Source organism: Nothobranchius furzeri, chromosome 12 (assembly GCF_043380555.1).
Source record: "Nothobranchius furzeri strain GRZ-AD chromosome 12, NfurGRZ-RIMD1, whole genome shotgun sequence".
In the NCBI taxonomy this organism is placed as follows: domain Eukaryota; kingdom Metazoa; phylum Chordata; class Actinopteri; order Cyprinodontiformes; family Nothobranchiidae; genus Nothobranchius; species Nothobranchius furzeri.
In genome coordinates this window covers 19,916,904-20,205,261 of record NC_091752.1, presented here as the reverse complement: position 1 = coordinate 20,205,261, position 288,358 = coordinate 19,916,904, and the positions used below count along the sequence as shown (strand labels likewise).

The window sequence follows — 288,358 nt, the reverse complement described above, 5'->3', positions numbered from 1 at the left end:
AGGCTCCGCTCGCTCAGTTCAAAGCTTTGACCACTCAGGTCCTGGTTTAATTTATTTTGCAGCTGGCCTGGATGTTAATTTGGAGGCACGTGACACATCACAGACCAGAACCAGCCTTGATCTCAGTGGAGTTCATCGATCTGCTGACATGGCTAATATAGGAGGCACTTTCTGGAGGAAAACAATTAGACGGTAAAGAGTGAGACATGCACAAAAATGGGATTTGTGCAGAGCTACAACTTATTTTCTGTTTCTGTTGTTATCATTTATGCTACTGCAGATGTAAAAAACAAAAATAACAATTTAATTTCTCACCATTTGATTCTTCTTGCATTTTATACAACATAATTTCTCTTTACACAATCACATTTTAAAAGATGTGTCAAAATATTCTAAAGCGGAGGTTCACTGAGAAACACAAAATACTTGTTCTTTTGACATTCTGAGTTTAAAATATGAAAACAGTCTTCTCCCTATTTCCTGCATTAGCCGCCGAAAGAAAAGAGACGCAGAAACACTCAAGTCAGAAATAGCCAGACTGATCTGTCATGCGACCGTGGAACGCTGTGGTGATTTAGTGGCCAGGAGAGAGCAGAGCACGTCTCTCTGAGTAGCAGCTAAATTTAGCATTAGCAATTCAAACAAAATGGTGGAACCTGTTCAGGCTTGTGTTATTTGGGAATATTAAACTTCAACGTTGAGTTTTTTTCTCCCAAAACAGAAGAGCGAACGGAGGCAGCAGAAGAGTTGCTCTTCGCCAATCAGAGGCGAGATGTTTGCATATCATGAATATTAATGAGTAAGACTCCGAATCTTGTCCTTCTCTGCCCTCCACTCCTCTGACCAACTTCTGTTTCCTGAAACAGAAGAACCCAGTTTTTTATTTTTTGCAGAAAACAATTAATAAGGTATTCATTCATACTAGAGGCCGCAGCAAGTCTGTAGAAATAACACGTGTACGCCAACTTTAATATCTTAATCTGTTATCACTCAAGAGTTTGACTTATGAAGCTGCCACCACTTCATAGTTTAGCTCAGTGTCTGTAATACTGGCAGGGTTTCGGATTTTTGTGTTGGTTAAAGTGGATTAATTCCAGTGGTCATGTTAATCCAGACTGATTCCAAATGTTAATCACTTGTAGATGAAGATTTAAAGGATAATTTTCATGAAACTTTTGCATGTCAACATTCTTACCGAAAAGTTAAAGGGGACAAAACTTACCTTTCGCATCTTTTTGTGCCGCCATGTGGGTCTCTACTGCCTTTTATGAATTATGTGCCTAAAGCAAGCTGTTTCAAAAAGTCCCTATTTGTGATGTCACAAATGGGAAAATTAGGATAGAAACACCTCTGTTGGAAGAGCAGCAGCTTTCACCCCGAGCTCCTCCTGGATATTGGGGCTTCTCAGCGATAGCAGCCAATCGGGGTGGGTGGGCGTGTCCAGATCTAGCTTGTTTTCTTAAAGTGACAGAGCCCTAAAACAGCTCATTCTGGAAGGTACTGAAAGTGTCAAGAATAAAACGGCTAAAATTGTTTTATGTGAGAGGATTTAGAGCAAAGAACTTCATAAGAATGTTTTTATTGACCATATAACTATTATAACTTAAGAAAATGTCATAATGGCTGCTTTAGACTTCCTGTGGTTTTAATAGCTTTTATTTCAAAAGGAATTCATCCTAAAGACACGAACACTGAGAAAATACACAAAATGAGAACAGTCAGACAGTTGCCCAAGATCTGATACCCAAATAAAATAGTTCTTAAATCTTTAATTCAGTAGTCTAAGAGTTAAAATGTTTAGGAGCATTTGACCTTTCTGCAGAACGCAGAGTTCAACAAAAACATAAACCAGTGTTGTGTCTGCTTAAACGTTGTTCATGAAATTTATCACATGGGAACACAAAGGGCTTCTGCAAAAACACACACACTGTTATGGCTTGAAGGAAAGTTAGTGTTTAATAGGAGCATGCTGCACCTCTGTGTGTGTGTGTGTGTGTGTGTGTGTGTGTGTGTGTGTGTGTGTGTGTGTGTGTGTGTATACAGAGACCAAATTAAAGTGAGCGTTCAGTTTTCGCTCTCACACAACCTCAAAGTGCTGCTCGAGACATCTCTCACATTGCTGTGATCTTCGGCATGTCCATGGGGTCTTTGTGTGTGTGTGTGTGTGTGTGTGTGTGTGTGTGTGTGTGTGTGTGTGTGTGTGTGTGTGTGTGTGTGTGTGTGTGTGTGTGTGTGTGTGTGTGTTGGTCCCAACATAAGTAACCATGCTTTATGGCAACACCGCCCTCATTATGTTTGTCTGGCTGCCTGCTGATTCCATGACGGGAGTCGGTCCTGCAGGCTTCGCCTCAGATGTGTGTTGATTTGTGCTCTGGAGCGGCTGGAGCTGCTTTAAATGCCAGCACACCAAGCAGGGACACAAAGCAAACTCGACTAGTCGCCCTTTGATCCCTGCCATGATGGCAGAGTGGTGAAATAATGAAATTGTAATAACCGAGGAGCTTGACTGATGGTGAGGCATGTTCACTCAGGCTGAAAGATTAAAAGACATTCTTCAAATAAGAAAGGGTTCTTGTAAAAAACGAAAGAGGTGACAATATTTCCACAAACTTTGTTGACTTGAATAGAAAGAATCTTAACACATCACATGTTGTTTGTTCTACCTGGAAGGTGAGGACTCAGAACAAATGGTCTACACCCAATCCGCTGATGACCTTTGACATCCACCATGTGCTGCAGAACTGACCCCTTTGTGTTTTCTCTTCCACAACAAAACATCTCGTTGCCGTCCCGACCCAAACATGGAGGTGACAGTTCCTCCAGAATGCAAGTGAGACTCATGTTGATGCAGAAGTTTCACATGCAGGAATCCCGTTTAGATTTAGGAGCGACGGCCTCAACCTTATTCTTGGCTCCGGGGTTAAGAGGAAGCCTGGTTGTGCTAGTCCCGAGAGCCGAGCCCCTTTAGCAGGACCAGATGTTTTAGTTTGTATGTACAGACACAAACTTTACGCTCAGGATTGTGGTTAGCTGAAATTATCATATGGAAAATATTCAAGTTGATCACGCAGAGGTTGCCGGGACTCCAGAGACATCTGATCCCACTTGAAACGGTTCCAGAGAACAGCAAGAGCAGGGCAAACGTATGCTAATCAAAAATCAGGGATTGTGGGTGCAGAGTTTCACCTCATTATGGTAACTTGGTGAACTTATGATAATCAGCCCCCAAGATCAGACTAAACATGTCGAAGAAAGGGCCTTGAGATTTTGAATGCAGGTCAATTTTTTATCTGCAGGAAGCTAACGGTATCAAACAATGATTGCATTTCTGCAGAATTCCATGTAAACAGCATTTCTATTGTTCTGGTGTGATTGCAAACTTATATGGGAGCACACGTGCTTTAAATTGTGTGAATGTTGGACGCAAGTTGGAAGTTTTGTGTATGACTTTAGCCAAAAATTGATAAAAATCAAAACAGCATTTTAAGATTTGTTGTTTAGCCAAAGAGCTGCCTTCCTGCATCTTTTGTGATTTTTTCTGAACAAAAACAGACACAACTCTATTATTAGGCATCTTTTTGTTCCATGAAAATGAACCGGTTTTTATTTACAGCAAAATGTTGTCTGAACCTCCTGAAATGAACTGACCGGTCACCATAAATTAACCCCTTAGCTAAACGCATGACCAAAACTAGAACAAAATCTCACTGCTTACACAGCACTCGGTGCTAAAAAGTGTGCAAATACAAATAAATTGTTGATCTAACTTAACAAAGAGAGACTAAAATACTGTCAGATTTTAAAACAAGGTCCTAGATGTATAATTTTTTTTGTTTGTTTGTTTTTTCCAGTTTGAAGGCCCTTCCCATTGTGAAACACAGTAGTGATGTTGTCATGGTTAGGGCTGTTTCATTTGATCTGACAATGGTTTGAAAGAAAAGTAAAAACTGTTTAAGGAAGTGTCAGTACAGACTAGACTGTCTTAGCAAGCAGGATGTGTGTGTGTGTGTGTGTTTGCGTGTTTGCTCTTGAAGTGTGTCGCTGCAGGTCAACCCTGACTCCGTGTATCACGCTCCGTGCCACAAACACACAGCCTAGCAGTGTGCCGTTTTCTGAAGCTGAGTGTGTTTTTCCCTATGTGCGCACATGTGTGTTTCCTTGAAAAACAAAAACAGAGTGAAAGGATGAAGGGACACACAGGCTCTGCATACAGAGGCAGCAAGAGCTGGTGAATACACAAGCGTCACGCTGCACTCAGGGGAAACATTTTTCTGCATCCAAGAGTTTTTGAGGAATTTTTCATCAGAAACACGTTGAAATTTCAAAAATGAAATATGAAAGAACATTTCAGGGGATTTTAATCAATTCATAAAGAAGGTTGTCCCTGTGATTCTGAGGTGTGTTTTTCTTTAAAAGTTATAAACAATTATAAAAGAGAAGGATGAATGAGCTAGTCCAGGGGTCGGCAACCTGTTCCCATCAAAAAGCCATTATTACCAGTTTCCCACAGTAAAGAAAACACTGGGAGCCACAGCAGCTGCGGCGTTGTGGGCGGGGCCTACCCTCAGACAGCAGAGCGCTGCTCACAACAGGTGACAGCAGCCAGTACCGGTCGCTCGTGTACGTCAAAGTTATCTTTCATAAGAAGATAATCAATAAAACGATTTATATAAAGTGGATCCAGAAGTTGTAGCCCGTCTCTGCCTACAATATTTTGATATTTTTCACCCTGTTTTACTGAGCAGGTGCCACTTTTGTCATACGTTTCTTTTTAAAACGTGTTTAGACTGTTCAGAATACAAATCCTGGCTCTGTCACGTTTGATTGTTGTAATTAAACTTTGTAGGTGGGGAAGGTCAGAAAAGGATCCGATCATTTTGTTTTTCCCTCATTTACAGTGACGGAGATAACGGCGCAGTGCGCCTGGCTCTGGCGTTAATCAAGTTTAATTTTATCTATTTTCACAAGAAAACAGAACAGTTAAAAGCAGGGCTTGTGTTGACCGGACAGTTCCCGTATTTGACCGTTTATTTTGATGGAGAAAGAATAGAAAGAATTACCCCGACTCATGCAGACGAACTGACATTTTATTCGTTACGCACATCGCAGATGTAGCTAAATGACTCAAGAAAAGATTCCCATCTGAACATCTGAGCTGGACACTGCTCAGCGCAGCTCACTGTCAGCGCGTACATAAGGTGCACAGCGAGCTAAAGATGTGGAGAGGGGCTCGGAGCGCGTCGCAGAACCAGAGCGCATGCGGGAAGATTCCTCCGACTGAAGCGAGACTTGTCACTTAGAAAATGTTCCCTGATTATGAAACTTTTTTTTTTTTTTTTTTTTAATCTTTTATTTCATTCACAATGTATAAAATAAACACAAACAAATACAGGATACATTAACATATTGAAAAAAAACATTTGAATGAAAAGGAGCAGACAGAAGAAAAAATCTTATGATTTCTGCCCCTTTTTACGAAATAAAATTATCCGCCAAACAAACACAATATAACCTCGGTCACTTTATAATATTTTCACGTCTAATCTTTGACATTATAATTCTTCTTTTCATAATTACTAAATACATTAGATTTTATACATTTTTTAAATATTGCAAGTGTAGTTGATTCTTTAAATTCCTTGTTAATGGCATTCCACAATCTTACACCATTTACAGAAATGTTACATTCCCTCACTTTGGTTCTGAATCTAGGTTTCTCAAAGACATCAGTTCCTTTTAACATGTACCCACTTACTCTCTTATGAAATATTTTCTGAATATTAGTTGGTAGATTACTTGTATTCGCTCTGTACATTATTTGCAATATTTTCCACTCTACCAAGTCAGGAAATTTCAGTATTTTGTATCTAATGAATAATTGATTAGTGTGATCTCTATAGTTACTGTTATTAATGATTCTCAATGCTCTTTTTTGCAAAATGATCAATGGTTGTGTAAAAGTTTTGCAAGTGGCTCCCCAAATTTCTAAACAATAAAATAAATATGGTTCAATCAGTGAGTGATACAATGTTAACAACCCCGACAAATTTAGTAGAAACTTGACTCTATATAATACCCCTATGGCTTTGGCAATTTTCCCCTTTATATAACCTACATGTGATTTCCACGTGAGACTCTCATCGAACATGACTCCAAGAAATTTGGTTTCTTTTACCCTTTGAATTTCCATTCCATCTATCATTAAAGATACATCACAGCTTCTTTTGTTATTAAACAGTATATAGTTTGTTTTGTTCAGGTTCAGTGACAGTCTATTTATATCAAACCATTTTTTAACTTTAATCAATTCACTGTTTATCACTTGAGTTACTTCATGTATATTTAATCCTGAATAAAACAATGTAGTATCATCCGCAAATAAAACTGTGCCAAGTAAATTCGACACATTTACCAGGTCATTAATAAACAATATGAACAGTTTAGGTCCGAGGACTGACCCTTGTGGTACACCATAATAAATATCTTTTAATTCAGATTTAGCATTATCTATTTGAACAAACTGTTTTCTATTGCGTAAATAACTATTAACCCATTGATGCGCCACCCCTCTTATTCCATACCGGTGTAATTTAAGAAGTAACCTTGAATGATCAATGACATCAAATGCCTTTTTTAAGTCAATAAAAACACTAATGAAATGGTTTTTATTGTCAATTGCTGATGAAATTTTATCTACTAAATCCATAACTGCCATTGCTGTTGAATGTTTGGTCCTAAAGCCATACTGTTCATGATTTAAAATTGAATTTTCGTCAATGAATTTGTCCAACCTTAATGCAAACACTTTTTCTAATATTTTGGAAAACTGTGGAAGCAGTGACACTGGCCTGTAATTAGTGAAACTCTGTTTATCACCGCTCTTAAATAATGGAACCACCTTGGCAATTTTCATTAAATCAGGGAAGACTCCTGTAGATAGTGACAGATTACAGATGTAAGTGAATGGTTTAATAACAGATTCAATTATAGCTTTTACAGTCACCATGTCCAGATCATCACAATCAGTTGATCTTTTGCTTCCCCAGTTTTTTACAATGTTTCTTATTTCTTGTTGATCTACTTTGTCAAGGAGAATACTATTGACATTTCTAGGTATTGTATTCATTGTATCGTGAATTATTGGTTTGCTTTCCACCAGACTCCTTCCTACATTTATAAAAAAATCATTGAATTCATTAGAAATTTCTTTAACTTCATAAATGTCTTTATTGTCCTTTACAAAGTAGTTTGGGAGTCTCGCATTTGTATTATCTCTGTTAATCACATTATTTATTATTCCCCATGTAGTCTTGATGTTTTCTTTGTTCTTATTCAATAGCTCACCATAGTATTCTTTCTTCTGTTTTCTAATTATTGTTACTAATTTATTTTTATATTTTTTATATCTGTCTTCGGCTTCCTTTGTTTGTAACTTTAAGAATCTCATATACAGACTATTTTTTTTGGCACATGCATTTTTAATTCCATTAGTCATCCATGGTTGGCTGAATAGCGCTTGTTCCTGTCTCCAATGTGGCGACACATCCACGAGCCGTCTGAGGAGAGTCCCAGAATCTCACATCCTCGTCAGCTCAGAAAGCGCATATGATTACGCACAAGCGTGATGTGTCAACCCGGTCTCGCAGTAAGACCGGATTGGAACTGTTCAGGTTTACGCAGACAATCTTTACATTTAGAATTAGCTTACAGATGTAAAATTAATGCAGTAAAATATAAAGCATTTTATTTAAATATCCATTCATTATTTTACAAGCACAGAGAGCCGCATCAGATGGATGGAAGAGCCGCATGTGGCTCCAGGGCCGCGGGTTGCCAACCCCCGAGCTAGTCTGTGCACAGCCAAAACCAGCTTAAGCCTGATTTATACTTTTCCGTCTGCGTCGATGCTGAGACACGCAACGCCATTATGCGTCGGCGCAAAGGCTCTCCGACGGGCTCACACAGGGTGACGGAGACACACCCAAAATTTAAACATCCGCCAAAGGTGACGGAGACCACAAGCTTGTGATTGGTCAGGACGCCACTTCCTGTATATTCATCACTAGCACTGCCATTGCCCCATTTAAAGGTAAAAAGATATTTAGCGGCAGACCCAGAACAGATTGACGAACGCATTGCAGAAAAAAATCTGAAAATATAAACGTTTATTCACCTGTGGCTGAAGGAGTAAAAAATACGGAGCAAATGTGGACGAAAATGACGGGAAACTTGGGTTTAGAGGTGGTGACCGCATTAGGAAGTGGAGGAGAACGAAGGACAAATTTGTCCATGTCATAAAGTCTCTGAAATATATAAACACATTAGTATATACACTATTGTGGACCAGATACATGGGTGTTATAATGGGAGGATACCGCTGAAAAGCGCTACTCCCTCGTTTGTGCTGGCGGGGAAATGCTTTCCAACATTTGCTGCCTGCGTAGAAGTTCGCATGTGAAAACCTTTCCGACACTCCGTGTGCGTCTCTCCATTGAGACAGAGAAGTATGTATAAATCAGGCTTTAGTGTTGTCGTAAAATCCCCACCAGCAGCAAAGTATATGGAAATATATGTGGTGCAAAAGTATTTGTGTTTTGCATCACATATACCTCCATAAAAATGTAGCAACCACGAGTCAAGTGCTGCAGGAATTTCTTCTAATTTGAGCCAGAATTACTGTGCAAAGCAGCAGATATTGTTTACTAATTAGAAAAAGATGACCAAAACCAAGTTTGCATAAACCATGCAATTTGAATTATTATAGGATAACAGCTTTGGAGGTGAACCCAGTATGGTCTGAGACCCGCAGCTAAAGCATACTGCTGCTGTCTAACCCCTCCTTTCCATCGGAGCCGTGACAGAGCCGTCAGCAGCACGTTACTGCAGCAGCACGTCATAGCTGCTGAAAGGAACCGCTGTGGTCAACAGAACCTTTTCCACTAGAGCCGTCAGCAGCGCGAGTCGGCCGCGTCTCAGGAGCAGCATGTCGTGGCCCTTACGCGTCGGTTCTATTTTCTATGCGCTATGCCTCTGAAACGGGTCAAGTTCGACAGTTTTGGGGAAGGAAAGACAGGAAATCGGACGCGGAAATGGAGCGAAGCTTCCCGAGATTTTCAGAATAAAGACACGTACTGCCTTCCGGTTGCTTTACTTTAAAAAAAAGTTATCACCTAGCTAGTGGTCTCCTTTGTTTTTCCATAATGGACGACGAAAGGTTGATCACTGAAGTGGAGAAGTACCCAATCCTGTTTGATCCCAGTCACAGTTTTTATAAAGACACGTCAAGAAGGATAATGCATGGAGTGACGTATCTGCGGTTTTGGGGCAAGATGGTGAGTAATGTTAGCCATGTTGTAGTTTTCTCCTGCTTGTCGTGTTTACTGACGAAGTCACGCGTGATTTTGCTAATGTCGTGTAACTTCGTGCTCTGTCGGTGACAGCTGCTCCCCTGCTGCTTCGCGTCTCGTGGGAAGGGCCAAGCAGCAGCACACGCAAGCAAGACGTGCTGCTGCAGTAACGTGCTGCTGACAGCTCCGGTGGAAAGGAGGGGTTAGAGCTGCTAAATTATGAAAGTCATATCATACATCTTTCACAAATGCTTGCTGTATAAGTACCACATGCACCATTATTGCTATAATTTCCACATAAATGAAGCAAAAGAAAAAAATTAACAATTTAGTTAGAGATAAACTTTATTGTCTTTATCTGACAGGTGAACTATGAGAGGGGTCGGTAAAAAAAAGCTTCATAGACATGTTTTGTATTTACCGTATAACTATTAGAACTTCAGAAAGTCACAATAATATCTGCTTTAAATGCTTTGGAGTATAAACATATTTACAGCTTCCCCTTCATTGTTCTGCTCTCTGTGCTTCCTGGTATGGACAAAGTGCGTGTCGGGGTGCTTCCTGTTGCAGTGAAATTCATCCTGATGCACTGGGGGGGGGGGGGGGGGGGGAGTAATATCCGGCTCCTACCAAAGCTTTATACCACTCCAAGGCTGTCTGGCCCCAGGCCTATCAGGGGTCCGAGTGCCCCAGAAACTAAAGACCCTCTGTGATATATGAAGTGTGGGTTCGCTTCAGGCTCTGTGTCAGTAAAAGTCGGGCTTAATGGGGTTAGGAGCACAGGGGAAGAGTATGGTTCTCATTTTAGTGGCACTAAACTCTGTGGCTGAGGTTCTTTTTCCTGAACCAGCATTTTCTCCTGCTACGTCACTGTTGTGAAATGCAATAAGTCAAATTTCTGTCATCCTAATACAATCTTCAGGGATTTATTTTCCGCATGAGACTGCTGTTTGCCACATTAAGCTGTTTGTGGTAAATTATGTATGTGAGGCGATAACCAAGTGCAAGAGGGAAAACAGCTTTTAGATTTAATTTCCAAATATCAAAAGTATAGGAATTCTCCATTTAAATATGCAGCATGCACATGCATGCAAACATGCAGAATCATGGACGTAATTTGGGGGGGGGGGGGGGGGGGGGACGGGACAGGGGGGACATGCCCCCCCACTTTTTCCAAAGTCCAGTTTTGAACCCTGCACTTTTTACCATCCAGAAACAATATTACGCTATATTAAATTGACACTGGTTGAGCTCTAGGACCAAGTGGAAAACAACTGTTTGTGTTGAAGCCTGTTTCCCATTAGAACATACTGTAAAGATACCCCACCCCCACCCGTGCCCCCCCACTTCTAAAGTGAAAATTACGTCCATGTGCAGAATTGTAGCTCTAATTGTAAATTTTAAGCATTTTGTATTTGAGTTTCAAACTTCACCTGTGCACACACGCACGCACACGCACACACACACACACACACACACACACACACACACACACACACACACACACACACCTGTGAGGACTCGGTGGGAGGTCCACCGGTGTGTCTCTGTAGCAGGAGCAGCAGACTGATGAGCACCTCCTCCTCTCCCGTCACCCGTATCCCTGGAAGCCAAAGGAAACCAACCAGTCGGGCTCAGTCTGCAGGTCGCACGGGCAGCGGAGGAATTCCCAGGAAAACCAGTCGTTCTTTTTGCTTTTTATACAACAAAAAAGATAATTTCGCGTCAAAATTATGACAGATTCATGCTGGAGTGGATGAGAGAAGGCGTTAGAGAGATGTCCCTGCAGCAGCGGCTCGTGCAGCTCTCCGGAGCGTCTCTCGCAGTGGTCTTCGGCCCGGACCAGGAGACTTTACGCGCTGCTGAGAAAAAACTCAGCGCCAACGGAACTCCGAGCGGACAGGAGATTTTTGCAGACTTCAAAGCGCAAAACTCACGCAGTTTCTGGAATAAGCGGCTCGTTAAGGCCATCGCCGACGTGCACTTTCAGGGATGGATGGAGAACCTGGTGCTTTTCGTTCAGGGGAACGCAAACGACCTGGAGGTGCTTAGGGAAGCGTGGATGCGCAGGGCTCTCAGGTCTCCGAAGGGCTTCATAATTAAAGCTGTCGGTACGTAAACGCACCAGCATTGTCATAAAGTTTTACTATGATGCGTTTATAGTCCTTACAACTGCCGTAAACACCAGAGCTGCTGCTGCTTCTACTGAAATCTGTCTAAGCGCGTGAAAGTGGTAAACACAAACCAACACAGAGGCGGCAGATTTACCTTCTTAAAGGGACAGGCGGATCTTTTTGTGTGGAAAATAAATATCTTACCTGTGAACAACCTCAATTAGTAGAAACAGAGATTTGATCCGATCAGACTGAGAAGCATCCCAACAGTGCCAGTTACAAAGTAGTAGGTTAACTTGTTCACCTTGACCAAACTAAACCAAACTCTACAGACTTAAAGAGTAGACTAGTCAGTACATCTTTGACTGGACCAAAAACATCTGATGTAACAAAACAAAACCAAACAGTAAACAGACTGAATGAGAATTAGAGGAGGGTGTTTACTGTGTGCACCAAAACCACTCTCCAGGCCATTCCTTGTGGAAACCAATAAAAAGTGTTAATGTAAACCCAAGTAACTAGGAAATGGTTTGATACCACACGTTCACACATTTTACCAGGAACCCTACTTCAAAATATCTGAACTAACATTAGTTCATAACATAGTTTTCATCAAATCAGCAACGAACCTCAGTCTAGAGTCAAAATGTTTTTAGAGGACTTTGCATGGGTCACTTATCTTAGACCTAAAAATAACAGCTCCTAATGATAATGGCACTTTGTCCTAATCTTGACACTTAATAGTTAACAGTAACATTAATAAAGGGACCCTTATTAAAGTGTTACAGAATAATCTTGAATTTTCTTCTTGACGACTAAAAACAGTCTTTTTTGCCTTGAACATAGGATCCACTTCTCATTTCCACCAATCTCAAACTTTTTTGTTGTGATTAAGAGATAGATCTCAGTAAGCCCTTGATCAATCAGCCTCCCTTAGTTGTTGGGACGAGTTTACCAGTGCTTGTTAACAAAGCTCCATGCAATCACGCATAATTGCTCCCATTTTCCAGCTCTGCTTTGAAGCAGAATGTGCAGAAACGATGAAGCTGGGGTGGAAATCTGTCTGCAGCCTCCTATAGCATGATCTCATAGGTTGTAAATGTCGACAGCATGGGCCTGACTGCTGGGGAAAATGACATCCTTGTGTGGGAGTTAGACCTATATCTTTTAAGAGATGCGCTTCATTAATCATTTTAAACCATTAAGGCTGCAAATGTTTACGCGAAGAAGTGACGTACAGCACTTCTACTCAAAAGATGTTGCACGACTTTGTCTTCTCTGCTGCCTACCTGTTGACTTTGTGCCGGTCCATCGGCTCTGCCAAGACTAGAAGTGTGCAGACAAGTTAATGGAGGAATGTGCAGACCACACAGAGGGAGACCCTGGGAGGGTGTGGAGTGACGGAGGAGGAGGGGGTTGAGGTACAGGCTGACGTGCCGTCCTGCTGTGAGACGGGTTGTGTCCCTGAGATTTGAGTCAGCTTAAAAAAAAAGGGCACCATATGGACCAAAAGTGATGCTGAGCCACTAATCATACTGGTGAGCAGCTACACAGGTGTGCACAGGCTGAATTTAACTCACACTAAGTAGCAAAGCAGGGTTGAGAGTCTGCAAACTCATTTGTGTGTGGACATGTCTGCTCTGCAACAAACCCTCCACCTCACAACGCTGCAATTTGTATGTAAATCAGCACAGACAGGCAGCCAGAGGCTGTTTTATGGCCTTCTCACCGAGAGTCGGTCAGCAGTGAATCACCGACTGCAGCCTCTTTTCTCCTCCCAGGATTAATAACCCCTCCGTTTCACAGCCGATCAGGGACTCTGGGAAAGTCAGACTCTTAGACTGATATCAGGCGTGGACTTGAAGGCCTTGACATTGTCCTGATATAAAAATGTCAGCAGGGAAACAGAAATGTTATGAGTTATGGCCTACGGTGAATTTTAAAACAGCCATATTTCCTTTCCCAGGACGGAGCAAGGTTGAGACGTGCTTTTTTTCTGCCAGGAGGAGCTAAGTGGATAATTCAGGGGGATGTAAAGTTGAAACTACCCAGATGTGGTCAAAGTTAGCCGACCCTTCAGACTAACAAACACGGCCGCTTTAATGTGGGAAGACTAGCGCAGTCGTGGCTATCAAGGTTAGCAGCTTGAGTCTACACAGACTGTTGCTCCATCATCCACCTCTTCTGAAGGGAGATATGAAGGAAAGGAGGTGTGCAGGAGATTGGGAGGAGTCAGCAGAGGTAAACAGACAGGGTAAGGAGTCAGCATGAACAGGCCGTTGTTATCGTTGTGGTAATGGGCCCCACTGGTACTGAGAATGACCTCCCCATTTTAAATCCCCCGAACGTCCGCAGGGTGTTCCTCATTCATCTTTGTTTGCTTTATCTCTTCATCCATTCTCCAAATGATGTCACTAATGACCAACGCGAGGGGAGTCGGCATCATTTCTTCTGACAGCTCTAACTGTGCCGTGAAAAATCAGTTCCAGGTTTCACTGACTTATTTATACAATATAAGCATGTGGTTTCCTGTAAAGGAAGTGCAACATGAGGACATCGAAATAAAAAAGAATTGTTGAATGTTTTGGTGGAAGTATGTAGCTCTAATTTAATACTAATGTTTTAAAGAACAAGTTCAGTCAAAAACTTGTTATTTTTTAAATATGATCGGTCACTAAACCCAGAGGTTTCACGTGCAGGCCGAACATGAAAATGGGCCTCCACCACTATTTCCTGCATTAGCCGCAAAAGGAAAATAGACGGGGAAACATTAAGGTCAGAAAAACCCACACAGTCACATTGTTTATTGTCTATTCGCGATGGGAAAGGCTGTTGTTGATTTAGCATCCAGGAGAGAGCAGAGCACGTATCGGCTAGTTGAAGCTAATTGCTAGCATTAGCAACTCCACAAATGGCAGAACTCATTCAGGCTTGTGTTATTTGTGGAGATAAAATATTAGCATTGCAGAGTGAACTGAGGCGGATGAAGAGTTGCATTGCTGTTAGCCAATCAGAGGCGAGATGTCTGAATATCATGAATATTAATGAGTAAGATGCTAAATCCTGCCGTTTCCTTTCCCCCACTCCTCCGACTAACTTCTGCTTCCTGAAATAGGAGGGTCAAAGCTTTTTCAGAGAATGGCAAAAAGAAAATCATTCAACTGTATTGAAGGGACTTTACAGAGTTTTTAATTTTTATGCTCGCGATTGCCCCCTCAGGTCAAAAGCGTAACGGCAGCTTCAATAGTAGGCTCGTGCACGAGGCGCGCATGCTGTACGTGCACACTCCTTAACGAAAATAACAGCTGAGACAGTCAGCTCCGTGTGTGTGGCCCAGAGGACAGAGGACAGGAGAACGCACAGCTAATTAATTAAATAATTTGGTTCTGTACCGTTCTCTTCAGCACAAACAAAGGTTTAAGATGGGTCAGTCCGTCAGCTTCACAGAGCTTCCCTTCCCTTGCTTGAAAAATTTTTCCAAAATGAAAGTTGAACCCACATCTTTTTTATCTGTGAGTTCAATGCCATTCGGCGAGTCTCAAATAAAAATTTAAACATCTTACTGTAAAAAAATATACCATTAATGTAAAAAATAAACTCTAAATAAAGTTTGTTCACATCTAGATTTGAACCTTGATCTTCCGCACAGGAGTCCGGCGCCTTACTAGATGAGCTAAATCGCCAAATATGTTTTTTGTATCTGTAGCTTTTATATCCTTGATAACAGCTGACACAACATTCAAAGAATGGTTCGGAGTGAAAATGGCTATTTTGTTGCTAATTTGCAGGAAATATCTAGAAGAAAGTAGCTAACCGTCCTCAGAAATGTAGCTAGATTCATCACTAGGCATTAGGAACAGCGACAAAGTCACTGAGTTGGCACTACCTCACTCTCTGCTGCTAAAGCTCCTGATAGCAAATGCTACGGGCGATGCCTGAGCATGAACGCGCATGAAGCAGCCTGCTCGACCCGAGCATCTCTCTTTTTCTGTGATTTTACTGAAAAACAGGTAATCACAGTAAAAATGCCAGGGCTCATTCTACAGGACCAGGGCATTGCAGGAGAATGTATGAAGAAGAAATTTATTATTTCTATACATGTTTTGGCTTCCATAATGCCCCTTTAAAGACCACAGCAGATTTATTGGGGGGGGAGGGGGGGGGGGGGGGACACGAGTGAATGAGATCTTTAAATTAGCCTTTTCTCCAGAGAGGTGTGAATTTGTTCTCTAAGCTCTGTTGAGAAGTTCACAAATTTTTGAGGAACGTAAGAGGCATCCTGCACATTTGGAACTTGGCATTTGACTAGCGCGCCTCTTATTGGGGGTTGTTGGCATGGCCTGCAGGGCGGAGGCCCAGGGGTTGACCCAGGACTTGTTACAGGGATTATGTATCCCAGCTGGTCTTGAGGCATCTGCTAATCCTCCAAGAAAGAGGTTGATGAAGAATGGCCCAGACTTGGTGACTTGGTGTATTAGTAGTTACGGTCATTTTACTGGGACTATCAACTGAAGTTACTCTGACTCCTTATTTCCTCAATTTATAGGCTTATATCAAGCTCTCCCTTTGAAACCAGGGGCTCTATATGACATTATCTGGTTCCTGCATAATTTAGAGTGCCACCATTGTCTTAGCAGCAGGATGAGCGTGAATCCTCGAGGTGAAACATTTATATGTAGCCAGCGCTTCCTGAAATGAGGCTTCCTGTTTCCTTCCTGCAATCTCTAAACTGCACACTGAGTCTCCTCTCTTCACCGTGGAAAATAATAGACTGTGGAGAACGTGGAGCATGTACAGCCTGATTTTGTTTTCAAAACTGTGCGTTTTATTTAGCTCGTCGCACCACAAGGGAGTGGAGCATTCTTCAAATTGAGTCTTCAGATGGTTTCCTGAGCCCAGACCCCTAAGCCTTGTTTCTTCTTTGTACTTTGTAACTTGAAAGTGTTGTGTTTTCACACACAGGGTGTTGCCTTTCATTTAGTCAAAGTCTCGCAGCGCTCCACTAATGGTCATAACTCTTCCAGATGTCAGCTTATTAACCATGACACCCCATGCCGAGCCAGGCGGGCTTTAAATGGCCCACCCTGTCCTAACTAAGCAGCAGAGGTCAAAGGTTGCAACCTCGCTGGTAACAAGCCACCCTGAGGTTTTTTAGCTTTAGGTGCAAACAGAGGAACATGCATCACTACAGTATCCAGGTGCTTATTTGCAACTCTGGTTTCAACTCATAAAAAATAAATAAATACACAAAATATAAATGTGCATACATCATATAAAATCAGAATCAAGTTTATGAATACAGATGCAACAAGTTGCTTTATTTATTTTTGTGAAAAACAGTTGGATCGATATTAAATCTAATGTAATAGATATTCCATCTGCGATATAAAGTCAGACTTCAGTCTTATAATACTATTAATTATGTGCTATATGTCAGTGCCAAAATTATGTCTTTGTGCATATCAATGGTTTACTTCACTCCTATGTTTAATACATTTGCAGTGGTCTCTAGAAGGAACGAATGCCTTGTAAGTCATTCTCTGTGGTAAAAAGCTCCCGCGGGCCTGTTTTTAGGACGCAGAAGTGAACCAGTGAAGAAAGTAGCTTCAGATGGCAGAATCTGGTGTCTTATTTCCTGATATTTGGACATCTCACCTCTGATTGGCTAACAGCAACATGACTATGCCGCTGACTCTGTTTCCTCTGCAACATCAATGTTTTATTTCCACAAATAACACAAGCCTGAAGGAGTTCTGCCATATGGTGGAGTTGCTAATGCTAATGGTTAGCTTCTACTAGTTGAGATGTGCTCTGCTCTCTTCTGGAAGATAAACCAACAGACTTCCCCATCACGAACCAAGATGGGTGAGCCCATGAACGTTTAAGTAACACTGAGCAGTTTCCTTCTCATTTGCCCTACTGTTTGAAAGTGGAATTACAACTGTCGTAAACAACCCTGCCGCAGCCTGTTATAGCTAGTGCTAACAACAAGCTAACACTAACATGAGCCAACTAATACTAAAATAAACCACAAAGTAAAGATCCCCACTGTTGGACAAAAAATATTATTACTTACAAGCCCAGTGGCAAGAAATCCAGGTCACCCGGTTCGTCATTTTGTAGCCTCCTTTAACTCCCTCAAACTGGTGTAGGGCGGTTCACTCTGGTTTTAGCATTTTGCTTCACCTACAAAGACATTACTCTATTACGTTTACTTTCAGGCTCCGCCATGAAGTCAACAAAAAAAGCTAGCTTCTTTGCTTAAAGTTAAAAAAAAAAAAGATCTATTTTTACTTTAAGTGACAGTGTGACATAGGTCTGTCAGGCTTTTCTAAAGTGAATATTTTTCCATCTATTTTCTATCTGAAACTAATGCAGGGAATAGAAGCAGAAAACTTTCATATTCAGCCTGTATGTCAAACTCAGAGTGTTTGATCATTGTCAAGAATATAAGTAAAACAATGTTTCTCAGTGAACATACTCTTAAAGACTTGAAAGTTGGTATAAATATTTACTAAATCTTGATTTTGTTTTCGGTCATGTGTGGTGGAATGGCCTCATGCCAGCAAAAACAGCTGAGGAGTTGCCTCTTTATCCTTCAGATTACACATTCAGTCATCAGCCGCTTGTTTTTCCCTCACGAGACTCATCTGTCTGTCTCACACCAGACAAACGGCTCAACACATTTTTGTATTTCTTCAATTCTTCATTTCATGCATACAGTGTTTTATTTGTTTGCCCAAGTACTGATGTTGGTTCTGTCAGAGTAGAGCGCTGTTTTATAGTATTCCAAGGAGCTTTCAAGAATGGCCCAGAACCATGTGTGGATCAGTTGTAGAGCAATAAAAAGCTATGTATCACACATGGCGGGTATCGTAGGGGAGTTCTGCTCTGGATACTGGGATAATAAACACAGGAGTCTACTGCACCTTGAGCCCAGTTAAACTGAAGGAAATGGGTTTCATCTGCAACCAATGACAGCTATCATCCTTGATTAACGAGCGCTGGAAATCTATTTAGATTGTGCATATCTAGGTTTGGTGGTTAGGGGTGAGTGGAGAAATGCCCACATTATACAAACAGCAAGCCCCTGATTCAGTTTCAGGTTTCAATTTAAAAATTTCCTGCATTAGTTTTCCTGCTTTTCTGTCTTTTTCTTGCATTTCAAGTTGTGGGTCACGAGGGCAGCAGCCTATGCCAAGAGGCCCAGACTTCTTGAAAGTGCCTCTGGAGTCACACAGGCCAAAAAAACTCGATAGGACTCTTACTTCAGCTTGACTGCGTCCACCAGCGGGTTCGGGGGTTGCCACCACGACAGGCACCAACAACCCTGGGGCCACAGCTCCGGTCAGCTGCCTCGACAATAGAAGCACGGAACCTGACTCACTTGAACTCAATGTCCACCGCTTCCTTCAGGATGTGTTCGAAATTCTGTCAGAGGTGGGAATTGAAGCTACTTCTGACAGGACACTCTGCCAGACGTTGTCAGCAGACCCTCACAATACGATTAGGCCTGCCAGGTCTGACCGGCTTCCTCCCCCACCATCAAAGCCAACTTATTAACAGGTGGTGGTCAGTTAACCACTGGAGTGTCCAAGACATGCGGCTGCAGATCAGATGAGACAACAACAAAGTCGATCATCGAACTGCGACCTAAGGTATCCTGGTGCCAAGAGCACACACAAACCTTTATGCTTGAACATTGTCTTCGTTATGGACAATCCATGACGTGTTCAGAAGTCCAGGAACAAAACACAGCTCAAGTTTAGATCAGTTCCTCCAGTTAATACAACAAAAGCTATATAATTTCTTATTCAATTACTTAAAGCAGTCATACAGAAATCCTTTAAATGTTAAATTTAGAATCGTGAAGATACACTTCACACACTAATCAGTGGGATATCTTCAGTAAAGATTTAAAATTGTCATCTGAAACACGTTATATGTGTACAGGTGTGGGTAAATAAGAAACAGAGCTGTAAATAGCTCCAAAGGGCCATTCAATCGCAGATTTTTCACCATTCAACGAGAAACATTAAAACATGGACTGGGGCTTAGAGAACAAAGGAGATGTACTGTGGAGCAGAAATATCATCAACAGACTCCACATTCGCCTTGGAGTCCATAAAAGCGGATGAGAACCAGATATGAGGTGTGGTCTATTAGGTCTAAAGAGGTTTGAAGTAAAACGTTGGGATAATACCGTGTGTCTAATGTGTCTGCTGGCATTCTCGTGCACTGGTTTTATGTTACCAACAAGTTAGTCCGGAGGTTTTGAGTTCTTTGGAACAAAACAGAGTCCTGTCTGCATTTATATTCATTGAACACCTGGTCGTTAAACTATGACATATGATGATTTCAGCTTGTTTTATTCTATGAGTAAAACAAAAGCTTAATTTTATGGTATTACAGCTATAGGGGCTTGTCAGGTTTGGCTTGTTTCCAAATCTGTAATAAAATGCATTTAAAACTTTGCGATATTTGGTTTTAAATGCTTCTTTTATTTTGGGGAATCTGCTGGGTCCATCTTTTTTGTTTTGTTTTGCATTTGGTGACTTGCTGCCACAGTAAAAGTTTCTATGGTGACGAGAGTCAACACGAACCAAGCCTGCTTCTATTCTTTGTCCACAGTTTAACTCATGAATACTCTTTTGTGGGCACTCTGTCTTTTTTCCTTATCTGCCCCGATGCTGCTTCCTCTAAATGTGCTCTAAAACGCTGATAAACCACCATGGTCGCTCCAGCTATGATTAAAGAGAGAAGAGCTATTTTTTTCTTATTTTCCCTCCCACCCTAACGCCTCAATTAATATTTAAACACTTGAACTAGGAGAAGCTTAACCATCAATCAGCTTGATTAAATATTTACCCAGAGTTTAGATTTTGGACTAAAATACTAGTTTTATTGTTAGAACTCCATCAATAAGGTTATAAAATAACATTATGCTGAGTTTTAGCCAAAATTTCGCGACATAAATGCTTCTGAATTGTCCTCCGGGACATAAAACTGTTACGTCGGTCTGGTTGTTGAGACTTTTGGGCTGTTGTTGCTTTCTGAAGGGATCTTTTCACTAAGTTTATTGGGCCATTTAACTACAACGCCCACATCTGTGTGTTGTTTGCCATTGAAAGACACAAACTCATAAAGCACTTTAAAAACATGCAACGCACTCCCTCACACACACGTATGAAAGGAAGGTCAGACTGCTAAAACCAAAGGGAAGTGGTTGTGGAAAGAAGTTGGGACTTCAATTAAGACTAAAACGTACCCGCTTTACGTGAAATCTGACCGTATGATTGTTTGACATCGTCTCGCTGGAGATTTTGCACAAATCTTGCATGTGCAATCAGCAGATGCACTGAAGCATGCCCCCTCATAAGGTCTGTAGGAGACAGGGAGGGGCTTTGCAGTTGATCAGACTGAATGCCATACAGTGTTTTCTTGATGAGGGAGACTGAAGATTATGTTGTTTGCAAAGTGGAATCCAGAAGATTAAACGATCGCAGGATAAGATAAGTCTGTGCGTGTTTGAGGGGATAAGCCTCCCAAGAGGCCTTGGAGCGAGTAACACACACCTGGTGTTATAGACTGATTTTACCTGCAGTAGCACGAAGGAAAAAGACACTGTTAATGTTCTTAGCTTTAAAGAACTGTTGAAATGCAATATGCCCTGGCTTATGTAAAAAACAGCTTGTTTATAAAAGACGGATTAACCGGCAGCCAGAAGGCCTCTTATTCACCAAACTAGCATCAATGGGAAAAAAAGGCTTTGCTTCCTTTAACATGTTTAATCAGTTGGAAAAACTAGGATTGGAACCAAAAGAGTCAAAGTTTATGCACCAACATTAGAAGATGCAGGTGTGCACTGATGCTCAAGATTGTCTAGATTAGAAAGTTCACTTCAGCTTGCTTTCTACTCAGAGCTGGAATCTCTGACATAAAGTAGTGGTTTACTAGTTTAATGGATACAGCTGCAGTGGTGGTCTCTAGTAGGAATTAATGTCTTGTAAGCCATTCTTGGGGGGGGGGGGGGGGGCTGAGCTTCAGACGGCAGGTTTTGGAGTCTTATTTCCTGATATTTGGACATCTCACCCTGGATTGGATAACAGCAACGCGACTCTACCACTGACTGCAAATAACACAAGCCTGGAGGAGCTTCTGCTGTGTGGTGAATTTGTTAACAGTTAGCTTAAACTAGCTGAGACATCCTCTGCTGATTCCTGGACGTTAAACCAACAACAGTCTTCTCTGTCGTGAGCCATAATGGGCGAGTCCAATAATGCTAATTCACAGTGTGACATAGATCTGTAAGGATTTTCAAATCCTAGAGGACATGGGTGTAGAAGACTATTTTCATGTTCAGCCTGCATGAAAAACTCAAAGTGAAGGATTATAATAAGAAAAATATAAACCAAAGTTTTTCAGTCAACCACACCTTTAAAAGTGGAACAACCAACCGAAGCAGTTGAAAATTTTGATTTCTCGTAAAATCTGAGATTCTCAACCATCCCTGATCCCTAGGATTAAATATGGCTGCCTCACACATGAAAACTTGTGATAGTGGTAACCTACAGATTTTTTACTTTTATTCATATCTCATTAATTGAGTGACTACTAACTTTTAGGAAAAAACAGATTGCAGAGAACTTGTAACTGGAACTTGAATGTCTCACATTATTCTGACGTTCCTCTGACTTAGGGTTAGGGTTCTGCAACTTTTGTGTTTTTTGTGTTATTTGAGTAACTTTGGGTTAGGGTTAGTGTCATTAACCTGATTCCCTCCTAGATTAACAGACAAAAGCATTTTGCATTAACTTTCCTGGTCCATCACTGCAAATGTCTTTTTCCCAGCTGCAACTGAGACACCATTGTTGTCACATGACACTGCTTGCTTGTTGCAAGAGTCTGGAACAGGATGAGTCACACTGGAAATTAATAATGTAATTGTCATTAAGAATAAATAATCAATTATTTTTTGGGTCATTATTGGTTCAGGTTTGTTTGTAGACCACAATGAGTTACCCCATTAGGACCTGGTTTCCCATAAATCCAAAACCAATAAAACATTTAATTAAAAGTCCAGATTTCTGTTTTAAATTTGATGCTCGATGAATGCATCTAAAACCTGTCTTCCCCTCTCAGGACTTGGTGGTCTAAAAAACATTCCTATCAGTAGAGCCCTTAAACTGTCAGACTAATAAGCGGACCGCATTTCAAATGAAATCATAGAGTGTTGAATTTTACAAGATATCTACTGACCTGTTTGACGGATCAAATGCAAGCCAAGCTTGACGTCACATGTTTTTTTTTAAATCGAGGGTTGGTAATGATTGTGAAACAAGACGATGACTTCAGCGCTATGTCTAGTGAATGAATTTGAATGGCAGCCACGAGTAATGAAATACCAATCATCAACGAGGCTTTGTGCTTTTTCACAGGATGCACTTTTGTTATCCTGCATGTTGGATTCTGTGGATCCGTGTTTCTAGTGTGGACAGGTTTTTAGTGTTGAACGTAACGCAATCACATGTGAGAAAAACTCGTGCATCTCAGAGGCCCGCTACACAACTCTGCCATGTGGCATTGATCAGAGTCAGCAGCCGAACAGATCTCAGAGGGGATGGAGGAGAAAGGGTCTCTGTCAATCTTCTCTGGTGTGTGAACCGTCACATTTAGACATTTTTCATTGTTTCTCCACCAGGCAGCAGCTCACATGGACAGTTAACAACACGGAAATACATACGATTTTTCCACCCAAATTTTTCAGTTGAAGCCCTTTTGGTTCAAATATGTATTTTGATATGAATTTACTTCATTTTATGAACTTGCAGAAGACACACTCACATTAAAACATAATCATCACCAAGTTTAATTCCAGTTTCCAGTATTTAACAATTTTCACGGGTCGTGTTGGTGCTCCTTTAAGGGGTTACAATAAACTTCTGCTTCCTCTTACTTGCCTTAGCACGAGTCCCATCCTGTTTTGACTGTTGAGCCAATGTCCAACCCCCTCCCCGTCCTTGTGGCACGGGACTCGGTTGCCATGACGCCTGGCTGGGTATTCGTGGTGCCTATGAAAGGGAGTAATGTTGGATTCCCAGTGTTAGATTACAGCAGCACAGAGGTTCGTTCCCCCGGGGAGAAGCCGGTTCTCAACTTCAATCGTCCAGCTCGTCTATTTCAAATAAGCTGCAGAAGTGTCTTTATTTACCAGATTGGGAAAGCAGGTGTCATACAAGACATCCCTCTTTAAACCAAGGAAAATGTTACTGAAAATAGCTCAGCAAAGGAAGCACCGTTGATTCCCCGGGAGAGGGACGGTAATCTTCCCTGTCTGTTCATATCTTATTGACCTTATGGCTGTTGACAGAGGATAAAAATGGTGTCTATGCGGACTTCCTTCAGGAAGTTAATAACAATGAGGAGCTAAGTCAGCAGCACTAATTCATCTCAGAGGACAACTGCCATTAGGATATTCACTCGGAGGTTTATCCACCTTAATGCCTTGTCTCAGCAGAGGGATCGAAGATTTTCTTATCTTTTGTTTTTCTTTTGAAATCCCACAGGATCCATTTTATTAAGAAGTACCGCCCCCCTCCCCTCTGTGAGCCTTATGAGCTTACAGTGTGCTGATATTTTGTTTTAACAGACGGAGCTTAGCAGGTTTCTTATCTGGGGTTTATGGCATACCTTTACATTTAGGATAATTTGTCTCATGACACATTCTAAGCCACGAAAACTGAGTGTTAATGCTGCCAATAGAGAATTGTTTTACATTTTTATGAGCATGAAAATAGAATATATGGGCCTTGCCAGTCCACATCTCTATAAGCTAAGCAAAGTATTCAAAAGCAATGACTGAAGAAAGAAAATTTTTCATTTTAACACAGTGGTCAAACCCCGGCTTTCTCCGTTCAGTAATGGCCGGGAAAGACTTTATGTGGAACGGGTTCCTTTTCACCTGCAACAAAGTGTAATGTTTTGAGCATCCCGGAAGCGAGGGGTAGCTATCATTACATTTCAAGTGTATATTTTTACCCGCTACACTTCCAAAACATGCCAAACTACACAGTTTAGATTGGGTCAGAGAGGAAGTCAAAAATAAAAGCAGTAAAAAACATCTGTAAACTTTCAAAATAAAAGTAACGTGCAGATAAACAGACGTCATTTCCTGTGAAACCCCCGTAGTCGATGTATACAGGACAGAAATTAAACCACAGACCCTTTTAGATACATGCAGTCATCTTTCTCCTTGCTTGTTCTTGTGTGGACTTCTGAGATCATGCCTGGTGGTGGTGTAATTCTCTCATGATTTTGAGACTTTGTGGGATCAGCGGTGTAGGAGGCTTTCGTTCCCACTTTGTGGCAGAATCGCTCCTCGTTGGAAGGAGCGAAACCCCTCCGCTTTGTTACATGTCGTTTTCACCATCTGGCGGAAAGCCAGGGTGTGAGTTTTAATCAGACGGCGATACTATTGGCTGATTCTGATTCATGTCAGAGACCAATTAATGACTATAGAAATCTAGACAAAGTGTAGCAGCAGCAAAGGATTTTAGCCAGCAGGTTGGTGAAGCCGTGCTAGCCGCTGGCTAGCCCCAGCAGGTTTCCCATTGGCCTGAGCAGTTTTAGGTCTGTCCAATCACAGCACTATATGTTTCGTAGAGAGATTTGGGGGGCTTAGCGCCAGAGTTGTGATGGAGAAAGCACAAAGATGGCGACTGACGCTTGTTTGAAATGGCATAGGCATCAGCTTTGGACTATTTCAACTCGGGCCTTTCTTTGAAAGATAAAAAAGTTGTACTTAAGTAATTTGTTTTGAAAAGGATGTATTTACTTCTTTTTCCTCTTCTTCTTTGATGCTGTATGGTGGACTTCCCAGTAGACTAATTTCCATAGCGATTTATACTTCACATTATTTGTTGCTCTGATGGATCCATTTGCATGTGGAGACAGTTTAAAAGACGACCGTAGTTTTAAGCCCCACAACTGAGCGCTGTCTATCGCTCGTAGCCTGACTATATATCTACCTGTATAGGATGGATCGCCAGGTAAAAACTGACAGAAATACTTTAACTAAAACTACAATTCCACAAGTGACAACTTCCACATTAAGATCTGGTATTGCTAATTAGCGCATAGTGATGATGAGTTCATGGACTAGTAAAATGCCTTTTTTTTTGTGCTGCTTTTCAATAGAATAGAATGGAAAGCCTTTATTGTTATTGTACATGGTACAGCTCAATTGGAGTCCACTCAACGCAATGCAATGGTGCATTCAAGGACCCAAAAAACGACAGAGAAAGGATCTTGCAGATTATCCAATCACTGATTAAACCAATCACACTTAATGTTGCCCAATTTCAATCACAAGCAGATTTTTGGGTGCTTGTCTATGAATTCTCCAGCAAATACGCACTTAAAAGGAGATTTATGTGCATCTCCTGCTTTGTGCATTGTGAATTTGTTGATAAAACAAATTTTTATTGCAAAGCTCAAGTTGTCTATAGACTAACTTGCTTTGAGCTGTCACTACCTGTGTCATACGTGTGTTTGTTCACGCCGTCCTGCAGAACACACTTTGATTAGCTGTATATTTTCCCTGCCTTGTACATAAGTGGCTCAAGTGTGAGGCTGGTAAATGTTTAGTTTACATCAAGAGTGAGCTTGGCAATGTTTTTTTGACCGCCTCCGGCTCTTTTGGAGCAGATCACTGAGTCACATAGACGCGCCATATGTTAAAGCTTAAGTCTAAATCCACACATTTATACACAAGTTTCCTTGCTTACCACAACTGACAAAACTGGAAAGCACATGGGGACGCTCGTCAATAACAAAAACAAGTTCAAGGCTTGGCTGTGGCTGAATTTAATTATTTATATTTCTGTGTTTGTGTCTGAGGCAATTTCAATGTTGAGTTGAATTTGTGGAGGATCATGTTTTATATCTCTTCTGTTGATTTGGACCCCCCCCCCCCCCCCCCCCCCCCAAACCAGGCCATATGCTAATCATTCATCAGTGAAAGAATCCGGTCTGGTTTGGTGCTTTTACTACACCCACTAAACAGCTCTGTTTGCTTTTTATTTGTGAACTTTAAAAAAAAAAACATTGTTTGAGTGTCTGTATTTTAAATCCTGACCACAGAAGGACAAATAAACAGAAACAGTTTAAAGGGGCATATTATGACTTTTATTCTTGAGTGACAAGTTAAAGGTTGATACAAAACATGTTTATGACGTTTTTTGCACTAAATCCCTCTTCACCGTGTCAGTACCTTCCAGAATGAGCCGTTTCAGGCTCTCTCACTTTAAGGAAACAAGCTGGAGCTGGCCACGCCCAGCCATCCTCCACTCAGGCTGCTATAAGCTGAAGAGCTCTGATATCTGGGAGCGCTCTTGCACACGAGAGGTGGTTCTATTCTAATTTCTCTATTTGTGACATCACAAACAGGGACTTTTTGAAGCGGCATGTTTTAGGCACAAATTCCTAAAATCTAACAGTGACAGAAAACGGATAGACACTTTTTTTCTTGTTTGGGGTGCTTATTGAGGCAACAGAGACCCACATGATTATTCTAAGCTGTCCTGTGGTTTTAAAGGCAGGATTATTTTATGATTTGAAAACTTTGAGGTGACTGTTTAATGAGCTCCGATATTTTGTTTGAATGTAAAAATCTAACCGTCTGTGGAGTCAAGCGGAGTAAAAGGGGATTTAAAAGAATGAGTTATAAACTGTTTGTATTTAAAAGATGGTATCTGCCTTGTTTCTCCACTTTTTGGTCCTGTCAGTGAGATGTTTGTGTTAGAGGTGCTCCCAGACGTGTACTGCTGTGTGATACGGAGGGGGCGAGGATATCTGATCTGCTCAGCAGGCAGACCTGTGGTCATTTCAGTTGGAGTAATGAAATTCTGTGGTCTGTCTCAGTACTGCTGGAATTTCAAATGCAGTCGAGCATGGTTCATGTAACTCACATAAATAGACCATCAGGGACATGATTAAGAAAGTGGTTAGGGGAGGAATGTCAGCTTACAGAGAAAGAGAGAGAGAGAAACCACTCTGACCAAGGTGTGTTTATGTGTCTTTGAGCAGTCCCACCTGTTTCACCCAGCTATCGGTTTGTGTGTGTGTGTGTGTGTGTTTTCCAGGTGACCTATCCCCCGTGCAGATGTCCCCGTTTCCTCAGTCCCAGTTCATCCCTCTGGCAGAGGTGCTGTGTTCCGTCATCTCCGATATGAACTCTTCCCAAATCACCGTCACCCAAGAGGCACTTGTTAATTACATGAGCAAATCGCATCCAGGTATATTCAAAAAGATCATTTCTCATCTTGCTTGTTAGAGGAATAGTTCTTGGGAAACACACCAATCCTTTGAAAGAAATGTGTGTGGAGGTTTATTTGACGAATCTCCAGGTCTAACAGCCTTCCTTGTCTTTGTGCGTCAGGGATAACCATCCCCACTCAGGACATCCTCTACAATACACTCGGCACACTGATCAAGGAGCGGAAGATTTACCATACAGGCGAGGGCTACTTCATCGTTACTCCTCAGACCTATTTCATCACCAACAACATGATCCGAGAGAAGAACTGGTGGACTTCTGGCTCAACAGATGACCCCCCGTTATCTCCTCCCATAACTTATCTCCTGAGCAATGACGTCTGTGCTGAGATCAATCAAACACTCCCCGTGGCCCACTGTAAGTCATGCAGCTGTTTCGGCCCTCACCAACTGCCCTCCAATAATGCCGCCACGACAGAAACAACTACCATCCCTCCCTCTACAGTTCCTGACCAGCATTCTGTCTCCGTGTCCATAAGCGAATGCACAGGCAAAAGCCTAAAGTGGCCCCGACCCTCCGATCCCAAACCCACAGTTCAGCATCAATCCACTTCTACTGCAGCAGACTGCCAGGCAAGTGAGATCAGCAAAACGACCGCAACCACTAATGCCACTGGGCGAAAAGAAAAGGATAACAAATCTGGGAGGAAGTTTGGTCTCAGTTTGTTTAGGAGGAATGGAGGTAAAAAGGAGAAGCCTAAGAAGGAGTATGCTTCATTTTCAAGCCAGTTCCCTCCAGAGGAGTGGCCAGTGAGAGACGAGGATGACTTAAACAACTTGCCTCGTGATCTGGAGCATGCCATCATCAAGCGCATCAACCCTGAGCTGACTGTGGATAACTTGACACGGCACACTGTCTTGATGAAAAAGCTGGAAGAGCGGAGGGAAAGGGGAATGAGCAGGGTTTTCGATAGAGGGCTGGACAAAGATGAGAAGGGAGTGGACAAGGGCATGTCCACTGATGCCCTAACGTTCTCCAAACACAGGCATCACCATCTAACTAAAACAGGGGGAGGGAAACGATCTTCTCAGAAGGCTTCTCGCAGCAGGAGGAGGGCCCACTCGTCCAGAGAGAAGCAGAAGGACAGGGTTAAGAATAAGGCTCCCCTATGTGCAGACATTGATCCAGATGGGGAGGATTTAATTCCAACTCGGCTCAAAGTTGAAATCCCTGTTGATGCACCCGATCAAATGGAAGAAGCTGGAACTGTTGAAGGAAAATGTCTTTATAAGAAACGCATAGATAACCCTTTCCAGGCTCATCCAATCAAAGATAACGAGAATGTCATTTCCACCGCCAGAGAACACAGAAGACGAGAAGTGAAAGAGGGGAAGACATCTGGGCCAGGGAGAAAAGAACGAACGGGTCATCGCTCCAAATCTTGGGACCCACATCGAGCAAAACTATTAGCAGAAGATGGGGAGAATGCAATAAAATTCCCCTCATCTGAAGACAGATACGATTATGTTCAGGAGAAGGACTTTGCCCCCGATCAGCTGGTCCAGTCGGACACCAGACTCAACAGAGAGCCACCTCTGGACTACAACTCAGCCTATCTACAGAACAGCATGATCAGGACAGGTGACAACGTTCTACATCAGGGAGAAAAAGTGGAGATATGGGAGAGAGATGACAAAAATGGTAATTTTCTAGAGGTGCAAGAATATAAAAGTATACTAGACCAAAACCAAAATGAGGATGTTGGTATTTCTAAAATCCATCACTACTGCATTACAAACAGTGTTGCCCCTACTCATCCGTATGAGCCAGTCATAAACCACTCATATGACTCAAAGCTTCCTTGGCCCAAGCCCTCTCTGCAACGGAAACATTCCCTCAGGCTCCTAAGTGAACAAAGGGATGATAGTCAGAAACCCAAAGTGCTCCGTGGGACTGCTCCTAGTGAAGACCACCAAGAAATGAGACCAGTCACCCACAGAGAGCAGAGAGCCTTCAAACATGATGAGCAGCCCGAAAAGACACCTGAATGGACTCCCCTGGTCACAGACAGTGAAGGGTTTATAGAAAAAGACTTTAACCTCTATCAGAGACCAGCTGCACCCGAGGATGACGACGCCTGTAGCTCTTTGTGTCTTAATAGTGATGAGATTATTGATCATCAACATGATTACCAAATGGCTGTAGAAGACTATCATGATCACCAGCTAGACAGTCAGTGTTTGGGACCCCAAAGTCACCATTTCCAAGCCAACTTTCAGCAATCACAGCTCACCTTCTGGGAAGATTCTGTGGATAGTTGTTCAAAAGATCTCTCTCCCCCTGCAAACCAGAAAGGATCTTCCACTGACTCCATGAGACCTGGAGAGAGCAGCTGGACTAGATCACAGAGGAGTAAATCACCAGGGACTCAAAGTGAGCCACTTCCCATGAGAATTACTTTGATCCAGGGGGGGAAACTATATGGATCTACCCAAGACGCGGACTTTCCTAAGGCGTGTGAAGCTGCAGACAGTAGCATTTTTGATTACTGCCAGGCCAGTGAGGCTGAATCAGACTCTGACACTATACGGAAGTCAGCCGACGAAGGTGACGGCGAGTCTGCGCATTGGGCTGCTGATGTGGAGGAAGTGCGGGAGGATGAGTTTGATGAGAAGAGTCTTCCTCAATGCCACAAGTCTGTTCGGAGCTCCATCACTGGAGCCAGAAAATCTGAAGAAATGGTGGAAAGCCGGAGCATCACAGGAGACAGTGGTATAGATTCCCCTCGGTGAGTGCCTGTTCATTAATAGTGTCTTGTGATTGTTTAAAAAATCAAATAACTTTTATAAAAGCTAAAGAATCTCTAAAGTAAGACATTTTCAGCTGTGTGCCCACACACAAATGTAAAGCCCAATATATCTGAAGTGGCTTTTGGCTAAATAAACCCAGCACCGAGGTTTGTTAACCTAGAGGTCACACGCCTGTGGTCTGCCTTACTCCCAAATGTGTATTTTACTTTTAAGGTAAATTACAATAAAGCTGAAAAAACACCTTGTGGCCAATTACGGTATTCAATGTTTGGACAGAAGGGAGCCATTTCTGATAATTATGCGTAATTGCCGTGCAGCACTTAAATACTCATTTCAAATTCTGAGAGGAAGAAAAGACTTTTTTGTGGCGCTGAACTCCCTGTGCACCTGGGCGTTCAGGTGGGGCGGATGAACGTGCCACACTCTCTAAGTGCTATGTTTTGCTCCCACAGGACCCGTGTCAGTCTGACGTCCAGCAATACTGTGATTCTCGAAGGTCTCAAGAGGAGAGGCTTCTTGCAAAACCTGGAGAAACTGCACTCAAAGAGCAGTGCCATTCGGCCGCAGAGCTCGCTGCTTCAACTGACCTCTGTGATGAACGTATAGCAAGTCCCTGCTGAAATGTTTCAGCCAATAAATTCAATAGGTTCTCCACATACCCACAACAACTTGTGGTATTGTAAAAATATGTACAGTCAAATGTATCTTTGTATATGTCTAAAGGAGTCAGTTACATTTCTCTTCAGAAACTGTCATATGCAAGTTTTCTCCACTCACGTCTTAATGACTAAAATATTCTACAGTAATAATTTGTTGTAGATTGTTCATTTTTGTTGACATTTAACAATTATTACAAATAAATATATATATATCCAAACTTTTTGCTTTCTTTCGTGACATGCTGTGGTGGTTAAGAAGTTTTGGCAGCAACCAATGAAATCAGGTGTGTTAAAAGAGTCTCACACAACTGTGGAAAACTTTTGCCTCTTTTCTTTACAGAAGTGTTATGTTTCAACTACATTAGTGCATTTTCCTGCATAGATGACCTAGTTCCATCCAGGTACTGAAGCAGCGAAGCAACCCTACCATTACACTGCCACCACCATGTTTGATTGGTGTGACGGGATGATCAGATTCTCCATTTTGGAACTCTTCCATGGAGAATATTTGTGCCGCATCTCAACACAGGTGCGCTCCTTCTTGGGCCCTTTGCATTGCTGGGCAGGAGTTGCTGGAGGGCCCACACTCTAAACTGAGATCAAGGAGGGACCGGGCCTTCTCAGTAATGGTACCAACCCTTTGAAACGAGCTCCCCCTGCAGTAAAGCAGGCTCCATCTCTTCGGGTGTTTACATCTCGCTTGAAAACCCACTTTTAGCAGTTTGATGGATCTCTTTTGCTAGTGTTGAATCGTGACCTCATGACCTCTTAAGCAAGTAAGCCCTGCAATGCTTTAGCTTTTGTTCTGGGTTCATTTTTCAAGAACAAAGCTTTGTTTAGAAATGTTTTTAGCCTTTGAAATTATTTTATTCTGCAAGTGTTGCCAGTAGAGCTGAACTCAGCTTACCGTTTTAACACTTGTGGTTTACCAATCACTTGAATTACATGTATTAAAGGTCAGGTTTGTTTTTTCTGATGAAATACGACCCCCCCCCCAAAAAAGTTACATGATTTGTTAGGATCAAATACAGCAGTTTGTCAACAAATAAAATGTATATTTCATTTTATTGCTTCATGAGTAGGCATTAACTTCAGGGTAAATTGATATGAAGATACGCAGCCTCTGCTGTGCAAGAATGCAAACTCGTGCAGTGAAATGTTGGGAGATTCCCGAGGACTTTCCTCTCCCATTGACTTCGTTTTTACTCACATCTAATTTAAACCACAAAAATGTTCCAACTGTAAGGACTCCAACCACAGCAACAGTGACATCTTGTGGACAAAATTAGAAGCTACAGGCTTGAAGAAAATCTTGAGAAAAAAAGGCTGTTTGTCTTAAGTACACTGAGATTTTACTGGGTTTAATGATTTCATTAATTAAATACCACCAGAGTCAACAACCTTTATTTTTCCATAGATGTGCCATTCAAAACGGGGAAGAGGTGTTACAAGCATTGCCCTTAAAGTCTATATTTTGCACATTTTTTCTCTACAATGAGGCCATTGACAAAAATCAAAGGGGGGAAAATAGACAATATGGTTGTAACAGTGTAAACGCATGGTAATATACATGAAAGCAAAAAAAAAAAAAAAAAAAAAAGAAGAAAAGCAAAACCAGACATCAAATTAAAATGCTGGGTAAGTTTATATAACTAAAGACTCCTGGAAAACCCTAACTCTTCTCAAATAACTCTGCATACATTTCTAAGTAGCATGCAATAAGGCACCTAGCTAACACAAGGAAGAGAACTATGCTACAGTCTGATGCACAATCGTTAAAAAAAAATTAAAACAATATTGCTCACCAAAAAGTTTCACTCTCATTAAAACTGCCTCGTTCCCTTTCATATAACCCAAGCCGTGTCTAAAAAAATACAGTTTGTAAAAGATATTTTACACACATTAGTAAATAGAGCGTAGTTCATAGACTTGAGGAAAATCTTGGAAGTTTTCCTTCCGTAGTTTCAGTATTCACAACCTTCTGTTTCGGACCGAATAGTTTGCAGAAATGTTATCTACACACAGGCAATCAGTATCCAAAGCATTAAAGTAGAACATTTCCTGTACATTTGAGATTGGATTGTAGCAGAGACCACACCGTGAATAATTAAGACACAGGTCATGTTGTAATATGCTATCCAGTGGGATTTTATTTTCTAATAAGCATGTCCTAATGGCTATGTTGCATGTTGTAAAAGACCGAGTGTCCGCTGTACAGTTTGACAGAGACGTGCAGAACCATCAGAGATGTACAAAATCCAACCTCATAAATATGAAAGCCTCTAGTCAGATGAAGCCAGAATCCCTCCTTCAGGAGAACATCTGAAACATTTTTCTTTTTATCTCCAACACGTAAAATAAAGCCATAGAAAAAAAAAAGGAGACAAAGTGGATTTTACTATCAAAAATGTCATCTTTTGCAACAGCACACTACTCACCTATACATATATATAATATATATAAAAAGAAAAATCATTAGGTATTTACATAGGATTTTTTTCTTCTTAAATTTGCTTTACAATGGTTTTGAAGGTGAAAATTCAAACTGAAGCCACAGTTCTTGTCTTACGTTTAATGTCACCTTGCGGGTGTAAAGCAAACGTGAACGTCTAAAGAGAAGCTGAACTCAATAAAGACCAAAGGATGAAGAATATTTACCAAGTTACAATTTTTTTTACCATACAGATCTTCAAAATCACTATTCTTTAAAAGAGTTCTGGAAGTGTCGCTGAATCATCACAAATAGACTCCTTCACATCAGACTTTTGTACTTCCTTGAAACTGAGCCCAAAGCTCTAAGTTCGGTAATGAACTGAAGTTCCCCACTTCCGCCTGAACGCATCTGCATTTGGATTTACTCTGGTATGTTCCACTTGACCAGAGCAGCATGATGAACCTGATGTGTTGGTAGGTCATGTTAAGACTTTGTGACGTAGATGAGAGTAAAAATGAGCGATCACAGGAGGAGCTTGCATGGTGGGTGCGCTGGTGGCTCACTGATCTACATGAATTCTGTGGTGTCTGGACAAGGAGGACGAATGGTTAAAGCCTTTTCCACACTGGGAGCACCTGTATGGTTTATCCACGGAGAGGATGAGTTGCTTGGGGAAGGCGTTGTTGGGGTAAACTTTACCTGTGGGGATGGTGCTGAACTGCTGTGGTTGTGGCTGAGGGATTTGTGGCAGCTGTGACTGCTGTGGCAGCTGCTGTTTGATTTCCAAGTGAACTCTCTGGTGCCTTGCGAGAGAGGAAGAGTGATTGAATCTTTTGCCACAGTGACCACATGTGTAACTCTTGCCATCCGAGTGGACTCTTTGGTGCCGTGACAAGGAGGAGGAATGATTGAACCCCTTATCACAGTGGTGGCACATGTAAGCTTTCTCTCCCTGCTGGTGTACCCTTTGCTTTGCAGGAGTGCCAAAAGTCAAGGTTTTTCCAGGTGGGGGTGGGGAAAACACTGTATTCTGCAGGTGCTTCTTATTATGGCGAGACAGCGACGAAGAGTGGTTGAAGCCCTTGTTGCAGTGCCTGCAGGTGTAGGGCTTTCCTCCAGCGTGAACCTGCTGGTGCTTCTTCAGGTGGCGTTTGCGGACAAAACTCTTTCTACACATATTGCATTTGTATGGCTTCTCACTCGAGTGGATCCTCTGGTGCTCCCTCAGTGTGGCGGCGGCAGCGAAACACTTTCCACACTGTGTACACTGGTGGGGTTTTTCTGCAAGCGCAACTACATTATGGGTCTTCTGGTGCTGCTTCAAATTGGATGTTGTAGCAAAGCCTTTGCCACACTGGCCACAGGTATATGGCTTCTCACGAGCATGCACCTCCTGGTGTTTCTTCAGGTGCCTCCTGCGGACAAAGCTCTTTCTGCACTGTGTGCACTTGTATGGCTTATCCTCAGAATGCATCTTCATGTGTTCTCTCAGGGTAATGGCTGCTGCAAAGCTCTTACCACACTCAGAGCATCGGTGGGGCTTGTCCGACAAATGAATCATCTGGTGTGACTTTAGGCTGTAGGCGTCGATAACATCTTTGCCCATGATCTCTACTCCTGGTGGGACATAGGGCTTTTGTTTCATATGAATTTTCATGTGCTGCTTTAGACTGGCTTCCACTGCAAAGCTCTCCCCACAATGCACACAGATGTAAGGGTTGAGGTCCTTGTGGATCTCAAAGTGCTGGTGAAGATCAGCGATGCTGCCAAAAATCTCACCGCACTCGTTGCACTGTAGGCCGTGTGCTTCGTGTATGATCACACCATTCTCAGATTCCACCGTCAGCTCCCCGCCATGATCAGACTCCATCTTAACCATATGCTCTCCTTCGGTCTTAAGCAGCACCTCTCCCAGCAGAGTCTCACCTCCCGCCGTCTTAATTTCTGCTGCTGTGAAGCAATGCATTTCACTATGTTCCACCTTAATGTAATCGTGGTCTGTCTCGGCCACTATTGCATCAACACAGGCCACAGCACCGAGATCTGTTCCCAGACCTTGGATCTTCAGGTCTGTGCCATGGATCTCCAGCTCCAATCCACGCTTTTCCTCTGTCATGATCTCAGTTTCTGCTCCATAGTGAAGGTCGACATGGCTATGGGCTATGATACACTCCGACCCAAGTGTGTCAAGCCCAGGCGTGTCGCATTCTGTCTCTGACTCGGCCATAAGAACACACTCCAGCCCGACGGCCTCCGTTTTCTTGCCGGTTGGGAATCAAATAAAAAGAATCAGGGGTTTTATTCTTCTTTTTTGCTCTGTCGAGCTGGTATTCTCGTCAGTGGACAGATCTGAAACGAGATTAAACATTTAAAACAATGCAATCTTATTCCTTTGTGACATTATTAGTGGAGGGAAAAAAAAACACAACCAAAAGTTAGGCTGATCAAATCTTCAAAAACAAATCGGCCTAAAAACCACAAAATTTTGATCACTTTGTTGACTTACCCAATTAACTAAACAAACAAAACTGACTGGTTCTACACTGACATGACCTGAAACTCTGACTTGATATTTTCTTTTAAAATAACACTTATTTTAAATAAACCATATAAACACGTGTATGCATCACTCACGTTGACTTGCTATAACAAATTTATACATGTGCGTTAATGACTACCACAAACAAACACCCATAACGCCAAGTGGGCATTGAGCTAGCCGTCTTTGCGCTCCAAACAAGCTGCTTCACCATATTAGCCGTCTCCATTGATATGTTTAAGTGAACCGTACAACTCTCCGCTTTAACCTAATCCGCGGACTGCAGGCCAACAGGAAAACATAATGCTTTCTCCGTACAGCTCACTCCATTACAAGGGATAAAATTCAATGTATGTAAGCATTTTACGTGCCACATTTTAGTTTTTAAACATTAAAGTTTGCTGTTAGCCTTCCAATAACAGCTACAAATAGCCTCTATAGCCGCTAGTTAGCTGGCTATGGTCGATGGTCGACTGGTTAACGACTAAACAGCATTGTGTTAGCCGCTAATTTGATACAATTTAGCCTAACTAGCTCAATTGGTACACACCAAGCCGTGACCATGTGTACTCATGACTTTGTTGGCAAGCAATACTTACAATAAAAGCAATAGATATGTAAAGAATTTTGGTGGAACTTGAGACGTCGTCGACACGGAAATTCTCTCCCACTGTGATTATTAACAGGCCATCTTGTCATGCCACACCAGCACTTAAGATGGCTGCCACTTGCTAACCTTAGCCGCGCTAGCAATTGTCCTTCACGACATTTTAAAACAAGGCCCAATATATTGAATGCACATCTAAATAAGACAATTTTGTATCGATAAACCAAATATTGCGTCAATAATCGTTTAGCCGAACATTAACTCGCTATGTAGCGCCAAATTGCATTTAGCAGGCTGGTAATTCCAGTGAGGCGTTGGCTAGCTTGAACAAAGATGGCTAACTGCGAAGATGACGATGGGCTGAAAGCCCGGGAAAGGAGCGGCTTGTACTTACTTAAAAACAAAAGCACATTAGCAACGCGTAGAAACGAATTAAAATAAATAGAAATGGTTCAACAAGCTACCATACTATTTCCTAGAAAGACCAGATGGATCTAAGCTGGTCTTACACCACTGCGGCACCGCCAGGAAAAAGCCTTGAATGGCGATTAGCAGCTGCGACAGCACTAGCATTCGTGTGCTACATAGCTCGGATATCTAGCTAACAATCCAGCTAATCCTGTTTGTTAGCACAGCTAAAGCCCTCATACCGAGTCAGCCTGCCCTCTCTCGATCGTAAAACTCAGTTAGCGGAAGCGTCGTTTAAAACGCAACAAATAATGGCAAAAATGCATTAAATAGACCTTTAACTCAATCAATCTGTCGGCTTCACAACAGTCGCACCTCCAAATACAACCAGAATAGTATTAAAACATCAGATTTAACCAACACAGTGCTGGGTTTGTCTGCTTTGTAGGGCACACTGTTACAACTAGAGCAGTCAAGGCCTGTATTTTACCACCACAAAGTTAGAACCTGTTCACGAGAAATACCAGCCCGTACCCGCATTACCATCGGACAGATAAAACCATTTTCTCATTATAACATCCGTACATCAAACTCAATGCTGATGCTATCCTGACTAAGTTGCTCTTAAACGGTGGGATTAAGAATGATCATTTTTGTAGTGAATATAATGCATGCATATACCCACCTTATCTTTCCGTTTACTTTATGATTGCTGAAAAAACGCTTAAGGAGGATCGGTTTGGTGCTTGAAACTAAGGAAGGCTTCACAAGCTTCAATGAGGCTCGTCGGACTGCTGTCCTATGCTAGGTAGCTCTGTATGTAGCTGGCGCCACAGCTCATCTAGCGCCAACGCTAGACCACTTTAGCTACAGCCTCAGAGAGAGAGGCAGGGAGGTACGTCATTTCCGTTCTTTCCCGGAAGTGAGCATCCCGCGCCAACATCGCCACATAGTTACAGTGAAATATCGTAATTAAAATCATATATAGTTGCAATGGAACATCATTCACTTGGTAAATGTAATGTTCACAAGACTAACCCGAGAACAAATAGTCATTCCCTGAGTATTCCGCCCAAAGATTATGAAATTAGGGAAAATAAACCAATGTGTGTTGCATCTCAAGTATAGAACTTGGAATTTAGAACTCCAGAAACATAACATTTATATTGTGTGGGAGTAATTTTAATGTAATATATATATATATATATATATATATATATATATATATATATATATATATATATATATATATATATATATATATATATATATAGAAACAACATTATCACCAAGTTTGAGTATTTATGAGTTTTGCTGTTACTTAACTGGGATGATGACTCAGCTGGAAAAATAAGAATTTAGTTAAAAAAGATTAACAAATGGAAATTTTTAAATAGCATTAAGTTTTAAATAGATTGAAACAGTTTATTTTCTGCTGCCTTTCTGTTCAGGCGAGTTATGAATCTGGAACTCCTGCAGGATCATGGAAACAGTTAGACCACCAGCAGTCAAATTTCAATGCATTTTTGTAATTCCTTTATTTAATTCCTTCTCAATAAAACGTCATGTATCAAGAATCATTCAAAAAGATTTTTTTAAACAAATCTTTTAAATCATTCAACCTTTTCATATTTGTCTTTTCCTCCTGATTTCTCACAACAAATTCACCTGATCCTGAAATTCACCAGAGTGAGACAACTCTAGTCTAGGTTGAGGTTTATTTATGAGAAGACTCAGGTTCAACATGGATAAGGATGCAAATCATCCCGTTTTGTTCATTTATTCTTTTTCATTTTTTTACTCGACTAAAACACTGGTCAGACACAGAAAGGTATATTTTTGCTAAAATTAAAATAACGACATTTCAGACTGGTTTACAAAGCTGACGGCACCTGGATTATTTGGTTTAATACAAACTTTTATAGACATCAAAAAATACTTTTTTTGCAATAAAAAATCTTGCTGAACGCACAATATTTGGATCCAGAATTCATGTTCTTAAACAAAAACAACACCTATTAGGAACTGTTTATAACTTTTTTTATCACAATTTATTTCTGTTTATAATGAAAACCAATGTAATGTCTTTCCAGTGTTATAGCTAAATAATTTAATGTATAAAATAGCATGTAGATCTGGCTCTAATCACATATTATTGCAAAAAATTGTAGCTTATTTACATGATGGATGTAGACTTTTGTTTTTTCTGACTTGCACAAAATTATTTTGGTAACACTTTACAATAAGGGTCCCTTTTTTAACATTAATGTGTTGTTAAGCATTGACAAACTAAATTAAGTAATAACAACTTCTTATATGTATATATTATATTATATAATATATGTTATATTATGTAATGCATTACTAAGTGGATTCCCCCGGCCCTTTGTCCTAACCTTAAAGAGCAAGTCACCCCCTATCAGAGTATTACTCCACTCCCACTTCCTGTTTGAAAGATGCAACAAATGCCGTTGCCTAGCTGACCGAGAGGGCACAGCCGCTAACAAACACACACACACACACACACACACACACACACACACACACACACACACACACGCACACACACACACACACTGTGTCTCAATTCAGGGTCTGCAGCCTTCGAAGGACCCAGCCTACTCGGCTGATGTGGGCTGGGTCCTCCGTTGGCCGAGTAGACCGGATGTTAACGGCTGTGAATTTGGACAGGCCTAGCCTTCATGAATTCCTGCCACTCTCTCTTCGAACGTTCCATCGCCTAGCAACCGTGGAACCGCTGAGCAGAAGGGAGAAGGAACTTTAAAGAGCAAGTCACCCCCTACAAGAAAACTTACTCCACTCCCACTTCATGTTTGAAAAATGCAACAAATGCAGTTGCCTGGCAGACCGAGAGGGCGGAGCCACTAACAAAAAAAAAAAATCACACACACAGGCTCACAATGGCATTGTGACATCATAATGAACCAGTTTACATCATAGCATACCTCTTAGCCAATAGCGGTGGCAGATTTAAATTCAAATACAGTGCAGAGTTTTTACCTGACGACGGCACAACACTGACAGTTTTAGGCAGAATATTTAAATTTTAACTAAGATGCACTGAAGTGCCAAATTATTGACTATGCGTGTCTACAGCACGATTAGACACTCGTTTATTTAGTTTATCAGCAAAAAAAACTGTTGATTTGGGGGTGTCTTGCTCTTTTAACATGGAGCTCGAAGTTTTATTTAGATTTTTAATCATTTCCTTGACTGTTGGAGAGCTAATTCAGAGAAAATACTTTCGACAAGCTGAGCCTGATCAAAGATGTGATAATAGTTTTTAATACTTTCTCAGGGTCTTAATTTGACCAAAACCGATTTATCACCTTTTAAAACTTTTCAAGACCCAGCGAATACCCTGTAATATTAAACATTTCACATTTGTAAACAAAAATAAAATTCAAGAGTTTAACACAGAACAGATTTTATTTAGACATTTCTTTTATATGTACATGTTTAATCTTTCCTAACCATTTTTCTAGTAAAGTAAAAAGCTGTCAAAGTTCTCCCTTCTCTCCTGTGCCCTCTGCATCTCTGCAGCCTCATGTCCTCCCTGATCAGCTCCAGAAGCTGGTCATCGCTGTCACCTTCCCCTGGATGCCCATTTTCTCCAGAATAGTCTTAACAAACATGTAAGAAAAGAAACAGGAAGAGAAAAGAGGAAAACGGGTAATCCCTTTCATGTTTTTGCAGAAAAAAACTAAACTCAAACGACAGTTTTTAAAATATGAGATGTTTTTTTTTTACCTCCATGCCACAGCCGCCGAATACTTTGCTCCAGTGAACATATGGTCCATCTCCGCCCTGAGCTTAATAAAGTCCGTGGTTTTCTCTTTTGTACCTAAAATACAAACTTCTATTAAAATCAGGGGGTAAACGTAGCGGGAGAAGTACGACACCGAGCGGCCGAACATACGAGCCGAGACCGCAATACAAGCACTTTTACTGTAACATTTCTAACTAAAATAACGTTAATGTATCTCAAAAAGTCCTTAACCTAACAGTTTTCAGGTTTATACTGACATTTATATGCGCAATCCTCTCCGACAGCTCCCGCTTCACTGTCCGCAATTGTTTTTAAAAGTTCTGCCATCCAGCCCATAAAGCATCTTGGGAAATGTGAACCATTGAAGGATACACCGGACCCATCCTTCATACGGGCGAAAAGAAGGCCGGATTCGTCGACCGCATTTGAAGGAGTCTTCGAATTGGGACAGGCCTAGTCGCGGCGCTGTGACGTAACCGGCCGACGAAGGATGCAGACCCTGAATGAGACACAGCCACAGACTCACAACAACATTGTGACATCATATCGTACCAGCTAACATTCTAGGGTACCTCTTAACCAATAGCGATGGCAGATTTAAATTCTACTGCAGCGCAGAGTTTTTACCTGACAACAGCACAACACTGACAGTTTTAGGCAGAAAATTGAAATTTTAACTAACATGCACTAAAGTGCAAAACTATTGACTACACGTGTCTGCAGCACGATTAGACACACATTTATACAGTTTATCAGAAAAAAAATGTTGATTAAGGGGTGACTTTCTCTTTAAGGACAACAATAACGGGAACGTTAATAAAGGGACCCTTTGTTTATTAATGCTTAATAATGTACCAGGTAACGCTAATAAAGGGACCCTTACTGTAAAGGGTTACCAACATTTTTTCATGTCTTAAGGTTTTATATTCCAGATGTATAAATGTACTGCAACATTTTTGCACCCTGCAAGAAATACTTTAATGTTACTTTTAAAATTCGGAAATTATTTCTGCCAACTTATAATAGAGGGAGTGAGTTCTTTCCTATTTCTGAAAAAAATACAAACTATGTAATACAGATTTGAAACAGCTTGACATGCAGCTATCTGTTAGTCATTGTAACACACTGGTGAAGTTACATCTCCGTAAACAACCCTTCTCCACAGGGAGGGGTGAGCTGCAGCAGTGGCTGCTCTCAGGGAGCTGTTTCATGGATCGCCCCCCAATCCAACCCCTCAAAGCTGAGCGTAAAGCAGGGAGGACTTTGAACTCTGATCTCCTAGTCCCAGGGCGAACACTAGGCCACCGAGAAGGTGAGAAGCGTGGGCTCTGCAGAGCGCTGCACGGTGAGGCATGACTCAGTGAGAAGTTTGCAGGTTCAAATCCCAGATGAAACCTTTCCGCAAGGAGTTTTCATGTCACTCTTGCTTAGTATGAGGATTGCTGTAAAGCCACTGACACCAGTGAGTGACTTGATGCAACTTGCTGGGTTCCTTATATAGGAAACTTTTTTTCTGATTGGCTTAATGAACTGACCTGGATTGGAATGTTTATTTTGTGAAGTGCCTTGAGACGACTCTTGTCGTGATTTGGCGCTATATGAATAAACTTGAATTGAATTGAATTGAACTCCCATGTATGCTGGGTTTTCTCGAGGTTCCCGTGTTTCCCCCCACAGTCCCAAAACATGCATGTCAAGTTATATGAAGACTCTAAATTGTCCTCAGGTGTGAGCATGAGTGGTTGTTTGGCCCTGCGTTGGACATGGAGACATGTCCAGGGTGTCCCATGCCTCTTGCCCAATAACTGCTGTTGAAGCTATGGCACCAGCTCCCCAGGCTCTGCAAAGAAATAAACTGAAGTCACCATTTTATCCCACTAGATGATGCTGTTTCCTCATCGCCATTGTTGGTGAAAAGTTCTAATAAATCGTCAGTTTAATAAAAGGGTATTATCTAATATATGTAAAGAAGTCTGAAAATAAACTGTGTCTGTGTGAGCCCTGTTGCATTTTCTTTATTTAAGACACTTTTAAACTTAAACGATAAAGAACTACCTTTTATTTTGGTAGTTTTAGCTTTTCCTATCAGCTGCTCTCATTTCAGGTGACTTCACCATCAGTTAAACCAGGAATACCGGTTTGCCAGTGAGAGTACACCCCATAGCAAACATTCAGTCACACAGTCGTACAGTTTCACTCAAGCTGCTCACTTCAAAAACATTTCCTTTTCAGTCTTTCTGCTGTTTTTTAAAATCTATTTTTCTTGTTGTTTTCACCAGATATCATCAACCTGCACAGTTTCATTTGATCACATCTACTGGATATATAATTTTGCCGTCTCAATAAGAAGATGTCCCAGTCTAGTCTTCTGGATTTGGATCGATCCAACAACACGGAGAAATCCCGCCGGTCAAGCAGTCGCAACCAGAGCAGATCCCAGGCCAAACATGGGGATGTCCTCTGTGACTTTTGCACAACAAAGAGGCAAAAGGCTGAGAAGTCCTGCTTAGTGTGCCTGGCGTCCTACTGTGAGTCCCACCTGCAGACTCACTACACCTACCCAACCCTGATGAAGCACAAACTGGTCAAGGCTACAGGTCAGATGAGGGAGAAGATCTGCGCCCAGCACGACAAACTGATGGAAGCCTTTTGTCGCTCTGATCAGACACTAGTTTGTGTCCTGTGCATGATGGACGAACACAAACACCACGACATCGTCCCGGCCGGAACTGAGAGGACAGAGAAACAAGTGAGTGAACAGGAATTGATCAGTATGCTTTTGAATCACAAGAAAGATGTCAGATGTTGGTAAATTTTATGCCCTTGTAGAAGCAACTTGGTCCCACGCTGCATAAATCTCAACAAAGAATTGACCAGAGAATTAAAAAGTGGCAGGATCTGAGACAAGCGGTGGAATCCGTCCAGGTGAATTTCAGCTGTTTCCTTTGAGTCATGATGATCACACACAAATCATTTTTGGAGTTTACAACCCTTTTGATTTCAGAAGTAGGGGGTGGGAACCTGAATGGGTTGAGAGGTGGTGGGGAAGTCAAGGATCCAAATTTTATACTCACTTTTGTCCTTTGTTGTCACTAGACCTCATTAACATAAACATGACCTCTACCTAAATGAAGTAAAAATATGTAGAAATCATGAATGAATCCAAACTGCCTCATGAAAAGGGGTGGGGTTTGGAGGGCATTGCCCCCCCCCCCCCCCCATTACACCCATGAGACCATCACTTTCCTCATTTACCTTTTCAGCACTCTGCTCAAACGGTCCTGGAGGAGAACGAGCGGATCTTCACTGAGCTTCTACAGCTCATAGAACGGAAGTACAACGATGTGAAGGAGACGATCCGCTCCCATGAGAAGATCACCGTGAACCGTGGCGAGATACTGCTGGACCGCCTAGAGGAGGAGATCACTCTGTTGAAGAAACGACACAACAACCTGGAGAAGCTTTCACGCACTGATGACCACATACATTTTCTACAGGTCAGGTCCTAAATGAATACGTGGTACAAATCAGTCAAGGTGTTCCGATTATTTAACTCTCACTTTTATGTTCTTTACCAGAGCTGGCAGTCTCTCTCTGGCCCCTCGGGATACGAAGACCTGAACAACATCAGCGTTGCTCCCCATTACTCCTTCGACTCGGCCAAGAGAGCCATCGCCTCATTTAAGATACAAGTGGAAGAAATGAGCAAAACAGAAATGAGCAAAATCACAGGAGCAGGTAGATGTCCCTCTTTAATCTGTCTCTTTTTTGTACCTGCTTATTCGATCCTTCTCTCTTTTTGTCATTATAGTGAAGGAAGTTTATATCACACAAAAAGTCGAGACAAAGACAAGGAGGGAATCGTTTCTGAAGGAGGAAACAAGAACCAGAGAGGAACCAAAAACAAGAGAAGACTTCCTAAAATGTCAGTTATCAGGTTCCAAAGCAGCCATGTTTAGTTGTAGCAGTACCTTGGACTGAAAAGACCTTCAGTCACTTATCATTCAAATGCCAAACAAAGGAGTGACTGCACGTTTCCAGAAAACTGAAACTCCGGTTGGTCAAACTGGTTCTGCAGCATGTTTAAAAGGAAACTTCCGGTTCTATATTACTTAAGTGAACCTGTATGCAACCACTGGAAAACCTCTGAGCACAAATGCCACATCTATTACGAAGTTGCTAGGCAAAATTTAACCAGCTAAATGATCAAAACTGTGCTTTGACTTTTTAACGTGAGATTTTTCTATTGTTTTCAGACTCTTGCCAGCTGACTTTGGATGCCAACACTGCGCATCCCAGCCTCCACCTCTCAGATGGAAACAAAACAGCCACGATGAAAAGTGAACCAATGAACTACCCCAATCATCCAGATAGGTTCGATCACTGGCAGCAGGTGGGCCTTTCACGTCTTCTTGTAAAGTGATGAAGAAAATCACATGTGCTTCAAGCACTTAAGAAGAAGCAATGCCGTGTTTTTTTTTATCCTCGTGTGTTGTACCAGGTGTTGTGCAGAGAGAGCATTTCTGGGAGTCGCTGTTACTGGGAGGTGGACTGGAAGGGGACAGAGATCGACGTGGCCGTTACCTACAGGGGAATCCGCCGCAAAGGCAGCGGAAACGAGTGCAGTCTGGGCTGGAACGACAAGTCCTGGAGTTTGTACTGCTCTGATGCTAAATACACCTTTGTGCACAACAGTAAAAGCACCGACATCTTTGGTTCGACGTCGTCTTGCATCGGTGTCTATCTGGACTACATAAATGGGACGCTTGCCTTCTACAGTGTTCCTGATGGCATGAGACTCCTGCACAAAGTCCAGACCACGTTCAGAGAGCCTGTCTACCCAGCTTTCAGTGTGTGGGGCTTTGGATCTAATATAAAGCTGTAACCACAGGTCCCAAGGCATGCATGGGTTTTAGCACAGACTCGAGACATCCCCTATATTTATGGAAAGTTTAGATGCAGGATTTGGTTTTTCACACTTTTTAAAAGTGATTTTTCTATAGCCAAAATATTTTCTCCATTTTGATTGGTGTTAATGGTAAATTAGGTTTGTATATTGTCATTTGTATGTAAAGCAGAATATGAGATTATTATTATTTTGTTGTTCTTTGTATTTTCAAGCATTTACTGCATAGAACATTAAAGCATCTTAGTATTACCATCATGCTGGAAGCTAAGTGTGTGATTCTCTTTAAAAATGCCGCCTGTTACAAAATGTTAGCTCAAAATCTATTTGATCAAATATTAGAAACTTAATGTTGAGGATTGCATTTTGGTAATGTGTTTTCTTTTTCAAGAGGAGCCAGTTGAGGTGGCTCGGGCATCTAGGATGCCTCCTGGACACCTCCCTGGTGAGGTTTTCCGGGCATGTCCAACCAGGAAGAGAGCTAAAGGGAGATTCAGGACATGTTATAGAGACAAAGTCTCTTACCTGGCCAAGGAACGCCTTGGAATCCCCCCCGGACGAGCTGGCCTAAGTGGCTGTGGAGAGCGAAGTCTGGGCCTCTCGACTTGCCCCCATGACCAGACTCTGGATAAGCAGAAGATAATGAATGAATGGATCGATGGATGCTCTTTAATGTGTGATTGCAAAGAAGAAACCTATTTTATTTTTAAAAATGTCTTTGTAGTAAAATTCAAAAAGAAAATGTGCATGTTTTTATTTTTTTATCTTTGTAGTGCATTTCCAGGTAAAACATGTTTTATTGTTTTACTTCCTGAGCATGTGACCATACATGAACAAATAAAGGAAATGTAAATAGCAACACATTATTAATAGCTTCTCCTTATGCATCACAACACCATGTTTGATGAAAATGGATGTGTGTGTGTGTGTGTGTGTGTGTGTGTGTGTGTGTGCTCAGTTGTATGGTCTAACATTCTAAAACCAAATATAAATCATTTGGTTTTTATTCAAATCTTTTCAAAGGTGTGCAAAAACCAAAAACACAACAAATTCCACCGTGTCATTTTAAAAAACTGAAACAAAAACAAAATTGAAAAGTTTAGAAAGCGTTATTGATTAGTTTCATTTTAAAAGTGATTGTGGAATTTTTCAAATGATGCCGGTTACCATGAAAACAATGCTGCACTTTTTAAACCCCTTCTGACTCTGCGACCTACGAGAGGACATTCTCAACCTGCAGAGGATAGTTGATCATCTTCACAGAAACGGTAGGAAAAATACTGCTTTTTGCACATTTTGTAAGACTTTAAACACCCCTGCCCCTCTGAAGTACCCTTTTGAAACGTCGACTTTTGGAAACTTTGGATTTTAACAGTAATGTAATTAAATCTTTGCTGTAAGTGCATGAATCTCTGCAGCAGAATCATACCAATAGCACGTATGATTTGGGCTGTGAGTGAAATCTTTAAATAGAAATCACTAGATTTATTTATATAGCACTGCCTCATACACAGAGCCAAATCATTGTGCTTTCCATTAGCAAGAACATTAAAATCAATGTGACAGAAAATACCATTTAAAAATAAAAAAAACAGACAAAGTTAAAGTTAAAGGTGAGCATTAACATTGCAGAAAGTGCAGCAATGAAGTCTTCCAAAGGATAAATTATTATAAAAGTTCTGTGTGCATAGCTACCCATCATATCTTTACCAGAATTAGTTAAACATGGCTACATTGTTTACTTGCTGATTCTTACAGCATTTTTTCAGATTTGTTGTGTTCTTTTGAATATTTCAGAGGTTATTCCTGGATAGAGGAGAGGAACGGAGCGTCACCAACAGGAAAATGACGTCACTGGAAGAGGTTGGTTGATTACACTTGTAGAGCTGAGATTTTGGTCAAAAGTTTTGACATTAGTAAGTTGCCTTGGATAAACACATTTGCCAAATGCATAAAAGTAAACACAACACTTGGTTGCTAGGAAACATCTGAAGTATTTTTAAAAAATGTAGGCAATATTCCAATCTGTTTATAATGCTGTTCTCAAAAATGTGGTGTGTTAGAAAGCTATTATGCAAATGTATTATGATATAAATTAGTTTATCTGCTCATATTTTACCAAAAGTCAACACGAGTTTGTGAGAGAACATTTCTAGAAACAACTGGAATAAGAGTTTTTTGTTCACTTTGTTCTTTATTTCAAAGAACCAGACCTGCAAAGAAGAGAAGGTTGAGAATGAACTGAGTGTCAGACCGTTGACTCAACCGACCAAAACGGCAAAGAAGCTGCACTGCTGCAACCATTGTGACAAGATCTTTGATTTTCCCTCTGGGTTAAAACATCACCAGTGGATCCACACAGGAGAAAAGCCATTTACCTGTGACCAGTGTGGGAAGCGTTTTACTCGCTCAGGGAATCTGAAACATCACCAGCAGGTCCACACAGGGGAAAAGCCATTTCCCTGTGACCAGTGTGAGATGCGTTTTACTTACCCAGGGAATCTGAAACGTCACCAGCAGGTCCACACAGGGGAAAAGCCATTTACCTGTGACCAGTGTGGGAAGCGTTTTACTCGCTCAGGGAATCTGAAACATCACCAGCAGGTCCACACAGGGGAAAAGCCATTTCCCTGTGACCAGTGTGAGATGCGTTTTACTTACCCAGGGAATCTGAAACGTCACCAGCAGGTCCACACAGGGGAAAAGCCATTTACCTGTGACCAGTGTGGGAAGCGTTTTACTCGCTCAGGGAATCTGAAACATCACCAGCAGGTCCACACAGGGGAAAAGCCATTTCCCTGTGACCAGTGTGAGATGCGTTTTACTTACCCAGGGAATCTGAAACGTCACCAGCAGGTCCACACAGGGGAAAAGCCATTTCCCTGTGACCAGTGTGGGAAGCGTTTTACTCGCTCAGGGAATCTGAAACATCACCAGCAGGTCCACACAGGGGAAAAGCCATTTCCCTGTGACCAGTGTGAGATGCGTTTTACTTACCCAGGGAATCTGAAACGTCACCAGCAGGTCCACACCAGAGAGCAGCAGTAACATCTGTGACCAGTATAGAAAGTTTGAGTGTCACCATCAGCATAGTAACCTTTGTTTCACCAGGGATACAAAGTTTCAACGACATTGTTTCAATAATATAATTCTGCATTCAATTAAATGTGTGACATTTTCTTTTAAATGCAAATACACACAAAACAACAATTATCTTTGCACAATCACAAATATAGAGGGGGCCATCAGCTTGCACCGTTGCTAACCACTTAAACATTCTCCCTCTCCTGATAATACCATTTACTTTCTTTGACATTGAATGTGCTACTACTAGTTTACCTGTTGAATTAATTATAGATTCACTAGGATGGATACAATAAAGTTTATCTCTTACTAAATAGAATATTTACTAAGAAATCACAATGTAACCATAGAAACACTACTTGGTATATATGTTGTGTGTGATGTGTGTGTGTGTGTGTGTGTGTGTGTGTGTGTGTGTGTGGTTGTTGTTGTTGTTGTTGTGTGCGTGTGTCTGCTGTCTTCTCGATCCCCAGTGAATGGTGGCGGATGGCTGCTTATACTGAGCCAGCAACTCAACCAAATGTAGTAAAATTACTGCCTTTAAAAGGTGTTGAACCTTGTTTTATCAAACATAAAAGCACATCTGCACCTACCAAATACACGTTTTAGAAGAGCACAGCCCACAGTAAATGATACTGCTTTCAGTTGTGTTCAGCACACAGAAAAAAATAAATAAAATTTTATTGTTGCGATTTTCAGCATGACCCAGAAAAGTAAAGAATATATAAAGTGCTGCCCATAATTATTCAGACCCCTTGGCAAATTTTGACATGAAGTTACTTTTATTCAACCAGCAAGTTATTTTTTGACAGGAAATGACATAGGTGTCTCCCAGCAGATAGTAAGACGATGTCCAAGAGGCATTATTGTGCCAAAAAACAATTTTCAGCCTTTATTTACATTTGAGCAAAAAGTGCCATGTCTGCTGCTTTTCACCTGTTGAGTTGATTAAAACAGTTCGCTGCTAAATATCTCTTGATCTTTTAAAGCAGAAAATACGGTGCTGTTGACGAATGAAAACAGGAAGCAGTGTCTTGACCAATCACAAGCTTGCAGTCTCTGTCTCTTTTGACGGGTAGTTAAAATTTGGGGCACATCACCGTCTTCCTCCACAATCCCGTCAGAGGGCTCTTTCGGCGACGCATAATGGCGTTGCATATATCTGCACCAACGCAGAGGGAGAAGTATAAATTATGCTGTGGGATTCCACCGGAGGAGCTGGCCCAAGTGGCTCGAGAAAGGGAAGTCTGGGCCTCCCTGCTTAGGCTACCGCCCCTGAGACCCGACCCCAGATAAGCAGCCGAGAATGGACGGATGGATGAAGTGCCATCTAGTGTTTTGTGTCTGCTTTAAGGTGATTAGAATGTTAAATTAGAGATATTGTACCATTTAAAAAAGTATCCATTCTTTTGCACTTGCTAAAAAAAGAAATCCATCCCTCATCTGGGCTTAGCCCCGGAACTTCTTCAACTGCCCCTGTGTTCTGCATGAATTATGAAATCTTCAGCCATGATTTTTTGAACAATTTTTTTCATTCATCTTTAGGTGTGAATGAAGCAAATTTCAACAAATATTTTTTGTAACATTTTATAATTTATAAATAATTTATTACATGTCCATCTCAGTGGACAGCGTGCATTCTGAACGTGAAATATGTTGGCTTGACTTGCTGAAGTCCAAATGGAGGGGCTCACATGCAATAAAGTCTTCAGCAGCTGTGCTTAACAGCAAAAACAAATAAATAACAATTTTGAGTACCTGTCCACTGTGGTGACCATTATGCATCAAAGGGTTAAATAAAGATCAAGTGTCACTAAAACCAAAAGTTGTTGGCAACACTGAGCCATGTTGGAAGAATACAGTAATGTGAGAAAAAATGTCTTTTGGACTGTCAGGAATGAGGAAAGTCATACTTTACACTTAAGTTGCAAACAGTGTCACAGATAGTATTTTACTCCCAGAGAGAGAGAAAATGACAAATTCCATGTCTCATTGGGTGATTTTACTTCCCCTAATTCTTCATTCTCTTGTGCTGTTCCTCAGGGTATGTGTTGGGCCCACTGTTATTTACACTGTATCTGTTACCTTTAGGTTAGATTTAAAAAAAACATGGGTGTCATTTTCATTGCTATGCAGATGATATCCAGGTGTACGACCCATTTAAGAGGGACCATGGCCTTGGTCAGCTTGCCCCTTTCTTGAGACCTAATGTGACTTCCCTGGGCATTGTACTGGACAGGGTCTTTATCTTAGATCAGTGTGGTGACTAAGTCTAGCTTTTATCAACTAAGAAGTATTGCAAATATAAAGAACTTGTCAAAAAAGGATTTTGAGACAGTAATTCATGCTTTTATTACGTCAAAGCTTGATTATTGTAATTCCTTGTACTTTGGTGTGTCACAGTCCCACTTCTCCCGTCTTTAGTTGGTGCATGCAGCTGCACGTCTGCTCAGTGGGACGAGAACGATGGAGCATATTACTCCTGTCTTGGCCTCACTGCACTGGTAGCCTGTTTATTTTAGAATCTAATAGAGTACTTTTATGGGCTTTTAAATCTTGCTCCAATTACATCTCTGAGCTATTGGTTCTTCACTTCCCTGTACGGTCTCTGAGGTCAGCTGATAGGCTGCTCCTGGAAGTTCCTAGAATGAGAGCTCAGAGGTGTCTGGGCTTTTTCAGTAGCAGCCCCTAGGCATTGGAATGCACTGCATTTGCACATTAGGTTAGCATCTTCTCTGTCTTGTTTTAAATCTCTTTTGAAAACATATTTTCAGTCAGCTTGGGCTTTTAACTCAGCATGAGAGTCTTTTACTTTTTTAATCCTTTTTATGAATTGTTGTGTGTTTTTGGTTTTTAATGTATTTTTATTATGTGAAGCACTTTGGTCAGTTTTACACTGCTGTTAAGTGCTATACAAATAAAGTTGGCTTGGCAAATACAAATAGATTGGGGGTAATTAAATCAAGTCAGGTATAATTAGACTTGTAGTTCAATCTCACAGGCAGCATAAAAGGACTTGTACAAATAAAATAAAAGAAGCACAATACAACGAGCCAAAATATAAAAGACGGAATAATAATGAGAAGAAAAACAAACTACTCACTCATCAGAATAAAACTGATTTACAATGAGAAGTGCAAGATGGAGATTTTGTCATTGATCTAAGAGGGAAAAGCTAAAACAAGTCAACACATTTCACATGAAATATTTGCTGAACAAAAGTTTTAATATAGAAATAATTAATGTTTCATCTTGATAGTACATTTCTACTTTAAACATTTGGACACTTACAGATTTTTTTTACATAATAATAATAATAATAATAATAATAATAATAATAATAATAATAATAATAATAATAAATAGACAAATATTAAAATAATATATATTATAAAACATTTTACTCTGGATTGGAGTAGGCTTAAGCCAAAGCTTATTTCTGCCTATCCCATGGAAATCACTATGTTAGTGTGATAACAAAGCTTCATTTTATATTTATTGGAATTTATGTCAAATATGATAAAAAATGTGAAACTGTAAATCCTGATTTTAAGAATTTCCTTTTGACTCAGGATCATTAGGGAATACCATAGCAACACTCCAGAGGGCAGTGTTAACACGTTTCTGTTTCTTAATGAGCCTCAGACACGCCCACCAACATCACGTGACGTGGACGGAGCCTTAATGAACCTCAGACACGCCCACTAACGTCACGTGACGTGGACGGAGCCTCAACCTAGTGGTCTCGTGGCCGCGCAGCAGCGGGAGCGGTTTCTCCGGAGAGTCAGCATCAGCTTTTCCTCCACGAAGCAAAGAACCGGGAAGCAGCTGCTGCTCGGGAAGACGAAGGAAACAACTAACGGGGACTTTTTAAAAATTTATTTACCTATTTGGTTTTGAAGGATTCTTCGAAAACTCCTACAAAAAAAAAAACTTCAACAAACAAGAGCAGAGGCTGCCGGTGAGTAATTACAACCTTCGTTCTTCTCAAATTAAAAGAAAGAAAGTTTTAAAATAGCTTTTATGTGCAACAAATACGAAAAGCAAAAGAGCAGCAGAGATGATTGTCTTAAGTCTGAGTGATTAGTTTGAGATAAGTATCTGTTTAAACATGCCACTTTGACTTTTGCAGGTTAAAGGGCACATCTGTCATCCTTATCGAGGAGATGAATCCATCAGAGGCAATGCAGCTGGCTGTCACCAACAGTTAGATGTTAATTCCTGGGTGGAAGTTGCTTGGCTGGTCAAAGAGGAAAGAGAGGAACCGGAGGAAAAGGGCGGAAGATGTCTCGCTGGATGATACTGCCCATCAGCCTTCCAGTCCTGAGCATCACTGGGATTTGGGTTGTGTAAGTTAGTCCTCAAGTTTTTAAATCTGGGGTGGAATGTTTGGCTGTGGCCCTGGAAACAGCATCCCCAGTTTTACAAATGTTAAAAAGAGCATTGTGATATTTTTAATGTAAATATAGAATCTAATATATTTTCAAGCAGACTGCTTTCACATCAAGATGTGTTAAAATTAGATTATATTGTAAAACAAAAACAAAGTATATGTGGGTTCATTCTCCTACGTTCAGCTGGGAAACACTACATGTTTTTCCTGAATTCCTTGGAGCCATGGCATTTGGCACGTGGATTAACCAGCTCCTGGATGGATCTGGCATTTTCTGCTCTAGATACAGCTTTTGCAGTGTCTGAGGAGTGAATAAATAAAGAGATCGAGTACCTCCTGCTTATGTTTTGGCTGGCAACTCTTCCCTCCGCTCTGTCATTTTAGGAATGTAAAGGAAAACAGATGGTGCAATCCTTAATTGTAGTCGTGTATCAAATGTCTGCGTTGCACCAGCGATGAGCTGAGTTGTTAAAAAGAAACTTGATTAAAGCCCCAAACCATAGATGTGAATAGAAACCTGTCTGTAAGTGGAGTCTTGTTGTTACTAAAGCACTGGAGTGAGTTTAAAAGGTGAGGAAAGTCAGGAGCACAAGAACCTCTTTATGCAATTTTGGCTTGAAACTGTCATGAATAATGCCAACATTTGCTCCTGTAGCGCTTTAAAACCAATTCACTTCCCATTTACTTGACAAAAGGGTCTTGTTCAATTGTTTTTTCCACTAGTGGAATGTGGAGGGATGCAAAGTGTTGCATAATCTTTCATTGCAGGAGTTAGGTAGATGCTGGAAATTGGGTAATAAAAGGTGTGAGCAGAATTTTCCTTCAGCATCTGGTGACCACGCTGAGTTTATGGAATCTCTGAGGTACCCACCCGAGAGACTTGGCTGAGCTTCTTCAGTTGACCCTTTTTGATTTGACTTTTAATGGTAGCATGACTTCACAACAGTCTTGTTTTTTATGATTCAGCTACCGTTGTGCTCCTGCTAATTCATCCATAGTTTTTTTCTGTCAACACACCCTTTCCCGGGGCTATTTTGATGCAGCTTTTGGGAATTTTCTCTCTGCAGAAGAGATTTTCCACAGAATGTTTTCCTCGTACTCCTTGTTCAGTCATTTAGTGCTGCTTGCAGGCATGCAATTACAGTGTACAACTGCTGCTAGCTGAGCTTTGATAGAGGGCTAATTACATAAACAAACCTATTATTATTTAGCTTCTAAGCATAATGCTGTTTTTTCTATGCAGTAACAAAAAAACTTTTAGTATTGTCTCAGAGCAACACTGGTGGGTTTTTTTTTAGCTTTGAAAGCAGACCCAATGTCAAAACTGCTTCTTTAAAATGATAGGTTATTATTTAAAGGGGGCATATTGTGCAAAATTCATTTTTGTATCCTTTTGTGCTGCCACGTGGGTCTCTACTGCCTCTATAAACACTGAAATCTGAAAAAAAAATCCATCCATCTAATGTCTGGTCTTAGGAATTATGAGCCTAAAATGAGCCCTTTCAAAAAGTCCCTGTTTGTGATGTCACAAAAGGGAAAAGTTAAATAGAACCACCTCTCCTGTGCAAGAGAGAGCTTCTCCTGGGGGAGCAGTGTCTCTACTCCAAGTCCCTCCAGGATATCAGAGCTTCTCAGCTTATAGCAGAGCAAGACAAGGGTGGGCGTGGCCAGCTCCAGTTTGTTTTCTTAAAGTGACAGAGCCCTGAAATGGCTCATTCTGCAAGGTACCGAAAATGTCCAGAAAAAAACTGCCTAAATCACTTAAGGTAAGATGGATTTTTGTGCAAAGAACTTCATTAACATGTTTAGTATCAACTATTCTAACTTAAGAGAAAAAGTCATGATATCTCCCAATTAAAGTACATCATAGATTTTGGACAATAGCCTGGAGATGTGACCTGTTAGCAGAAGCTAACAACTGGCAGCGGTTTTGCTTGTTAATATATAAAACGAACCATACGCTTTCAATTTGGTCTCAAAGTTTCACCATCAAGTCCCAAGACAGGTTTATTGAGTTCAGAGTTCTTACATAGACAAACATTGTACAGGTGAGTCTCATCATGGCAATCACTTCTGTGCATCTGATTGGTTGTTGTTGTACAGAACACAACAGGAAATGCCTTCAAAATAAAAGTCAGACATGTTGAGCACATAAAACATGACACATGGCTCAACACGACCAATAAAATCTAGACAATGTTGGTTCTTTGACAACAAAAATGCTCACTAATGTGATTTTAATCATTTAGAATAAATTGAATAAATAGCTAATTAGTGAATACACATGTTGGTGACTTTAAAAAAGGTTAAGTAAGAAGAATTCTGACCCATGACAACATTCCTAATTGGTGCTTCAACTCTTACTGAACTGCGTCTGCTTTCACAAATCAGGACAAACTGTCTCCCTGTCTGGCTCATGATGTTCTCCCTTATTTAACTGTGAATCCATGCGAATACAAAGGCTGACAAAGTAACAACTGCTCGTCTCTTACTTGTGTCATTTTTTTTTATCCCTGAGAGGCCAAATCCATAAATATGTCCAAACGATCCCTCATACGATCAAAAAATGATTACAGCTGCAGCCGAGTCACATGGTTTATGTATGTAAACGCTACAGAACTCTGCCTTTTGCATCAGCGCAGCTTCCTACTGCTCCATTTGCCAAACAGCTAAACTTAATATCTAATATTCAAACATCCTGCACATTTTGATTCTTAGTTGTAATAGTACCACTTCACAATAAGGCAACCTCTTATAAATGATTAATTAAATAGTTTATAGATATGTTATTAATTAATCTGTAACCCCTTTAATAGGTGTTTATTTTACATTAAGTAAGGGCAACAGAGAGGATAGATTTGGTTCACTGTTTTGCAAGGCACTTGTTAGTTTACTCTCTTTCTCACTCTTAATTAAACTATAATAAACTATAATAAATAATAAAGTGATTTATAAATTTACAGATGAATTAATACCATACCTATAAACTATGGCTACTGTGGCTGTGGCTACGTTAGTAGCTTACCGTCACTGGCAGTGTGTGAATGTGAGAGTGCATGAAAGCGTCTTTGAGTGTCCTAAAAAGCGCTATATGAGTTCAGTGTATATTATTATTATTATTATTGTATTATTCTGTAGGTCAGTGGAAGATCGTAACACCAGAAGAACTGATTTAGAAATCCTAACTTCTTCTTCTTCATTTACTTTTCTCACAAACTCATATTATGTCTCTGCACTGAGCCAGTAACCGTGTAACTTCTTCAAGGTTTAATTTTTTCACACAATGAATTCTTGTTTTATGTGTTTTGAATCTTCAAAGCCAAATCTCGTAGCTCCCTGAGTCTAAACTGCCACAACTCAAATTGAACGAGTGTTGATGACTTTTTTTTCTTCTGTTTTTGTAGCTACGCCATGGCTTTGTACAACCAGCACGTCTGCCCTATAGACAACTGGTGAGTTGCTTTATCTTTTCCGTTTCTGCCTCTTCATTAATTATCTCGAGTCGTTCTTCTCAGTCTCTTCTTGGCTGGCCCTTCCCTGAAGGTAACTTTCTCTTCTAACTGTTTCTACTAAATTATTTTGGGTCAGTCAACAAACCAGCTTCTGAGATACAAATCAGAGCAAACCACATACCAGTGCTGTTATTACTCAGCCATCTCCAGGATGTTGGCTGTATTTCAGACAGAACGAGATGATTTGACTCGAGTCTGGATCACAGCTTCACCATGCTGAAAGGTTGAATCAGTTTACAGGTAGAAGCGCGACCTGGGAGCATTTACAGCCTCAGAGGGATTTTGTGCCCCTGCCATTCTAGAATGGTGGAGTTTTGTCTCTCCTGCGAACTGCTGATGTAGATTCACACTTTTTAACATTTAATGTCTATTTTGGGCCTTTTTAAAGATGTGGAGCGCTGCAAAAACCTTTTTTAATGATTATTTCTGATTACAACGGGTCACTGAGCTTTTATGCAGGTTGAACATGAAAACAGTCTTCTACACCGACCTCCTGCATTAGCTTCTGATAGAAAATAGACGATGAAATGCCAGGATTTGAAAATCCTGACAGATCTACATCATACTGTCCCTTAGCCTTCATGGACTCACCCATCTTGGCTCACAACGGGGAAGACTGTTGTTGGTTTAACATCCAGGAAACAGCAGAACTGGAATAACTTGGCCAAACCTGACATGCAGAAATACGGATATACCATGAGATCACTGTGGCCAGACCCTTCACATCCATTCTTCTGACATCAGGCTTATTTTAGAGGATGCTACAGGGACAACCAGCTGCCTTTTTGGACAGCGTGCTGAAGTCCTAGAGGTTAAAACCTGATCTTCAACCCTTACCGCACACTTGAACTTAAACTATTTTTCATCAGATCTTTACACCACGGGGCATGTCCTGGATAAACACATTAACAAGCACTTGCAACATAGGAAGTAACAAACATCGTTGCTTCATGTGTTGCAGGAGCAACAAGGAGTATTCTCTCCATTGATAAAATACTCAAACACAAGCTGGGGCAATTTTCTATGAGGACGAACTGAGCAAAATCTTCATAAACTCCTTAGGTCAATACTTTTAAAGTTTGATTTAGATTCATATGATGCTTAATTGTTTTTTTAATTGCTCCAGGTTGTACAACCAGTCGTGTGAAGAGGAGCTACAAACCCAGATTGGACCACCTTTCTGCTGCACATTAGATAACATACCTTTCATCAGGTGAGTTAGACTCCTTAACTCACCTAAAACCCTTCTGCGTTTTTCTTGCTGTAATAACAGGAGCCTCGTCCCATTGTTTGACGAGACCCCAGTCTGCCAGCTGTTTGTAACCAGCAAATGAGCTCGGCGGAGAGCGCCGTCCTGTGGGAGTCTGTTTGCTTTCTGAAAATAGCTTTTGGCTGAAACACCGTGCTTGCCACCGTGGCAGTTCAGAGGCAGGGACTCAATTGTGCAAACACACACACACACACACACACACACACACACACACACACACACACACACACACACACACACACACACACACACACACACACACACACACACACACACACACACACACACACACACACACAAAGTCTTCTTTTATATGGGAAGAAATCACGACACTCCCACTTTTAGCCTATTCCCGGAGCTTTCAACTTCAGAAGCTTGTTTGCATAAACACTAAACTCACGATGCCTAAAAGCATGCTCTGTACTTCAAGTTTTTATAAACAGAAATAAATCAGATGACTTTACATGACTAAAGTTCAAGTTCATTCAAGAAAAATGTAAAAGTGCATGTTCAGGGGCGTGTGTGTGTGTCACTGTTATCTTCAGAGGAGCCTGTGATCTTCAGCTCAGGCACAGACCGAGCGTGTAGACTATCTCCTGGTTCCTCGCTGTACAAACATTTCCCATTCCTAGAAAAGCGGCAGTATGCAGGGGGTTGAAAAATCAAAGACCTGACGACAAGACATGAGGGATCAAGCATGACTGTGTCCCATGAGCAGAAATAAATCTGCTCAGTGTCTTTTAGCAGACGTCACCGTGCATCGTGCACACACACACACACACACTAATTCACTGCGAACGCCTGGTTTACTTCTGTGTGCCCTTTCTTGCAGTAAATGTGGGACTCTTCCCCCTGAGAGCTGCTTCTTCAGCCTTATCTGCAGCATGGGCTCATTCATGGGTAAGCACATTACACACATCCATCACACAAGCAGGAACACAGGGTCCTAACCCTGGTTTTCACATTGACAAAGAATAAAATGGGCTAGAATCAAGTCATGCTTTCCCTTTAGAGTGTACAGAATTGTGCACAATGGTTCAAGCACACATTTAGAGTGTGTGTGTTTTAGGAGGCACCGGAAAAAACAGGCGTGATGGAGAGTGTGCGCCCATGTGCAGCTCTGCATGTCTTCTGTGAGTCTACACGTGCTGTTGCCCAGCGCTCACTTTTGGTTCTGGCTTTCCCAATCTAGTTAATGTTTCCCAGCTGTGGTCTAGAGTCCCTCTGTGTGTGTGTGTGTGTGTGTGTGTATGTGTGTGTGTGTTCACTCACATGCTGGTATAAAAACACGAGAGCCCCTTTTTTGGCTGGTTGACTCTGTACCATTGTAAGCTGTCTTTGTGTGTATTTTAGATAAAAGTAGAAGTTGTGATCCAAGTAAAAGAGGCTTTAATGTGTCTGATGTGTTTGTATATATGAACAGAGACTCACATTGTGTTCTGTGTTTGACACAAGAGTTCATCTCAGCATGAAGTCTGCACAGTCAGAGGTGAAGGAGTCCAGTTCAGTGGGTCTGCCACGATCCATGTGGACATTTTGCACACGCTGCCGTGTGAGGAGATCTGAGCAGCAGAGCACACTTAGGAATAGTTCACATCTTTTTAAGCGAGTCTTTGAGAAAATCAGACGTCTGTCGTCTTAAAACAACTCCAATCTCAAAAATAAAATCGTTTTATAAAACCTTTATACCACTTTCCGTTAAGAATTTAGATACAAACTGTATCTGCAGATATCATCATATTCCTGCTGGATATGCCCAAGAAAGAGGAAGCTTAAAAACTAATCTAACACCAGCTTGCCTCCTCTTTCCATTATCGGGACTTCAGGGTAAATTTATAGGAACTTCCCGACGTGCGCGTGTCTCCACTTGACCGGGCCGTTTTCAGGAACGCTCCGAGTGCCTTTCTGAGGAATAGGTACTCCGAACGGCCCGATGGAGTACCTGAGCAGAACTTTTGGTTGACTGACCCCGGTTTCACACTGAAAGCAGCGGCGGCGCAGAACGTCAGCGGAACGTCACTACTTCAGACAGAATTCCTTATAGTCTATGGAATGTTTCAAACCAGCTACAAGGCGGCAATCTTCAGGAGCGTCCCAAAAACGGTACGCCGCACATGAGAGGGTCGGGTTCTATTTTGGCTGCTAACCGCTTCTGGGACACGTCAATTTCCGCAGTTAACATAGGGCTGGACAAAGTGTTCAATCTCCGGTAATTTTCAAAATAAAAGTACAGCAGCAATGCAATTTCATATATTTGTAGCTTACGTGGGACACAATGACTTGTTTACTCCCAGTATCGTTCCAGAAGTGCAGCAGTGTTTCACACACACACACACACACACACACACACACACACACACACACACACACACACACACACACACACACACACACACACACACACACACACACACACACACACACACACACACACACACACACACATATGTAAATAGCATTCACACACATTACGGATGAGCTGCAGGTTACATAAAAGCCAACATTCCTTTTCTTACTTTTATCCTCCAGTCAGTTAGTCTGAACACGGACTTATGTTGAAATCAGTCATTAGGTCTCCATAGAAGCAGGGTAAGTTGGTGTGGTATGCAGCGCTACAACAGGCTATTGTAAGTAATCAGTACTTAGGTTGTTAGCCTATTGATTTATTTCTTAGAAGAATGTGCCAACTACAGCTGGCTCTAGGTCAGGACCACATGGATTTGGTAAAAGCTGCAGATCAGCTTTAGAGTAATTTTGCTCATTTGCATCCAGTTGTCCATTGTTTGGCTGGTGTAGGAGCACCGGGTTTTAAAGACAATAGATGCACTCCCAGAGGCGGGGAAAATGTGCTCAAATATAGAAACATATTCCCTTGTGGGGATGGTGGGGGTCGGATGGGATTTTTAAATTTATTTTCCAGAAATAAGCACTTATGTGAGCACTAGTATTACAGTTTGTATACATTACACTGTTTCCATCATGCTGCAACACGGCATTACTTTTTATGGAAGAGTAAGTTTGGTGTTTATGCAACAGTATCTGCAGCAGGACGGCTGTTCCTCTGAAGGCTTCCTGACTTCATAGAACACCAGTAAGAACTGGAGAGAGCGCTTGTGAAAGGTGTCACTGTGTTACAGGCTGTGGGATGTCATGTTTATGTACAATTATGTCTATTGTTGAGCTGTCAGGAAACAGTCTGTCCTGACTTTCTAAGGGCAGGTGGAGGTCAACTTCACTGCTTACTCATCAAAAACCTGTGGTGGAGGAAGTAAAACCTCAACACTGGATGCATCCTCAGAAAGACGCTTTGAGTTTAGGAGAAAATAAGCTGGGAATGAAAATGGATTTGCTCATACAGGGAAAATGCTTATTCTTGTCTTTAAAGACCAAGTTAACTGAGAAAATGTTTTGGACTTGTTATTTTTTAAATACAATCAATTACTCTGAGTTTAACATGCAGACTAAATGTGAAAATAGTGTTCTGTTCCTATTTCCTGCATTAGCCTCCGATAGAAAATAGAGGAGAAAATGCTATAGGATTAGAAAAAGGCACACAGATTTTTGTCACTTTGTAAATTAGCATTCATGGACTCACCCATCTTGGTTCACGACAGTGCCTGTTGTTGATTTAGCATCCAGGAGAGAGAAGAGCATGTTTTGGCTAGTGGAAGCTAACTGTTAGCAGTAGCAACTACACAACATGGCAGGATTCCTTCAGGCTTGTGTTATTTGTGAAACAAAAATCATCTATATTTGTAAGCAAATTGAGTCAGTGCTATTAGCCAATTAGAGGTGAGATGTCAGAATATCATAAATATTAATGAGGAAGTCTCCAAATCCTGACCCCCCTCCCCCCCCCCCAGCTAACTTTGCAGTGATTCTTAGATCTCATCAAGCTTTAACATCAAGATTATACAAAGTGAAAAAGCTTTAACATCAAGATTATACAAAGTGAAAAACACTAAACAATACAGAGAGATGGTCTGCTGCACACAGATCAACATGCTGCCACAGCATCTCCATTTCATAAAAGAGCTGGAGAAAAACAACAACAGGTTTGTTTCAGAGCCCAGAGGCACTGCTGTTTGTTTTTCCATGATTGGAAATGACATTGCTTTGCCAAGGCTGATCATAATGCTGAGTAGAAATAAGCTCACATCATGCATGAACACACACCAAAGGAGACACACAGAAAGGTATACAGTTTAGGAACGCTAGAGAGGATCTCTGGTCGCATTTTTTATCTATAGGTTGTTGAGTTAATCACAGACGACAGTAATTAATCTAGTGCTCCCGGCATCGATTGATGCTCTCATTTTGCATATCAGGTGTGTATTTGCTTGAAGATGACAATTTAATGTGTTTTCAAATTCATTGAGTGATTGTGTTAATGTTGTACTTCCAATAAAGCTAGAAATAATTGGTATTATCCTTTTTTTCTTAATGAAGCAGCTCTACCTCTGGCTCTTTGGTTGATTATGAATCAGAAGTTAGATTAAAAAATGCAGTTTTGTAAAGTTGTACAGAATTTTACTTAGAAAAGTGCTCATGAGCTAGCCTAAAATCTAGACCGGGGTATTCAATTCCGGGCCTGGAGGTCCGGTATCCAGCACTCTTTAGTTTTAACTTTGTCTCAACACACCTGCTTTCAATCAGCAGGTGATTAACTGGCTTCTGCAGAGCCCGAGGAGCTGCTGCACACGTGAATCAAGTGTGTTGAACTAGATGAACCACTAAAACGTGCTGGACACCAGATCTCGACAACCAGAATTGAATACAGTGTACCCCTGATCTAGACCATCAGTAGGCGAAGCAAAAGGATTTTAGTCTGCATGTTGGTGTATCCACGCTCCATTGAAACCTCGACAGCTCTGGACAGTCTGGTGCCGGTCCAATCACAGCACTGTTTGGTGGGTGGGATGTTAGTGCGACTGAGCCAAACTGTGATGGCGGCTGCTTGTTTGAAACGGCTTTGCTCTCAACTTTGGACTATTTAGATTAGGCTTTTCTTTGATTCAGGAGCAGATAAAGGTAGTCTGACCTGCAATAACAGTGCTCTGTCCGTTTGGTGGACAGGATGTTACTGTGACTGAGTGAAACTAAGATGGGGAGGGCTCGTTTGAGACGGCTTTGGACTACTTAGACGTGGGCTTTTCTTTAAGTCAAGAGCAGATAGAGGTCCTTTATATAGCAAAAGGAAGTACTTGTGTCTTCTTTGACAGTGTACGGTGGACTGCCCCGTCAACGGACATTCGTAGCAGTGAGTACGTCATGTTGTTCGTTGTCCAATTGTATGGGGAGACAGTTTGAAAGACAACCGTATATTCCGCCCCTCGACTGAACTTTCCCCATTAGTCGTGGCCAGACTATACAGTCACATAAATAGAATGGCTTGCCAGGCTACTCATTAGTCTGATTGGTGTTGGTTGTAGTGTTATCAAAGTGGCAGCACATATCCACACAAGGAAATCATAGTTTGTGAACAATTGATATGATTGTAATCTTCATTGAACATGAGTAAAACATTACTTTAGCCGTGCTAACAGATGATTTGACTTGAAGAACGGTCTACTGAATAATCAATAGGGGCCAGGTTATGAAATGTGTCACGTCACTGACCTACAGCCGCTTTAGCCACAGCATGTCTTAATAATGACTAGTTAAAACAAAGCTTTACATTGTTCGTGTTTCCCTCTTTTATTCTCTTTTAACCATTGAGTATTTCTTACAGCTCACACAGAGCTGATGACAGAGTTAATATAACATTTATTCCGTGACACAATGTGTAAGCTTCAGGTCGAGACACGAGGGTCTCCTTGTCCCCTCTAATTCACTCCTTTCTACTCATCTCCAGTTTCCCGCTTTTACCAGTTGCGGTCATCTCTCATCAAGCACCAGCCATGATGAGCTAACAAAAGACCAACCGGGCAGGGGTCGGCGCTCCAACAATGGAGTCAGTCAGAGACTATTAGCACATCATCTCTCATCTGTCTCATATACTGTACTTTATTTCCATTCCCCCGTTAATCCCCGGAGAGATCACTCCGACCGCCACCCCCAATGGTGGATTTTACCAACTTTCCCACCATTTCTTGCCACTTTTTTTCTGCTTCACATGAAATTCATTCATCTTCCTGCAAAACCCAGCTTCCAAGAAGTTTATGTGATGTTGGGAGGGGGGGGGGGGGGGGGGGGGTTGTTGAATGTCTCCATTTAACTGAAACCAAGCACTGGGTTTGTACCAAAACAAGCAAGGCTGGTTAAAACTTTCAGAGACAACACTGTAACACGTACAATTGATCTGATTGTCCACAGTTATGATGATTGTGTCGCTTCGCTACGCCCACGTTATCGAGAAGCACCAGAACTGTATCCTCAACACGGCGAGTCTGTCCACGGGCTGGATCTGTTCTGCTGGACTCATGATGGTGGGAAACTTCCAGGTAGGACACCCAAACATGTGAAGAAAAAATGATGATAAAGATGGCATAATTCATTAAAGGGGATAATTTGATGTATTTTACATGCAAACAAACAAAAAAAAAATAACCCAATTGTTATTCATGGATCTAAACTGAACTAAAGCCTGTGCACGACTCAATTAAACATCCTTATAAAGACTCCTATTGTAGGGTTGAGAGGAAATGACCAAGGACTTTTTCTAATTCAAAGACACAATTTCTTCTCTGCAGATATCTGTGTGCTGGGAAAGAATAGAAGTTTAAATATGTGGATCACTGGCTGAGTGCCTGGTCTCTTTTTCTGTGTGTGTTTGTGTTTGAAAACCTATGCCAGTCATGTTTGGGGGACAGAATCTGCTCACACTCACATTTTTGCGGGACTGGCTCCATTTCTGGGGAGCTCTACATCTTATTACTACTAATGACCTCATCCTAGGGTGGAAATGGAAGATTTGTTTTCAATAGGAATTAATTTGTTTCCTTTTTATGAAGACAAGAATACTTTGGCAGAGAAGAGCCTTCATGGGTGCCTCGAACGAAACATTCCCGGTATTCTGACAAATGAGAGACCGAGAGGCCGGCTTTAAAGATTAAACAGTCACAGTTTGGTTAGGTATTCTTGTGTCATCTGGCTGCTGACCAAGCATTGAGCTTCAGCTGCGTAACGGTTGTGAAATAGCTCACTGTTCCTGAGAGAAAGCAGAAGAAATAAGAAATCATTTATCTGACCTAATGATTCTTCAGAATTTAACAAAAATGCCAAAATAAATCCAGAACAGTTCTACGTTTCTAAAATGTATCCAAAGTTTTAGTGTGTTTCCACCATATTGAACAACTGCATATGTTTGCTTATGAGTTATTTTAGGATAACAATGTTTTACATTAGCAGGAGAATACAAATCTATTTGAAACCCATGCTCAGTGTTATGGGACTGCCTTGTCCAGAACCTGAGATGCAAAAATTTTCTCACAACTTCGCTACATCTCTCTCACTTTTTAATCCTATTTATCCTCAGTGAGGTTGCTGGGAGCTGGTGCTGATACCTTCAGTAGCCATTGGACGAGAGGCGGGGGACACCCTGGACAGGTCTCTTGTCCATCACAGAGATAAACAGAGACAAACAACCGCTCACTCACATCAAGGGATAATTTAGACCATTTAACCCAACATGCATGTTTTTGTTCTGTGAGAGGACACAGCACCAGGAAAACAAAACACTCATGCATGTGGAGAGCCTGCAGCTCCATACAGCAATGCTGTAGCTGGGATTTGAACCTGTGACCTTCTTGCTGCCAGGCTAGCAGCTGCACCACCATGCAGCCCCTTAATCCCATAATAATAAATAGCCAGAGGAGAAAGTAGCTGCAGATGACAGGATGTTCCTGATATTTGGACATTTCAACTCGGATTGGCTAACAGCAACACGACTCTACCACTGACTCATTTGCTCTGCAATGTTGATGTTTTATCTCCACAATTAACACAAGCCTGGAGGAGTTCTGCTATGTGGTGAAGTTGTTAATGCTAACAGTTAGCTTCTACTAGTCGAGATGTTCTTTGCTGTTTTCCTGGACACTAAACCACCAACAGCCTTCCTCAAGTCAAGATGGTTACCGTAAATCTTCTAATATTAGCCTGTAGTTAATTAACTGCCGGGTATCATATTTTGGCCGGAGTCTGAGTCGGCGGAGGTGAATAATGGCCGATTTTTTATTGTGGCCGGGTGGAATGTGGTAACAAGAGAGTACGGGGGGCGGTTGTGTCATCCGTCTCACTTTTGATTTGCCAGTGATAGACCACGAGGGTAACTTTAACCGTGCGGAGACAAAGAGGAGGTACTCCGCTGTTTTTGCGGTCGGTAGATCTTTTAGAACTGCAGTTCAAAGGTAACTCATAAGGTGAATATTTATGAACCCAGGTAGAGAAGAAGAAGAAGAAAATATCATTTCTATAGCGCCTCTCAAGATAAAAATCACGAGGCGCTTCACAAAAACAAAAAATATTAAAAAATTGTAAAAATATAAAAAAGCACTTAGAAAATGTTTAAAAATATATTTAAAATGAGCAAGAATAAGCAATTGCGATTTAAAAGAAAAAATGTAAAGAAAGAGAGAGAGTGAATAGGAAAGAGGGAAATCAGTGGATCCTGAGGAAGGTGGAATAGGTGGAGGGAGAGCAGAATAAAGAGAGAGTGGTTGAAGAAGGTCATACAAAAGCCAGCTTGAACAAGTGAGTCTTCAGCTGCTTTTTGAAGGAGTTCACTGAGTCCACTGATCTCAGGCTCAGGGAGAGAGAGTTCCAGAGTCTGGGGGCCACAGCAGCAAATGATCTGTCACCTTTGGTCTTTAGCCTGGTGCTGCACAACCAGTAGGCTTTGATCTCTGGACCTCAGGGACCTGCTGGGGGTGTAGGGACTATGAAGATCACCAATGTAAGATGGTGCTTGTCCATGTAAGGCCCTATAGACCAGAACCAGGATCTTGAAATGAACCCTGAAGTTGACTGGCAGCCAGTAAAGCTGGAGGAGAAGCGGGGTGATGTGGGTGTGTTTGGAGGACTTGGTCAGAAGCCGAGCACAGGCGTTCTGAACCACCTGTAGACGGTTCAGGGAGGTTCTGCTCAGACACGTGAAAAGAGAGTTACAGTAGTCTAAGCGTGAGGAGATGAAGGTGTGGAGAACTGTCTCAAGTTCAGAGCGGGACAGAATGGGACTCAGCTTAGCAACGTTCCTGAGATGGAAGAAGGAAGAGCGAACAAGAGAACTGACATGAGAATCCAGGGTGAGAGCTGGGTCAAAGGTCATGCCAAGATTCCTGACGGAAGGTTTGGTGTGGGAAGCAAGCTGACCAAGAGAGTCTCTGACTTTGGGAACCAGCTTGTCTGGGGCACAGATGAGGATCTCAGTCTTATCTTCATTCAGCTGTAGAAAGCTCCCAGCCATCCAGGTAGCAGTTTTACTTTAGGATTGAGAGGAGATGCAGGAAGATAATAAACAGGCAGGACAGAAAAATAGTCAAATAAAAACAAGTTAGTTTTTGTACCTGGTGGTTGCAACAGACACCATTGAAGGTAATCAGAAGTGAGGAACAGAAAATGAAATAATTATTTTAATGTTTAGAGCAGCAGGAACTCCGAGAGGCTGCAGGCGCATCAGTGAGTTTGCGGCAGCTGCGCAGGGGGAGGGCTGAAGCAGAAACTACCGTTGTTAAAAGAAATGTGTTTAACTTTGAGAATGTGGGCGCAATTTTAATTGTCAAAAACTCTAGCGAACCATTAGTTCATTTTGCTCAAATAGAAATTGAGGCCTGCCTCTAATTCTGGTCCTCCTTCCAATAAAGGCCTGGAGCTTGATGAGCTTGAGTCAAATACAGGCCCGGGCCTGTATTAGAGGATTTACGGTAAGTCCATTAGCATTAAGTGACAATGTGGCGCAGATCTGTTAAATTCCGAGCGACCAATCATTCTCAGAAACAATAAGTAGAAAATGGTTTCTAAGTGAAGTCTTATATGTATGTATATATATATATATATATATATATATATATATATATATATATACACACACACACACACACACATACATATATGTATACACACACACACATACATATATATATGTATATGTATACCATTTCTCTCAAATATTGTTCACAAATCAGTCTAAATGTGTGATAGTGAGCACTTCTGCTTTGCTGAGATAGTCCATCCCACCTCACAGGTGTGCCACATCAAGATGCTGATCCGACATCATGAGCAGTGCACAGGTGTACCTTATACTGCCCACAATATAAGGCCACCCTGGAATGTGCAGTTTTGTCTCACAGCAAAATGTCACAGATGCCACAAGCATTGAGGAGGCGTGCAATTGGCATGCTGACAGCAGGAATATCAACCAGATTTGTTGCTTGTGCATTGTATGTTCGTTTCTCCACCATAAGCCATCTCCAAAGGCGTTTCAGAGAATATGGCAGTACATCCAACTGGCCTCACAACCGCAGACAACGTGTAACCACACCAGCCCAGGACCTCCACATCCAGCAGGTTCACCTCCAAGATCATCTGAGACCAGCCACTCAGACAGCTGCTGAAACAATTGGTTTGCATAACCAAACAATTTCTGCACAAACTGTCAGAAACTGTCTCAGGGAAGCTCAACTGCATGCTCATTGTCCTCATCGGGGTCTTGACCTGACTCCAGCTCGTCGCCGTAACAGACATGAGTGGGCAAATACTCACATTCGATGGAGTCTGGCATGTTGGACAGGTGTTCTCTTCACGGATGAATGTCGGTTTACATTGTTCAGGGCAGATAGCAGACAGCGTGTGTGGTGTTGTGTGGGTGAGCGCTTTGCCGATGTCAATGTTGTGGATCGAGTGGCCCATGGTGGTGGTGGGGTTATGATATGGGCAGGCATCTGTTATGGACGAAGAACACAGGTGCATTTTATTGATGGCATTTTGAATGCACAGAGATAACGTGATGAGATCCTGAGGCCCATTGTTGTGCTGTACATCCATGAACATCACCTCATGTTTCAGCAAGATAATGCACAGCCCCATGTTGCAAGGATCTGTACACAATTCTTGGAAGCTGAAAATGTCCCAGTTCTTGCATGGCCAGCATACTCACCGGACATGTCACTCATTGAGCATGTTTGGGATGTGCTTGACCAGCATATACGACAGCATGTACCAGTTCCCACTAATATCCAACAACTTCACACAGCCACTGAAGAGGAGTGGACCAACATTCCACATGCCACAATTGACAATCTGATAAACTCTATGCGAAGAAGATGTGTTGCAGTGCATGAGGCAAATGGTGGTCACATCAGATACTGACCAGTTCTGAGTCCCCAGACCCCCAATATAGCAAAAAAAAAAACTGCACATTCCAGGGTGGCCTTTTATTGTGGGCAGTATAAGGTACACCTGTGCACAACTCATGATGTCGGATCAGCATCTTGATGTGGCACACCTGTGAGGTGGGATGGATTAACTCAGCAAAGCACAGGTGCTCACTATCACACATTTAGACTGATTTGTGAACCATGTTTGAGAGAAATGGTAATATTGTGTATCTGGAATGAATTTTAGATCTTTAAGTCCATCTAATGAAAAATCGGAGCAGAAACAAAGGTGTTGTATTTATATTTTTGTTGACTGTATATATATATATATATAATGTATATGTATATATAAATATGTATATATGTATATATTCATATATATACCGTAAATCCTCTAATACAGGCCCGGGCCTGTATTTGACTCAAGCTCATCAAGCTCCAGGCCTTTTTTGGAAGGAGGACCAGAATTAGAGGCAGGCCTCAATTTCTATTTGAGCAAAATGAACTAATGGTTTGCTGGAGTTTTTGACAATTAAAATTGCGCCCACATTTTCAAAGTTACTGTAAACACATTTCTTTTAACAACGGTAGTTTCTGCTTCAGCCCTCCCCCTGCGCAGCGGCCGCAAACTCACTGATGCGCCTGCAGCCTCTCGGAGTTACTGCTGCTCTAAACATTAAAATAATTATTTCATTTTCTGTTCCACACTTCTGATTACCTTCAATGGTGTCTGTTTGTTGCAACCACCAGGTACAAAAACTAACTTGTTTTTATTTGACTATTTTTCTGTCCTGCCTGTTTATTATCTTCCTGCATCTCCTCTCAATCCTAAAGTAAAACTGCTACCTGGGTTCATATATTTTCACCTTATGAGTTACCTTTGAACTGCAGTTCTAAAAGATCTACCGACCGCAAAAACAGCGGAGTGCTCGCTGCTTGGCGGCCGCATCAGTGACCGGTGTGTCACCGGAGGACAAGGTGATGCGCCCCGCTCCACAGCAGCGAAACACATCAGGCGCAAATAAAAGACAGAAAACATTAAAGGAAATGAGCCGACATGAACGATTGCGTGTCGGTACCGACGCTCTGGCACAGCGCGTTGCCCCCCCGAGCGCAGGAGCTTGTCACCTGCTGACAGCAAGCTGCTGTCCCTTCCGAGGACTGCATCTTGCCGGTTATTATCATGTGACAGCGACTAGTCGATGACAGGCATAAAAAGTCACTATAGTGAAGTCGACTAGTTCATACAACCCCTACTGCTCCCCAGTGTTCTGCAGCATAATCAGCACGTTCTCTTTGAACTTGATATCAAATTTTCGCCGCCTCTTCGTCTCCGCACCTGCCAAATCGCGGTCTGTCACTGTCAAATCAAAAGTGAGATGGATGACACAACCGCCCCCCCCCTGTGGTACTTGCTTGTTACCACATTCCACCCGGCCACAATAAAATACCTCCTCTGACTCTGACACCAGCCAAAATATGATACCCGGCCGTTAATTGAATACAGGCCAATATTAGAGGATATACGGTATATATATATATATATATATATACATATATAATTTTATATATATATATATATATATATATATATATATATATATACATATATAAAATCAATTGAAGCTCTGACACAAATCCATCCATCGTCTATAAGTAGTTTGTGCCGTTAGATCCTAATCACCTTGTTGGTGCTGGAATGCCATTTACTGTTTTTGATGGTGGGCATTCAAGATTTTAGGAATGTTTGACTCATCCAGAGTAAAACATAAACAAACACAAGATGACTCAATACTTAAGCACAATGCTGTTTATACCTCAGTGTAATTGTGACAAGATGAATCAACTTGCATGTGTAAGGCAGAGGTGGCAGCAGGCTGTCTTTACCTTTCTTTTGCTTCTCCTGTGACGCCTCAGTGCTGCAGAACTGGGAGGGCTTTACGGGAAGAGCCAGGGGGAAATGAATCGTCAAGTTTGAGGAGCTGGGCAGACTGGGTGTGTGGCTGAGGCCCCTCGACAACCAATTGCCATCCCAGTCCCTGCCTCTCATTCTCAGGTTCCATTTTCCTAGAGTTTGAAAAACTCCAGAGGCGATGCAAAGACCTGGCATTGTTTGGAGCGTTCATAAATCACTCAAATCTGAAGTTTAATAAAACATAACAAATACCATAAAATAACCATATAAACAAAATCCAACAGAACGGAAGTGAATGAACACATTAGAGAACCAACTCACGGACACAGGCTGCTGGAGTTGACACACGTGTTATATAAGACTTTGGCAGCACATCTGTAGCATGACCACCGGGGATTTTCCTGTAAGGGAGTCTGATAGTTTGAGAAAAGAAGCACACAGATGGACGACAGGGAATCACATTACTGCCCCACGGAGGTCCATGACCGTCAGTCAGTCTGATGAAAAGCTTCGGAAAGGGAGAGGGACAGGACTGGACTGGACATCTATCTTTGAGATTGAGTTCATCGACAAAATGAGACCAGTCATGAAAAAGTTTCTTTTTAGGGTCACAAGTGTTTCAGATCAACAGAAAACCTGAGTAAATTAAGAGATTTAAAGCATATCATCACTTTTAGAGTTTATAACATCAGTTTCACTTTAAATAAAAATTCCCCAAAACAAAAATCATTTTGTGTGGTTTTCAGTCACAGATTTTAGCAGGTGTTTGCACTGATCCCAGAAGAATTTCAGCTTTATGTCATTCAGATTTGTTTCTGAAGATGACAAAGTTGATTGTTAAGGCTTGTTCCAATATGCAAATGCTCACGCACCTTAATATTGTTCCAGCCTTTCAACATGTAGTAACTGCAGCACAAAGCCAGTCAGGTTCACATTTCATTATGCATAAGAACTATTTTAAAAAGTCCTCATTGTGCACATGTTTCTTTTCAGAACATCATTAGTATTTATTTATGCAGGCTGATCAGCGTCAGCCTGCAGCAGCTGATTTCTCAAGTTGATCATTAGTCATCGAATCATATTTTAAGTCATTATGAGCTTCAAGAGTTAAGAAAAATAGATCTGAAAGCAGCACTTAATGAGTTTCCCGCTTCTCCCCTTAATGGTTCAAAGCGGAATTAGGTGAATAGACATGTTTTTATGAATGTGCGATTATTGGCAGTTCAGAAACAAAAAACTGGGACTTTGCTACTTTTTTAGATGATTTGAAACAAACGAGGATGCTCCAATGTTCACTCTAGTTTTAGTTCTTTGCTTCACCTCAAAAGATAAGCAACATAAGCAAAATGTATCTTTTGCTTTTGATTGACAGTCATCAAACTGAAAAAGCTAGCTGCTAGCCTTTATATAAGCTAACAGCTAACAGTAAAGCCATATAGTAGGGGGAGACCTCACAGTTGTGCTTACCTGGACAACCAAAGCTGTAAAGTACCGTTTCTGTTCAGCAGACGGCTACAGAGTGCTGTCCAATGTGAAGCTACTCAAGTTTCTGGCTCAAAAATCACTGAAACCATCCATCCATCCATTTTCATCTTCTTATCCGGAGTCGGGTCGCGGGGGCAGTAGCCTAAGGCGAGAGGCCCAGACCTCCCTCTCCCCAGCCACTTGGGCCAGCTCCTCCGGGGGAATCCCAAGGCGTTCCCTGGCCAGGTGAGAGACATAGTCCCTCCACCGTGTCCTGGGTCTACCTTTAGGTCTCCTCCTGGTTGGACGTACCCAGAAAACCTCACCAGGGAGGCGTCCAGGAGGCATCCTGACCAGATGCCGGAGCCACCTCAACTGGCTCCTCTCGATGTGGAGGAGCAGCGGGTCTACTCCGAGCCCCTCCCAAATGACTGAGCTTCTCACCCATCTCTAAGGGAGAGCCCAGCCACTCTTCGGAGAAAACTCATTTCGGCCACTTGTATTCACGATCTCGTTCTTTTGGTCACTACCCAAAGCTCATGACCATAGGCAAGGGTAGCGGGTAGGAATGTAGATCGACCAGTAAATCGAGAGCTTCGCTTTCTGACTCAGCTCTCTCTTCGCCACGACAGACCGGTACAACGTCCGCATCACTGCAGAGGCAGCACCAATCCGCCTATCGATCTCATGCTCCAGTTTTCCCTCACTTGTGAACAAGACCCTGAGATACTTAAACTCCTCCACTTGGGGCAGGACCTCATTCCTGAGCCGGAGAAGGCATTCTACCCTTTTCCGAATCAAGATCATGGTCTCAGATTTAGAGGAGCTGATTCTCATCCCAGCTGCTTCACACTCTGCTGCGAACCCTCCAGCAAAAGCTGAATCACGTTCTGATGAAGCCAACAGGACCACATCATCTGCAAAAAGCAGAGACCTGATCCCCAGGCCACCAAAACGGATGCCCTCCACACCTTGGCTGCGCCTAGAAATCCTGTCCATAAAGGTTATAAACAGAATCAGTGACAAAGGGCAGCCTTGGCAGAGTCCAACTCTCGCTGGGAACGAGCCCGACTTACTGCCGGCAATCGGACCAAACTCTGACACCGGTCATACAGGGACCAAACAGCCCGTATCAGAGGGCCTGGCACCCCATACTCCCGGAGTACCCCCGCAGGCCCCCCCGAGGGACGCGGTCAAATGTCGTCGTCGTCTTCCTCCGCTTATCCGGGTTCGGGTTGCAGGGGCAGCATCCCAACTAGGGAGCTCCAGACCGTCCTCTCCCCGGCCGTCTCCACCAGCTCCTCCGGCAGGACCCCAAGGTGTTCCCGGACCAGATTGGAGATGTAACCTCTCCAACGTGTCCTGGGTCGACCCGGGGGCCTCCTGCCGGCAGGATATGCCCGAAACACCTCCCCAGGGAGGCATCCAGGAGGCATCCTGACCAGATGCCCAAACCACCTCAACTGGCTCCTTTCGATCCAGAGGAGCAGCGGTTCTACTCCGAGTCCCTCCCAAATGTCCGAGCTCCTTATCCTATCTCTAAGGCTGAGCCCAGCTACCCTACGGAGGAAACTCATTTTTGGCCGCTTGTATCCGCAATCTCGTTCTTTCGGTCATTACCCAAAGCTCATGACCATAGGTGAGGATTGGGATGTCGATCGACCGGTAAATCGAGAGCCTGGCTTTCTGGCTCAGCTCCCTCTTCACCACAACAGATCGGCTCAGCGTCCGCATCACTGTAGATGCCAAACCAATCCGCCTGTCGATCTCCAGATCCCTCCTGCCCTCACTCGTGAACAAGACCCCGAGATACTTAAACTCCTCCACTTGAGGTAGGACCTCTCCCCCAACCCGGAGTTGGCAAGCCACCCTTTTCCGGTCGAGAACCATGGTCTCAGATTTGGAGGTGCTGATCCTCATCCCAGCCGCTTCACACTCGGCCGCGAACCTACCCAGCAAGAGCTGAAGTTCAGAGCTGGATGAAGCTAGGAGGACCACATCATTCGCAAAAAGCAGAGATGAGATTCTCCTGCCACCAAACTTGACAGACACCACACCACGGCTGCGCCTAGAAATTCTGTCCATAAAGGTAATGAACAGAACCAGTGACAAAGGGCAGCCCTGGTGGAGTCCAACCCTCACCGGGAACAGGTCCGACATACTACCGGCTATGCGGACCAAACTCACGCTCCTCTGGTAAAGGGAATGAATGGCCCTTAACAGAAAGCCACCCACCCCATACTCCTGGAGCGTCCCCCACAGGGTGCCCCTGGGGACAAGGTCATAAGCCTTCTCCAAATCCACAAAACACATGTGGATTGGTTGGGCAAACTCCCATGCCCCCTCCATCACCCTTGCAAGGGTATAGAGCTGGTCCACAGTTCCACGGCCAGGACGAAAACCACATTGCTCCTCCTCAATCTGAGATTCAACTATTGATCGGACCCTCCTCTCCAGTACCTTGGAGTAGACCCTTCCAGGGAGGCTGAGGAGTGTAATCCCCCTATAGTTGGAACACACCCTCAGGTCACCCTTTTTAAAGATGGGGACCACCACCCCGGTCTGCCACTCCACAGGAACTGCCCCCGATGACCACGTAATGTTGCAGATGTTGCAGAGACGTGTCAACCATGACAGCCCTACAACATCCATAGCCTTGAGATACCCAGGACGAACCTCATCCGCCCCCCGGGGCTCCGCCGCTGTGTAGTTGTTTGACTACCTCAGCAACTTCTGCCCCAGAGACTGGACAGTCCATCCCCAGGTCTCCCGGCTCTGGTCAAATGCCTTCTCCAAATCCACAAAACACACATAGACTGGTGGGGCAAATTCCCACGCACCCTCCAGGATCCCCCTAAGGGTATAGAGCTGGTCCAGTGTTCCACGGCCAGGATGAAAACCACATTGCTCCTCCTGAATTTGAGGTTCAATAATCCAACAGACCCTCCTCTCCAGAACCCCTGAATAGACCTTACCAGGAAGGCTCAGAAGTGTGATCCCCCTGTAGTTGGAACACACCCTGTGGTCCCCCTTTTTAAATAAGGGGACCACCACCCCGGTCTGCCAGTCCAGTGGGATGCCCCAAATGTCCACGCGATATTGCAGAGCCTCATCAGCCAACACAGCCCCACAACATCCAGAGCCTTAAGGAACACCGGGCAGATCTCATCCACCCCCGAAGCCTTGCCACAGAGGAGCTTTTTAACCACCTCAGTGACCTCAGCACCAGAGATTTGAGAGGCCAACCCAAAGTCCCCAGACTCTGCTTCCTCACTGGAAGACATGTTGGTGGGAATGAGGAGGTCTTCGAAGTATTCTGCCCACCGATCCACAGCATCCTGAGTAGAGGTCAGCAGCACACTGTCCCCACTATAGATAGTGTTGGTAGCGCACTGCTTTCACCCCCGAGGCGCCGGATGGTGGACCAGAATCTCCTCGAAGCCGTATGGAAGTCTTGCTCCATGGTCTCACCGAACTCCTCCCATGCCCTGGTTTTTGCCTCGGTGACCACCCGAGCTGCGTTCCGCTTGGACTGCAGGTACCTGTCAGCTGCTTCTGGAGTCCCACAGGCCAAAAAGTCCTGGTAGGACTCTTGCTTCAGCTTGACAGCATCCCTAACCGCCGGTGTCCACCAGTGGGTTCGGGGGTTGCCACCACAACAGGCACCGACAATCCTGCGACCACAGCTCCGGTCGGCCGCCTCAACAATGGAGGCACGGAAGAGGGTCCATTCAGACTCAATGTCCCCCGCCTCCCCCAGAACATTTTGGAAGTTCTGTCAGAGGTGGGAATTGAAGCTCCTTCTGACAGGAGACTCTGCTAGACGTTCCCAGCAGACTCTTGCGATACGTTTGGGCCTGCCTGGTCTGACCGGCATCCTCCCCCACTATCTGAGCCAACTCACCACCAGGTAGTGGTCAGTTTACAGCTCTGCCCCTTTCTTCACCCAAGTGTTCAAGACATGCGGCCACAAGTCAGATGAAATAACAACAAAGTCGATCATCGACCTGCGACCTAAGGTATCCTGGTGCCAAGAGCACATATGGACACCATTATGTCTGAACATGCTGTTCATTATGGACAATCCATGACTGGCACAGAAGTCCAATAACAAAACACCTCTCGAATTCAGATCAGGGGGGCCGTTCCTCCCAACCACACCTCTCCAGGTTTCCCTGTCGTTGCCCATGTGAGCGTTAAAGTCCCCCAGCAGAACGAAGGAGTCACCGGAAGGAGTGCTTTCCAGCACCCCCTCCAAGGTCTCCAAAAAGGGTGGGTAGTCTGAACTGTAGTTTGGTGCATAAGCACAGACCACAGTCAGAACCCATCCCCCCACACGTAGGTGGAGAGAGGCTACCCTCTCATTCACTGGGGTAAACCCTAATGTACAGGCACCAAGATGGGGGACAACTAGTGTGCCCACCCCTGCTCAGCGCCTCTCAGTGGGAGCAAAACCAGAGTGATAGAAAGTCCAACCCCTCTCAAGGAAACTGGTTCCAGAGCCAGAGCCATGCGTTGAGGTGAGTCCGATTACATCTAGTCGGAACCTCTCAAACTCACACACCAACTCAGGCTCCTTCCCCACCAGAGAGGTGACATTTCATATGCCAAGAGCCAGCTTCTGTAGCCGAGGATCAGACCACCAAAGGTCCCCGCCCTCGACTACCACCCATCACACACTGCACCCGACCCTTTGGCCCCTCCCACGAGTGGTGAGCCCATGGGAAGGGGGACCCACGTTTCCTCTTCAGGCTGTCCCCGGCCAGGCTCCATGGGTGAAAGCGCGGCCACCAGGCGCTCTCCCACGTGCCCCACCTCCAGGCCTGGCTCCAGAGGAGAGGCCCCGGTGACCCACGTCCGGGCGAGGGAACACGGTTTCCATTTATATAATTCATCATAAGAGGTCTTCAGGCTGCTCTTTTTCTGATCCCTCACCAAGGACCTGTTTGCCATGGGTGACCCTACCAGAAGCAGAAAGCCTCAGGCAACTTAGCTCCTAGGATCATTGAAACACTCAAACCCCTCCACCACGGTACGGTGGCAGCCCAGGGAGAGGCTGAAACCAATTAGAAAGAAACTAGCTTGAAGTGTTAAAAACTCTTTAGTGTCACTTTAAATGCAGATACAAAATCCAGCAATACTTCTAAACACGTGCAGCACGATCTTCCTCATGATGCATTGACTATTTTACTGAACACCAGCAAACCTGTACATTGTGTGGCTTTTAAAGCTCTACAACATGCAGAAAGTTGAGAAACGCACATTCACATGGCATCTTAATTGCAAAAATAAGGAAAATAATTCTTTATTTAGAATCAGCTCCTCTAAATCTGAGACCATGGTCTTAATTCGGAAAAGGGTAGAATGCCTGTTCCGGGTCAGGGATAAGGTCCTGCCCCAAGTGGAGGAGTTTAAGTATCTCGGGTCTTGTTCACGAGTGAGTGAAAACTGGAGCGTGAGATCGATAGGCAGATTGGTGCTGCCTCTGCAGTGATGCGGGCGTTGTACTGGCCTGTTGTGGTGAAGAGAGAGCTGAGTCAGAAGGCGAAGCTCTTGATTTACCGGTCGATCTACGTTCCTACCCTAACCTATGGTTATGAGCTTTGGGTAGTGACTGAAAGAGCGAGATCGCGGATACAAGCGGCCGAAATGAGTTTTCTCCAAAGAGTGGCTGGGCTCTCCCTTAGAGATGGGGTGAGAAGCTCGGTCATTCGGGAAGAGCTCGGAGTAGACCCGCTGCTCCTCCACATCGAGAGGAGCCAGTTGAGGTGGCTCTGGCATCTGGTCAGGATGCCTCCTGGACGCCTCCCTGGTGAGGTTTTCCAAGCACGTCCAACCGGGAGGAGACCTAAAGGTAGACCCAGGACACGGTGGAGGGACTATGTCTCTCACCTGGCCAGGGAATGCCTTGGGATTCCCCCGGAGGAGCTGGCCCAAGTGGCTGGGGAGAGGGAAGTCTGGGCCTCTCGCCTTAGGCTACTGCCCCCGCGACCCGACTCCGGATAAGCGGATGAAAATGGATGGATGGATGGATGGATTAATTATTTATATAATGTGTGATTTATTCTCATCCTTTTGGGAGTTACCAAAGTTAATCGGTGCTTTTCATAAGGAGTTATCTACACATGTTACTTTGTTTCTTCTGCTCTTTTGCACAGGAATGTTCAGAATGCACAATAGCCAGGGCATAGCATCTAGTCTACTGCACTAATGATCCCAGGGAATTTCTTTATGTGGAGCTGAGGGACGCGGTTACTTCAAATATCCTTTAATCTTTAGGCACCAGTCAAGAAATGGTTTTCTTATGTTCTGAAATTAGTGGGGGGTTTAAATGCTGGTTTATGCTCCATTGCATCTCTTATCTGCTCTGAGGTCTGTGTGTGTGTGTGTGTGTGTGTGTGTGTGTGTGTGTGTGTGTGTGTGTGTGTGTGTGTGTGTGTGTGTGTGTGGTCACATGCTCCTTAGCCACTCTTTTCTGTATTGTTTTATTGCTCTTTTGATCAGAAGGGGAAAGGACAAATTTTGAGCACAACTCAGAATGATTCGATACGAAAACTCAATGCAGATTAAAGAGCAAGTTGCCTCAAATCAATTATTGTTTTGCTGAAAAAGTGTATAAATGAGCATCTAAAAGTGTGTTTGTTAGCAACTGTTTTCTTCAAACAGATGTGCTGTCATTGTCACAGCCAAAGTGCCGCCCCCTCGGTCTTCCAGGCAACGCTGCCTTTTAGCATATTTTTCTAACAGACAGTGTGAGTGGAGAAAGACTCTGGCAGAGGGGGTGACTTGCTCTTTAAAAGAGACAAATGTTGTAAAAATCACCGTCTGCATACTTTTGTGTTGTCATGTGGGTCTCTAATGCCTCTATGAACACTACAAATGTGAAAAAAAACCTGTTAATCAAAATTTCTGTCAGTGTTTGGTTTTTGGATATGTGTGCCTAAAAAAACGCTGTTTCAAACGATCCCCAGTTAAGATGTCACAAATGGGGAAATTAGCATAGAACCACCTTTCATGAGCAAGAGGGAACTGCTGCTAAAGGAGCAGTGGCTCTACTCCGAGCCCCTCCCGGATATTGGAGCTTCGCAGCTAATAGCAGCCCGAGCGGGGTATGGGTTGGTGTGGCCAGCAACAGCATGGTTTCTTGAAGTGACAAAGCCCTGAAATGACTCATTCTTGAAGGTACAGAAACTGCCAAGGATGAAATATCTGAAATCGCTTCATGAGAAAGGGATTTAGTGCAAAGAACTTCATAAACATTTTTTATTGACCATAGAACTACTATAACTTGAGAAAAATGTCCAACTATGTCCCTTCTAATAAATGATTCTGATGGTTCTATTTGTCTCGATCTCCTCCACACCTGACAGGTGGATAACGCCAAAATTCTCCACTATGTCGGAGCGGGCGTCACCTTCCCCACCGGCATTCTGTTTGTGTGCCTCCAGTCGGCGCTGACCTACCGACTGGCCAAGACCCAAGGGGAGTATTACTTGGCTCACCTCCGGCTCTGCGTGACCCTCCTGGCCTTCGTAGCCTTGGTGCTCAGTATCCTCTTCAGTGTGCTTTATCCACATTCAGAGATGCCGACAAATGTCTTTAGAAGCCTATTAATCATGAATAGATATCAACAGGTACCTGGGAAGTTTAAGCTCCCATGCTGTTTTCTTGTTTCTTTCCATAACCGTGTTTTCAGGTGGCGTGTTCTTCTGTCAGGAGAGCTTTGCCCTGCAGCACGCCTCGGCTATCTTCGAATGGGTGTTCTGTGTCATCATCATGCTCTTTTACGGGACGTTTGCATTCGAGTTTGCTAGCCTTTCAGGAGACACCATGGTGATTCTGGCCAAGGGAGGCCCCCAAGGATCTTCTGCGAGAGAACATAAAATGGAAGCACTGGGTGGACTTGGAGGACCAGTTCCACACTCACAACCACATCTGCACCAACCCGAAACCATGTCTATACTGTAGGGACCTCCTTAGTTCATATGTTCAAACTCTGGATTGTGGATGAAATTTATTTTTCATTTCCATCCATCTGATGCGTTGAAATGAATCCAGGCCAGTGCAGCAGTTGTTCGCTGCAGAGCAGGTAGGCATCTGCTGCCACAGCGGAGAGCTCATCTTGTGTTTCGTTCACACCAGGATTTGTCTCCAAAGGAAAGGAAAAATAAATAAACTTGCTTGCATTTTGCACAATGATCAAATGTGACACCAAAATTTTCCAACCTCATTCCTGCCATTGGTGACCAGCAACAAAAGAATATTTGGACAATCAAATGGAATATTTGTCTTGGATTGCGTCTCTGGACCACTTCCTCTCACATGACTGCCATGATGCTTTTTTTTATGCACACACAAAAAAATAAATACTGCGGCTGCTGGACAGCCCAACTGGCAGTATTACAGAGTGTTAAACTTTTAAATAAGCAAAAAATAATAATAATAACGTAAGAGCTGACAAATGCTTCCTGGAAACAAAAAGCCAACAAGCTACATTTTGCAACCATTCACAACTCAGCAAAGCAATACAACACCCTGTTGTTTAACATCCTACTCTTCATAGATATTTTGGACCCTTATTTCGTCCACCGCACCTTCAAGCCAAAGAAAAGCAGATGACAGAGCTAGAAATCTAGAACATGTTTCTCAGGAGTCAGCTGACCAAGGCTAAATGGAAAACTAAGCTCATAGCATGGCCAACTGGTGCTTTAATGAGTGTTTAATGAGAGCGTGCAGCTTCAGATTATGCACCACATTTGTTTGCAGCTTCACATCTGCAGGCCCAACAATGTTTTCCAAAGTTTTCCTGGGGAATTCATGCCCAGATTTTTTTTTTTGTGTCATATCTTCTTGTAATGGTATACAACAGATAAACCAGCTGCCTTGAGTGTTGAAATGTTTTGGGAAAAAAAGTCTTTCCTGCTAAATTGTAATCTACACCCATGTTAAATCTTAAAAGATGCTGGATTGAACTTCCTGTCCAGAGCTGAGAAGAGGGCATCCAGAGGCCAAGTGCATATGAGCTAATTCAAGCCGGATCTCTGGCTTTATTCAATTTAGTGATGAGAAACGACACGTGTTTCCAGGTCCTAACGACGAAGGGATGCACCTTGTTTTTCCCCTTTAAGGGTGAGCAGAATGTGCCTTTTGTTTTACCTGCCTACTTTGCTTTTGAAGCTCTGAACACTATAAAATGTGTTTTTTCTGTATTTATGTGGAAAAGAAAGACTAAGATACGGAAGGTGTCACTTTGAAGGACATGACTGAATAACAAACAGGCCTCAGACTATCTTTTTGCTCCTTTTAGGTGCGTTTAAAGCAATAAGATGCTGGATGGGAGCAGTGACAGAAGGTCACTGTGGTGCAGGGAATGCAAATCAAGACCAATGCAGTTAGATAACAAAAAGAAAACGTTACTGTTCAGATTTTATAAAAGTGTTTCACTCCTGAGTTGTTGGATGAAAATAGGAGCAAGGCAGAATGTTTACAACTGTAACTTTTTCGCTGTCAGCCCTCCCTCCAAACCACAATAAGCAACATGTTGGATGGAGATTTGCTTAGTGCCAGTATTTTGTATCCAAGCACTGTATTTTTTAAACCAAGTTTTCATGCTGTTAGCGACATGCTGACAGCTGATGCGTCACTCCCAGGCTGAGCAAACCTTCAACAAGACCGAGCTAGAGCAGCTCTACCGTAGAGCTGCATCGATCAGGTGCTTCTCTCTGCTGGTCAAACAGCATCACTGCAACAGTTTGTGCACAATGCTGCACTCACAGTCACACTTGTTCATTTTTAACAAGCTGTCAAACTCCATCTATCTCCTTTTGTTCTTTAAATCTCCCTTTCACGCACTACTTTAACAATATTTCTTTATAAAAAGGTCACTTTCGTGTATTTTAATGCTAAGCCATCTAATGGTGCCGCTTTGACATGAAATCGTTTCTGGTCATTTCACACTTTGTTTACTGAAAGCACTTCCCTGTGATTTGTTCTCCTCGCTGTCTGGATCCTCGTGGATCTTTGCACTCAGGAAAGTGTTCCAACACCCACTGCATTATTTGATTCAAAGCAGATTAAATCTGTTTGTTATAAAAACAGGAAAAATGCTGGAAGTGCTGCAGGGGTGTAAAAAATTATCTGGTGCTCTTCAGCCAAGGGATACATATGAATGTTAAGCAAAAAGAGGTCTGAGGCACTCAGCAGATAGAAGGTTAAAAAGCCTTTAATGATGCATGGCTTAAATGGTTAAAAAAAATGTTGCCGACGCGTTTCAGCCCACAGGGCCTTCGTCAGGACTCAAATGTTTGTAGGTCCTCTCACTTCCTTGAAAAGAAGGCCAGTCAGTGACACCTGCTGAAGTTGGGCAGGTAGACAGCATCATGATTGGATGACCAGTGTTGCACAAAACAACTTTTACATTCTGAAAAATCTTAAAATAACGAGAAAAACTCACAAATGTTAAATCAACTCTGAGAATTAAGAAAAAGGAAAAGTAAGTAAATACAAACTTAAAGACAAATGGTACAAATATAGTAAGAAAACATGGAATTACAAATAATAGAATTACCAAAAAGGAGCAAAATCCATTTCTCCATTAAGGAGATTAGAGGATTTCCAGATCTGATTGCTTGTTTGTGTTCTGCAAGTCTTACTTTTAACTTGTGTTTAGTTCTCCCAATATAGAAGCAACCACATGGGCATTCTAGTCTGTAGACCACAAATGAAGTATTGCAATTGATGAATGAATCAGTGTAAAAGGTGTGTCCTGAGAAAATATCAGCAAACAATTAGTATTAGTCATGTTGTCACAATGAACAGTTTCCACATTTATGGTTACCTTTTCGAGTTGAGAGCCAAGTTTTTTGTTGCTGTAGAGGAAGGTGACGTTGAACAAGCTTCATTTAACGTTGGAGTTCGTCTGAAGCTGATAGACGGAGTATCTGGGAGAGCTTCCCTAAGAGTACTGTTGCTTTTTAGTAAATCCCAGTTTTTTGTATTTATTTGTTTATTCTTGTTGGTTTGTAATTATTTAATTTGTGGTCTACTTTTCCTTTTTCTCAATTCTCAGAGGTAATTTAACATTTGTGAGTATTTCTCCTTATAATAGGATTTTTCAGAATGTAAAAGAGTTTTTTTTGTGCGATACTGGTCATTCAATTCAATTCAAAGATACTTTATTAATCCCAGACGGAATCATGATGCTGTCTACCTGCCCAACTTCAGCAGGTGTCGCTGATTGATCTTCTTTATAAGGAAGTGAGAGGACCTACAAACATTTTGAGCCCTGACGAAGGCCCTGTGGGCTGAAACGCGTCGGCAGAAAGTTTTAACCATTTAAGCCATGCATCATTAAAGGCTTTTTAAATTTCTATCTCCCGAGTGCCTCAGACCTCTTTTTGCTTAACATAAATCTGTTTGTTTTTACCTTCTGATGAGTTTGTTTTAATGTAATAAAAATTCTACGGCTTATTTTTTTAGTAGTAGGGCTGATGGTAGATATGATGCCATAGATTAAGGAACATAATCAAGACTTGCTGCATAAAAAAAGAAGACATGCCTGTAACTTAGCTTAGAAATCCTCACGCTGCTCATGTAAACGTTGAATATTTCTAAGAAATGTAGCTTCCTCATGCAATCAATAGATTATTAGTGAGACAGAAGATGACCAGCACCTGTAAACCAATTCAATGGGGTACCTTCATTGTTTTGTTCGTTACATTACAAAATGCTCCCTGTGCCTTATGTATTACATTAATAACCAAAGGTGTAGGCTGTTAATTCTATTTTGATGCAAACTCATGACTGTATGCGTCACTGTATATGTGCAAAAATAAAATGTTTAAACATCAAAAGGGTGAAATCCATCTTCCTTTGAAGCTGCTATAGCAAATTTATAAAACAAATTAGCTCAAAAGAATTTTTCACGCCTCTTAACAACGCTCTAACAGTTTAGCTATAAAAATACTGTGGAGATAATAAAACAAATGTGTAACCCAGAAGCTAGAACCTTAATGAGGTATTAACTAATTGGCTTACTAATATGATCCATCCTCAATTTAGATAAAATATAAAATATAAATTAAGGAAATTAACAATACTAATTAATAGATATCTAATTAACTAATAGATAATTTCATAATGAATTATTGGAAGGGTGAATAACTAAAATAACGAGTTTAATATTAAACATCGGTTAAAACAAGAATCTTGAACATCCCTAACAGAAACAGAAGAGGAAAGCTGTATACTATTGGTCCAGGTGGGAATCTGAAATTTCATTGGCTGAGAGAAATAAGTCCCGCCTCCGCGAAATAAAACCGTGCGACGCAGCTGAGCGAGAGGAGAGACAAACGGCTGTGCAGCACGCAGATACAGAAAGCAAAGACTGAGCGGTTAGAGAGAGAGAGAGAGAGAGAAAAAAACAACGGTCGAGGCCGTGAAGAACCCTGATTTGGATGCCGCATAGATAGAGGGAGAGGCGGACTTGACTCCTTCTAATAAGAGCTAGGAACTTGGAACCAACGCGGTGAGTAAAGAAAAAAGAAGAGAAAAAGCTAACGATGCAACTTAAAAAAAAAAGGAAACTTAAATAGCTTATCAAATTAATTCCATTCTTATAGATTTGTGTGGAGACGACAGAGTGAACCAATCCTCTGTAGGAGGGAACCGTTGGAGCGCGTTGGTGAGTGAATGAGATTAAATTCAGTAAATTATTAAATTCAAAAAGCTAATTACAGCAACCGAGGTGACAGCAGTGGGCTGCTAGACGTTAGATCCCAGGAGTTAACATCTCAAACTACCAGTTAACGGTGGTAGGGCATATAGGAGTTAACGGCTCAAACCGCCAGTTAACGGCGGTAGGGCATATGGGATTCCCAGGAGTTAACGGCTCAAACCGCCAGTTAATGGTGGTACGGCCTAGATGTACAAGGTCCTCAGGGGCGTTATAGCTAACGCCATAGAATTAGCAATGCGTCCCTTAACCAAACATTTAATAATAAAAAAAAATAGATAAATAAAAATAAATAAAAGCTAACTGATTAGGGAGGAATTATTTTACAAAGGTGGACCAAAGGACCAGAATTTATATTTTGTTGAATTTTGTTATAGAACATTTTATTTATTTATTTATTTATTTATTTATTTATTTATTGTGTTACAGATATACAAGGTGTCACAATGCTGTATAGAAACACAACTAAATGTATCCTTGTTGTCATGAATGTATTTCTTGTTGAATAGTGTAGAGTAATAGAATCTAACTGAGCCTATTGAGCTGAACAATTGTTGTCATATGTAATTATATTTCCAGAGCTACTGAGAATTATTTTAATAGACAATCAAATTGATGTTATGTTAGTTGAACTGTGAACCCAAACATGATTGGCTATGCCAATAGAGTGAAGCATTTGTTTAAGTCTGTAAGACTTTATGCTGTGATGTGACGAGAAGGGTCGATGCCAACTCGCTAACAGTCCTGTTGTTTACAGGCTGGGTTTTTTTTTTTCCTTGGGTTTGATCCCGACTCCTATGATCACTCACTTGGAACGAGAACTGGATTTCTTCCTGACGAGGGAGATGGCGAGCCTTAACCACTGAACGAACCAGGACATCTCAAGTAACTGAAGAGCAGACTGCTCTCTTCTGTGAACAATCTCAACGGTGCGGTAGGAAAAAATCGCACCACCGGACTCTGACTTTCACCCCAAGCGTGGGGATTTGACTTGACGCCGGCTGACTTGTGACTCATATGATCAAATCTCATACCGAGCATTTTACTATTGTCGATTGTTTTCATCTGTTTTTGTGTGTTATCTTTATGTGTTATATTTCCCATTATTATTAAAATTTAGTATATAAACCGTTTCATGCTATACCCGTGACTCCAGTCATTCTTAAACAACCTCCAATTCTCCCCGAACCTAATTATTGGCCCATTTGTTTATTTTTTCTTTTAATTATCTTATTGTATCCTGTAATCCGGTTACATAAAACTTGGCGAGCCAGCCAGGAGAATTGTAGAGTTGTTACCTTAGCTAACCATTGACTGACATCATAAGAGTGCCTGGAGGTCACAGTGGTTTGCCATTTTGGCATTATTGGTACTTTTGAGTGTTTTAAAATGGAAGTTGTGAAAACAGAAAAGGTCAAAGTTTCAAATGCTGTTTTAATCAGTGGGTTAACTGATACAGACCTTGATAACGAAGTCTTTGGGTTTATGGAAGGATTCGGACCAGTTAACAGGCGCATTAAGTTACCAAACTGTGATCAGATTATTGTGGAGTTTCAACATGAAGCCACTGTTAAGGAATTAAAGAAACAATGTTTACCCTATGACAAACCTTGTACTAGGAACCCAGATGTTTTCTTTCATATTCAAGACCTAGCCAGCGCGTACAGTCTAGAAACTAGCACATCTGCCACTGATGCCTATCTGTCAGAGCTCAGGGACATAGCTGCGCGTAGCAATCAATCATTTAAAGACCTTCTAATGGAGGAACTGGCAAAAATTGGGGAATCTTTAGGAAGGGATACCCATGCATCTGAACCAGTCACTGAACCAGAGCCAATGCTCCATAGTGACCAAGTTACATATTCCCTGCCTTTAACACCAGAAGTTAACTATATGAACAACTCAAAGGACAATTGTCCACCTACAGAGACTGGAAAACAAAACCCTTGCATTCCACCAAATCTTTTAAACACACCTGAGGTTCAGCGAGTTATTGTGGAACACATTGTTAAAAGCAGTGAGGTTATCCCTCCGCCTACTTCACAATACAGACTAAAACCGTTCTCAGGGCGAGTTCCACACCCTTCTTTTGAAACTGACTATGATACTTGGCGTAGTAGTGTAGTGTTATGCATAAATGATCCTTCACTCACCAAGTCCCAAATTGTACGAAGAATCGTGGAGAGTCTGTCAGCCCCAGCAGCGAGCATCGTTAAAGCTCTTAGTCCAAAATCCGACCCGGAAACGTACCTTGAACATCTCGATTCAGCTTACGCAGCTGTCGAAGACGGCGACGAGCTCTTTGCTCGCTTCTTAAACACAAACCAGGACAGTGGTGAAAAACCTTCCGATTACTTTCAGAGGTTATACACCTTGTTAAACCTAGTTATTCAGAGGAATGGAATTTCCTCCAGTGACGCCGACCAGCAGCTGCTCAAGCAGTTTTGCAGAGGCTGTTGGGACAGCTCGCTGATTTCAAACCTGCAACTCGAACAAAAGAAAGACAACCCGCCTCATTTTACAGCACTTCTCCTCAAACTGCGCACTGAAGAAGACAAACAGGCTACTAAAGCAGCACGCATGAAACAACACTTAGGGGCACAACGAACTAGAGTGTATTCAAATGTGCAAACAACATGCTCTCAGAGTAAAAACACTTGTGAACTGGAAATAGATGATAACTGTGATGACTTACGCAAACAAATCGCTGAGCTCAGGAGCCAAATTGCACAGCTTAAGGTTAACAACACAGATAAAAAGGCAAAGAAAACTCAAAAAGAGTCAAAACCCCGTGTGGGGACTAAAATTCCAGATGAGCCCAAACAGATTCAGCAGATAACAGCAGTGGTGCCCAGACCAAAGCCTGGATACTGTTTTAAGTGCGGAGAAGATGGGCACATAGCTTCTAGCTGTAGCAACGAGCCAAATCCAGCACTAGTTGCAACTAAAAGACTTGCTCTTAGACAGAAGCAGCGCGAGTGGGAGATGTCAAAGCCAATTGCTCAGTCTCCTCCTTTAAACCGGTAGAAGCTCCTATCGTGGGACAGATAGGTGCTAAAGTAGAACCAAGTCCCTCTAAGGAAAGGACAGAGAGACTTTTTTGCAAGCCAGTTCATGCTCATTCAGTGCCAAAACTTCCCAAAAGATTAGTGGGTGGGCGATGCACAGCTACAGTCTCAGTTAACAGTGTTGAATGTAATTGTTTACTGGATTCAGGGTCCCAGGTAACCACCATTGCCAATTCTTTTTACCAAGAACACTTACCTGACCTCTCAATTAAACCCATCAGTAATCTGTTAGAAGTCGAGGGCGCAAACGGTCAAGCAGTTCCTTATTTAGGATACATAGAGATAAGTGTCACATTTCCAAAAGAGCTCGATCAGTCTGGACTTGAGTTACCTACCCTTGCGTTAGTGGTTCCGGATATAAGCTCAAACTCTGATACACCACTACTCATTGGCACAAACACACTCGATCCTTTGTATGAGCAATTGTCTGCCAATAACTTACCTGATTCCAAGGCACTCTCTTATGGGTACCAACACGTGCTAAAAGCCTTAGCAGTCTGAAAAAAACAAAGCAAAGATGGACGAGTTGGTGTGGTGAAGCTTCGAGGGAGAACCCAAGAAGTTCTCCCTGCAAATAAAAAACTGTTACTAGAAGGGTTTATGCAACCCAGCCAAAACAAGCATGAGCCTTATGCACTCATTGAACAACCCACCAATGGTTCTCTACCAGGGGGTATAATTGTAGACTGTTGCCTCATTTCCTTACCTTCACATGGTCCATACAAAGTACCTGTTGTACTAAGAAACGAAACTAACCATGACATCACATTACCCACTAACTGTGTGATCGCTGAGTTAGTTAAAGCCGATCGTGTTATGCCATATCCAGAACCTGACAAAAGTGATCAGAAAGTACTTGCGGCGTGTAGTTCGCAGCAACAGACTTCACCTTCAAACCCTCCTCTCAGTTTTGACTTCGGTACTTCGCCCTTGTCCGAAGAATGGAAAGGGAGGATCACCAACAAACTTAACACTTACTCCGATGTGTTTTCGCACCACGATCTTGATTTTGGTCATACACAACAGATAAGACATCACATCAACTTAAAAGACGAGACCCCATTCAAACAAAAATCTCGGCCGATCCATCCACATGATTATGAAGCCGTGAGAAAACATTTGGAAGCCCTCTTGGAAACCGGTATAATAAGAGAGTCGGAGTCTCCATTTGCCTCACCAATAGTGGTAGTTCGGAAAAAGAATGGTGAGGTACGTCTATGTATAGACTATAGAAAGCTTAATCTGCAAACCATTCGCGACGCATATGCCCTGCCTAACTTGGAGGAGTCCTTTTCTGCTCTCGCTGGATCACAGTGGTTTTCTGTGATGGACCTCAAGTCAGGTTACTATCAAATAGAGATGTGTGAAAAGGATAAACCTAAAACTGCTTTTGTTTGCCCGTTTGGGTTTTATGAATTTAACCGTATGCCACAAGGAATAAAAAATGCTCCAAGCACTTTCCAACGGGTTATGGAAAAGTGTATGAAGGACATTAATCTGAAGGAAGTGTTAGTTTTCCTAGACGACTTGATCGTCTTTTCCAACTCCTTGGAAGAACACGAAACCAGACTTTCTCACGTTCTTGAACGGCTTAGAGAATACGGACTCAAGCTATCACCAGATAAGTGTCGTTTTTTCCAGACATCTGTGCGTTATCTTGGACATATAGTATCTCGAGATGGCATAAAAACCGATCCAGATAAGGTGGAAGCACTCAAAACATGGCCGAAGCCTCAGACTTTGAAGGAACTCCAATCTTTCTTAGGATTTACCGGTTATTACCGACGCTTCGTTAAAGATTACTCAAATATTGTCAAGCCACTAACATCTCTCACGGCTGGTTATCCACCCAAACGGAAAAACTTTAAAACACCACCATGTAGATCAAAGTACTTGAACCCCAAAGAACCCTTTGGGAATCGTTGGAGCCAAGACTGTGAGAAGTCCTTTCAAACTATTATTGAAAAACTTACCACTTCGCCAGTTCTTGGCTACGCTGACGCAAAACTCCCATATCTAGTACACACAGATGCTAGTACGACCGGACTCGGTGCAGCGCTATACCAAGTGCAAAACGGTGTCACACAGGTAATCGCTTATGCAAGTCGCGGTTTAAGCTCTAGTGAAACTAGGTACCCTGCGCACAAGTTGGAGTTTCTAGCCTTAAAGTGGGCCATAACAGATAAGTTTCATGACTATTTGTATGGGAACACATTCACTGTCATTACTGATAATAATCCGTTAACTTACCTCTTAACAACGGCAAAACTCGATGCAACGAGCTATCGTTGGCTAGCTGCGTTGTCCACCTATAATTTTGACATCAGATACCGTGCAGGTACACAGAACGTTGACGCGGATGGCCTGTCTAGGAGGCTGCATGATAAACCTGAAGACAACTCAAAATTCACTGATGAATGCCAACGACTAGATGAGTTCCGATCTCATCTTTTATCCTCTGTCAAAGAAGTCGAGCTTCAACTTCAAGCCGAAGCAGTGAAGGCAACATGCCAAAAGCACATGGTCTTGGATGAGGCTGATTCTCCTTGTGGTTTAGTTCAGTCACTTGCCATGTCTGCAGCGGCCATTCCAGACCTATTCCAGTTGGAAGACAATAGTGACAGTTTCTTTGCTGTGCCCAAGTATAACCATGCTGACCTTGTCTCCTTGCAGAGGAAAGATCCAACCATTGGCCGAGTCATTCAGCTGCTTATGACTGACAATAAACCGCCAACTGATACTATTGCAGAACCCCCGGTGGTTCTTAACCTTTTGAGAGAGTGGAAACGGTTTGAGTTTCAAAATGATTTACTGTACCGGAGACGCCAATTAGGACCAGAGACATCATTGCAGTTAGTCTTGCCTGATTCATTACGTTCAACAGTCATGCAAAGCCTACATGATGATATGGGGCATCTTGGGGTTGAACGTACGACAGATCTCATTCGGTCCCGTTTTTACTGGCCAAGAATGGCTAGTGATATCGAAATCAAAGTTAAAACTTGCGAAAGATGTATCCGTCGGAAGGCCCTCCCTGACAAAGCTGCTCCAATGGTGAATATTACCACCACCAGACCTATGGAGTTAGTTTGCATGGATTTTCTCTCCATAGAACCAGACAGTAAGAACACTAAAGATGTCTTAGTGATTACAGACCATTTTACAAAGTATGCAGTGTCCATCCCAACCAAAGATCAGAAAGCCACCACCGTCGCGAAGAACCTGTGGGAACATTTTTTAGTCCACTACGGGTTTCCTGAGCGTCTTCATAGTGATCAGGGACGGGATTTCGAATCACGTACAATCAAGGAACTTTGTTCTTTACTTGGTATCCGTAAAGTCAGAACGAGCCCTTATCACCCTCGTGGCAACCCCGTTGAACGGTACAATCGTACATTACTCAGCATGTTGGGAACTTTACAAGCCACTGAGAAACATCACTGGCGCGATTTTGTAAAACCACTTACTCACTCGTACAATTGTACAAAAAATGACGTGACGGGATACTCTCCCTACGAGCTAATGTTCGGTAGGCAGCCTTGGTTGCCTATAGATATTGCCTTTGGGTTACCGCATTTGAACAAGCCCTCTATAACTCATTCTCAGTATGTTAAAGAACTGAAGAGTCATCTGGAACAGAGTTATGACATTGTCATAAAAAACTCTCAAAAAACAGCGAGGAAGAACAAAGAACGGTTCGACAGAAACATTCGTGAGTCCACACTAGGTGTGGGAGATCGTGTTTTAGTCCGAAATCTTCGCTTAAGAGAAAAGCATAAATTAGCAGACAAATGGGAGCAAACAGTGTATATAGTTCTCAAACAGATGGAAAACTTGCCAGTATACACTGTAAAACCAGAGAACGGAGAAGGACCCAACAGAACACTCCACAGAGATCTTTTACTGCCTTGTGGTTTTCTCTCTTCATTAGAAAATGAAACAGAACGCGTTACGAAACCTAGCAGACCTCATACAAGACAGAGTTCAGCCTTAGAACCTGACCCAGATGAGCCACTTGACGAAGAGGTAGATGAGTTTTATTACTCTGATCTTCCACAAGTGCTAAACCGACCATCCTATCAAATAGCGGTCACCTTGCCAAATAGGGAACTCATAGCAGATTCAGGACCGGTAAATAATATTCAACAACAAAACACACTATCCTTACACACAGGGGATCGCAAGGAACCAACCTTAGCTGGTAATGAAAATGCTGAATTGTCCTTACTTGACAAAGGCATCAACACTGAAACATTCTTACCTGACAGAATGAGTGAAACTGCGACATTCTTACCTGAAAGAGTGAAAGAAGCAGCAACATACTTACCTGAAAAAACGAAAAAAAAACGAAGTATACTTACCTGACGTAGAAACGGGGGATGAAACTAACACAAACCTACCTCAATTGGATGGTGTCCTAAAGTCGCAGCAACGTGATGTAAGTTTTGAACCCATCATACACGATCAGACACATACATCTGAAAAGACCAAAGTCTTAGAGAATAGCTCATCAGCTCTGTCGGAAACAGAGAGCTCACTTCGTCCTGTCTCAGTTGAGAATCAAACCGAAACGGATGAGCATGATACTGTGCAACCAGAGATGTATGTCAGGAGATCTGAACGAAGTAGTCAGCCTCCTCAAAGACTAACTTACTCTCAATTGGGCAATCCACTAGTGACCGTAGTTAGGTCCCTTTTCCAAGGACTTAATAAAGCTTTTATTGACTCTCTTACTCAAGAAGTTGTGTACCCCGTAGAAACAATGCACAGGGACGTGCATGATATTTAATGGGGGAGGATGTAACCCAGAAGCTAGAACCTTAATGAGGTATTAACTAATTGGCTTACTAATATGATCCATCCTCAATTTAGATAAAATATAAAATATAAATTAAGGAAATTAACAATACTAATTAATAGATATCTAATTAACTAATAGATAATTTCATAATGAATTATTGGAAGGGTGAATAACTAAAATAACGAGTTTAATATTAAACATCGGTTAAAACAAGAATCTTGAACATCCCTAACAGAAACAGAAGAGGAAAGCTGTATACTATTGGTCCAGGTGGGAATCTGAAATTTCATTGGCTGAGAGAAATAAGTCCCGCCTCCGCGAAATAAAACCGTGCGACGCAGCTGAGCGAGAGGAGAGACAAACGGCTGTGCAGCACGCAGATACAGAAAGCAAAGACTGAGCGGTTAGAGAGAGAGAGAGAGAGAGAAAAAAAACAACGGTCGAGGCCGTGAAGAACCCTGATTTGGATGCCGCATAGATAGAGGGAGAGGCGGACTTGACTCCTTCTAATAAGAGCTAGGAACTTGGAACCAACGCGGTGAGTAAAGAAAAAAGAAGAGAAAAAGCTAACGATGCAACTTAAAAAAAAAGGAAACTTAAATAGCTTATCAAATTAATTCCATTCTTATAGATTTGTGTGGAGACGACAGAGTGAACCAATCCTCTGTAGGAGGGAACCGTTGGAGCGCGTTGGTGAGTGAATGAGATTAAATTCAGTAAATTATTAAATTCAAAAAGCTAATTACAGCAACCGAGGTGACAGCAGTGGGCTGCTAGACGTTAGATCCCAGGAGTTAACATCTCAAACTACCAGTTAACGGTGGTAGGGCATATAGGAGTTAACGGCTCAAACCGCCAGTTAACGGCGGTAGGGCATATGGGATTCCCAGGAGTTAACGGCTCAAACCGCCAGTTAATGGTGGTACGGCCTAGATGTACAAGGTCCTCAGGGGCGTTATAGCTAACGCCATAGAATTAGCAATGCGTCCCTTAACCAAACATTTAATAATAAAAAAAATAGATAAATAAAAATAAATAAAAGCTAACTGATTAGGGAGGAATTATTTTACAAAGGTGGACCAAAGGACCAGAATTTATATTTTGTTGAATTTTGTTATAGAACATTTTATTTATTTATTTATTTATTTATTTATTTATTTATTGTGTTACAGATATACAAGGTGTCACAATGCTGTATAGAAACACAACTAAATGTATCCTTGTTGTCATGAATGTATTTCTTGTTGAATAGTGTAGAGTAATAGAATCTAACTGAGCCTATTGAGCTGAACAATTGTTGTCATATGTAATTATATTTTCAGAGCTACTGAGAATTATTTTAATAGACAATCAAATTGATGTTATGTTAGTTGAACTGTGAACCCAAACATGATTGGCTATGCCAATAGAGTGAAGCATTTGTTTAAGTCTGTAAGACTTTATGCTGTGATGTGACGAGAAGGGTCGATGCCAACTCGCTAACAGTCCTGTTGTTTACAGGCTGGGTTTTTTTTTTCCTTGGGTTTGATCCCGACTCCTATGATCACTCACTTGGAACGAGAACTGGATTTCTTCCTGACGAGGGAGATGGCGAGCCTTAACCACTGAACGAACCAGGACATCTCAAGTAACTGAAGAGCAGACTGCTCTCTTCTGTGAACAATCTCAACGGTGCGGTAGGAAAAAATCGCACCACCGGACTCTGACTTTCACCCCAAGCGTGGGGATTTGACTTGACGCCGGCTGACTTGTGACTCATATGATCAAATCTCATACCGAGCATTTTACTATTGTCGATTGTTTTCATCTGTTTTTGTGTGTTATCTTTATGTGTTATATTTCCCATTATTATTAAAATTTAGTATATAAACCGTTTCATGCTATACCCGTGACTCCAGTCATTCTTAAACAACCTCCAATTCTCCCCGAACCTAATTATTGGCCCATTTGTTTATTTTTTCTTTTAATTATCTTATTGTATCCTGTAATCCGGTTACAAATGCATAAAGTGGTTCTCTGCCATTTGTTTAGAAACTTTCGCCAACAATGCATTTTTGACCAAATGCAACGATTGGACCTGCTGTCAGTGTCACTGCCAGAGCGCCGCCGCCTCGGTCTTTCAGGCAATGCCGCCTTTTTATATCATCATCGTTTATTTTCTATGGCACCTTCCACTACCTTTGTAGTAGCCCAAAAAGCTGTATACTCTTCACAATAAAAAATGATGCAAAAGCATAATAAAAATAGGTTATAAATTGTAAGTCGCTTTGGATAAAAGCGTCTGCTAAGTGAAGAAACATAAACATAAAAAATAACATTTAAAAACCCTCAAACAATAAAAACATAAAATAAAATAAGTAATAATAAAAGTGAACTGAAAAAAATTGCATGCCAATAAAAGAATAAAATCACAAAAAAATCAAGACTGACTCAATGGGAAAAGGCCAGTTGGTAAAAGTGTGTCTTTAAACAAGACCTAAAAGAGTGAAGGGATTGTGCCTGCCTCACAAGCAAATTGTTTTCAAACAGGAAGTGTGAGTGGAGTAAGACTCTGGCAGGGGGGTGACTTGCTCTTTAAAAGAGACAAATGATGTAAAAATCACCTTCTGCATCCTTTTGTGCGGTCATGTGGGTCTTTACTGCCTCTATGAACACTACAAATGTGAAAAAACCTATTAACGAAAATTTCTGTCAGAGTTTGGTTTTTGGGTGAGCCATTTCAAACCGTTTGTGATGTCACAAATGGGGACTTTAGCTTAGAACCATCTTTCATGTGCAAGAGGGAGCTGCAGCTGGAGGAGCAGTGCCTCTACTCTACTCTGTTGTGAGAGGTTCTCTGCTCAATACTATCAGAGAAGGAGAAACAGCCGGCTGCTACCACTTCAATTTTAGGAGAAACTACCAGAATCCTAAAAAGAAAAACACCATTTGAAGTCACAGAATAAACAAAAGATGTTTGGACCTAGAAAACAGTGACTGGTATTTGGCGCTTTTTTTGCTTTTTCTGGCATCGTCGGTTTCCATTTCTGGAAGAAGTGTCTCAGGGAAGATACCAGAGAGGAGGTGATCATGTTTGTGTTTGACAGCTTGTTCTATAATACTATGATTATTTTTCACCTCAATTTTTCATTTAGGAATGTTTATTATTTTAAATTTAACAAATTATTGAATCGTAAAAGTTTTATTTTTCAAGATCACTGAAAAGTTCATCCTTAAAGAAAGTAAAAAACGTTTTTTTTAGAAGTTTTATCTCATTCTTAGGTTTCTTAGCTTTTGTTTCTTTAAAAGAAAATAAAATATTGTCTGCAAAATCAGCACTGCTCGAAATAAGGTGAAAATTCTTTAAGAACAGTTTTACAGAGAATCATTTTTACTTATTTTTTTTTACACTTGGTCAATCTGAGTTTCACATGCATGCAAAATGTGAAAACTATCTTTTACCTTTATTTCCTGTATTAGCCGCCGATAGAAAATACATGTAGAAAAGCTTGGGTCAGAAAAAGCACACAGAGCTACGTCATGCTATAAAGTAACACTCATGGAGTCACCCATTTTGGCACTTGATGTGGAAGACTGTTGTTGGTTTAGCATCCAGGAGAGAGCAGAGCGGGTCTCAGCTTGAAGAAACAAACTGTTAGCATTAGCAACTCTGCAACATGATAAAATTGGCTATTAGCCAATCAAAGACGAGATGTTAAGGTTGCTAACTGTCCCAAATATTTATCTAAATTGGATTGTCCCACATATTGAAGCTGCTTTGACATGTTTGTGTAGCCCACTATTGATTTAAATCCTGAGCTCCCATTGCCTGTGAATGCACTCCGGTACATGTAGCAATGTATGTGGTGCCTTGGTCTGCCTGAGTGTTCGTGGCTCCCGGGTCAGGGGGTTTAAGATTTTTGGCGTCTGCCTGATCAATCCCGGCTGTCTGGTGGGGTCTGGGTCCCTGGGCTCTGCTGGGTCCCCGGCGGGGGTGGTCGCCCCTGGGTCCCGGGCTCGGCCGGCTAGGGGGTGGGAGGCTGCGGGCGGGCCTGTGGGCTTGCCGCTGATATCTCCCGGGACTCTGCCGGCTGCTGGTTGTGGCCCCCCGGGGCGATCCTCTGTGCCTCTCGGGGGGGGCCTTTCTGGTCGCAGTCTCCTTGGGGTTCCTGTGTTCTGGGGCAGCGCCTGGATCTCTGGGACTTGGAGCTCCCCCCGTCTCCTACACATCTTCGGGGGGCAGATCTGTGGTCCCTCACGCTCTCTGTTGGACGCTCCTATAGAGAAACCTTTCATAAACAAGCGCGTGTACACACACAGGTGCTCACATGGTGCTCTCAAAAGTATGGACTTGGGCACGTTCAACACATGTCTTAAGGCTGTCGTTGCCACTAAATGCTAACACTAAATGATTTATTATCGTGTGATTGTTCAGTTAAACAATGTTGATTTTATATTTCATCATCAGGCTGATGCAGTGATGGCTTGCTCCTGATGTACTGTTGTGTGTCCCATTTTTTTCTATTCTTTCTCTTTCTGCAGGTCTAGAAGCAGACTCTTGTTCATTATTGTTTATTTTTGTGGACCCCCCCCCCCCCCACCCCCTATCCCCACCGTTTGTCTTTTCCTTTCTCTTTCACCTCTGACTCCGTGTCTGGTCAGAATTACAAAGCATTCAAAAACAACAACAATAAAGTTTTATGTATCAGGCGTGACATTAAAAGCAGACGCTTTGATGCTCCACCTGAGAGTAAATCTGTAAAGCTTGTCACCAGCATTCAGACATCAATTCTGTTTGCTTCACAGCCAGACAGGACACGAAAAAACAAAACAAAAAAACATGTAGCAATCATGTGGGCTGGGTCATGTGACTGTCCTCAGCCAATCGGGTATTTGACAATTGTTTGTCGCTTGCCAAACCTGCTCCATTTGCTGAGATGCGTGGTGCCGATGGCAAATGTTCCTGAGATATCCACATATCATGAATATTAATGAATATGGAATGTAAGAAATATCGAAATATCGACATGGCAATATACCATGATATATTTTTCTGCAATATTATATCGATATTCAAAAGCGCGTATCGAATTTTTGGAAGAATTTACACGCAAACATTTCTGTATTTTCTTTTCTTGTGATTTAAACGCCGACTGCTAGTTGGCAGCAGTGTGTAATGGGTTTTGTTTCCACCATTGAAATGTAAATTCCTCTGTTAATGTTCAAATTCCTCATTTTAAACATGTTAATTATCAGTTTATTGAATTTATTGAATTTTCCTACAATAAATTCAGTCTAAAGAAATTGCTAATATCGTCTGACTGAATCTATTGCAACATATCGTGATACGTATTGTATCGCCATAATTTCACCACACATCCCTAATAATGAGTAAGTCTCCAAATCCTGCTTTTTTCTGCAAACTACTTCCTGAAATTGAGTGCCAGAGTGTTTTTCAGCAGAAAACATCTCACAAGATATTAATCTTACTTAAAGACTACAGCAGTTGTAATGAAAAAAAATTGAGAATGAGAACTTTTTTCTATTCTTCAGATTTGTTTGGTCAAAACAAGAAAATGCAATCATATTTTAGTTTTCAGACTAGCAATAAATTAAAAAGTCTGAATTCAAGGCTTATTTTTTTACTGTTGGGCTGGCATGTGCGGGGGGGGGGGTTGGCTTGAGCACCTGCCCCTTTTGTCCAAAGTGCCCAAAGTGCCCTTTTTCCAGTCGTTCGTCAGAGTTTACCATTCAAAACTGTTATGCTGTGATACATATCAGGCACTAGGACCATGCGGAGGCAGCCGCCTCAAGCTGAAGCCTATTTTCCGTTAGACCCGCCTACAAGCTCACTGATTGGCTCTGCCACATCATACTGACGTGTGATTGGTTGTCCCTGCTGTCGCTCTACCTTGTAGCCATGGAGACGACAGACCGGTGTTTTGCCTGCGGGCAGGAGTCTGCGTTCATCTACCAGTAAGTTTTTTTCTGCCTGCTTCACGTCAGCTGGATAGATTTTAATATCAGAGCTTTTGTTTATGCGCGTTTGAGTCCATGGCTGGTGTGTGTGGAGCAGAGTCAGGTAGCTGCATGTCAGAAAATGAGACATGAGAGAGACTTGTCCTGAAGTGTTGAAGAATCCCACAACAAAGAATCACAGATGTTGATATTTCTCACTCTAGACTCTCCGGTTCATAACTTATGAATTGCTAATAGAATAAAAATAATTTCAAACGGTTCCTAACAGTACATAAAACGAGCTTTCTAACGAGGTATTACATGATGTAATTCAGCTAACTCCAAAATTCGCTATTAGAGGGAAACCAGCTTTGCAGCGTCACAGAAAAAACGGAGCGAACCGCGACGGGAGAGCAGAGAACCAAAGGGAGGAGACAGTCTGATCATCAGCATCAGCAGCTTTTATAAAGTTATGGAAACGTCACAAATAAAACCCACCTGGTTGGTCAGGTGTCCCAGAAGGCTGTTTCTGTAGATGGTGACATGAGGAGGGACAGATTAAAGTCACACTGGTTTTTATTTGAACGCTCAACTGTTTACTAAATGATTCAGCTTCATTCCAGCATTATTTATATTTACAATAAATATTTATTTAGCAGAAAATATAATTTTATCAGTGCAGAATTGACTTTTTTAAATGAAATGTGTAGCGTTATGAATATCATAATTGTCTGCCCTTAACAGCTGCCCCTTTACACAGTAACAACGTGTAGGAATCGCCAAGGTCGGATGCTGGTTTCAGTATGTTTACATTCCAGGAGAAGAGACAGAAGAAGAGAAGAAGAACGCTTTTAATTAATCAAAGTACTTTATTTGTGATAAGCTAATCAAAGCATATGTTGATCAATAATAATCAGGTGAATGATCTGTGAAATAAAGATGTTATGTGTTTAATGAATAAACAGGACTGCACCAGACAGACTGATCTACATTAACATGGAAACGCATGACACATTGTTCTCAACCAATCAGAACTTTCGTCTGTCGTAGGGCAGAATCTGGGTTGTTTAATGAAGTTGTCCAATCCGGTTTACTAAGATTTATAAACAACTAGGGGATATAAAACAAGGCAACGCCATTTTATACTCAGTTCCATTTTAACCTCAGCTCTGTTCAATCTGAGTTCCTAAGGAGTTCCATCATTAAGAAAGTTGCAGGCTGGCCAGCTGCACTTTCCTACTTTAAGCTGAGAACTGTCAAGCTGGAGATTTCTGTCGTTTGAACAACAAGACGACGTTCTTTCAAAATAAGAGCTGAACTCGCTGACGCCTGCCGCTGCTACCGGAGTCGACCCACAGATGGGCTTTGTAGTGCTGCAACCGCTGTTTCACCAGCTCCAGCACATCTGAAGGTCCGAGGACCTGGCATTTCCTGATCTAACACGGGAGGCTCCACATGGTACGTAGTTACGGCAAAATGGCTGCTCATGTCATCAGCTTCTGAAGCCTCGTGGTTCCTAGTCATAACAACCAGATCCGCTACGTCAGCCTAGAGATTCTGAACCACACACACACACACACACACACACACACACCAACACGAAAATCCAAATCTATATGCATCCATCACGGAGTTAGTCCTGGTAGATTGTAAGAATTTATAATTATAGAAATTAAAGATTCTTAAACGATCCCAACTCTCTCTTTTCTTGTCTCTCAGTCAATACAGAGTGTTTAAGTAAACTCCCTGATGATAAAAACAACCACTTCTGATTATAATATTTAGATCTAATCACAGTGTATAAATATACAAGCTACAGATCACTACAAATGTTTACATTTAACCTTTTATCTGGCTTATTGATCTTCATAATGCTGGTAGAAATGTAGCTACGTTGTGAAGTAGCCTATGAGTGTTATTTTATGATACCTAGTATTTATTTTACTGTATCCCGTTCTCTGGACCAGAGCATAGACCTGTGGTCACAGACAGGCTGCAGTCATTAAACTGGTAATTGTGAGGCCAGGGGTCACACTGTTTTCTGAGTGTTTGCAGTTCTGAGATTAAATAGTTCTTTTGACATAGTTTGCTCAAGTCATTTTGAAGTTCCTGTTTAGTAATAAATGTAAAGAAAATTCAAATCAGTTTTTTTTTTCATTTAAAGGGGCATTATGGAAGTTTGACAGCCAAAACATGTAAAGAAATAATAAATTTCTTCTTCATACATTCTCCTGCTATGCCTTGGTCCAATGAGCCCTGGCATTTTTACTGTGATTACCTGTTTTTCTGTAAAATCACAGAAAAAGAGAGATGCTCGGGTCGAGCAGGCTGCTTCATGCGCGTTCACGCTCAGGCATCGCCCGTAGCATTTGCTATCAGTAGCTTTAGCAGCAGAGAGCGAGGTAGTGCCAACTCAGCGACTTTGTCGCTGTTCCTAACGCCTAGTGACGCACCTAGCTACATTTCTGAGGACCCTTAGCTACTTTCTTCTAGATATTTCCTGCAAATTAGCAACAAAATAGCCATTTTCGCTCCGAACCGTTCTTTGAACGTTGTTTCAGTTGTCATCAAGGATATAAATGTTACAGATACAAAGGACGTCACTGGCGCTTTAGCTCACCTAGTAAGATGTCTGACTCTTGTGCCGAAGACCTTGGTTTGATTCTGGATGTGAACATAGTTTATTTAGAGTTTCTTTTTTACATTAATGGTATATTTTTTAACAGTAAGATGCCCAAATTTTTATTTGAGACTTGCCGAACGGCATTGAATTCACGGATAAAAAAGATGTGGGTTCAACTTTCATTTTGGAACAATTTTTCAAGCAAGGGAAGGGAATGATCTGAGCATGCAGGAGGACTGACCCATCATAAACCTTTGTCGGCTGTGCTGAAGAGAAAGGTACAGAATCAAATTATTTATTTAATTAGCTGCGCGTTCTCCTGTCCTCTGTCCTCCGGGCCACCCACACACACACACGCACGCACGCATGCACACACACACACACACACACACACAAGGGACTGTCTCAGCTGTTATTTTCATTAAGGAGTGTGCACGTACATCAAACCTGGGCATTTTACGGCCCGCGGGCCACATACGGCCCTTTGGTTGACTTTGACCGGCCCGCGTAAGGTTAATTGGAAATTACAAAATAAACGTGTTTTCTCATTTTACCTCATGCATAGACTAAGGCTGCATTGCTTTTATTTTGAAGTTGTTTTTTACGTGCACAATGACGCAATACGTATAGCAACAAGTGCCCACGGTTGACATGGTGATTTTGCTCATGCAAAAAAAAAAAAAAAGATGCCGAATGCAGGATTTTCAACAAAAATTGGACTGCCAAGTATTTTTTTTTTACTGAAGTCGGAGGTAAAGCCGTGTGTTTGGTTTGCGGGGAGGAGATTGCCGTGTTTAAGGACTACAATTTGAGTCGGCATTACGACAAAAAACACTCGGAAAAATACAAGAACTTGTCTGATGCTGAGAGGGCACGGACATCCGAAGCTTTGCTAGCAAAGTTGCAAAAGCAGCAAGGCTTTTTTACTAAGCTTCACACATCCAGGGATGCAGCAACCAGGACGAGCTTTGTGATATCCCACAAAATAGCTAAAAACAGCAAGCCGTTTTCGGAGGAAGAGTTTGTCAAAGAGTGCATGGTGCACTCTGCCGCACTAATATGCCCTGAAAAAAGGCGCATTTGAGCAAATCCCGCTGTCCAGGCGAACCGTGACCAGGAGGATCGAGGACATTGCGGGGAACCTGGAGCTTCAGCTGCAACGTGAAGTGGCAAGTTTTGACTTTTTCACATTGGCCTTAGACGAGAGCTGTGATGTCCGCGACACAGCCCAGCTGCTCGTATTTGTCCGGGGATAACGGACTTCAAGCTCACAGAGAAGCTGGCAGCAATGCGGTCGATGAAAGGGACAACGACAGGGAGTGATCTTTTTACAGAGGTAAATGCGTGCATGGACACTCTGGGATTGAAATGGGAGAGACTGTCAGGTGTCACAACAGACGGTTGTCCAAATCTTACAGGGAAAAATGTCGGACTTTTGAAACGCATGCAAGATAAAGTGACAGAAATCGATGCAGATCAAAAATAGGTGTTTTTGCATTGAATCATACACCAACATGTGTTGTGCAAGTCAGTGCTAAAAATCAACCATGTTGCTGATGTTGTTACTAAAATAATAAACTTCATCAGGGCACGGGCAATGAATCACAGACAGTTTGTGGCTCTTTTGGAGGACTCCACACAGCTGTCAGATGGCTCAGCCTGGGGAAAGTGCTGAAGAGGGTTTGGGACTTGAAAGCAGAGATTCGAGAGTTTTGCGAGAGGAAAGGCAACATTCCAGAGCTCTCAGATGAGGATTGGATGGCAGATTTTGCATTTGCTGTTGATGTGACTGCACTGATGAATGAACCGAACACCAAACTGCAAGGCAAGGGCCTTTTTGTTCATGAAATGCACAGCCTCATGAAGGCCTTCATGAGAAAGCTGCAGTTTCTTTCAAGTCAACTGGAGAGCAACACTCTCACTCACATGCAAACCCTGAACGAAGTCACACCATCAGCCGATCACCTCAGCAGGTACTCATCCATGTTAAGAGCATTACATGGTGAGTCTTCAAGGCGTTTTGAAGAACTCAGAACAATGGAGGATGAAATGCACATGATTTCCTCTCCCTTTACCTGCAGTGTGGATAATGCACCCAGTGATGTGCAGCTGGAACTCATTGACCTGCAGTCTGATGCAGTACTGAAGTCAGGATCTCTGCTGGATTTCTACTCTTCTCTTAAGGAGGAGAACTTTCCAAACCCGAGGAGACATGCTCAGAAGATGTTGGTTTTCTTCGGCTCTACCTACATTTGTGAACAAACATTTTCAATGATGAAGTTTACAAAATCCAGGTAAAGATCCTCTCTCACTGATGATCATTTGTCAGCTGTGCTTCGCATCTCCACCTCAGACATTCAACCTGACTTTGATGCACTTGTTAAAGCCCAGCAGAGACTAGATTTCTCTCACTGAATAAGAAAAAAAATCACTTAAAAACGCAAAATAAGGTGTTTGGACCACAAATGTAGGCAACTAGCAGTGAACTGGGACACTTTTTTTTAAACCTCTTTCTCAAGATCACAGTTCAGTGATTTTATTTTACAGACAATACTGTGTGTCTGTAGAATGCTAAGAACCTCTTTCCAACAATATATGAAACTCAAAATGTGTTTTGCAGTGAATGTGACTGAAACTGTTAACTAATATAAGTCACAAATGTTTAACAAAAACCAAATGTGCACTTTGTTTACCATTGCCTTGGGAAATTTGAATAAATCACATTTTTGTAAGCCAACCTCACCTTTTCCTTGTTGCTCATTTATAACATATAGTCTACTCTTACCAGCTTGAAAAAAACAATGGTATTTACTGCTTTTTATTAAGAAATACTATTAATATTATGCATAATTGACTTCAGCCTTTTGGCCTGGCCCTCCACAATATTTTATGTTTCTCATGTGGCCCCGTGGAAAAAATAATTGCCCACCCCTGACGTACAGCATGCGCGCCTCGTGCGCGAGCCTACTATTGAAGCTGCCGTTACGCTTTTGGCCTGAGGGGGCAATCGCGAGCACAAAAATTCAAAACTCCATAAAGTCCCTTTAAGCTCCAGTTTTACAGACTTTAATGAACATAAACACTAAATACAAACCAGACACTGAAAGCTGAGGTTGTTCTGAAAAAAGGAGCAGAGTTACAGACATTTTACACTTTTTATTACAATTTAAAGTCATAAAACACAAAAAAATACCAGTTATATTTATGCTCATAAGAGGCGGCTCTCCTGTGGCGTGTTATGTTCTTGTGTAATTATTGTTAAGTCTGAGGGTGTTGTAGGGTTTAAAGTTTACTGTGATAAATTTTCCGCCTCCCACGAAGAGATGGTAAAAGGTAATGTGAGCATAATTATAAACGTTTTAAGACTTTATTATGTATTTTTTATTATTGACTATTACTCCAAAGAGTTCAAATGAAGGCAACTGGACTTCTTTGGTTTCTTTAAAACATTTCACTTCTCCTCTGAGGAGCTTAGTAAGTTCTAACTGGAATATGGGAGAGTCAAGCTCATAAGCTGTAGCTGTCTGTTGTTATTTAAAGAGCAGAAAGTACTCTGAGTACCCCGCCTCTCCATCTCCTGATGAGTGGTTAGCCTCTATTGATGGTGAGTCATCGTGTTGATTAGATGCAGGAAGGTGTGACCTAGACTGAAACTGAATGAGATCCAAAGCTGCATTATTAGTACTGGAAAGGTGAAATCTAAGCCCCGCCCCTATTTAAAGTGGGGTTTTCACGTTTTGACATAGATAGCTTCTTTTACTTCTCTCTCAAATCATCTATCTTCTCTGTCCAGAATGTGGACTTTGTCATCTTCAAAGGTGTGTCCCTTGTCCTTCAGGTGAAGGTGGACTGCAGAGTTTTGTCCTGAAGAGGTGGCTCTCCTGTGTTGTGTTATGTTCTTGTGTAACTGTTGTTTAGTTTCTCTAATGTAAACATCTGGACAGTGCTCCTACACTGGACTGCATAAACGACCCCACTGAGCTTCTGTTTGGGTGTTGTGTCTTGTGGATGGACCAGGTTCTGTCTGAGGGTGTTGTTGGGTTTAAAGTTTAACGGGATGATGTGTTTGGAGAAGATTCTTCTAAGTTTCTCTGAGACTCCTGCCACGTATGTGATGATGGTGCCTTTGTGTAAAGGGTGTTGTTGTTAGGTTGGTAGCAGAGCTCTCATGTTTAGTGTTAAGTTCAGTGAGATCATGGAATGGGATCAAGAATTTTCTACTGACAGGAAAAAGATCTCAGCCAACATAGCTGTAGATCACACTGGATAAGTCTCTGTGGTTGCATTTATTTTACTTTTATTTTACTTACTAAAGCTGTGTTTAGTAAGCACAAAATATCTTTGGTTGTACACCTGTGCAATAGCAATAAAGTATCTTGATTTCTGTTAAATGTACTTCCTGAATGAGTGACCTTTTCAGGCTAAAACAACTAAATGACAAATACAGACAGAAGGACGACTTCTTTCTTCTTTTATACTGCATTGCATCACCACCTGGTATCAGAACAGGACTCAGTATTGGAAGATAATCAAAAATCCAACAACTTGGACTCAGATCAGGGGCAAGAATATAGTTGTAACATCTCTAGATATGTCAGCTTTAAAAACTAAAACTATTATTTATGAACTAACATTAACACTAATGACCATGGACGTCACTAGGATTGAGATATAGGGGGGGCTTAGCCCCAGGAGGTTGACCTTGAACATTTTTTTCACACCCTGCAAAAACTTTGTCAATTAATTCATTACATGAAGAACATTTAACAAAACCTATTTTTTTTACCACTTTCTTTTCCTTTCCTACCTTTGTGCATTTTCTCTCTTCTTTTTATAAAAATTTATTAATCAGTTCATTAGTGGGGTCTATGTTGAAGAAAGATTTTATATAAGTCCATTAAAAATTAGATATGTTATATTTCCAAATAAAGCTATTCATTTCAGTCTACTGCACTTAACAGGGGGAAATGTTGCAGTCATTTGTTTAATTTGTTTAATTACAACTTGCTTGATTATAAATGTTACTGAAATATGACAAAGAACAAATGAATAATTGTCAAACTTTTATTCTGCCAAATGAGTGTGCAGTTGACAGTTTTAATATATGAATAACACTGATATGATATGGAATAAAGGAGTATGTAATTAACAATTACAAGACAAAATAACAGTATATATAAAAATTAGGCCTGGGACTTAATTAATTTTTTTAATCTAATTAATTAGAGGCTTTGTAATTAATTAATCTAAATTAATTGCATTTTAATTGTTCAGGAAAATGTGCTCTCAAAGCAAAACTTAATTAAAATTATGAGACAGAGAATTAAACATTAGACATAGTTATTACTGTAAAACTAAAGCTTTTAATAAAAAAATGCATTTTAATTAATCAAATGTCACTGTGTGATATGAAACAAGACCCAAATCAACTAAGATTTATAATTACAAATAGAAAACGCCTGCAAAGGGTTCCTGAGCCTTTAAATAGTCTCTCTGTCTAGTTGAATTACTGAAATAAATTTGACTTTGCACCAGTTTCTAATTTTTCCAGTTTTACTTGTTTGTATAATTGGGAGTTTTTATTAGCATTTCTACTCATAATGTAGTAAAAACACATAAATAATAATCCTTCAAAATGACAGTAGAACAGGGACAAATATGATCTAGGACAGGGGTGTCAAACTCATTTTAGCTCAGGGGCCACATTGAGGGAAATCTAGTCCCAAGTTGGCTGGACCGGTAAATTAAAAACAACTTCAGATTGTTTTCTTTGTTTTAATACAATCAGTATAAAACAAAGTTGGAGCCTGAGGACAGTGTATCCAAAATAGTACAAGTACAACACCTGAAGTGTACTTGAAAATTTGAAAAGTAAATAAAAATAAAAAACATTCCTTAGCATTTCAAAGAGCTTACAGATCACATGGCTAGATCAGTTTCATGCAGCACTTAAAGTATATTTGACTCATTTTACTTTACATCTTTTAGCTTTCACCAGAACATCAATATCAGAAGTCACATCCTGAGTGGCGGCCAACTTCAGGATATGATTCAAGTTCTTGTGTGAGCCTTGGGCGCAGCTTTGTTTTATTTATACTCATTACAGAGAAAACTTGCTCACAAAGATACATTTATTTTCACTCTACATTGTAAAGTAGGAAAATAAAGTTTACACAACCATCTCGCGGGCCACATGTTTGACACCCCTGACTAGGACTTAAATGTGCTAACTTTTAACACCAGAGCAGGTATGACATATTCTGAGAATGATCAGTAACACTAACTGGTTCCAGTTGAATGACTGGAGGATGATGGGAAGATAAAAGATCATGGCGAGGAAATAATGATCTGACGAACAGGTGAGCGGACCTTCCTTACATGGGAAGTTCTGCTGTCACGTTAATACGGGGTCACTGCAGACCCACAGATTCACACCTGCAGCCGCGAATCTGGTGTGATCTCCAGCCTGACCACAACTTTCTCGCTGCCCCTGATGCACTTAAGCATCCGCCCCTTAGCTGATGACAGCTTCAACACACCTCGCTGCTTAATGATAGTAATGCATGCGATGATGTTTAGACAGAGACTCGTCTCAGAAACGTATAACTCCCCGACACAATTGTTTAGAAAATCATCAGAAAAGTTTTAGAGTGTTTCTGTTTTAACTTAAACTTCTGAGTTCAACTTTAACTTTCACGTTGTTTGTGATTGTTTAGAGTAGTGAGAACACGGAGCGTTCTCCCAGCGGCAGCCAGGTGCCTCTCGTTTGTTTAACTACTTTCATGAACTACTGTTAAGGCACAGAATTATTCTGTCTGGTGCTTTCAGCGCTGCACAGATGTTACGTAAATGTTAAAAATATAGCTTACCGCAACTTTTGTAAAGTTTCCAGTGCCATCGGGCAGCCGAAGAAGAGACGATCTCTGAAAAATGTCCACGACACGGACTCCGTTGTTGCCTGGAAGTTTTTTTTTTTTCAAGTTAAGAAAAGAGGCGGACGTGTTTCCTAAATCCTGCATCAGTCCAAGCAAGGCAACTATTCCGTTTTAGTAGCTATTAGCACTGTGCATTGTTGTGTGCGTCAGTGATATTCTGTCTACGAGGAAGTCGTGCAATGACAAAGGTTCCGTCGTGCTCGAAATGCAAGCTGCGATTAAATGCGTGAAATTTTTTTAGCGTGTCGTTTTTTTTTCTAATTAATCAAAATAACGCGTTAAGGTCCCAGCCCTAAAAAACTGAAAGATAGGGGGGCTTGTGATTATTTTAGGGGGGCTGAAGCCCCCCTAAAACGGACCTAACGACGTCAGCGCTAATGACACTAATTGATATATTTTATTATGTTGTTTGAACCCAAGGGTCTCATTATCTGAATTTTCTAACTTGTTGGATTGCTCTATAAGTGCCCCTTTTTTTTTTAATGTGAGCACCCGCCCTGTCAAAGGTCTCTGCACGGCCCTGCTGCTGGGAAAAAGTTTTGTAGTAAAGTCTGTCTAATTTTAAAATAAACCACCTTTGAAGTCTGTTTTGACTCAGTTTTGGGTGTTACCAAGAGAAAAGTTGCCCAAAAGGTAAAATAAAATAATCAAAGAATTGTAGATCCGTCTGATAGAAATGCAGAAAAACAGATTTCATGTCCAGTTTACAAGAAATTTTAAAAATTGACGCCACAAACTGATTAATTTGAGCCAGATTTAAACATTTTCTATCGTCGTATTTTGTCATTTTTATTGTTAAATGTATTTACATTGTCCAGTTTCTCTGACAAAAAAATCCTCAGAGGACAACACAGACAAAAAACATATTAAATAGAGGAAAACCCCTTTTAACACACATGATGCCGGCTGCAGATGAAGACCCAGCGCCCTTGCTGGAGGGCTTTAAACTGATTCAATTAAACATTTTGATTAAAACATAATCAAATCCATTAGAACAGCAGAAATCACAGATAACACCCTCCAAACGTTTACTTGAATTAAACATAGGGGCACAGTTTGTATGAAATAAAAAAAATTACATCTGCAGTTTAGCAGATCAGGTCAGGCTTAAAATAGGGTGGAAATCCTGCATCTTTACGACAGTTGTGGTCCTCTACTTGCTTTGCTCCAAACAATTAGGCAAAAAAAACAAAAAGAATGTTTGTGAATTGAATTCTACACAACAAAAAAGAAATTAAATGAGAGACATTTACAAAAATAAGTAAAAAAAAAAATACACCAAATAGATTTTTGGGGATTATTTTTCCTTTAAAGACCTGATGACATGAAGAATGCATCAAGTGTTAATGATTTACGGGTGAGTGAGGGAAAAAAGAATAGGGATGCAGAAAATGTGTCCGTTTTACATTTGCTCATATAATGGTGACAGCTTTCTGCAGCACACATTACAGGATAAGACTCAAACCAAACAAAAACACATAAAGTCTTTGGTGAACAGTTGTGTCAATAATGTGATTTAAAAAAGTTGCCCTTGCATGTAAAAATAAAGATTTTTAGGTTTTCTGGCATCATGCTGGCCACATAAATGATAAAATAAAAGCTTTGAGGTAAAATGCCCCAACTCTAGTGGCGTAAAATATATGTTTCTGCATTTTGAAGCACCAATAACTGAATATTTTTTGTTCTGAAGAACAACAAAATTAAATAATCATCCTTTCTCATTTGAGAACCCCACAATGCATGCCCTCTTGCTTCAACCAACCAAATGATCTCTTCATAACTTAAAAAACTGCACTAATTTTTGCATTTTATTCCACTTTACCACTCTATATTAACCCATTAAGACCCGATGCAATGAAAGCATTGCTGTATTTAAAATGTTTTAAGTAATGAGATATTTTAAGGGATGATGTGAATAACTTCCCAAAAATATGTCTCACAGGATTTAAAATACAGTTTTAAACTCTTTAAAAACAAATCTGGAATCTGCATTTAGGTCTGAATTAGTTAAACATGAAATTAGCTCATCTTAGCTGGTTCATGCTGGCAGATGGAGTCTTTTTTAGAAAACAAGGTCTTTGGGCACCTCCCAGGAAAACTCTGGTCGTCCAAAGTGACCATAAGCAGCTGTCTGTTGGTAAATTGGCCTCTTCAGCTGAAGATCCCTGCAGGGAACACAGAAGAAACAGGTCAAATGGACTGTAAATACATAAATATACCAGAAAGAAAAGTAATAAGAAGAAAGTATATAAAAATCAAGATAATTGCACATATTACAGAAAATTCATGTCAAACACTTCAAGACTTGAAAGGATGATGAAAATGTATGACAAACATTTGAACTGTGCTCAGTGTCTTGTTGGACACATACAAGTTGAGTCAATTTAATTTTTTTCTTTTGTTTTTCTTTGTCAAGATGATTGGATTTTTGCTCACTTTAATGCCCCCTAGTGGTAAAATTAGAGAAGACCAGCATCTAAATTACAGTTTAAGCGCTTGTCTTCAGGTCTACACTTAAAGGTTCAGTTTAGATGTAGACCGATATTGGTTTTTCAACTGCCAATACCAATGCCAATGTGTAGGAGACATAGTCAGCTGATGACCTATATGTACTGCAGATTTTCATGGGCCGATCTTCATGACCGAAATCTAGACATTTTCCTAACAGTCCTAACGATGAATTAGAAGCAAATAGTCGGCTCCTAAGATATCCCAATTTAATATATTTGATTTTTGTCTGTGGGTGTTGGTGTGTGCGTGTGTCTGCTCTGTCTTCTCGATCCCCAGTGAGTCGTGGTGGATGGCTGTTTACACTGAGCCAGGATCCTCTGAGGTTTCTCCCTGTTAAAAGGGAGTTTTCCTCTCCTCTGTCGCTGCATGCTTGCTTAGTATGAGGATCGCTGTAAAGACTTTGACAGCAGTCAGTGACTTGATGCAATCTGTTGGGTTCCTTATACAGGAAACGTTTTACTGATTGGCTTAATGAACTGAACTGTTTTGCAATGTTGACTTTGCAAAGTGCCTTGTTGTGTTTTGGCGCTTTATAAATAAACTGCATTCAAAATTAATTGATTAAAATTTCCAACAACCTGATAATTACAGTGAAACATTTGTGTGAAGTGAATAATAAGTTAATTGTGGTGCACTTTAATGAGTTGTTCAGAACTATAACAGCAAGCTAACAGCAAGACAGCAAACACCGCTTTCTTATGCTGGAGACAAACTACAACAATAAGGGTAGTGCCCTCTACCATAAAACACCCAAGAGTGTTAACATCAGATAGGACAATTTATTAATCTGCTCATCAACTTACTGTTTATGACTCGTTTTTGCTTGTCATCTAGACTCTCTTGGTGCTGATCCGTAACTGATTCATAACTCTTTTTTTTTTTTTACCGTGTCCTGTCTGGCTGTGAAGCAAACAGAATTGATGTCTGAATGCTGGTGACAAGCCTTACAGATTTACTCTCAGGTGGAGCATCAAAGCGCCTGCTTTTAATGTCACGCCTGATACTTAAAACTTTATTGTTATTGTTTTTGAATGCTTTGTAATTCCGACCAGACACGGAGACAGAGGTGAAAGAGAAAGGAAAAGAAAAGGTGGTGAGAGAGGAGGGGGGTGGGGGGTCCACAAAAATAAACAATGATGAACAAGAGTCTGCTTCTAGACCTGCAGAAAAAGACAAAAAGAAGCAAAAGAACAAAAAAAAAATGGGACACAACAACAATACAACAAGATCAAGCTATCACTGCGTCAACCTGATGAATATATAATTAACATTGCTTAACTGAAGAATCACGATAATAAATCCTAGTGCATTAAGTGCCCACCATAGTCTTAAGGCCTGTGTTTAACGTGCCCAGACCCATACTTTTGAGAGCACCATGTGAGCACCTGTGTGTGTACACGCGCTTGTTTATGTAAGGTTTCTCTATAGGAGCGTCCAACAGAGAGTGTGAGGGACCACAGATCCGCCCCCCAAAGATGCGCAGGAGACGGGGGGAGCTCCAAGTCCCAGAGATCCAGGCGCTGCCCCACAACACAGGAACCCCAAGGAGACTGCAACCAGGAAGGCCCCCCGCCCCCCCTCGAGAGGCACAGAGGATCGCCCCGGGGGGCCACAACCAGCAGCCGGCAGAGTCCCGGGAGACATCAGCGGCAAGCCCACAGGCCCGCCCGCAGCCTCCCACCCCCTAGCCGGCCGAGCCCGGGACCCAGCGACCCGGGACCCAGGGGCGACCACCCCCGCCAGGGACCCAGCAGAGCCCAGGGACCCAGACCCCACCAGGCAGCCACTGGGATCTATCAGGCAGATGCCAAAATCTTAAACCCCCAGAAGCGGTTGCCACGAACACTCAGGCAGACCACGGCACAACCCCTCACACCAGGTGTGGCAGGGGGAGGGAGGGACGAAGATCTATATCATCAAGAGAAGTTCCAGGAGAGGGGAGGAGTCAAAGGCCCCACCTGACATATACAGTCATACACAAACACAGTCACACACTCCCTCCCTCATGCTCACACATGCACATACAACCCAAGACTTACAAAAATGCACGCCGGACACCCACTCATGCTCCCCATACACACCCTAATCACTCTGGTCCCGGTACTGCTGCACATTGGGTACAACCATCACCAGTAACCAGAGTTTGACCCTTTCTGCTGGGGTGCTGATGAGCAGGCTCCCCCGCCCAACGCTGAGCACGGCAACCCACCACCCCAGACCCCAACCAGACGGCCAGATCTCCCTCCTAGCCTCCAGCCCCAGGAAGCCAAGCAACAACAGAGGTGCGCTAAGACCCCTTCAGACAGGCCATGAAAAACGGAAATGTTCCGGAATCTGTCCGTAAGACCTTTGTGTCTGAATACAAACATCCGGATAACGCGTTCCGGAATTTAACCGGACGAAGCCCCCAGTAACAGGTCCAGACTTGTTACGGACAGGGTGGCTGCTTCAGACTGGTGAGGTAGAGTTCTGGACAAGGGGGAGGGGGAGGAGGAGGGGACCGGGGGATGCTGTGCGCACCTAGATAGCCCGCTGCTGTAGCATGCGGCGAATCACGGCAGCTCGCCTCCTACGGTACCGCCTAGACGCGCGACGGAGCGCTTCACACCGCTTCAGTGATTCCTTTAACCATTGAGCTTCATCATTTTTCATCTTTTATGCGTCTTCGTGTGCGCAGAATTATGCTTAAGCGCCTCGTGATTTTTATCTTGAGATGCGCTATAGAAATGATATTTTCTACTTCTTCTTCTTCTTCTTCTTCTTAACATAAGTCCGATTCTACCCCCCCCCCCCCCCACCCCCCCCACCCCCACCCACCGCCGCCGTCAGACATCTGGAACTTTTCCCTGCTGTGTGAACGCAGCCGAAAGGACAAGTTCCGGTACAAAAGTGGTGTGTCTGAAAACACAGTTCTGGTTAAAAACCGGATTGAATTGTCCGCAAATGTTCCAGAATGTCTATCTGAAAAGCAGGGCCAGATTAACACTTTGTTGTACCCTGGGCAACAATATTAAAGGGCCCCATCATCACGACCCGAGGATCACCATAATATGGTCACATACAGAATATTTTACTGTAATATGCAGTAAATATACTCAATATTTGAATGCCTGACATCACGTAACCCGCCCAGAGTAACCTTTGACACACCTCGTGTGGACTGACCAATGAGGAGAGGGTCTTAACTTGAGGCCCTCTCTTCATTGGTCAGTCTACATGAGACTGACTCTCAACTGACATTCAAAGTCATAGACAGCGACGCGTCTCTGTGCAGCGCAAAAGCTCGGGTCGACGGTTTGTTTAATATAGGGTGACCATATTTCCATTTCCAAAAAAGAGGACAGGGGATCTGTGCCTATGATGTCACATTATGGCAACGCCACACAAACTACGTTGGGACCCATTTTTTGTAAGAACTAAATTAATATCAGATTTTGCCAATAAAATGGCTCTAAAAAATTCATATGTAAATATTTAGCATATTTATTGTAAAATGTCATTTTTCTGCTTTAATGCTGCAACAAGGTTTTATTAATAATAAATTATTATACCTTTTGTTTTACTGCAGCATCGGTAAGCTTCCTGTGCACGGATTATTAAGGATGCTTGTTTCAGCTGTGAGATTAGACGATTGGATCAATGAAAAAATAAGTTGTCCCACACTCCATGGAAACTTTCAGAGAATCCACAAATAGTGGCTTTCAAATTGTTTTGTTACTTTTTGCAAGTTTAGAAAAGCAGCAGATGAGACAGCATGTCTGATAATTTAGTTTTTCATCTGATAATATTAGAACATGTCAGTAATGTCTGAGGGGCTTTTATAAACACTGTATAACTAACACTCCTGGAGAGGGTATGGATTACACAGAGGCTTCTGGGGAGCCCAGTTTTTTTTTGGGGGGGGGGGGGGGGGGGGGGGGGGGGCATTTTGCCTTGGCCCCCAAAATGTCTTGAAACGGCCCTGGGTATGTGACTGAGCTTTGAAGGTGATCTGAATTGTATCAAACATATAAATATTACTTGTGTATAACTTATTGTTTTATACAGGTAAAAACGTGTAGTGGAGATAAATCTACCTACATTTTATTGACTACTAAGCGTCTGACTTTGCGGACATTTGCGGAGTGAGCAGCACCTCACCCCTGCCATGTGGACCTCAAGGGATAAACCATCAATCCTGCTCAATGGTCAACTTTCCTCATGGGGTCACACCCATTAGGACAGTGGGAGGGTTAAGTACATAACTCCACGTGTTCATTCATAGTTTTGATGCCTTCAGTGAGAATCTCCCAATGTAAATGTTCATGAAAATGAAGAAAACACATTGAATGACACAGGCGTGTCCAAACTTGTGGCCTGTACTGTATATATTAGATTTTTTTAATTGTAGTTGTATTCTTGTTAAATATTTATGGCAAAAAAAAACAAAAAAAAAACTCAAGGCTGTCAGCCCACGTGGGTCCAAAGTTCAAATACCACTTCCAGTCCACATGGCCCAAGCTCAGAAGAACACGTATGCAATAGTAGCATAACTAAAACTAAAATTCTGTTTAAAATAAAGTTCTGACCAATATTTGTTAAATACAGAAGATAAAACCTTTAAAACTTGATAAATATTTTTATTCCTCCTGATAGTCAGATAAGTGATTAAAGTATTAGTGAAAAATCAGCACTCAGCACAGTTTACCAACCCATCAAATTGTAATATTTAAAAATGTGTAGATCTTATTTTAATTCTAATGACAGAATTAAGTCTTTTTCTGCTTTTAACCAATAAAAGGTTTACGTGTCTACCTGACAATGGCTCCTGGACGCAGATCGAAGTTCTTGTTGACAATCTTTAGAAGTTCCGACTCGGTTTTCTTAGAGGAACCATATGTGAACAAGGAAATGGACAGAGGCTGAGCCACCCCGATCGCGTAGGACACCTGTGCACATTCAGATGTGTAGATAGAAATATTTCCATCAGCACCACTGCAGTCAACTCAGACAGTAATCATCATGAACTTTCATGCTCACCTGAACCAGAACTCTCCTGCACAATTTGGCTTTGACCAAAGACTTGGCCACCCAGCGAGCGGCGTAAGCAGCAGAGCGATCAACTTTTGAGAAGTCTTTGCCAGAGAAAGCGCCGCCGCCGTGAGCTCCCCAACCTCCATAAGTGTCTACAATGATCTTTCTGCCTGTAACTCCAGCATCACCCTGATGGGGCATAAAATATTGGTGAATAAGAGAAAAAATGATACATTTGAACAGTTTAATGAATTAAACCAACCTGAGGTCCTCCAATGACAAAGCGACCACTTGGCTGGAGGTGGTAGATGGTTTTATCGTCCAGATATTTAGCAGGAACCACCGCTTTGATCACCTGAAGACCACGCAGTGTTCAAATCAAATGTGTGAGTTTATCACTCGAGCCATGGAGCTAGGTGGATCATGTACCTTCTCCTTTAGGATCCTCTGCTGCTCCTCCAGGGTGACGCCATCATCATGCTGGACAGATATAACGATGGTATGAACTCTTTTGGGAATCACTGCTCCATCCTTCTGGTCATAATGTACCGTCACCTGCAGAAATAACACAGAATCAGCTGTTTGCACAGCGTACTGGTATTAGTTAGAGCCAGTGGGCATAGCCACCCCCAGAAAATTGTTAGCCACTCCACTGCGCCCCCCCAGGGAAGATCACCTCCTTTAATAGATTGCATTCATGTTCGTTAATCAAGACATAAATGTTAAAGCCAATTAATACATTTGGTTGTACATTAGAGCTGGAAAGAAACTTTGAGCATGTGTTTCAATAACATCCTTACCTGGGTTTTAGAGTCGGGACGCAGCCACGGGATGATGCCGCTGCGTCTGAGTTCAGCCATCTTTGAGTTGAGTTTGTGAGCTAAAACGATGGTGAGAGGCATGCACTCTTCTGTTTCATCTGTAGCGTAGCCAAACATCAAACCCTGAAGAGAAAGAAGAGTCCAAAGAGATGCTACCTTCAGCAAAATGACAAATTTTAGTGTCAGAAATGAAAGAGGAGGTGAGTGAGGTGGATGTTATGAGTGAAAGTGAAGTTTTTGATATTAAAGGAGCAAGAAGTAAGGATGTCATCCTGTGGTCAAATCTGGGTACTGCAGTTTCAAATCAAAGAGTCCGCTCTGAGCAACTGTTGCCAGTTACGGCTCAGCGCCAGAAGATTCTAGATGGTGAGGGAGGACGAGTCCTACACAGTAAGTTGATAAATACATTTCACTGTAATATTGACTTGTTGGTCGTTTTAAAAAGTTGCTTGAGATATTTTTAGTCTTTCATTTTTATTCGAATTCCCATTAGCATTGTTAGCTCAATGTTAGCTCAATGTTAGCATCTAGCCTTCTTTAAATGGTAAATGGCCTGTATTTTATATAGCGCCTTCTAGAATTCTTGAAACCCCCCAAGGCGCTTTACAATACAATCAGTCATTCACCCATTCCCACACACATTCACACACTGGTGGGGATGAGCTACAATGTAGCCACAGCTGCCCTGGGGCGCACTGACAGAGGCGAGGCTGCCGAGCACTGGCGCCACCAGTCCCTCCGACCACCACCAGCAGGCAATGTGGGTTAAGTGTCTTGCCCAAGGACACAACGACAGCGACAGACTGAGCGGGGCTCGAACCTGCAACCTTCCGATTACGGGGCGAGCACTTAACTCCTGTGCCACCGTCGCCCCTTTACCCAATTTTAGTTCAACTAAAAGGATACCATGGCTTCTTAAGCTTACAAGAAATAACTTCTGGGTTGCCCATGCTGCTTTTTGCTGGTGTCATATAACAAATGCCGGTGCAGCAGTGTTTCACTGCGCAAACTTGGCAACCACATGGGCTCAAACATGACTAGCTCTGGAACCAGGAAGTATGGAGGAGGAGGGAGGAACAGATTGTAAACAAAGTCGCCAGCCTTTTTCATTGAACAAAACTGGCAACCCCTCAGCTGGCTGAGAAGGAAAACCTTCCTTTCAACATGACTGAGACATTAGGCTATTTTGTGATTATTTCACAGCAAAATTCTTACTTGCAAATTTAAAGCACTGCCAACATTTGCCAAATGAAATATTTTCTTGCCCCACCTGGTCTCCCGCTCCTATGTCCTCCTCCCGCCGGTCCACATGGACGCCCTGAGCAATGTCTGGACTCTGCTGCTCCAGGGCCACCAGCACGTTACACGTCTTATAATCAAAACCTACAGAGGGACACCAAGCAGCTCAGAGTTAAAGACACAGAAAACCCGCTTGAGTCTGGTTTTTGCTGCTTTATGAGTTGTGTTCTCACCCTTTTCGGAGTTGTCATAGCCGATGTGCTTGATGGTGTCCCTCACAACCTTCTGATAGTCCACGTTAGATCGAGATGTGATCTCACCACAGAGCAACACCATGCCAGTCTTACACACCGTTTCTACCAGAGACATAAAAATATTAAAAATAAATCTAATTTGAGAAGTGACTTCATCTGTATCTTTGGTTTACTCACCACATGCCACTTTGGCATCAGGATCCTGCTTCAGGTGTGCATCCAGCACCGCATCACTGATCTGATCACAAATCTTATCTGTAGAGCACAAAGAAAATTTGGTACATTTCACTGACCTGGTTTGAGTTTGGTTCGACAGATTCTGACATTTCTCTGTTTTACACAGTTGTCTGTGCAGCTTGAATCTGCTGGGCCTGAGTGCAGCAGCAGCAGCAGTACAAAGCACCATAAGTCACCCCATTCATCCCCTTATTGTCATCTGTCTGACTCTGAAGCAATGCACTAAACAGGTTGCATCAGAAACAACCTCAACATCTGGCTGGATGAACGGTTTCAGAACACATCCTAATATACCGCCGCTATCATTTAGTCTTCTACCTTAGAAGGGGCGCTATCTGTGGGAACAGTCCAGACCTTTTGGTGTTATCAGACCTAAATGCTTGTTCTGCTCCAACTACCAAGGCCAAATACCCCAAAATGTACAAATGTTTCAAAATGAAATCCTGACTTAAGGAAATTTGATGTTACACACATTCACGGATAAATTCCTTGGAAAAAGTGCTGAGTAAGATACTGCTGAGGGTTAAAAGTCAAGTTCTCTCATTATCTCGCTTCACTATGGAACTGTATTCACTGATTATCGATTCTGCACAGGGGACTTTGTAAGCTTACATATTTGTGAAAGGATTACGACACATTGACAGCTGCAACCAGGAGACATCTGCAAGCAGGGGGGGGGGGGGGGGGGCATCCAGGAGTAAAGTTTAACTTTCATCGTTTGAATGCACGTTGAACAAGCAGTTCCATTAAACAGGTTCAACTCCAGCATGTCCCTCTTTTTTTTTCTTTCCTCGGTGTGCAACCGAACACCAGTCTGCCTGCCTCACACACTCCTGCTGCCTGTAAGTGAAAGTGCAGAGCGGTGAATGAAATCCCAAACGTGCTCCAAAAGTAAAATGTCAAATTCTGTGGAGTTCTTTTGACGTTTTAGTCGATCTTGGATCAGATTTCTTTATAAAAATTCAACTGTCTTTTTTTTTATTGTTAAAGATAAAAGTGGAAACTTTGATAAAAAATTAAGTCAGTTTTTAGCACTTGTGCAGGTGAGACTCACCTGGATGTCCCTCTCCCACAGATTCCGAGGTAAACATAAAAGACCCGTCATCCAGAAAGTCACTCATTTTCTCTTCTGCAGGGTCAGATTCTCTGCAAGGTTCCTAAAGTTCCCACCAGTGAGCAGTCCACAGAGACCTGAAGGCAGTTTCTATTCCTGCTGCTTCTCTTCTCAGAAATAAAGTTAAACTTGGGAGTCAGACACTTGGTAGTCAATAAAAAGTCTATCCAGCAAAACTCCACGTCTGGCTCCACATGGCTGAATATATACGGCTAGGGGGTGGGTGAAGGGGGCCACGCGCAAACGCACACACTCTGTCCCACACACACACGTCATGTGAATCCATGGGACAGTCCATTCCAGTGGGGGAGTGGACTCAGGGCATAGAAACAGCCTGTTAACCCTTAGTTTGCCACATGATGCTTCACAGCTTTGATTTAGGATGAGATTCCTCTTGAGTGGAGCCAGGGAATTCTCTTTATGGGAGAATCCCTTCTCCTCATCACACCAGCACGATCAGATCTGTCTGATGTGCATCGGGATGAAGAGGAAAAGGCCGTGAACAGCTGAGATGATGAAACTGGTGCTGTTTACATCCCAGAAGGGAAATTAGGTGTGTGTTGCAGGGCTGACATAAAAAATGATTCAAGATGAAGCAAAAATATAAAATCTAACAAAAAAGCAGCTATTTTGTACTTTTTCCAAATTAAATTGCAAACATCAAATGGTTTGTTTTTCATTTCTCATTTTGTTTATTTGCAATAACGCAGCCATTTCCAAATTATATTAAAAAAGTAAATGGCCTGTATTTATAAAGCACCTTCTTAGGGTTCTACAGCCCCCCAAGGCGCTTCACTAAACAGTCATTCACCCATTCACACACACACACGCTGGTGATGATGAGCTACGATGTAGCCACAGCTGCCCTGGCAGGCAACGCAGGTTAAGTGTCTTGCCCAAGAACACAACAGCAGCATTCTCTGGTGGGAGCCAGGATCGACCCTGCAACCTTCCAATTACTGGACATCCCGCTCTACCTCCTGAGCTACTGCTGTCCCAATTATAATAAAATAAGAATTACTGCAAGATTTCAGCCCTAAAAATAAATTTATAACAAGTTAAACAATCAAAAAGCAAATAAACAGATTTCAACTCAAAGAACATTATTGTATCATTTCAGTGATGTGGACACAACCGACCAAACCATTGTCAGGTTAAATGAACCTGCGGGGTCTGCTTATAAATGCATTACGTAATATATTAAAGCAGTTGTTTTTACTTGCCTAATAATGCACTAAATAACGTTAATAAAGAGACCCTTATTGTAAAGTGTTACCAAAACCGGCAATAAACTAAAAGTAATAGAAATTGTATTTCACTCAGAATGCAAAACAAACGTTAATAATTACATAACATGATGCACCAACACATTAATAATTACATAACATGATGCACCAACACCGGCGATCTCTGATGATGATGAGATACTAGCTAAACATTTCTGGTAAAACAAACTATATTTTACTAAACTGTATAAAAAAATCCTGAATCCTAATAAAAGTTTAGTCTGTTCAAGAAGTTCAGAGTCTCTTTATAGATAAAAACATAAAAAGATAAATATGTTAATCTTCAGGTAAACAACACTACATAGTGTGTTTCATGTTTAAATGCACTGATTTATGCCTAATTTACCTGAAAAGTAACTTTTACCTATTAATATTTGTTACACATAACCTCAAATTAATACATGGTTAAATGTTTTATGACATCATAAAAAATATAAATACTTAAATATCAAACTCTGCCTCGCTTCCATGAAACGATGACTTTCAGTTCAGGTAATTAAGTTAGGAGCAACCTGTCTAAACGCTGTTTTCCATCCCAGTCTCAGCCTGAGGCTCGAGTCTGACACTGAGAGGAGATCGAATAACAAAGATGATAAATGATGTCGTCTCAGGTGATTTGATGTGTTTTTGTCCAAAATCAAGAGATGTGTGGGACAGTTTGAGCAGACACACACACACACACACACACACACACACACACACACACACACACACACACACACACACACACACACACACACACACCCCTTCGTGATATAGAGAAATAGACTTTCTGTTCAAGATACTTTACCTAAACACTGATTTCACTCTTCAGAACTAATCTGGGCAAAAACAGAACAAAGTGTGGAGATAATTAAAAGTTATTTATGTAAACCTATCAGGAGCTACAACGTGATGTTAAATTAAAACTAGTTAGCAGATAATAAAATAACCCAAATTAGCCCCTGAGGGAAAAATTACCCTATCCCTAACCCTGGGGTGTTTAAAAGCTAGTAGTAGTTTAGCTGGAAAATAAATCTATAACAATACTTTAGCAAAAGAAAAAGGGTTGGGTACTTTCAAAATAAACTGAAATGGCAACAAAAAATATGGAAAAAACAGCCACAGTTTTTTTAACACCAGTTTTGTGTTTTAGGGAACCTGAGTTTTCCCAATCCTGAGATTCTGTGCAATTCCTCATTTATGGACACTCCACTGGAGTTGTTTTACAAAAAGCTACTGAGTTAACTAAAGCGTCGTAACAGAGCACAAAAACACAGAAGAGCTTCCATGCTGCTGATGCAAGCAGCTGTCCGTCTAAAACTCCCCTCCAAAACCCTGGATTCTGATTGGTCAGCCTTAGGAAGCACGCCAAGTGTGTAACAGATGACCAAACACAGGGAATAATCTGTTTGTGTGTGTGTGTGTGTGTGTGTGTGTGTGTGTGTGTGTGTGTGTGTGTGTGTGTGATGAAAAGCTACTTCTACTTATTAGATTTCAGCTATTTGTTAACACAAGAAAGTATAAAACTATTTAAATAGGACCTCTCCTCCAGGTGTCACACACAGAGTTAGTGTGTTGTAGAGAATAAAACAACAGAGGTGCACAGAAGAACTGGGGCCAGTGTCCTTTCAGCGTGGCAAACCTGAACTTTAGGAATGACCTAAAACTCCTGCTGACCCCAAACGCAGCAGGAAAAGTGAGCAATATCTGGATAATAAACATCCATCTGTCTGATTTAGCTTAACTCTAATCTCCAGCTGCAGGAAGAAAACACTGATAAAAAAATAAAATAACGAACTCACACTTGTTATGTATGCAAATGTGAACGCCCTCCGAAAGAGTGTTCTTTACTTCAGGACACTTGTTAATGACTGACAAGGAAAAGATATTTTTTCTCAACACAGTCATGATTATTCTGGTTACGCTAAAAGATAACTGCTATCAGAGTTCAGACAGGCCTGGTGGGGATAAATTACAGTGTGTGTGTTTTATTATGAATCCTTTCTTCAGGAATTCACTAGTTAGCTTTTTTTTTGGGGGGGGGGGTAGTGTTTTTATTAATAGGCAGCGTTTTTTCAAATGCTGCAGCTCTACATTAATAAAAAAACAATTAATCAAATTATCTAAATAAACACATGCAAACGTTTTTACAAAAGGAGAAAATGAACCTGAGATAAATGTAAAAGGTGTTGCTACTAATAAACTTTCTGACTCTAGACTGACTCGGTTGTGTCGTAGACAGAAGTTCTTAACATAAAATGTTTGGTCGAATAAGAAAATGTGTTTTAAAGTTTGATTTTGACTCAAAATGATCACCTAAAAGTGTAGAACAATTATTTAATCAATACATTTGAAATGGTCTCTGGTAGGAATAAAGGCCTTGCAAGCTGTACTCGGGGCAAAAAAAAGCCCAGAAGAACCTGGATGAGCATGGACAAGTCTGCTGCTGCAGAAAGTGGCACAACACTGCAGGATTTGGAGTCTTATTTCCTGATCTGTTAATCTGAAATTTGGCCATCTTGCCTCGGATTGGTTAACAGCAATGCAAATCCACCACTGACTCAGTTTGCTCTGTGACGTGAATGTTTTATCTCCACAAACAACACAAGTCTAGAGGACTTCTGCCCTGTGGTGGAGTTGCTAATGGTTAGCTTCTACTAGCTGTGACATTCTCCGCTGTTTACTGCACACTAAACCACAACAGCCTTCCCTGTCGCGAGCCAAGATGGGTGAGTCCAAGCGACCGCTTCAAGTAGAGCTGTAAGGATTTTCAAATCCCAGAGTTTCCTTGTCTATTTTCCATCAGAAGCTGATGTAGGAGATAGGTGTAGGAGACTATTTTCATGTTCAGCCTGCATGAAAACTCACAGTGACCGATTATAATCAGAAATAATAATTTAAAAAAAATGTTTTCAGTGTTCCACACCTGTAAGGAATGTTATCAACAAAAAAAGAAACCTGTCCGAAAGCTACTCACATCTGCACCTTGTGTTTATGTTTCAAAGAAAAAATGTGATAGTAAGGATTGTAGAAGGAAAGCAAAACACAATGACCATGTATGGCGCATACCAAAAAATTATCAAAAAGCAGCATCCAGAGTTATTTATCCAGATGTTTTTGCTATCGCGAACTAAAATTTGCTGACAAAGCAAGGCCAGAAACAACATATCCCATATACAAATCACCATATGGATTTAGAAGCCATGACAGTGGTCACATGATCTTCCGCCAGGCTCAAACTTGACAGAACAGGATAAGATAAATGCCCCCTTTGCAGCCACAGTGGCTGTTAACACCTGTTAGGCTTTCCTCAGGTTCAAGGACACAATTTTCATCCTCTGTGCTCCAAGTTTAGCTGGACTCCAACCAGTTTCATCTGGAGCAGATGGAATATGTATGAACTGATGAGGGCAGTTAGAGTTTGTTATGTAAGGAGTTCCCTGCCAATAAACAGGTAGTAAACACACCGGTACTGTTAACTATCACACTCCTGTTTTCCGACTTGCACATAACAATTTGACTTGTCAACCAGTGGCTGGCAGCAGAAACTGTCCACAGGAGGTGGGGTGCAAATCCTCAGCTGTGATTGGCTCTTGGGTCCATTTGTATATATGCTTGTGTGTGCTTGTGCGAGATAAAAACACAAGCACACACTGATAAGATGTTTGTAAAATGTGTAATTTTCTCCCCATGTTGCAGAACTTATCTCATGCAAAATCGACCAGTCTGATTTTTTCTGCGTGTTTCATACTAGATGTCCTGAAACTGTTTGCAACAACAAAAACAGAAATCCGGACACAGACACAACCCTGAAAGTTTCCCGTTTTAAACAGTCAGAGGGAGAAGAGCAGCTGTGCTCGAGGAGTGTCATACTATCCCGTCTCCATTCGTGCTCCGTTTTGGACCTTCAGCACATTCCTCTCTGAAGCTGCCACCAATGAATGGAATATTAATGTCTAACTCTAGAAATGGCTGCCGTTTTCTTCAAGAGCAACCGTCATGGTGGACCGTTCAGTAAATTATAAATGACTTAGGAGTAGTAACCTAAAACCTCTATTTGTAAATAAGAAACATCTTTAACCACAATGAAAACACCCTCACTTCCTTATTGCACAAGATTCTGTTTTTATTTTTGTCATTTATTTCTTTTTAAAGATAAAGAAGATCACATTTTAAACAAAATTTGGCATTTAAAAAAAATTGACATAGGAGCTTCAGCTTTGAGAAAATCCACTTCAGAAAGGTGCTCACACTTTTAGATGACTAAATGAATTTGGGCTAATTATTCGAGAAAACAAAGAATAAAATAAAAATCTGTCATTAATTGCAGAAAACAGAATCATTCTTGGTCAACAATTTGAGGTTTTGTAAAAACAGATGTACTTGAGCAGAACTGGGAAAGTTTCAGTAATCCTAAAAGGATTTTACATTATTGTGGACAAATTACTTAAACCACTTCTAGTCTTCAAGGTGTGGTCCAATTCTACTACTCGAGACGTTCTCTGATGTTTCCTGGACGCTAAACCAACCAGAGCCTTTCCTGTTACGAGTCAAGATGAGTGAGTTCATGAATGTTAAGTGACAGTGTGACTTGGATCTGTGAAGATATTCAAATCCTAGAGTTTCTAATTCTAATACAGGCGATAGGTGTAAGAGACAGTTTTTATGTTCAGCCTGCATAAAACACTCGGAGTGACTGATTATAATCAGAAATAATCATTGCAAAATGTTTTTGTTAAGTTCCATGTGCATCCAGAAGGAGTATCATGGTTAGTACTTTCATCATAAACCTGCAAAATGTAACACTGTCCTCTGGTGGAGGCTCTGCAGGTGGCAAGAGCCAATTTAATTTCTTAAATACTGCTGTATTGTTATATTACTACATTATACTTTACTACCATAATTTTAGTTAAAGTATTTTTTTGTATTATGCATATTTTATTTTTTATTCAGACTTTTATTGTGAAAATTCGAGGATATGAACTATTGTACAGTAATTTGATTCAGCTGGCGCACCTTAGCTTGGTTAAAATAGGATAATTTAAGGAAGTTAAAGAGTGCACAGAAGTACCTGTTGTCATTTCTACCACTAAGAAAATGTTGTTATTTTTTAGTTTGACAGTGGTGCAGTATTTTGATGAAGATGATGCTGTAACAATGACAAATGATAAAAGACACACTCTTGTATAGAACCGTTCAGAGTCAGAGAACTCCAAAGCACTTTACACTAAAGTGTGACATTCACCCATTCACACACACACATTCACACACTGATGGGACCCACAGCTGCCCTGGGGCTAACTGACAGAGGCGAGGCTTCTGAGCACAGGTGCCACCGGTCCCTCCGACCACCACCAGCAGGCGTGGTGAGTTACGTGTCTTGCCCAAGGACACAACAGCAGCACAGTTCTCTGTCCAGAACCAGGACTGATCCTGCAACCTTCCAATTACTAATCCGCTCTACCTCTTGAGCTACTGCTGTCCACAACTTCAAGATCGTTCACCTCACAATAAAGGTAAAACATAATATCAGTAAAAATAACTCTTTTGATGCTTAACCCTCTGGAGGCAGGAGGTGCAGATTAGCGACGTTAAAACCTGCCTACCTGGTTACTCTACATACGTATTTCATGAGCATTTTTTAAACTCAGAAGTACCCCTGAAGGACTTAGTTGTTGGTCATTTTATCAAAACTTATTTTGAGCCTGAGAGGGTTAAGAAGAGGTGGGTGATATTAATCAAAATTAAAATATACCAAACTTCCTTAAAGTAGTGGAACCTAAACAACAAATTCTCTCTTCAAATATGCTTCCTTGAGATGCAGGTTTTAAGACCAACAGTTTCAAATAAATGTTCATAATTTTTCCTAACTTACTATAATGGAATGCAACAGAGAAGTTGACTTTTATTTGCAGATATCGGTTAAAATCTCCTGCAGGGGTCAGTCTCGGTTAAAGTCTGAACTTAGGCTCCCCTCTGCTTTGGCTCGTGGTTAAAAAATATCTTAACTAAATCTCCTCAACATTTTAAACCAAGAAAAATTAAAACAAGAAACTGATGTTAAACAACTTAGCTTAGTTTGGTGATTACAAATGAAATGAGATGCTTTTAATTTATGAATGTTGCTGCAAATATCTCTGCATGATTGATGTTTCTGCTAAGAAGCAGCATTGCTGATGTGCAATCTTTTGTGCAACATACAGATCCTGGTACCAGCTTGACATAATCCTCATTTCACGCCACAAGACTGATCTCAAAATATGATTGAGATATGCTGCTTTCTCTGTTTTTAACCCTTCATTCTGAATATCTGTTACTGAGTCTAAAGTTTTTTGTGTGTTTTCATGATTTGTTTGCAAAGTGCCGAGAGAACAGTTCTGATGTAACACACAAATCAAACACCTATAATTCAATAAATTGGGCTGGGCATGTTGGAGAATAAGCAATGAAGTGGTCAAGTGCAGCTGCATTCGATCTTTTGGAATTAAATCAAAGCATTTGTCATGCTGACATAATGTCTGAGGTCACATTTGCACAGGAGTGGATCGACTAACCTTTATGAGGTTTGATGAATAAGTTTCCCCTGTGAAGTTTACCTGAAAAACAGTTTAATACATGCAGTAAAGACTTACAACCTAATTTAAAAAAAGATATGAAACAAATTCTAACAAAGGGTATACAAATCAGAATGACATAAAATGCAAACATTTAAAAAAGTTATAACAACAAAGAAGCTTCTGATTACTGAAAAGTAACCAAACAAATTCAAAGTCAAACTGACAAAGATGACAACAATATTCAAAATTTTATTTTTAAATAAATACTTCAAGACTGGTAAAATGTTTTCAGTGATGCAACACATTTACGACGCAACTATGAGACAACATTTAGGTGCAGTGACACAAATGTCAACAAAGAAATACAAAGTAAAGTGAAAACCATGGTCAAAACATAGAACATTTTTCAGCCTTGTTGTTTGATTAGTTGTCCTGCTCTCATGGTCGATTAGTCCGCCTGCGCCGGAATCCCGAACGTCAGGTCGGAGAGGACTCTCGTCACCTCGTTGAAATTCGGTGAGTGAAATTTCATGAGCTAACTTTCTCGTCACGTTTAATTTCCAGTAACAGTGTTGAAGTAAATACGGTAGGTCACGACTGCTGATTCATTTTAGCATAAAGTAACGGAACTAAATGCTAAGTGTTTTTTTAAATCGACGCTATTTAACTCGCTTCATTTACACCGATGACAAATTTATGTAGGACACCGTCTGCTGAAAGTATTGACGTTCATCATATTTGTCACTTTAAGCATTTATATGCATTTAAAAGGTCGCAACGTTAGCGGAGTTACGCAATGCGTGTATCCAGGTCAAAGACTGTTTAAATTGCATTACTGCTCGTTAAGGAGTTACGTAAGAAGTGGACATATTTGAAAGTAATGAAAGACAAACAGCTGCTGAAAAACCCTTAATGAATCAAGCAGGTGTGGGAGATTTTTATGTACGCTTAGATACTAAGAAATACGAATAACTTAGATAAATGTATAATTTATTTTCTATTTTATTTTTGAAAACCATTCTGTAGTTAATACTAGTAGTAAAACAAAATCACAGTTCTTTGCAGTTACTGTGGAGATAAAACAATGGTATCTTTAGCAATAATAAACAGGGAAGTTTTAAATATGAAATATAAATGTAGTTTTTCTTCCTAAATTTTGACATGCACTTCCTAAACAGATATTTTAACTTGTTTTGTTTATTTTTATTTCACCTAAATATGTACTCTAGCATATTCAGTCACCATTGTGCAGCTGTGTGATGTAATTGATAATTTAACAAAGATAAAGTTAAAGTTAGTGTATAATTCTAATAAAACGGTATACACAAGCACATAAAATACCTTAAACCTGCAACCTTAAATACCTCCAGCACGTTATTCTTTGTATTTGTTTTAAAACTGATGCATTTTACACAAAAAGATAAATTTTTGTATTTAACAATCTAATGTAGCACAATTTAACTGTTAAGGTTCTTCATTTTCTGCAAGTTCTTCCTCATTTTAAAAGCGTCCCTATTGGCTGCTGCTCGTGTGCTGTTTTTTTTAATGCTTTGTCATGCAAGTTATAAAGCCCAGTGACTCAAACGCGTCAGAGCTATTCATGGTTTCAGAGCACATGAGCTGAACCGCAGGAAAGAGGATATATTTGGGCTTTGGCAACAGAGACAAGTTAGTATTTTGACATTTTAAAATCTGAATAGAACTTGGATTGGTTCTGTTTTAAGTCTGCGCGTTTGTTTAATTTAAAGTTAAGCGATGACTCATTTACCCACACTTGAAATCTTCTTCACACTCAGATCGTCAAGATAAAGGTTCTGTTTGTTCTACTTCCTGTGAGTTAGCCAAGTTGAAGAAAAAAATTCCTTAATTTGTGTCACTTCTCTAAACTTTCTTAATCGATTTTTTTACTAATATGTCCACACATTATCAGTATTTCAGCAGTTTGTAGCATGATGCAGCAGTTTGACCTGCTTAGAAGAACCGTATGTTTTGTGTCTTCCAGTGAAATATTGTGGGCGTTTGTAGTGAGAAGCTCAGACTTTTACCACAGCTCCTGATGCTGGCTCTGTTGGGATGCAGGACTGCTCTGAGGTGGACGCTTCCCCTGCGTTGCTCTGCGTTTCCTCTGGGGAGCTCTGCCACGAGCAGCCGGCCCTCTACCACAACCAGACATCACTATCTAACAGCCCCGGTCGCTCTGATTCACCAGAGTAAAGCCAAAGCAAGTCCTGATCCAAACGAGGTCACTCCAGGCAAGGAGGCCACAGTCAGCTGTTTTCTGTCAAAAACTACATGGACATTATTTTGTTTAGTAGCGATTACAATTTTAAAATGGTGTCATTTTAATTTGAGAAGAAATTAGTGTTTTTATGTCGAGGTAGTTTTTTTGTGCCGCAAATTGTTGATTTATAATAGGGCTATTCAAAAACATAAACAAATTATGTCTCTGGAACTTTTATTTACTTATTATCTCATAAAATAAATAGTAATTACATAAATTAAAACAAATAAAATGAGGCAAAAATTAGTAAAGAGGTGAAAGTAAATTCCTGTTCTTTTGCTCTAAGCAGCTTTCAGATACGCTGCAGAAATAATCTCAAATGAGGTCCAGAGTAACATGAGGGGGTGTTGCTGACAGGAACACAAAAGAAAGAAGTCGTGTTGGTTAGTGAGCCTCAGAGCCTTTAAAATCTGATAGAAAGGGAAAGAATGGTAAACTATGTCAGGAGACTGTTGAGGGACCAAGGGCTAGGAAATAATGTTTTATTTGACTCATATTTAAGCAAGAGGTGTTTTTTTCTCATGTTTTACATTATTTTGTTGTAGTGTGGGAGTACTGGTCCGGACTGGAGGAGGAGCTGTTTGGAATGGGGATATGGTCGGTGGGTTTGGGCGCTGTTGGAGCTGCGCTAGCTGGGATCTTTCTGGCAAACACTGATCTGTATCTTGCAAAAGGTTCCAAGGCATCCATGGAATACCTCCAAGATGCTGATCTGCGTTCCACCATAGATGGTAGGCTTCGCTCAGATCTGGTTTAATGAAGTCCCGTAACCCATTTATAAGCCAGTTATCCATACAAACTGTCTGTTCTTGTCTAGATGAGCAGGTCATCAAGGCGAAGAGCCTGTGGGAGAAGAACGGGGCGGTGGTCATGGCTGTGCGGCGACCTGGATGATTTTTGTGCAGAGAGGTAATTTGTGAACACAAAGGTTATTTTAACTTTGTGGGTATGTGAAAACTCCCCTGACAACTTTATGATCTCCTTCCAGGAGGCCTCTGAGCTGTCCTCTCTGAAGCCCCAGCTGACGGAGCTTGGGGTCCCTCTGGTTGCCGTGGTGAAGGAGAACATAGACGGAGAGATCCAGGGCTTCAGACCACACTTTGCTGGGGACATCTACATCGATGAAAAGGTAAACATTTCAAGTGTTCATTTTAATTTTCTATTTTAAGTGTGAAATTTGATTTTATCTTTTAAAGGGGTCCTGGAACATTTCTTTTACAATAGGAAATTGTTCTTTGAGCCTATGTTGGGGCTCAATAACCCTGGATTCCTGATAAAGGAATACAATGGAAGCATTGCAATGGAAAGACAGGTTTGCCCCACCCACATGGCCAGGACATGAATATCAAAAGAGCTTAATGACGATTGTCTGGTTTACCCTGATGGCTGTCTGAAGCTAGAAACTCTACAACTGTTTGTAGTATCCAGATAACTCGATAGGAAATCTATGGATCTATCTGGCACTCACTCAAAGTCTGGATATTCCCAGTACATCCTGGAATTTGAGTGGTGGTCCAACATTCACCTTTGTTGTTTTGCTCTCGTCCAACCATGGCATTTGGGCTAGCGTTGTTAGCATTGTTAAACACAATCTCAGACACCTACACACCCTTCCATGGCTTCAACGTTCTCCCCACATTCCTCCTTCCCACTTAGTGGGGTTGAAGGCTGCGCTTGTTAGATGCTAAAGCTTGGTTTATGCTTGGCGCGTCCGCGAGGTCCGCACGGCTCCGCGTGGCGAAATTGCGTCATTTTAACAACCACGCCCCTCCACCGCACCCAAACTTTCCGCACCGCGCACCTAGTAAATTTTCTAACCACGCGGACGGTCGGACGCGGAAAAACATGGCGGACCGGCAAGAACTAGTATGGCAGAGGTTCGTAAATACAGACATTTGTATGATTCAGCTCTCAGAGATCACCGTGATCAACATGCTGTTAATAATTCTTGGAGAGAAATAGCTCGCACTGTCGGAAAAGACGAGGACGCTGTTAAAAAATGCTGGAATGCCATGTTGTAAACAGTAATTTCTACTTCTACTATGGTGTAGTGTTGGATGCATGCTGTAGAGCTCCATGCTGCCCCGTTCAGTTTGGGAGAATATTGGCTCACCGCAGAGACGAGCTGCATGAACCATAAACGGTGCGAGTTGTGAAGCGCATTCCATCCGCGAGCCGCATCACCAAGCGGAAAGTGAATGCGTCAAGCTTCAACCAAGCTTAACTCACCCTGTTGCATGGGAGATCCCCGAACCCCTCCACCCACCCCCATGTTGTGAATGTCTGAATGTGCTTTCATGTTTGAGGTGTTTCTTCCTGTACTTAAGCTCTGTCATCTGTCAGGGGCAAGGTTGGGGTGCCTGAGAGTGAATTATTTCTCGGTAGCTGTAACAACATTAAATGTGTTTCCACTGTCGAAACTTCAGGGTGAATTCTCCACAACTTCTCAGCACGTGCATGTCTCCACTTTAACGGGCCGGCCAAATGGGCCGTTTCCGGGGTTAGGTGGTCGTGATGGCCCGGTGGAGTTGTTGAGTAGAACTTTTGGTTAACACATGCTGACTGGTAGTAACTCAGTAGGAAATGACATCAGCAGACGCTGTCCAAAACAACTGGCAGAGTATGCTGCTTTAAAATTACCGTTTCTAAACTCCCAACACAGTAAAACACGGCAGAATTCCCCCACAACAACGTAATTAACTGGGCTTTGTTGTCTCACAGAGTACCGCAAAAAATCGGAGCTTTTTCCGGTCAGTGAACATCACGCAGCTGCTCTCGTTCTCTGGATTAAACGGAATAAAGCTTTTAATGTTATTGTGGAAACTTTTTGTAGCGCTGATCAGTGTCATCGCTCACTGCCAAAGCAATCGCGATATGCCGATGTCTGCGCAAAATCCTGATGGGGCTGAGCAGCTGAGAGGACCGGGCCATCTTATCTCCCACTCGGTTTCCCTCTCCCAGAATCTATCCTGATGTTCTGACAATGGAAACATGCCTATTACTAGTTTACTTAGGAAAGCGGATCAGAGATGGACTTTTCGGTGCATTTGACACCCCAAGCTGCCAGTACCTGACCACAATATTAATCTACTAACCACTGATGATTCACGTCTCATTTCCTGGTATTGATGCTTTCGTTCCTCATGAGTACTTTCTTTGGTAATTCAGTTTGTTAAATGATTAAAATGTTGATAAAACTTTTCCAAAAGGCAAAAATTTCCACCACTTAACCAAAGTCAAACCCATAAAGTTTGACAACCGTTCATGCGTGAACGTTTCATCAACTTCTAAGACATCGTCAAACAAATCCGTACCATCTTCCAAAGACTCGCGCTAGCGTCTATGTCACACGGATACGCGAAAAATCACACCACAGATCAAAATCCACACCGGTAGCATTCAACAAGGATTCAGCTAACTGTTTCATGTGTGTTATGCTTTTTTTCCCCCAGCGTTTTGCAACAGTTAAACCTCTTAACATAACTCGTTTTACATGCTGCTGTGTTGCAACGACCGCAGACTGATCCACGCGATAGCATCCAGACGTTAATGCAAGAGTTGCACGGTGTAATGGGTTATAGTAAAACATTCACTGAAGCCAGTGTGAGGTTTTGGTTAAAAGTTTACTCTTAGACCCTCTAGTGAGTTGGTGGCAGTCTACTGCGTACAATCTGAAATATCCCTTTAAATTGTGGCACTATCAAATAATTATTACCTAAAAATTTTATAAAATTGTCAATCTTAATTTATTTTCTCTATCGGAGATGAAACAGATTTGATTAATGAACCATTCTGCAGTCTCGGTTAAAACAGCTTTGATACAAACTTGTTTAAAGATTTAACTTCCTGAAACATTTCTGATCCTACTTGCAGAAACATTTCTATGGCCCCCTGCAGAGAAGAATGGCGGGTTTGGGATTATTTCGCTTTGGAGTTTGGCAAAACTTCATACGGGCCTGGCGAGCAGGTTACCAGGGCAACATGAACGGAGAAGGCTTCATTCTAGGAGGCGTGTTCGTCATCGGAGCAGGAGATCAGGTAGTCTGTCACACATGGGTTTGACCTGCCTGTGTAATAAAACATGTCTGCATTTGAAGGGCATGCTGTGTTTTGCAGGGAATCCTCCTGGAGCACCAGGAGAAGGAGTTTGGTAATAAAGTGGAGATAGCGGACGTCCTCCAGGCAGCAAAGAAGATTGTTCCACTGAAGTAGTTTTGTAGGGATAAATAAAAGCAGGTACACTGGTTAAGATCAAAGTTCAAATGAACAAATAGAACTTGACATGTTGAGTCGGTCACTGTTTACATATCTCAAAACACCTTCGGGTTTTGCACGGTAGTTTGTTGTAAAATGCAGGAAAACCAGTGTTTGATATTCAGTTTATTTCTTTTTACTTCCACAAACTCTCTGAAACGATGTCATAGGCTTTGAAGGAAAGGAAGTGGAAGCGACATTTTTGGTACGTCAGGATTCGTTAAACTTGAAACACGTCGCCTGAAGGCGGGACATTAAGTGTGAATATATTTTATCCGTCTCAAAGGCTTTAAAACAATCAGCACATGAAAAGCTTAATTTGCTTCTCCTGGTCGGATACGTGAATGCCCTCTGACATGGAAGACTGAAGAGTGTGTGTAATAATGACAACTTGACTCTAAACTCTGTGGAGAGGAGCGAGTTTGATGCCCACACACACACACACACTGGTTGCAGAGGAGCGTTTGTGGTGTTTGAGGCGGTTTTGCTGTGCACTTGTGTGGGTGAGATGTTGCTGACACATAAAAATGCGTTACCACTAAATATCTGGTGTCTGTGTTGATTTTAAATTGGGGAAAAAGACGACTCAACCCCCCCCGAACATATCAGAACCTGGGTGTGGGGGTTTCTTTAAAAAGATTTTGCTTTTTGGAAAAAAGCTGCACAACTGAGATGATACCTGCTGGTTTTGGGGAAAATGTGGATGATTTTTTCCCCCCGTCAGTTTGTAAATTTCATAAATTGTTTATGCCCAATATTATGGAAATGTAACAAATCAGCATTTAGTACTTTTCAGAGGCCGATTTGTTTACATCACCTGCACCTTTAGTTGAGTAAAACATTCATTTTAGTTTTTAAGAGCATCAATCAGCCAGAATTCAACATTGTTTCAGATTTGATTTTATTGCTCTCAGCAAAATACATCAAAGTGGATTTAAAACAATAGAAACAGGAGGCGAGAACACTGCACCAATACTGACGGGTCTACCTGAATGAACACAAATAATCCAAAACATTCATGGGGTGTGACAAGAAGATTGTCTATACATTTGTGCCTTCCGGTCTCAAAGCATGCACAACAGAGGTGAAAGTCAGGGTTTTTCAGTTGTGATGATAAACGTAGATAACAGCTAAAACATGGTCAGTCTCATCCCTTCCTGCCTTTGCGATTTCAAATGTTTTGTGTAGAATAAAACAAAAATAGCCAAATAAGTCATGTTAAAGGTCGATAAAATAAAGCTGAAACAAAATGGGCTTAGGAGACAAACACCCACTCCTTAAAGCAGAAATCTAGTTTTCTTTGAGGGCACCACCTAGAGGCAGAAATATGTATTGCACCCTAAAGCCACTCCCCCTACTTCTGTGATGAAGCTTGAAGCAAAGCCTCTTGTTTGCGAATGTGCTAGCTGGGCAACAGAGCAGAAAAATATTGTTTTATCATTATTCTCACTGTGCTGTGTATTAATATAAATATTTTTTAAAGGCTTAAAGCTGCTTTAGCTAATTTACAGAACAAGCTAGGTTTTGAACACAAACACTGTCACGGACCACTCACCCCTCCCCTCATGTATCTTCCCTGAGACGCTTATGCTGCTTTCGGTCCAAAACATGTTATTGGCTGAGGTTTTTAGACATGCGAGAGAACCACTTATTTTTTATCTCCACAATGTATTTATGGCATGAAAAAGGTTTTAAGCTCATTTGTTTACCAAACTTGCCACTGTAGAGTTAATGGTCCATATGAAAGGTTGCCAACCTTGCATCAGTCTAGGCATGGCCGCAGACGCCCGAACACACTCTGTGATTAACATCTGTACATAAGCAGCGCACTAACACTGTCGGCTAATGCTGAGCACAGCTCATTCAAATTGTATGAGGCTCTATGGGACTGGGGAGGGCTTAGCAGCAACTTTTTAAAAAACGTATTGCCTACTTTATACCACAGTATAGAGTAAGACTGTGACTTTTATGGATTTCAAAAAAATCACATTCCTGAAAGAGTGAAAACTCCAGGTTTCTGCTTTACTACCCATCTTATCTTTGGCTAGATCTATGGTGGCACCAACAATTACAGTCACCAGCTGAGACGACGTTCATAAAATCAACTGCAGTTTGTTCTAGACACTTCCACAAAAAATAAGTCGACATCTTCTTGGTTCTGACCTGTTAAAATATGGCAGGCCATGAAATAATTTAACCTCACCACCACAATTCATTCAACACAATAAAACAAAGACATTCAAAATGTTAAAATGCTCGTTTTAGCAACACAAATCAGGCAGTTCTCATAGTAAGAGTCCAGTTTCACACTCGGCAAAGACAAGAAAATCCCCAAACGCAACAGCGCCACGATGCTCACCAAAACAATCACCGATCACTGCATTCTGTTTCTGATTAGTGTCAAACATTGGAAAAAGCAGCAAAGCCTGCAGTGCATGGTTAGATATTCAAGCATGTAAAGGTAGTGGAGTTAAAGGGTAGCTGCTGCACAAACGTAAGATGATAAGAATCAGTTATTTAAACTAAGAAAGGAGTAATAATGGAGAAAAGATCTGGAGGATTTTCTTGTCTGAAAATTATAAATATTTGCGTACATTCTGATGACTTTTGAATCTTACATGAAAACACAACATTTCAGATTGACACAAACCAATTTATGTCAAAAACATTTATAGAGCAGCCGCTACCATCAGTTTAAATGGGTAGTCACACAAATGTCACAAAACACAGCCTGTTTGGCTCTTACTGTACTCGCACATTTATATATTTTTTTTAAACAGGCAGAAGTAAAACATCCCATTGCACAGATGCTGAACTAGAGCTGGTAATTCCTCTAAGTTTGCTCCAAAAAGAGGAAAGCCTCTCTAAACCGACCACCTTCAGTACAAGAAGCACGCCGATCAATAGTTCTGTTACCGAGCAGCTGACTTTGTATTCTAGTGCAAACGTGGGGCCATCTAGTAGACCCACTAATTTGTATAATTATACATCTAATACAGGTCCAAGAAAAACCTCCTACTATAACAAACATGACATTAAAATCAATCTCTTGTGGTATTTTGAGTTTAAACTGACAACAGCACAGCGCTATCTAGCTACACTAGCAGGAGGGGAAGTTTAGATAAGATAATATCTGTTTTATCCACTTCCTCATTGCAACAAGCAGATAATTCAACCACAGAACAAGAAGCCTGATTTAAAAACAAGCTGCCACTAAACGTCCTCATTAGATATAAACTACACTCAAGATTTCACTCACATGGCTGAGCTTGATATATTTTATAAATATTGTCATTCCAACATGTAACTAGCACCACGTTACCTTGTCTAAATAAAATACAGAGGGACATAAGTACACTTAAAGGAGAGCTGAGGGTCAACAAAAGGCAGAGTGACTATATGGAGAAACTTCACATGAATTTTATGGTAATTTTGTGAAAAGTGAGGAAGGCAGCAGTTTTACCTTGTTAAGGTGGTGTGAATGTTTCCAAAAATAATAACGTGACTAAGGAAAGGTTTTAAAAAGTGCAAAGGACAAAAACCAAAAAGATTTACATTCAGAAGTACAAACACGACTTACAAGCACAATCTTCATTTGAAACTGGAATAATTTATCAGGACGCCGGCCTGACCACAACACGAAGCATCAGCGATCAATTATTAGATGCTGTTGCAACCAGTGGAAGACAAAAACAACCCGAAGCACATCAAATTAAAAACAAATCAAACATTTTCCTTCCATAGAGGCTTGTGCACAAAAATATAAGTCATTGGTTTTCATTTAGATTTTTGTTTTAAATGAACAAAACCTTCAATGTTTGGCCTGGAGCGGCTCAAAGTGGTTAGATGTAGAAGAAACAACAAACAGCAAGACTCACAACCAAAGAATACCATCTTAAATTTGTCTTTTCCTCCCTCGTGCCCATAACGTACGTACGTGTGTGTGTGTGTGTGTGTGTGTGTTCCTGTGCTGTGCTGGCTGTGCCTACAGGCCCTTATTGAAGTAAACGGTGGTGGTGTGAGGACTCGTCTCTCGTATTTTCTCCTGCAGATCTGCTTCCAGCCTGCTCACACTCATCGAGCTACAAACCAAACAAACATTCAGTTATTATAATGATGTGTGATAAACAATTATTCAAGTAAAATATAAGTTATTATATTAAGTTATTATTAAAAAAGCAACCTTTTCTGGGGGAACAGGGCGCAGCACAGAGGAGTTGCAAACACCAGGCTACAATGAAAACAGAACAGCATATTTTATTTGTGCTTTTCAACAACAAACAAATGTAGCTCTCCAAAGAATCATTTTCAAGATAAAAAGTGAATTTTGCTCACCACAGACCGACTAACCCAACTTGGATGGGAGCATTTAGGACTGGGAATCGCTAGAAATCAAGACAAGATTATTATGAACTTGTTTTTGTCTACATGTGTCATCGTTTAAATAAATAAGAGTGCAACAGGTTTACCTTCATGAAAGCTTTTTTCTCCAGAGCATTCATTATAACAGGAGGAATGGCTGTGAAATAGAAAACGGGTCAGAGGTCGTCAGCTTTATAAACAACAGTAAAATGAAAGGTGCTATGGCCTTGAATCTGTATCGACACATAATCTGAAGCACGTGGGTTAACGCGATATATCCCCCTTTTATTTGGTTTATATGTCAAAATGACTCAACTTTCTCACAAAGCAGTTACATTGGTGCAGAATAGAGTAGAATGCCATTTAAAGAACGTTTAATATGCAAAACATATTTTAAAAATACAAAAAGTCCTTTTTATGTTGATTCTTTTTCCAAAAAAAGCAACACAAAAGATAAAGAGGAAGAGATTTTAAATAACGTACAAGGTAAATTTGATGAAAACACAAAATTATGAGTTGTTTTGAACTGAAGTGATGCTTTTGGTGTGTTTTTTCTAACTATACAACAGGAGAGATCCAAAACGTTTGGAGGCCTGTGCATAAAAAAAAGGCATTAAATTGCAATGGTCTTTTGACTGGTCTCTCCAAAAAGCTGTGAAGCAACTGCAGCTCGTTCAGAATGCTGCTGCTAGAGTCTTAAAAAGAACCAAGAGAACCGAGCACATCACTCCTGTTCTTGAATCTCTACACTGGTCACCAGTGAACAGACTCAACTTCATAGTGCGTCTACTAGTTTATAAATCACTCAGTGGATCTCCTTCCTGTTATACGCCCAGCAGGGCTCTGAGATCTTTAGGAAACAGTCAGCCAGTAGAAATGAAATGTGCTAAATAAATAAAGCTGCCTTGCCTAAAGGGAATCGGTGTTAAGCTATTGACACAATAAAGACTTTTGTGTCGCCTGACATAATTTGCAGAAGATGTTTATCTGGTCAACATCCTCCTCCTTCAACTTAAACCAGGTCCACAGAACCAACGTCACCCCGTCTTCTTTACAAGTACTTCCTTCTTCACCCGCTCCAACCCTGCAGCAGCAGCAGTCACCTCATTGGTCCAAATTTGCCATAGCTTGACAACTTGAATCAACTTCTCCTTTAGCGGTACCCCGGGGAAGTGAAAATCTCTTTATGTCATGTCAACTGCATACTACCGTATTTATGAATGAATGAATGAATGAAGACAGGCGTTACCCATTGCAGGCACTGCCATGCCAATCCTTGACACCACCACCTGAACAATGGCCTGTTGGGCAGCACTGACAGACTCTCCTAACCTGTTTCCATTCTCATCCGTCACAGGGATTCCATATTTTAACTCCCTGGTATAAAGAAAAACAAAAGAAAACTATGTAAATAATCTGAGATAATCCATAAAATCTCTTAAATGTAGAGGAAATGCTGGGTTTACTGGCCTCACCTCTGCCTCATAAAGGGGATGTTGATGCAGTTAGCAGCAGCAACAGCAGCAAAGGGAACAAAACGGCTGACAATTGGAGGAAGACGCTGCAAGAAAAGACAAAAACGAAGAAATATGCACACTAATTTAACTGCCATAACACCCCATAATCACTGTTCAGGTGATTTGTTGCGTTACCGAAGCTAAAGACTTGAGTCCCAAGGCAGTGACTACAGCTCCTGTCGTAGCACTGACGTAGGCTGCGCCCAGCTGGCTGCAAACACATTAAAAAAAAGGTGAGAAATATCCTAAAATAGCCAACTTCCTTTTTCGAGTTTACCACAAAAAATGCTAAATGACAAATAATTAAAGCATTTCTGTTGAACTTTATGTTTCACCCATAAATTTGTGCTTCATATCTGGATATAATTGCATTTGCGCAGCAAAAAAATGCACCACCAACATTTTTTCACACAATGAAGCTAGTGCTCAGATGCATGTTGACCTGAGGGGAGTGTGAGGTCAACATGACACAAGGCTAAACACGCCAAATAGTAATGAGATCAGCTCCCACTGGCGCCTTAACTAGCTAAGGGAGGGCATGGGTGATCTGGAGTAGAACTGAGAAGTTCTGCCTACTTCACGGTGATGGGAGCATCTCCACTGCGGTTAGTGTAATTGACCACGGCGTTGAAGGACTGATTGACCCACTGCCAGAAGACGACAGCTGGAGTGGTCCTGCAAACACAACAGCAACACCTTAGACTCTAGAGGAAGTGACATTTCACACTTCTTTTCTTTTGGCATGTGTTACAGAGTAGCTAAAATGATTTATGCTCAGAGTAAATACGGTCACAGCAGCATACAAATAAAAGATATACATACTCTCTTTAATATGCATAATGTTTCAGGGTGTTTACATTAGTTTAGATGCTCAAGATGCTAGGTAGTTAGACTTCACAAGTTGGTATTTTACTGAAAAACAAAGCATGATATCAGAAAGATTCACAGCCTGGTAACGTTTTAGAGGTGTTGACTCATTCCAGGGATTTTGCACTAAGTTGCATTTTCACTTGAAGACAAAACTAAAGGGTGAGTTGCAGTAGAAAACAGGGCATTTAACAATTTTACATTAAATTGTCAAAAATAGGGCTGTGCAGCGGCACAGTGGTTAGAGCTGTTGCCTTGCAGCAAGAAGGTCCTGGGTTCGCTTCTCAGCCTGGGATCTTTCTGCATGGAGTTGGCATGTTCTCCCTGTGCATGCGTGGGTTCTCTCCGGGTGCTCCGGCTTCCTCCCACAGTCCAAAAACACGACTGTTAGGTTGATTGGTCTGTCCAAATTGTCCTAAGGTATAAGTGTGTGTGTGTGCATGACTGTTTGTCCTGTGTGTCTCTGTGTTGCCCTGCGATGGACCGGCTCTCTGTCCAGGGTGTAGCCCGCCTGATTGCCCGTTGACCGCTGGAGATAGGCACCAGCCCCCCCGCGACCCTACATGGACAAGCGGGTTAAGACAATGGATGAATGGATGGACTGTCAAACATAAATAATTTTGTTTTACACAAATGAGATATAAATCCTTATATTTCCTTCTAAGTAAAAGAAAGGGTTTGTTGTACTTTCGAGATAAAAATCACACGGTGCTTCATAAGCACAAAAAAACTTTTAAATACAATTTTAAAAATAAGATTAAATTAACAAAAACAATAAAACAAGGGAGTCAGAAAAGTATGGAAGATGATTAGGGAGGGCCACTGAACAAGCAAAAAAGAAAGAAAAGGAAGAGAACTCTAACTTTAATCTCAAATTTCTGAGTTTTTTTCCCTCATAATTTTGATATCAAAGTTCATCTTTTAGTTTTTTTTTAATCATAAACATCTTTCTATTTGGTGAAAAAATAAAGTTGATCACATTTTTCAGTCGAAAAAAACAAGAGACACTCCAAGGTACTCTCAAATAGAAAATGTTCAAAAGCCTTTACTGTAATGGCTGGGTCACATATGGCCTTTAAAAACTCCAACGCGTTTCGGCGAATTTAGCCTTCGTCAGGGAGTCGAACAGTTCTCAGCAGTAAGGAGAGGTTCTGAACCAATACAAACACCAATCAGAAAGCTCCACTTAGCAGACGTTAGACAGGTGACAAGTGTCAACAATCACCAGCAGGTGTCAGTCTTACTAAATTGAAAGAAACAGACAGTAAATAAAATACACCAAATATCATACATTATATACAAATGGTTAAAATGCACCCAATAGAAGTAAAATGATAATATCAAGAGCAAAAGGGACAAGAATAAAGCCAAAACTTCAAACAGACTAAACCAATCAAAGAAAAACTCTAAAGTCTAGGTCATCATTAATGCCTGGATGTTAAGTAGCCTGCAGTTTAAATATCCTGTAGGGTTAATAATGAGATTGGGGGTTAAATTATGATCAAGAAGATGTGACGATTCTATATGAATATAGAATCTCAACCTGATAGATCTTTGAATACAAAGGCTACAATCCAAAAAGTCTCCTTCTGATTTAGCTGTCTGCCTCTCCCCATGTCTCAAAGACCGTGGGACATGATCAATACCACAAGCCGGTAAAGTGGACAGGTCACTATTGTGATGTTCCATGAAGTGTTGCGCCATTGGGTAGTTAGTGTTACCTGTTCGAGTAGCATAGTCGTGTTCAGCCAATCTATCTATCTATATGCTTGTGGTATTGATTTTAAACAAACAGCCAAACAGTTATTTGAAATAAATTTACATTTATTGCTGCTTTGTCTAACAGTTTAGAGCATCAAATCATTGTCCTAAAATTTAACTAATTTCATTAGAAAATACATATTTTCAGAAAAGGAACTTGAGCCTTTTCTCCTGCAGCAATGACTTGTGGGTAATACCCTTAACCCAAGTCTGCATCGCTGCACTTGAGAATCGGGACACCCTATGCACTCGCACCCCTAGTCGGGATCACACATTTCAAGTGCGCAAGGGTGGAAGTGCGAGTATTGAGATTGGGCCTATCACTATCACCACAGCATTAGCATAAGGCTCACAAAAATATTGAAATCAGTCAAAATGGCAAACGTTTATTCATGTGGAGGTTGTTCCAACTCCTGTCTGGACACGAGTTCATCGATTTCTATTTCGAGTGTGGGTGGGGTTTGTTCAAGTTGGACGGCAAGATTTCATTGCAAGGAGTGTATCTTCTAGCTCCGTAGTGTGTGGTGTGCATTTTCGTGAAGATGGGTTTCAGAAGCAAGGATAAGGTCAGGCTGAAGCCCACCGCTGTGGCAACAGTACACGGCAGAGGCAGTCAACAGCGAGAGGGACAGCAAGGAGGTGAGACGGCGTCCACAACAATGGCTGCTCCTGGGTAGAGCCGCAGCAGATTCAAGACTCCACAAGGAACTGCCGCTCGGAAACTTGAAGTTTGTTTGGTAATTATTACTTTTACATCTACACAATTACTTGTGACATATTGTAGTAATATAAAAGTGTGATTTTACAACAAGTTTATTTTGAAATCTCTCTGTGTTTATTACTGTTTACTCAGAACAGAAGCTCATTAGCATCTGGATGAGCTGCTAGCTACAGCTAAGGGCTAATGTTTGTGTAGCTGTAGCCTGTAGGACGTGGCTGGTGGATAAAAACAAAAAGTTAGCACCCAAAGGACAAAGAAAAAGAGAGGACACAGTGAATGGCATGGTTGACGCACCGGACCGTTCAGTCGTGCATTTTGCTAACTTCATAGCTGCGCCGGTAATAATGCTGCAGGTTCTGACAGTCATTAGAGAGAGTACGCTCCTGCGGAAATTGAGGGGAATAAAACAGCCTGGCCAGCCAGTCCCATGCTTCCTTAAGGGAAGTCGTTATGTTCTCTGTGTAGAGTTAAACAGAGGACGAGTCTGACAGGCCAGGCTAGAATAAAACAGCCTGGCAAGCTGGTCCTACACATGTAAATATACATCCAAAGCAAGATCTTTTTCTATTGCTATAGTTGGTCTATAATTCTAAGCTAGAAAAATTAATAATTGTTATATAATGTTCGCTGACATGTTCCGATTTAAAAAAATAACTCGTACATACACATTTGTACTAGGGGTTGTATCAACTAGTCGACTTCACTGCTCTGTAGTGACTTTTTATGACTTTCACAGACTAGCCGCTGTCACGTGATAATGACCAACAAGATGCAGTCCTCAAAAAGGACAGCAGGTGACGAGCCCCTGCGCTTCAGGAGGCGACGGCTGTGCCAGAGCGTCGGTATCTGACGCCCACTGTAAAACGGACATTTGACCGAATTGTGACCTTTACCCTCTTGCAATTTAACCTTCCCCTCACCCCCATCCTAACCTTAACCAGCTTGCGCAATGCGCATGCAAAGCTCTGATTGTTGACGCGCTCCAGACATATGAGTCCTGAGCACGGCCACAGTAACATTATCAAATCAGGTGTCGCCACCTCAAAAACGAATTTAACACACGATCGTTCATGTCGGCTCATTTACTTTTATGTTTTCTGTCTTTATTTGTGATTGATGCTTTTCGCTGCTGTGGAGCGGCGCGCATCACCTATTTTGTCCTCCGGTGACGACCTCACTGATGCGGCCGGCGAGCAGCGCGCACCCCGCTGTTTTTGCGGTCGGTAGATCTTTTAGAACTGCAGTTCAAAGGTAAGGTGAATATAAATGAACCCAGGTAGCAGTTTTTCTTTAGGATTGAGAGGAGATGCAGGAAGATAATAAACAGGCAGGACAGAAAAATAGTCAAATAAAAACAAGTTAGTTTTTGTACCTGGTGGTTGCAACAAACAGACACCATTGAAGGTAATCAGAAGTGAGGAACAGAAAATGAAATAATTATTTTAATGTTTAGAGCAGCAGCAACTCTGAGAGGCTGCAGGCGCATCAGTGAGTTTGTGGCCGCTGCGCAGGGGGAGGGGGGAGAGGGCTGAAGCAGAAACTACCGTTGTAAGCAGTCATCCTGTTTAACATTGTACCAATCTAGTTTATATCTTTATTTATTTATGCACATATATGTATTTTGTGTCGTGAGAATCAGCTAAGAAGTGTTTTTGCTGCGTTTTCCTGCAAACTAAAGGAATATGTACATAAAAAATATTTATATTAGAAGAAGAAGAAGAAAGTATCTTTTCTATAGCGCCTCTCAAGATAAAAAATCATGAGGCGCATCACAAAAACAAAAAATGTAAAAATATAAAAATGAATTTAGAAAATGGTTAAAAATATATTTAAAATGAGCAAAAAATAGATAATTGTGATAAAAAAATGTTAAGAAAGAGAGAGAGTGAATAGGAAAGAGGGAAATCAGTGGATCCTGAGGAAGGTGGAATAGGTGGGGAGAGCAGAATAAAGAGAGAGTGGTGATGAAGGTCAAACAAAAGCCAGCTTGAACAAGTGAGTCTTCAGCTGCTTTTTGAAGGAGACCACTGAGTCCACTGATCTCAGGCTCAGGGGGAGAGAGTTCCAGAGTCTGGGGGCCACAGCAGCAAATGATCTGTCACCTTTGGTCTTTAGCCTGGTGCTGCACAACCAGTAGGCTTTGATCACTGGACCTCAGGGACCTGCTGGGGGTGTAGGGACTGAGAAGATCACCAATGTAAGATGGTGCTTGTCCATGTAAGGCCCTATAGACCAGAACCAGGATCTTAAAATGAACCCTGAAGTTGACTGGCAGCCAGTGAAGCTGGAGGAGAAGCGGGGTGATGTGGGTGTGTTTGGAGGACTTGGTCAGAAGCCGAGCACAGGCATTCTGAACCACCTGTAGACGGTTCAGGGAGGTTCTGCTCAGACACGTGAAAAGAGAGTTACAGTAGTCTAAGCGTGAGGAGATGAAGGTGTGGACAACTGTCTCAAGTTCAGAGCGGGACAGAATGGGACTCAGCTTAGCAACGTTCCTGAGATGGAAGAAGGAAGAGCGAACAAGAGAACTGACATGAGAATCCAGGGTGAGAGCTGGGTCAAAGGTCACGCCAAGATTCCTGACGGAAGGTTTGGTGTGGGAAGCAAGCTGACCAAGAGAGTCTCTGACTTCGGGAACCAGCTTGTCTGGGGCACAGATGAGGATCTCAGTCTTATCTTCAGTCAGCTGTAGAAAGCTCCCAGCCATCCAGGCTTTGATAGAGTCTAAGCAGGTGTGTAACAGCTGCAGCTTAGACATCTCATGGGGCTTAAAGGAGATGTACAGTTGGATGTCACAAGCTCCCATTTTCTTTAAATTGTGTAAAACTTTAGAAATATTTTTTCTCCTGTTGTATCAGAAAAGTTTGATGAGTGACTTATCAGTATTCAATAATCCTGAGAACATCTTTGAGACGATTTCCACCACAGAGGGATTATATTTTCTAATTTTAGAGATTGCTGTATTACAACTGTATCACATTAACTTATTAAATAGATTATTTTAATGAAATTACTTGTCAGCGTGTAGTTCTGAATGTCGTTTTGTGCATAAAGCCCTCTTCTGTACCTGTAAAAGGTGAGCATGCAGCCTGTGATGGACATGTTCATCGGCACCTGAGCAGACATCCGGCCAATCACAAACATCTTCTCCCCCGTGTCGGGATGAAAGGCAGAATCGTAAATGTACTTGGCTCTCCAGAGCTCATCCTCTGTCAAGCCAGGCTTTACAGTCCCAGCTCTGAAAACATCAACAGAGACAGTGTTTTACACTTTGTCACATTATCACACAGTCAGGTGAATATTTATGCTTCGGTCCTCCATCTCTCCTGATCTCACCTGTAGCTCTCCACAATAACTCTGGCTTCCTCCAGTGTCTCTGGGGACAGCAGCACATTCCTGGGATCTGTGACCATGAAGAAGTGTTTGGCACGTCCCATGAATGTAGCTTGGTCCCATCTTGGCTCCTTAATGTTTATGCTGAGGGACAACTCTCCAGACATCTTGATTTTTCTCTAGTAAGCAGAAACTCTGATCAGTGATCAGTACAAGAAAAATAATTACTTTAATTGCAACAGTTGTATGGGAACAAAACCTGATTAGCCTTTTTGACATTGATGTATAACACTTTGGTACAAAGAACACACTTTGATGGATCAAGATGATTTTGAACATGTCAGATTTAGTCTCAAAGCATAAAAAATACAGCTATTGTAACGACATAGATAAAAGATGAATTATACAATTTAAAAAACTGAACTGGTTAACAAATACGACCAAAACTTTATAATTAAATATCTAAAAAGGACCTCTAGTAAATAATATAAGGCTTTTTGCACACTTAAACATGAAACATTCATGATATGTCTCCTTTAAACTTGATGTAGTCATACAAAAAGCAAACATCACAACAATCTTGTAGAAACAGCAGCTGCATAGATTAAATAATTATTAAGAAGCTATGGCAATGCAGTTCAGCTCCTATTAAAATGTTAGGGCTTTGCTGGTAAAGATTTCTCCCTCAACTCTTTGCAAAGCAAGAATTTGGTCTAGTTCACTAGGCTAGCACACCACCCAAACCCAAGAGAATTTCAGACTTTTTTCATTCTGGTCCACGCTTTTCCCCTTTTCTGGTTTGTTTTATGTGTTCTTTTCTTGTTTCTATTACATCAAACTCGTCTGTTTTTATTGGTCTTCTAGTTTGAGAGCACTGGAAACATCATTTACTAAGTATGCACAAGTATTAGTCGTGGCTGTAAGCCGAGACTAAAAATCACCTGGTATTTGATGAGTTAAAATAAATAATGCATTTAGCGGAAATTAGCAAATAAACTAAGTAAACCGAAACAAACGGCGTTTTCTTCTCAGAATCACAAACACACTGACAGATTTTACAGATGGTATACCGGGGTGCCCCTTAGCAATGCAGCCTTTCAAGCTAACAAGTTAGCCAAAAGTGAAACCGAAACATACAGACTGCTGGAGTACAGAAATATTCTCAGGCCATTCAAACCACACCTATTCCATATATCTTGTTCCGCAAAGGCAGGCAGAACAATAAACGTCTAATTTGTCATAAAAATGAACAATTTCACAGATATAATCAGCCACTTAGCAAGAGGATACACAAGCTAAAGAAACCATGCTAACACTTAGGTAGCATTTAAATGCCACATCACGAGACAACACACAAAAACACGTTGTCAGAATACCGATTAAAATAGTTTTACAACTTCACTGGGCCAATCAAACATACCTGTGATAATTTATATGATTTTTGGACATGTATGACCTCTCAATATCACAGCGCCGCCGGTGTCCAGACTATCCGTGCTACCCGTTGATTTTGGATACTTTGTGGAAATGCGCATGCGCAGACCGATTACTACGTCACCGGTTGTATGTACAGTCTATGGTATTCATACAAAAAGCTAACATCACAACAATCTTGTAGAAACTGCAGCTGCATAAATTAAATAATTATTATGAAGCTATGGCAATGCAAGCGCCTTTCAAGGGACACAAGGACACTTTCCAACAATAAAATAACAAAAAAAAAAAAAAAAAAAAAAAAAAAACAGCTAAATTCACACACAGAAACCTAAAAATACAAACTAGATAATAAAATCTATTAAGATGGAAAAGGTGACACTAGCAGTTTGCAGTCTGAAACAGGTGGGTTTTGAGTCTAGATTTAAAGGAGGAGAGCGAGTCAGAGGTAAGGATGGCTTGAGGGAGAGAATTACAGAGACGGGGAACAGAGCTGCTGAAGGCTCTGCTCCCCATAATCTAAGAATAAATAAAAAAAACCAACTACTGTGACCAAATTAAACCGCATTAACTTGAAAAAAATTCATTTGTCATATGAAAGCAGCATCCGTTACAATAATCGGCGGGGTCTATCACGAGGAACCTGAGTGGGCATGAGAGACGAGACAACACGCGATTGGTCAAAAAACTGCTGACGCAATCACTGTGAAAACAGATCTATACATTTTAGCGTTGTTTAGGAATGTTTGCAGTTTGGGCCTTAGTTTGAGCCTGAATTGTGTTCCCGTAGTCGCAGCAACCCTCAAAAAGAAAAGTCTGATTATTCTTTCGAATAATTGTTCATTTTCGTTTTTGGCTCTTCAAAAAAAAAAAAAAAAACTTTAAAAATAATAATTACATCTATAAATAAAAATAAATGTATTTGGTAAAAAAAAAATATGACGAAGCTTCAAAGAGTTACAAGTTGTTCTAAAAGTACATTTTGCAACATTGGCCACCGGGTGGGGGTATTTACCCGTCCCCAAAGCAGAAATTCATCCGTACTCTCCACCAGATCATATAACCCCAGGAATTAACCAGGTTTACCCGAGGACATAAACACAAGTGTTATTTTAATGTTTGTGCAATTAGTGTAAGGTACTTGATCATCACCTCACAGCTGTAGGAGCTTATATAAAGAGCTTATGCCTCTTAAGACAATAATGAGAACAAATGAGGTGGCACTAATACTCCGGGGGTGTCCAGTAATGCGCCTGTCAGGCGGACCAGGGAGCGCGTGTTCGTACAAGACACGGAGGCAGCAGGTAACACTGTCATGCTTTATTCTCTTCATTTAGAAACTGTTATCAGTTTGTTTGTTATATTTTTCACGTCGGTACGCGTCAAGATGAGTAATTTAACCCGTGATGAAACTTTAATTACACGACTCACGTGGCTTTGAGGTTGATAAACAGCAAAGTTGTCCTAAATTCTGAACGTGGGTGAACATGAAATGGGCGAGTCGCTGTCCATAGTGCTGAATAAAGAGACACGTCATTGCGACACTTTAACTTTATTTTTATTCTCATACATACTTCAAGTTACCAACATCAAGTAGTTCCCACACTCCAACTTCATCTGAAGCTGCTTATTTATCACTGCATCTTTCCGTTTCCACAGATATTCATTTAATTAAACATGAGTCCAGAGGAATCAGCATGCCAACTCCACTACAGCCAGGTTGGACTTCTCAGGTGAAGCATTTCCAACCCGTTTCCAATAGCTGGAATAAGATGGCTTCAGACAAGAACTGTGGATTTTAGTTACACACGTGTAAGATTAAACCCTGAATCAGCTGTTCCTCCCTAAAGGATTGCTTTTTTTTTTGTTTATGTTTTCAGGGTATTTTTTGCTCATTTTTTTTAAATAGGTGTGGTTATGTTTGAAAGCAATTTCAAACAACATCAGTGTTGTTATCAACAAGCCATCAAGCTTTAATATTTTTAATTAACTTAATTCACTTTAGTCAGTATTTTATTGAACATTTTTCTGTAAACTAGCAAAATTCTCCAGTTCTCCACTCCCGTCATTGTGCAACACCTCCACCCTAGCAGATGATCCCTCATATCCTTTTGCCTGGATGACTAAGAAAAGCACCTCCAGAGACTTAGCATGGCTGACTCCTTTCACCCTCCCACCTGGAGACAGATGACAAATGGAGACGGGCACCCCCACTTGAACAATGGAAGCCAGAATGGGGGTTCCCACAGCTCCACGCGCTACATGCTGAAGAAACAGCAGCACCACAGACGTAAATCCTCCTCACCTATGGGCAGGGTCATTCTCATCAATGCACCGGTTGATGGTGAGGTTTCAGAACTCGTGATTACAATGATAAAGTCTGCAAGGAGGAGCATTGTTTAAACGATGTAAAGCTAGATGCCGTGAAGGGCTAATTCTGCCAGAGTTAGCAGTAAATAGTTAAATAAGGAAACGAGGTAATAAATAAACAAACAAATAAATAAACATGTAAATAAAATTGAAAAAAGAACGAATGAATAAATTAGCAAATTAAATAAAAACATGAACTAATCTAGAAATAAAATTAACTACAAATGACTAATCAAAGTTTTCAAATTCATGTTTACATAAGTAAAAGTGGAATTTAACAATTACAATATGTATTTATTTATTTAGTTGTGTGTTTATTTTCATATTTTAGGATAAAACTCTTGAGATGATCCATCTACTGTAGTTTTCAAGTGGGTCCTCCTTGATATGCAACAAATAATACAAAGCCGAGTAGCTGAACAAAATACACAAAAGTGTTTATTTATTAGTTTTTTCATTCATTTTCACAATGTTTCTTGTACTTGACAATGACAGCATATTGTTCAAAGTTCAAGTTTAGAATTCTGACAACGCAGCACACGCAGCCTAAGTTCCAAGAAAAACTTTAAAATACTTAAAGAGACATTGTGAAGTTTTTACCATTAATCTGCAAATATTCATCGAAACATTGTTGAAAATGAATTAAATGATGCCCAGTTGTTGAAAAATGTTGGCAGATTCGTAACATATAACCATAACAATCAGGTCTAAAATTCAATAGAGTAGGTCTAAGTCTCTGGGCGAAGCCTTATTAGATGCCAGGTTTCTTTCTACAGGAGCCCGTGAGGACAAAACATATTTACTGATGTGAAACAAAAGGTTACAAATCTTTCACCACTCATAAACATTGTTGTTTTTCACATTTACCTCTTCGCTCGTTGCCAGTGATGAAAGGGAGTCTGATGCACTTGTCATTTAGCTGGAGGTTGCGCTCCCAGGGAGATTTGACCCTAATGGCTATCCGTTGGTAAGGTCTTACTCAAACACTAAAATACTGCTTGCTTGCAATGATTTAGGTATACCGCCTTCTGTCGTCAGGGAAAACACACGTCATCACTTTAAAGGAAGAAATGAAGAGTTCATTTGCTAAAAAAGTTTTCCATCTAAATAACCAAACTATATTTTGACTGATATTACCTGAAATTAACAATAAATGAACAAAAGTGTGTTCTGCTTCCGCAAAGAAATATTTCAAATGTTAAAAATTTACATGATCGGATTCTATAGACACATGTTTATCAGATAATTACTGGACACTGTAATTATTATCTTATGTTGCTAAGAAGACAAGGTGCAAGTTGGTGTTTCCAAGTTTCTAAAATTGTTCTTCTGATCCTAGATCAGCTGTTATCTCTTACTGTTGTGTGTTGGTAGGAGGGGATGACAGTGAAGATATTCACACACTGACAGTAGATAAGAGACCAGATGGGCGGCTTGGTTTTAGCGTCCGTGGTGGCTCTGAGCATGGACTTGGCATATTTGTCAGCAAAGTTGAGGACGACAGCTCTGCAGGTGTGAAGAACACAGCGTTTGCATTTCTGTGCTCATATGTAGATGTGCTGATTTGTTTACATGTGACCTTTGCTTTTGTTGATCACGCTGAGTTGCATGGGTGTCTGCAGCGCAGGCCGGGCTGACGGTGGGCGATAAGCTGGTGGAGGTGAATGGGGTCAGCCTGGAGAGCATCACCATGAGCAGCGCTGTGAAGGTTCTGACAGGAAACAACAGGCTCAGGATGGTGGTGAGGCGAGTGGGAAAGATCCCGGGCATCCGCTACTCCAAGGAGAAGACCACATGGTGAGAAGAGTCAGCTCAGTTTGAATCAACTCTTTAGGTGGTTCACAGCTACAGTTTGAGAATTTCATCTTTCAGTCTGATTATTTTCACATTTTATCACTTGCGCTTTGTTAGCCCTTTTTATTTGTGAAACTGATCACTGGCATTGAGCTAGTTATACTGCATCTTGGTTTCATGTGGCAGCAGTGGGTGGATTACTGCTGTGACCTTTATTACTTTTTGATTAACTGATTCTGACAGATTTGAGCTTAGTGGATAAAGGCAAAAGCTGCATATATCTTTTCCGATATGTCCTCAGGGTGGATCTAATTCACCGACGGATGGTGGTGGAGGAGAGCGGTCAGACACCGTCAGAGGCCAGCTCAGACAGTTCTCTCCGCCGCATCGTCCATCTCTTCACCACGTCAGACGACTACTGTCTGGGCTTCAACATCAGAGGAGGCAAAGAGTTTGGACTGGGCATTTATGTCTCCAAGTATGAATGCAAAAATAAGACCTGAAACATATTTATCTAATGCTTAGATTGCTTTTTGTGAGGCGTGTTGAACACATCTTTATATAAAATAACACTTGTGCTCTGATAAAGCGCCTTGTCGTTTTAAACTGCTCCATGTCAACAACAGCCTTCTTATTCCAGCACACTTTCTAAGCTTGTGAACATCTTCCTCTTCTTTTCAGGATGGATCCAGGTGGTCTTGCAGAGCAGCACGGCATCAAAATGGGGGATCAGATTCTCGCAGCCAACGGGGTGAGCTTCAAAGACATCACCCACAGCAACGCAGTTGAGGTCCTGAAGAGCCACACCCATGTCATGTTGACCATCAGGGTGAGAGAAAGTGTTCTAGGTTAGCTCCACGGCAGACACAAAGTCACATAAATCAGGCGTTTTTACATCACAAAGGAGTAAAAATATGTTATGTAGGTCAAAAAAGTAGTTCCTCATTTGTTTTTATTTTTTATTTATTGTTATTTTAGTAGTTGGATAGGATTTGTAGTCGTTCAAATCACTCCTACTGTTTCAATAAATTTAGCTAATTGTTTGTTAAAGAGGGACTGCACACCGTCAGAAAACATAACTCCACCCCTAGTCCAGATTTGAAAAATGCTATGAAAATGGGTGTTGCCAGGAGGCACGGAGTGGCATGGCCAAGTGTGGGGAATTTTCATCCTGGGAGGGAGGGGGAGTGGCAGGAGACTGTACCGATGATGTGAAATTGTTCCAGCCCCAGTCAATCACAAGTTTAAAATGCAGTAGCTGCTGTTCAACCCACAGGGGGCAGCACTAAGACATTTTCAGACTTACATTCTAGATTTAATCAAGTTTACTCCAACATGTCAAAAAATGCATAGAAACAGAAATATTGCATTTGTAAAGACTCAGTTATACAGTTTATAAGCAACAAAAAGTTATTTTGGTGTTTAGTTACTCTTTAAAGGGATACTAGGCAGTTATGGCTTGCTTTTAGCACCCCCTATTGTTCATTAGTGAAAGCAAAAGTGAATCCCGCGGGCTTGAGGACCACTGGTATAGACAATAGAACTATTATATCTAAAATAAATGTAACTCAAACAAACACAGAAACAGAGACGTGGCAGTGAGTGTCACAGAAATCAAGGCTGGTTATACTCAGGGTACAATGGAAAGAGACAAATAGGTTCGCAGGAACCAAAAAAACTGAGTAATAATTTGATTGTAATCATGGAGACTTCCACTCAGGAGCTGGAGTAAAACAAAAGAGCGAAATTATGAGCAACTCGCCTCTAAACATTTATGTTCCTTCATATCTCCTGAAATATGAATGAGGAGCAACAAAACTGCAAAGAAAACAAATACAAACATGTTAAAGGTGTGAATTTAAAAATCCAGCACTGGAGCTTTATAGATGTTAGCGTATCAAACAGCAACAGTATTTCTGTGACTTACAGTCCTTCAGCTCCCTTTAAATGTCTCAGTGTTTGAGACAACGCCACTTAACCTGTGTCATTTCACAATAAAGAAATCATGTGAGTGTGTGTGTGTGTGTGTGTGTGTGTGTGTGTGTGTGTGGTGTTTGAGTATTGGTAGCTCACTTTACTCCTCTGATCTCAGGTTCCACGTGTGATAAACAGCCAGGGACAGCGTTCATTATTTAAATGCATGCCGGGATCAGGTTATAATCAGCAGAAGGTGTAATTTTATGACTTCATGCAGTCCTGTATTTGACCCCATGTCACGATACGTTGTTGGTAGGATCCAAAATGCAGTTACCCAGGATGACACGAGGCAGGGATGAAGATTAAGAAAAATCCTTCATTTTAAGGTGAAACAAAAAATAATAATTCCAAGGCAGGGAGCCAGTAGTCCAAAATTCCAGATAAAGATCTGGAGATCCAAAACTCTAGAAAATCCAAGAAGACCAAGAACACTGGTAATCCAAAACAAGATGAGACTGACAGAATAACACTAACAATGGACCGACACCAAACAGAGACAAGACAGGGCTTAAATACACAGGGAGAACAATTAAGGAAACAGGAAGCAGGTGTGTGGAGTGAGGGCTGGAGGGAAGGCAGGTGACAATAATTATCTTAATGGGGAAACAGAACCAAAGGAGGACAGATAAACCTAAAACTACAAAACCAAACTAAAAGGCTGCAGGAAGGACTAACACACACACACCATCACAGACAAATGCACTCACACACACATACACACACACACACACACACACACACACACACACACACACACACACACACACACACACACACACACACACACACACACACACACACACACACATTGAGCTGGGGAACAAGAGGCTGGCACTACAACTGGAGGGGCAGAGGATAACTAAATGAACACCGCACCTGAGGGAATGATATGAAGGCCTACAAACAGAAGACACATAATTGAGATGCAGACAAAGGACACATGAGGGCGCTATGAGACACAGAAGGGAATCTAGAAAGGATGGAGAAACATCAGGAGACACATGAAGGAAGGGGCAGACGCAGACCATGACACCCCATTATGGATTAGAGACAGTCAAGTTGGTGTGAGGTTAAATCTCTTCTTCTTTTGAAGCTGAAATGAGACTAAACTATCACGCTGACCTGGGGAAATATTATTTTGACAGAAAGTGCATCAGGTGTTCTTTAGTTACATCATTGTTCTGAGTTGAAATTGATTAGTTAGGGTATAATAACCTAAGCACAATGCACATCTTTGTATTTAGTGAGCGACCTTTTACATAAAACCATCAACTAAAACATAAACGTATTCATATAAAAATCCCCATCGCTCTAATTAGTGTCCAACCTTCTAAAATATGTTTATTGTTCTTGTGAAAATATGAACATAAATTGTGCTTGCATCGTTGTTTGTGGTTTTCACAGGAAGCTGGGAGATACCCTGCCTACAAGGAAATGGTAGCAGAATACGGCTGGCTTGACAAATGTATGTTAAACATTCAAAAATATATTTATTAACTTTAGTTGTCGAAAGATTTAATGATAAACTGTGTTATTTAAAAGACGATGACAGAAACATTTGTATGCAAATGGTAACTCAATAAGGCCGAAAAAAACAAGATTGGATTGTGTTTTATTCTCAGCTTACTTGCTAAAGTTACTTGTTGGATTCTTTTTGGATGGTCTAAAACCCTCCACCTCTTTGGTTTTTATTCTTTGAGGTGCAATTTTTAAATTAATTTGTATTTTAAAGAGAACATAATATGCCAAACTCATCTTTAGCATCTTTTTTTGCTGCTGTGTTGGTCTCTAGTGCCTCCAAAAACACCTAAAGCATGAAACAAACCCTCCATCTGTTTTCTGTCAGTGTTTGGTTTCAGGAATTATGTCCCTAAAACCAGCCATTTCAAAAATCCTCGTTTGTGATGTCACAATTGGGGAAATTAGCATAGAACCACCTCTTGCCTGAAAGAGAGAACTGCTGCTGGAGGAGCAACGGCTCTACTTAGAGCCCCTTCTCGATCACGGAGCTTCTCAGCTTATTGCAGCCTGAGTGGTAGTGATGGGAACTCCAGTTCTTTTAAGAGAACCGGCTCTTTCGGCTCTCAAATGGCTCCTTACATATTTGTTTCTTAAATGAATTTGTTACCACAAACTGTGCGTAAACTGAATTACTAATCTACAATATACTTTATATCAAATGTTCATTGTCTAAATAACTTTTTTTTTTCAAAATAAAGCAGAGTGCTACAAAACACACAGACAAAAGCAAACTCTGCAAGTAAAATATTTATTAACTTTGAATTATTAGAGCCTTTAGGACATATTTTCCCTTTGCATATTCCACACTCTGCCTTTTAATTATCACTGTAGTTAAAATGTGTCCAAATCTTGCTGCCTATCCTGCTTTCACTCATTTCCTCACCTTTTGCTTGTGCTGTTTGTTTTTCTTTTCTCCTCAATTACAGATTTGTCCCTATATATTCAGGTCTCATCAGTTAATGTAATAATTGTTCCAGGCATTTTGTGCACGCCAACCCTTTTCCTGTTTCCTCAGCAAGAGCAGCCCTATGGCGCTCAGCCACTGTAGCCACAGGAGGGAGGGAGATCTTGGGAGGAGCGCAGAGCACATTGACACCTGCAGGTTGATGACCTCGCCAGGCTGAAGTCCACCAATCCGAAGGCGGGGGGGTGGGGGTGGGGGGTGGGGGGGTAGGTCGGGTTTTCACAGCATCTGTCTGCATTCCTTCGTGGGGGTTTGTTGTTGGCATCACAAGGCTGCCATGGCGTCAGATTCGGATAACAAGACTTTGTTTGGGTCAGGCAGAGATAATTTTCCTCTCTGCCTTGAAGTCTGTAACTGATCATTCAAGTCCTCCAGTGAAGGCAATTCAGGTTTTAAACATCTCCACACCGTCCAGTGACCCTCTCCGAGATGACATCCCTTTTGCGCACTAATACCGGTAACGCAGCTAGAACATTGTCCAGCTTACGATTCACCTCGAGTAACATCCCAGTCTGTGAGGTCTCCACACTGACTGTGCTTTCCGTGGATGCAGGTTGCCCTCCAATCGCTCCCGTCTTCCCAAATTTCCAGAAAAATGATGCTATAAATTTCTATTTCAATCAAATCGAATCTGGGAAAACTTCTGATTGTATTTTTTTCTACAGTATCCAATGGTGGCCCTGCACCATCCTCACAAGGTTCAGACTCCAACTCCTCCGTATCCTCATTGTCCTCCAGCACCCCTCTCAGCTCCCTCAGTGGACTCTCCCAGGTCCTCTTTCCTCCAGTCTTTGGCTCTGGGATGGTAGACGTTGCCATCTCCACAGAGGATCACTCCAGACGTCTGTGCAGCACAGAGCAAACTGCTGACACCGCCATGCAGACTGACCCCCAAGCTCCAAGTTACCTGTCACCTCACAGGTCAGACTCTGATAGGCTGGTCGTCCCAGAAACTAGTCGGACTGTGGGTGAAACGATGCTGCTGAAGGACACAATCATACATGGGAAAGGAGAGGGGCCAAGGGACATGGGAGGAGCCAGAGAAGGAGGACGGGGTCGCGTGAGGACACGGTCAGCTGGTGACCGGGAATCAGAAAAACACTCCCCTAAAACGGAGGCCCTGATGGCCCTGAGCAAGCCCAGGAAGCCAATCCGACGTTCGCAGAGCCACATCATTGTGTCAGGTAAGATTTGCCCAGCAACAGAGAGAACATCTGGTTATAAAGTTACCCTGCAGATTAAAAAAACATAAAGTTTTTTTCAGACTTATTTTGGTGCTTTAATTGTGATTTAGGAAAAAGATTCTGAAATGATTTCTTCAGTTTCCTTGTTTATAAACGAGAGGAGATGGAGCTGAAACACAGCAGAGAGGTACCTCAAAGAACCCTTGTAATTGTTTGACTTTACAAACTAGCATGGTCTTCTTTTGGAAGGTAATAGTTTATTGAATTCACTGACATGGTATTAGATAGGAGTCTTCATGTTTGCAGAGGACATAGTGATCTGCAGTGAGAGACGGGTAGAGGAAAGCCTAAAGAGGTGGAGATACGTACAGGAAATCCGGAATAAGTCACAGCGAGACAGAATATGTGTTTGTAAATGAGAGGGACACAAGTGGAACGGCGATGTTCCAGGGAGCAGAAGTAAAGAGGGTAGACGAGGGTCTACAGTCCAAAGCTACGAAGAGAGAGGTAAGAGGTGAAGAGGTGTGTGAAGAAGAAGAAAACAGGTGGAGAAAAATGTCAGGTGTAATAAAAGGGTTTCAGCCAGAATGAAAAGAAAGGTGTAAAAGGCGATGAGCTGCGATGTAGCCACAGCTGCCCTGGGGCGCACTGACAGGCGAGGCCTGCCAGGCGAGGCGTCTTCAAGAAGTCCAAACTCTGTCCCTTCTAGACGCTAAAGGGAGATGTAGGGAGAAGTTAGCTGGTGGAGGGTAGAGGATGGAAGACAGGACTAAATGGAGACAGAGGACTTGCTGTGGCGACCCCTGGAGCAAAAAGCCCAAAGAGAAAGAAGTTTATTGCATTTACTGTTTGGTTGCAATAACCTTTGATTCAATAGAAAAAAGTTACAAATTATCTAATGCGCTTCAGTGATGGCTCTGGCCCTAATAAACTACCATAACTCGTCCAGTCAGGACATAATTTTATATTTTTAGTCATTTTTGTTGAGAGGTCAGTCTTTTATGGCTCCTTCTAGTTAACCAGACAAGCTGCATTCTGCAGCGACGAACAACCCCTTTCAGACCATCGCTTCTCTTTTATTCCAGGAAGTAAGCGGTGCAGAATTGGGTCCAGAATCACATGGCTGACACAGACTCAAGTATTCAATCAGTCGTCTTTAAACCCACTTGTTGTACCTTCATGAGAAATTAGTAAGAACAAGTTTTTGGTTTGAAATACTCACTAAAAATCTGCATAGGGCGTTTGAGTTATTAGCCTTTCTCCAGCTCCCTCACACCTCCAGGGCCCGGTGGAGGCCTGGGGCGTTTGGATATTAGTTATGCATGCAGGAGCACTTTACTGTAGCGCTTTCAATAAATGGGGGTGACTTCAGATTGGTGTAGCAGCAATTTATCAGTGCAAATGTGTTCCTTTCCACATTGGCAGATTTACTGCACTGAACAGAGGAGGTGACTGGAAGAGGAATGAACAGTCTTTCCCCAAAGTGTTTCAGCCGATATAGAGCTGCACGAAGTCTGATGGATCATTTTAACAAGACAATCATGCACAAACGCTGCAACCGATTAACGAGACGACGAAGCAGATGTTATGCCATTTTTGTTCATACCCGTGTTAGTTCATAGACCATGGCCGTTTCTCAATATGCATACTTGTCTGTAATTGTGTCCTCACGCGCTTGTAGGATGTAATCAACGATGGCCCGAGGAATGTTCCAATCCCAAGTATGCATCATGAAAAAGTTCCTGGATGTGTTTTTGCTCCACCCATTGTACAGAGGATGCATCGATGTGTCCTTCTACAGACGTGGGACAGCAAAGTATCCCACAATGCACTGCGTCGCAACCCTTATACTCTGAACGTCAGAGGACAACTAGAGTTTTATATCAGAAATACTAATAAAGAAATATTAAGTTGTCTGTTATTGTAAATAATTGTGTGTAACCTGTAAAATTAGCTGTGTGTATTTGGATTTACTTTTCACGATTCCTCAAAATGATAATAAGCTAACCCACCATCAAAATAAAAGCAGAGTAGCTCTGTTTTGATGAAAATGTATTTTTTTATTCACTTAACAGTGGAAAGTGCTGGTATTTTATCAGTTTTGATCAAAAGTGGAGGAAATGTAATACAAATATTATATTTTTGTTGTTATTTTGTTACTTAAGAAACAAACTAGACTTTTATTTTCATGGCAGGTCATTTAACCGTAGATAGAAACAAGTAGTGCTTGTTGCCATGATGCAAAAGATGTACGGTTCTGTTCCAAATGCCGTCCTCGTCCTCCTGTAGTCGATAGAATGGGCTTTCTGGTGTCCTTGCCAAAAACTTACTTGTCTAGTACACAAGAATGTACCAGCGTCCTTGAGTATTGAGAAACAGCCATGTTTTCACTTAGGCAGACATCTTTGTCTTTATTTTCTTCTCAATTTTAGAAGACAGGAGGAAGAAAAAGAGACAACAGAAAGAGAAAAGCACAACAGAGGGTAAACCAAATCTGCAACGCTCCAAAACATTTGTCAACCTGCTTTTCAAGAAAGACCATAAAGAGAAGAGTCGTTCAAAGTCTCCATCCTACCACGCTAACAACGGTGAGTTAGCTTTGTAGGACTCAAAAAGTGTTAAAAAAGGGTCAAAGCAAAATAAAGCTGATGACCGTGACATCACACTGGCCCAATCCCAATACTCACACTTCCACCCTTTCGCCCTTCAATTGCGTGATGCTGACTAGGGTTGCCAGTGCATAGGGTGCCCCGATTCTCAAGTGCTGGTTGATCATGCCCCTTTTACACCCTTGATTCACACTTCACCCAAGTCCGCAGCAAATGTAGTGCCCACAATTCATTGCTGCGCGAAAAAGGATCAAGTTCCTTTTCTGAAAATGTGTATTTTCTAAGGAAATTAGACGATTAGTTGTTGCTCTGAATGTTTTGGACAAAGCAGCAATGAATGTAAATTTATTTTAAATATTTGTTTGGTTGTTTGTTTAAAAGTTGTTAAGAAAGGTTTTTGAAAAAAGTATCACAGTGACCAGCATCCCGGCATGCGTTTGCGATCGATGACGCAATGCATCCAGTCTCAATTCCACAATTATTTGCTCATGTGTGTACTACTCACTCGAAGCCTTACGGTGCACTTTGCAGAAGTCGGCAGGGTGCAGTGCGAGTACTGAGACTGGGCCATAGGCCAATTGCAGATCAAGAGTGCAAAAGGGGCATGGTCAACTTCTGCATTTGAGGATTGGGACACCCTATGCGCTCACACCCCTGGACTGGAACGTGCAATTGAAGGCCCAGGGTGGAAGAGTGAGTCTTAGGATTGGGCCTTTTAGCTCTTGAAACAGGCGCACCAGGGCTTTTTGTACAGAGTATAACTTACAAGGCATTCATTCTTACTAGAGACCGCTGCAAATGCATTGATTAAACAAGTGCTCCACACCTTTAACAAATTGCTTGAACAAAGGTAATTGAAGTTGTAAAGAAACAAAAGTGACGTTTAAGAGTTTTTCATCAAACCAAATGAAATTAACTTGAGGTCACTTTATTTCTTGTATGTAGACTCTATCTGGTAGAGAGTTAAGCAGCAGATTTTAAAATCGAACTGTGTTCTAATCTGTTGTAGTGTTTAAATGGCCTTTGAGCCTTTCAATCCACCAGAAACTGTGTTTTTAGTAGTGATCGTTTTATTATAGCTTGCATTTTTTGCTGTTTTCGTAACTTGGTTTCTTTGTCTTATTGCTGTAAAGTGTCCTGGTGTTTCTTTAAAGGCACTTTTAAATAAAAGGTATTTTTACTATTCTTATTCTTCTTCTTAATAACAACAACAACAACAACAACAACAACAATAATAATAATAATAATAATAAATAAACAAGACAAGGGTATTTGGTTCAACGACCTGTGTAATTCTTGATGTGGAGCTTTTTGAGGAACACAGCAGGCTGATTATGCGTCTCAGGTCAGCTAGCATGTTGTGCTCATGAGTGTATTTATGATCTTCATCAGTGTGTAGTAATAATCTTATTTTTATAACTGCGGCCTTTAAATTGAGTATGAAAGTAAACATTTTCTGTCACATTAAACAAAATTCCTAGACAAGGAGCGAAGTCGTCCGTTTCAGCTGTTCAGCTCTCCGAAGGAATCTCGAGCTGGGAGCCCGCTGCCTCAACAGGAGACGTTGCAGCATGTGGAGAACATGGCAAAGAAGCTGCTCAGCCCCGATGAGGTGGCCGCCGTGATGAGACACTGTCGACGTGTGAGTCGTCAATCTGAAATGAGTCTCTTAACACCATCCTGTGTGTGTGTGTGCAACATCAGCTATGCTCTATGCAGGTTTTAGTGTTCACTGTTGTTCTTGGTGTCATGGATTGTTCTTTAGTGATTGAAGTGTCTAACAGGGACAAAAGCCAGACTGGACCTGTCGTCTAGACTTAGGATCAAATTCACATAGCCTAGTCCTCTGGTGTTTTCTAGCCTTATGAAACTATAGCACCTGTAGCTGATTTGACCATCTCATTGATTCTCACTGGAAAATGTTCACTTTTAATAACAACTGAAAGAAGTCAGTTAAACATGGGCGGTGCCAAGCGCTAGCTTGGGGTTGCTGAAGCTACAGCAAGATTTGACAAAGCAATGGCTTACCAACCCCAATTCTTGACTGCAGTTGCTCTTCAGTCTGCGCTGACGGACACCGGAGGAACTCCCCCACCCCCCCAGCAACCCCTTACACACATTATAGCAACTTTAAGGCTACTGCAGGAAAACAATCCTGGTCCTATTCCTGCAGTAAAAATAAACTCACCTGGATGTATTCTGTATGTTATGCGGACCCATGTGCTTACTGTGTAAAATAAGTCAACTTTCTGCCTGTTTTTCTGATTCCTGCTCTGATCACTTATTTTTTTGTTGCAGTTTTTCTCTGATGCTGTCATTGAGGATTTGGTGCGCCCTCTCCTAGCGATCTTAGATCAACCAGAGAAGCTGCTGCTCCTCAGAGAAATAAGGTGTGAAACAATCCTTTTACACTATGTGTGTGTGTGTGTGTGTGTGTGTAAGTGTGTGTTTGCTTGTTGTTTACAGCAGAAATCCTGAGTTTTTTTCTCAGAAGGCACCACCTAGAGGCAGAAAAAATGCTGTCCTCTCCCTGCTTCCTCTCAATTCCTCTCATTAATGAATGCGCACGTTTGCAATTAATATTACAATTATTATTCTCACAATATGCTGTTTATGTATATACCATGGACGCAATTTTTACTTTAGAAGTGTGTGGGGGGACACAACCGGCATGAGGACCGGGGGAGGGACCTTTACAGTATGTTCTACTGGGAAACGGGCTTCAACACAAAAGGTTGTTTTCCACTTGGTCTTGGTGCTCAACCAATGTCTATTTAATATAGCGTAATATTGTTTTTGGACAGTTAAAAGTGCAGGGATCAAAACTTGGCTTTGCAAAAAGTGGGGGAGACATGTCCCCCCTGTCCTCCCCCCAAAAATTATGTCCTTGGGATATATATATATATATATATATATATATATATTTATATATAAGAACATGGACTCTGTACTTTTTGTAGCTGTGGAGACGGCTGCAGCTTCTCCAGCTGATTCTCCATGTCCTTGCAGCTTTTTAAATGTCTTTAATTTAGCTTTTGGCCAATGATCGTTCTTTTATGCTGTGCCTCTGTTCTGTTTTTTGTAACTTCTGTTTCTACTGACTTCTGTTTTCATTGACTTCTGCTTTTATTGGCTGTTTTAATTTTTGTTTTGATTTTAGGTGTTTCTATTCTATGACAGTTTTTAATTGTGTTTAATGTATATGTTTGTGAATTTGAATGACTTTTTAGGTTTAACTGTGCAGTGCTTTGGCCAGCTGACATGCTGCTTTTAAATGCGCTATACAAATAAAATTGGATTGGATTGGATTGGATAAACAGCACGAAGAGGCCGTTCGGTCTAAATACTTTAGATGCTTTGTGATTAACATTTGTAATTATTGGCTAGTGCTCAGCTGCGCTAATTTCAAATTTCATGCTGTTCTATGGGACAGGGGGTGGGCTTAACAGCAAAGGTTGACACAATGCCTACATTATATCACAGTAAAGGGTCAAGCAATCCCTTTTGAGGACTTCTACAAAATCCTACATATTTCTGGAAAAGGGGAAAACTCTGGATTTCTAGTACAGACCTTGAGACATGTGATTCTGTCTTCTGCAGAATGCTGATACCTACCACCGAGTTGGGTCGCTTTGACAGCATGGTGATGCCTTATGAGCTGGAAGCATATGATATTCTCAAGAGTCGCTCTTGTAAGCAAATCAAAACCTAACGTCACTTCCCAGTGTCATTTTCTTGTACCTTAGGTAGAAAAATTATAGATAAATTAATGGAAAATAACACAAAGGAGGTTTGAGAAATATATATACATTAATTTTTCCCCAGTGCGTTCTCCTGCTCTGCGCTCACCTCGAAGTGGAACCCCACGACGTCACCTCATCACTCCAATTCCAGGTATGCAACCTGCATCACTTTCGTTTTTTCAAAAACTATTCTACTTTTTCATCGAAATACTTACGTGTCTGTCAAACTGAACCACCCGTGCACACACAGAGCATCTTCTGTTTGACCTGTTGTTGTTAATACTTGCTCAGCACCCAACAATTCAGAAAACATGTATGCACACATTGTGCTCTCACCGTCTCTGGTTTCCTGTGTCTGCACCGAAGCAGAGGCTTGTGTTACAGCTCTGCAGCCCACAGAGAGAACTGAGGCATGCTGCAGTGCACTTGAAAACTACAAGGTTGTTTCAAGTGATTACTTCAGTCATAAGTCATTTGGACACATAATGTTGGGTCAGTGACATCACAAGTCAAGGGAGTATCAATATTATGAGTGTTTGTCATGGATTTTATCAATATGTTTATCAATAACCCATTTCCTGTAGTCGAAGAGAAAAGGAGACAATGAGACAACAAGTCAACCAGTTATAACTGGCATATGCACGAGGCAAAATGCTCCGAACATCTAGTCACAGAGTTTATTTATACCAAAAAATAAGAAAGTAATGAAAGTGAGATCATGTGTGTGTGAGAGAGGGAGAGAGAGAGAGAGAGAGAGAGAGAGAGAGAGAGAGAGAGAGAGAGAGAGAGAGAGGGAGAGAGAGAGAGAGAGAGAGAGAGAGTGTGTGAAGTCAAGAATGTGTGTGTGTGAGTGGCTTGTGTGGGTGTGTCTGAATAAGTGCAAAGAGGCATAGGGCAATACATATTACATTCAGTTGATTGAATCAATGATTAAGAATTAATAAACATAAAATTTCCATAACACATTCCCTCCTGTTTATCCGAATAGGATAACCCAACAAAAGAAAGCAACAAAACAAAACAAAACCAAATAAGGAAAAAAAAAAAAGTTAAATAATAAGGAATTTTATCCACTTCCATAACTTGTCACCATCATCTATGAAAGCTACATCAATCATAACTCAAGGAATAGGGAAGGGGTGAAACCAGGAAAGGTGATCATCTCGGTAGTCATAAGGACCAATAGGGTACAAATCAAGCAACTCAAGACAAAAATGATAAGCATCAAAACAAGAAAAATAATAAGTAAATTAATAAACACTACGATCAGCTATGAAAGGGTCAGAATCAACACATCATGGGAACATGAGGTGCTGCATTTACGGATCGTAATCTCAATCCTGGTAACTTCGTCCAAAGAATCATTCCATACAAAGTGCAATACAAAAATCACCAAAATAATAAGAACAAATAAGGTAATAAACACGATAAGGCAAACACAATTGACAAGAATATCTTACAGCAGTTCACAGAGATAGAGAATGGAATCAGCTAAAACGACACAATTATAACCTTAAGAAAAGCTATTTCATACATATTGAAATGAATTTACTGTGATGCACTATTCTACAAATTATGGCAGTTCCTGTAAAGAGATTGGGAAGGGTTAGTAAAACCATAAAATACACAGGAAATATCAGTATAATTTATGGAAACATCAGATGATTTTAATTTAAACTTCAAGTTGCAGACGAGTCTTTCTGTGAATGATGCAGCCCTAACTTGGGCAGAGCTGAGGCAAACAAAGCGTTCTTCATCAAAGGGCTCGTCCGTGGACTGAGCCCAGATTGGAGAATAGGTTTGAAAGTCAGAGTCCTCTTCCGTTGGTCAGGATGGTTTCAGTCTTACATTGATGAGTACCTTGAAGTCCAGGTCCGGAGTGCAATAATGGAGTTCGGGATGTGAGCAACTTTTCAACAGGAAGACGTCAGGGTTCTTCCGTTGTGTGTCGAGGCGGTTGTCCAATTAACAGGGAGCTGATCTTGTCCCCGAAAAGTCCTTCAGGTCCTTGATCGTGAAACCAGTATGGAGATGTGGGTGCAGGTGATTGAAGCAGTCATCCTTTTCCAGCGTCTCTTCTTCGCTGTGTCCTGTCGTAGTTGCGTCCAGGGGGTCGTCAGCCGAGGTGGATGCAGGTTACGTTGTCATGAAGGTGTGCGGTCAGGGAAGAACCCCAATCCGTCGTTTCAGTTCCAGTTCTAGTACCCCCTCAAATGCTGCTGTCCCAGTTGTTCCATCAGGTGCTGAGAGGTGGCCCAAGTGCAGGCCATGAAAGTGCACCAACATCAGCAATGTGGTGAACCCAGCAAGCTTGAAGCAGATCTTTATCTTATCTTTATCTTGATCTTATCTTAATCGGGGTTGAGACATGAACACCTATTGTTGCCAACACGCCTGTGAAGCCGGACTTCGTTGCCGCCCTAGTAGCGGTTGACGTTGATAAGCGTGCAGTGGGATAGATGAATCCAAGATGGCCTCTCAGCTATCTTCCCAGAAGTGGGAGTGGTGAGGAGTACTTTGAATGTACCTCTGGCTGCCCCAATTGTCCTGCTTCAGCACTAGGGATGGGTACCTCTGACATTTGAATCGATTCGGTACTAATTCCCAGTACCTAGGAATCGATACCGGTACTTAACGGTACCAATTTTCGATGACTGTTTAATATTTTAATTCACTTTTATAATTAAATATATATTTTTCTCATTATGTAAACATATTTGATAAATAGCACGATAAACAACATACAGCTGTTTGTATTTTAACATCGTCCTTGTAGTTTTATAAACTGATAATTAAACTGAAGCAAACATCTTTACTGTGAACTAAATTTACTGTGTATCTTAATTCCTTTTGCTGTCTTTTTTCATTAGATTTTTCCCACTGGGAAGTTAGAATTTCCTAGGAGAAAGCGAATGCACCATTAGCTAATAACAATGGTGGCAATGGAAGCTAACATATCAAGCTAACGTTATCTTAAACAGTTTATTTAACTGATGGAGCAGATTTAAACGATGATGCCTCACACTTAGATCGTTGTCACTGGTTTCATCTTCACCTGTCGCATTTAGTAAAGTGAAGCCAAACTTTAGAGTGCGTTCATGTTCTTCTAGTCGGAAATAAACAGAAGCGAACATATCAAGCTAACGTTATCTTAAACATTTTATTTACCTACCGGAGCAGATTAAGATGAGGATGTCTCACTTAGATCGTTGTCGCTGGTTTCATCATCACCCAGTTACCCATCACATTAAGTGAAGTGGACCCAAGCTTTAGCGTGCATTCTTTCTTCCATGCTGCTCTGTTTACAACTGGCTCGCAGCGACCGACGACATAACGCTCTTGCGCATGCGCAGCTGTCTTGGCAAGTTCTCGTTATGAAGGACGGGTACCGAAACGAGGCACCGTTTGAAATGACGTGAATCGGTGCTCAGTCGGTACTATGGAATTCGGTCGGTACCTTAAAAAGTACCGAATTCGGTACCCATCCCTATTCAGCACCTTCATCGGAGCCCAATTTCCTGGTTCCACGACCTGTGGCAAAAAAGCCCAAGAAAATTCTGGGAGATCACTGTTGATTTTGAATTGTTTTCAGCTAAAATCCTTATCATCCAATATTTAAAGTAATTCCATCCAGGCAGTGTAATGTGAGGAAATCATTATCAGCCTTCCCTCCTCTTGAGGCACGAGGAAACTCATGGCTCACCGGAAACAAAACATAAACAAAAAAGGGTCCCATACCAGCAAGCGTTGCGCCAACCCGATGTTAAAATTGGACCTCACATAACATGGGAAAAACACCCTTCCCAAGGAACTTGCAATTACTAGTTCACATCAGCAGGGGGCAGAGTCGTGCAGCACAGTGTGCATAAAAACAACAAAACAAACCAAAAAAAAAAAAAACTAAACAGCTAACAAAAAAGCCATAATCCGTGTAAAGAAAATTGAAAATAAACACAAAAAGTGATTTACATCACATAGGAGAAACAGGAGAAATTGTAGTAAAAGAACTGTAGCAACAATTTTATACTAATGAAATAAAAAAGAATCAACCCATCTTGGAAAAAGGGTGAGCTTGTCAGCATCCCCAAGCTCATATGAAAAAATAATATCATAGACTATGTGTTTGCTCTCATTATGTCACGTTGAGGGGAAGGTTAGGACCCAAAATGCAGATTACCCAGATGATAAGAGGCAGGAGATGATGTAAAGTAAATATGCTTTATTTTGCAGGACAAACAAAAATAAATCCAAAGGCAGTGAGCCAAAAGTCCAAAAATCCAAAAACCCTGGTAACAAGAACAAAAGCTCACTTAGAGCACCAAAACCTGGAGACATAAGCTCACATAGAGCACGAAACAACGCTGACAAACAGACAATGGACCGACACAAAACAGAGACAAGACAGGGCTTAAATACACAGGGAGGAGTAATTAGGGAAACAGGCAGCAGGTGTGTGGAGTGAGGGCTGGAGGGAAGACGTGAGTATAATTATCTAAATGGGGGAAATAGAACCAGGGGAGGGCAAATAAACCTAAAACTCTAAAACACAAAACTAAACCTAAAGACTGAGGGCAGGACTCAACACACACACACACACACACACACACACACACACACACACACACACACACACACACACACACACACACACTGAGCTGGGGATGACTGAATGATCTGAAGAGGGAAACCTAGAGGGCTGGAGTTCTAGGGGCAAATGGGGAAACCCAGGAGACACATGAGGAAGACGCAGACATGACTCATGAGGGCGCTCGAAAACACAAAAGGAGCACCTAGAGACGAATGGAGGACACAAGGAGACACAAGAGGGGAGACGCAGACACAGACCATGACACATTATGCCAGAAACTTTCACCTATAGTGACTTTTTAATTTAATCTCTTTGCTTCTAACACTGGAATGAACCACGAAACCAGTCCTAGTTATAAAAATAATATTTCAACTTCACATAGGTACAGTAAGGTAAGGATGCTTCAGAGTACATATTTTATCAATATGTTTATCAATAACCCATTTCCTGTAGTCAAAGAGAAAAGGAGACAATGAGACAACAAGTCAACCAGTTATAATTGTGGCATATGCACGAGGCAAAATGCCCCGAACATCTGGTCACAGAGTTTATTTATACCAAAAGATAAGAAAGGAATGAAAGTGAGATCATATGTGTGTGTGAGAGAGAGAGTGTGTGTGTGTGTGTGGGAAGTCAAGAATGTGTGTGTGTGTGAGTGGCTTGTGTGGGTGTGTCTGAATAAGTGAGCATGCAAAGAGAAATAGGGCAATACATATTACATTCAGTTGATTGAATCGATGATCAAGAATTAATAAACATAAAATTTCCATAACAGTGTTGGTAAGATTTAAGTCAATAATTTCACTCTTTGACTGGCAGGCTAACCAGCTGGTAGGGTCAAATTTAGCATTGGATGTGGAAAATATGATTTAGAAATTATGTGACAGGATAAGAGCAGAGGAAATCTGCCTGGGGGAAGCTCGGGGCTCACATTTCCATTATGGATTTTATACTCAGACTTAATTTGAGTCCAACCTACAGGTGAAACTGGAAAAAGTAGATTATGGTGCAAAATTTCATTTATTACAGTAACTCAGCTTAAAGTAACTCTAATCAGTTTCATGCTCCTTTACCCTATTGGTTGAAAATGGAATTACATCTGGGTCAGTAGTAACTCAGGAGGTAGAGCAGGTTGTCCAGTAATTCAGTTCAATTCAATTCAATTCAATTCAATTCAATTCAATTCAATTCACTTCAATTCAATTCATTTCAATACTTTATTAATCCCAGAGGGAAATTAGAAGGTTTCAGGTTTGATCCTGGCTCCCGACAGAGAATCCTGCTGTTGTGTCCTTGGGCAAGACACTTAACCCTCCCTGCCTGCTGGTGGTGGTCAGAGGGACTGGTGGCTCCTGTGCTCAGCAGCCTCACCTCTGTCAGTGGGCCCCAGGGCAGCTGTCGCTACATTGTATCTCATCACCATCAGCGTGTGAATGTGTGTGTGAATGGATGAATGATACACTGTAATGTAAAGTGCTTTGGAGTCCTCAGACTCTGAAAGGCGCTACAAAAGCACAAGTTATTTATAATTTAACCCAGCTGTAGCTAGTGCTAACAACGCGCTAACACTAACATACCAAAATAAACCACAAACTAAAAAGATCCACACTGTTGGACAAAAAAAATTATTACGTGCAAGTCCAATAGCAACAAAGCCAGGCCACCATCAGTCTGTGATTTTGTAGCTTCCTTTAGCTCCCATAAAGTAGTGTGGGCCGCGCCAGTGTTCACTCCGGTTTTAGCTCTTTGCCTTACCTCCAAAGACATTACTTTCTTACTTTCACTTTCAGGCCCTGCCATGATGCCAGCAAAAAAGCAGACTTCTTCTTTTTCTTCTTCTTGTGCTTTTTAATGACGATCAAACTGAAAAAAAGCTAACTAATTGTCACGATGGTCGACTGGGTACGGGAGTTGAACTCGGTAAGGATGTTTGACGTCTGGATTATTCGGTAGAGAACTCTGATCAGGGGTTTCAATGAAACGATGACTGAGTGAAGAGCCGGTGCGGCGTCTTCCATATATAGGCTTGGGTGTGACTGGGAGAATGCCGGGAGTTCCCCCGAGGAGCTTGCTGGGAAATGTGGTCCAAGATGGAGGCCGGTTAGCTGGGAGAGGCCGGTTTGGGGGCTTGGGTTCTGACAGGACCCCCCGGTCCAGGGATGGCTCCAGAAGTCCCAGGGCGACCTCGGCGGTCCCAGAAGTCAGAGACAAGGGCAGGGTCCAAGATGGAGCGGGCCGGCTCCCAGGAGCGTTCCTCAGGGCCGTAGTCCGCCCAATCGACCAGATACTGCCAGCCCCGTCCCCTGCGGCGAGCGTCCAGGATGCGACGGACGGTGTAGATGGGCTCACCGTCGAGGAAGCGGGCAGGCGGAGGCGCCGGAGGCGGAAGGAGGGAGGATTCCACGTAGGGCTTGAGCCGGGAGATATGGAAGGTGGGATGGATGCGGAGACTCGCAGGCAGCCGCAGCCGGTACGTGACCGGGTTGATGACCCTTTGCACGGGGTAAGGCCCAAGGAACCGGGGAGCGAGCTTCCTGGACCCGGCACGGACACGGAGGTCTGCCGTGGACACCCAGACCTTATCCCCTGGAGCATATGAGGGACCAGGACGGTGTCGGCGGAGGTGTTGGTGAGAGTAACGGGCGTTAACTCGGGTTATGGAGGCCCGCACCTTTATCCAGGCGTTCCTGCAGCGCCTCACCAGGGATTCAGCGGCCGGCACCGCAACTTCGGGTTCCTGGTGGGCAAAGACCGGGGGCTGGTAGCCATAGCAGACTTCGAACGGGGACATCAGAGTGGCTGAGGAGGTGTGGAGATTGTGGGATAACTCAGCCCAGAGGAGGTACTTAGGCCACTGCGAGGGTTGGGCCGAGACAAAGCAGCGGAGGTACCGACCCAGTTGTTGGTTTGCCCGCTCCGTCTGGCCGTTGGTCTGCGGGTGATAGCCCGAAGATAGGCTGACTGATGCTCCCAACAGATGACAAAAAGCCCTCCAGAACCGGGCCGTGAACTGGGGACCACGATCCGAGACCACGTCGACAGGAAATCCATGGAGACGCACCACATTCTCCAGGAACAACTCAGCTGTGCGTCGGGCCGAGGGGAGGCCCGGAAGGGCGATGAAGTGAACAGCCTTAGAAAACCGGTCAGTGACCGTCATGATGGTATTAAGGTCGTTGACTGGTGGGAGCCCTGTGACGAAGTCCAACCCCACATGGGACCAGGGGCGGCTGGGTACCGGAAGAGGTCTGAGGGTACCAACCGAGGCCTGGTTGGATGTCTTGGAGCGGGCGCAGACGTCACAGGCACTCGTATAGTCCTTTACATCTCTCTCCATACGTGGCCACCAGAGAGCTCGTTTGAGGAACCTAAGAGTCCGTGAGAAGCCCGCGTGGCCAGACAGGCGTGATGAGTGGGCCCAGGACAATGCCTCGCTGCGACAGGCCGTGGGGACGTAGAGCCGACCCGCGGGGGTCTCTGGAGGTGCTGGATCGTCTCGGAGGGCATTTTGGATAGCCTCCTCCAGTGGCCACCTCAGGTGGGCCAAGAAACGGTGCTCGGGGAGGATAGGTGCCGGCTCGGACGTGGGCGTTGGATGTGTGAACTGGCGGGAAAGGGCGTCCGCCTTCTGGTTCTTTGTCCCTGGGCGGTAGGCGAGATGGAATTCATAGGGCTCAAAGAAGAGGGCCCAGCGGGCCTGGCGAGGATTGAGCTGCTTGGCTGATCTGATGTGGGTCAGGTTCTGGTGGTCCGTCCAGATGGTGAACGGCTGAGTGGTGCCCAGTAGCCACTGCCTCCATTCCTCCAATGCCCACTTTATGGCCAGCAGCTCGCGATCCCCTACGCCGTACTTCTGCTGGGTGGTGGAAAACTTCCTGGAGAAGTAGGCGCAGGGATGAAGCCTGTCGTCGGGCCCGGCTTGGGACAAGATGGCACCGGCGCCAACATCCGAGGCGTCGACCTCGACCACAAAGGGGACTGCATGATCCGGATGGCGGAGGATAGGAGCAGACGTGAAACGGGCGACTAGGTGTTGGAAGGCCCGAACGGCGTCAGGAGTCAGCCGGAACGGTTGGCTCGGAGGGCTTGGTCGGGTGAGAGAAGTGAGAGGTGCCACAATGGTGCTAAAGTCCTTAATAAAACGGCGGTAAAAGTTGCAGAAACCCAGAAAACTCTGCAGTTGTTTCAGGCTCGTCGGGAGGGGCCAGTCTCTCACCGCCTGGACTTTCTGAGGGTCCATGGTTAGTCCTTTATCTGAAATCATGTAGCCCAGGAATGATACGGACCGCTGGTGGAAGGAGCACTTCTCGGGCTTACAGAACAGGTTATTGTCCAGGAGCCAGGTTAGAACAGCGCGAACATGGTGGAGGTGTTCGGCCTCGGACTTGGAGTAGATCAGGATGTCATCCAGGTAGGCAAACACCCACCGTCCCAACATGTCGCGGAGGACATCGTTTATGAGGCGTTGAAAAACGGCGGGGCTATTGCACAGCCCGAAGGGCATTACCTGGTACTCCCAGTGACCGGTGGGTGTGATGAAAGCGGTCTTCCACTCATCTCCAGCTTTAATACGGACCAGATTGTAGGCGCTCCGGAGGTCCAGCTTGGTGAAGATCCGCGCCTGGGAGATGGTGTCCAGGGCAGATGTGAGGAGCGGCAGAGGATGACGGTCTTTGACTGTGATTTTGTTCAGACCTCGGTAATCGATACAGGGGCGGAGATCACCCTCCTTTTTCCTGACAAAGAAGAAGCCTGCGGCACCCGGGGAGGAGGAAGGTCGAATGAAACCCTGCTGGAGGGCCTGGTCAATATATTCCTCCATGGCTCTGGACTCGGCGGGAGAGAGAGAAAAAAGGCACCCCCGGGGTGGACTGGTTCCTGGTTGCAGCTTGATTTCCATGTCGTACGGGCGGTGAGGCGGCAGTGTGGTGGCGCGCCGCTTGTCGAACACCGCAGCCAGGTCCCAGTAGGGCAGTGGCAGATTGGGCGGTGTTTGGCCAGTGTCACCGTCCGGGCGGTCTGGCATGGATGTAGGAGGAGAGAGGTGGGCCTGGCACTGGGTCCCCCATTCCAAAATGCGGCCCTGGGACCAGGAAATCCGGGGGTCGTGGAGACGGAGCCAGGGAAATCCCAGGATTAGAGGAGAGGAGGGAGCACATATGATCAGGAACTGGAGGGTCTCTCGGTGGCCTTGGACAATCATCTGGAGTGGCTGGGTTCGGTTTTGGATCGGATAGGGTTGGAGGGGCCTACCGTCCACCGAGGTCACAGGCACAACTCTCTCCAAGGGGGTCATGGGGATCCGTAGGCGCTTAGCCAGATCCATGTCCATAAAATTGTCAGCGGCCCCCGAGTCCAACAGCGCCTGCATCTGAAGTGAGGTCTCACCATGAAGGAGGGTAACATGAAGAAGGAGTCGATTTGAAGAGGCGGGGGCTGAAGGTGACCCAGGCTGAGCGACCCCGATACTCAGTGGGTTCCTTCGTTTCCCAAACGTAATGGACAGTTCAGGCGTCTGTGGTGGGAGGAGCCACAATAGGCACAGAGACCCTTGCGCCACCGTCGCTGTCTCTCCTCTGGAGGAAGGTGGCCTGATTGCATGGGCTCATCAGTAGAAGCGGGTCCGGGAGCAGGCGTGGGGGAACGAGGAAGAGGGCCAGGTGCCCTGGATGGGCGAGTGAAGGGCTTGGGCCGAACCAGAACCCGCTGATCCATGCGCAGCGCCAAATCAACCACTTCATCCAGGGTCTGGGGCAGTTCCTTTCCCGCCATCTCATCACGGATGTAGGTCGCCAGTCCCTCCAAGAAGACGGCTCGGAGGGCAGAGTCATCCCACCGCAGCTTGGCGGAGATGGTGCGGAACTCCGACGCATAAGCGCACACCGTGCGCTCCCGCTGGCGGAGCTTTAGGAGTTGTGTCTCTGCTCCCACTTTGCTGCTGGGTGGAACAAAAGTCTTTCTGAGGGCGGACACAAAAGCAGCATAGTCATTGCAAGCCGGTGATTTGGAATTATAAAGCGCAGCGGCCCACTCAGCCGCGCGTCCGGAGAGCAGGGAGGTGAGATGCGCCACCCGAGAGCGCGCAGTGGGGAAGCGCCCTGGCTGGCACTCAAACTGCATGTCGAGGGTGGCGAGTAGACCGTCTGGGCTCCCCGTCTCTCCGTTCCACCTCTCTGGGAGACTAAAGTGCAGCCCCTCTGTTGGTGGAGCGAGGGCTTGCTGCTGGAGAGCATGGAGGGCTGTGGATAATTGTAGGATGAGATCGGTCTGGGAGTTTTGTTTGGTGTGGAGCCGATCGATCAGGGCGTGGAGCTGAATGAGTTCATTTTCCATTTGCTCCGTCTTTCTTTTCATGCGCTCGAACTCCGCTGGATCTACGGACTCAGTCATCCTGTCACGATGGTCGACTGGGTACGGGAGTTGAACTCGGTAAGGATGTTTGACGTCTGGATTATTCGGTAGAGAACTCTGATCAGGGGTTTCAATGAAACGATGACTGAGTGAAGAGCCGGTGCGGCGTCTTCCATATATAGGCTTGGGTGTGACTGGGAGAATGCCGGGAGTTCCCGCGAGGAGCTTGCTGGGAAATGTGGTCCAAGATGGAGGCCGGTTAGCTGGGAGAGGCCGGTTTGGGGGCTTGGGTTCTGACAATAGCATAACCACCAACAGCCATAAAGCAGGTTGTAGAGTGGTGTCATATATGTCAAGTTTCTAACTCAGCACTGAGATCAATGTTAAAGCTCTAGCTTAAAGTAAAAAAAACAAAGCAACTATTTAGTGTTACTTTAAAAGGTGAAGCTAATTTCAAGCTTTTATTTGTTACAATAGTGATTATTATAGCTTACCGCTTATTAAAATTCAAAATTTCAAACAATTAGAAAATTATGAAAATGTTCAATATTCTAGGCCCAAAGTGTCACACTCTAATCAGCTAATGAATCTGAAACACCTGCAAAGGGTTTCTGAGCCTTTAGATGGTCTCTCAGTCTAAGTTCAATTACTGAAATAAATGTACATTTACAACGTATTCTAGTTTTTCCAGTTTCACCTGTACATTTTTCTAGAAGTGTACTACTGTCACCCTGTGCTGCCCCCTACCGGTGACAGTAAACGTGATGAGAGAAAATGATAATGTGCGTCAGAAATGTCAAAAAATGCAAACTATGCCTCTGTTTTGTTAAATGTATGCGTTATTACTTTTACCATGCATATTTACGTATAGTTTTTGCATAGGGTTGTAATAAATGGACGAATTTATGTGGTCTGGTGTAAATAAAATTCATCATCCATTTGATTTAAACATGGTTTTCTAGATTTCATTAAAAAAATCAAGGAAATGTATGATAATATAGCTTTTATTACTGTAATTTTCTGTTTTCTTCAAAAATTGCAAGGAGGTACTACTTTGGAAAAACCAGGTTTTTTTCTGCTCAGTGAGAATTTCATAACAGATTATTTTTTTCTTTATAATCTGGATCATGTAAAGTTGGAGGCGATGTCTGAGAACATGCTTAGAGGATGAAGTAATCATATTCATGCATATAATCCACCCAATAAGGGGAGGGTTGCAGAGAAAAGACCAAATATAGGCCACTGGAAAATGTGCAAGTTTTTCTGAAAAATGCAATTTTTACAACCACAGATGATTTAATTTAAACCTCTTTGATGGGGCTGTTTGTCTAGATTACAGGGGCGGATTCCACCTCCAGCCGGTCAACGGCACCCAGCGAGAGCGTCAGCTGATAGAGGAGTTTGAGAGGCTTCGCCTGGCCAGCCATCAGTCGGGCCATGTGCCACCTTCCCGTGCCTTCACCCCTCTGCTGGATGTACCTGTGGACAGTTATTCCTCTTCCATTACACATTCCCGCTCCACGAGTCCCTCACCCTCTCGCAGTTCCCCCCTCACAGAGTCACCTTACAACATTCAACAAGGGCGCCAGCCTCACCGCTACCAAAACAGGAGAGAGAGTGGGGCGCTACGCCATGATGAGGTCTCTTTGCTGTCCGTATCTGACCGTGGAGAGGCCGTCCATGAGCGAGGGAGGTCACCTGTGAGGAATGGTCAAGGGAGGGCAAGGAGGGAGGGGAGTCCTGACAGCGTGTACGGCAGACAGAGCAGACACGAGGGCTACACAGAGGTCAGTGTGACGGTTCCCTTGCAGAGGAGAGGAAGAACCCCTCTGGCAGATGTGTTTGATCCCCAAAGACAGAGGAGCACCTCCGCAGGCAGAGGAATCAGTCAGCAGGTGAACGAACCCCCTCAAAATGGTCAGCGGGTTAAAAGAAGAGAAACTCTACTACATGAGGAATATGAAGTCACTACTTTATCCATCACCAAGGCCAAGAACTCCCTGGGTAACTACATTCAACAATATTGATCTAAATAACTTCAGAATGGCAAAATCCGTTAGCTCTAAATCTAAAATGAATGTGTTTCTTAATCATAACCTGCTGGGGGAAAGATCCTTGGCTTCAAAATGTCACTGAAATACAAACACACTTGTGGGAAATGTGAAATAGAAGCAAATCTGTCTCAAATTTGAGCAAAAACCTAAAATAAAACAATAAAGTATGCCAAATTCACTTCATTATTTCCATTAAACGCTCATAAAAATCCTAATTTAACCAAACTGAGGTCATCTTTCTCCGTCAGCTGCAGCTAAAATGTCAAATTGACATTTTAGAGAGGAATGAAGGAGGTCATAAAACTTTTAACTGTAAAATTCGAAGGAAAACAAGGTGAGATTACTTATATACAAATACACTAAATGTCTGAGTTTAGAAGCAAATGAATGAGCTACCCATGACTCTGAATTTGCACATAAGCAAATTGTTATAGCTGAGAGTAATTTTTGCAATTTTGCATTGCAAAGGATACATATGGAGTGAAAAAAGGGTCAAGCACACACCCCTGTGGATTTCCGCATCTTCACAAGCAAAATAAAATGTCTGAAATATGACTTAAACCAGTCTGGGACTGTAACTCACAATGTCCTCCTTCCATCTGCCCCCAGGGAGCTGTCACCTTATTTGCCCAAATACTATATTTAAGGCCAGTTCCTCCCTTTGTTAACATCTGTTTTTCTTAACAGGTATTAGTATCTCTGGTGGTATAGAGTCTAAGATCCAGCCTGTGATTAAGATAGAGAAGATCTTCCCAGGAGGAGCGGCCTCTCTAAATGAGGCTCTGAAGGTGAGCAGGCAAAACTTGTTTTCTTTAACAACCAAATGTGTTGTTTACTGGCAAAAGTCTCCAAACCAAAACAAACACATTTTAAATCTGTCATTCAGTCATCAAGGCTCAGGTAGATTTTAAGTACCTGTCAGATCTCTGGCCTGTGTTTATGAGCTGCCGGTGGCTATAAGAGGTACTCAAGCTGTGCACTGATGGGTGAAGAGAAGATGAGCGGAGAGACATATCAGGTAGCTCATCGCCTTTATTATTGATGAGGTACATGCATGGTGGTCTGCTAATGTATCGGTAATATATGGCCTAGACAGATGCTTAACAGATACTTATGGCTTGTTTCTTTATAAACACAACACATCCTGGTATTCACTCAAAGGTAGGGTAAGTAATTTAAAAGTATTAAAGTAACTTAACCCTCTGGAGGCAGGCGTTGCAGATTTGCAACGTTGAAACCTACCTGGGGCCTCATTCATCAAGCTTGCTTACGCACAAAACGGGGTCGGAAAACTGCGTAAGCAACTTTCCACTCAAACTTTGGGATTTATGAAAGAAAACTTAGCGGAAAAATGTGTGCAACTTTAAGCTGACTAAGGACCTGGGTTACGCACATTTTGGACACGGAGAGCAGCTGCAGTGCTGCTGCTGAGAAGGGTAAAATTATGAAATCCTGCAGCATTATCACTTGTACTGCTTCATTTTCACACAGAACAAGACCCCCACACGCACACACACACGCACGCACACTCACATACATACGTGCGCACGTGCACACACAGCCTGAAGCCAGAATACGGACAGCAGAAATCAGCAGGGGAACACATTGAGACAGAATGTCATGCTTCTGTGACAGTGTGAGCGTCCTGTCACTGTGACCCGATTGATCATGCGCCCTGGCTGCTCAAATAAGGGAGATCCCCATTTAGCTGACTTGTTAGCGCACGTGGCTTTCACCCGGGAGTCTGGGGATTGAATCCTGATCGGATCTTTTTTTTAATATCCGCCACAGATCTCTCTGAAGAACTCAGCATTGACGGCTTCAGCAACGCTGTGCCACTCCGTGGATTTTCTCTTATTTGTTTTGCAAAAGTACTTTCTTTCATTTCTCCACCTCACCCACAAGTACCTCAATTTCTTCTTCTGTGAAATTGCACTTCCTTGATCTGCCTTGATCTACAGCCGCCATCGTCATTGGCGGTGCGCTGCATCAGCCAGCTTATGTATATGTATGAGATCCACAAGGCACTTTGCATTGACTATTGATGGCAGTAAGTGGGCGTGGTGAGGGTGGGATGTGACTAAAATGCAGCTGAGAAACATTCTCGTTAGTCGGAGATTGCGTGCAGCTGTGCGTACTCCATGTTTGATAGAACAAAAAACCTACTTGGCATAAGTACATATTTTTGCTGGGCTTAAGTACGGTTTTAGTAAGGATTCTACGCAATGTTTGATAAATGAGACCCCTGGTTACTCTACATACGTATTTCATGAACATTTAACTCAAAAGTACCCCTGAAGGACTTAGTTGTTTGTCCTTTTATCAAAACTTATTTTAAGCCTGAGAGGGTTAAACGATTAAACTTGACTATCTGACCCTGTATTAGATGGGTAATCTTTTATAACTTATATTTCCCATTAGTCCCACGAGAGCAGAGGACGACTACGTCAGCTTAGCACACCAACCTAGCTTGAATGCTAACTCGACCAGCACTGAATTAATGTCAGTCTGAAAACTTTAAGCTAAAAGTAGAAGAGGAGGAAGGGGAACAAAAGGGGATGTATCTTTTGCATTTTGGAGCTAAGAAATGAGCGTAGCGTTCAACCTTACGCTACATCAGACTACAGGGAGCCTCAGTCACGCCCATCTACTTCTGGACCATGAGTCCCCGGAAGAGCGAAAAAATTAATGCAAGTCAGCGGAGCTATAAAAGCTATTTTCTAATCCTGCTTGTTATGTGTGGATTTCACAAATTATGTCTGTGAGTTTTGAAGACACATTCTGAGGCCAAGAAATAAAGTTATTTTAGCTTTTGTGTGAAAATATCTCCAGGACTACAAATGTGCATCGCCAAATTGACATCATTTAAAGGTGGAATATGGAACATTTTAATAAAAACCTATATTAAAAATAAATAAATGCTCCGTGGGTCGTTTAAAGGTGTGCAGAATGAATGTACAGTTTTTCCTTTAAAAGCTAAATAAAATAACAAAAAATCAACGGGCACGACGCTGGGTTTGTGTTTACATCTATCAGGCACTAGAGGGCACCGCTCAGCAAAGTAAGGTAGGGAGTGTGTAAAATGGTGGACTTGATAAGTCAAGCAGCTGATTCTGTGCCCAGAAGATGTTCTAACGGTAAATACTGTTGTAAAATAAACTTAGTAGTAGAAATTAGTCCTTAAACCTAATTTATACTTCTCCATCTGCATCGGGACGGATGCACGCAACGCCATTATCCCTCCTTTCGAGGGCTCTCCAGCAGGCTCCCAAGGACGGACAGAGTCCAGCTCTCTTTTCTAAACATCCATCCAACAAGATGGAGGACACAAGCTTGTGATTAATCAGGACTGTCGTTGACAGCGCCGCCACTGCGGCTTCAAAAGCACAAAGAGAGCCGAAGATATATAGCGACAAACACGAAGAAAACCTTACGGAAAAACTCTAAAAATATGAACATTTTATTCACCCGTGACTTGAGGAGTGAAAAGATACGCAGCAAGCGCTTTATTGGTGGACGGAAATGATGGGAAATGTGGGTTTAGAGGTGGTGAGCGCATGAAGAGGTGAAGGAGAATGAGGGACAAATTTGTCCATGTTAAAGCAACTCTTGAATACAAAAAACACAATATAAACACAATAGTAAATGCTCTAACTTGGACCGGATATATGAGAGGATACCACAGAACAGCGCCACCCCTCTGTTGTCCTGCCAGGGAATTGCTTTGCAACTCTCCCCAGGAGTGCTCTGAGAGCACGCTGTCTCTGTCAATGCATGCGTGTCCCTCCCTCGTGGCGCTGACGGAGATGTATAAATTAGGCTTAATCCTGGACGCCAGAGCGTCCGTGTTCCATATTTAACCTTTAACCAGGCACAGAGAAAAGCAGAGGAAAAATTGATGAAAGTTTAGCGAACATTGAATCATTCTATCAGGAGAAAAGAATCATCATAAGTCCACCATGTGGTAAGTAGCAGCTACGCTAGGGGTGAGGACATTCTGTGTTGACATCATATCTGACACACCGTCGTCTGATTTGCAGTCATGGTAATTATGAATTTTTCCAAGTTGATAAATCTCAAAGTATGTGACAGGCATGGTCAAAACACACATAATTTCTTTTCATTTAGATTGAAGTACAGCGCATGTGTGATTCAGGGCGTAAGGCAAAGCAGATTAGATCTTCCGGGGCCTCATGAGTCAACTGGAAAGGGAGCAGGCTTAGACTCCCTATTGTTTTAGCCTGGTGTAGCGTTAGCAACGTTTGCAAGGGCTGGATCCTCGCTGGTTTTAGATGTTTTCCTGCTTGATCACATGCAGATTAGATTAAAACTAGTTGTTACCAGCTCCTGCAGACGAGGTAATTCAGCAGTTACTATCAGGTGTGTCTGAACAGAAACATTCGAAAACATTACCTGTTAGCGCTAGGTGTGTGCATGTGTGTGATGTGCAGTGTGAGCTGGATTTCAGCTCCTTCCAGAAGAGGAGGGGGATCAGGGGCAGGAGATATAGCCGTTCAAATTTCAAAATCTTCTCCTCGTCTTCTTGATGGCATAATGCTACAGACCACAGCTTTAAGACCAGTGCAAATTTTTCAGAAAACACCGGAACTTGCAGGCAATTTGAAATAAAACATACATTTCAGTATATAATCTTATAGCAGCACATTGTCATGCTCCAGCATACTCTTGTTATCTGTTGTTTGAGCTTCACACCTCAAAATTAGACATGTCAGCTTCCTCACATCAGTCTCATGGTTCAGTATCAGCTGCTGCTCTGTGGAAGGAAGTGACACTCAGGCAGCGCAGTGTCAACATCCCGTCTCCTCAAGCTCTCATCATGAGGATTTTGTGTGTTTTACAGGTGCAAAACAACACACAGTGGGTCAAAACTAACTTTAAGTTGCTGTTGTGCTGCTATTGTTTATTTTCATGTCTGTACATCAGCCGCTTTAGCTAGGGGGCACATGAGCCATGTGGAAGTGCAGGTTTAGTGGTCCTGCTTTGTTTGTTTTTTTAGAAATTAAGTGCACTTTCATCCTCTGCAGTGTAAGTATTTTGATATTTGTGTGTTTATTTGTCTGCATTTTCAGTATCAATAAAGATTTGGACTGAGCTTAACTGTTTTTTCTTCATTCAGAGAATTTAAGATCTTAAATTTGATCCAAGTGGCCTGATGGGTTTTAAAATGATTAAATGTGTCTTCTTTAAACCCGCAAATACCCTGGTTAGGTGAATTTTTGAAGGAAACAGAAGCTGAGCATTATATTAGTGGCTAAATATTTCCTTCAAGACAACATGGATGATGTGGTGAATCTCATGCTTTTAGTTACAACCAAAGGCAAGAAAAACGTTTTTAAAAAATGAACTTTTTAACTAAATCTCTTTGGGTTAAATATATCTAAATCTGTTTGATGCTGCTCAGAATGGAGTTTATTGTTAGAGTGATCACAGGACAGCGGCTCAAAGACTTCATAAATAAACCAGATGTATGCTTTCGTTCTTTTTTAAACACAGAAACAGTTTTGTTTACCTGTTTGTAGCTACAGTTTCGCCGCCGGCTGCCGGCTGCCGGCTTCTTCAGGCTGACGCTGATGGTGGCGCGTCACTTCCTTCTCCGGTTATCTTTAACGGAGTTAACGGGAGTTCTTTATCCACGTCCTCTGCTGCCCGCAGATAAACGGAGAAGGAAGTGACGCGCCACCATCAGCGTCAGCCTGAAGAAGCCGGCAGCCGTCGGTGAAACTGTAGCTACAAACAGGTAAACAAAACTGTTTCTGTGTTTAAAAAAGAACGAAAGCATGGATTTAGAAAGACACAGCAAGAACACACCTAAGATAAACCAGATGTGTTGTACAGACAAGCTGGTCAAAATGAGGGAAAATGATGCAACATCTGATAACTGGAAAGCAAAAATAAAGGACAAAAGGCCTGATTACTGGAGATAAAACAATGGCCACTAGCCTTGTGTACTAACCTTCAGTGAAAATGAGCACACGAAGCAGGTGCATCCTTGGTTAAAATGCTGATGACATCAGAGGAAGTTCCTCTTCTCGGGGCTCACAACGGTCTGCTCGCATCCTGCAGGAAACAAATGGTCTCTGAACACATTTGCACATGCAGGTGTCTCATTGTGTGTCCTTTTTGGTTTCTGACCCCGCGTCGAAGGGGAAACTGTATGTTTGCACTAGCGACAAGCATCAGTGTGTGTGTGTGTGTGTGAGGGAAAGCCCCCTCATCTTATTCGGCTATGTAGTCCCTGCAGTTTTATGAAAGTGGGGGTTATTAAGACATAAATGATCAGCATGTGTCTCTGCATTTACAGGCTGGGTGCGAGCTGTTGTCGGTGGATGGTGAGAGTCTGCAAGGGGTGACTCATCAACATGCCGTGGATGTAATTCGCCGCACCTTCAGCAACAAGGCCAAAGACCCCATGATTTTTGTAGTCAAGGTCCCTAAGTTTTCTAAAAGTCCCACGAGGCCTGCTCAATGATGTTTGTTTTCCCTTAAAGCCAGGCTGAACAGGAACAAAACCTGCAACCTGCACTGCAGAGTTCAACCCAGGAGAGGAGGCACAGAGAGTGGGAATCACCTTAGCCATGATGCACAACAATTTTTTTATAACAACAAAATAAAATTTAACTTTTTATTTTACTCAACCCGTACGTTGCATCCGAGCTAACAGACTAGCAGGCTTTTCAAAAAGGGGCGTTTTATGATGAGATTGAAGCGGTGCTACTGTTCGACACACGACAGCCTTGCTGTGACCTCTGAGCACTGTCTGAGTGGTCAGCACTTTACTGTTTTCAGCCCAGCGGCCAGAAGGAGATTATCCCAGTTTGTGTTATGAGATTTGCAGTTTTACACCCAGATTAAACTCCTGTATGATGTCAAAACTGATCTTTTGGTTTTGGAGGCTGTCTGGGTAGATTATCGCAAATCGCTGCTCAGTATTTGCTTTTCTTTTTTAAAATGTTGTAGCAAAAGTACTTGAACTGTGAAGCAATCTGCCACTTTAGAAGGTTAATTACATCATTCGGTGGACAAAGCTTTACAAGCATATGAGGAGGTTGGAAAAACACATCGATATAGAATCAAGAAATCTGCAGGATTATAGTTGAAAACGTGTCTTGGTAGAAGAGACGAGAGCATGAGAGTGTGCTGTGCGTCGTGCCGTATTAAGAACAGAGAGAAAGTTGCTCACAAACGGTTCTAAAGGAGAGCTTTTAGGTACTTGCATGCTGTTAAAATACAACAATAAACTGTGTATCAATGCTTTAGAGTTCTTAAAACTGCAGTGGTGCTTTTGTTAAGACTTTATTTGTGTGTTGGTTATGACCGGATGCATCAGATTTTCCAGAGAAGGAAATCCCAAAGGTGAAACAGCCTTTTACACAGTTGCTAATTTTAATAAGTTGTAAAATTATGGAAAAATAAATATTTATTGTGCTGTAGTACCTGCATTTTGACACTTTTTTCTGAAACGGTTCCATATCTCACATGAAAAATCTGTTTTTTTGCTTATTTCTCAGATTTGACCTGCATAAATCTCTGATTTTGTGGATTTCTACAACATTTCAAGTCAATATTCAGGAGCAAAATCTTCTTCACTGTTTTTGGTTGTTGTATTTTTTTTGTAATTTTTTATTAATGACGTAGGTATTTTTCTGCAGAATTTGCTAAAATTATGTGTTCTTCTGTGGTTGCAGATAATCCTTTTTCAGATTTCAGCCACCAGCACATTTCACGGATCAGATCTAGTCAATCAAGGAAAACCTCTGTTATTATAGCCCAAACCCCAAAAGCAAGAGGTGGATAACCATGTTTACGGTAGTTTCTGCATAAGTGTTAGTTTGTCTTGTCTTTTTGTCAGATTTTTATGAAACGCCCAGACACTGACCCAATTTCACCCGTAATCAATCCAATTAAAGGTGGCCACCACAGCTAACTGACAACAAACACAAAAATGGGTAAATCTCAGTTAGCTGTACAAATAATAAGAATTTGATGTGATAGAAGCAGGAGACATCCCCAACACGGATGCTGCTTACAGATTGTGCACAATCGCACATACTTGCAGATTTGACAAAAATAGATGTACAGCCATCATTTCTCAGCATAAACCAAGCTGATTGCATGGAGTCACTGACTTATTATGTCAGTGACTTTACAGCAATCCCCGCCCATACTGGGGAAGCATGTAGCGGCAGTGGAGAGGTAAACTCCCCGTTAACAGGAAGAAACCATCATTTTGGTTTCAATTAACATGACAACAAATTACACCAAAAGCCATTTTAAGGTTTGAAAACTTGCTCTTTAATTAAAAACAGTCATTTGTACAAGAAATGTACACATAAAAAATAAACATGGACAACTAAATACTTTATGAATGAATGAAAACACAATATAAGCCAAAAAAATACAAAAACAAAAGCTCAGAAAGCGTGAAGAAAATAAATGTGTTATATTGCTTTGGTCTAGTCACAGTGGCTACGTTGGAGACGGATACTGCCTATATAAAAGACACTCTTGTACTATTTAGTGTTTTACATATTTACATGGAAAGAGGTTATGCAACTTTGACTAGAGCTGAGATGTGATAAATAAAAGAACTCTTAAGCGTCAGTGAAAGCAACACCTGTGCCTGTTAGTGTGCCGATGAATAACAGTCGAGAACGTGCTAAGAAATAACTACACAAATCTACTTCCCACAGATTTACCACAAGCAGGTGTACACAGTGCAGGTTTTAATACTTTCCTGAACCACTATGAGTGTGGTACTGCCATGCAACACAGGGGCCAACTCAGTAACGTAAAGGAATCTGACTTCATTCCTACTTTTATATCAGGTCTCAAAATAAGAAAGATGAGTGCCCTTTGTTGATTAAAAGCTGTGAACTGGTTTTTATATGATGAACCTACATGTTAAAAAACTGAAATGTTGAATTTTCTTAGTCATGCTAGGTCAACTGGTTCCACTAATCCAAGTTGCTTAAACGTAAACAGTGATATACATTTACTTCTGACAAAACAACCTATAACAAAGTTATATTAGTCTTTACATTTAAAGGTGCAGGACATAGGAATGACATCCTGTGGTCAAATTTGGGTACTCCACTATGAGTTTTTTTTTAGCTGACTATTTTCCTCCCAAATTCACCGATAGAATTGTTAGCTCAACGTTAACTCTAGCCATCTTTACTCGACAGAGCAAAAAAGGATGCTGTGGCTTCTTATGGTTACAAGAAATAACTTCTGGGTCGCTCCTGCTGCTCTTTGCTGGCCGGTGCCGGTTTACAAATGCCAGCGCAGTAGTGTTTGTGTTAAAGACTTGGCAACCCTAAGGGTTCACATATGACTGGCTCTGGAATCAGCAAGTATGGGCAGAGGCAGGACAGTTTGTAAACAAGGATCAAGTCCCTCTTTGGCCTTTGTATAAGCAGAAAAACTGACACCCCTCCAGCAGGCTGAGAAGGGAATCTGCTTCAATGTAACCTTTGTTTTCACGATGATTGAGACATTAGACTGTTTTGTGACGACGTCTCTGTAAAATTCTTACTTATTGCACCTCTAAGCAACTAGGTTTATTGGAACCAGCTGACATAAATTGGTTAAAGCCTCAATCTGCAAAACAAGCTAGCATAAAACATCTTTTTCATAACACTTACAACCTTTTAACATAGTATAGCTATAAATATAACTATATAGTGGTGAGCAAAAAACAAACAAACAAAAAAAAAACTAATGAAGTGGCTCTCTTGTATTTGTCTAAAAACTTCCACCAATAACACAGCTCAGACCAAAACCAACAGCTGAACCATCCAGTTGTCTCTCACCGAACTGCAGCACTTCCACATTTACCTGGGTCCTCCACTCCTTACGGACTCACGCGTTTTGCAACAGAACACCATTGGTGTGAGAGGTTCTCTGCTCATTAATGTCAGAGGAGAAACAGCCGGCTGCTACCACTTCAACTTTAGGGCAAACTATAAGAGTTCCAAAAAGAAAAATGCCAGTTGAAGTCGCTGATGGTATCAGGTGGATGCAGCTCAGGGATGATAGCCAATGGGGGGGGAGTGTTCCATGACCGTGTTTATGTTCAAAAGCTAGCTTGTTTTCCAGATTTGCCATTGCAGCTTTAAGTAAATTAAATGAAATTTGAAATTTTTTAGAGTGTAACATTTTACTAAAAGGTCAATAAAATGGAGAAACAGCAGGTTAAAATTAGCGGGGGGAAAACTGATTTCCTGTCAGTTTCATTGCAAGCTGAACCATGTAACACAGAAAATACAATGTAAACAATAACGTGTCATGCATTACAGTATTAGGTGCACTCTTTCAAAACGCTGATGGCTGCATTTCTGATTGATCCGTCAGCTGAAACGTTATGTGGACAATATTAACCCACACTTACACCAGTATTACAACAAAAATATCTTCAGGTGCTACATGTATTTATAAAAAAATATACAAACTCTCCTCCATCGTATAGGTTTCCATTTCTCAATATAGACTCTTTGCAAAATAAAAGTTCTCAGCAGCCCTCTGACTGTTGCAAACCACCCTCACGTGATTACTGCGAGAGGACGGAGCAGAGCAGCCCACAGCGCTGAATGTCTACGTTCACCACAAAAGCCAACCATCATCAACACAGTCGTGGCTGGAGCTACAGCCCTCGGCATACTCTCACCTCACCTGATCCAGCTTTGTTTCTGAAATATCCCACAACTAAGACGTGCATCCATTCCTCTATCACTGCTTACAGCAATTAGTGAAGATTAGCTCCGCAGGGACTAGGGTGACTGGCTTTGTGTTGCTGGTAGCTGCATGAAGGGCACTAATGGGAGTGACAGGAAAAAAAATCACAACAAAAGTAGAGACTTGGAGAAAAGCATGTTTGAAATCTGCATTGTCAAATCCAGACTGTAATACTGTAGGGTAAACATGACCTATTTTTAGCATACCGACACCAACTGCCGGGATGCTGTTATAAAAATAGTAGAGAAAGAAGAATAGAAAGTGAAGGAACAGAAAAAAAGTCAAGAAAAAAGAAGAACGAGCAAACATGGAGATACGTGCCCCGCTGTACTGCATTATACAGCTAAAGAAGTGGCTGAATGAGGGGACAAATTGATGGCTAATTAACATATCTTTTCAGTCCTGGGCCTTTGTCGTTTGACGAATGACAAAACATAAACAGATGACTTTTTTCCAAAGAAAACTGAAGGATAAAAAACAAAATAGGGCAGAAAATTGGTGCAGAATAACGCCACAGTGTGCAGATTCTTGCATCTGTTATTGATGAATACTGTTTGTACTGCATGTCTTTGTCTTTAATAACAATCTGTAAAATTAAAGGGATACTAAGCAACCTTTTCACATTTGACCTTTTACAGCAGAGGTATTCAATTCCGGGTCTGGAGGGCTGGTATCCAGCATGTTTTAGTGGTTTCTCTGCTCCAGCGCACTTCTTTCAGTGGTTGAACCACCTGTGCAGCAGCGCATTAGGCTCTGCAGCTGTGGAGAGGAGTGGAGCTGGAGTCTGCCTACAGGACGTTATTTAGATTATGAACACAGCTGATTTGTTTGATTTAGCGATGAATCACCCCTCTAGAAACTAATGAAAGCTCAAGCGACATCTCAGCAGTTAGATTGCGGTGTTAAAAAGTAGGGGTGCGCCGACTGCAGTTTTTGGCCGATCAACCGATCTTGAGAAAAACCTGACTTGCCGATACCGATTTTGTCTTAATTAAAAGCAGATTACGTAAATGTTTCAATTTCCTTTTGTTGGGAAAACCAATATGAATACTCATGAAACAATACCAGTTTCAACTGGACATGAGGTAATGTTCTTAAATATAAATGAAAATATTTAGCATTGCTGTTTGAACTACAAAATCATATTGGTTCCTTTAGACTTTCATTTTTCAAATTTTGAAAACAAAATTTTGTACTTGTTTTGACACACTTGTCCAAAAAAATTATTCTATAGCAATGATTTGCTTTAACATTAACTAGGGGTGCACCGTTTGCAGCTTTTGGCCGATCACCAATCTTGAAAAAAAAAATAAACTACAGAGATCGGGGCTGATAGATTGGTGCACCACTATTAAAAAGACAAACTCACAACGAGTTTCATTTCTGATTTTACCAGTGAATTAATAACGGACACTAGGGGGCGCTAAAGCAAGCAAAAATTGTATCCCTTTGAAAGTCAGTATAGTCAACAGTCGAGCAACACCATCAGATCGTGATCTTTCTTTGGAGATTTTGGTGCAGTGCTGTGTAGATGCAAGACTACGAACACGCTTGTGCCCCCGGTGTTTGAAGCTGCGAGTGCATAAAGACCAAGTTTCGCTGCATATGGTGGATTTTTTTGCCTAAAGTTCTTATAGATTTTAAATACCCTGATTAGAAAATATTCTGAGATCTAAACTTTTCTCTTATTTTTTTCCTCAAAGAAGAGAAGCAGTCCTTGTGCTGGCTTTAACGTGGTTAAAAAAAACCTCAGTAAAAGATCTCTTAAGGATCTACTGGAACTCACCGGTTAGCAGGAAGTAATGAATATACACCTTTGGAAAATGTCCCCTTTAACAGTGACAGGAAGTGTGAGCATGCTTAGTGCTCCATATGGAAGACAGTGTGGTTTTTGGCCCAGAGTTCAAGATCTTCCTAGACTTCAGTGAGTATTGTCCACATCTTGTGCACGGATCCCTTTATGTGTTTAGATCTCTGTGGCTGTTATCTCCTCAAAGTGGATGTCGTTGCTGCCGCTGCGGACCTCGTAATCCTCCATGTCCCGGTTCTCCAGCTCCAGACTCAGTTCCCTCATCACCCGCTCCAGGTCACGGTTACGCCGGTACATCTGGATGTAATTCTGCTGCAGCTGCTTTTGGTAGTGGATTACCTGGGTGGTGGGAAAATCTAAATCTGAGTAACGATGTAGCAAGTATAACGCTGAACAGAATAATGATCCAAGTTGTTACCTTCTCCTTCTCCTCATGCCAAACCCTCCTCTCATCGCCAAACCGTGACAGCTGCTCCTCACTAGTCCTCCTCTCAAACATGAGCTCAGCTCTCAGCCTCTCCACCTGAAAACAACAGAACAGATTTAAAACCAGCCTGAGTGACCAGATGACACAATCACGGCATGAGAATTTTCTGTTTCCCAAACACTGCTAGGTTCTGTGGATTAGAACTATTTTAAGACAAAAGGAAGTGGAAATCCTCCATCTTCCGTGGATCTTTGGGGGTAGGTCTGTGGCCCCTCACACTCACTATTAAACACTCCAAAAGAGAAACCTTAGATACACAAGCGTGTGTACACAAACACATGGTGCTCACACAAGTATGGACTTGGGCATTTTTGTACATAACTTAAGGCTGTGGTTGGCACTAAATGCACTATAAATTATTACCGTGTGCTTTTTCAGCAAAAAATTGTTACTGTGATATATCCTCATGCGGTTGGTGCAGTGATTCTTTGGTTGTGTTGTATTTTTGTTTGTCCCTCTATTTTGCTTTTTTTGGCAGGTCTACATCCTTTATTGTTGAGAACTGTTTTTTCTCTTCCCCACCTCTTCCTTTCTTCTCCCCTCCTTTCTGTCTTTGTGTGAAAATATTTTAAATGAAGTTTTGGTATCAGGCGAGGCATTATAGCTGAAGCTACACTGCTCCACCTGTGAGAGTTAAACTCTAAGACTTGTCTTCGGCACTCAAACATCAATTCTGATTGCTTTACGACCTGAGAGGGCAAAAAAAAAAGACAAAAGGACATGAAAACAACATTCATCCATCTATTTTCGTCCACTTATCCAGGTCATAGGAGCAGGAACCTAAGGCAATAGGCGCAAACTTTCCTCTCCCCAGCCACTTGGGCCAGCTCTTCCGGGAGAATCCCAAGTCGTTCCCTGGCCAGGTGAGAGACGTAGTCCCTCCAGCGTGTCCTGGGTCTTCCTTTAGATTTCCCCCCGGTTGGACGTGCCCGGAAAACCTCACCAGCAAGGCGTCCAGGAGGCATCCTGACCAGATGACCGAGCCACCTCAAATGGCTTCTCTCGATGTGGAGGAGCAGCGGACTTACACTGAGCCCCTCCCGGATGACCGAGCTTCTCACCCTACCTCAGTCACCCTGCGGAGGAAACTCATCTCAGACGCCTGTATCCACAATCTCATTCTTACGGTCACCACCAAAGCTCGTGACCGTAGGTGAGGGTAGGAATGTAGATGACCAGTAAATCGAGAGCTTTTGTTTCTGGCTCAGCTCTCTTTTCAGCACGACAGCCCAGTAAAACGCCCGCTGTCGACACAGCACCAATCAGCCTGTCCCTCACTCATAAAAAAGATCCTGAGATACTTAAACTCCTCCACTTGGGGCAGGAACTCATCCCTGACCTGAATAAGGCATTCAACCCTTTTCCAACTTGGGACCATGATCTCGGATTTGGAGGAGCTGAGGAATTCCTTCTTTAGTCAAAGACCTACTGTTTAAAATTGAAAGATTAAGGAATTTGGCACAGACAACCTGCACATTTGTATTAAGTAGTATTTGCAATCTAACATCTAAAATGATGAAATTTGTATTTTTGAAAGAAACCGTTCCTGATTTCAGGGAAAGCATTCGCATTTAGCCAGACTGTAACACAGAGCTACTGAAAAAAACAGAACAACAAGAAAAATATGATAAATCATGCCTCAAACCCCGTAACCTTTTAAGTAAGAATAAAGAAAAAAGTCTCTGCCAGCTCCCAAGGACTTACAGATGAATGAAAAAGTCAAAACAATGCTGTAACAGCAGGATACACGCTCCTGAGAAAAACTTTTGAACCATTTCACTGGCAGTGATAGAAAAAAAGCACAGATTATCCTCTGATGTTTTTAAGTCTGCAGAGGCCTCTAGTTAAATGAATGCTTTGTGAGTCTTTGGTGCTCTTGTTTCAGGAAGTAGAAGTGAGCCGGAGGAGGGAGAGGGCAGACAACAGCAGGATTTTGAGTCTTACTCATTAATTTACCTGATATTTGGACATCTTGCCTCTGATTGGCTAATAGCAACATGACTCTTCCACTGCCTCCATTCACTCTGCAATGATGATGTTTTATCTCCACAAAAAACACAAGCCTGAACGAGTTCTGCCATGTTGTAAATAAGGTTTGGCGATGGGACGAATGAATCGACCATCGGCGATGGGCTGAGCCGTTACGGTTGTTTTTTACAGGAGGCAATTTGTTTATTTATTTATTTGTTTGTTATTGACGAATATTTTACACGTTACGCACAGAGAACATCGCAGAGGTAACAATCAAGAAAAGATCTTCATCAGTGCATCTGAGCCCTTTCCCACCTCCTCCGCCTCTGGTTGCTGACAGTGCACGTGCAAGCGGCGCGCTGAGGAGGGGTTTGGAGAGCGTCTGTGCCACGCTCGACATCGTGCACTACAGCGCGGCGTTGAGTGGAAAGTGTAGACCCTTCTATCTTTCAGAGTCTGGAAGACTTCTGGTTAATTCATTTGGAGAAATGTTTCCTGATTTAAAACTTTGACTAAAGTAGCGCTCGTCGTTATTCAGCACCTGCTTCGAGTGTGTCAGCAGAGCACGGATCCATCCAGAACATTATTTAAACAGCCATGAGTCTGTCTGAGGCAAAGTCTAGACGCTCATAGCCTCTTCAGCGAGCTCCCTACAGACATTTGATTACACACAAGCTGCAGGTGACCAGTTCAGGTTTACGCGGCACAGGAGGAATGTTCCTAATTTAAGTGAAATCGTTTAATTGCATTGTTCGTGTTACTGGGGCATTCTGATCAGCTTGGTTGGACTAAATATTAATTAAAATGAATGGAAATTTAACAAATGATTATTCATAATTTAAAAAATGAAAGTGATGGGGATAAATGGATCATGTGACCTCTGGCAGTGCGCTGCCTCCTCAGAGTGCATCCAAACGCAGCAGTGATTCATTCCATCCCCTACTTATAGAAGAAAGAACCCCAGAAGCTTTTGTTCAGAAAGAAACATTTTGCTTAAATAAAAACCACAACAGACGGCACCACAGGGGAACAAAGACGAGGCTTTGTTTGAACAATTTTGCCATGTTTAATATGGCCCGTTTATATGTCACTCTACCATACTACAAATACAAAATTAAACAAGAAGAAAAATATACATTTCTCTTTCAGCATTTCTCTTTCCCAGCTTTATTTATTATCATAATTATTATTTTTATCTCACTCTCTTTTTTTATTACATTACTTTTATCTTATTATTGTTATTTCTTTTTCATTTTTGAGAAGTAATGTGATTGAGTAAATAGGGTAGGCCTAAAAAGCTAGGCTTCAGCCAACACCTTTTTAGTTACTATAATTGAGATTCTGTATTACCGTGTTCTTCCTTTTTCCTTTTAAATGACCAAAATAAATAAATAAATAAATAAATATGTGCTGCGCTTGTCTAAAAAAAAATCAATGTTTTGGGCTTCTTCTGTGTTCGCAAATCAGTCCGTGCGTCATGACGTCACATGCACGAATAAATCATCCACCTTCTTGTTTTGGACTGACGATTGGAGGTGGGAAAAATTATGCAAATTGCCCAACCCTAGGTGAAGACTTGCTAATGCTAACAGTTAGCTTCTACTAGCCAAGACATGCTCTGCTCTCTCCTGGATGGTAAATCAACAACAGCCATCCCCGTTGCGAGCCAAGATGAGTGAGTCCATGAATGTTACAGCATGATGTAGATCTGAGTGGCCTTTTCTGACCCGGGCATTTTCCCGTCTTTTTTTTTTTTCGGCAGCTAAGCAGGAAATAAGAATAGAAGATCTTTTTTTTTAAATCAGCCTGCATGTGAAACAAATGACAACAAAAAACTAAAAAATGGTTTCTCAGTAAACCTGCTCTTTAAAGGATCTGCAGGTCACTGAATTGTGTTTTTTCTTACATTCCAAAAGGGTTTTATTTTGTTTTGAAACATAACTGATGCCTTAAAGCTCTGCAGAACCATGTGCAAGTTTTCACACGAGGAATTTGGACAAAACTCAGGAATAATGCCAGACGCGTCTAACTTTCTATTTCAGTATTGTTTCTCATCACCAGACAGAATGATATACCTGTTGTCTGAGTCCGAGTAAGGTTTCTGCATTCTGCCTCTGCGCCTTGGCCTCATCGCTCTCTCCTGCCCAGACCAGGTAGCCGTCCTCTCCGTCCCGGTACATGGAGGGACTGGGACCTCCCCTCCCTAACACCCCTCTACCTTGTTGGAGGGACAGGCTCATGCTGGGCAGGCTCATGCCGGGCCCCTTTTTGGTTAAGTTTCCAGTTAAAGAGAATCCAGTGTGATTGGACAGGGTGTCCCGGAGCCGGGCCGACTCTTCCTCCATGCAGCTGACTTTCTCTCGGAGAAGCTCGGCTTCGCTCTTTCGCCTCTGGAGTTCGTTCTCGCAGACTTCCAGCTCCAGGGATCTTGTTCGAAGGGCAGTCTGAGCCTCCTGGCTTCGAGCCTGACTTGCCTGCAACTCAGACCGAGCTTCTCTCAGCTGAGCCTTCAAGACCACAATGTCTCCAGCTTTCTGGCTGAGCTCTGACTGGATCTCCTTCAGCTGCTGCTTCAGGAGGGAGATCTCTCCAGACTTCTGACACACCTGAGGAGCAAGAGGAAAAAAGTTTTGTGTGCACGAAGGAAAGAAAAGCAACACAATCAAACACATCCATTCGTTCCCACACAGCCCAACGCACCTCCCATTTTGTCTCCTCCAGACGGGGCCCTAGCTGAGTCTGCTCCCTCTGGATGGTGGCACACTTCCTCTCCAGCGCCTCTCTGTCCTGCAGCAAAGAGGAGAAATCCTCCTGCAACTTCTTCTTCTCCTGCTGCAGTTGAAATACCTGAAAACAAGCAGAGAGGCAAATCTTCAAAAAGGAAAGCAAAATCATGAAAATGAAGTACATCAGAGGTTAAAATAAGCCTTTATTGCAACAGAAATAAGACTTGCTTTAAAAAGAAGACTGAAACTTTCAGGAATTCTATCTCTTAGTGCAGGTTTGAAAAATGTTCTTCATTTGTAACCCACCTGTAGCTGCAGCACCTGCTGTGCTCTCTGAGCTTTCTGAGACACCTGCTTCATCTTTGAAGCACAGTTCTGCCTCAGCTCCTCCATCTCCCCTTCACAGCGACGCTGCTTCTCCTCATACACCTTTCACAGCAAACAGATTGAACAGGAGGTCAGATCTCACTCAACTTTATTCTAACGACATCATAACTAACAGGTATTCTAGTCACTTTTTTGAGATTTGTTAGTGTGGTGAATCGTTTCTCACTTGGCAAATGGCCGCCTCGTTCTCATCCAGATTTTCTCGCAGCTGCTGGAGCTCCAGGTCTCGTTCCCGCAGCTTCTCCTCCAGCTCCCTCACCACTGCCTCGTATCCCTCCGCTGGTGGGGGCGAGCGGCCGCAGGACCCGCTGTCAGACAGGGGCTGCCCGCGCCCACCCAGTGACCCTGAGCCCGTGCTCTTGCTGGAGGAGGAACGCCCGCTGTCTGAATTACTGTGACCGTGACTCGTCTTTCCACCTGAAGTGTTGCGTCCCACGCCTGGAACAGGTTCCACCTGACCCCCAGAGCCAGAACCTGAGCTGGATCCCTCACTAGGGGCCAAACTGTAGCCTGTGCTGCTGTGAGTAGGGAGGCTGGAGAGGGAGTTCCTTCCTGAGTCTGACATTGAGCAGGACTGGCTGTTTCGAGCATTTCGCCCTCCGCTGTAGGAGCTATGCTTCCCCTCACTGCTGGAGACACAGCTTCCGCCGTTACAGTTTGTGCTGCTGGTGCTGTTGGGGACTCCCAGGGGCAACAGGAGGTTTAGACTGCCCTGGCTCTCAGACAGACTGCTGCCCCCTGTCCGTGAAGACAGGTACTGCACAGAGTAACGGTTCTTGGGAACAACTGGTTTGAATGCTGTAGGACGAATCAACACTTTCTCCATGTTCTGAAAAAAAAAAAAACATAAAATCAGACAGTGATGAAAACTGTGAAAACTGGTTGATAGCAATTTACGAAAAAGGATTAGGGTCACTCAGGGCCAGATTAACACTTTGTTGTACCCTGGGCAACAATATTAAAGGGCCCCATCATCACGACCCAAGGATCACCATAATATGGTCACATACAGAATATTTTACTGTAATATGCAGTAAATATACTCAATACTTGAATGCCTGACATCACGTAACCCGCCCAGAGTAACCTTTGACCCACCTTGTGTGGACTGACCAATGAGGAGAGGGTCTTAACCTGAGGCCCTCTCGTCATTGGTCAGTCTGCATGAGACTGACTCTCAACTGACGTTCAGTCGTAGGCAGCGAAGCGTCTCTGTGCAGCGCAAAAGCCCGGGTGGACAGTTTGTTTAATATAGGGTGATCATATTTCCATTTCCAAACAAGAGGACAGGGGATCTGTGCCTATGACGTCACACTATGGCAACGACACACAAACTACGATGGGACCCATTTTTTTGTAAGAACTACATTAATATCAGATTCTGCCAATAAAAGGGCTCTAAAACAATTCATATGAAAATATTTAGCATATTTATAGCAAAATCTCATTTTTCTGCTTTAGTGCTGCAACAAGGTTTTATTAATAAGAAATTATTATAACTTTTGTTTTACTACAGCATCGGTAAGCTTCCTGTGCACAGATTATTAAGGATGCTTGTTTCAGCTGTGAGATTAGACGATAGGATCAATGAAAAAATAAGTTGTCACACACTCCATGGAAACTTTCAGAGAATCCACAAATAGTGGCTTTCAAATGGTTTTGTTACTTTTTGCAAGTTTAGAAAAGCAGCAGATGAGACAGCATGTCTGATAATTTAGTTTTTCACCTGATAATATTAGAACATGTCAGTAATGTCTGAGTCTTTTTTTACAAACACTGTATGACTAACACTCCTGGAGAGGGTATGAATTACACAGAGGCTTCAGGGGAGCCCAGTTATGGGGGGGGGGGGGGGCATTTTGCCTTGGCCCCCAAAATGTCTTGAAACGGCCCTGGGTGTGTGACTGAGTTTTGAAGGTGATCTGAATTGTATCAGATGTATAAATATGACATGTGTATAACTTATTGTTTTATACAGGTAAAAACATGTAGTGGAGATAAATCTACCTACATTTTACTTTTCAACACTTTGTTTAGTTTTCTTGTTTTTATATAACTATTTTCCTGTCCTGTCTGTCTCTCATCTTCCTGCATCTCCTCTAAACTCTCCAGAAAAGCTGCTGCCTGGATTCTTACTTTTTCACCTCATCAGTTACTTTTGAGCAGATCAAAGGGATCTCCTGACCACAAAGCGGCGTGCGCCTTTCGATGATGCGTCAGTGAGATGAAATCACTGCAGCACAGGTGATGAGCTGCGCAGTAGCAGAGCGCTTCAGGCACAAATAAGACAGAAAATAGAGAACATGTGCAGACATGAACGATCGTATGTTAATTATAGTTTTTTGGTTGCGCCACTTTGAGAATGGACCGTGTGCTGGAAGCAGCAGCCTGGAGCGCTGCGCAAGAACGCGCTGTGCCGCTCTCTGCTCAAAAGAGTCCATAAATGATGTAATATAGAAAACTTGTTTCCGGCTCCCCTGTATGTGTAGGATATCATGCTCCCCCATAATTCGATCCCTACTCCTGGATGAAAAGCCGGACATTTTCATCAATACAAGAAGCCCCAGTCCGGACGCCCGGACAGAGAGTGAAAAGTGGACATGTCCGGGGAAAACCGGACATACGGTCACCCTAGTTTAATATAATGCGGGAGATTACAGATATGCCTACAGTATTTTGCTTGTGCCCTTGCTGCCCTGGGCCCTTTAGAGTTCGTGGGCCCTGGGCAATTGCCCAGTTGCCCATGTGGTTAATCCGGCCTTGGGGTCACTGATGAGAAAAACATTAAGAAAAGAAATCTGAGATTAATGTCAAAATTCTGAGATTAAAGTCAGAATTCTGAAATTAAACTCAGACATCTGAGATTAAATTCTGAATTCTGAGAATAAAATTAGAATTCTGAGATTAAAGTAAAAATTCTGAGATTAAATGAAGAATTATGAGATTAAAGTAAGAATTCCGAGATTAAATTAAGAATTCTGAGATGTCAGGCGTCTAAGATTAAATTCTGAATTCTGAGATTAAAGTCAAATTTCTAAAATTAGAGTCAGAATTCAGAGACTCAATTTTGAATTCTGAAATTAAATTAAGAATTTTGAGATTAAAGTCACAGTTCTGAGATTAAAATAAGAATTCTAAGATTTAATTATGAATTCTGAGATTCAAATCACAATTCTGAAATTCAAGTCAGAATTCTGAGATTAAATTAAGTATTCTGAGATTCAAGTCAGAATTCTGAGATTAAATTAAGTATTCTGAGATTCAAGTCAGAATTCTGAGATTAAAGTAAAAATTCTGAGATTAAAATCAGAATTCTGAGATTAAAGTCAAATTTCTGAAAATAAAGTCAGAATTCTGAGATTAAATTAAGAATTCTGAGTTTAAATTTTGAATTCTGAGATTAAAGTCTGATTTTAGAGATAAAATTCAAAATTCTGAGATTAAAGTCAAAATTCTGAGAAAAATGTCAGAATTCTGAGATTAAAGTCAAAATTCTGAAATTAAAGTCAGAATTCTGAGATTAAATTAAGAATTCTGAGACGCTCAGACGTCTAAGATTAAGTTATGAATTTTGAATTCAAAGTCACAATTATGAGACTGAAGTAAAAATTCACAGAATAAAATCAGAATTCTAAAATTTAATTCTGAATTTTGAGATTAAAGTCAAAATTCTGAAATTAAAGTCAGATTTCTGACATTAAATTTAGAATTCTGAGATTATAGTCAGATGTGTAAAATAAAATTTTGAATTCTGAGGTTTGGTTAGGGCAGGGGTCGGCAACCTGTTCCCATCAAAGAGCCATTATTACCAGTTTCCCACAGTAAAGAAAACACTGGGAACCACAGCAGCCGTGGCGTTGTGGGCGGGGCCTACCCTCAGACAGCAGAGAGCTGCTTTAACCAATCACAACAAGTGACAGCAGCCAGTACCGGTCGCTCGTGCACGTCAAAGTTATCTTTCATGAGAAGATAATCAATAAAACGATTTATATAAAGTGGATCCAGAAGTTGTAGCCCGTCTCTGCCTACGGTATTTTGGTATTTTTCACCCTGTTGGTGGTTTTACTGAGCAGGTGCCACTTTTGTCATACGTTTCTTTTTAAAACATGTTTAGACTGTTCAGAATACAAATCCAGGCTCTGTCACGTTTGATTGTTGTAATTAAACTTTGTAGGTGGGGAAGGTCAGAAAAGGAGCCGATCAGTTTGTTTTTCCCTCATTTACAGTGACGGAGATAACGGCGCAGTGCGCCTGGCTCTGGTGTTAATCAAGTTAAATTATATCTATTTGCAACAATTTTCACAAGAGAACAGAACAGTTAAAAGCAGGGCTTGTGTTGACCGGATAGTTCCCATATTTGACCGTTTATTTTGACGGAGAAAGAATAGAAAGAATTACCCCGACGCATGCAAACGAACTGACATTTTATTCGTTTCGCACATCGCAGATGTAGCTAAATCACCCAAGAAAAGATTCCCATCTGAACATCTGAGCTGGACACTGCTCAGCGCAGCTCGATGTCAGCGCGTACATAAGGTGCACAGCGAACTGAAGATGTGGAGAGGGGCTTGGAGCGCGTCGCAGAACCAGAGCGCATGCGGGAAGATTCCGCCGACTGAAGCGAGACTTGCCACTTAGAAAATGTTCCCTGATTATGAAACTTTGGCTGAATAGCGCTTGTTCCTGTCTCCAATGTGGCGACGCTTCCAGGAGCCGTCTGAGAAGCCCAGAATCTCACATCTTCAGCTCAGAAAGCGCCTATGGTTACGCACAAGCATGACCCGTCAACCCGGTCTCACAGTAAGACCGGGTTGGACCTGTTCAGGTTTACGCAGACAATCTTTACATAGAATTGGCATACAGATGTAAAATTTATGCAGTAAAATATAAAGCATTTTATTTAAATATCCAGTCATTATTTTACAAGCACAGAGAGCCGCATCAGATGGATGGAAGAGCTGCATGCTGCTCCAGAGCCGCGGGTTGCCGACCCCCGGGTTAGGGTTAGAGAAAAAAGCCAGAAATCTAATTATTTTCTTTTGTTTCTTTTCAGTGACCCTAATCCTCTTCTGTAGAAATGTCACTGAATTAGAACATAAAAAGAAGGATTGTGACAAAGAAGGACAAAATTCTGATAAAACAAGCAGAAGGTAAATGCTTATTTTGTTTTGTAATCATTTTTTAATTATCTTCCTGAAGAGTTCATTAAACATGTCACTGGGTGTAAGAGAGCTCTGACGCTGATCATGATGTGTCTGCAAACTGTCAAATGACTCATCTGACCCCGTCGGGCTGCTGATTAAAGTTCCCTGTGGATCGATTGAAATAAAAAGCCAATTAGACAGTTTAGGCAAACAGGAATAATAAAAATCCTCACAGACATCAGATAACATCATGTCAGCCTCAGATTCCTTTTGAATAAAGGATGACTTCCTGGATTTAGGAGAGCAGATTCCAAAAAGTTTTTATTGCGAATTCTAAAATGTGATCGTGTCATCCTGAGCTGTAATTGAAGAAGACATTCCCCTATAAATAGGAGGAAGGTCATGGATGACAACTCAGCGGTGGTTTTAGAACAGAGTTGGTAGGGATTCAGTGTCACGCTGAGAATCACAGATTTCCAGTAAAGCATTGTTTCTCCACAGTGCTTCACTTGTCTTATGCAGAAAATATTCACACCACTAAAGTTTTATGATTGACTGCATGGACTCCTTGTGTACAGGTCATTTGCAATAGACCAACAGAGTTGCAGTGATCTCATGTTTTAACCACTATGGCAAAAGGGCAAAACAGTCAAGTACATTAGCCCTGTATGCGTCATTCTGCATCAGTTAAAAAGATGCAACAACTAACTCCTGTATATTTGACCGATAGAGTTTTGAAGTACCGTATTTTCCGGACAATAAGTCACACTTTTTTTCATAGTCTGGCTGGTCCTGCCACTTATATACCAAAGTGACTTATATACGAAATTATGTATATCGCGCTGCTGCGGGCCGGCTCCGGCCCAGGAATGAGCTCCCCTGTCCCGCTGGGAGGGTTTGAAACACCGCCATCCTCTGCTGGAGACCGTGGCGCGCTGCTGTGCCCGCGTTGTTTATTCTGCTATTGGTATCAGTACTTGTCTTGCAATGTGAAACGCTTGGTCTCAGATTTTGTAAGAAAAATAATAAAGTTTCCCCCCAAAATGCGACTTATAGTCCAGTGCGACTTAAAAATGTTTTCTTCTTCTTCATTATACATTTTATGGCTGGTGCGACTTATACTCCGGAAAATACGGTATGCCTTTTAGAAATATTGCAGAATATAGCCTGTATATTCATGCAGGATGACACAAACAGAGCTAATTTCATGACCGTTTGTGCACTTTTGCTGGAGTCTTGGAGATCTGACATCATCACAGTTTCAATCAGATGTTAATTCCAGGCCAAAACATATTGCTAATCCAGGACTGAAACCAAAATGGCAATTAAACAAAATTACCTATTTTGTCATCAGATTTCACACTTCTTTCAACTTTTTTTTTTTACCGTGTCCTGTCTGGCTGTGAAGCAAGCAGAATTGATGTCTGAATGCTGGTGACAAGCCTTACAGATTTATTCTCAGGTGGAGCATCAAAGTGTTTGCTTTTAATGTCACGCCTGATACTTAAAACTTTATTGTTATTGTTGTTGAATGCTTTGTAATTCCGACCAGACACGGAGACAGAGGTGAAAGAGAAAGGAAAAGAAAAAAAGGGGGGGGGTTCCACAAAAATAAACAATGAACAAGAGTCTGCTTCTAGACCTGCAGAAAAAGACAAAAAAAAAAACAAAAGGACAAAAAAAGGACACAACAACAATACAACAAGATCTAGCTATCACTGCGTCAACTTGATGAAAAAAAAAAATCAACATTGCTTAACTGAAGAATCATGATAATAAATCACAGTGCATTAAGTGCCCACCAAAGTCTTAAGACCTGTGTTTAACATGCCCAAGCCCATACTTTTGAGAGCACCATGTGAGCACCTGTATGTGTACACGCGCTTGTTTATTTAAGGTTTCTCTATAGGAGCGTCCAACAGAGAGTTTGAGGGACCACAGATCCGCCCCCCAAAGATGCGCAGGAGACGGGGCGAGCTCCAAGTCCCAGAGATCCAGGCGCTGCCCCAGAACACAGGAACCCCAAGGAGACTGCAACCAGGAAGGCCCCCGCCCCCCTCGAGAGGCAAAGAGGATCGCCCCGGGGGGCCACAACCAGCAGCCGGCAGAGTCCCGGGAGACATCAGCAGCAAGCCCACAGGCCCGCCCGCAGCCTCCCACCCCCTAGCCGGCCGAGCCCGGGACCCAGCGACCCGGGACCCAGGGGCGACCACCCCCGCCGGGGACCCAGCAGAGCCCAGGGACCTAGACCCCACCAGGCAGCCACTGGGATCTATCAGGCAGATGCCAAAATCTTAAACCCCCAGACCCGGTTGCCACGAACACTCAGGCAGACCATGGCACAACCCCTCACACCAGGTGTGGCAGGGGGAGGGGGGACAAAGATCTATATCATCAAGAGAAGTTCCAGGAGAGGGGAGGAGTCAAAGGCCCCACCTGACATATACAGTCATACACAAACACAGTCACACACTCCCTCCCTCATGCTCACACATGCACATACAACCCAAGACTTACAAAAATGCACGCCGGACACCCACTCATGCTCCCCATACACACCCTAATCACTCTGGTCCCGGTACTGCTGCACATTGGGTACAACCATCACCGGAAACCAGAGTTTGACCCTTTCTGCTGGGGTGCTGATGAGCAGGCTCCCCCACCCAACGCTGAGCACAGCAACCCACCACCCCAGACCCCAACCAGACGGCCAGATCTCCCTCCTAGCCTCCAGCCCCAGGAAGCCTAGCAACAACAGAGGTGGCTAAGACCCCTAGTCTCCCTCCGCCTGCTCCAATGTAGTGTTGTGTGATCATGAGGTGTATTCCATGGCTGTGGTGACTGGGCAGTGCGGGCATCATCCAACCTATGCCAGCTGATGCCACCGCACCACCCCACTTACACCCTCAGCCATCAGTGTCTAAGTGCAGTTTAAAATTGGAAGTGGGCACCGGCACTCGGGAGGAGGCTGAAATATCCCCCTGCCAAATGCCGTTGATTGTGCTCACTCCCAAGGCCCTAAGTGTGTGTTTGTGTGAAATGTCGTCAGTGGAAGTGTATAAGGTGCAAATAAAATTGGGGGGCAGGTTGCCACAGGAATGCGAAAATGGGGTCCATACCCGCACTCCCTGACTTGCCCACCCCCCAAGGTCCTATGTGTATGTTTGTGTGATGATGTGAGGGAGCAGGAGGAGAGAAATATGCAGGGATGGGGAGGAATGGCTGGTTAGGCTTAGCCCTCCAGGGAGCCAGCTCCCCTACTGGCCCCAATAGGCACCTCTGTTGTCAAACCGCCACCCAGGGCATGGAGACCCCAGCCCATCCTGCCAAGGCCCAAAGCAGCAGCATTACAGAGCCCCACGGAGTCCGAGGGCACCAACCCAGCCCCACCCCAGCAGAATATCTATGCCCATCCCTGCATTTGCACAGCTTCCAGAATATATAAGACATGGGACATCCAGGTAAGGTTGGGTCCTCCCCCTCCTGGACCTCCCCCTCCCCTGTGATGGAACGGCAGAGGAGCCAATGTCTACCTGAGGCCCCTGAACCCGGGTCAGGCACTGCTGCATGTGCCTGCCTTCTTCCCGGCAGCATACCTGCCAGGACCCGACCCCCAAGGCCCCGCCCAGATCCCCACACGGGGCCGGCCACCCCCCAAACCCCGAGCCCCCAGCCAGACCCGCCCAGGGGCATTGCAGCCGCCAGGCAGCGACCCATGGCCGCCGCCAATATCCCCAAGGGGCCCCACTCACAACCGCCAGTAGTCCACCCCCCGAGGCAACCCAAGCACCTCCAGAGGGGGGCAACGGCCCCCCAGTCCCAGACACCCCTAGTGAACCCACCTCCAGGGAACATCCGGATACTCCAAACTCAGACCCCACACCCCCCCACCCACACTATCCCGCAGGACAACATCAACGGCCCCCCACCTTCGTTATGTGATGGAACCGATCAAAGGAGCCCAGAGAGATTCATCTGAAGTGGAAGCAGAGGCTATATCAAGTGCAATATGATCTAACAAAAGATTTCTATACTGGTTAATGCAGAGAGTTTCTTTATTTTTCCAATTCAAGAGGATAGTTTTCTTAGCGATGCATATGGCAGTCAGAACCACGTGAACCAAAGATGTTTCAATCGGGACATCGTCCAGGTTTCCCAGTAAACAAAGAGAGGGGGAAGTTGGGATATGACATTTCAGACATTTTGACAGATCCTCACATACTCTACCCCAAAATTCCTGGACAGGTGGGCAGGACCACAGTGCATGAATGTAAATGTCAGGAATGTTGTTTGTGCAGTGTGTACAGGTGTCAGACGACACAAACCCCATCTTGAACATCCGATGACCTGTATAGTGTACTTTGTGTAGAATTTTGTACTGAATTAATTGTAAATTGGGGTGTCTGATCATTTTAAAAGTTTTTAAACAAGTTTGGGACCAGAAGTCCTGGTCAAAGCTAACTGATAGATCCACCTCCCATTTTTCAATAGGGATTGCAATTTTATCGTCTATTTTGGACAGTGTCTTTTATACTTTAGACAGTAGTTTGGGGGGTTTGAGATTATAGAAGTCTAATACCCTTGGTGGTGTTTGTAATTCTATTTTATTGAGCTTAAATTTTTGTTTGACTACAGATTTAATTTGGTGATATTCTAAAAAGCTGTTCTTATCCATTCCAAATTGGGAGACTATTTGATTAAATGGGATGAAGTCCAATCCTTCATATATGTGTTCCAGGTATAGGATTCCTTTATTTTTCCAGTCTGGAAGGTTCATCATTTTGTGTTTTTGCAAAATGTCAGAATTATTCCAGATAGGTGTGCGTCTGCATGGTACTAGTGAAGACTCGGTCATTTTAAGATACTCCCACCATGCTGTCAGAGAGGTGCTGATACTAATACTTTTGAAGCTTTCATGTTTTCTTATGCTTGAGCTAATAAATGGTAAGTCAGAAAGCTCTATCGTATTGCAAAGTGTCTGTTCTATATCTAACCAGGACTCATCTAGTGGGTTATCTTGCAACTAAGAAATAATAATAAAAGTTGGGTAAATCCAGTCCTCCTCTGTCTTTGGTCTTCTGAAGCGTTTTTAAGCTAATTCGTGGAGGTTTATCCTGCCAAAGGAATTTAGTAATTGAGGAGTCCAGAGATTTAAACCAGTCAGCTGGTGGTTTGTTTGGGATCATAGAGAATAAGTAATTTATTCTGGGTAAGACCATCATTTTAATTGTAGCCACTCTCCCCATGAGTGATATTGGTAAGGATTTCCATCTTGCAAGATCATCTTCCACTTTCCTTAAAAGTGGAATGTAGTTTAGTTTGGTTAGATCTGCTAACTTGGGAGAGATATTAATTCCCAGGTATGTGATATTCCCCGACTCCAATTGTGTATTAAGCAAATTGACAAATGAGAAATTAATTGGTAGAACTGTGGATTTTAAACAGTTTATAGAGTAATCTGAAACTCTTGAAAAAGAGTTTATCAGTTCTATTGCTTGGGAGAGAGAGGATTGAGAATTCTGGAGAAAGAGTAAAACATCATCTGCATAAAGACTGATCTTATGTTCTATTTTCTTACACTTTATCCCTTTAATATCTGTTGTTTGCCTAAATGCTGCTGCTAGTGGTTCGATAAAGATAGCAAAAAGTGAGGGGGAGAGTGGGCATCCCTGCCTGGTCCCCCTCTGAAGATAGAAGCTAGCTGACATTTGGTCGTTCGTCCTGACACGTGCTGTTGGTGAACTGTATAATGTTTGTAGCCAGTTTATGAAGAAGTTCCCAAAACCAAATTTATGTAAAGTTGCAAATAAGAACTTCCAGTTAACTCTATCAAAAGCTTTTTCTGCATCTAGAGATAATATACTAGTTTCTATGTTTCTACTGTAAGAGAAATCTATCAAATTAAGTAATCTACGTGAGTTTGTAGATGACTGTCTACCTTTAATGAAACCAGTTTGGTCAGGGTGTATTATGGAGGGGGTTACCTTCTCTAATCTTTTGGCCAGGGCTTTACAAATTATTTTGAGATCAACATTAATAAGAGAAATTGGGCGATAGCTGGTTGGAAATGCTGGGTCTTTGCCTGGTTTTAACAAGAGACTAATATTGGCTGAATTCATGTTTGGCTGTAATCTGCCGCTCTCTTCGATTTCCCTCACCATTCTGAAAACTTTTGTTTTTAAAATTACATATTGTGACTTTTTATGATAGCTCTAAGACCCCCCCCCCCCCCCCCCCCCCCCCCCAACTGGAGAGGCATGGGATCTGTATGTTCCATGCACACAACCCCGTTGGTGATATTCTAAAAAGCTGTTCTTATCCATTCCAAATTGGGAGACTATTTGATTAAATGGGATGAAGTCCAATCCTTCATATATGTGTTCCAGGTATAGGATTCCTTTATTTTTCCAGTCTGGAAGGTTCATCATTTTGTGTTTTTGCAAAATGTCAGAATTATTCCAGATAGGTGTGCGTCTGCATGGTACTAGTGAAGACTCGGTCATTATAGTTGTTAATGTTGCAGGGAGGGGCACGGAATCTAAACTTTCCGCGCACCATGCCCACCCATCTCCGCTCAGGCTGCTATAAGCTAAGGAGCTCTGATATCTGGGAAGGGCTCAAACTAAAGCCACGGTCATGCAGCAGCAGCTCTCTGTTGCATGTGAGAGGTGGTTATGTTCTAATTTCCCCATTTGTGACATCACAAACAGTTTTTTTTAAAGGGCTAATTTTAGGGACTAAATTCCTGAAACCAAACACAAACACAAAACGGATTCACGTTTGGAGTGCTTATAGAGGCAGTAGAGACCCACATGGTAGCACAATCGGATGCAAAAAGTGAGTTTGGCATAATATGTCCCCCTTTAACTTTAATGCTCAGACAATCATGCAAATCTGTTTTTTAAATAGACTTTTAAAGTATCCGTACCTGGCTGCATGCAATTATTACGAATAATTGCGTGCAGCCAGGTACTTTGTTCTTGTTCCACCTCCTCCTCACCTTCTCTAACTGTCCAGACACGGGGACAAGTTTTGGAGGAGGTCCTCCGATGTTTCCATTTACAGTCCTGTTGTCCTTTTGGTCCTCTGAGTCACTGCAGGGACTAGCAGCGGTAGGCACCAGGTTGTCATTCCAGTCTCCAACCACCACCTTCTCATTTACACACCCATTAAAGTTCTCATTAGCACCACCGCTTACTGCTCCAGCAGCCGCTCCACCTCCACCTGCCCCAGCAGAGTTTCCAGGACGTGGCTGCTTCTTGGTGGGTAGGGGTGGAGGCAGAACCTGAGCCTGAGGCTGCGTCTGGTTGCTGATAACAAGCAGCTGCTCTAAGGAGCTCCCACTGCGGAGGGTGTTGTCCTGCAGCCGAAAGCAGCTGGTGGCTGGTGTGGAGCGACGTACTTTGGTGGAGAATTCGCTGGCAGCCCTACAGTGCCTCTCCTGGTACGTCCGTCCTGATATAAGACTGCTGACCGAACCCATGGCTGTCTCAGAGCTGCAGGGTCCACAGGGGCCGGAGCAGGAATGTGGCGGAGAGTGGGGGGACAGCGGTCGGCACTGATGAAGGTCGAGACCTGGATTGGGATGGTCACTCACAGGTAGTGCCTGAACCAGAGCCATGGCAGCCTGACTGCATCGGACAAGCCACACACTCTAATGAAATAGGAAAGACACAATTATAAGTAGCAAGAATGAACTCACCCATTACATCACACAAATCATTTAGATTTTTGTAAACTAAAGTTTCTTCTTTCTTTCAAAAAGTTTAGTCCTCAAATATTTATTCATGTTGAGTTTTTTCAGGTATTGAAAAAGAAAATGTTATGGATTCCTCAAAATCCCAACCCTTGCATTGTTGTTAGATTGTGGAACATAAATGTCTAATTGGGATTGATGACATTAAAAAACTAATTTAGAGTGATTTCTGCTTCAGGAAACCTAATATTTCACTAAATAATAGGAAATCTTTATTTTTCCTTATAGTTGCAATAATCTGCAACATAACACGAGACATAAACCCCCTGGTTTTTAAACACCCTCCATCTACTAAGAGGGCTTTTCTAATGGTAACATTAATGTGAGCACGAGGCCAGGAGCATAACGCTCATCTCATCTTAATCCTGAAAATGACCTCTTAACATATTAATAAATATTTAATATTTAATGTTACTCATTCCTAACAGTTTCTAAAAACAAAAACAATATTATTACCAAAGCAGGCAGGAAAAAGAGGGAAAGAAAGTTGAAGTCATCTGCAGATGCTCTATAATTTCCTTCATAGTCTTCATCTGAAGCCGAGACGTTTATTAAGAGCTTTGAAATTCACTTTCTCACCAACACTCACACCTGTCGAACTGTAGAAACAAGCAGTAGCCTCTGCTGCACACTGCACTATTTTTAGGCGTAGAAGCATACAGAAGTATTATTAACCGAGTAAGTGGCGGCGGATCATGTCTTTCATTTGCAGACGATTTTATGTGTTTGCTGCCCAGAGGGGACAGATGAGGGACGGATGAGGGACGGGGGGTGGGGAGACATCCCCCCCCCAGGATAATGTGCCAAAACTCAGGTCCTTCTAGTCGAGTGGATTAACCCCACAGAGCCGCGGCTGCATGTCGGCTGCCAAGACAAACACAGACATACAGACTGATCCTCACTGGCTCGCAGGGCACAGGTTCATTCACACAAAAAGGATTTATCAACAAGCACATCTCCTAAAAGATCTCAGTTGTGTTGTTTTCTGTCATTTTTTAAATTTATTATTTAAGTGAAATAAGAAATTATATGTGCACAAAAATGAACAGTATAACAGTTGTGTCCCATTATTTTCCACACAAAAGAAAAAAAAGCATTGTTATGATATCAGATAATAAAAGTGCAAAAAATATGAAGGTAATAATATTTATAAGCTCCCAATGGTCAACAGTTTTTTTGTTTTCAAGATATACCGTACTCCTTTTTTTTTAGAATTTGTCTGATTTAATTTTTATTTTCTTCTTTTAGTTAAGTTTGGTGCACGCTCCATCAGGACTAAAATATTCCAGAACCAGTTTAAAGTGACAATGTGTATTTTCCTTGGCGATAGGGGGCAGTACATACCTAAATCACTGCAAGCGAGTGGAATTTTTTGTTTGAGTAAGACCTTACCAACGGATGGCCATTAGGGTCAAAAATCCCTGGTAGCGCAACCTCAAGCAAAATGATAAGCACATCAGACTCCCTTTCATCACTGGCAATGAGTGAAGAGATACATGTAAAACAACAACATTTATGATTGGTGAAAGCTTTGTTACAAATCAGTAAATGCATTTTGTCCTCATGGGCTCACGTAGAAGGAAACATGGCATCTAATAAGGCGTCGCCGAGAGACTTAGACCCGCCCCCTTGTATTTTAGACCTGAATTTTATGGCTATATGTTACGAAGCTGCCAATATTTTTTAACAACTGGGCATCATTTATCACATTTTCAACAACAATTCGATGGATAAGTCCAGCAACTAACTAAATATAAAATATGACACTGGATAATAACAAGAAATGTCGATTCACCAAAAAGTTTTTGGGGGTTTATTAAGCAAATGTTTTTTTAACGAACGTAAATATGTATTTAAATAAAATTTGGCGGCAGCACTGGGCTCCCTGCACATGTGCCCAGCTTTAAATCGACTACTAAAGAGATATATCAGCTGATGCTGATACATTTAAAATAAAAAACATTTTAATTAAAAAGGTACATATCGGCCAACCGCATAGCTGTCTCTCATTTTTCTCTTGGCGACTTACAGAAACTAAATTTAAGACAAGTTAAAGATGGGTTCAAGGTGCTGGCAATGACTCAGACTGAGAGAAAAGATCCTGGAGTACTTTGAGAAAGTTCAGAGACATTTTGGGACCTCCATCCAAACAGTTGCTTGCAAAGGGAGCCCAGTGAGATGCTAGCCTAAGATACCGCTTTATAGTTGTGAAAACAAGGAATTAGAACAGTTTAATATCAATATCCTTCAAAAAAAAAAAAGATCTGCACATGCTTGTAACTTTTCCAGGGGCAAATTGATATCAAGAGGTTTAAGGGGTGGTAGCGTAGCCGGAACGCAGCTCTAAAGTTGCACAACTTTCATTCTAGAGTCCAAATTTTCACTTTTGACACTTTTTAAACTACGTAGATTATCCTTGAGCAAACATCTATATCTCACAAGGTTCTGACACGTTCAAAGTACACCACACTTTCCAAATGACTGCATCCCAATGACCCCCGTAACTTTCCAGTAACTTAGTGATTACAGTAATATCGTTATGAATCAGTTAGTTTAGTTGGTTCAGTTCCTGCCAGTTGACACCATGCTGATTAAACTCCAAGGAAGTCTTATGAGTGGGGGAGGTAAAACAAGCAGACTGACTGTGAGTACACATGAGTCAAGGAGATGAAGATATGTGTGGTATGCGATCGCTTTCGATGCCAAAATAGTCAGGCTCACAACCTCCTTTCACCTTTTATGCAGCCTCGTCCTCCTCCTCTTCACTTCAAGCCCTGACAAGGACCTCTTGGGCAGTTGGGCAAGGATAATAGAATTAACAACCCTCTGCAACCATAAACCATAACACCCCCTGAGCTGTTACCCTGTGACCTCCCGATGAGTTGCAGTGAGCTGGTTTGATTCTACCCTCCACCCCTGTGACCTCCACCGGCGGGGTTTTGTTCTTGCTGCTCCGGCAACAAATCTCAAAGGCTAACAACCCCCCTCTTGATGTTCCTCAGAGTTATTGAAGCTTTTCTCCCCGTCTTGAAACATTCCTCTGACAAAGTAAAAAAAATGCTGTTTCTCTCACCCAGTCTGCTCTCAGGCAGAGAAAAAAACAGCAATCGCCACTAAATATAGAAAACGTTTCTAGTGCCTTAAAATCACTCTGATCGCCTTTCTTACAACGAAGCATTCAAAAATAAACTTGAATTGTGTTACAGGCAGCTGGCACGAGATCCACCGAGGGGCACTTCTCTCTCAAACTCAAAAACGAGCAAACGATGCTGAGAAGCTTCAAGGCTGCCTTGATGCACCGAGTGGCTGTGGGAGTTTCCCCTTCACATGGCAGCAACTGGTCCAAAGTGACTTAGAGCAGGACTGACAGAAGGAAAAGGTTCCCAGGTTGATTTCTAACAAGATCCAGAAGTGGGAGGGAGTAATCCTGTTATGATAATTCTGTTAATAATGCCAGGAGAGGAAGCCTATTCTTCCACAGCAGCAAATCGGCCCCTCACAATCACACGCAACCTTTGAGCTGTTCCGGAGACGCTGCTGGGCTTAGGACGAAGCTGGAAGGTGAGAATACAGAGAGAGAAGGGGGTGGGGGGGGTGGGGGGGGGAGAGCTTTTAGAGGCAATGGCACAAAAGCTGGCTTGATGAGGGCTGATGGATGGGGTGGTTGGGGACTTTCTAATAACAGGTAAAAAGAGACTTGGGAGAACCAGGCCTCTGTAATCCACTTTGATTAATGTCTGGGTGGAACTGAGAATCTCAATATCTTCCCCTGTTTCAGGCAAGTCACCATCTCTCAAGTCCAAGTCACGCTCGTGTCCTTAGAATTCCAGTTCAAGTGCAAATCCAAGTCATGTGAGTTTAGTCCAAGTCGAGTCCCAAGTCATGTCACTACAGGCCAATTCCGAGTCCAAGTCCCAGTTGTAGTGTTTCACAAACTAAACCCAGCTCCTTGTACTCCTTTTCCTCTCCTTTCTCCTCTGGACAAACTGTATGATGGTGGGTCCTTGTAGTTTTATGAACTGCAAATTAAACTGAAGAAAACATCTTTGATGTGAACTAAATTTACTGTGTATCTTCATTCCTTTTTTTCATTCATTTTTAAACTGTTTATTTTTCCTACTTGGAAGTAGGAATTTCCGAGGAGAAACCTAACGCACCATTGGCTATCTAAAAATAAACTAAACACATGAATACAATAGCCTTCTTTAACAAGAAATTTTTGAGATGCAAATGTAGAAATGTCACTGCATTCCATTTAGAGCAGTGTTTCCCAACCCTGGTCCTCAAGGCACAGTGTCCAGCATGTTTGCCATGTTGCCCTTTTAAAAGCCAGTGTTTCCCTGCTGCCAAGCACCTGACTTGAATGAATGAGTGATTAGCAGGCATCTGCATGCAGCACTTGATGTCCTCCTGAGGAGGCAATGAAAATCAGGTGTGCTGAAACAGAGACACAGAAAACATGCAGGTCAGTGTGCTCTGACGACGAGGGTTGGGAAACTCTGTAGAGGACATTCTACTTCTACACAGCTACAGAACAACCAGTTTCAGGAGTGTGCTCTCTCCACTCTTCAGTCAGTTTTTTTTGTCTTGGATTATTGCTCCACTCCTCTCCTGTCACTTTTCTTCCTTCCACCTGCCGTTTCATACAACTTCCCACTCTTCTGATCAGTGCAGTTATGTTTTCATATGTCCATTTTTTTTACTTCAGCATTAATTAGCAAAGACAAAACCAGTGTAAAGATGAGAGAAACAGGTGGACAAAATAAAATTTCCACATGTTAAGCCCATCTGCCTCTTCATTCGCCAGACTGTTGTGCAGGCCCTGATTGCACCAAGTGGCTGCACCTGTGGGTGCAGACTACTAAACAGACTGTTTGGTGAAGCCTCAGGCTGATCGCCTCTGAAGCTTCAGCCTAGTTGTTATTTCAGGATTTTATAAAGCTTTTAAAATTAAAATCACTCCCAAATTCCCAAATTTGTGCTTGGTCTACAATTTGTTTTGCAGTCCTGTAAGCCGGTTCATAACATATATGGGGGCTCGTCCGGGATAATCCTTTGGATGGTGACTGATGGGCCATTCCCATCTGTACTGGGTCGGCCCGGGCCGGGTAGCGTAGGTTGTTTACATATCTGGGTGGCCTGGTATTTTTCCGGGCCAACCAAGGCTCATTCTCAGCCCTCTTCTCGAGGGGGTCTGCTTCAGGCCGACCAGGGCCAGCACACCCACTGCTGACAGCAAATTCACACCTTCCATTAGAGCAAGCCTCTGATTGGTGGGTAGAATCAGTCCACATGGGCTTAAGGCAAGGATGTGTGGAATCAACCGGGCCAGGCTGGGGCCGACTTGGGCTACCCGGCCCGGGCCGACCCGGTACAGATGGGAATGGCCCATGACATTGTTAGCAACTTCTCTAATGTGCTTTGCATGCCACAGACTGTTAATGTGGTTCAGTGCAGGCTTGTTACAGCAAACTTGCACATCTTCAGTATTTTAATGGGATATGGATGTATATTGTAATGTGTTTTTATTTAATGTGTATTGGCCCTCATGTGACCTATCCTTCAGGACAACAGATGGAAACCAGCCTTAGGCTATAATCTGGTATGTTTACATTCATGTTACCTTTTTTTAATGTGTGTTCATTAACATGCACTGTCCTAAATAAATAAATAAATATTTATGGGTTGTGTAGATGTCTCCCATCCATAGGTGCCACTTGGTGCAATCATGGCCTGGCCAATGAAGAAGCAGAAAAACTTAATACTAGCCTCACAAGCCATCCTATATATGTAAATCTGGCCATGACGCACAGTCAGAGCTCCGTCGTAGGGGCAGAATCTACAGTTGTCCTTTCAAACTGCCTCTGCATGCAACTGGATAGCAGCAGAACCAATAAAAAAAAAAAAGGACTTATTGATCGTTACGGAAGTCAGTCAATGAGGCACTCCTCAGTACACCATTCTTATTTTAAATAGAGGACATAGGTATCTCTATCTGCTTACGTCTCAAAGGAAAATCCAAGTCTAAATTGTTCAAAGTTGATGCCAATTCCTGGAGAGGTGAGATGCCATTTTTGCTGTTTTACTCTGTTCCAGCTAGGGCTGGGCAGTAAATAGAAAATGTATCATTATCGAAATTTCTGTCTCTTATCAAGATAATTTTTCCCATGTCAATAAATTTGATAATAAAAAAATGGAAAGATGTGTGTAGGTTGGCAACATTCCTGTTCCTTTAAGAAGCTGTACCACATTGAGTCACGTAAAAATACGATGCAACGTAATACATGTGACAGCCCCATCTAGTGGACAACTTTTGTTTCTGTGCATACCTGTTGTTATGTCCATTTATCATTATCGAGGTGAAATCCTCAATATATCGTGATAATGATTTTAGGCCCCATTGCCCATCCCTAGTTCCAGCTCTGCTGTTGTCTTAAAGAAAAAAAAGCTATACCACCATGGTGTCAAGTTTCATGTTTCCTCTGCTTTACTGGGTGGTAACTGAACAAAAGAATTTCACAAAAATGGTAATTTCTAGAATACAGCAGAGCTTGCACAAATCAGCAGAATCCTTAATTAAAAGGGACTCAGCAGATATTCAACAGGCAAGTTGAGTCATAATAACACTTGCCATCTGCTAACAAAGGAGGATCTTCAAGTACAGGCAAAGCAGCAACACACTGACACACTTCAGCTCAGAAAGGCAGTTCCCACCTAATCCACTCTCGCCTTCATTTGACACACATCCACTTACTGAATCTCAACAATCAAACCTCAAAAAGCCAAGAGAATGGAATTCTTATGAAGCCGGTGAGCTTCTTGTGTATAAAGAGAGGTCTTTTCATTTTCTGCCAAAAAACCTGAGGTTATATTGACTGTGTGGTAAAGTGGTTTCTCATTCTCACCGTTTCACTCTGTGTGTGTGTGTGTGTGTGTGTGTATGTGTGTGTGTGTGTGTGACAGATGTGGTGCTTTTTGACAAGTTTGGCACTTTTAACAAAAATGGTCGTGCACCCGGGCTCAAAAAAAGTTTTTTTAATGTGAAGAAACTTTTAAAAAGTTGGTAACTAGCAACAGATCCTGTCTCTGTCCTTTTCCCCCGTACACTGTTACAGACTTTACCCTCTGTTTGGAGTGTCACCATGGTAGCAGAGGCCCACAGTTTTTATGCAGAGGGCAAAATGAGATAGCAAGACATGAAGAATGGGGAAAAGAAATGAAGGAAAGGAGTGAGTGAGTGAGTAAATAGGTGAATGAGAGAGTGTGTTTTGTGTGTGTATCTGCAGTCTGACAGCATACAAGTTGGTTCCTTAACATCTCAAAGCATCTGGCCTCAATCTGGACATAAGAGTGGACTCAGGCCCCAGCCACATTAACAGAAGAGATATTCACACATGGCTCATGCAGATTCAAACCTCATCGCTCTAGATCCTTTCAGGCAACACTTTCTGAGATTAAAAAGCTGTCTCCCAGCAAAAGTGTTGGTGAAACAACCAAGGCACCATTGGGTGGGGGGTGGGGGTGGGGGCGACATTCCTCCTATCACACCTCTAAGATGACAGCAGAGGAAGTCACAGAACTGAGTTGGCGAATAGGTATGGAGTTTAAGGACGGATGCAGTTAGCTCAACTCAAAACGATACCGACTTCCTGAACAACTGGATGAGCTGATTCGTCAATTGTCTGTTTTTCTCTCAATAGGAAAATACATCTGAGTTGTAATGAAAGGTTTATTCTCAGACCTTGTGAGGGAATCACCAGTTTTACATGATACAACTTTGCAAGAATCCCCCTTCCTTTAAAATTCATCTTGTATTTGACTTTTTGATATGCACAAAATCCTCTTAAACAGTAGTGTCAAATCAATATTCTGCATGTTTTGGATGTTTCTCTGCTCCAACATGCCTGGTTCAAATAAATGTAGGGATGCACAGATATGAAAGAGTGCAGTGTTTTGTTATTGGACTTCTGTGCGCATCATGGATTGTCCATAATGAACACTATGTTCAGAAATAAAGGTGTCCATATGTGCTCTTGGCACCAGTATACCATAGGCCGCAACTCAATGATCGATTTTGTTTGATTTGATCTGCGACAGATTTCTAGGCACAGCCAAGGTGTTGAGGGGATCTGTTTTGGTGGCCAAAGGCCTGTTGGCTTAATCAGAACGTGACCTCTGGCTCCCACTGGAGTGGCTCGCAGCCGAGTGTGAAGCAGCTGGGATGAGAATCAGCTCTTCTAAATCCGGGACCATGGTCTTGAGTCGGAAAAGAGTAGAATGCCTTCTCCGGGTCAAGGAAAAGGTCCTGCCCCAAGTGGAGGAGTTCAAGTATCTCGGGGTCTTGTTCACGAGTGAGGGAAAGGTGGAACGTGAGATCGACATTACGCATCGTGCTGTGTCTGCAGTAATGCAGGCGTTCCGCATGTACTGATCTGTCATGGTGAAGATAGAGCTGAGCCAGAAGGCAAAGCTCTCAATTTACTGGTTGATCTATGTTCCAACTCTCTGTGGTCACAAGCTTTGGGTAGTGACCAAAACAAATGAGATTGTGGATACAAGTGGCTGAGATGAGTTTCCTCTGCAGGGTGTCTGGGCTCTCGCTTAGAGATAGGGTGAGAAGCTCAGTCATCCAGGTGGGGCTCAGAGTAGACCCGCTGCTCCTCCACACTGAGAGGAGCCAGTTGAGGTGGCTTGGGCGTCTAGTTAGGATGCCTCCCTGGTAAGGTTTTCTGGGAGAAAACCTAAAGAAAGACCCAGGACTGGTATGGTCTATGCGGAAGTTCTGGTATGGTCTTATCAGGACACGCTGGAGGGACTATGTCTGACTATGTCGTGTCAGGGAATGCCTTGGGATTTCCCGGAGAAGCTGGCCCAAGTGGCTGGGGACAGGGAAGTCTGGGCCAACCTACTTAGGCTACTGCCCCTTCGACATGACCCCGGATTAGCGACCGAAAATGGATGGATCAAACCTAGCTTTATGACTTCATCTCATTTGTGGCACAAATCTGTGCCAACAACCACATGCTCATGACATTTTACCAATTTTGGATGCTTACAACCTGTTTTCCAATTAAAAAAATAAAATAAACTACAATTGATAAAATCTTTAGTTATTTTTGAAACATTTTGATCTCACATGCATCAGTCTGTTCATCTAAATGAGATAAAACACATTTAAACATTACATAAGAACTCTGTCAGCTTTAATAGCACAACCATCAGCTGGTGGGAAATCTGACGTTATAATTGTGCAAAAAAAAAAGTGGAATAAAGCTGACATTCCTGTTGTGCTCCTGGATTTTACAGGAGGTTTTCCAGGCAAATCATTCAGCAGTGGTCAAAACCAACAGACACTGGAAATACCAAGAATGCCAACGACAGAAAAAACGGGGATTAGCTTGTCCACTGGACTACTGTTTGTTAGGATGGCTTTGATTTAGTGCAGCACTTGTGGGAGAAGCTATGATATCTTATCAGTTAGAGCATGTCTTTCACCTCCAACATGCAGCTTGCTGGAGTAAATCCAAAAGCCAGGGCCATTCTGCTCACTCATTGTCCCAACAGCAGAGGAAAGAATACGGTTTCCCTCTAAAACTTTCCTTCCTTCCCCCAACACTAAGGATGAGTGACTAGAGGAAGGCTATTGTTTCAGATTAACAGAGGGCAGAGAGAAAGCCTCTCTTTTCACTGAAAGCACCACCTTTATGGGACAGAATAAAGACAACGTGGGTATTTTATAGAGATGTTTTTTAATCAAAAAGAGCCATTTTTGTTCCTGGTGGTTTTAAGTAAGGAAAAAACTGACTGTAAACATCTGGAGTGGGCCGCCTTTCTAACACAAGATTTAAAGTTGTCAGTTTTTAAATGAAATCCCTTATTGCAGCTGAAGTAGATGGCACACGTGTACACACACACACACACACACACACACACACACACACACACACACACACACACACACACACACACACACACACACACACACACACATTAAGAGCTGTTAACGCAAATGAGTTCCACAGCAGATATTACATAAGCTGCTGCGCCACAGTGAAACTGTGCCAGCCTCCATGTATAATTCACATCCCCTCCTCGGAGAAAATATCTGACATGGCAAAGAGGCACATGTGCAGATGCATTCAGACATACTGTCCACGCCGCTGTGAGCTTAAGACAGAGGTAAGATGGACTGGCACAGAAAACACTCATTCAGCAAAATGAATAGAAACCAGACCCACTTCTAACATTCGCCCAGTCTTCCTGTCTCACTTTCTTTAGTCGGAGCGCTGCCATCAGCTATTGGGGTTTGGCTGGGAAAGAATAGGTGGCGTTTGAAGGTATTTAATCAAATCCAAGTGCTGAATTCCTTTTTTTAATCCAATGGATGAAGACAGAGTCATTTTAAATATGTGACGTAGAATCACTCCTACACCACAAACATACCATGTCTCTACTCTCCACTTTTATCTGGGATCTGTGAGCGAACACAGCATTTACTCCCCAGTGAGTCCTCTGAAGCTGCAGTAGGAAGCGTGGCTCATTGGAGAAAAGATTTATTTGCTGTCATTCAGCACAATTTTATAAAAACAATAATAATAATAAAGATTTGTCTCCAAGCAATAGAGCAGTCAGAGCAATCGAAGTTTAGAGAATTATGGAGGAATTCTGACCCAAGGCCTATTTAAAGGCAATGTAGAAACCTATTTATGTCATCTCTTTCAAGTCAAATCACAATACATTCAATGCACCACTTTAAAATAAATAAAACAAATGTATTAGGAGACATATAAAGACTTTTTGTCGTAAGTTATAATAGTTCTATGTTTGATGCAAAACATGTTTATGAAGTTCTTGCACAAAATTCCTCTCACATGAAGACATTTCAGCAATTTCATAGACATTTTCAGTTCCTTCCAGAATGAGCCATTTCAGGACTCTGCCACTTTAAGAAAACAAGCTGGAGCTGGCCACACCCACCCATTCCCCACTCAGGCTGCTTAGAAACTCACAGAAGAGCATTTGCTTCTCCAGCCTGGACAGGTGTGTTTGTTTGTGTGGGGGGGTGTCTATGCTAATTTACCCATTTGTGACATCACAAACAGAGACTTTCTGAATCGGCTTGCTTTAGGCACATAATTCCTAGAACCAAACACTGATATAATAATATCAGTAATAATAAACTGAACACCAATGGAATGTTTTATTTTCTGAAGTGCCTTGAGACGATGCTACATAAATGAACTGAAACTGAATTGACAAACAACATATTGACTGTGTTTTGTCCACACTTGGAGTGTTTACTGGGGCAGTAGAGACCTGCATGGCAGCATTAAAGGATGCAAAAGGTGAGCTGTGCATAATATGTCCCCTTGAGGTTAAATACAACCTTTCCTAATTTTCCCAAAAACTGCTGGGAGAAAGAAGTAGACCACATGCTGACAAGATAATGAAGAAATCAAACCAAAAGATCAGCAAATATAAAGTGGAATCATACAGAGTCCGCTTGGAGCAGGTGGTCTTCAATTTCAGAGCGGTTCTTTTCTAGCACTAGCGTGATCTAACCCAACAAGTTGTAGCCAAACACCTTGCTGTAGCCACGTTTGCTTTGTGTTCTGGGATTAGGTAGAGTACAGAAGCTTCAACAGCTACTAGCTAGCCAAAAGAGATCCGAGAGCTTAAGTGGCTAAACTATGAGAATTTCCCAGTTCCCAACTAGCTCAGGTGCATTACACAGCACCTACTTCCTGTATTTACTTCTGGTGGTCCCGCCCCAACACATTTTTGACCAATGAGCAAACAGCACATTTTATCGACACATTTTGGTTTGTACGTTTACAAACTGGACTTACTCAGCAGACTAAAAAGATCATACGTGTAAAACACATTCTAAAACTTTGTTCTTTTTAGAAAATGACAAAACGCAGCAAGAGCAGCCTTGAGCACCCACACAGATGATACACACTCAGGAAGTGTGAGTCAACGCATCTGGAAAAGGTTTTAACCTGCTACACATTTCGTTTTGCTCCGAGCCGATGAGGTAAGCCACCTTCCACCTCACCAGCTTCACTCCCCTCTCTCACCTCAGCGCCTCAAGTTAATCTTTACGTCAATGTTTGAGCATGTGTGGAGTAAAACGTCACCATGGTGAGCCGTGCCAAAACCCAGTCTGGGTAATTATGTTCTCTCTTTGAGATGAAACTCCACCATGACACAAGTTACTACAAACACTGTCTATAAACATCTCTGCTGACACACCAGTCTCAGGCCAAAACAAACCTGATGAGAAGCTGCAATATGCGTCCCGGGAGGCTCGTAATTACACGTTTGGTGAAAACTCAAGAGAGATAAAAGAGGTTGTCATCAAACGGAGCATAAAAGTTTTCTTTGATTCTGTTGGATAAAGGCGTATATTGGTCACACCTCTGAGATGGAGCAAAGACTATTCTTCCTCAAGCTCCTGCTTGAGTCCATATTCAGAATAACACCACCCCTCCTTCTCCCGTTTCAAGCCAAATGTTCAGTGGGTGGAACAGAATCTCTGAAGGGTAACATTTCGAACCAATACCCTCACAATCTGTAAAAAAATAAAAAAAATCTCACCCTTCAGATCTCCATTCTGAACTCATCTGGGTTGCTTATATCAGCCAGCTTACCTGTTTCTGACAGATCAGATCTTTCATTTGAGCCGATAAACTTCTGACTGGTTCCCAGTTCAGTTGTTGAGAGTTAAGCTCCTGAGTTGACCATTCCCATTCATGTGATTCTCAAAAGTGACACCCTCTAAAAGGGTTTACATGGATGAATACAAGACATTTTCCTTCAAAGGAAATTTCCTGGGAAATAATAAAAATGCACAACCGAGTTTTGAGTATTCCCCACATAAGTATACGCACCCTGCATCGCTGCCTCCACTTATCTTCAATGCTTTTAGAAAAAAAAAGATAACAACGTTACTCCGATCTCTGTCAGCTCAGATTCCTCTCCTCTGTGTTCCGTCCTCCTCCTCGTCCCGACATCTATCCCTTTAGAACAACATTCCGGGTTCCTGCACCTCTCAGCGACTTCATATCCTGACACGCGGACTTTCAAATAGAAGTCCTCTGATCCTCCTGTCCTCTCCACCTCCTCTCTCTTCCCACTTCACTCCAGTGTTCCTCTTCTCAGCTTTCCCTCCCCGCTGCCTCCCTTAGCACCGCCTCCCCCTCATTCCTACCTCCCCCTCTCTCACTTTTGTGTGCCAGCCCCTCTGCCTTTAGTTTGCCTCTCTCTCTCTCACACACACACGCACACACGCACGCACGCACACACACATGCACACACACTCTCCTCCCCCGTCTCGTTTAAGCTTCGTCCACTTTTCCTCTTTCACACGTCTCTGCATCAACACAGTCCAGGATCAGATAGTTTTTAATCTGGGGGAATTATTACGTTTTATTTCAGCTTGGTTTGGAAAAAATAACAACCCACAAGTACCAGGAGGAGCACCTCGTCCCCCCTCACTGGTTTCAGCATCTCCACTTTTGCTAAATAACAGTGCAGCAACAACCAGCTGTGTAATTACCAAACAACTCAGTGACTGGATCAAGCGCTACAGCCACTACACATGGAGCTAAAGGGAGAGGGCCACTTTCCTCAGATGGGGTAAATTACATAACACGTCTCTGCACATCCCTGTGGTCGTGCTCCTGTCGCTGTTTTGTGTTCAAATGAGAAACGTTAGTTCGGCAGGTACTAGGAAGGAATGGAAGGAGTTAGCAGAAATGGTCAAACCCTGCAGAGAAACCTGTTTTCAGATCAGATCAGACACTTCTGCTTTGTATTAAGGAACATATTAGAAGAGATATTCTAACAAGAAAGGCCAAATCTGTCCAACATTGTTGCATGAAGTATGGCAAACCAGAAGCTGGTTGAGCTTCTCTATACCACCGTGGCCAAAGTACCAAAAGTGTCCTGCTGAGAGCAGCTAATCTGGTCAGTGAGTGAGCAAACCACGATGGTCGTGCAGTCATATGTTCACAGGAATCAGCTGGGAAGTGATTTCATTCCCAACTCCCACATCTGACCTATGAGCTAAAAAAAACCCACATCCATGATGTGTGGAGAAAAAAGGACAGAAGAACAGATCAGGCAAGTCTTGTGAAAGGCTACTTAAACATGTGTGGAGATTTTCTAGCGTTTCTGTAATCATTCAATGACTAACTGTGTCAAAACCTGTTTATTGACACTGCTGCTCCTTTGTGTCAAACACCATTGACCAGTCTTTTTATATTGTTATGCGCTGCCATGGAAAACCAGTAGAATGATTGAATAATGCTGTGTGTGTGTGTGTGTGTGTGTCACCGTCTGTGTGTGTCCTTCCTTTGTCTTTTTCCTGGAAGTTCCCCGTACCACCCCTCTGAGTCCCATGATGGCACAACAGGAGAAAAGAAAGTCCATTCGGATTCTGACCTGCCACTTTACTGCCATAACACAGAGCTCCTCTCCAGGCTGACAAAACAACACCAGAAAACCTCAGAGTATTTTACACTCGTGTGAGACGGTTTCAGCTTTCAGCCTCTGAACAGGTAGGAGCGACGTGCTAACCCCGACACAGTCAGCTCTGAGCATGACGTATGAGAAAAGAATGAGACATTTAGTATGCAAAACATGAAAAGTTATTAGAAATGATCATTTACAGAGGCTAAACATGCATGCCCTAAAACAAAAAGTATGTAGATATTAGCATTGTTTGCTAATTGCCTTTTAAAACTAAGGTCCAGTTCACACGGAAGGACTTTTAAATTGTTCGACTATTTTCAAAACATGACGTGACGACGTGGCGATAAAAAATCAAGGCTACACCAGTTTGGTCCTATTACGTGATAAGGAATATATTGTGATATTTTTTCCTGCGATATTACATCAATATTCGAAAGCGGTGTATCGAACTTTTGGAAGAATTAATGCAAACATTTTGTGTATTTTCTTTTCTTTTGGTGCAATTCAAATGCCAACCGCTAGTTGGCAGCAATGTGCAATGGGTTTTGTTTCCTAGCCTGGCCAGCCAGACTCCTCCTCTGTTTAATTCTGCACAGAGAAAGGCTCTGGGAACTCTCCTATTCAAATAACCCCACCCCGTGAGAATTCTAACCGAGCCAATCAGCGCTGAGTAGCGTACGTCACACACCACAACCCCGAGTTTGGCGAACATGGCGACTGAAGCGGAGTTTGCTGCGGCTCTTTCCTTTGTTCTAAATGACTTGGACACGTCTTTAAAACAACAAGTAGAAGCGCTAAAAGCTTTTCTTCTAAAGAAAGATGTTTGCGCTGTCGCCATATGCTATTTTTGACTACAACTAAAAAACTACAGCATTGCGGACGTCACACACAGCGACGCTCAGTTTCTCATAAACAACAAAGACAGCGGCGGAGTTCACTGCAGCTCTTTCCTCTGTTCTAAATGACTTGAGTGTCTTTAAAACCACAACAAGTAGAAGCGACAAAAGCATTTCTTCTAAAGAAAAAGATGTTTGCGCCATTGCCAGATGCCATTTTTTCTTACTACAGCTAAAAAACTACAGCGTCGCGCGGTACAGTTGGCATTTCCATCTTGTTTTCTGATTGGTTATTTTTGAGCTGGCTAGTCCCGCCCCTCATGTGCCTCTCTGCCTGTGAGTTACCAGACTCTTTCTCTGTGCAGAATTAAACAGAGGACGAGTCTGGCAGGCCAGGCTATTTGTTTCCACCATTGAAATGTAAATCCCTCTGTTATGGTTCAGATGCTTCGTGGTAAACATGTTAAGTTTCGGTTTGGACTGTTTATTGAATATTCCTACAATACATTCATTCAACAAAAATTGCTAATAATGTCTGACTGAATGTACAGTGGAGCAGTGGTTAGAGCTGTTGCCTTGCAGCAAGAAGGTCCTGGGTTCGCTTCCCGGCCTGGGATCTTTCTGCATGGAGTTGGCATGTTCTCCCTGTGCATGCGTGGGTTCTCTCCGGGTGCTCCGGCTTCCCCCCACAGTCCAAAAACATGACTGTTTGGTTGATTGCTCTGTCTAAATTGTCCTTAGGTGTGTGTGTGTGTGTGTGTGTGTGTGTGTGTGGTTGTTTGTCCTGTGTGTCTCTGTATTGCCCTGCGATGGACTGGCTCTCTGTCCAGGGTGTACCCCGCCTGATTGCCCGTTGACCGCTGGAGATAGGCACCAGCCCCCCCGCGACCCTACATGGACAAGCGGGTTCAGACAATGGATGGATGGATGAATGTACAGCAAAACATAGTGATATATTGTATTGTGTCCCCTGTATGTGATACGTATCGCATCGCCAGAGTTTCACCAATACACATCCCTATTGGCTACACATCCTAATCAATAGTCAGCACATTGAGCATTACTCTCAGCTACTATCACATCAATGTGGAGCTCAGTTTCTGCAAACTAACTGTTTTAGCCATTTTGGTGTTTGCTGTTGTTGATTAGCTGCCATCTTGAATTGGATGCGGTCCAAAAGGTAATCAGCCATAGATGAACATCCAATGATTACTTTCTGAGTTTGATTCAAATCTGTCCAGTGCTTGATGAGATATTTTAATGACGGTCAAACAGAGTGAAGCCTAAATGTTAATTGCAAAGTTTAGAACAAAGATCTTGTGTAATCAATTTTCCCTCTGAACAGGTGCTGGGGATGAATCTCATACTGAACATTTTAATTTCAGCTATGATATTTGATGAATTTAGAACTTTTTTTATGTTACAGGAGAGTACAACTGAAAAAAAGACATGTAATTTATACATGTCTATTGGACAACCTTTTCGCTGCCCTTTTGTTTGCACACAGGCAAACACATTACTGCGAGTCTTTTTCCAATTAGATGGTTGGTTATAACAAACATGGATAATAATATTAATGGAGATTATTAATGGTGCTGATGTGTGTGGTGGGCAAGAGGCTTAAACGGGAGCAGGAAATCAAAATCTGCTCAAGGGTGCCATAAAGCCTCGGTCCGACTCTGTAGATAAATCATTCTGGCCCCTACTCCACACTGGGAGCGTCAGCGGAGCGGAACAGTTTACTTGTGACTTTCGCTGCGTGCCAGTACATGCTGGGCGAATCTCAGCCGCGGACTGACTTCTCTGCCCTGCTCGTCACTGGACTCACGAGATCACAAAATCCCTCAAGACTTCGAAGGTCATGGTTTGTTTTCGCCATCTGCCATTAAACCAGAAAAATAGGAGAAAACCTTTGATATCGCTGTTTGATGTCATATATAATGTTGCTCCTCTCTACTGTCAGGATTAAAGCCATGAAAAACACGCCGCTGCACCTCTGGAACAATGCTGGGAGTAACTTGTATTGACGTAATCTATATAGTTATGAAGTTGCATCGCTGCAAAAGTCTTATTTTGAAATTTACTGGGGATTTACACTGAAACCGTATGTGATTTCCTGTCTAGTCCTATGTTAACTGTAGAAATTGACGTGTCCCAGAAGCACCTTGCTCCAAAAATAAAACCTGATCCCATACTTAGAGGCGTGGCTTGATGCGGAGTGGTGCAGCACGGCACAGTGCCGCTCCTGGGACTCTCCTGAAAATTTCTGCGTTGTGGCTGGTTTGATTCACCCCCATAGACTATAATGGATTCTATTTGAAGCTGTGACATTACGCTGCCGTTCCACAACGCTGATGCTTCCAGTGTGAACTAGGAGTTAGTGATGAACCCAAATACAAAGCACTGACCAGCACATAGATAAAGTTCTTTGCATTTTCTAAGTGACCCCCCCCCCCCAAAAAAAAAAACCACAGGTGGCACAATCAGAAAAAGAAGGAAGGGGACAGCTGGGCAAGGACAGGCTGAACTGGACAGGAAGACTGAGCTAGCAAGCTGAAAATCTGTAATGGATATGGTGAAGAGGAGAGAAGACAGCTGCTGCTGCATTGACCACCCATCATTATCGATCCGCGTTTCTTTCTAACTCATTACAGTGAGAACAGAATATGATAACCCTGATAAAGAGACCATCTCTGGACATGATGTTGTGTAATCACTCATAGTCGGTAAATATCCAAATCTAGAAAACGACCAGTGTAACATCTTTTAAGTGCAGTTTGGTTATAATTGTATCTGTAGTGCAAAGAGGCTAACATGCAAAGGCTTCATTTGAGGTTCCCGGGTGGTATATGAAGCAACATGGACTCTGCTGCAAATTTCTGACCCCTTGACCTCCCATCTCCTCCCCCCTCCCCCGTGTCACTCACACAAAATGCCATCCATCTCCAGGCTTAATCCCTAACTAGACTATTCAAAGGGGCCAAGACCCCTATCTCCATAAATCTATGTGGATCGGTGTGTGTGTGTGTGTGGGGGGGGGGGGGGGGGGGATTACCACAGCAAGTCACTCTAAAGTTAGGACACTTCAAAGTTGTTCAGCACCAAGTCAGCCCATTGATCCATGACTCCCAAAAAGACAAAGGAGAGGGGAAAAATAAGCTAAATAAAAAATGGAAGGGCGAGATGGGAAGGATAAACAAGAGCGGTAGGAGGAGTGGGGACATCTGACTCAGCAAATATTGAAGGTCATCGTCATCAGAGAAGGGTTTTGTCTGCAAAGGGAATTTGTTTCTTTACCTCAGTGTGTCGTCCAGCGTTCTCCTCCTGGAGGTAAGGGGGAGACGGCGCAATGGCCGAGCGTTATCATCCCAGGACTTCACTTCTCCCCAAGCCTCGTCCCAAACACTGTGGATAAAACACAAAGTGTTACCATGCATGCACTAATCCCAAAGCTTAAAGCCTCATTATACAAAAAGTGGAAATAGACTAAAAATCAGCATTCATAAATGTTGTTAAGGAAGTTTTGGTCATTATTATATCTAATTGGTCTAACGATGTTTGGGGATTCAACAACTGAGGAGATTCAGGTCATGAGTCTAGAAGTTTAGAAGCTGTAGTATTTGGGAACCACTGATCCTGGCCTTAAGTCGAGTAAAATCAGATATTTTAAAATGTTTTTATCTTCTTGTTTTACCGTTTCTCTGCTTCTTCCTGACTATCTCTTCTTTCCGTTGGCCAGTGAGGTAATCACTCAGCTTGTTACTGTCTGATAAGTGATACCATATTGATTTTGGCTCTTGTGTTGCTGTTGTAGGGGTCATTCTGGCCACATCATCTAACTGGCCCGGCTGAGCTTGAGAGCTCTTATAGAAACCATGAACAGATGCTGACCGGGGTCATTGTTTCCCAGCTATTGCTACAGACAGTATGGATATAGATGTTACTTTGGCAGTATTAACACTGCCCGGCCAAAAAACAGTCGCCACCAAAAAAAAAAAAAAAAGGTAACACACACGAATATTTCGTTGGGTCGTCTTAAGCTTTGATTACGACACTCATTCGCTCTCGATAAGCTTCTGCAATGTTACAAGATTTATTTCGATCCAGTGTTACATTAATGTTTCATCAAGATCTTGCATTGATGCTGGTAAGTCTGACTGCTGCACAAAACATTCTCCAGCACATTCCAAATATTCTCAATGGGTTTAAGGTCTGGGCTCCGGGTGAAAATGACGTCTCATGCTCCCTGAATCACTCTTTCACTATTTAAGCCCGATGAATCCTGGCATTGTGATCTTGGAATATGCCCGTGCCATCAGGGAACATGGAATAACCGGGTCATTCCGTACACGCAGGTAGTCAGCTGACCTCATTCTTGGAGCACATCCTGTTGCTGAACCTAGACGTGACCAACTGCAGCAACCCCAGATCATAACACTGCCCCCACAGGCTTGTACAGTAGGCACTAGGCATGATGGGTGCATCACTTAATCTGCCTCTTCTTACCCATCACTCTGGAACAGGGTCCATCTGGACAGTTCTTAACCCAGTTTTTGTCGTTTCTGCTATCTCCTTAGATGTTTTCTGTGCTTGATGCATGCCAATAACTTGACCCTTCTCAAACAAACTAACATCTTAATGTGCCTGATGTGTCTTGGTTGTTAAAGAAATGAGAAGCAACTCATTGCACCAGTTGGGAGTTAAATAACTTGTTGCCAGCTGCCCAAATTATCCAAGAGGAGGCTCGTACCTATTTGCTTAGTAAAATCCAGGTGGTGACTGTTTTATTGGACAGGTAGTGTATAATGTAAGCAGCAGCTGGGACACAGCTCTAGGGCTGCAACAAACGATTATTTGGATAATCGATTAATCGGATGGGGTCTCGACACGATTAATCGATTAATCAGATTACATGGGGAAATTTTTAAAAACTGCTAGGGAAACGTTATTTCTCTCCTTCCTTCACTTTATTCAACACAACATTATTAGAAAACAGTTCAATAGCAGAAAAACAACATGCCATCACCTAAATTGTCTTATAAGGTGTATAGACAGAGACCCTAAGCTACATCTATCTGTGACCTAAAATGCTTGGTCCAAGTTAAACAGCTTAAGGGCAATTCTCATCTGTTTTGTTTGATCTCATCTGTTGACATTTATTTTAAATGTAATTAAACATAGGCTGTGAATTAATCAAAATGGATCACTATTTCCAAAAATGACTGAAAAAATACCAAATAAAACAAAAGTAAATGAATGCCATTCTCCTTGCGATGATGCCCTGGGCAACTGCCATAAAGTCACATCAAGAAATGCTGCTGATCATTCCAATGATCCCAAATAGACTCACATTAGGCCACATGAAAGCAACTGAACCCAAAAATATATTAACCAGTATATAACTGCACTCTCACACAACACGCCTGCAGCAACAGTTAGGACTCCTCCCTCCCTTTTAAAAGCGTTTTTGCTTCCGAGGACATTGTGGTTGTAAAACCACATGCTAGTAGTCTGGCCCCGGTGTGATCAACCAGTTTCTGCGGGAATGTGACGGCGGAACCAGGGCCAGATTAACACTTTGTTGTACCCTGGGCAACAATATTCAAGGGCTCCATCATCACGACCCGAGGATCACCATAATGTGGTCACATACAGAATATTTTACTGTAATATGCAGTAAATATACTCAATACTTGAATGCCTGACAACACGTAACCCGCCCAGAGTAACCTTTGACCCACCTCGTGTGGACTGACCAATGAGGAGAGGGTCTTAACTTGAGGCCCTCTCTTCATTGGTCAGTCTGCATGAGACTGACTCTCAACTGACATTCGAAGTCATAGGGCCGCTTTTGGAAGAGTTGTGCGACACAACGAATCGATGACGCAATTCGTTGCCAACGCTTTTAGTAATCGATTTTCATCGAATTCATCGATTCGTTGTTGCAGCCCTACACAGCTCTATTATGATAAAGGGAAGGTCATTCCAAAAGCACTTAGGGGTCACGGTACTGGTAAAAATGAGTGACACACCAGATTCAACAAAAGGATAAATATGAAGACCAAATGCTGTCCTACAGTTAGGACACCCAAGCTGCACGTTGAAAGCCAACATATGGAAGTTAAGACACATGTATCCACATTTAGAGTATTTCCACACGAGAATCAGATCTGACCCAAGACATGCCTTTTAATATTCATAAAACCCTCTCTTAAGCCATTAAAACACGACCTGATACGCTGTAATGATTTCCACGCTTAGTGCTCATAAATACAAAGTCAAACATCAGTTCACACACACACACACACACACACACACGCACGCACGCACCCACACACACACACACATTCATTCATCATCTAATCAGAAGATGGGATCTCACTCTGAATGATGGACTGATGTAAACCTATGGAAGCAGATTAGATGGAGATTATAATCCATCATATCACTGGTAGACTGCATCGCAATGCCAGCATATGTCCTCACCACAGGGTCGCCGTTTGATGTCACTGCAATGGAACAGTGTTTCAGAGCTGCCACTCCCACAAGGGGCTGTGGTGGTAACTTTGATTAAGGAAGTCATTAGGACTGTGCCGCTTTTCTGCCTGGATGGGCTCACTTTGTTAATCAGACAGATTCTTATTCACTGGGCGGCTGGACTGTGCTTCATCTGGGAGAGATACAGCACCAATGAGGGAGGAACTGTGAAGGGTCGAGCAGAGCGAGGAGGCCGCCGGTACGCAGGAGGCGTGGCTAAATCTGGGCAAAGGAGACTTGTCAATGAAAAAGGAGACAAGTTTTCAAAAAAGACACAAAACACACATTATGCAGATATGCAGGTGTTTGGGGAAAAATATTTGCAAAGATAATATTTTGTATCAAATATTATGAAGAAATAGAAAAATTACAAAATACATTAAACTGCATGAAACTATGAAAATATTTGGATACTGATTTGGAAAAACTGTTTTAATGTTAGACTAAATAAAGTTAACAACTTGGTGAACTTATCAAATAATAATAATAATAATAACAACAATATAATAATAATAATAATAATAATAATAATAATAATAATAATAATAATAATAATAATAATAATGACTGAGTTGAAACTTTCCCAAAAATGTTTCTGGAAATAACAAAAGAATAACCCTTGTATTTATCTTTTTTATTTTTTTATTTGTTTTGTTTTTGTTTTTTTTCTCTTTTCTCTCTCTTCTGTTTGATAAGTTAAAGTTAAAAAAGATTGGGAAAGAAATGTCTGAGAAAATATGTCATTTAAGTTGTATACAATGCAATGTATGTAAGTTTATATGTGTTCTTGATAAATAAACAAACAAAAAAAAGAATAATCCTTATAAATGAACTGGGTGGTTGCAAGTTACTCGCTCTTTTTTAAAAAGATTTTCTCAAGTTATTTCTCTATAAAACCACAGGCATAAGTAGAAAACGACCAGTTGAGCTGATTAATGCAAAATAAAAATAAAAAAGTATTTTTTTTTATTTCTCTACAAGGTCTTAGTCTGACAGTGATATTGCACAAAATTGATGACGCTTTTTGCAACAGATTTTGAATTTGAGGCATTTTTTAAAAACCTTTTAAACAAAAATGTTCAAGTGAAGTTTATTATTTTGTAATTAAGTAAGGAACAAGTTATATATGACTTATATATAAGTGTTTTGAGGACTGAATGTTGAAACCTGTGTATTAAATTAAGTAAATAAAATAAATAAAAGCTCCATCAGTCCATCTTTTAGTTCTTTTTAAAACACAGAAAGGTTTTATTTACCTGCAACGTTTCGTTTGCGGCTGACACTCGTCACCAACGAAACATTGCAGGTAAATAAAACCGTTCTGGGTTTTAAAAAGAACTAAAAGATGGAATTAGAATTTCAAAACAGCAAGAACACACCAAAAAAAGCTCCATCACTTCTTGCTTTTCTAAATATGTTTCTTAGAAAGCTTTAAAAGTAAAATTCTAAAATCACTGTTGTGTGTGTGTGTGTGTGTGTGTGTGTGTGTGTGTGTGTGTGTGTGTGTGTGTGTGTAATGTCAGAATACTGTTTAATTACAGCTTATTTTAATCTAATTTTTCAAATAAATTTGGTCATTTGTGGTTAAATAATGCTGTATGTTTTTGCTAAATTAGTAAGTAAGTAAGTAAGTAAAGTTTATTTATATAGCGCCTTTCACAGATATGAATCACAAAGCGCTGTACAACATGATAAAGATCAGGGCAAATACCTCTAACCAATAAAAAACTATAGTAGTGATAAAGTAGAAAATAAAATCATGAGTATAAACAAAGTGAAGGTGTGAACCCGAACAAAGCCATCTTATTGAAACATTTAAGGAGGGAACGCCTGGATGAAAAGGTGAGTTTTTAGATGATTTTTAAAGACCTCTACAGTGTTAGAGAGACGGAGATTTGAAGGTAGACTGTTCCAAAGTCTGGGGGCAATGGTCTGAAAGGCCCTGTCCCCTTTGGTTTTCAGTCTGGTTCGAGGAACAGCCAGGAGGTTTTCACATGTGGATCGGAGGTTCCGAGAGGTGGTGTGTGGGGATAAAAGCTGAGATAGGTAGCTTGGAGCCTGGCTGTTAAGAGCTCTATAGGTCAGGACTAAAACTTTAAACTGTATTCTAAATTCTACCGGGAGCCAGTGGAGGGACTGTAAAACTGGAGTGATGTGAGCTCGTCTGCTGGATTTGGTTAGGATTATTATTATTAAATTATGTGAAATTGTAAGTGTGTGGTGAGCATCTTTATGAAATGAAACCTTCAGAGTTGTTTTTATTTTTCATGAATACGCCGCTGCACATTTGTGATGTTTACCTGGCTGTAGATAATCTCCATCCCTTGCCACAGAAACCACCGTCTCTAATCCTTTCACCAAATGCATTTCTTTTTTAACTCAAACATAAATACACAACTAGGACTGAATACATAATCAGAGCTGAAAAACGTAAATAAAACACTGAAATTATATTAAATGCTTTGCATCATTTTCTCTACATTATTCTGAACTCAGGGCTTAAGATTTTTGAGGAATTTATCAACAAATGAAAAGATTTTGCTAACTTAAACAATCTAAAACCACATTTACAACATAACAAAAGATGCTCTCTAGGAATACTGCAGTTTTTGTGTCATTTCTTTCCCTGGTATTAACAGAACCTTCGCATTAGGTCTGTGCCTAAATTGTCAGCTGCCGCTGTCATTCTTGCCAAAAAAAAGCAAAAAGCTGCTTTGTTGCCTTAATGCGTCCTGTGTGATACTTGGCCCACTTTCCTGCCTGCCTTCATTGTGCAAGAACACATACATAAAACATAATTTGCTGCATTAATTTCTGACTTTTATTCAGCAGGGATTTGGCAGCAGACAACATCAGAGCCATGAGAATCAGAGCAGGAGAGTGACAAAATGCAGCTCCTGCTCTGATTTCTGGAGTGAGGAAGCAGAACAGAGAAAGATTTGGCCGCGTTACAGAGAACAGCATTTAATCACTGACCTCTAGACATACAACTAAAGACTAATGGCCGTGATTAATGAGGAACATTCTTCTCACAGGTTAAAAATGCACTATGTGAATTGTGTTTGCCCGGGCTGCATTGATAGAGCTGCCTGATGTTTATTTTAAACTCCTGCCCTGTCCTCTAATCGAGGAGGTCATGTTGGGCCTCAGTGTAGATCCAAAATGATTCACTAGAGGGCAGCATGACTAAATCTGCCCACTCATGATCTGGACTCCTCTGATCCTCATGCTGCAATAAAATTAAATACCAGTGTGGTGACTGACTATTCCTTGTTCAAGCAAAGAAAATCGTAATAAACTGTATTAATGATGTAATTTCAGTTTTATATAAATAAAAAATGTAACCTGAGAACAAAGGACTGCAAACATTTTCTTTAGATTCTTCACATTTTGAGCAATAAATCAGTTATCAAATACTTGAAAACAACAAAGGGTCACACATCGGGATGCTCCGATCCAGTCACGAGATCAGAAATCGGGCCAGATCACGTAACTTTTACAGGATTGGAACCAGGTGGAAAAGATCGGATATAACCTTAGAAAACAACAAACATGACCTTGTAAATTCATCCTGAGCATCAAGGCGCGGGTTGGGTTGAGGCCTTCCAACCAATCAGCGAGCAGCCTATTATCATATTCATATCCTGGACGAGCGGGAGAGGTAAGCATGCCTTTTCAGAGCAGGGCTCAAATAGAGAAGTTAGAGTGGCTGGTAAGAAACATTTTTAGAGGCTCAAAGCAGTTTTAGATGGCTATTTAACTAGATTATTTGTCCCCTTTAACTGTAACAAGTTCCACTACATCAGTATTTCTTGTATTACACCGTCATGTCATAATTTACTGCAGGCCGGGAATGCAGCCAACGTAAAATTGAGCCATTAGCTAGGAGGCTAATGCAGAGCTAACGTGTCACCTCAGGAGAGCTAAAGTGTTTTTAACCGGACAGTAAAGGCAACGCAAAAGCCACCTGGGCTGTGTACATACTGGCTATTTTGCATGGTTGTAAAGACGGAGCTGCATTTATACTAGTCCTCACCTTAAAAACATCACACACGTGATCACCTTTAGAAAGATATTTTGAAGTGAGATATCCTCAACTAAAGCCGGGCGTACACTGTGCGACTTTTTCACTTTTTTGAGCCGATTTTCCAGTCGTGCGAGAAGCCACGACATCGGGGCGAGTTTTGCGCCGAGCGGTCGTGTAGTGTACAGGGGGTTACGAGAGGCGATTAACACCACGTGACCAGCCGCCGATCAGCAGTCGTGAGGTCGCAGGGACTTCTGGTGTGTTTAATATTTCGCTCGGCCCTCGTGAGGGTATCGCACTGTTGAAGCGGCGCTGCGAGCAGCTACGATCCAAAAAGTATCAGAACCACTCACGGCGCATGCGCGCGCAATCCTGCATCAACGCCGGCCGGTCGCTCGCTATTTCCCTAATAACACACGCTGTTCGTTTTTGTTTCTACACGTTTTTTTACTCACAAAGATTGTCAAGAAAGCGTGTTTGTCGTGTTCATGTCAAATTAAACTGATCATAAAACACAGATTCACTTTCTTTATTTCGTTTTCCTCATCCAACCCCCATAAATCCCTGTGTGTCCTCCTGCAGCACTCCCGAAGGACAACAGGCAAGACAAAAAAGTCTGACGTGTTGTGTAAAAACTGCTATTTTTAGCACATTTTAGGGCCGACGTGTTGCTACCAGACGTACAGTGTGAGCAGTCAGGTCGCATGCGAGAACTGGGTCGTACAGTGTGAGCACACGACTCGTGAGATCTGCTCTGCGAGGAAGTCGTACAGTTTGAGCTGAAGCTGAACGCTGCAAGTGAAAAAGTCGCACAGTGTACGCCCGGCTTAAGGTGTTAGAATCCAGATTTATCAAAAAACCTATTATTTGAAAAGTTTAAGAGAAATGTATTTTTCTCCTCCTAGCTTCTATCTCTGGATCAGATGAGTGTGGTACACACAATGTGACCAAACATCACAGTAACTACCAGGAGCCCTATATATAGGCCCAATGACTACGTAATTACAAGACTGAAGACACCTGTGGTGCTAACCAGTGGACACACTTGAATAACACGTCCCTTTGCTCACATTATTTTCAGTCTTTTCTAGGAGTGCCATCATGTTTGTCCAGGCCTGTTCCATGAGTTTCATTTTTTTTAATAATTCTGTTGAAGCGTGATTGAAAAGCAATGTCTGACTTTCATTGGTTAAATTTAATAGACTTTTTATTTATTATTACTTTTATCAAATTCAAGTTACTTCTGTGACCATTGTGGGTTTTCCTTTCATTGACCAAAGGGCAGTGTTGGGAACATTACTTTTAAAAAGTAATTACCGTACTTACAGCTGCTGATTATTTTGTCAAAAAAGTAACTCAGTTATTTACCGAGTTACAAGATTATAAAAGTAACTAATTACTAAGAAAAATAACTATTTTGTTACTGTTTTCATTAAAGAATGCAAGAAAAATGGGTTCCCCTTTTAATTCAACTTACTTAATTTACTTAAAAATGACTACAATAGTGAAATATAAATGACTAATGACTGGAACATAATAAAATCATGTATGTCCAAATGTTTTATATAAAACTGAATAATTGAAATAAATGGACACTTAACAGGAGGAACTACAAACAGGAACATTACACTAATCTCGATGATTAAAATGTCATTGTGTGATATTTAACAAGACCCCAATCAGCTAAAATTTATAATTGCAATAGAAACACCTGTAAAGGTTCCTGAGCCTTTAAATGGTCTCTCAGTCTAGTTAAATTACAGAAATAAATGTAATTTTGCACAACATTCAAATTTTTCCAGCGTTCACATAATTGTGTGTTTTTAGTAGCATTTCTGTTGCTGGTGATCTAGTAACGGTTAAATAAATAAATAAATAAATATCCTTTAAAATGACACTAGAAGAGGCACAAATCTGATGGAGGACTTAAATGTACTAACTTGAGTCAGACCCAAACCCAGAAAAGCTGAAGCTGGATGGTAAACACACACACACACACACACACACAGGTGGTTCTGATAACACCTGAGCTCCATGACGTCTGAGACTGATGCATCAGTGTTACAGCGGGACTGAAGAAATGATCAGAAACAGGTTACTGCTGGACGATCTAGGAAGGTAGAAGATCACGACGTCTGAGAGGTGAACAGGTGAGTTGACCTTCAGGATGTCCCACTGTCACGCCAAGAAGGGCACAGCTGCAGACTCACGCCTGCAGCAGCGAATCTGCGGGTCTGCAGCCATAGACTACTCATCACATCTTCCTCGTTTTTCACAGGCCGTGATGCGCTCGGATGAAAACATCCGCCTCTTTAGCTCCCAATCAGCTGATGGCAGCTTCAACACACCACGCTGCTGAATTAGTAACACACACATGTTCTTATCAGTAAGGGAAACGGCGTTATGATAAAAGAGGATGCTATTATTTTGAACGACGTTATTCCCATCACTGCCGAAGGGTACCAACTAACTTGTCCACGTCTGTATCATTTATGCTTTTATTTGGGAGAGGTGGTGATCTTATTGGATGCATGGGGCTCTGCGAGTAGCAATGGATCAGGTCTATCTCTGAACTCGAAGCAGCAGCAACAGCTGTAGCTCAGCTCTGATCAGCCTTTACAAACCTTAGAAAATGATGAGTCTGCTTTTTACCAGCAGCTGTTGATTAAAGGGAGTTCTAACAGTGAGGGAGCAAAAGTGACCACAGAGGAAAGAGCTCAGGCAGGAAATGAATTACAGACAGAGAAATAAACTGAAGGGACATTTTAATTTTCTTTTCAGGGCTTTCAATCACAGCCAGAGCCAAAAATCTTTGTCTCGCCTTTTGTCTGTTTCACACTCAATCAGACAACCACCTCTGCTGAAACAATTTGTCTGTCTGGAGGATGTGGATCATCTCTTTTCATTCCCATTCCTTGTCTTTTCTCCTATTATTCTCAGCCTTCCTGTCTTGGGCTTTTTATTCATAATTTCAAACACGTTTCTGAGCACAAAAGCCTTTGTTTTAGCAGAAATGAAAGACATAATGGTACTGTTGCTGAAGAAAAGCAAAAGGGCGACTTCTCCAGGGAACTGAGCATTTTGTTGAGGGGGGAGGGAGACTCAAACACATGGCATGTGAACGCTGCTGCTGACATCTGCACATCCTAATCGGTAATTTATCTGTTTCTGTTGAAGAACAAATGCGATGAACAGTCCTACCTTCTGTCTCCAGAAGACTTCACATGTGCAAACTATGAATGCCTCCATTTTGTGTGTTTATGAATGTGTCCTCTGCCATACTACAGCAGGTGTGTAATTGGAGCAGGCTGAGTTTGAAACAAAGTCCTGTGCAACCCAGAGTTTGCTCCATGCATAATCCACAGACTGATACACCAGACTGACCCTATGTAGCCTAATTTAATCACATAAACCAGGAAATGACCTTTATACACTTTTGCAATGAAGAATAACTGAAAATAAACTGGATTAGTTTAACAAACTTGTAGATTTTAGACTACATCAAATAAAAGGAGCTGCTTGAACCCCAAAACACTTCTGAATAGCCAGAAAACAGTTTAAAACTGAACTGAGGTCAATTGCAAAATTCAGAAGTCAAAGTTTGAATTTCTTGTTTCACAGTCAACGAAAGAAGACAATCAAACTTTTGGCTTGTTTTTAACTCCCATCTCAAAATCCAGGATCTGGGAGGATGTGGGAGTTTATTAGTGCATGTGATTTGGATCTGCAGAGACAACGATAATGATGAACAGAACTATTACAGAAACAATTGTTGCCATCGTCTGCTGAAAAGATTTCAATGGGTTTGTCAATTCTTAAACCTCTGACATGAAAGGTTCTGTACTCTGAATCATGTAGTTGACATAAAATCCAGAGTAAAACAGAAAATTTCAATTAGAATTTTTTTATTATATATATATATATATATATATATATATATATATATATATATGTATATATATTACAGTAAGGATAAATAAGTGACAACAATAAAGATTACAACACAATATAAACTATCACAAACAGATCAAATCCCATTAAAAAAATCTACGTAGTATCAGTACGAGCGAATAAAACATTAAACTATGTTATGATTGGTCACTCAGAGTTTCACATGCAAGCTCAAAGTGAAAGTAGTCTTCTAATCCTATTTGTAAGCTGCTGATTCAGAATAAATAGGGAAACGTTTGGGTCAGAAAAGCCACAAAGATCTACGTCATGCTGTCAATTAACATTAATGGACTCACCCATATTGGCTCACAATGGGGAATGCTGTCACTGACTTAGTGTCCAGGACAGTAGAGCAGGTCTTGGCTAGTTGAAGCTAACTGTTAGCATTAGCAACTCCACAACATGGCAGAACTCCTTCAGGCTTGTGTTAATTGTGGAGATAAAACATCAACGTTACAATAATAATAATCCACAATTTTCTGAATCTTGGGGCCAACACTGCAAGCGCCCGATGCCCTCTACGCTTCGGTTTCGATCTTACAAACACTAATAGTCTCTACTATGGCTGGGCGATAAGGGCCTAAAGTCAATATCATGATATAATGAGGATTTTACCTCGATAACGGTAAACGGCTTATAACCACAGGTATGCACAGACTAAAAAGCTGTCCACTATTAGGGATGTTTTGGTCCGATCACGTGTTTTTGAAATTATCGGAACTGGGAGAAATAAATCAGATTTAACCTTTTAAGACGACAAACATGACTTTTTTAATTCATCATGAGACAGAGATTTTCAAATTGAATAAAAATGGCTTAGTTTTAATTTCAGTAAGTCCCTCTACAATAATATTATTTGTTTCTCATATGAAAACAACACAGTAACGTCACACACACCGTAATCGGAAGGTTGCAGGTTTGAGCCCCGCTCAGTCTGTTGCCGTTGTTGTGTCCTTGGGCAAGACACTTAACTCGCCTTGCCCGCTGGTGGTGGTCGAAGGGACCGGTGACGCCAGTTCTCGGCAGCCTCGCCTCTGTCAGTGCGCCCCAGGGCAGCTGTGGCTACACCGTAGCTCATCCCCACCAGCATGTGAATGTGTGTGTGAATGGGTGAATGACTGATTGTGTTGTAAAGTGCCTTGGGAGGTTCCAGGACTCTAGAAGGCGCTATATCAAATACAGACCATTTACACAATTTACTGCAGGCAAGGACTCAGACACCAAGTGCTGCTGTTAGCAAGCCTGCTAACACAGAGCTAACGTGTCTCCTCAGGAGAGCTAAAATATCTGCAGCTGGGTGGTATTTTAAACCGGACAGCAAAGGCTACAGACACTTGCAATGTGTGCAAACTGGGCATTCAACATGCTGGTAAGGACACAGCTCCATGATTTGCTGCCTTCAAACCAGGGGCACCTCCAGAAAATTTTGATAAGGGTGGCCAGATGGGGCCAAAGAAATTTTTGGATTGGCACACCAAATTGGTCCTTGTGGTAACTCTGGGCGAGTTTAGCCTGTGGCGATGCATTGCATTGCTCCTTTATTCATTTTTATAAATAAAAAAAAAATCCAATAGGCTTCCAAAACACTTAACTCAAATTTTACAAACACAAACATTTCAGAAAAATAAATTTCTGGATGGATGGATGGATTTAAAATGTTTTTTCAAAATTTATTTTTAAATACATTTTTGTAGCTTCATTTACCTGTTGCTGTGTTCACAAAAACTATGGAAAAAAAAACTTTTTTAATGGTGAAAAGCAGAATTTTTTTAATTATTTTCTGATTATTTCTTTACTCATTAATTGTATAATTTTATTGTGTTTTACATTTATGTCTTGAATAAATATGATAAATTTATCGTTTGAGTGAACATTAATATGATCTATTAACACCGACTTTTCCTAGAGGGACCAGTAATTTTACTGGCCACCTCTTTGGGATGCCATTACTTCAAACAAGCTTCTCTCAATGTCGGCTTTTTCCTTCGGGCATCAACAAAGCAAATCACCGGTCTCCATTGGTCACCAGTTTACCTCTTAACGGTCACAGTTCAAAGTGAAGTCAGATGAAAACGGGGTGCCAGCCGACAGAAAAAGTTACGCTAATGAACAAAGAGAAATTGCCAACAGAATGCAAAACATCTGGGTCTCTAATTCTCCTGCAGCACCGGAGCTTAATACGCCCCATGTCTGGCTGGACCTTGCTCCCGGTGCTGGTGAGGTGTTATGCAGAGAAAAGTTACCCTGCCTGCCGAAGGCTCCACCTGCCTGCTCCGTCACGTGAACATGGCTCACCACTGCACACTGAGGGAGTAAACAACTTCTAATAAGAGCAACGCTGCAATCTTTAAGTATATTCAAAATATAAAAAATTATTTAACCGGTGTACTTCCTAAAAAAACTTTAAAGAGAAACTTAAGGACAATTTGTGTTGTTTACTAAATAAATAGTTCCCAGTACACACACACACACACACACACACACACACACACGCACACACACACACACACACACACACACACACACACACACACACGGGGCAGTGTTGGGTGTGTGTGTTTTGCTTTTTACTCATATCTCAGTGGCAAAGGTCAGTGAAGCCATGTTTACATCCTCGGGTTATTTTCTATGTGTGTGTGTATGTACAGAGCTAATATAGACTGACATGAAGACTGACATAGATGCTGAGCTGTACTGCTATGGGCCAAGCGGTCTAACCCAACAGCAGGGGATAAACTATAAATAGACCGTCTCATCCACCCCCAACAATCTGCTTTCTTCCTTTTCCTTTTGCATCATCTGGGCTTTATAACCACAGCTGGAAATAAAAAAGTAGGCTTTTGTTGTCTGATTATTCCATCTTCTGGTGTTTGTACCTCTCTTTATCACCTCATTTTCTTGTGATCCAACTATACCCTTCTGTTTTCAGAAAAGATGCAAGTCCATGAAGCTGGAATAACAAATAGGGCATCATCTTTCTTTTTTAAGATCATGAGTGGAGTTGTGGGGGGGGGGGGGTTAGGCTAGTTAGAGGGGGGGGGGGGGGAGATGGAGTTATGTAAGTGGGGCTAATCCCCTCCCCACCCTGCATAGTAAATGAGTCAGGATGACAGTGGCCTCATTTCATCTGTTCATCCCTGCATCTGCTGCTGCTCGCCCTCCAAACCGCTCTGTCTCCACCTTACTCTTCCTGTTTGATCTTTGACAGCAGACTCGCACTACCGTTCATTTCTATGCACCGCTAATTCCTGGTGCAGGGGGGCCATGAGCACCAGCCAAAGACACCTTAGACCAACTTTTATATAATTCATGCTTTAATTGTAAAGTTGATCCTAGAAAAACCCTCTTCCTCCTACTTCACTGTCACATTAGAGTCGGATTTTCTAAAGCACCGTTGTGTAACATCGGCTGAGATGGCCGACATGGGAAACAAAGTCATGTTTACTATTATGTCTGTTTAAAAAATGACTTAAAACATGTTTTATACTGTTATAGGTGCTACACTAATAAAGCTGCCTTGCCTTAAAATTAATGTTTTATCACATTGCAAAAATTAAGCAGAGAATGGGCTTCTTATTGTTTTAATAATAATAATAATAATAATAATAATAATGTGTCTGGAGGTAAATTACATTTTCTGAAGGGCTCAGCAGCCCCTAATAGGCAGTTTTGCTTGCTTTTAGCACCCCCTAGTGTCCGTTATAAATTCACTGTGGTCATACCGAAAATGAAACTTATCCCCTTGCTATAAGCTAATCTTTTTAACACCTTATCTAACTTCTGAAATGTCTTCTCAGCTTTCATTAGCTTCTAGAGGAGTGGCTAATCACTTAATCAAACAAATCAGCTTTGTTCACCATCTAAAACATGCACGAAACGTGCTGGAAGCAGACTCCAGCTCCACTCTATCCCACAGCTCCCCATACCTGAGTTATATTTCATTAACTCTGTAAAGGGTCATTTTAGCACATACTGGCTCAAATAATCTATTTAAAAAATTAATAGGTTGCATAGTATCCCTTTAAAGAAAATACTTTAAATATTCTAGTCGTGCACACTGATTATCACTGTATCACCTGAGTTAGAGTCCTACACTGAACAGCTCTAGGTTATTCCAGAAACCAGGAGTTAGACCTCTGAACAAGCACAACAAAAAGCCTGGAAAATTGACTCCCCAAGGAAACTGTAAAAATGAAAAGGTTATTTTACACTGCTGGAGCAGAGTTCCTCCTAAAAGCTCATGAAGACCACAGTAACATAAAAAAAACAAAGTAACACTGGGAGAAAAGTGCTTTAAATGATTTTAAAGATGATCTTGATACAAGAAACTTAACCGAGTTCTACATTCAGGCTCAACATGAAATTAGTCTTCTGCTCCTATTTCCTGAATTAGCCAACAATAGAAAATAAAAGAAGAAACACTCGGGTCAGAAAAGTCACTCAGATCTACATTGAGCTGGATATTAGTAGGGATGTTCCGATCACATTTTCTGCTCCCTATCCGATTCTGAGTCAGTTGATTTTGAGTGTCTGCAGATACCGAGTCCCGATCCAATACTTTTCATAGAAACGTTAAAACATGAAGAAAAAATAAATCATTTTTAGTAAAGCATTAAAATAAGAAAAAAAGGGAGGGAAACATCAAGAAAGCATTAAAGGGGCATTATGGAAGTTTGACAGCCAAAACATGAATAGAAATAATAAATTTCTTCTTCATATATTCTCCTGCAATGCCCTGGTCCTGTAGAATGAGACCTGGCATTTTTACTGTGATTGCCTGTTTTTCTGTAAAATCGCAGAAAAAGAGAGATGCTCGGGTCGAGCAGGCTGCTTCATGTGCGTTCACGCTCAGGCATAGCCCTCCGAACCGTTCTTAAGTGGTACAGATACAAGTGACGTCACTGGCGCGTTATCTCGCCTAGTTAGACGTCGGACTTTCGTGCAGAAGACCCGGGTTCGATTTTGGGTGTGAACCTAGTTTATTTAGAGTTTCTTTTTTACATTAATGGCATATTTTTTTACAATAAGATGCCCAAATTTTTATTTGAGACTCGCCGAACGGCATTGAATTCACAGATAAAAAAGATGTGGGTTCACATTTTGGAACAACTTTTCAAGAGCATGCTGGAGGACTGACCCATCTTAAACCTTTGTCGGCTGTGCTGAAGAGAGGTACAGAACCAAATTATTTAATTAATTAGCTGCACGTTCTCCTGTCCTCTGGGCCACACACACACACACACACACACACACACACACACACACACACACACACACACACACACACACACACACACACACACACAGAGCTGACTGTCTCAGCTATTATTTTCGTTAAGGTGTGTGTACGTACAGCATGCGCGCCTCGTGCACGAGCCTACTATTGAAGCTGCCGTTACGCTTTTTGCCTGAGGGGGCAATCGCGAGCATAAAAATTCAAAACTCCGTAAAGTCCCTTTAAAATAAGAAGAAAACACATCCAAATCGTCCGATTAAAACATTGTTTTAAGGCCAGGAATCGAAAATAAATGAACAATTTAATCAAAAATCTGAAAAAAATTTATCGCAATTATTTATTATTTTTTCCAGAAAAATGCAAGCAATAAACATGCAAAAATATACAAGAGAGGTTCCTTTTATTTAGAAAGTGCATAACTTGTTGAAGTGTGTAAAATCACTGACTACTGTCATTAACAGAGAAAACCTAAAATCAAATCCAGTTTCTGTTCAAAAACATTGTTTGAAAAAGCCTATTGTGTAAACAATGAACAGAAAATAAATCTAGCAAAGTTAGCTTATGTTATTCAGTGTAAATGTCATTTTCCACAGCGTCAGTTGAACTAGGATCACCAACTCCCCCAAAAATAAATAAGGGACACCTCGCTGGCATGGCCCCCAAATGCTATGATACGGCCCTGGGTGGGATGGAGTTTTAAAGGGGATCTAAATCAATCAATTAATAAATTAATTAATTGATTAATTAATCAATTTCCCTGTGGGATTTATAAAGCATTTTTTAATTGAATTGAATTGTATGGAACACATGAATATTATGAGCTTATAAATAATATTTATTTTATGTTAAAACATGTAGTGGAATAAATCTACCTACATTTGTTATTATTATCCTGTCCTGTCTGTCTCTGATCCTGCATCTGCCACAGGGAGATGTGGGATAGTTCTCCAGAAAAAATGCTTCCTTGCCGTGGCCGTAGAGCACAGGTGATATATATTTTGGTGGCGCCGCTTTGAGAATGTTACTGTGGCAGTGCGCAAGACGCAGATGCCGATGGAGCTCATGAGCGCTCCGCCTCTGTTAATCTTCTCCGCTCAAAAGAATCCTCGATGCTGAGAGTCCATAATATGGGTAGAAACTTGATCTTTCATCTGGCTCAGTAAATGATGGCTTAGCAATATTGTCGAGGGGGAAATATAGAGACATTTTGGAGAGTGGTGGTGTCGGTACAGGATCTGCTCGGGTGCAAAATCGGCTCGGGGTCCTTCGACTGCCGATGACGTCAAAGTACGGCAAACCCACTCGGACAAAATACACTACACATCTATACTGTTGGAAAGAATTTAGCAGTTTTGTTATTAAAATAATGTTTCTTAAGACGTAAGTTTGTGTTTATAATGGTATTTGTAAAATAAAACACTATATTTTATTCATAATGTTGAACTCCTCTTTGAGCACATCCCTTGAAGGATCATAAGTATTAACAACACCTGTGAAATTGAATTTGCAGGAAAGAAGTGTGTCCCGTTTATTGAAGTATTTTGTGTTTAGAGTTTTTGACGTCTTGTCCATGCGTAGTTCAGTTACGCTAAAAGCTGCTAGCCAAAACTCTGGAGTTAAAAGTTTTCTGGCTTTACTAAAATACCTGTCTGTACTGATGGTAGTTTTACTTTCTATTAGACTCAAAATGTAATCATTTGGCACGTTTCTAATTCATAATTTGTAAGAATGTAATCGGTGATATTAGCATTAGCATTCCTATGGGTTTTTCCACGTATATTAGCCCATTAGCATTGCGCTAACCACTCGCTGCCAAATTGCAGCCTTTGCGATTAGAAAATCTCCTTTTGTCACATCGCAATTTAATTGCACATGCAGTAATCGTTCAGCCCTAATATACATGCAGCTCTATGCTAAAAGTGTATTTTCAAAGAGGTAATGATGGATTTCTTTGTAAAAGTTGTCCATCTTTCCAACAGAAAGATTTGCCTGGACCAACGTAACGTGATTACGTAATTCCATAAGGTTCATGTTCAGCCAATCAACTACTTAGACGTCATCGGCAGTCGACGGACCCTGAGCCAATTTTGCACCCGAGCAGATCTTGTACCGACAGTGGCTCTGGGTTGGAGAGATGGTCAAATTAATTGCATCATTTACTTTTAACACACTAAAATAACAAAAATAATGCTAACACACAAATTTTCACGGCCCTACATTGTTTATATTGTGAATATACTTAAAAGTAGCAGCATTGCTATTATTTTGAGTTGTTTACTCCTTCAACATGCAGCTGTATTGAGCTATGTGTGTTCACGCGATGGAGCAGGCGGGCGGAGCCTTCAGCATTCTGATTCCAATCCTTTCAAAATCACTTGATTGGGCCCGATTTCCGATCACGTGATCAGATCGGAGCATCCCTAGAAATTAGCATTGATGGACTCATCCATCCTGGCTGGACAGTTTAGCGTCCAGGAAACAGAGAGCATCTCGGCTGGTATAAGCTAACTGTTAGCATTAGCAACTCCACAACACGGCAGAACTCTTTCAGGCTTGAGTTATTTGTGGAGATAAAACATCAACATTGCAAACCAAACATGTAGTAGAGTCGTGTTGCGGTTACCCAATCAGAGGAAAGATGTCCAAAAATCAGGAGCTCATGCTTCAAAGTTTGCCGTCTGAAGCTCAGACCGGATCTGGCAATCTTCTAGATCCTGAAACAGATGCACCAGGGCTTTTTGTACTAAGAGTACAACTTACAAGGCATTCATTCCCACTAGAGACCACTGCAATTGTATTGATTAAACAAGTGAACAACACTTTTAAACTTCCACTGACAAGGAAAGCGCTGCAGGAAATCCTCTTCAGGAAGAGAAATAAAGGCATGGAATAAACTTTGAACCAGTTAGAGAGTAACTTTGAAAGTAGGAGCAGTGCTGCCCCCTGTAGCTGAAAGTTTATTCCAACTTCCAATGCTGTGAAAATATATTTAATAAAATAAAAAAGATTCTAAAATTTCTGTTATTCATCTTGTTAATATTAGAATCTTTTTCAAAGCACAAAACAATCCTGATGAACTCAAATAATGAATAATTGCTGAAACATTCATTCTGTTTGTAGATGTTTTTTAAGGATCCTCAACAAACCCTTAAACTGAGGCTAATATTTATATGTTTTAAAGCAATCTCTTGTGTTTTGATCTAAAAGTGAGCCTAAAGACAGTTTCTGGCACTAACTACAACCTTCAAACACCCCCCTCCACCTCCACAGCCCTCCTGTTCAGACAGGACGCTTCACTAAACTTTGACCTACTTCTGTCTACCACAGTCTGGGTCCTGTGTGGGTTGGGGAGGGACTGAGACCCCAAACATCGAGCAGGTCACGCTGATAAGCCGATTAATAATGTTAATAAAGTGAACAAATATCAAAGGTTTACTTGAACCATGCTTTTTTTATTATTTCATATCTGAAGGAAGCAGAAGGAGACGAGTGAAAGGGTTTCATTAAATATTCAGCTGGCCTAACACACAAACACACACACACACACACACACACACACACACACACACTGTACAACTTGTGCTGACAGCTCGATTTTACTTTCTTGCTGATCCACTGCAAGACAAACCTTGTTTTCCTTCTGTCTATCCATAATGTGTCTCTCGTTTCCAAGAAATCCCATTTAGCAGATGGACACAATCCTCCAGAACCAATTCTCAGCAGGATAATGAACAGCTGACAAAGATGCTGGTGACACAAAGGCACGAAACACCTTCAGGATTCGATCTGGTGAGGGCGAGTCAAACTGAGCTGGCTCATACTAGCGGCTTCGCTCCGTTAAATTTTGAAGTTAGAAATCTGACAAATGCTTCATGAGAGCAGCACGGATTCAACAGAGGGAAGAGGCTAGGGTTGGCTCTGACCGGAGAGTGGTGGGAGTTTGGTTACCGCTGTCTTGGACCGTATCCCAGTGGTTCCTGGGAACATCAGGCCCCAATATGAGACAGGAAACTCGAGTCGTGGAAGATAAGGAGTGGACATCTGCCACTAATTACAGAGGAGGGAGGTTGACCTCATGGTGACACGGAGGAGCTACAGTCAGGAGAGATGCTCCATGGTTCTAATATAACCCCCACACCCCATCATACGCCTTTCTTTTATTCTAACGATGATAGTTTACCCAAGCCAGTCAGCTGACGCAGGGTGAGGAGGGGTGCTACATGGTACGCATCCCGCAGGGTGGGTGGGGGATCATCTGGCAGATGCATCCTCCAAAGCGGTTTCACTTCACCGATTACAAAAAAAGAAAAGAGAAACATACGCTGAAGTGGTGCAGGAGCTCTAATCAATCAAATACAAGCCCCTCTACGCCGTGGCTGTCCCAGTGTGACACGCTGCTAAAAACTCTGATTCCATCTGACGGGCGCATAACGAAAATCTCATCTGAGTGTCCTCAGAGGCTCCTGATGAAACTGCAGCTAAGACGCACCAGTTGCAGCTGATGAGCTTTTACATCGAATCAATAATTCATGCGTTGTTTCCCCTCGCTGGCATAAATCACGTTTTCAATAAAAGAAAAAAGTTCACCGCTTAATCAGGACTCTTTCTAGTTTAAAAAATATATTTTTAAAGATCAAGCTGCAACAAATGTCTTAAACTAAGCATGGCCTTTGTGCAGCTGCAGGTCGTCTCCTCTGGATTTATTCGTGTGACACGAAGCAACGAGCCTCAGTTCTGGACTTAATATTTGTGTCGTCCATCGGGCCTGAGTGGATCTGTGTGTGGGCTGCTGTGTCAGCACTGGCCACTTTGGTTCTCATACATCAACCTGCTGACAGACGAGGTGACATTTCGTGACGTATGGAGCCCCTTTTCCTGCACTTTAGAGAGCGTCAGAGAGAAAGAGAGGAAAACTGCAGCCAGATGGATAAAAACAGTTGCGCAAAGAGTGACAATGGCACGTGTTGTTTCCACACAGAACAGGCAATGAGCTCAAAACAGCTATTCTGCAGGAAAGAAGTTATTCTTGCAGAATTGTTGTAATGAGTAAACATTTAAGTCTTTTGACTGGCCCACTAATGTATGTTTGGAGCACTTGGCAGTTCCTCAGTACTCCTGGTTCTTATGTGATCCGTGCCAAGGCACGGCCCTCTGATGTCCATTATAACCAGACATACTCCACTCTGCATTGATTCCTTCTTAAATTACGGGCCGGGATGGCTTTCAGTGCCCATCTCTGCCCGACATCAAAAACCATCGTATTGCAGCAGCAAATCAGCTGAACTTTAGTCCACTTGGCAAGGACTGAAAAAGAGATTAACAATAAGGAAATTCAGAGTATTTTAGGGCGGTGTTTGGGTGATAACGGGAGGAAATCAAAGGCTTAGACTGCCGCATACTTTATAATAGAACAGCCACTTTTGTTCTCGTGTGATGTTTGATAAACGCTGAGTTTCCGTTAAAGCAGATCTGGGAAATCTCTGGTAGGGGGGAGGTGATAGGAGAAATACGCTGGAGTCAGTCCTCTCAGATGCTGCATTTCCATACAAAATCGGCTCTTTCAGGGCTTTTTTAAGACGTCATTAAGACAAAAAGCCCCAAAAGGCACCCACTGAGATTGATAAAAATTAAGGATGAACATCAACATCAATATCGGTATCGGCAGATGTTAGTCATTTTTTGACATATCAGACTCAGTCTAATAAATAAACCCGATATAACAACCGATATTTTTCCATCTTGTTTCCATTTTTTTATCTGTTTCAGAGGATGAGGGGGGTGATGTGTATTTGTTTAGTCATGTGACAGTGATTGTAATCATCTTAGAACCATAAATGTGTGCGGTGTGTGTACATAATAAATTCAGCTTTAATAATTTTCATTCTATACAAAATCTGCTGATTGTAGAAGCATTAATGTCAGTATATCGGTATTTGCAAATATCGGTTATCAGCCATAACAGTGATATTAATATCTGATATCGGTCCAAAAATTTCATATCGGTGCATCACTAATAAAAATAACAGTTTTTCTCGGTCAACATAATTTAATCCACTCAGGGTATGAAGAGAGTGGTTGTGTGATGTAAAAAGCAGCATTCAATGATCGGGGAAACGTCAGTTTTTGAGGTGGCCACAAAGCAGCATAAATGACAGCATTGTGGGGGGTTTCAGCCACATTTTTTGTTGTTGGAAGTTTAGAAACGGCGATTTCAAAGCAGTGTCAACATTGCTTATTTTCATTTCCTTCCATTCAGCTTCACCAGCAACTCTTCCAATTTCACAGATGCAGTTTGGCATCTGCTGATGTCATTTCCTATGAAGTTGCAACCAATTAGCATGAGTTAAACAAGAGCACCACCCAGCAACTCTACCGGGCCTTTTCCAACCACACACCCATGTTCAGGCACTCGAATGGTTCCTGAGATGGCCCGGTGAAATAGAGACACACATACTGTGAATGTACGTCAAAATTACGCCGCTGTTCCAATAGTGGAAACAGGTTTTTAGTTTGTGCGCCAATTCTACTTGGTTAGATTAATAACTAGATCACAGTATTATCAAAACATACAATTGGTGACATTATTGCTCACTACTGCAATGAGATTTTACACATCCTGGCCAAAATAAAAGTCACCACCAAGAAAAAGGGCACACACTAATAATCCATTGGACCGCCTTTGGCTTTGATTACTGCACACATTCACTGTGGCGTTGTTTTGATAAGTTTCTGCAATGTCGCGAGATTTATTTCCATCCAGTGTTGCATTAATGTTTCACCAAGATCTTGCACTGATGATGGTAGAGTCTGACTGCTGCACAAAGCCTTCTCCAGCCCATCCTAAAGATTCTCAATGGGGTTAAAGTCTGGACTCTGTGGTGGTCAATCCATGTGTGAAAATGATGTCTCATACTCCCTGAACCACTCTTCCTCTATTTGAGTCTGATGAATCCTGGCATTGTCATCTTGGAATATGCCCGTGCCATCAGGGGAAAAAAATCCATTGATGGAATAACCGGGTCATTCATTATACCCAGGTAGTCAGCTGACGACATTCTTGGAGCACATCCTGATGCTGAACCAAGACCTGACCAACTGCAGCAACTCCAGATCATAGCACTGCCCCACAGGCTTGTGCAGTAGGCACTAGGCATGATAGGTGCATCACTTTCTCTGCCCTCTCTTCTTACCCATCACTCTGGAACAGGGTCCATCTGGACTCATCAGACCAGTTTTTAATAATGTGTTGGACAGTTCTTAACCCAGTTTTAGTCGTTTCTGCAAACTCCTTAGATGATTTCTCTGCTTGATGCATGTCAATAATCTGACCCTTCTCATGCAGACTAACATCTTTTCCACGACCACCAGATGTGCCTTTGGACATGGTTGCAGGAATTATCCAATTGAAGGCTCATAGGTATTTGCTTAGTTAAATCCAGGTGGCAACTTTTTTAGCTGGGCAGTGTATGAAAGAAAACGTTCATTTTTTAAGAGCAGCACCTGAGTGTTCTATTGCTCTACTGCAGAAGGATTTGTTTGTGTGTGCTGTACTAGAGTTCTCAAGTCAGATGCTGGTGGAGTTGATGATCAGTGGGATGAGGTTGGAGTCATCTTGGATCAAGGTTGAGTCTCTAGAGTAACCCGAGCAGAGGCTTAATTAAAAGATGCTGAGTTTCAGCCGAGGAAGATGAAAGAGCTATTTAAGGAGCTGCTGTTTTAATGATTTACCTAACATAAGGGACTTGAAAGATAATTGTTATGCTTTTAGATTTTGTGTATTAATACAGACTTTAAACAAGGACAGCACATTCAAATGCTGTTCCATTTTTGCAGCATGAATTTATGGTAAACACACATATATTGAACCTTATATTTGCTGCAAAGCAAAATAAATGGCAGCAGATTTTATCTGCAGACTTCATCAATATTCCTAAACTAATTCTAAGCCTACTTTTGTTTAAAGCACACATTTTTTGTTTTGTTTCCCTGCCACATGCTTCCCTGACAGTCTGAACCATGGTCTATATCTTTCAGGGGAGTCAGCTTGGGAATCTCCCGAAGCAGGTGGCAAAATTTCCAACACGCAGACATGCAGGCCCAGAAAGCATGGTTGGACCTTGTGTTAATATATCTTAGCGTCCACTGCTTTAACTTTCACCATTCTTTTGATGAGTTGTAGTGTGGCTTTACAGAAGTTGAATGTGTCTGTAAATCATCTCTCACAGAGTCAATTTAACTCTCCTGCAGACCTGATCTGACCTCCTGCAGCTTGACAAATAGGCTGCCTGTGTGTACTCATGGCTTAACAGAAAGCGTTTGCAATTAGAATGCACAGTGGGTACAAAAAATATGCAGACCTGCGTCGGTTCACTCTTTGTTTTATTGCAGCCATTTGCTAAAATCAATTAAAATCATTGTTTACTCATTAATGTACACACAGCAGAATTTGATGCAGGTTAAAAAAAAAGACAAACTGAAATATCACATGGTCAGACCCTTTGCTGCAACACTCATATTCAACTCAGGTGCTTTCCATTCCTTCTGATCATCCTTGAGATGGTCCTGGCTAGACCTTCATTGGAGTCCAGCTGTGTTTGATTAAACTGATTGGACTTGATTAGGAAAGCCACACACCTGTATATATAAGACCTTACAGCTCACAATGCATGTCAGAACAAATGAGAATCATGAGGTCAAAGGAACTGCCTGAAGAGCTCAGAGACAGAATTGTGGAAAGGCACAGATCTAGTCAAAGTAACAAAAATAATCTCTGCTGCACTTAAGGCTCCAAAGAGCACAGTGGCCTCCGTTATCCTCAAATGGATAACAGACAAGAACCCTTCCTAGAACAGGCCGCCCGACCAAACTGGAGATGGAAGGAAGTTGTAGAAAGTCAACCATCACTCCAGCCTTCCACCAGTCAGGGCTTTATGGCAGAGTGGCCCGTCGGAAGCCTCTCCTCAGTGCAAGACACATGAAAGCCCGCATGGAGTTTGCTAAAAGACACCTGAAGGACCCGGAGATGGTGAGAAATAAGATTCTCTGGTCTGATGAGACCGAGATAGAAGTTTTTGGCCTTAAGTGGTATGTGTGGAGAAAACCAAGCACTGCTTATCACTTGTCTAATACATTCCCCACAGTGAAGCATGGTGGTGGCAGCATCATGCTGTGGTTGTGTTTTACAGCTGCAGGGACAGGATAACTGGTTGCAATCAAGTGATAAATTAATGTGGTCAAGTACAGGGATAACCTAAATGAAGTTAGAGCACGGATGGCCTCCAGCATCTTAAGTTTTAATGAGGGTAAAACAGAGGTCAATGCTTTTAGCCCAAGTCCTTCTGAGCAGGAGGATGACATCTCTTTGCTGGTCCCCTTTAAGAAGTAACTAGTCACTGATCTGGGTGTAAAGTTGGATGTGTCACTCACTAAAGCAAGAGGCCCATATCAATGGAGTGGCTTGCTCTTGCTTTTTCCATCTTCGCCGCCTATCCTGGATCAAGCCGCTAGTGTCGCAAGCTCACGTGGAGACCGCATTCTTTTATTACTTCTCGTCTTGACTATTGCAACTCCCTTTGCTCGACTCCAGCTCGCACAAAATGCTGCTGCTAGATTCCTGACTGGCACCAGGAAGCAGGAACACATCACACTGGTTTTGTCCAATCTGCACTGGCTTCCAGTATCTTTCAAAGTCAGGTTTAAGGTACTTGGTTTTGTTTTAAGTCTCTTAAGGCTATGCTTCAAGCTATCTGTCTGACTTACTCACCTGATACAACCCATCACGTGCACTTGGGTCAGCACAGGAGGACATACTCGTCCTTCTACGAGTAAAATGCTCGACTAGAGGAGGTAGGGCTTTCTCAGTTTTGGCCTCAAAGCTGTGGGATGACCCTCACTGCTGGTTTTTAAGAGTTGGGTGAAGACTCACTTTTATACAGTGGTGTTCCTTCAGCACGTGAGTTAGCCATGTTTTTAGATAATTTAGCTAATTTGTGTCCAGTTGTTTTTAACTTATTTTATCTTGTTTTAATTTTTTTTTACAAACATTTTTTGCTGTTATCACCTGCTTTAGTTTGTTTTTATAATATTGTTTTATTTTTGGCCAATGAATGGGTCAGTGATGTTTTAAATTTTCTATGCATTTACAGCGCTTTACCCGACTTACAGTCGCCTACTGGCAGATGGAAAGTGCTATAAAAATGAAGATGCTGATGATGGTGATGGTGATAAACCTTCTCCAGAGTGCTCAGGACCTCAGACTGGGCTAAAGGTTTACCTTCCAACATGACAATGACCCTAAAGCCAATTTATACTTCTCCGTCAGCTCCACACGGGAGGGAGGGACACGCACGTATGGACAGAGATGTTTTGCTCTTGGACTTCTCCGTCTCCTGGAGAATGTTGCAAAGCAGTTCCCCGCCAGGACATCAGAGGGCGTAGCGCTGTTCTGTGGTATCCTGTCATGTATATGGTCCAAGTTAGTGTGTTTATATTGTGGGTTTTTTTGTATTTAAGAGACTTTTTAACACGGACAAATATGCCCCTCATTCTCCTTCATCTCTTCATGCACTCACCATCTCTAAACCCATGTTCCTGTCACTTCCGTCCACAAATAAAATGCTTGCTGTGTATCTTTTCACTCCTCCAGTCATAGGGGAATAAAACATCTCGACAGACGGATGTTTAGTAAAGAGAGTTCGACTCAGTCCATCCTTGCGAGCCTGTCGGAGAGCCCTCAAAAGGACGGATAATGGCGTTACATGTGTCCTTTAGGGCTGGGGTAAACGATTATTTTTAAAACGATTAATCTGACGATTATTTTATCCAATAGTCGACTATTCTAATGACCATTTAGACGAATAATCTAACAATAATTTTTCTATTGCACAATTAATAAAAACCAAAAAATCTCAAATAAATTCCTCAAAAAAGTGATAAATTCTTACTGTAAGAGACTAAACACTACAGGCCTTCAATTTAGTATAACACTGCTTTTATTGCGTTGCGGTTGGTTATGTTCTGGTGACATGTAGAACGTTGGTTACGTATTGTAACCCCAGATTCTATGAGTCTAGTCGCAGCCCTTAAGCTAGCTGCTATTGGAAGGGTGATCTCAGCATCAGCCAATCATGAAGAGCTAAAATGTACGCACACCAATGGTGGGCACCCCTGTGGGTATATAAGTGGAGCGACTTCACTGTTCGCCTCCAATGGCTCTTGGTCCTATCAGAACCAGTGGGGCCATTGGCTTAAGGGCTGTGACTAGACTCATAGAATCTGGGGTTACAATACGTAACCAATATTCTATTTCGTCTAATCTTAGCCCTTAAGCTAGCTGCTATTGGAATAATGCGCAGCTGGACGAGTTTACGCCACACTGGTTAGTTTAAACCAAATGAGCACATCCAACATTTCTCTTCTTGGAGAGGGTCGCTCAACCTAAGCCTAAGGACTTAGAAGGCCGAGGCAGCCAGAAAGAAGAGTGGGGTTCCCACTAAAATGATCATCCACAAGATGATGAATTTAATGATCCATTGATGTAATCACCGGCTCATTTATGAGGGGTGATAAGATAATAAGGAGCCTGGGGTAACAAGAGGGCAATGGATTGAATGGGACCCGTTATAAGGGGAACACAGGTAGTGATTGTGAACATATCCATCTGGATATGTATTATTGTAGTAGGGCTGATGTGAGGCCGTAATGTTTTCACTCAGCCTGTTGGGGTCCAAGCACTGAATGAGTGATGGATCCTGAAGAAACATCTCATAATTAATAATGAGTAAAGGAGCATGGGGAAGCCCATGAAGCAGATAGACAAATGTCTTCCATTGACACACCACTGTGGAGTGCCATAGAAGAGGAAATACCTCTGGCTGAGTGAGCCCTGAGTGTCTCAGGAGGATCCCGCCCTGATTATGTGTAAGCGAGCGAAATAGCATCACATAGCCAGTGTGAAAGACGCTGGGTCGACAGCGCTTGCCCAAGGGAAGAGTCTCTGTAGTGTACAAACAGGCTCTGTGAGTGACGAATACCTGAAGTGCGTGACACGTATCGTACGAGCACGCGCACTGGGCAGATAAGGTGCGTCCTCATCAGGATTATGGGGAGGAGGAAAAAGTCCAGCCAATGAAATTGACCTGGATTTGAAGGAAGAATTAATGTTTTTGTGCATAACAGCAGACCCGCCATCTTCCCAGATCCTGAGGCATGCGGGAGCCACTGAGAGGGCGGTTAGGTCGCTCACTCTCTTGACTGATGCCAGTGCCAGCAGTAAAGCAGTTTTGAGTGACAGGAACTTGAGTGAGACCTGGTCCAAGGGCTCAAATGGGGCTTCAGATAAGCCGTGCAGAACCACCATTAGGTCTCACTGGGGAAATAGTGGGCGGGACACAGGTCTGTTCCTTCTGACACCTTTTAGAAAATGTTTTGTGACAGGATGATTGAAAACAGACCTATCCCCAAAACCTTGGTGACAGGATGAGATAGCTGCAGCATATTTTTTAATAGTGCTGAATGCGAGGCCTCTGTCCATCAGTATCTGCAGAAACGATAGGACATCCGCCAGCTGGCAGGAGATCGCTTGAACATTCCGCTCTGTGCACCATTTTTGGAAAGCCTCCCATTTAGCAGCATAAGATGCAATGGTAGAGGGCACACGCGCACTCTGAATCGTGTTGACCATAGGGCTGTAGCGAAGCCTCGATGACGTCAACAACTCGATTTTAAAAATTCGTCGACGTCAGATCCGGTAGTCGACGCACCGCGCCCACTTGTTGCATCCCCAGGAGTTTGTAAATAGAGGAGGAATCTGCCTGTTTTTCCTCTAGTTCGCCCTCTTCTCCGCCTTCACTAACATCTCCATCAAATACCGAAGACCCGGAACAAAGTCAGTCCGCTACTAGATTCCTTTCCTGTTTTGCCCGCTTTCGTCTCCCGGCAACGGACAACAGCTTCCGGGGTCAGATGCAGCTGCTTCGTTTCTATCGGAGATGTAGAAAATCACCGGCAGCATTTGTCCCTTCATAAAGGAGCTTCTTTCAGACATTAGGAGAGCTGTTTTTGTGGTAGCAGTGTCTCCTCCATGCTGGTCTGTTTGCTGCTGGGTATTTTTGGTTTATTTAAACTTGGTAACGTGAACTTAACGTTGGTAAAGCTACTGTTAGCATTTTCGCTAACAGTTTCTTGCGTTTGGATAAGCTGTTACGTTTTGGTTTAGAGTTCATCTTTTTTTGTGGTGTAGATCTCCCTTTTATTACATTTAGAGTGTCATGGGTTTTCGGTTTAGTTTAAAATATCACATTGAGTTTGGTTTAACCGCCCAGTTTAGAGTTTGGACCTCCTTATTTTGGTCCAGAACCCTGTAATCTTTGCAAAGTGGGACATCCCTACTTATTTGTACTTTGGTTTTAATTCCCCACAGGCAGAATTATTTTTGTTATTCCCAACCTGTGGATGGAAAGATTTATGTGGTTTTGTAGTTGCAAATAAACCTGATTATCATTTTAACTTTTAAATCCCATATTATTGTCCCTTCCTGTTTGCACACGAGCCAAACTCCCCAGGAAGGGTCGTAACACCACTCGTCTCACTCACATAAGTGACAAAAACAAAGCAGCATGGAGACACTCCGTCTCCAACCACCTCTCAGGCAGCAGCCTGCTCTCCCAAGTTCTACACGTCACCAGAACATAACCAACCGCAACACAATAAAAGCAGTGTTATACAAAATGGAAGGCCTGTAGTGTTTATTCTCTTACAGTAACAATTTATCATTTATTTGAGGAATTTATTAGAGATTTTTTGGTTTTTATTAACTGTGCAATAGAAAAATAAACACTAGATTAATTGTCTAGCCATTAGAATAGTCGACTATTCGATAAAATAATCGTCAGAATAATCGTTTTAAAAATAATCGTTTACCCCAGCCCTAGTTGACCACATCACGCGGCAGCCCGGAAGCTTCTAAGCGTGACCGCTCAGCGGCCAGACCAACAGCCGTTGGCCTATTTCTGGAAGATGTTTGATTATTCCTCCCGCCTGGAGGAGGCCGTCCTCCCTCCAGGGGAGCATCCACGGGGAGCTGGATACAAGCACTTGTAGGTCTGGCGCTACCAGAATCACCGAGAGCTGTTACAACCGAACTCGGTCCAGGAGTCGGGGAATCAGTGGGACTGGCGGGAACGTATACAGGTGCTGGCCAGTAAATTAGAATATCATCAAAAGGTTGAAAATATTTCAGTAATTCCATTCAAAACGTGAAACTTGTACATTATATTCATGCAATGCACACAGACCAATGTATTTCCAATGTTCATTACATTTAAATTTGATATTCATAAGTGACAACTAATGAAAACTCCAAATTTGGTATCTCAAAAAATTAGAATATTCTGAAAAGGCTGAATATAGAAGACACCTGCTGCCACTCTAATCAGCTGATTTACTCAAAACACCTGCAAAGGCCTTTAAAAGGTCCCTCAGTCTTGTTTTGAAGGCACCACAATCATGGGGAAGACTTCTGACTTAACAGCTGTCCAAAAGACAATCATTGACACCTTGCACAAGGAGGGCAAGACACAAAAGGTGATTGCTAAAGAAGCTGGCTGTTCGCAGAGCTCTGTGTCCAAGCACATTAACAGACAGGCGAAGGGACGGAAAAAATGTGGTAGAAAAAAGTGTACAAGCTCTAGGGATAACCGCACCCTGCAGAGAATTGTGACGACAAACCCATTCAAAAATGTGGGGGAGATCCACAAAGAGTGGACTGCAGCTGGAGTCAGCGCTTCAAGAACCACCACGAGGAGACTCATGAAAGACATGGGATTCAGGTGTCGCATTCCGTGTGTCAAGCCACTCTTGAACAAGAAACAGCGCAAGAAGCGTCTCGCCTGGGCCAAGGACAAAAAGGACTGGACTGATGCTGAGTGGTCCAAAGTTATGTTTTCTGATGAAAGCAAGTTCTGCATTTCCTTTGGAAATCAAGGACCCAGAGTCTGGAGGAAGAGCGGAGAAGCACAGAATCCACGTTGCATGAGGTCCAGTGTAAAGTTTCCACCGTCAGTGATGGTGTGGGGTGCCATGTCATCTGCCGGTGTTGGCCCACTCTGTTTCCTGAGGTCCAGGGTCAATGCAGCCGTCTACCAGGAAGTTTTAGAGCACTTCATGCTTCCTGCTGCTGACCAACTTTATGGGGATGCAGACTTCACCTTTCAACAGGACTTGGCACCTGCACACAGTGCCAAAACCACCAGCACCTGGTTCAAGGACCATGGTATCCCTGTCCTTGATTGGCCAGCAAACTCGCCTGACCTTAACCCCATAGAAAATCTATGGGGTATTGTGAAGCGGAGGATGCAATACGCTAGACCCAACAATGCAGAGGAGCTGAAGACGACTATCAGAGCAACCTGGGCTCTCATAACACCTGAGCAGTGCCACAGACTGATCGAGTCCATGCCACGCCGCATTACTGCAGTTATTGAGGCAAAAGGAGCCCCGACTAAGTATTGAGTGCTATACATGCACATTCTTTTCATGTTCATTCTTTTCAGTTGGCCAACATTAGAGAAACAAACATTTTTTCATTGGCCTTTAGAATATTCTAATTTTCTGAGATACCAGATTTGATGTTTTCATTGGTTGTCACCTACAAATATCAAAATTAAACGTAATAAACATCGGAAATACATTGGTCTGTGTGCATTGCATGAATATAATGTACAAGTTTCACGTTTTGAATAGAATTACTGAAATATTTTCAACCTTTTGATGATATTCTAATTTACTGGCCAGCACCTGTACAGGAGTGTCTGAGGTCAGGGCTGGTGTGAGAAGGCGTCCGCTCTGAGTGGGGGGTGGTACCATGGTCTCAGGGAAAACCACAGGCGACACTGCGTTTTCGCGAGCCGCAAACAGATCCACAGATGGTTACCCGAACCTGATCTAGATCTGTGATATCAGAGTGGGATGCAGACGCCAGTCGGAGTCGCGGGGACCCACTCTTGACAGGATGTCTGCTGCCACATTCAGGATGCCCGGAATGTAGGCGGCTTTGATGGACAGCAGGTGGACATGTGCCCAACACAGTAAATCTGTGGCTACATGCATTAGTGGGAGGGATCGAACTCCCCCTTGGTGATTTATGTAGGCTGCCGCTATCTGGTTGTCTGTGTGAACTTCAACATGATGGCCTTCGAGAAGGGCAGCAAAGTATCTGATCACATTCCTCACTGTCATAAGCTCCAACACATTTATGTGCTCGTGCATGTGGGAGGGCCAGCAATCTGCCACCCTATGGGATAAGCACGTGCCTCCCCATCCTGACAGTGACGCATCCGTAAATACAGAGACGTGTGATGTAGGACGTCCGATGGGAACCCCGTGTGAGAGGATGCAGGGATTCCCCCAGTGTGAGAGATCCCCTCCCACTGAAGGGGGGAATCCTCAACATATGTCTCTTCTGACGTATCGGGTGCACCCGGAGGTGGATAAACCAACACTGCAGGCATCTCGTGTGTAGTAATCCTAACGGCACCACAGCGTGGGCTGCAGCCATCATGCCCAGAAGTTTCAAAACTAATAGGGCTCTCACGATTTTGCAGGGTTGCACGCGGGAGATCGCAGTGGTGAGATCTGCTGCTCTCGCCTGAGATAGACGCGCTCTCATTAGGGAGGCACTCAGCTCCACAGCGAGAAACACAATCGACTGGGATGGAAAGATGGAGCTTTTTTCCCAGTTTATGGAAAACCCCAGGGTTGACAGGTGCTCTATTAACTTCTTGGTTTGCCCTGACACCTTGTCCTTGGACCGGGCGAATAGGAGCAGATCGTCCAGGTAAAATAGAATCCTCATTCCCGCTGTGTGTAATGGCTGGAGAGCTGTCTCCAGACATTTGGAGAAGGTGCGTGGGGCTAGCGAGTAGCCGAAAGGGAGATGACTGAACTGGTATTGAACTCCCTTGAATGAAAAGCGCAGGAACTTCCGGTGTTTGGGAATTACTGGGATGTGGAAGTATGCATCTTTCAGGTCTATTGGCGTGAACCAGTCCCCGGAGTGCATATATTCTAGGACTTGCCTCATTGTTAACATGCGGAAATGCATCACTGCTATGGAGCAGTTGAACAGGGAAAGGTTGAGTATTGGTCTCATCCCTCCCGACTTTTTCGGTACTATGAAGAAGCGGGAGTAGAAGCCACAGTTTTCTTGCCCACGAGGAAATTGGGAAATGGCTTCTTTGGACAGAAGTTCCCGTAGCTCCCACTCTAGGGCCTGAGATTGTTCCTGTGATGTGAATTCCGTCTCCACGACCCCGTTGAAGGGAGGAGCAGAGGACTGAAAATGGAGTGCGTGACCGTAATGAATGGTGTCCAATATCCATTTGCTCATGTGACAAAGGTGGCGTCATTCTTGTGAGCGTTCCGACAGCGGACGCGTGTTTGAGGTCACGTGAACTATATCTGAGGACTGGGTTCGTGCCCTTACCGCCGTTGCTCGCACCAGAGGAGAACTGGGAGCGACCCATGGAGGGCTGCCCTTTCGAGCGAGTGTGAAACAGCTGGAAAAGCTGATTCACACCGCGGAGCATAGTGTCCAAAGATAAAGGATGATTGGGAGCCGGACCCGTGCACGGGGACGATTAAGTGCCAGCGGATGGAGCCGCACACTGTAACGCTGCACATGGTCGCGATAGCGTCATGACAACCCGTCCCACCCTACGTTGTGGGGGGAGCGAGGTGTGTTGGGCCAGGCTGGAAGCTAGGGCCGGCGCGCAAATGGAACGCACCTTTACAGCCAGCTGTGGGCGTGTCATGTGATTGACTGCGTGAACATGCAGGTGTTTCGCAGTGCTTAGTGTGGGGAACATGTGTGAGGATTCGGCAGAAGATTCTGCAGAGGACTAGGATTTTGCTCTCAATGTAATGTTGTTTGGGTTTTATTTCAAAACCAACATCAGCCACTGAGTTAACAATACAGTCATTAACACACACATTCCCCCCAAAGAGTCATTTTCTTGGTTGCTTTCAGTGACGTTCTTGTGACTGAGAAGGCCAGGATAACGTCTGCTGGTTCTTTCGGAACCGTTGGTTGTCAGATTTCCGGTCCCGCTTCGGCTCCACCTCAGCGGGAGGCCGGCTCCGAAAGGCGGGTGGTGCAGCTGGGCATTTGAAATTTCCACGCTGGCCCCGGTGTTCGTCCCATCCTCTGGAGGAGCGGCCAGAGAGAGGGTGAACCAGGGGCGGACCAGGTCTCACACCGTGGCTAACAGTTCAGCTGTCTTTTGAGCTCTCTCGATGGCGCTCCTAAGATGGGGAGCTGTTAGGTTTTAATGTATTTAACTGTCTTAAATGTTCCTTTTTAAGTAATCATGTTGTGGAGTAAGCCTCAGGGCTTTTTTCTTTCCTTTCAGTCGAGCTCCAGTATGCTGTGGGGGTTGGTGGAATAATCTGCCTAGCAATAGGAATCCATAGTTACTGAGTGACTCAGCAGCTTTTGGCTGTCAACAGGCAGCTTCATAAATTAAGACTTCCTTTTTGGAATATCCCACCTTAGCCTAGAAGCAACGATGTTATTGGCTAGTGTAGGACAGTGATGGATTGTTCTTTGTTCATATTTTCCTGTGTTTCAATAAAACTGCTGTGGTCAGAGGAGAGAGGCCAGAGTAGGTCGGATGGGGGTCCTGCAGGCTCTCAGCCTCTACTCTCTGCTGCATCCAGTGTATAAAACCTTACTGATCCCTTCTCCTGTGTGGTTTATTTTAAGGATATAAAAATACCCAACAGGACCAAACAGAACCTCAGAGGTGATAGGGCCTTCCAGCATTTCTCTGTGCAGGTGTTCGGGAATGGAGGGCAGGGCCTTGAGCCACAAGACCCACTGGATAAGGGTCTGCCAGGCAGCAATGCGAGCAGAACCGGTGAGCACAGCAGCGCATATTTTGAGAATGGCATCAGCAGTCTTGCTAATGATGTTTTTTGACTCGTCAGGAGCGTCGAGCTCTTCCACCATTTTGGAGACGCCAAAGGCAAGAAGGGTGATGTTGTTTCCTGCAATGCCAGTTTGGAAAGCGCACTGGTGTGCACGATCGGTGAGCCGTGCCAGGAGCTGGTCATGTTTGGAAGCGGGAACAGCTTGCTGGCCAGCGAGGTGGTTCTTGGCACCAAACAGCAAGGCCAGGTCTGGCTCCACTGGAGGAACGGTTGGACAGCCCTGGTCGGAGAAGCCCTCGACTTTGGTTATGCAGGGTTTCCCCCAGCGCTTTATAAGCCTGGCGGCCCACCAGGCTTTGCCTGCCCACCCGCCAGGCTAAGCATCATGCCCCGCCCCCCTCCCCGACCCTACCGTGTCCGCTGACACAACAACACAAAAGGCGCAAAGAAGCTAGAGCCCTCCATCAGCTGATACTGGTGAGAAACAGCAGGGGAACGTGTGCTGCAACAACAACAACAACAAAACATAAATCTTTCCATCCACAGGTTGGGAATAATAAAACTAATTCTGCCTGTGGGGAATCAAAATAAAAGTACAAATAACTATGCATGTCCCACTGGGCAAAGATTACAGCAACTTGGTGACTGGTCTTGAATGTCCCAGCCAAAGCCCCGACTTAAACCCAGTTGAGCATCTCTGGAGAGACCTAAAAATGGCTGTCCACCAACGTTCACCATTCAACCTGACAGAACTGGAGAGGATCCCAAATCCAGGTGTAAGAAACTTGTTGCATCTTTACCAAGAAGACTCATGGCTGTATTAACTTAAAAGGGTGCTTCTAATAAATACTGGGAAAAGGCTCTAAATACTTAGAACCATGTGATATTTCTGTTTATTTTATAAATCTCAATAAATTTCAAAAATTCTGTATTTTCTATGGGGTGCTGTGTGTACATTAATGAGGAAAAATTAATTTAATTGATTTTTTAAAATGGCTGCAGTATAACAGAGTGAAAAATTGATGAGGGTCTGAATACTTTCCGTACCTACTGTACGTCTTATTATTTAGCACGCCTGAAAAACTTCATATTTAACACATCTACCTTTCTTACTTTTGTTTTTCATTTGTTACAAATAAAAAGATATAGCCACTAGAAGGAGTGATTTATTACTACTTTCATTATTGTTTCAAGAAAAACATTCAGTTAAATAACTGGAATTCAAATATATGCAAAAAAATTGCAAAACTTAAGAGCTAATTTCATTGTTGATGTACTGTGCATGAATGATTGCAACAAACAAGACAACTTCAACAAGCTCTGTTTAAAAGCTACGATGCAAATTCCTGGCCTGGTGCAAAACAGTTTTGATGGGCAGACTTTGAAAACCGCTTTAACACGTTGAAAAGTGAAAATTCATTAGAGGTGTTGCACCAGTGGCACTCCAAAAGCAGAAAAAGGAAAGGTCACAGCAAACCCAGGCAGCTAATTACAGTTGTTCACACAAGGGCAGCCTTTGTGTTTGTGTGCGCATGTGTGCGTCTGAATGACAGCACATATCTTATCTACTTTGCTCTTGTACCGTTTTAATGACCTCACTGGGAGAAATTTCTATTTCACTAAAACACCCGCTATCGGACAACTCCACGTCCGACGCGGCCAAACGGATGAAATCAGAAAATTCTTCCTAAAAATAAATAAAAAAAATCTAACTGAAGATTACATTTATGTACCAGACTTGTGTCTATATTTATATCAGTCCACTGTTGGTTTTAACATCTGCTGCTATGAAGGATTCTACTCAAACTGTTATGCAAGAATGCATCTGCTCCTAAAAAACTCATTTTTAAGTGAGCTTACTCCCCGTTTGGACATCCGGGCTTCCGTAGCAGCTCTTCTCTCCTTTTGCAGTGGCACAATCTGTTTATGTTTTCTTCAAATGACTGAAAAGTTAAAAAGAATATAATGTTTAACATTGGTTTTAAAATAGATGTATAGTGCAAAATATTTTATTCTTATCCAAAATATGTCTAAAGTTAGGCTTATTTTTGGTTGATTCTGGTGTCATAAAAGTAATTTTGGCCTTCTCATGAATAACTGGTTATAAATGGTGTCTGACGTTTACTAAAAATAGAAATATTTAGGTTAAACAGTCAGAAAAATGTTATGTGCTGAATATATGTCAGTTTATTTGGCAGCAATGGCCTAAAGGAGAAATGGTGCCATCAGAATAACTTTGACCACGACTTAGGTTGTGTTCTTTGTTAAGTCACCTCACATGTTGGCCCCCCAGGGCCCTGAGAAAGACATCAGGTTGAAAAAGATCCGTTTCCTCCACCCTTTTCTTTACTTACAGCCCAAAATCTTCATGCTCACCCAACACTGTCAACCCCCACTTCTCCCCTTCCATCTGCCCGCTGTGCTGCGCTGACACTATGAGATGATTTAGATTTTAGCTGTAAGCAGGCACGAACGCTATGTTTTGATTATGGAGCTGTAATAAGTCTGAAGTGAACTGATCATGCATGGAGAGTGTTTACAAGTCCGCTGTGCGCATGCACACATTTATGTGTGTGTTGGCCCTAATGTTTGCATTCCACTTTTATCAGCAACAACACAACATCTGACCCATCAATCATCAGCAAGGAGGGAGTTTAGAATCACAGGCGCGCTTGCTCCTTCAGCGTTTCCATCTACTTCTGTGGGAATTATTTATGGTCCAATCAGACCCGGACTTTTTCCAATTCAGCTCCAAACCAAATCCATAAATATAAGGGGCAGACCTTGGGAGCATTAAAACAAATATGATAGTCTCTCGCTCTTTCAGATGTGGTTTGCTGCCTGATCTGCATCTTTCAGTCTTCAACAAAAGCAGCTGCAGATATCCAGGGAGCTGCCATTACAAGGGAAGTGGTGTGTGTGTGTGTGTGTGTGTGTGTGTGTGTGTGTGTGTGTGTGTGTGTGTGTGTGTGTGTGTGTGTGTGTGTGTGTGTGTGTGTGTGTGTGTGTGTGTGTGTGTGTGTGTGTGTGTGTGTGTGTGTGTGCCAGTTGCAAAGGGAATTCAGAAACAGCTGGATGGTGATAACAGAGCAATGTTTATTCTCTTTCTTTCTCACTCACACACGCTTCTCTCTCTCTCTCTCTCTCTCTCTCTCACACACACACACACACACACACACACACGCACACGCACACGCACACACACACACACACACACACACACAAGCAGTTCATGTGAAAATTAGGAAACACTCTCTTTAGACTGAATCACTTTATGATACTCAAACACAATCTACGCATTTTGTGGAGATCAACAACTTTTTTGCAGATAGTTTAGAATAAAATGTAAATTTTCGATGGCTTGGAGACAAAAACGCCTGAAAACAGACTCCTTAAGTTTGTTCTCTTGTTAAGATAAGTAAATAAAACACAAGATTCCTTGAATACCAGGTTTGAGCAGACTGACCCCCTTACCTAAGTCGGAATGTTGTTTCCAGCCCGCCCGGACAGCAGCGTGTTTCCTCCAGAGCTGGATGGGTCCGCTCGTTTTCCCGAAGAGAAACAACTTTTGACCGAGCTCGCTTAAAAAAAACGACTCTGCTCTTCTTTCTGGACTTTTGTTCTGATCCTCGTCTCTTGAATCCGTCCCGTCCAGTGTTCACTCCTGCTGTGGCTCCTTAGCTCCTCACAAACCGAGAGTGTTCGATTCGGGCACCGCGAGAGCCCGGTCTGCCGCTCGGAGAGGCGGGAGAGGTTTGAGACAGAGGAAGGAAGGGCGGGGGGGCTCAGAGGGGCCCGCTGACTTAGTATTGCATTTTTTTATGTGGAGCTGTGTTTTTGGAGTTATTTAAGCAATTTACGAGTTATTTATTTATTCTTTTTTCCTTATTGGAAGTTCAGATGCATTTACAGCCATTATATTTTCATTTAAGGTCTTTGTCAGGTTAATGCTGTTTGAGTGTTTATTGTTTGACTTGAATCGTTTTCATAGATCTTTTTTATGATTTTCAATAAGTAAGTAAAAAGGTTTGTGCAAGTTTTTTCAATTCATCATATGCATTCTACTTTACATTTGTTTTACTAAACAATCCAAAATATGTTAGTTTCTGTCTTTTTTGGGACTTTTAATACCCGTTGGTCAAAAATGGTTTCATTTATGAGCAATTTAAAGGTTTAGCCATTTTTAAAAAAAACATTATAAAATCACTAAAATAAAGTACCTATTTAAAGAAAAGTCCAAAACTAAAACAAATGTTTTGATTAACTATATATTTTATTTTTCTGTTATATTTCATATTTTCTCTCTATTTTAATTTTTAGATATTTTTGTGTTTGTTTTCATGTCTGAAAGCCGTTATATAATAAATAATTTTTTTCCTTAAGTTATCTGAGATACACTTTAAGTCTGTTGTTGTGTAACTAGGTTTGAAAACAAACATATGGGCTCATATTTAACTCGTCTCGTCTCTAGACTCTTTTTGTACCTTGGTCAGGCTGTTCTGTGGAGTCAAGTTCCTATGCTCTGGTTCGCTGGAGCGCTGGCAATAAAATTCTCTCTGATTCTCTGACAATTTGTTGGCATCTGGAGAGACCCAAACCTGGGTCTTGATGGTTCAGCTTTTATTCTGAAATGAACCGTTGCTTGGTTGGTAAAATGCAACAAATTTTATCCAGCTTGTTGTTGGTTCTTTCGGCTGAAGAGGAACGTTACGGATTGGCTACTCCGACACTTCTCTAGAACACTTTGAACTGGCGTTAGAGCAGAGGCGGTTTTACCATTAGGCATAGGTAGACAGCCGCCTGGGGCCCCCTTGTGTTGGGGGGCCCCCTAGCCCTGACTGCCGGCACCCCTCTGTTAATGCCACAATATTCTTATTACCAACCTGTGGCCGCAGACGGGATTGTACATGCGCACTTCTCATTACCATAATTCCTGAACCGTTCAAGATATCATTAAAATTCCAAAAGTGCTCAAAAGATTAAAAATGGGGCTTTTCAGGCATATACAATACATTACGGTAGCCACCGGGATTCCCTGTCTTGAGCGCAACGAATCACAACACAGATTCAGAGACGTGCTGAGTTTATCATCCAAAATGCTCCATTTTATAACTTTTGAATGGCTGATCAGATTCAAATAATTTCAATGGTTACTAAAAGTACATAAAAGCAGCTTTCCAACGATCTATAGCATGAAGCAATCAGAGTTAGGGAAAATATCGCTACGAGGGGAAATCCTGCTGTACAGCCTGATTGAAACGGAGCGCAGCGCCACGGTGAAAGCGGATAACGGAACGGGGAAGCTAATTAGCATAAAAAGCCAGCATGAAATTATGAAAATGCCTCAAAGAAAATCAACATGATCTATTAGGTGTCCCAGAATTATATCTGAAGACAGTGACCCTGAAGAAGGACAGATCTCCAGTGAACCATGGTATGAATGATTGTTCCATCTTTATATTTTATTTTTTTATTTGAACAACCCTCAACTATTTGCTAATTGTAAGATTCAGCTTCATTCCAGCATTATTTATCTTTTTACCATAAATACTTATTTTGCTAAAACAAAAGTTTTTGGTATAGCAGTGCAAGAGAAGCACCCCATGCAGTGTGAGGTGTGCAGGACTCTGCCTGCAGCTGGAGAGAAACTGCTTCAAGGTCTACCACATCAAATAAAAACGTCTGAAAGTTTAGAAAAATTAATGGTCTTAAAAACAGCTAAAAATGACACCAAGGTTCACACTTTTTTAAGATTAAATGCAATACAGTTCAAAGTTTTAATTGTTTGCCCAGTCATTTTGAAGTTCCTGTTCAGTAAAAAATGTAAAAAATTCAAATCCGTTTTTTGCTTTTTTCACTTTTAAGCTGATTTTTTAAAGGCTTTAATAGAAATAAATTCTAAATACAAACCATACACTGAAAGCTGAGGTTGTTCTGACAAAAAGAAGAGTTGCACACACTTTGTACTTTTTATTATAATATTATAGCCATAAAATTAAAAACCGACCAGGCGGCCCTGTTATAATTATGGTCATAAGAGGGTTATTAAGACGGCGATGCACAAACAGGAAGTGATTGGTAGTCATTCCACTTCAGTCCAGTTGGTGGCTGTAATGCACCAAATTGTTGTTTGCCAAGTGCCATAAGACCACAACTAAGAAGAGGAAGAGAGGCAGGGACGTTCGTAACAAACCCAAAGCGATAGTCAAAACATTAAGCATGAAATGGAGTTATCCTAGTGCGTTGTATCGGTCTGTCGTGGTGAAGAGAGAGCTGAGTCAGAAGGCGAAGCTCTCGATTTACTGGTCGATCTACGTTCCTACCCTCACCCATGGTCATAAGTTTTGGGTAGTGACCGAAAGAACGAGATTGCGGTACAAGCGGCCGAAATGAGTTTTCTCCAAAGAGTGGCTGGGCTCTCTCTTAGAGATAGGGTGAGAAGCTCGGTCATTCGGGAGGGGTTCGGAGTAGACCCGCTGCTCCTCCACATTGAGAGGAGCCAGTTGAGGTGGCTCGGGCATCTGGTCAGGATGCCTCCTGGATGCCTTCCTGGTGAAGTTTTTCGGGCACGTCCAACCGGGACGAGACCTAAAGGTAGACCCAGGACACGGTAGAGGGACTACGTCTCTCACCTGTCCAGGGAACGCCTTGGGATTCCCCTGGAAGTCTGGGCCTCTCGCCACAGGCTGCTGCCCCCGCGACCCGACTCCGGATAAGCGGATGAAAATGGATGGATGGATGTGTTACATGCCAGTCAGGCAGGGTATGTGTTTCTCCCTTTGTTTATCCTCTTTCTCTCCCCGCTCCCTGTCCCTTTTTACACAGGGTGCAGAGACTAGGTGTGGCGGCCCTGGATTGGCTGATTAACTTTTCCTTGGACCAATTGTGGGGCAGGGCAGAGGATAAAAGGAGGCTTCCCTAAAGAGCGGAGAGACTCTTCCTCCCACATGCTGCTGCTTGATTAACCCACCTGTGTTCTGGATCTGCTTTTGTTTGAAGGTTTGGTGGAGGGAGACCGGGGACAAGGTAAGCAGGGGGATCCCTGTACATCTCATCACGTAGTGGAAACTAGTTAAAAACACTAGGTAAGGAGGTGGGTGGACACTTAAATTGTCAGCGTTGTTCCGGCAGAGCAGCAACATCCTGGGATTCAGTCAAACCTTTTGTTTTCTTGTGTGCTACAGAATCTGTACCTGCTGCACCTATGAAGCTGTGAGGACAGGTGGGGTTAAAAAAACCTTTAGAGGCGTCTCTTGCATGTTTTGATGTTGCAGCTGCATGAAACAAGATGAAGCAAAGTAATGGAGCATTCCTCACAGTCATGCCTCAGCAGAAATCCTATACTGCAGGCCTTTGTCTCCAATCCGCTTTGCTCCGTCTGCAGCCACGAGGACCAAAAGCTTAATTCATATGACTCACACACGCTCCCTCCCCTCAGGGTCTCCATCCAGAGCCTGACACCTGACCAGTGCTCGACCCCCAGCCTCAGCCGGATCCAGAAATATCAAAGAGCTTCCAGCAGCATGCCCATGAATAATTCACACGAAAGTGACATTCCTCAGACAAAACTTTTCAGTTTTCCTCAGTTTCAACAAACTGTAAAGGGCTGTTCACTTATCCTACCCGTGTGTATAATAGCTCATAAACTGTTCATTCCTCATTTGCCAAGTGGATGAATTTTACCTGAACAATAAACAATGAAGCTCAAAGTGGGCATTTAACGAACCCTCTAAAGGAAAAATAATAGCGCGATACGGAATGGGATTTTGGCAAATGCAATTATGTTCGTTATGGCTCTTTTTAAAAATTCATCAAGTCAGTTTGCTCATTAGAGTTTTTGTATGCCCATAAGTGGACATTTATTTACACATTTAGTGTCATTAAAGTGCAGCGTAGCATGAAAAAGCTCTATTCCTACTGATTCCAGCTCATCCAGTATGGAATTCTTTATCAGGGAGCAGGATCAGGGCTGCAGCCGAGAACTGGGGCAGAAAACTTCTTCATCTGTGTTTTGATGTGGCTGTCTGTTCAGAACCTCTCGTGTCTTTGGTGTCACCGTTGGCCTTGTAAATAGATGTGACGATGCCATTTCTGCACTGTTCTGTGAAATGCTTTGCGTTCGCAGCAGCCGGGTCCTTTTGCAGAACTCTCAGCTGCTCACTGGAGATGAATATTTAATATCATCATTCGCTCGTTTTGAGAATATCTGCAACAAAAGCTCTTCATAGATAATGTATTCAGTCGCCAGGACGCTGCTTTGAACTATTCTTCCTCATTCTCATTTACTCGTTATATTTTTCTTTTGCAGCTCCATGTGCTCACCCAGCCTCTTCTGGAATGGCACTGTAGCTGAACTTTGACCTCAACAGAAACCTTAATAATGTCAATATACAAACTAATATCTAGGGAAAAGTATGCAAAATGCAAACACTTAGAAAATGTTGTATTCGTTTGAACATTTTAATATAAAATATTAAAAATAAACAGTTGAGTACATTTTTATTATTTCATTGATCAATAAATGTCAAATTAATTAAATATATTCTTTAATATCATCACCATTAATAAATAAATACTTTTTAATACATTTTAAACAACAACTCATTAACAAAACTTAAAACAATTGTAGTTCAAAAACAAATAATTAAAATTACTTTGATCCATTGATCTTCCTCCGCTTGTCCGGGGTCGGGTCGCAGCGGCAGTAGCCTAGGCAGAGAAGCCCAGACTTCCCTCTCCCCAGCCACTTGGGCCAGCTTCTCCAGGAGAATCCCAAGGTGTTCCCTGGCCAGCTCGGAGACATAGATCCTCGAGCGTGTCCCGGGTCTTCCTCCTCACAGTTGGACGTGCCCGGAAAACCTCACCAGGGAGGCGTCCAGGAGGCTTCCTAACCTGTTGCCCGAGCCATCTCAACTGGCTCCTCTTGATGTGGAGGAGCAGCAGATCTACTCCAAGCCCCTCCCAGATGGCCAAGCTTTTCTCCCAATCTCTAAGGGCGAGCCCAGACGCCCTACAGAGAAAACTAATTTCGGCCGCTTGTATCCACAATCTAATTCTCACCACCAACCAAAGCTCGTAACCATAGGTGAGGGTAGGAACGTAGATTGATCAGTAAATTGAGAGCTTCACCTTCTGGCTCAACTCTCTTCACCACGCCAGACCGGTACAACGCCCACATCACTGCAGATGCAGCACCAATCCACCTATCAACCTCACTCTCCATCTTTCCCTCCCTCGTGAACAAAGCCCCGAGATACTTGAACTCCTCCACTTGAGGCGGGACCTCGTTCCTGATATTTAATTCCATTCAGACATAAAGTACTTTAGAACGTTTACATTTTCACTCACAACACCAATTACTTTGTCAGTGCAGGAATTTGGTCTCCCACCAAAAAAATTCCTATATGATTTAGCTTTAAAATGCAAACATATGAATGAATGTAAAATCAAAATCCATTTGTAAATCATCGTTTAAAAAAAGTATTAAGAAATCATTATTAAACATTAATTCAGTACTGCAGTTGGATTTGTTGGTTTTCTTAGATGAGCATGAATCAAATTTGACACTTACGTTCAAGATTGGTTTTGATACCAGGCATCAGAATAAATGACGTATTTCAGAATTCACTCATCTGAAAATACTAAAAGGAGAATTTACTTCCAAACTCTGACTGACTAAAGGATGCACACTAGTCAGAAATCCACTGACTTTGCTTTCTACAACTTACAAGTCAGTGAACAAGGCTCCGACTTAAGAAATGCCCAGAACTGAACGTCTACTGCAGACGTGCAAACGGAACGTGGCTTAATTGCTGTTCTGCTTCAAGAGTTTGCAGATCAATGAACGACTGTTCTCTCTGAGGTAACGTTGCGCTAAAAAATCCTCCCTTTCCTGTCTTTTTGTGTGATGTGCACACACTGTAAGCACTAATCACAGCAGAGCATAATTCCAGGCAAAAGATTAAAGCAAACTGCCTCCAGTAGTAAACTCTTCCCTCAGCCTCAACCTCTGGATCTTCTTTTTTTACTCTAAAGCCTCACGTTTCTCACTGAGCTGAAAATGGGATGCCAAGAGCAATCCCCCCTTGATTATTTAAGCAGCCACTTCAAAGGGGAGCAATTTTGATCCTGCTTTATTGTTGTGTGTTTGTGTGTGTGTGTGTGTGTGTGTGAGGGGGGGGGGGGGGTGTAAATGTTATTAAAACTCAACAGGAACTGCCGCCGACAAATTTGGACACGCAGAGCAACAAATAATCGTTTAGTGTGGGATTCTTTGTGTAACATTAGAAGGGAGATTGCAGTAATCCCACACCCTGTAATCCACAGCACCACAGATGTGCACTCACAAAATACTAATCACATGCGACTAAGCATCAAGGTGCATGCAAACATTTTAAAATTTCTTTTTGCAAGAATGCTGCAGTGTTTGGTTCATCTGCAGCATATTAATCCAGCTGCTCATTCAAGATTTATTCTTCTCCACGTCTGCAGACATCACAGATGCATGTGGTGCAGCACGTTATAGAGTCTGTAGTGCTGTCTGGGCAGCTGCAGCCCTCAGGCTGTGTTATTTTACAGATCTCTCCTCACATGAACTCTCTTGATCTATTACGGTAGCGTGAGACGGGTTGCGAATGACCACAGTCACCAATTCTTGTCATGTGTCTATGTATGTATGTATGTCTGATCTCAGAATTGTGTGTACTGAAACTCTAATTTCCCTCTGGGATTAATAAAGTATTTTTGAATTGAATTGAATTGAATCACATACAGGGCACGCAAGTAAAAATGAACATCCTAACCTTTTCTCATGAAGTGTTCAGAAATGTCACTGCTGTCACATTTACTCACATACATGGACCGTAATTACTCAAAAACATGCAGGAAGCATGTCTCCGTACACCTTTGTTGTTATTTTTTGTAAAGAGAGGGTACGCGCGTGTGCGTGCGTGTGTGTGTGTGTGTGTGTGTGTGTGTGTGTGTGTGTGTGTGTGTGTGTGTGTGTGTGTGTGTGTGTGTGTGTGTGTGTGTGTGTGTGTGTGTGTTTGAATTGTGATGCATGTGACCTGCAGAACTCTTGTCAAGCAAAAAGCTGCAGGGAGCACGCTGTCACGTTGTGCAGATCTGGTTTATTCCTCCAGGTCTGTGATGCGGTTGCTGCACGTTTTTAGTTCTGATGAATGATAACACTGCAGAGAAAGAAAAAGTAATTATGTATGACTCAGCCCCGCATTAGCGGTTTTACACTTTGCTTGCCTTTATGTTTACTGCCATCAGCACTTCATTGATAGTAATATTTTGGGCCTCAGGGACCCTGCTGGAAGCCCATGGACCTTTAAAATGACAGAATTTTCTTAAAAATGTTGGCTTTTAGCTCTTTTGTGGTCCTGAAACTCCACATTTTTACTGTGTTAGGGGTTAATTTCTTGATGTAGTTGTAGGATGTGAGCCTGCATTTGTTCACCAATGTCGACAAGCTGAAGGTTGAGTGGTGACATGTTTATAGAGTGTGACTTATGCTTCCTGCCATTGTGCGAGATCAAGCAGGCTTTCTGAATCAAAACAGGTCAGGGACTTTTCTGCAGGACAGCACCCATCTCTGACTGTCTTTGCATCGTTTTTCAAGGACGTTCGGCATCAATTAATGTGCTTTGTGTTATAGTGGCTCCACATATCTTAAGTTTGTCTCAAACAAAACATGCATGCTCTCTGATAGATGTGGGAAAGATAAATGCAAGGACTTCTTGATACAAAACATGTTCATGAAGTTATTTGCACAAAATCCCTCTCACATAAAGCGATTTCAGTAGCTCTATTCGTGACCTTTTCAGTACCTTCCAGAATGAGCCATTTCAGGACTCTGTCACTTTAGGAAAACAAGCTGGAGCTGGCCACACCCACCCATCCCCTGTTCAGGGAATCCTAAGTCTCTTCCCTTTCCAGTCAGCTCATGGCTTCCCGGAAGAACGAAAAAATGAATGCAAGTGAATGGAGTTAAAATCATTACAGAAAAGAGAAATAATCCTAAAATTATTTTTTCCACAATTGCCAATATTTTAAATAGTGATTCTAATTCTTCCCAGAAACCCCTCTCAGACACTTTTTGCGAGGAGTTTGCAGCCCACTTCAGAGGGAAGGTGGACAACACCAGATGTAACATTTTATCCTCACAATGTAATGCTGCTTCAGATCAATCTGAGTGCATGTGTCTGAGGAAGCACTGGACAATTTTGTCTCGGTTGAAACTGAGATTCTCCTCGGTGAGGTCCACCACATGTGTTCTGGACCCTATTCCCACAAGGTTTTTTAAACAATTTTATGATTCTTTTAAAGATATTTTAACTCTGATGAATTGCTCGCTTCAGACGGGGGTCTTTCTTGCTGCTTTTAAACGGGCGGTAGTGAGACCCCTGTTGAAGAAGAGCAATTTAGATTTTAATGATTTAAACAACTTCCGACCGGTGTCCAACTTGCCATTTTTAAGCAAAACTTTAGAAAAGCTTGTGTTCAATCAACTTAACAATTTTGTTAACACTAATGATGTCCTAGAGAAAATTCAGTCTGGTTTTAGGGTTAACCACAGCACCGAGACGGCCCTTCTGAAGATTTGAAATGATTTTGGAATAAATTATGATGTCCGGAGGGCGGCAGTGTTGGTTCTACTGGATCTGAGCGCTGCCTTTCGGCCTCTCTGGTGCTGTACATAGACTCACTTCACTTCCTACCTCACAGACAGGACTTTCATGGTGAGTTTGGACACCTGTCCCTCTGGGGTCCACAGCATCACATGTGGTGTGCCCCAGGGTTCGGTTTTAGGCCCAGTACTTTTTAACCTCTATATGCTCCCTCTTGGCAGTGTCATCAGGAGACATGGGGTGAATTTCCACAATTACGCTGATGATACACAGCTGTACATCTCTCTGTCTCCTGATGACACACAGCCAACGAATGCACTTTTTAACTGCAGCATTTAAGACATTAAATCCTGGGTGGCAGAAAACTTTCTCCAGCTCAACCAGGACAAAACTGAAGTTTTAGTCATTGGTCCTGAGGCCCAGAGAGAGAAACTTTTACCAAAATTACAATCAATGTGTAATGTCATGAAATGGCCTGATTTGGAGACCCACAGGTCAAATCCACAGCCAGGTCAACTTACCCTGGCTGTGACACTACCTACAATATGTTCCTTCACAGGAGGCTGAAAGCCTGACACCCTGAAAGAGATAATAAAATCAAACATTAACATTGTCTCCAACCAAGGTCCCTTTACAGAGGAACTCACTAAATGAACTCCTCGATTCACAGAAGAAAGAAGAAAGAACATTTTAAAATTAAAGATAATCATTAAATAAACGTTTGTTTATTGCTACTTATAATAGTTATAAAACAATGAAATGTTTCATTAATCTGTGCTTAATGATATATGTTTAACATAACTTGACGAGGTCATCACCATTTGCACTCACACAAAAGTTAAGTTAAGTTAAACGCTTGACACATGGTTAACCTTTTACCCGGTTCAGAGCCTCCGGATCAAAGAGGGTGTGTCTCTGAGATTCTTGGTAATATTCCTCAAACTTGTCAACTTTTGGTTGACTATTCAATCATAATATTGTTCCATTAACACCAGATCACTCTGGGTTTTCTCTAGTTCGAGAGCAAGCTTCAGACCGGCCATCTGAGCAAAACCTCTTTAACCATCAAGGATTTTGACAGGTTGTCAAAACCTTTTTAAACCTTTTCCGCACCTGCGAAGCTGATAGCAACAAGATAATTTCCTGCATAACAAAGCTGATATTGTTACAACTCCTTAAGAGTTATTCCTGAGACGCAAACTAGTTCCAACTGTCGTTACCTGGAAGATGACCCTGCACTGACCTGGTCGTACGAGGAGTTAGTCTACGGACTCCGGTACCGGGGTCTCCGACACCCCCCTGACATCTCAGATCCAAAAGGGCGTCTCTGCTTGGGTACGTAGAACACAGTGAGATTGTGTCTGAATGTGGTTTTGATAATAATCTATTTATAGCTTTATTTATTTTATTTATTTATTTATTTCCGTGTCCTGTCTGGCTTTGAAGCAAACAGAATTGATGTCTGAATGCTGGTAACAAGCCTTACAGATTTACTCTGTAAGGCGACGGTGGCACAGGAGTTAAGTGCTCGCCCCGTAATTGGAAGGTTGCTTCGATTCCCGCTCAGTCTGTCGCTGCCGTTGTGTCCTTGGGCAAGACACTTAACCCACGTTGTCTGCTGGTGGTGGTCGGAGGGACTGGTGGCGCCAGTGCTCGGCAGCCTCGCCTCTGTCAGTGCGCCCCAGGGCAGCTGTGGCTGCATCGTAGCTCATCCCCACCAGTGTGTGAATGTGTGTGTGAATGGGTGAATGACTGACTGTGTTGTAAAGCGCCTTGAGGGGTTCCAGGACTCTAGAAGGTGCTATATCAAATACAGGTCATTTACCATTTTACCATTTTACTCTCAGGTGGAGCATCAAAGCGTCTGCTTTTAATGTCACGCCTGATACTTAAAACTTTATTGTTATTGTTTTTAAATGCTTTGTAATGCCGACCAGACACGGAGTCAGAGGTGAAAGAGAAAGGACAAGACAAAAGGTGGGAAGAGGGGGTGGGGAGGGGGGTTGGGGGGGTCCACAAAAATAAACAATAATGAACAAGAGTCTGCTTCTAGACCTGCAGAAAGAGACAAGAAAAAAGCAACAAAAAAACAACAAAAAAAATGGGACGCAACAACAATACAACAAGATCAAGCTATCACTGTGTCAACTTGATGAAGAAATATATAATCAACATTGTTTAACTGAACAGTCACACGATAATAAATCACAATGCAATAAGTGTCCACCATAGTCTTAAGACCTGTGTTTAACATGCCCAAGCCCATACTTTTGAGAGCACCATGTGAGCACCTGTGTGTGTACACGCGCTTGTTTATGTAAGGTTTCTCTATCGGAGCGTCCAATAGAGAGTGTGAGGGACCACAGATCTGCCCCCCAAAGATGCGTAGGAGACAGGGGGAGCTCCAAGTCCCAGAGATCCAGGCGCTGCCCCAGAACACAGGAACCCCAAGGAGACTGCAACCAGAAAGGCCCCCGCCCCCCTCGAGAGGCACAGAGGATCGCCTCGGGGGGCAACAACCAGCAGTCGGCAGAGCCCCGGGAGACATCAGCCGCAAGCCCTCAGGCCCGCCTCCCACCCCCTAGCCGGCCGATCCCGGGACCCAGTGACCCGGGACCCAGGGGTGACCACCCCCGCCGGGGACCCAGCAGAGCCCAGGGACCCAGACCCCACCAGGTCGCCACCGGAATTGATCAGGCAGACACCAAAAATCTTAAACCCCCTGACCCGGGAGCCAAGAACACTCAGGCAGACCAAGGCACCACACCCCACACCAGGTGTGGCAGAGGAGGGGAGACGAAGATCTATATCATCAAAAGAAGTCCCAGGAGAGGGGAGGAGTCAAAGGCCCCACCTGACATATACAGTCATACACAAACACAGTCACACGCTCCCTCCCTCATGCTCACACATGCACATACAACCAAAGACTTACAAAAATGCATGCCGGACATCCACTCATGCTCCCCGTACACACCCTATTCACTCTGGTCCCAGTACTGCTGCACATGGGGTACAACCATCACCGGTTACCAGAGTTTGACCCTTTCTGCTGGGGTGCTGATGAGCAGGCTCCCCCGCCCAATGCTGAGCACAGCAACCCACCACCCCAGACCCCATCCTGACGGCCAGATTTCCCTCCTAGCCTCCAGCCCCAGGAAGCCAAGCAACAGCAGAGGTGTGCTAAGACCCCTAGTCTCCCTCCACTTGCTCCAATATAGTGTTGTGTGTTAATGAGGTGTATTCCATGGCTGTGGTGAGCGGGCAGTGCGGGCATTGTCTGGCCTATGCCAGCTGATGCCACCAAACCACCCCACTTGCACCCACAGCCTGAGTGAAATCCCCCTGCCAAGTGCCGTTGAATGTGCTCACTCCCAAGGCCCTAAGTGTGTGTTTGCGTGGAATGTCGTCGGTCGAAGTGTATAAGGTGCAAATAAAATTGGGGGCAGGTTGCCACAGGAATGCGGAAATGGGGTCCATACCCGCACTCCCTGACTTGTCCACCCCCAAGGTCCTATGTGCATGTTTGTGTGATGATGTGAGGGAGCAGGAGGAGAGAAATATGCGGGGATTTGGAGGAATGGCTGGTTGGGCTTAGCCCTCCAGGGAGCCAGCTCCCCCCACTGGCCTCAATAGGCACCTCTGTTGTCAATTTGCCGCCCAGGGCATGGAGACCCCAGCCAGGGCCCAAAGCAGCAGCATTACAGAGCCTCACGGAGTCCGAGGGCACCAACCCAGCCCCACCCCAGCAGAATATCTATGCCCATCCTTGCATTTGCACAACTTCCAGAATATATAAGACATAGAACATCCAGGTAAGGTTGGGTCCTCCCCCTCCTGGACCTCCCCCTCCCCTGTGATGGGACAGCAGAGGAGCCAAGGTCTACCCGAGAACCCCGAACCCGGGCCAGGCACTGCTGCATGTTCCTGCCTTCTTCCCGGCAGCATACGTCAGGACCCAACCCCCAAGGCCCCGCCCAGATCCCCACACGGGGCCGGCGACCCCAACACCCCGAGCCCCCACCCAGACCCGCCCAGTTGCAATGCAGCTACCAGGCACTGACCCATGGCCGCCGCCAAGACCTCCAAGGGGCCCCACTCGGAGATTCTGACAATATTATATTCACACATAGGTTCCAGACATCACATTTTAGTTCCATCCATTCACAGTAAATAATAGTTTAACCAATTTGTTAAGTTTTGATTGTTTGTAAATAAATTCTTACTTTTGTAAACCTGACTGTTTCTTGAATCAAAACCAAGTGTGGACAATTCCCTAATGAATAAAGAATCCTAGAATCTTTTGACTAAAACAAATAAAAACCAGGCAAAGTGATATTCTATATTTAAATAGAGTATCACAGCTTATTGGTCTCAAGCATCGACATAAATATACTGGACATCTCCTTTCCATAGGCTCCAACATCACGTTTTTGAGGCCAAATGGGAGGTGGCCACCACCGCCATTTTGACCGTGTCACAGGTTCCGTCAAGCCCAGACAATTCCACAAAAGGTAAGAGAGGTGGAGCTGAGGGTGGGGCTGTAAGGCTGGGATCAACTGACGACACCCGGTCGAACTAGCTACAAGCTAACCTGAAGCTAACCCTGGCTAACCCAAAGCTAACGCGGAGGTGGGAGCTAAGCTAACGGAGGTAGCAACCGAGCTACAAACGGAGTTAACTGTGCACAACACCAGAGCTTCTGAGTCAGAGATACGCTGGGCTGGCCGCTGGGTAAAACCGGGTGGAACACAGAGGTCTCTGAGACCTCAACAGAGGTCTCAGAGACCTCCACAAGCTGGCAGCCGCACAGCAGACAAGCGCCGCTGCGATCTGAGATGCGCAGAGCTGCAGCTGGGTAAAACCGGGTGGAACACAGAGGTCTCCGAGACCTCCACAGAGGTCTCCGAGACCTCCACAAGCTGGCAGCCGCACAGCGGACAAGCGCCGCTGCAATCTGAGATGCGCAGAGCTGCCGCTGGGGAGAACCGGGTGGAAAGGTTTCCATCCCAGAGCTCCACAAGCCGACAGTCCGCGCAGCAGTCAGGAGCCGCGATCAGACAGAGATGCGCCGAGCTGCAGGAAGAAACAGCAGGCATTACGCACAGCAAACAGAAGCTGCGATCAGACAGATATGCGCTGAGCTGCAGGGAGAAACAGCCAGCATTCCGCACAGCAAACAGAAGCCGCAAAGCCAGGGGAGAAACGAGTGGAAAACATTGGTCTCCCGAGAGCTCCACAAGCCGATAGTCGGAACCCAGCTCCACCAACATGTTATATTTCAAACCACTTTCTAAAGTACAGCATTATGTTAAATGCACTGGGTTTTACCCTATTACATTTAAATTTCATGGTTAAACAGTATATGTTAAAATCTAAGCTCAGCTCGACAGTGACTTGAAATACATAAATGTAATTTTACTTACCGAATACGGAGACGCTGATGCACACTTTTATCACCAGTAGAATTGACTACTGCAATGCCCTGCTTTCTGGCTTTCCCAAAAAGAGTACTTCAGGTCTACAACTTTTACAAAACTCAGCAGCTCGTGTCCTGACGAAGACCAGGAAGTGGGAACACATCACTCCGGTTTTACCATGACTGCCTTGGCTCCCCGTACGTTTCAGAATCGATTTTAAGATACTTTTAATGGTTTTTAAGTGTCTTAATGGCATTGGCCCGTCTCATCTCTCACAACTGCTTTTACCATTTAAACCCTCGCGGTCCCTGTGCTCCTCTGGCAGCCGTCTCCTTGTCACTCCTAAATTCAGGACACACACTCACGCGTCTTTTGGTTATTACGGCCCTTGCCTCTGGAACGAGCTGCCGGAGGATCTCAGGGCCGCAGAGAACGTTTATGTTTTTAAGAACAGGCTCAAGACCCTTTTTAGTTTAGCTTTTAACTGATTACTATTTATTGCATTGCTTGTTTTACTTATTTATTTATTTTAATTACTGTTGTATTACACATTTATGTAGTTTTATTTCTATAATCATACTTTATTGGATATTTTACTATCCATATTAGCTCTTGTGATTTTACATGTTACGTATTTTAATCCTTCCAGTGTTTCCTCTGTGGAGCCCTCTGCCTCGGGACCGGTGGTCGGTGGCGGCGGCTGGGGCGCTCCTTGGGTAGTGCCCAGGTAGTGGTAGGGGTTGCCACCCTCCCTCCCAGGGCACCCTGGATTGGTGTCTTGGCTGCTGCAGTGGATCTGCTGCTGTCGAGGCAGATGGCTCCCTTGATGGCGTGTCTTTCATTACCTGTCCAATCTGAGCTCAGCCTAGTGTTTACTGTGGTGTTTTAAGGAGTTGTGTGTGTGTGTGTGTGTGTGTGTGTGTGTGTGTGTGTGTGTGTGTGTGTGTGTGTGTGTGTGTGTGTGTGTGTGTGTGTGTGTGTGTGTGTGTGAATGATTTGTGGATTGGGATGAAACTGTCATAATTGTTTTAAGTGTGGGAAAGGGAGGGAATGTGGGTTGTATGGGTCATTTTAATCTGTTAAACACTTTGTGTTGCTTGCTTTGCATGAAAAGTGCTATGTAAATAAAGTTGAATTTGATTTGATCTGATGATTTCAAAGAGCTATTTTCTAATCTGCTTTGCCTTACACCCTGGATTAAACATATGTTGTACTTTTTTTTAAATGAAGTGTGTTTCGACATGTGAAACTCATGACACATAACAAACGGAATTAGAAAATAGCATTTTTAGCCCCAGTGACTTGATTCACTTTTTTGTTCTTCTGGGATCCCATGGGCCAGAAGTAGATGGGCGTGACTTAGGCTCCCTGTAATTTGACAAGCTCTGATCTCTAGGAGGGGCTCGGAGTAGAGTTGCCACTTCTCCAGCAGCAGCTCACTCCTGCACGTGAGAGGTGAATTCTACTTCTACATCATACATATGGACTTTTTGAAATGGGTTGTTTCAGGCACATAAATCCTTAAACCAAACACTGATAGAAAATGGATAGATGCTTTTTTGTGTCACGTTTGGAATGTTTATAGAGGCAGTATAGTATAGATCCACATGGCAGCACAAAGGATGCAAAAAGATGAGTTTTGTATAATATGTCCCCCTTAAAACATCAGCTGTGAAAGTATTTGGATTGGCGATGGTGATGAAACATGGAGAGGTCACCCGCTGATGTGCACCCAAACTGTCTGCTGATGCTGCAGATCATCTAAGCTGGAGATATAAACGCTGCAGGAACAGCAAGCAGCACAGCTGGAGTCATTCAAATACTTCAACTCATCAAACTTTATTATTTTTCTGTGTAAAAGGAAGAATCCTCAAATAAAATTCAATTTAAAGCCTTTTGTCACTTGCCATGTTTTTAGTGAACAAGAGCTCTGACCTAAATTCAATAAAATCATTCTAAAATCACATAATCTTGTTTTTATGGCATTTTTCTTTAAAAATGTTTGATTTTAGAAGCCTGTCTAGAGATTAAAACGTTTATTTAGATTGATGTGTATGGAAATGAGTACTTTTGCAAGAAGGGCTTTGACTGAAATCTAAACTGACTGCAGGAGTGACTGTGCATTGTTGTTTTTCTGTGAGGTTATCCAGAGTTATCTCTGTAGTTATGCTGCTATAGGCTCAGACTGCTGAAGGACATCCTGACCACTTTCCAGACTCGACTACTTTCTTCTACGATTTGCTCTTTAATTGTACTATTTCCTGCTATTTCAGCTGTTCACTTTATTTTCTCTGTAAGTGTTTTTCTCCCCAGAAGAAGCTACAATGATGTTCTGCTGAGCTGTGGTGGCCTCATGGAGAGGGCCATCGTCTAGCACACTGCTGCTAACGACTAATACATTCTCCCTCTCCTGATAATAACTTTTTGCTTTCCTTGACATTGAATGTGCTACTACTAGTTTACCTGTTTAATTATAGATTCACTAGGATAAATACAATAAAGTGTATCTCTCACCAAATAGAATATTTACTAAGAAATCACAATGTAACCAAAGAAACACTGCTTGGTATATGTGTTTTGTGTGTGTGTGTGTGTGTGTGTGTGTGTGTGTGTGTGTTATATAGGAAACTTTTTTCTGATTGGCTTAATGAACTGACCTGTATTGGAATATTTTATTATGTGAAGTGCCTTGAGACAACTCTTGTCGTAATTTGGTGCTATATAAATAAACTTGAATTCAATTGAACTGAATTGAATTGAACTGAATTGGCTTAGACTGCTGGAGGATACACTGACCACTTTTCACACTCTACTGCTTTCTTCTACAGTCTGCTCTTTAACTGTATTATTTTCTGCAATTTCAGCTGTTAACTTTATTTTCTCTGTAAGTGTTTTTCTCCCCAGAAGAAGCTACAACGACGTTCTGCTGAGCTGTGGTGGCCTCATGGAGGGGGCCATCGACTAGCACACTGCTGCTAACCACTAAAACATTATCCCTCTCCTGATAATAACTTTTTGCTTTCCTTGACGCTGGATGTGCTACTGCTAGTTTACCCGTTTAACAATAGATTCACTAGGATAAATACAATAAAGTTTATATTTCACCAAATAGATCATTTACTAAGACATCACAATATAACTATAGACACATTACTTGTCTTTGTGTGTGTGTGTGTGTGTGTGTGTGTGTGTGTGTGTGTGTGTCTGCTCTGTCTTCTCGATCCCCAGTGAGTCGTGGAGGATGCTCCTGTTAAAAGGGAGTTTTCCTCTCCACTGTCGCTCTATGCTTGCTTAGTATGAGGATTGCTGTATAGTCACTGACACTAGTCAGTGACTTGATGCAATTTGCTGGGTTCCTTATATAGGAAACATTATTTCTGATTGGCTTATTGAACTGACCTGAATTGGAATGTTTATTATGTGAAGTGCCTTGAGACGACTCATGTCGTGATTTGGCGCTATATAAATAAACTTGAATTGAATTGAATTGAATTGAATTGACTTGAATTGAATTGAATTGAATTGGTAAATAAAATAAATAATGATTTTTGAACACACCATTACACCTGTTAGGATAACATGTTCTGATTTATCCACACTAAACTGTCTCACAGCCTTGTTTGAACCTACAGTTTTCTCTCATTGGAATATGTTTTCCTGTATATTATGACCTGTTTCTACTGTCACCAAACAAATGCTGCTTTAGCCTTGACTTGTTGGAGAAGCAGCCATGTGGGAGCTGTTTCACAGCTCATTTATGAGGCTCGTTTATCTGAGTGGTCATTTATGTGTAATACTGAAGACATTTGGACTGATGGAGACTTGCCTGACCAGAAAAGCTAATGAGCTGAAGGGGATTGGTCCGCTTTAGGTTTTAGAAGGAGGTTTGAACGCAGAGCTGGGGAATTGTGGCATCAACAAGTCATCTACGTTCATGTTTTTCTTCAGCTACGCAACTAAACCAGACGATTTCAATCAGCACAGTGAATGAACCTGGTTCTGTTGCTGAGCAGAGCAAAAAGACGGCATGGAGATCACTTGTTGATGCCACAATTCCCATTTCTGATTAAAAAAAAAAGAGGCAGAAATGGTGAGGAACAGACCTGAAAGTGGTGGAAAAAGCACAGTGAACGGAGTCAGTAGTGTTTTTTCTTAAGGGGGCGCTAGAGTGCCGCCTCACCCTGATGTGAAGAAAGAGAAAATATTCTGCAAAGTGAAAACATCAATGGAAAGGTTGTGCCAGACATTTTTGTTTTTCATCATTTAAAAAAGTACTTTTAAAACGGGCATGATCGATTTTTTTCCCATCACTTTAAATTTTCAAGTAAATTATAAATAAACATTCAATGCCATTACATTTTTATTTCGTTTCAGTTTTAAATAATATTCTGTGTCATCGAGAGGAGCCAGTTGAGGTGGCTTGGACATCTGGTCAGGATGCCTCCTGGACTATTACTATAAATGTGTCAGCTTTGATTAATGATGTGTGCATGCAATCTGAATTTACACATCATCTCTGAGTATAGCGTGAATCTCCACCAACAGACTGTTTAAAATCACTCCTGGGTCATTGGGGAAAGTGCCCCTAAACTGTAACTAAACGATCAATCATGCTTGATTGCTAGGGAGAGCTGCAGAACTTTTGACCATTCAGAATAATTGAATTTATAATCTCTGGGGCAATGGCTGACAGCAACCCTGCTACAAGAAACAGCTAGCAGCATTCTAGAATGTGCAGATTCTCTCTCTCTCTCTCTCTCTCTCTCTCTCTCTCTCTCTCTCTCTCTCTCTCTCTCTCTCTCTCTCTCTCTCTCTCTCTCTCTCTCCCTCTTTCATTCTCACACACACCCACTGCTGATTTATATGGATAGAGCTGAAATCCTACCTGTAGCTGCTGCATTAACAATGTGTTAATTTGTTCTCATGGTTATAATATTCAAAACAGGATACATTATTCAATTTTTATGTAGTGATAGAGCCACCTAACGGTGGAACTGAGTATCACACCTGTTGTCTGCTTTGAGCAGAAATGCATTGAGGCTCACAGAGACTGAAAACTCAAGCTGGAAAACAAATTAATGTCAGAATAAAATGTGGATAAGGACAAAAGTGGACATAATGGACAGAAGTTGCTCCCACGGTAGGCTTGTGTTTTTATTACAATATTATTAATGCCTGGTTTAGCTGTAATTTGATGACTGGCTGTATCTGCTTGTTTGGAGAAAGAAAATGATTGTTTTCATTTGAAAAATGGACTGAGAAGGGAAGTCTATTCACTCATAGTCCCACCGGTGGCACTGGAAAGAGGTGTGTACAGTGTAGTAATGTGAGGAGACAAGCCCGGTCGGGGGACCAGCTGTCTAGAAACTTCTGCCATCCTCCTCTTCTAAACCTATTTTGCTCCTTTTAACAACTCTTTCTCAGCATCTTTCTCCTTTTGTTTGCATTTCATGCAGAGTGATGAGAAAACTAACACTCTGAGCTTCTCCCAGAGGATGTGAATAATTCTGAGTGAAGCCAGCTGCAGTTCAGGGTCAGCGAGGGTTTTCTTCCTCGTAGCACAAGGCTATTAAAATAATAAATTGTTATTGCATTGAGGGCATGAGAAACATCTCAAAGTGTGTGTGTGTGTGTGTGTGTGTGTGTGTGTGTGTGTGTGTGTGTGTGTGTGTGTGTGTGTGTGTGTGTGTGTGTGTCATGCTTCCTTAAAATGTTTTAACCCTTCAGGATTCAATGCTGCTCACTGAGCCTTTTCTGTTTATTTTAATTTATTATTGAATTTCATGTGTTTTAGATGATTTGTAAGCTTGCAAATCTGGCAGGAAGAAGAAGAAAAGGTCTCTCCTCCAAGATGTCCTCGGAAGCTCTCGTTTCCTCTCTGGAGCTATCCGACCTTCACTCTCAGAGCAAACAGACCAACAAACATTAAAAATGCAGAGCCACATGTCTGAAACGTGTCTTCTGGAGGAACGTTCTTACATTCAGAGAACTTAAATCTCTAAAGCACTCAGGCGAAAGCGATTTAAGCCTCTCTTCCTCATAAAAATAAATGGTTCTCCAGTACACGCTTTAGCTGTCCCACTAAATGCATCATTTGTGATTCAACCAGGTATTGATAATGATGGAAGAGCTGTTGCAGGGGGGTGTGTCTGTGTGTGTGTGTGTGTGTGGGGGGGGTGGGGTGGAGATGGACTCAATTGCTGTAATGTAGACCTCACAGGATCACTGAGCATGAAGTGGAGATAACAAATTGTTAATTATTCCCTACTGACAGAAACACCTGGCCTCGTTCTGTGTGGGAGTCCATCCCCATCACTGGTTCCTTCAGCTGGAAATCTGGTTGCTTTTGTGTGTGTGTGTGTGTGTGTGTGTGTGTCTGTGTATGTGTGTGAGCGTGCGTGCGTGCGTGCGTGCGTGCGTGTGTGTGTGTGTGTGTGAGTGTGTGTTAAATTGGGTCAAATCCTAGTGTTTCCTCTAAACTAATTCAGGATAGAAGCTAGATCCTCTAATTCAGTTAGAATATCTGTGTTAAAACACACCACACACACGTTCTTTGCACTCACACACACTGTTTCAGTTTCACCGCATCATTACCCTTAAGTTTAGTAGTTACACACACACAGTCCCCGTGCATCACAAAAACTCTGACTTTCCAATCAGTCACCGATAAAAAAGGACACCAAAACTCAAGGGACGAACCATCTTAAACTGAATCTGGATCCTTGTACTAGCATCCTGTCCAATTGTCACTGGTTGTTCAAAATTTTCACTTAAATTTGTCAAAAACCACAAAAATGGGTATTTTGACAGACACAAAATATTAATTCAGCAGTGATTCCCTAACTAAAAACTTTTCAAACAATAGACCTGAGCTCTTGTTACTCAGCGCTTGTTGGCCCTTGCTAGCTGCTGTTTACCTTCACTATAGGACAGAAGATAGGTAGGGTTTAATACTACAGGTTTTTGACAAAAGTGATAATCCTGATCATGAGGTAGAGCTTTTTACAAAAAAGAAATGTGACTTTTGTAATTTCATAATTACTTTACTCATACAGATATGTGATATGTTTATTAAAACTATGACATCACAGGAGGTAATGTCATTAAAGTCCTAAAGCAAAAACTAATTATTGATGAAAGTCAGAATCATTGTAAAGCATTAATAAACCTCAAATTTCTAGATGTTATACAACTTTTGCTGACTTGATAGAGAAGAGAGTGATTTGGGTAGAAAAAAATTGATACTTTAGATAAAAAAATTCATGTTAAACTGGAATTATGATGAAGTTTGCCTTTAACATCTAACATAAATCTAAACCTAAATGTTTTTTTATTTAGTTCTTTTTTTGTATAATGTGTTTCAGTTATTTTGAGCATTAATACCTTCTGTTCATTACTTAACTTTATTTCCTCATCTGTTTAAAAACTTTGCACACACACACACACACACACACACACACACACGCGCGCGCGCACGCACACACACACACACACACACACAAACACACACACACACACACACACACACACACACGCACGCGCGCACACACACACACACACACACACTTATCCATGTGAACACACAATTTCACAGTAAATAATCAAACAAAGGGCTCAATGAGAGGCATGATGACGATGA

At 42.3% G+C, this 288,358-nt stretch overlaps 10 protein-coding genes across 27 annotated transcripts; 6 read left to right on the top strand and 4 right to left on the bottom strand.

The window, feature by feature from the left end:
- The first annotated feature begins 10,967 nt into the window (after positions 1–10,967).
- Positions 10,968–31,294, top strand: stox1 (storkhead box 1). Its single transcript, XM_015944383.3, has 4 exons — positions 10,968–11,458; positions 27,604–27,756; positions 27,900–30,525; positions 31,000–31,294. The coding sequence occupies exons 1-4, from the start codon at positions 11,092–11,094 to the stop codon at positions 31,151–31,153; spliced, it is 3,300 nt and encodes a 1,099-aa protein (XP_015799869.3). The 5' UTR covers positions 10,968–11,091; the 3' UTR covers positions 31,154–31,294.
- A 2,673-nt stretch (positions 31,295–33,967) lies between these two features.
- On the bottom strand, positions 33,968–38,041 carry si:ch211-198a12.6 (zinc finger protein ZFP2). 3 transcript variants are annotated; one of them, XM_015944384.3, is made up of 2 exons: positions 37,880–38,041; positions 33,968–35,989 (listed from the first exon to the last, which is right to left on the bottom strand). In XM_015944384.3, the coding sequence occupies exon 2, from the start codon at positions 35,865–35,867 to the stop codon at positions 34,200–34,202; it is 1,668 nt and encodes a 555-aa protein (XP_015799870.1). In that variant the 5' UTR covers positions 35,868–35,989; positions 37,880–38,041; the 3' UTR covers positions 33,968–34,199. The 3 variants fall into 3 exon arrangements, with proteins under 3 accessions (XP_015799870.1, XP_015799871.1, XP_015799872.1); XM_015944385.3 differs by lacking the exon at positions 37,880–38,041 and adding an exon at positions 37,181–37,329; XM_015944386.3 differs by lacking the exon at positions 37,880–38,041 and adding an exon at positions 36,779–36,908.
- A 5,120-nt stretch (positions 38,042–43,161) lies between these two features.
- Positions 43,162–46,743, top strand: ftr14l (finTRIM family, member 14-like). 3 transcript variants are annotated; one of them, XM_015944388.3, is made up of 7 exons: positions 43,162–43,733; positions 43,814–43,909; positions 44,248–44,481; positions 44,563–44,722; positions 44,796–44,909; positions 45,241–45,377; positions 45,486–46,743. In XM_015944388.3, exons 1-7 carry the CDS (start codon positions 43,335–43,337, stop codon positions 45,867–45,869), a joined length of 1,524 nt encoding a protein of 507 aa, XP_015799874.3. In that variant the 5' UTR covers positions 43,162–43,334; the 3' UTR covers positions 45,870–46,743. The 3 variants fall into 3 exon arrangements, with proteins under 3 accessions (XP_015799874.3, XP_054606092.2, XP_054606093.2); XM_054750117.2 differs by lacking the exon at positions 43,814–43,909; XM_054750118.2 differs by lacking the exon at positions 44,796–44,909.
- A 331-nt stretch (positions 46,744–47,074) lies between these two features.
- LOC107375710 (gastrula zinc finger protein XlCGF57.1) lies at positions 47,075–49,056 on the top strand. The gene is made up of 3 exons (XM_054750120.2): positions 47,075–47,158; positions 47,688–47,753; positions 48,096–49,056. Exons 2-3 carry the CDS (start codon positions 47,736–47,738, stop codon positions 48,936–48,938), a joined length of 861 nt encoding a protein of 286 aa, XP_054606095.2. The 5' UTR covers positions 47,075–47,158; positions 47,688–47,735; the 3' UTR covers positions 48,939–49,056.
- Positions 49,057–52,747: 3,691 nt separating this feature from the next.
- Positions 52,748–80,953, top strand: zgc:154058 (Transmembrane protein 150A-like). The gene is made up of 8 exons (XM_015944389.3): positions 52,748–52,935; positions 53,107–53,323; positions 56,772–56,819; positions 58,006–58,092; positions 58,982–59,049; positions 64,465–64,592; positions 80,211–80,388; positions 80,537–80,953. Exons 2-8 carry the CDS (start codon positions 53,259–53,261, stop codon positions 80,806–80,808), a joined length of 846 nt encoding a protein of 281 aa, XP_015799875.1. The 5' UTR covers positions 52,748–52,935; positions 53,107–53,258; the 3' UTR covers positions 80,809–80,953.
- A 19,864-nt stretch (positions 80,954–100,817) lies between these two features.
- selenou1a (selenoprotein U 1a) lies at positions 100,818–135,029 on the top strand. Of its 9 annotated transcripts, XM_070542396.1 has the most exons (8): positions 129,565–129,619; positions 129,748–129,783; positions 129,954–130,203; positions 130,778–130,963; positions 131,050–131,141; positions 131,221–131,361; positions 134,106–134,270; positions 134,349–135,029. In XM_070542396.1, exons 3-8 carry the CDS (start codon positions 130,008–130,010, stop codon positions 134,442–134,444), a joined length of 876 nt encoding a protein of 291 aa, XP_070398497.1. In that variant the 5' UTR covers positions 129,565–129,619; positions 129,748–129,783; positions 129,954–130,007; the 3' UTR covers positions 134,445–135,029. The 9 variants fall into 9 exon arrangements, with proteins under 9 accessions (XP_070398498.1, XP_070398499.1, XP_015799884.1 ...); XM_015944393.3 differs by lacking the exons at positions 129,565–129,619; positions 129,748–129,783 and adding an exon at positions 128,355–128,467; XM_015944395.3 differs by lacking the exons at positions 129,565–129,619; positions 129,748–129,783 and adding an exon at positions 128,467–128,537.
- mat1a (methionine adenosyltransferase 1A) lies at positions 110,670–120,333 on the bottom strand. Its single transcript, XM_015944390.3, has 10 exons — positions 120,067–120,333; positions 118,953–119,030; positions 118,755–118,877; positions 118,553–118,665; positions 117,262–117,405; positions 116,891–117,016; positions 116,724–116,816; positions 116,468–116,650; positions 116,243–116,376; positions 110,670–111,102 (listed from the first exon to the last, which is right to left on the bottom strand). Exons 1-10 carry the CDS (start codon positions 120,131–120,133, stop codon positions 111,000–111,002), a joined length of 1,164 nt encoding a protein of 387 aa, XP_015799876.3. The 5' UTR covers positions 120,134–120,333; the 3' UTR covers positions 110,670–110,999.
- A 3,241-nt stretch (positions 135,030–138,270) lies between the features above and the next one.
- sfxn3 (sideroflexin 3) lies at positions 138,271–148,586 on the bottom strand. Of its 2 annotated transcripts, none has more exons than XM_015944391.3 (11): positions 148,468–148,586; positions 147,051–147,242; positions 146,782–146,952; positions 140,942–141,040; positions 140,501–140,576; positions 140,324–140,409; positions 140,098–140,225; positions 138,956–139,005; positions 138,822–138,871; positions 138,670–138,717; positions 138,271–138,568 (listed from the first exon to the last, which is right to left on the bottom strand). In XM_015944391.3, exons 2-11 carry the CDS (start codon positions 147,212–147,214, stop codon positions 138,472–138,474), a joined length of 969 nt encoding a protein of 322 aa, XP_015799877.1. In that variant the 5' UTR covers positions 147,215–147,242; positions 148,468–148,586; the 3' UTR covers positions 138,271–138,471. The 2 variants fall into 2 exon arrangements, with proteins under 2 accessions (XP_015799877.1, XP_015799878.1); XM_015944392.3 differs by having other exon boundaries at positions 147,051–147,226; positions 148,468–148,578.
- A 964-nt stretch (positions 148,587–149,550) lies between these two features.
- Positions 149,551–185,789, top strand: pdzd7a (PDZ domain containing 7a). Its single transcript, XM_054750123.2, has 15 exons — positions 149,551–150,825; positions 152,226–152,363; positions 152,474–152,648; positions 152,947–153,123; positions 153,327–153,474; positions 156,027–156,087; positions 157,773–158,291; positions 160,724–160,879; positions 162,382–162,542; positions 163,199–163,290; positions 164,501–164,592; positions 164,726–164,794; positions 176,915–177,586; positions 178,324–178,424; positions 183,959–185,789. The coding sequence occupies exons 1-15, from the start codon at positions 150,633–150,635 to the stop codon at positions 184,124–184,126; spliced, it is 2,922 nt and encodes a 973-aa protein (XP_054606098.2). The 5' UTR covers positions 149,551–150,632; the 3' UTR covers positions 184,127–185,789.
- Positions 185,790–185,925: 136 nt separating this feature from the next.
- On the bottom strand, positions 185,926–266,394 carry lzts2a (leucine zipper, putative tumor suppressor 2a). Of its 5 annotated transcripts, none has more exons than XM_054750122.2 (10): positions 266,139–266,394; positions 264,525–264,607; positions 227,284–227,391; positions 207,917–208,570; positions 195,939–196,601; positions 195,692–195,814; positions 195,360–195,506; positions 194,735–195,265; positions 190,620–190,724; positions 185,926–190,540 (listed from the first exon to the last, which is right to left on the bottom strand). In XM_054750122.2, exons 4-10 carry the CDS (start codon positions 208,535–208,537, stop codon positions 190,358–190,360), a joined length of 2,373 nt encoding a protein of 790 aa, XP_054606097.2. In that variant the 5' UTR covers positions 208,538–208,570; positions 227,284–227,391; positions 264,525–264,607; positions 266,139–266,394; the 3' UTR covers positions 185,926–190,357. The 5 variants fall into 5 exon arrangements, with proteins under 5 accessions (XP_054606097.2, XP_054606096.2, XP_015799887.3 ...); XM_054750121.2 differs by lacking the exon at positions 264,525–264,607 and adding an exon at positions 246,361–246,451; XM_015944401.3 differs by lacking the exon at positions 264,525–264,607.
- Between the last annotated feature and the right edge of the window lie 21,964 nt (positions 266,395–288,358).

Bases quoted from the DNA above. Each gene is read 5' to 3' on its own strand.
- ftr14l (XM_015944388.3), top strand. From the start codon at position 43,335: ATGTCCCAGTCTAGTCTTCTGGATTTGGATCGATCCAACAACACGGAG. The intron at 43,734-43,813 runs GTGAGTGAACAG...ATGCCCTTGTAG, and splicing joins CTGAGAGGACAGAGAAACAA to AAGCAACTTGGTCCCACGCT. The intron at 44,910-45,240 runs GTCAGTTATCAG...TATTGTTTTCAG, and splicing joins AAGAGAAGACTTCCTAAAAT to ACTCTTGCCAGCTGACTTTG.
- pdzd7a (XM_054750123.2), top strand. From the start codon at position 150,633: ATGGCTGACTCCTTTCACCCTCCCACCTGGAGACAGATGACAAATGGA. The intron at 162,543-163,198 runs GTGAGTCGTCAA...TTTTTGTTGCAG, and splicing joins TGATGAGACACTGTCGACGT to TTTTTCTCTGATGCTGTCAT. The intron at 163,291-164,500 runs GTGTGAAACAAT...TGTCTTCTGCAG, and splicing joins CTGCTCCTCAGAGAAATAAG to AATGCTGATACCTACCACCG.
- si:ch211-198a12.6 (XM_015944384.3), bottom strand. From the start codon at position 35,867: ATGGCCGAGTCAGAGACAGAATGCGACACGCCTGGGCTTGACACACTT.
- sfxn3 (XM_015944391.3), bottom strand. From the start codon at position 147,214: ATGTCTGGAGAGTTGTCCCTCAGCATAAACATTAAGGAGCCAAGATGG. The intron at 140,577-140,941 runs GTAGGCAGAACT...ATGTGTTTGCAG, and splicing joins GATGCTCCCATCACCGTGAA to CCAGCTGGGCGCAGCCTACG. The intron at 138,569-138,669 runs GTTGCTTTTTTA...TTTGGTTTGTAG, and splicing joins GCCCTGTTCCCCCAGAAAAG to CTCGATGAGTGTGAGCAGGC.
- stox1 (XM_015944383.3), top strand. From the start codon at position 11,092: ATGCTGGAGTGGATGAGAGAAGGCGTTAGAGAGATGTCCCTGCAGCAG. The intron at 27,757-27,899 runs GTATATTCAAAA...TTTGTGCGTCAG, and splicing joins CATGAGCAAATCGCATCCAG to GGATAACCATCCCCACTCAG. The intron at 30,526-30,999 runs GTGAGTGCCTGT...TTGCTCCCACAG, and splicing joins AGTGGTATAGATTCCCCTCG to GACCCGTGTCAGTCTGACGT.
- mat1a (XM_015944390.3), bottom strand. From the start codon at position 120,133: ATGAGTGACTTTCTGGATGACGGGTCTTTTATGTTTACCTCGGAATCT. The intron at 119,031-120,066 runs GTGAGTCTCACC...TGTGCTCTACAG, and splicing joins TGTGGGAGAGGGACATCCAG to ATAAGATTTGTGATCAGATC. The intron at 116,377-116,467 runs GTGAGCATGAAA...GAATGTGCACAG, and splicing joins GCAGGAGAGTTCTGGTTCAG to GTGTCCTACGCGATCGGGGT.
- lzts2a (XM_054750122.2), bottom strand. From the start codon at position 208,537: ATGGCTCTGGTTCAGGCACTACCTGTGAGTGACCATCCCAATCCAGGT. The intron at 195,815-195,938 runs GTGAGAAACGAT...TTGCTGTGAAAG, and splicing joins ACGAGGCGGCCATTTGCCAA to GTGTATGAGGAGAAGCAGCG. The intron at 190,725-194,734 runs GTATATCATTCT...TGTTGTTTTCAG, and splicing joins TACTCGGACTCAGACAACAG to GTGGAGAGGCTGAGAGCTGA.
- zgc:154058 (XM_015944389.3), top strand. From the start codon at position 53,259: ATGTCTCGCTGGATGATACTGCCCATCAGCCTTCCAGTCCTGAGCATC. The intron at 58,093-58,981 runs GTGAGTTAGACT...CCTTTCTTGCAG, and splicing joins GATAACATACCTTTCATCAG to TAAATGTGGGACTCTTCCCC. The intron at 59,050-64,464 runs GTAAGCACATTA...GATTGTCCACAG, and splicing joins CAGCATGGGCTCATTCATGG to TTATGATGATTGTGTCGCTT.